The 217,285-nt window shown below is 42.5% G+C and overlaps 1 protein-coding gene across 1 annotated transcript; it reads left to right on the top strand.

The window, feature by feature from the left end:
* Window positions 1–38,654: 38,654 nt before the first annotated feature.
* On the top strand, window positions 38,655–154,348 carry aldh1a2 (aldehyde dehydrogenase 1 family, member A2). The gene is made up of 13 exons (XM_063065738.1): window positions 38,655–39,785; window positions 66,974–67,078; window positions 69,849–69,989; window positions 77,392–77,521; window positions 103,545–103,606; window positions 106,824–106,952; window positions 107,077–107,190; window positions 138,956–139,058; window positions 140,571–140,755; window positions 145,295–145,459; window positions 145,591–145,748; window positions 149,101–149,175; window positions 149,388–154,348. The coding sequence occupies exons 1-13, from the start codon at window positions 39,669–39,671 to the stop codon at window positions 149,458–149,460; spliced, it is 1,557 nt and encodes a 518-aa protein (XP_062921808.1). The 5' UTR covers window positions 38,655–39,668; the 3' UTR covers window positions 149,461–154,348.
* The last annotated feature ends 62,937 nt before the right edge of the window (window positions 154,349–217,285 follow it).

The following is a 217,285-nucleotide window of genomic DNA, read 5'->3' as shown; positions in this document are numbered from 1 at the left end:
GCGATGGAAGGATGGGAGATGGAAGGCAGCACCAACTTTATTCACAGGAAGGACAACCGCGACTCTTTGAACACGTTGGCAATTTAAAATGTTCACCTGACTAGTTGGAGTCCAAGGTTTTCAAAATGCTGTGTCCTGTACGCATTGCAGATAGTCACTAGTCGCCTCACTGTACAAGATGGGCTGTAACTCGGGAGTGTAATGATAGAATATTGAAGTGGACAGGATACCTGCGCAGTTCTCGGTAAGCCTCAGGTAGCTGACGAAGGACCTTTTTTAGATGGGGTTATGACCACCTCCAGAAAGCACGTAAATGTCTGTGAGACATGACTTATGATTGATTGTACAACAAACTTACGGACTGTGATTAGGTACGAAGCAAATTTTCTACCAAATTAACGTCAATTCCCTTAACCCCCGGACTAAAACGTCAATGTTAGGATTTTAAAATGGACGTGTTTCTCACGGACACTACCAGACAAACCACATTGCCTTCTGTTTGAGAACACTGGCTGCATTCAGAACCCGTGGCGTGGATATTCCCTTCTGGCTCCAAGGAAGTTGATGGCAGGTCCCAGCAGCCTGAGCAATTGGAGTGGCTACAGCTCAGGGGATATCTAGGTAACATCTTCTGCAGGTATAAACCGTCAAAGAATTTTAAGTTTTTCCCCAATTCAATTTCAAATAAAGTTTCAGATCTGTAACATTTAATATTCTGCATTTTGTCCTTGTCCTACCTCAGTGCTCTGATGTATGGATGGTAAACAAAACAAAGTTTTTCACCTTACCTCAGTAAAGATAACAATAATGATCCAGTTTACCAATTTATAGTCCAGGAGAGAAGTCAGGCAAGCATTTCAATCCCAGTGAATTTGAATGGCTTGGAACCTTTGGAAAGTTAACCAGTAAGGTGACCTTGGACCTCCCACACTCAGACAGTTACACATGGGGCTGGCTGTGGTGGGATCTGCATTTCTGCTGGCTTTTTACCTTTCTGAGGTCTTATTCTGTTGCCTGAAAATAAAAATCCTTCTATGAGAAGAAAGGCTATTTCCAATCATTGTATTTATTGTCCATGTGTATTAAAAGCCAAGTCTTTATGGTGACTAGCTATGGTTGGAGTCTGGTACTGGGCTGGTTGGTAGACTAACTTCTACGAGATGATCCATGGGTTGTTCTGCACTAAAACACAGGTATTTCTACTCAGGCAGACATTCTTAATGCACAATTTCTTGTCCTGGCCTCACGTACGATGATGGGCATCCCTTCCAGAGGCAGCAACTGTAGAAGTGGCATCCCAGAGATGGGATTGAGGGGAGTGACATCCAGCAAAAGCAGTGGGAATGGGATATTGGGAATGATGGAGGCTGGATGATCTACCATCAAGTATTTCCCATTGTTTGAGGGAGTGTTGAAAGGATGGGATTAAACTGGGTGGGGATGTTGCAGGACACTTGGGGACTGGAGCTGAGTGCAGTGAAATGGAGTAAGACTCTGCTGAGGCAATCAAGAAACCAATGCTCTGTACAGTCCAGAACGGGGTCTCTTTGCTGAGGTTGTTAACATGAGGTGCAGGGCAAACAAAAGGAACTAGAATAGTCAGAGCAGCTTTGTGGTTTCATTTCAGCAAAGGGACAGCTTCAGGACCAGACCAGTAGAAGAGGCTGCAGCAGGAAGTTGGCAATAGTAGCAGAGATAGTGTAACAGGGTCACGGGTCTCACCTCGGTCAGAGCTCCCTTCTCCTTTGAGCAGGTGTCCTGTCTTCGGGTCACTGTGGTGGCAGATCCTTTCCACCTGCCCCACCAACAGCATCCAGTAAGATGCCATGGTACAACACAGTTTTCATTCGCACCCAACCACATTTGTGCCGTGTTACCTGTAGAGTGGGAGAGGGAGATGTTACTTGCAAAAACAAGTTAAAACAAAACTTGTGGCCTGGAGAAGGCTTAGTCCTTCATGATAAGGACTCAAGGGAGCTCAGACCCTGCCTCCAAATCTTAATATGACTTTTGACTCACTTCATCATTTAGGTTGCCCTGGAGACGGTGTCAGAACTTGCCCAACCTGGTCAAAGTTGGGAAGAGCCAACTGACACCATGCTGGGTTGAAACCAGACAGACACGTGCTGGGAATGATGACAGGGAACAGTGGATGGCTGATACTACAGGTCTATTATGTTATCCATATCTACTGGGAACAGGGCAAGTCTTGCATGAGCAAGATGTTGTACTGCATCGACTCAGGCCTAGGGGGCTGGCGTTGGGCATGATGATGGACTCTCCACTTCTCCCTCTTCCTCATCAGTGTGTTCAGTTCATCTACATTAGCCACGCCGCTGTCTTCTAGGAGCGTGTTGGCCGTAGTCTTAGGAGGGCGCCCAGGGTTCACATGCTTGGGCTCCCATATGATGACTAGGCTGGCACGTAGCTCAGGGTGGAGTAGACAGTGCCCCGCTAGTTGCAGTCTTCTCGCAAGATGTTGTATAATCAGAATCATACAAATCTGAAGTATACAAAGCTCTGGTGAGGCCTCACTTGGAGTATTGTGAGCAGTTTTGGGCCCCTTATCTTAGAAAGAATGTGCTGAAACTAGAAAGGGTTCAAAGGAGGTTCACAAAAATGATTCCAGGATGGAATAGCTTGTCATATGAAGAGCGTTTCATGGCTCTGGGTCTGTACTCACTAGAGTTCAGAAGAATGAGGTGTGACCTAATTGAAACCTATCAAGGTGAAGGCTTTGACAGAGTGAATATGGAGAGGATGTTTCCTGTGGTGGGAGAGTCTAAGATTAGAGGACACAGCCTCAGAATAGATGGTCATCCTTTTAGAATGGAGATGAGAATGAATTTCTTTAGCCAGAGAGTGGTGAATCTGTGGAATTCTTTGCCACAGGCAGCTGTGGAGGCCAAGTCTTTATGTATATTTAAGGCAGACGTCAATTGATTCTTGATTGGAAAGGGCATGAGTGGGATGTGGGAAGAAGGGAGGCGACTAGAGCTGAGAGGAAAATGGATCAGACAAGATGAAATGGCGGAGCAGACTTGATGGGCCAAATGGCCTAACCCTGCTCCTATATCTTAATGCACAGTGTTGGTGCGTGGCCAAGTGGTTAAGGCGTTCGTCTAGTGATCTGAAGGTCGCTAGTTCGAGCCTTGGCAGAGGCAGTGTGTTGTGTTCTTGAGCAAGGCACTTAACCACACATTGCTCTGAAACGACACCTGTGCCAAGCTGTATGGATACTAATGCCCTTCCCTTGGACAACATTGGAAGCATGGAGAGGGGAGACTTGCAGCATGGGCAACTGCCGGTCTTCCATACAACCTTGCCCAGACCTGCACCCTGGAAACCTTCCAAGGTGCAAATCCATGGTCTCATGAGACTGACGGATACCTATTATATCTTATGATCTAATCTAATAGTTCAAGATGGGTGTACATGAAACTCAACAGGCCCTCACAGTCTACAACCTTATTGTCTGGCATTTACTCATTCCTTCCAACAGTGTCAAATCATTTAGAAACATAGAAAACCTACTGCACAATACAGGCCCTTCAGCCTACAAAGCTGTGCTGAACATGTCCTTACCTGAGAAATTACCTAGGGTTACCATAGCCCTCTATTTTTCTAAGCTCCATATACCTGTCCAGGAGTCTCTTAAAAGACCTGCCTTCACCACCATCGCTGGCAGCCCATTCCACACACTCACTACTCTCTGTGTAAAAAACTTCCCCCTGACATCTCCTCTGTACCTACTTCCAAGCACCTTAAAACTGCGCCCTCTCGTGTTAGCCATTTCCACCCTGGGAAAAAGCATCTGACTATCCACATGATCAATGCCTCTCATCATCTTATACACCTCTATCAGGTCACCTCTCATCCTCCGTCGCTCCAAGGAAAAAAGGCCAAGTTCACTCAATCTATTCTCATAAGGCATGCTTCCTAATCCAGGCAACATCCTTGTAAATCTCCTCTGCACCCTTTCTATGGTTTCCACGTCCTTGCTGTAGTGAGGCGACCAGAACCGAGCACAGTTGAGCAGCTCTGGCCCTAGGAAGACTCCAGAGAAGTAGGTGAGAAGTAGCAGTGGCATACTTGAGAATTTGGTGCAACCTGATGAAGCTACCACATAAGCACGATGACATGCAGAATCACGTGTTCTAGATTGAGCCACACCATTCTTCAGCAAGTCAGGTCAACGTTCTGCTATTTTGCCAAGTTGAATGGTGTTGCATTAATTCCTGTTGGTTTGATTGTGTTTCAGTTGGCAAATATCTAGATTCTCTCTACTGTCCACAGAGTTTTTGCCCCCAGCACCATTGGATTTTCCATTGGATCCCTCATGGAATCCCTCATCTGAAGCAGATGAGGGAAAAATGGATCCGGAAAGGTCAGGCTCCATGTGAATTGGCAACCCTTCAATAGATGCACACCCGCAGCTTCAGGTAGTGATGAATACACCTCATTTGGCAAATGTTGAGATTGAGATCTTGCCAAGATTGATATCTGTGCTCACAACAATTTTAATGTAACCATAACTGCAAGGAAAACTGCTGAGACAAATGTGTGTGATTCTTGCTGCCAATGTATTCTTGGTGCTAGTGCAGAAAAAGTCCAAGAACATCTAATCTTGTGATTCCTTTGGGTGCCACCACTCAGTAAGAAGTAGATGACTGCTTCCTGCTTCTTGGGTAATTTGAGGATTGAAATGGTTGTCATGTCTTGGGAAAAGCACCTTGTGTGAGGCCAGCTTTACTTTGCTTGCTCTCCGCACTGATGATGCACTTTGCTGTTGCGCTGTTAGCACTCTACATGGGCTTTGGGAGTACATAACCATGCAGTCCTGTTGATTCAATGAAATCAGTGAATCTTGTCAATTCCATTCACAATCCTGGTAGGATGTTATAATCATCTCCAGACTCTCTGGCATTAATCTGAAAACAAACACACACCTTAATTAGAACCTGGGTCACTTATCCTGAAATTCCTGGAACTATCACAGGGTCCAGTTTTGTCTGCAATTCCTCAGTCTCATTGAATATTCTTCAGTAAATGCAGACCGACTGACCTAGTCACCTGTGTGCCAGACCCTTTCCTCAAAGAAAAATCAGCCAGACGTGAATCCTGGAATCATGGAGTCGTAGAAGAGTTCAGCACAGAAATGGGCCATTTGGTTCATCTAGTTCACGAAAAACCATTTAAACTGCCTACTCCTACCAACTTGCACCAAGACCATAGCCCTCTATACCCCTACTATCCATGTATCTGTACAAATCGAGCTCACATGCACCACCTGTTCTGGCAGCTCGTTCCACACTCTCATGACCCTCTAAGTAAAGATGTTTCCCCTCAAGTTCCCCTTAAACTTTTCACCTTTTACCATTAACACATGACCTCTAGTTGTAGTCCCACCCTACCTCAGTGGAAAAAGCCTGCTTGTGTTTATTCTATCTATATTCATCATAATTTCTTTGCAGTTGAATGGGGCACAACTGCGCAAGCGCATGTAAGTCAGACCGTGAGGCAGCGGGGGTATTTAAAAGAGAGCAGATTAATGGAGCGGGCGACGTTGTAGCGAGCGACAGAGTAGAAGGAGACAGAGTAGGAAGGCTTTGGCTCCTGAGGCTTCGGCGAGAAAGACTGAGGAAGAACTTCTTTCCAAGTGAGGTAAGGCCGGGTAAGCTCCTTTAATAAACCTAAGTACCTTAGGAGTAGGCAATAGAGGCAGCAGTTAGGGCAGTTGAGTGCTCCGTTTGCAGTATGTGGGAAGTCAGGACAAGCACAATCGTCCCTGATGACTACACCCGTAAAAAGTGCATCCAGCTGCAGCTCCTGACAAACTGAGTTAGGGAACTAGAGCTGGAGCTGGATGAACTTCGGATCATTTGGGAGGCAGAGGCAGAAATAAACAGGAGTTACAGGGAGATAGTCACCCCTAAGAGTCAGGAGACAAGTAGCTGGGTGACTGTCAGGAGAGGGAAGGGGAATAGACAGAATGAGCAGAGCACCCCTGTGGCTGTTCCCACCAATAATAAGTATATCGTTTTGGATACTGTTGATGGGGATGACCTACCAGGAACAAATTGCAGTGGTTGCATCTCTGGCACCGAGACGGGACCCTCAGCTCAGAAGGGAAGAAGGGAAAAGAGGAGAACAGTAGTGATAGGGGATTCAATAGTTAGGGGGACAGATAAGAGGTTCTATGGAAGAGATTGAGAACCCCGGATGGTCTGTTGCCTCCCTGGTGCCAAGGTCCGTAATATCTCAAATCGAGTTCTCAGTATTCTCAAGAGGGAGGGTGAGCAGCCGGATGTCGTGGTCCACGAAGGGACCAATGATGTGGGTAGGAAGAGTGAAGAGGTCCTGAAAGGTGAATTTAGGGAGTTAGGTGCCAAGTTAAAGGACAGGACCTCCTGGATAGCAATCTCAGGATTGCTACCAGTGCCATGTGCAGGGGGGTTTAGAAATAGTAAGATAGCACAGATCAACACATGGCTGAAGACAATGGTGCAGGAGGGAGGGCTTCAGATTTATAGATAGTTGGGCAGCTTTCCAGGGAAGGTGGGACCTGTTCCAGTGGGACAGTTTACATCTGAACTGGAGGGGGACAAATATTCTTGCAGGTAGGTTTGCTACAGAGACTGCAGTGGATTTAAACTAGATACAAGGGGGGAGGGGAACCAGAGTGTAGGAACAGATGTAGGGGAGACGGAATAAAAAAGAAAATAGTAAAGTTGTTTGCACCGTTAGTAATAAACAGAGAGTAAGAGGTGGAAAATTTCTTAAATGCACTTATTTTAATGCTAGGAGCATTATAAGAAAGGTGGATGAGCTTAAAGCATGGATTGATACCTGGAGGTATGATGTGGTGGCTATTAGTGAATCATGGTTACAGGAGGGGTGTGATTGGCAACTGAATATTCCTGGATTTCATTGCTTCAGGTGTGATAGAATCGGAGGGACAAGAGGGGGAGGTGTAGCATTGCTTGTCAGAGAAAATATTACAGCAGTGCTCTGGCAGGATAGATTAGAGGGCTCGTCTAGGGAGGCTATTTGGATGGAATTGAGGAATGAGAAAGGTGTAGTAACACTTATAGGGGTGTATTATAGACCACCAAATGGGGAGCGAGAATTGGAGGAGCAAATTTGAAAGGAGATAGCAGATATTTGTAGTAAGCAAATTTGTAGTGATCATGGGAGATTTTGATTTTCCACACATAGACTGGAAATCCCATACTGTAAAAGGGCTGGATGGTTTGGAGTTTGTAAAATATGTGCAGGATAGTTTTTTGCAGCAATACATAGAGGTACCAACTAGAGAAGGGGCAGTGTTGGATCTCCTGTTGGGGAATGAGATAGGGCAGGTGACGGAGGTTTGTGTTGGGGATGTCACGAACCCCGTGACGGGTTGAAAAGGACCAGCAGAAATGGAACACACCTGGAGTCTGGTTTACTATAAATTAAGACTATATTTATTACTACTACAAATTAATATCATTAAACCAGATAATACAATACAGGTTATAAACTATTATATATATATCCGTAAATGTACATATATATCCGTAAATGTGTGTGTGAATACAAAAATAATAGTCCAGAAGGTAGATATCAGTCTTACGGTGTCAGGTAAGTTTAAGCAGTTCAGATCACTTCGTGTTGCGTCGAGTTGAATTGATGGAGAGAGAGAGAGTTAATTGAGTTGATATTCAAGTTGGCAGCTTTAGTTGTTCTTGCTTCCGAAGTCTTCAGAGTCACTTCGTGTGACCCCCACACTGACACAGATGGACAGAGCCCCTTCCAGAGAACGGTCTGCTAACCCACGGCACGGGTTTACCACCAGCAGACCCACACAGGCAAGCTCTTACCCGCACTGGTAATCACAGGTCGAAATTAATCGGTCCGTGGCCTCCACCCTCGTGGTGGTCTTAAACTCCACCAGTGCTTTCTCGGGTAGCTTCCCCAGTTCTCTCGTGTCATGTCTCCTCTGCCATTATCAGACCCAAGGATCAACTTTTTATAATCCATCCAAAATTCCAGCGTCCGTTACCTCAACCACTCTGAGCTGTTACCATGGTGACTTCCCAGCTCGTGTCTCAGCTTGCACCATATTCTCTCTCTCTCTTCTAATTGCCTCCTTTTTCATTAGACTGCTGAACTCTCTAGCAGTTTCTCGCCTGCGTGACAGGGAGCATTTCGGGTTCAGTGATCACAATGCCATTAGTTTCAATATAATTATGGAGAAGGATAGGTCTAGACCCAGGGTTGAGATTTTTGATTGGAGAAAGGCTAACTTTAAGGAGATGCTAAAGGATTTAGAAGGAGTGGATTGGGACAATTTGTTTTATGGGAAGGATGCAATAGAGAAATGGAGGTCATTTAAAGGTGAAATTTTGAGGGTACAGAATCCTTATGCTCCTGTTAGGTTGAAAGGAAAGGTTAAAATTTTGAGAGAGTCATGGTTTTCAAGGGATATTGGAAACTTGGTTCAGAAGAAGAGAGATATCTACAATGATTAGAGGCAGCATGGAGTAAATGAGGTGCTCGAGGAATATAAAGAATGTAAAAAGAATCTTAAGAAAGAAATTAGAAAAGCTAAAAGAGGATATGTTCCTTTGGCAAGTAAGGTGAAAATAAATCCAAAGGGTTTCTACAGTTATATTAATAGCAAAAGGATAGTGAGGGATAAAATTGGTCCCTTAGAGAATCAGAGTGGACAGTTATGTGTGGAGCCAAAAGAGATGGGGGAGATTCCGAACAATTTCTTTTCTTCGGTATTCATTAAGGAGAAGGATATTGAATTGTGTAAGGTAAGGGAACCAGGTAGGGAAGTTATGGAAACTATGTTGATTAAAGAAGACGAAGTACTGGCGCTTTTAAGGAATATAAAAGTGGATAAGTCTCTGGGTCCTGAAAGGATATTCCCTAGGACCTTGAGGGAAGTTAGTGTGGAAATAGCAGGGGCTCTGACAGAAATATTCCAAATGTCATTAGAAACGGGGATGGTGCCGGAGGATTGGCGTATTGCTCATGTTGTTCCATTGTTTAAAAAGGGTTCTAAAAGTAAACCTAGCAATTATCGGCCTGTGAGTTTGACGTCAGTGGTGGGTAAGTTGATGGAAAGTATTTTTAGAGAAAGTATATATAATTATCTGGATAGACAGGGTCTGATTAGGAACAGTCAACATGGATTTGTGCGTGGCAGGTCATGTTTGACAAATCTTATTGAATTTTTTGAAGATGTTACTAGGAAAGTTGACAAGGGTAAAGCAGTGGATGTTGTCTATATGGACTTCATTAAGGCCTTTGACAAGGTTCCACGAGGAAGGTTAGTTAGGAAGGTTCAATCATTAGGTATTAATATTGAAGTAGTAAAGTGGATTCAGCAGTGGCTGGATGGGAGACACCAGAGAGTAGTGGTGGATAACTGTTTGTCAGATTGGAGGCCGGTGACTAGTGGTGTGCCTCAGGGATCTGTACTGGGTCCAATGTTGTTTGTCATATACATTAATGATCTGGATGATGGGGAGGTAAATTGGATTAGTAAGTATGCAGATGATATTAATGTAGGTGGAGTTGTGGATAATGAAGTAGGTTTTCAAAGCTTGCAGAGAGATTTAGGCCAGTTAGAAGAGTGGGCTGAAAGATGGCAGATGGAGTTTAATGCTGATAAATGTGAGGTGCTACATTTTGGTAGGGCTAATCAAAATAGGACATACATGGTAAATGGTAGGGCATTGAAGAATGCAGTAGAACAGAGGGATCTAGGAATAATGGTGCATAGTTCCCCGAAGGTGGAATCTCATATGGATAGGGTGGTGAAGAAAGCTTTTGGTATGCTGCCCATTATAAATCAGAGCATTGAGTATAGGAGTTGGGATGTAATGTTGAAATTGTACAAGGCATGGTAAGGCCAAATTTGGAGTATTGTGTACAGTTTTGGTCACCGAATTATAGGAAAGAGGTCAACAAAATAGAGAGAGTACAGAGAAGATTTACTAGAATGTTATCTGGGTTTCATCACCTAAGTTACAGAGAAAGGATGAACAAGTTGGGTCTTTATTCTTTGGAGCATAGAAGGTTGAGGAGGGACTTGATAGAGGTATTTAAAATTATGAGGGAGGTATTTAAAATTATGAGGGGGATAGATAGAGTTGATGTGGATAGGCTTTTTCCATTGAGAGTAGGGGAGATTCAAACAAGAGGACTTGAGTTGAGAGTTAAAGGGCAAAAGTTTAGGGGTAACATGAGGGGGAACTTCTTTACTCAGAGAGTGGTAGCTGTGTGGAACGAGTTTCCAGCAGAAGTGGTAGAGGCAGGTTCAATGTTGTCATTTAAAGTTAAATTGGATAGCTATATGGACAGGAAAGGAATGGAGGGTTATAGGCTGAGTGCAGGTTGGTGAGACTAGGAGAGAGTAAGCATTTGGCACAGACTAGAAGGGCTGAGATGGCCTGTTTCCGTGCTGTAATTGTTATATGGTTATATGGTTATATGGTTATTATGTTGTATACCACTATCAAATCTCCTCTCAGTCTTCTTCATTCCAAGGAATAAAGTCCTAACCTATTCAATCTTTCCGTATAACTCAGGTCCTCCAGACCTGGCAGCATCTTTGTAAGTTTTCTCTGTACTCTTTCAACCTTGTTTACACCTTTCCTGTAAGCGGGTGACCAAAACTGCACATAACACTCCAAATCAGGCTCGCCAGTGGCTTATACAACTGCAACATAACATCCCATCTCCTGTACTTTGATTTATGAAGGCTAATGTGCCAAAAGCTTTCTTTATGACCCTGTCTACTTGTGATGCCACTTTCAATGAATGATGGACCGGTATTCACAGATCCCTTTGTTCTACTACACTCCTCAGTGCCCTACCACTCACTGTGTAAGGTCTACCCTGGTAGGTTTGATCGAAGTGGAACACCTAACACTTTTCTGCAGTAGGTTCCATCTGCCGTATTTCAGCCCATTTTTCCAATTGGCCCAGACCCTGCTACAAGCCATCTTAGTATTCCTCATTGTCCACTATACCCCCAATCTTGATGTCAAATGCAAATTTGCTGAGGCAGTTAACCACGTTATCATCCAGATCATTGATACAAAAGACAAACAATGGTGGACCCAGCACCAGTACCTGTGGCACTTCACTAGTCACAGGCTTCCGTTCAGAGGTGAAACCATCTACTACTCTCTCTTGCTTCTCCCACAGAGCCAATGCCTAAACCAATTTACTACCTCATCTTGAATGCTGAGCGACTGAACCTTCTTAACCAATATCCCATGTGAGACCTTGTCAAATGCCTTGCTAATGTCCATGAAGACAACGTTCACTTTCTTGCCTTCACCAACTTTCCTGGTAACTTCCTCGAAAAACTCTATAAGATTGGTTAGTCACAACCTACCATGCACGAAAACATGCAGACTATCCTTAATCAGTCCATGTCTATCTAAATACCCAAATATCCAGTTCCTTAGAATACCTTCTAATAACATTCCCACTACTGATGCCAGGCTCACCAGCCTATAATTTGCTGGTTTATTTTTACAACCTTTCTTAAACAGAAGGACAATATTGTCTTTCCTCCAATCCTCTGGTGCCTCACCTGTTGCTAAGGATGATTTAAATATCTCTGCTAGGGCCCTGGCTTTTTCTGCAATTGCCTCCCACAGGGTCAGAGGGAACAGCTTGTCAGGGGCTGGGGATTTATCCACCCTAACTTACTTCAAGACAGCAAATATCTCCTCCCCTGTAATCCATGTAGAGTCCATGAAATTGATGCTGTTTTGCCTTGCTTCTATAGATTCTGTGCCCATCTCCTGAGTAAATACAGAAACAAAAAAATACATTTAACAATCTCCCATCTCTTTTGGCTCCACGCATGGATTACCATTCTGATCTTCCAGAGGACCAATTTTGTCCCTTGCAATCCTTTTGCTCTTAATATATCTGTAGAATCTTTAGGATTCTTCTTCAGACTGTGCCTGGGTTATGTATATGTTCTGTTTCCTATATTATGATTTTACCATAAGTCAGAAATGCCTGTTTTCTAAAGATTATATATTATACCGTAGAACATAAAAGCATGGATGTCCAGCTGAGGCATAACAAGGCATTTATCAGATCACATGTGGAATATTGTGAGCAATTTTGCGTGCTGTATCTGAGGAAGGATGTGCCAGTCTTGGAGAGGGTCCACAGAGATTTCACTAGAATGATCCCAGGAATGAACGGCTAATGTGCCAGCAGCATTTGATGCCTCTGGACCTGCACTCATGGCAGTTCACAAGGATGAAAAGGAGATCTTATTGAAACCTACCAGACGTTGAAAGGCCAGGTTAGAGTAGATATAGAGAGGATGTCTCCATTATCAAGAGAATCTAGGGTCCAAAGGCATGGCCTCAGAATAAAAGAAAATCAGCACACGCTTGATGAGCCAAGAGGCCTAATTCTGCTCATATCCCTCATCACCTTATGATAATGCTCAACATACACTTGCTGTAATTTAATTCAATTGAAAGATCACCCTATCATTACCCGTAATTAGACTAATGGAATGTATACAGTATACAGCCATTAGTGAATACCATGAAATTTGCTTGAAAAATGCTTTAACCAAGCATGGGAAGATTTGCCTGGTGTCAAGTCTTTGTAAGTCAGTTCAGGTATAACCAGGCAATGCCTGCACATGATTGAGGTGAGGTTGACTGAGGGCAGCAATTAGGTGACTTGGATTTGCCTTGCTAGTAGTGGACAGAAGATACCTGGGAAATATTTGACCTCATAGGAAGATATCAGTGTTCAAGTTGTACTGCAAAAGTTTGGTTAAAGGCACAATTGGACTTCGGTGCTCCAACTGGAATGTTTTCCAAACCCCTACCTCTCCCAGGTTAGTACACCAGCTACGTTTGCATTATCATGTGGAGTGAATCAATTTGGCTGAAGTCTGGCTTCTGTGGCAGTGGGGTTTCAGGAGGAGGCCATGTCAGATATCCTTCTCCATACTTCAGGCAGATAATAATTACAAATGTTTCAGGGTACGTGCACTGTCATTATTTTAAAGAACTCTATTAAAAATAAACTCAGTTTGTGATATTCTGCCAAGTCTAGCTCCTGGAATCATCATTCTGACGAAGAACAAATAAAGCACTGGCCCAGGAAGTGTTTGGAAATACTGACTCTCTGTGATGAATTATTGGGACTTTCTCCCTGAAAGTGTTGGCAACATTTGAACTTGTGCATGAGCATGGCAGTTGGTTAGACACTGCTGATGATTTCTCATGCAGGCCTGATGCAGACTGGTGAGTCTGTATTTTATCAGTCTGGCTCATCCACTCCCCAACCCTCAATTACGTGTCTGACTCCCACCGTCATTGTCCAACCTGCCCCCCTCTTATTCTTGTGACCCCACTCCCCTCGGTCTGGACACACTGCACCCTTCATCACCTCACCAAGAGATCTTCTGACTGAATCCAACTCTCCCCTCTGTGATCCTCTCCCTGTTGCCATTACCTACTGGCCCCTGTCTCACCACCCTCCCTTTCTTCTTTATACTCGACACTTCCATCTCGATGCTCAGTCCTGTTGCAGGGCTTTGACCTGAAATGTTGACAATTCCTTTGCCCTCTTAGGTGCTGCTCAACATACTGAACGGAGTGATAGGGCTGAGGAAGGGGAAAACAGAAATAAATCAAATATAACGTGTAACAGAGATTATAGAAAGAACAGGCAGGAGATGAGGCTTAATCAAAGCCAGTGGTATGAGTTACAGGGCAATAGAGACATGGTGTAGTTAAAACAAAAAGCAAGAAATACTGGACTGAGAGTGTTGTATTTGAATGCATGTAGCTTAAGAAATCAAATGGATGATCTTGAAATTCAGCCATAGATTGGCAAGTCTGATGTTGTGGCCATCTCTGAAACTTGGCTAAAGGATAGCTGCGATTGGGAGCTGAACGTCCAAGGATATACAGTGTATCGGAATGATAGATTAGTTGGCAGAGGGGGTGGTGTGGCTCTGTGTACTGTATAAGAAATAATATTAAATCATTAGAAAGAGATGACATAGAATTGGAAGGTGTAGAGTCTCTATAGGTTGAGTTAAGAAATGGCAAGGGTAAAAGGACCCTAATGGCAGTTGTATACAGGGCTCCAAACAGCAGCCGGGATGTGGATTACAAATTACAGCAGGAGATAGAAAAGGCATATCAGAAAGGCAATGTCATGATAATCGTTGGGGATTTTAACATGAAAATGGATTGGGAAAACCAGGCCAGTACTGGACCTCAAGAGAGAGAATTTGTAGAATGTCTAAGGGATGGCTTTTCAGAACAGCTTTTTGTTGAGTCCACTAGGGGACTGGCTGTGCTGGATTGGATGTTGTGTAATGATCCGGAGGTGATAAGAGAGCTTAAGGTTAAGGAACCCTGAAGGAACAGTGATCACAATATGATCGAGTTCACTTTGAAATTTGAGAGGGAAAAAGTAAAATCCAATGTGTCAGTATTTCAGTGGAATAAAGGAAATTATAAAGGCATGAGAGGGGAACTAGCTGAAGTTGACTGGAAAGGCACATTAGCAGGAAGGACAGCAAAACAGCAATGGCTGGAGTTTCTGTGCAAAATGAGGGAAGTGCAAGACAGATATATTCCAAATAAGAAGAAATCTTCGAATAGAAGAAGGACACTATCGTGGCTGACAAGTGAAGTCAGAGTCAAAGTAAAAGCAAAAGAGAGGTCATACAAGGAAGCCAAAGCTAATGGGAAGATAGAGGATTGGGGAGCTTTTAAAACTTGCAGAAGGAAACTACGGAGGTCATTCGGAAGGAAAAGATGAATTATGAGAGGAAGCTGGCGACTGATATCAAAGAAGATACTAAAAGCTTTTTTAAGTACATAAAGGGTGAAAGAGAGTCAAGGGTAGATATAGGACCAATACAAGATGATGCTGAAGATATTGTAATGAGAGATGCAGAGATGGCAGAGGAACTGAAAGCATATTTTGCATCAGTCTTCACAGTGGAAGACATTTGCAGTATACCAGACATTCAAGAGTGTCAGGGAAATGAGGTTTGTGCAGTGAAAATTGTGACTGAGAAGGTGCTCAGGAAGCTTAATGGTCTGATGGTGGATAAATCTCCTGGACCTGATGGAATGCACCCTTGGGTTCTGAAGGAAGTAGCTGGAGAGATTGCGGAGGCATTAATGATGATCTTTCAAGAATCGATGGATTCTGGCACTGTACCGGATGACTGGAAAATTGCAAATGTTACTCTGCTATTTAAGAAGGGCAGAAGGCAGCAGAAAGGAAACTACAGACCTGTTAGCCTGACATCAGTGGTTGGGAAATTGTTGGGATCGATTGTTAGGGATGAGATTATGGCGTACCTGGAGGCACATTACAAGATAGGCCAAAGCCAGCATGGTTTCCTGAAAGAAAGATCCTGCCTGACAAACCTACTGCAGTTGTTTGAGGAAATTACAAGCAGGGTAGACAAAGAAGATGCAATAGACGTGGTGTACTTGGATTTTCAGAAGGCCTTTGACAAGGTGCTGCACATGAGGCTGCTTAGCAAGATAAGAGCCCATGGAATTACAAAGAAGTTACTAGCGTGGGTGGAGCATTGGCTGGTCGGCAGAAAACAGAGAGTGGGAATAAAGGGATCCTATTCTGTCTGGCTGCCAGTTACCAGTGCAGTTCCACAGGGGTTGGTGTTGGGACCGCTGCTTTTTACGATGTATGTCAATGATTTGGACTACGGTGTTAAGGGATTTGTGGCTAAATTTGCTGATGATACAAAGATAGGTGGAGGAGCGAGTAGTGTTGAGGAAACAGAGAGCATGAAGAGAGACTTAGATAGTTTAGGGGGATGGGCAAAGAAGTGGCAAATGAAATACAATGTTGGAAAGTGTATGGTCATGCAGTTTCGTGGAAGAAGTAAACAGGCAGACTATTATTTAGATGGGGAGAGAATTCAAAATGCAGAGATGCAAAGGGATTTGGGAGTCCTTGAGCAGGATACCCTAAAGTTTAACCTGCAGGTTGAGTCAGTTGTGGAGAAGGCGAATGCAATGTTGGAGTTCATTTCTCAAGGTATAGAATGTAAGAGCCGGGATGTGATGTTGAGGCTCTATAAGGCACTCATGAAACCACACTTGGAGTATTGTGTGCAGTTTTGGGCTCCTTATTTTAGAAAGGATATACTGACATTGGAGGGTGTTCAGAGAAGATTCACAAGAATGATTCCAGGAATGAGAGGGTTACCATATGAGGAATGTTTGGCAGCTCTTGGGCTGTATTCCCTGGAGTTCAGGAGAATGAGGGGGGATCTCATAGAAACATTTCAAATGTTAAAAGGCCTGAACAGATTAGATATGGCAAAGTTATTTCACATGGTAGGGGATCCAAGGACAAGAGGGCACGACTTCAGGATTGAAGGACATCCTTTTAGAACTGAGATGTGGAGAAATTACTTTAGTCAGAGGATGGTAAATCTGTGGAATTTGTTGCCACAAGCGGCTGTGGAGGCCAAATCATTGGGTGTATTTAAGGCAGAGATAGATAGGTTCTTGATTAGCCAGGGCATCAAGGGGTATGGGGTGAAAGCAGGTGAGTGGGATGACTGGATGAAGTTGATCAGCCCATGATTGAATGGCAGAGCAGACTCAATGGGCCGAATAGCCTACTTCAGCTCCTGTATCATATACGGTCAACTCCTCCAGCAGAATGTTTGTTGCCTCTCCTCATCTCACTTCCACCTCCTGCCCCTTTCACAAACGTGGGAAGTGTGGTACCCGCACAATGCTGCCGAACATACTCAGCAGAGTGTTGGAGGCCTTAATCCATAAGCACCCCCGCTCCATGGTATCATTTATATCAGGTTGATTTTTCTCCTAAGCAATAAACCACAAGATAGATTGTCAACGTCCAACAACTTTTCTTATAGGCTTTGGTGTGACATTTGTGTCCAGTTCTATTGTAATTGCAAAACTGTACCATGCATTGCACTATTGTAACATTGACTTACAAAGTTCCATGCATTGCACAAGAACCCAACAAACCCAGAATACACATTTGTAGTCAATCCTCATACAATGGTCATTTAATGCACTTCCAGTCAAGTTGGGTAACTAACACATTGTCTGGGCCAAGCAACTCAAACTACATGCCAACACAATGGATAACATAGTGCGTGGAGAGCTCCTCGTGTTCAGATGACCATTTGGTGGAGATTGCCACGGAATCCAACACCATCTCCCAAGAACCTAACTTCAGTGTTGGAAGAAGCTTAATGGCCTCACTTGCACAGTTAGATTGATGAACACAGATCCTGCCTGACACCAGCTATGCAACAGCATAGACACTATCATTGTGTATATTTTCCACTGTGATGGAACTCATAGATCTTATGTTCTCTTCTCTTGGTTTGTTTAATTAGTGAATTGTACTCTGTTACTGTAAAGGCATTATCTTAGGGATATTCATTTTATTTCTATGATTTGATTTCACAGGAAATCTCAGACTTGTTCCCATCTTAATTTTGAATGTCAATTGAATGTTATTGCCTCATTCACATTGCCTGTCTCAGATCATTTTATAGAACTATTTTCTCTTTATTCCAAAGTACAGTTAATTAGCTCATCAGTAATTGATTAAAGCCATAAAGTGATTCAATGAAGTTACTGTGCAGCTCAATTATGTCCATTGATGTTTGGGATTTTTCCATATTGTTTTCAGGAATGAAATGTCAAACATCTGATGTTTAAAGCATCGTCTATGGGTCAGCATAATGAGATAACACTATAACATTCATCATACTAAAATAGGTGGTAAAGTGGACAACGAAGAAGATTATCAAAAATTACAAGGGGTTCTTAATTGGCTGAGTAAGTGAGTTGAAGAATGGCAAAAGGATTTTAATCCGGATAATTGCATGGTGTTGTATTTTGCAAATACAGAACATTCACAGTGAATTATAGATCACTGGGGAATGTCGAAGAACAGAGGGACATGGTTCCTTGAAACTAGAGTCAGAGGTGGACAGGGTGGTGAAGAAGGTTTTTGGTGCGCTGACCTTTATAAATCAGGACAGAAGTTGGGAGATTGTGGTGCAGTTGTACAGGACACTGGTGAGGCCAAACTTGGAGTATTAGGTTCAGTTTTGGTTGCTCTGCTATTGGAAATATGGTACTAAACAGGAAAGAGTGCAGAAAAGAATGTTGCCAGGACTTGAGGGACTGAGGTATAGGGACAGGCCAGGATACTGTGAAGTGATCTCATGGAGGTACATGTATAAAATCATGGGGGGCTGAGATCAGGTGAATGTTCTCAGTATTATTCCCAGGATTGGGGAATTAAAACTAGAGAGCACAGGTTTAAGCTGAGAGAGGAGAGATTGAATAGGAATTTGAGAGATAGATATATATAGAGAGAGAGAGAGAGAAACACCATCTACCATCATTCCTTTGGAGCTTGGATCTGTGCCTACACCTCCCCTCCTGGTCTAACAGCAATTAATTTTATGTTTGCATTTAATCTAATTGTGTTTCACACCCACCCTTATTAAAACTATGTTCTTCTTTTGTGCACCCTTACAACATCCTTCTTTTCTCGTGGAAAAGCCTTCTCTCTTTGAAGCTATTCTTGGCATAACCCCTTAAAATATCTGTTGATTCCAACGAACTTCTGCCTGTGGGGATTCGGCTGTCTATCTGCTTGGTACATCAGCGCTGCTCTACTCAGTTTACTTTGCCCCCCCCCCCCAGTTCATTATGCCCATGCTTTCTTGAACAACTGGGCATTTCGCTGAGCTGACACCACAGGGAGGGGGCTACTATTGAACATCGCTGATGGGCACCTATGTGAGGATAAAACGCAACAGTGACATGGTGGGCCCAAAAAAGTCTGATTGCATTTTCACTGCTTCTTTGAAAGTTGCTGAAAACACTCAGCTGGTCAAGCAGGGTCAATGAAGAGAGAGCTTTTGATTTATTTAGAGATACAGTACGGTAACAGCTCTTCCAGCACATCGAGCCCCTTCCTGCTCGATTACACCATGTTACCAATTATTAACCTGCACATCTTTGCACTGGTTGAGGAAACTGGAGCACCCAAAAGAAGCCCACACAGTGACAGGAAGAGCATACAAACTCCTTACAGACAGCGGTGCAATTGAAAATCTTTCATCAGAACTGGCTAAGGTTAGAGATATAAAAGTTTTGAAGCAAGCAGAATGAATGAGAAAGGGTGGGGGAGAGGAAGAACAAGGGGAGTTCTGTGGTAAGATGAAAGAAGATCAGATTAAGCTAGAAAAACAAGCAAAAGAGGATGTCAGAGAAACAAAATGTTGGGGTATGGTGGTGTAATTTATAGTAACAACATCAGTACCACATCGCACTTTGAAAAGTCAGAGTGTTTCAGATCTGACATGGATGATTTCCTGTTCAGTTCAAAAGGAAGTGAAAAACCTAATTGAAAGACGAAATGATCTCCTCAAGATTCCATAGATGGTTTAGGGAACTCAGCAGTGGTGAGCTCAGAGTGAGACCAGGACAGTGTACTACAATGTCACATGAAGAATGGATTACAAGAGAGTTTGGGGCTACTATGACATAGGATGAAGACTGTCTGAAAATAACCTCAGGTCATTTACCCCTCCCCCCCCCCCCATTTACGCGGCTAGGCCAGTTGCTGCCAATGGAAACTTGGAGAGAAGTGATAAAAGTTGGGAGACCATTTGATATTAGAGATTCCATGACCTATACAGCATGATAACATGGAGAATTTGCAGCATTTACACAGCAAATACAAGCAAGATGCTCTATTGTATAGTCTACATGTCTTCTATGCCTGAACAATCATTATTTAATAAAGATATCCAAAATGCTATCTTTCACTTTAAGAATAAAAGTATTAGAGATAAGTGAAACATGAATCTACATTTTAAAGGATAAGTGAAAAGTGTACCTGAATGCAGTTCCTTAAAATAAATTACAAGTGTGTCCGTGATAGACTGTACTCTAATGGCAATTCTTCTTTCAGTATAAGAAAGTGGGCCACAAATACTGAAGAAGAAATACCAGTTTATGAGTTCATACTTGCGAACTGATATGACCACTGGAATTAAATTACATTGTCCGATTTAAAGAATTGCAATGTACAGGGGTTTAAAAACTTTGGAGGATCTGCAAATGAAATGAACATCTGAGACTTCTGGGGCTACTTCTACTACATTAGAAACTGCTTCTATCCCTAGTAATCTATGGAAAGGCTTTAAGAGGACTCAGGAGAGTTCTAAATGGCAAAATCTTCAACTGGGTTTCAGGAGGGTTGTTGATCTTGCACTAATGTATTGACCAGATTGACCAGAGACCTGATCTGCTTTGTTGAATGTATAAACAATTATATGACATTTAGTGATCTTACTGTGTCAGTGTTCATCTGCATGTTACCAGCACTAATGTTGTCAGCGGTCTAGTTTAACAAGTTCATACGCATATTCAACAAAATTGAGGTCTGTGTTCAAGATGTGAAAGGGTCAATGTTTGTTTTATCTCACACTAGTTTTAAGTTGAAATGCTGTGTGAGAGGATCTTCAGTGCTCCTTTCTGAGTGGTAACTGAATCCCCTTGCCTGCCTACAACCACTTGAAATGCCTTAACACCTGTCCAGCATTAAAATCACTTAATGCCACTTGTGTTTTTATAATGTGTGGTGTTTCAAAGCCAGAAATGCCCTCTTACTCTCTGCCTCCTTGTTATGCACCCAAAGCTTACTTAGAAAAAAAGACAGAAAAATAGAAGGATATTTTACTCAGCAAAATATTTAAAAGCAGTATCTTAAACTTGTACTACATTTATTTTTTTCCATGCTACAGAGTCAGATTAGTCCTCTGAACATTGTGTACAATATCAGGAGTAAAAGCCTGCTCTGCTGGATAAGCTTGCACACACTCTGTCAAGCTCAGGCAGCAGTACATCTCCGTTCTCTTTAAACTCCGGTTGCTAGAAGGTGCTGTGTCAGCAATGCTGAGCTTTTGTCAAAGAGATTCTCATTAACTTTTACAGGTTGTAGTATAAATGTAGTAATCCACTTGTTGATTTATGGGTTTACGCATACTAGAATTTCCAGGTGTGTCTGTGTCATCATATAAGCAAAAATAGTGTATGCGTGACCTCTGCAATTGCTTTCTCAGCTTATGTGATGCACCAAACGGGACAGCCAGCATAACTCTGTTCTGTCTTGGATTGCTCTCTCTGGTGGGCAACCTGAGAGAGCTGCAAAAAAACTCTGAGAGGCATAGGTAGGGGAGAGAAACAGAGTCCTGTTTCCCGGGGTGGAAATGTCAAATATAAGATTTAAGGTGGTTGAGGAAGGGGTGGGCCAAAGTGACTGTCCTTGTGCTACGCACACACAAAATGCTGGTGGAACGCAGCAGGCCAGGCAGCATCTCTAGGAAGAGGTACAGTCAACGTTTCGAGCCAAGACCCTTCATCAGGACTAACTGAAAGAAGAGATAGTAAGAGATTTGAAAGTGGGAGGGGGAGGGGGAGATACAAAATGATAGGAGAAGACAGGAGGGGGATGGATGGAGCCAAGGGCTGGACAGGTGCTTGGCAAAAGGGATACGAGAGAATCATGGGACAGGAAGCCTGGGGAAAGAGAGAAGCGGAGGAGGGGAGACCGGAGGTGGAGAGCAGGCAAGGAGTTATACTGAGAGGGACAGAGGGAAAAAAAAGAGAGAGAGAAAAGTGGTGGGGGGAGAGAGAGAGAGAGAGAGAGAGAGAGAGAGAGAGAGAGAGAGAGAGAGAGAGGAATTAAATAAATAAATAAATAAATAAATAAATAAGGGATGGGGTGTGAATGGGAGGAGGGGCGTTAACAGAAGTTAGAGAAGTCAATATTCATGCCATCAGGTTGAAGGCTACCCAGACGGAATATAAGGTGTTGTTCCTCCAAACTGAGTGTGGCTTCTTCTTGACAGTAGAGGAGGCCATGGATAGACATATCAGAATGGGAATGGGAACGTGGAATTAAAATGTGTGGCCACTGGGAGATCCTGCTTTCTCTGGCGGACAGAGTGTAGGTGTTCAGCGAAATGGTCTCCCAGCCTGCCAATCACCTGTCCAGCTCTTGGCTCCATCCCTCCCCCTCCTGTCTTCTCCTATCATTTCAGATCTCCCCCTTCCCCTCCTACATTCAAATCTCTTACTATCTCTTCCTTCAGTTAGTCCTGACGAAGGGTCTCGGCCCAAAACGTCGACTGTACCTCTTCCTAGAGATGCTGCTTGGCCTGCTGCGTTCATCAGCAACTTTTATGTGTATTGCTTGAACTTCCAGCATCTGCAGATTTTCTCGTGTCCTCGTTCTGCACTGTTCAGTGCTCGATGTTCCAGTGGTCACTTTACCAGGTACACACCGCCTGTACACGAGCGTACGTTCATGGTCTTCTGCTGCTGTGGTCTGACCTGCTGTGCATTCAGAGATGCTGTTCTGCACACCACTGTTGTAGTGTTTTGTTATCTGAGGTACTGTCGCCTCCTGTCAGTTTGAACCAGTCTAGCCATTCTCCTTTGATCTCTTTCATTAACAAGGTGTTTTCATTTATCACGCCCTTCTCTATAAACTCTAAAGACTGTGAAAATCCCAGGAGATCAGCAGTTTCTGTGATAATCAAACCACCCTGTAAGGCACCGACAATTATTCCACAGTCAAAGTCACTGTGATCACATTTCTTCCCAACTCTGATGTTTGGTCTGAACGACAACTGAACCTCTTGACCATGTCAGTATGCTTTTATGCATTGAGTTGCTGTCATGTGATTGTCTGATTAGATATTTGCATTAATGAGCATGTGTACAGGTGTACCAGACCTAGTCTGGTGAGGATGGTGTGAGGTCACCCAGCAGGACTGAAAAAACAAGACCCGACGAAGGGTGGATGAGCTCCTTGTGAGCCAAAGGCCATCTTTCGTGGAAGAGATTAAAGCCTCACCACGTATCTACGAATTGTATGCTATGCACTTAGTCAGAAGAGGCATGATGAACTTGGGCACTGCACCGTGTGCCTGGACCTACCCAAGGCCTCCGCCTGAGGAAGGGCCGAGCTCGAAGAAGCGTCCGTGGCTGGAGGCCGACACGGCCTCGGGCTCGAGTTCGGCTGGGGCGGCGGCAGGCTGTGCCAAGACGGCCAGCGAGAACAGACTGGAGGAGAGGCTGTACTTGGTGGTGCTGCAAGATGGAAGAAGATGGTGGTGCATAGCCACCAACCCCGGATTCGGGACGGCACCCACTGACTGACTGACTGGCAGGTGTACCTAATAAAGTGGCCACTGAGTGTAGGTTCTCTCTGTCTTTATGCACTCAGAACCACATGAAATAAAAGTATGAATTGAAATTCAAAAGTAGAAGCTGCTGTGTAGTGCCTGATCAATCACTTGATAGGATTAGAATCAGTTTACAGTTTGAAAAACTTCCTCCGGAGAATGGTTTCATGCATTGTAAATATTTCTGGTATCGATCTCAGTTTTGCTGAGTCCAAATTCATTATGATTGAAAACTTTTTCACTGCTTCCTTTCTATGGTGGCTAATGTTAATGCAGTTGCTTTATTCGTTACAGATTGGTTTATTGAATGAACTACCCTCTTTAGCTGATATAAGTGATGGAGATTGGGGATAGTAACTCATCAGAAACAAGCCACAGAACGGCACCAGCCATACCATTCACAAGGGATACAAGTTCAGGCACTAATACTTGCATTAACATTTATTTTTAAAATATATATCTAGTACCTGGTGTCCATTTTTATGTAGAAACTTGTAGAAAGTAATTCTTCCACATTATACTCTGCTGTAATTGAGTTTAATGCTAGCCATGGTCAGTGGGCCCTGCTGTAGAATTAGACTGTAGCACAATATCAATTATGTAGCGTGGTCTTGAAAAGAAGAGCAAGGTCAAAGAGGAAGTTTCATAAAACTGTCAGTTTTATGTGAGAGGTCACATTATTAACATTAAAATAAATCAAGTAACAAATTCAATTAGAATCGAACCTTTATATAGTAAAGAATTGGAGCTTATGGCATTTTTTATGCAATGCAACTGGTGCTTGGAAACTCACAATGGTTTGAAAAAGATTCCAGTGATAACTCAGTGGATACATTAACCATCAGGCATGTCCCATCACTACTGAGGGAGGCTTCAGCAACCATTTGCTAGCTCTAGACCTTGGACTGTGCACTAATTACATGTGGAAAATGTATAGGATTAGCCCTTATTAATGCAACTTCCCAAATGTTGACTGTAATTCCACTTCTTGTGCATATATAGAAATGATACTATTACAGAAAAGTGCCACACTATATTTGGAGATGCCTGCTTCTGATATCTTTACAAAATAATGTCATAAAACCACAAATCAAGTACTGTTTCCTTGTAAAGCTTTCCCTCGCTATTGAATGATTGTTTTACAACAGATTGCTCTGATTACAATATTGTAACACTCCCCTCTCTATATCAGTAACATAGTCCCACAGAGCAACACTCCCTGGCTGCGACTATTTGTGAAGATTCCTATCTGAAAAAGCAATAGGGTCGTTTGAGAAGCTACAACAACAGATAAACAGTAGGAAGGCGGGATCAGTTGCTAACTTTATGATGGTAGTGAATGAAAAGAAAGAGAAAAAAATCACAACTACTGTATACAAGCTTAAAGACAGCACCAAGTTGAAGAACAGTCACTTCCTTCAACAATTTAGCTCTTGAACCAACCTGTTTGATCCTAATCACTACCTCAGTGAAACACTGAGGGCACTTTGACCACTTTGCACTAAAAAGGATTTTGTTTTCTTTCATTTTGTTCTTTTTTTGTATAATTTTGTCATTTACTTTTTCTTATGACTGTTTTGTATCTGATGGTGTGTCTGTGATGCTGCTGCAAGTAAGCTTTTCTTTGCTCCTGCACATACGAATGTTTGTATATGTACTTGTGCATATGTCCATCAACTTGACTTTAACTTTGTATGATAACATGGCAGTGATGTTTCTGGACTCATAGTCAAAATCTATCATTAAGGACCCTCTTCATGCAGGATATGCCCTTTTCCCATTATTACCATCAGGGTGGATGTACAGGAGCCTGAAGACCCACACTCAATGTTTTCGGAACAGCTTCTCACCTCCAGCATCAGATTTCTGAATGGTTCACGAACCCACGAACACTACCTCACTCTTCCTCCTTTGCACTGTTTATTTATGGTAACTTATAGTGACTTTATGTCTTATACTGTACTGCTGACAAAAAAAAAATCAACTTTCATGACGTATGTCAATGATAGTAATCTTGATTTGGACACTGTAACTGAATTAATGGTCTTGGGACATGATCAAATGGCCACTGAGTTGCATCAAACCACTAGTAATAGGAATAAACTGGAGGGGCAACCAGTTGTCAAATCCTGTGCCAACTCCAGTATAGAGAATATCCAGCCTTACTGACATGCAAATTCCATCTTGTGAACATCCCATTTGTTCCAGCATTGGAAGAGCAGCCAAGGCAAGCACACTCACAACAATACGTTTTAGTCAATGTCCCATTACTATGGTTGGCTATATCCTGTTCTTGTGGTAGGGCAGAGGTGGCAGGTGGCAGCCCGGGTGGCTGCATCTGGGAGGCAATAGCCCTGGAAGTACTTAGTGATGGCTTCAGACTCCATGAAATCTCATAGCACCAGAACAAACATGGACAAAAGAAACTCCTGCTATATAAAATCTTTGGTTGATCAAAGCTTTGCTATTCTGTCACATTCATTGGTAGTTATTAATATAACTAAAGAGGAGCCAATGTTTCCTGAAGATTTCCAACTTGTGAGTGAACAAGGCTGAATAACAAGACTTTGAACGTATTAACTTCTGGCCTAATGTTGGAGGGAAGTTGGCTGATGAAGTAGCTGAAACTGATTGAATTATCAGTTTGAATTAGCAGTTAACTAATTTATCTTGGCTCTTCTTGATATTCCTACAGTTACAGAAGCCAGTCTTTAGCCAATTTGATTCAGTCCAACTGCATCATGAAAGGGCCAAGCACATTGGATATCCCAGTACCCTCCTGAAAATTTATGTCTGGGTTTGTTATTTCTCTAGTCACACTGTCCTAGCAGAACTGCAACACTGCCATCTACCCAACCATTCAAAACATTTCCTCTGAGTATCCTGTTGATAAAAGGAGATCAATTTTTGCCAATTATTCACAACCAGCCAAATGTCAATCTTTATCAAGGTGATATAAAGTTCTGTTGACAGTGCCACCAAATGGTCTGTCAAGTTATTGGGAGCTATTCTTCTTGATCTAATTATAGCTTTGGCACACATCCAGGCAAACAGATCTGGTGTGATATCGGCACAGAATTTGATTGAGTGTGATATCAAGGAACAGCTGTAAAAGAAATTCATTGGAAATCAATGGGAACTGTTTCACTGGTTGGAGTCATACCTGATGCAAAGGAAGATGGTTGCGGTTTTTGGAGGCTACCATCTTAGCCAGAGATCACCACTGTAGATATTCGTCTGTGTCCTGGGCCCAATCAGTTTCGGCCACTTCATCAGCCAACTTCCCTCCAACATTAGGTCAGAAGTTAATACATTCAAAGAGATTATTGACCAATCAGCTTCATTTGCAGTTCCTCAGGTAATGAAGTGTCCATGCCGGCATGGAATAAGACCTGAATGAATCTTACATTGAATAGTGGCGTGTCATGTGTATGATGTTTGTTCCAGGTAATAATGATATCACCATAAAAGGAATTGGTACACCACCCTTAACCATGAGCAATATTACAGTCACTGAGTAGCCAGCATCAACATGCTGGGGAGACACAAGACAGCAAATGATGTGGCAAAAAGAGGCTGGGTATTCTGCCTGAGTATCTCATTCACTGACACCTCAAAGTAATCCGGGAAATTATAGGCCAGTAAGGTTAACGTCAGTAGTAGGTAAGTTATTGGAGGGAGTACTAAGAGACAGAATCTACAAACATTTGGATAGACAGGGACTTATTAGGGAGAGTCAACATGGCTTTGTGCGCGGTAGGTCATGTTTGACCAATCTATTGGAGTTTTTCAAGGAGGTTACCAGGAAAGTGGATGAAGGGAAGGCAGTGGATATTGTCTACATGGACTTCAGTAAGGCCTTTGACAAGGTCCTGCATGGGAGGTTAGTTAGGAAAATTCAGTCGCTAGGTATACATGGAGAGGTGGTAAATCGGATCAGGCATTGGCTCAATGGAAGAAGCCAAAGAGTGGTAGTAGAGAATTGCTTCTCCGAGTGGAGGCCTGTGACTAGTGGTGTGCCACAGGGATCAGTGCTGGGTCCATTGTTATTTGTCATCTATATCAATGATCTGGATGATAATGTGGTAAATTGGATCAGAAAATTTGCTGATGATACAAAGATTGGATGTGTAGTAGACAGCGAGGAAGGTTTTCAGAGCCTGCAGAGGGACTTGAACCAGCTGGAAAAATGGGCTGAAAAATGGCAGATGGAGTTTAATGCAGACAAGTGTGAGGTATTGCATGTTGGAAGGACAAAGCAAGGTAGAACATGTAGGGTTAATGGTAAGGCACTGAGGAGTGCAGTGGAACAGAGGGATCTGGGAATACAGATACAAAATTCCCTAAAACTGGCGACACAGGTAGATAGGGTGGTAAAGAGAGCTTTTGGTACATTGGCCTTTATTAATCAAAGTATTGAGTATAAGAGCTGGAATGTTATGATGAGGTTGTATAAGGCATTGGTGAGGCCGAATCTGGAGTATTGTGTTCAGTTTTGGTCACCAAATTACAGGAAGGATATAAATAAGGTTGATAGAGTGCAGGCAAGGTTTACAAGGATGTTGCCAGGACTTGAGAAACTCAGTTACAGAGAAAGGTTGAATAGGTTAGGACTTTATTCCCTGGAGCGTAGAAGAATGAGGGGAGATTTGATAGAGGTATATAAAATTATGATGGATATAGATAGAGTGAATGCAAGCAGGCTTTTTCAAGTTTGCAAGTGAGAAAATCAAGAATTCAATTGCACAAGGAGGTGCTGAGGCCAAGGTCTTGAAGCTTATTGATTAGTTTTGAGGAAATGATAGCAGTGAATGCTATCAAGAATACTGTAAAGTATTCTATTGTATGCATCTTTGCTATCCAAGTGTTCAAGGGTTGAGTGAAGAGCCAATGAAATGTGTGGCAGTAGGCAAACTAGAGCAGATCCAAGTCCTTCTCAGGCTGGAGTCAATAAGTTTCATCACCAACCTCTCAAAACACTTCATAACTGTGGATGTAAGTGCTTCTGGATAGTCATTGAGATAGGTTACCATGTTTTTTGGGGCACCAGTATAACTGAAACCTGCCTGAAGCAGGTGCGTACCTCAGACTGCTAAAGCGAGAGGTTAAAAATCTCAGTGAGCACTCCAGCTTTTGATCAGCACAGGTCTTTAGTACTCACCACCTGGGCTGGATGCTTGTCATGGGTTCACCCTCCTGAAGGTTGCTCACTTATCCTGACAGATAATTCATTTGTCAGACCATGAGACCATGACATAGGAGCAAAATTAGGCCGTTCAGTCCATTCCATCATGGCCAGTCCCAGATCCCACTCAACCCCACACACCTGCCTTCTAACAGTAGTAGTGAGGTTGGGGATGGCATTAAACAGGAAATTAGAAATGTGTGCAATAAAGGAACAGCAGTTATAATGGGTGACTTCAATCTACATATAGATTGGGTGAACCAAATTGGTAAGGGTGCTGAGGAAGAGGATTTCTTGGAATGTATGTGGGATGGTTTCTTGAACCAACATGTCGAGGAACCAACTAGAGAGCAGGCCATTCTAGATTGGGTATTGAGCAATGAGGAAGGGTTAATTAGCGATCTTGTCGTGAGAGGCCCCTTGGGTAAGAGTGACCATAATATGGTGGAATTCTTCATTAAGATGAAGAGTGACATAGTTAATTCAGAAACAAAGGTTCTGAACTTAAAGAGGGGTAACTTTGAAGGTATGAGACGTGAATTAGCTAAGGTAGACTGGCAAATGACACTTAAAGGGTTGACGGTGGATATGCAATGGCAAGCATTTAAAGGTTGCATGGATGAACTACAACAATTGTTCATCCCAGTTTGGCAAAAGAATAAATCAAGGAAGGTAGTGCACCCGTGGCTGACAAGAGAAATTAGGGATAGTATCAATTCCAAAGAAGAAGCATACAAATTAGCCAGAGAAAGTGGCTCACCTGAGGACTGGGAGAAGTTCAGAGTTCAGCAGAGGAGGACAAAGGGCTTAATTAGGAAGGGGAAAAAAGATTATGAGAGAAAACTGGCAGGGAACATAAAAACAGACTGTAAAAGCTTTTATAGATATGTAAAAAGGAAAAGACTGGTAAAGACAAATGTAGGTCCCCTGCAGACAGAAACAGGTGAATTGATTATGGGGAGCAAGGACATGGCAGACCAACTGAATAATTACTTTGGTTCTGTCTTCACTAAGGAGGACATAAATAATCTTCCAGAAATAGTAAGGGACAGAGGGTCCAGTGAGATGGAGGAACTGAGCGAAATACATGTTAGTAGGGAAGTGGTGTTAGGTAAATTGAAGGGATTGAAGGCAGATAAATCGCCAGGGCCAGATGGTCTGCATCCTAGAGTGCTTAAAGAAGTAGCCCAAGAAATAATGGATGCATTAGTGATAATTTTTCAAAACTCGTTAGATTCTGGACTAGTTCCTGAGGATTGGAGGGTGGCTAATGTAACCCCACTTTTTAAAAAAGGAGGGAGAGAGAAACCGGGGAATTATAGACCGGTTAGCCTAACGTCGGTGGTGGGGAAACTGCTGGAGTCAGTTATCAAGGATGTGATAACAGCACATTTGGAAAGCAGTGAAATGATCGGACAAAGTCAGCATGGATTTGTGAAAGGAAAATCATGTCTGACGAATCTCATAGAATTTTTTGAGGATGTAACTAGTAGAGTGGATAGGGGAGAACCAGTGGATGTGGTATATTTGGATTTTCAAAAGGCTTTTGACAAGGTCCCACACAGGAGATTAGTGTGCAAACTTAAAGCACACGGTATTGGGGGTAAGGTATTGGTGTGGGTGGAGAATTAGTTAGCAGACAGGAAGCAAAGAGTGGGAATAAACGGGACCTTTTCAGAATGGCAGGCGGTGACTAGTGGGGTACTGCAAGGCTCAGTGCTGGGACCCCAGTTGTTTACAATATATATTAATGACTTGGATGAGGGAAGTAAATGCAGCATCTCCAAGTTTGCGGATGACACGAAGCTGGGTGGCAGTGTTAGCAGTGAGGAGGATGCTAAGAGGATGCAGGGTGACTTGGATAGGTTGGGTGAGTGGGCAAATTCATGGCAGATGCAATTTAATGTGGATAAATGTGAAGTTATCCACTTTGGTGGCAAAAATAGGAAAACAGATTATTATCTGAATGGTGGCCGATTAGGAAAAGGGGAGGTGCAACGAGACCTGGGTGTCATTATACACCAGTCATTGAAAGTGGGCATGCAGGTACAGCAGGCGGTGAAAAAGGCGAATGGTATGCTGGCATTTATAGCGAGAGGATTCGAGTACAGGAGCAGGGAGGTCCTACTGCAGTTGTACAAGGCCTTGGTGAGACCACACCTGGAGTATTGTGTGCAGTTTTGGTCCCCTAATCTGAGGAAAGACATCTTTGCCATAGAGGGAGTACAAAGGAGGTTCACCAGATTGATTCCTGGGATGGCAGGACTTTCATATGAAGAAAGACTGGATGAATTGGGCTTGTACTCGTTGGAATTTAGAAGATTGAGGGGGGATCTGATTGAAACGTATAAGATCCTAAAGGGATTGGACAGGCTAGATGCAGGAAGATTGTTCCCGATGTTGGGGAAGTCCAGAACGAGGGGTCACAGTTTGAGGATAGAGGGGAAGCCTTTTAGGACCGAGATTAGGAAAAACTTCTTCACACAGAGAGTGGTGAATCTGTGGAATTCTCTGCCACAGGAAACTGTTGAGGCCAGTTCATTGGCTATATTTAAGAGGGAGTTAGATATGGCCCTTGTGGCTACGGGGGTCAGGGGGTATGGAGGGAAGGCTGGGGCGGGGTTCTGAGTTGGATGATCAGCCATGATCATAATAAATGGCGGTGCAGGCTCGAAGGGCCGAATGGCCTACTCCTGCACCTATTTTTTTTCTATGAATCTGGAGTATTGTGCTCAGTTTTGGTCACCAAATTACAGGAAGGATATAAATAAGGTTGAAAGAGTGCAGAGAAGATTTACAAGGATGTTGCTGGGACTTGAGAAACTCAGTTACAGAGAAAGGTTGAATAGGTTAGGACTTTATTTCCTGGAGCGTAGAAGAATGAGGGGGGATTTGATAGAGGTATATAAAATTATGATGGGTGTAGATAGAGTGAATACAAGCAGGCTTTTTCCACTGAGGCAAGGGGAGAAAAAAAGCCAGAGGACATGGGTTAAGAGTGAGGGGGGGAAAGTTTAAAGGGAACATTGCGGGGGCTTCTTCACACAGAGAGTGGTGGGAGTATGGAATGAGCTGCTAGGTGGTAAATGCGGGTTCTTTTTTAACATTTAAGAATAAATTGGACAGATACATGGATGGGAGATGTATGGAGGGATATGGTCCGTGTGCAGGTCAGTGGGACTAGGCAGGAAATGGTTCGGCACAGCCAAGAAGGGCCAAAAGGCCTGTTTCTGTGTTGTAGTTTCTATGTTTTTTTTCTCTAAGACTCAAATAGAAATATGAGGAAATACTCTCCACTTACCAGTGTAAGCAGAAATCTGACAGCGCACATGAATCTCAATATCCTGCAGAAAATAAGCCCCAATTTCACTATTCCTTCATTACTATTGTGCATATTAAATAATTGTTGGCCCCTTATGAGCCTTGCTTCATCTCTCACATCCTTTTGATGCTAGTTTATTCCCTTTATGCCACCTTTCCCACTTCTTAAATTTGCCTTGGTTTTCATTTTTACTGCTTGTTTTTCAAGGAAAGCTAATAATTTAGATTCAAATTTGTTCAATTACTCTGGACATTAAATTTTTTTCAGAAGTATTGCTTCCTCATAATTTTCTTTTGTTTATGGTAGACCACTTAAAGGTGAATACAAGTGTAATTTCAGATGACTTGTATCACATAGGGCTTTGGAGAAACAAGAAATGGACTTCTATTGAATATAATGTGTTTAATTGTATAATGTGCTGATTCTTTGCAATAATTCAACTAAACTAAAAATGTTTTGTTGATGATTTTTATTTGTACTCAGTGTCTGGGGCTTCTTGCTGAAGTGTCCAACAATAATAAGCCAGCATTGATGGATTCCAGGTGCCCTGATACTGTTTCTCCATGACCATAATGTCGTGGTGAAATCTTTCACCATGTTCATCATTGACAGCACCAAGATCTGCAGGGAAGGTGTCTAAATAGGAATGCAGAAAATGAATTTTTAGCGACATGTTGCTTAATGGTTTTGTATGCTTGAAGCATGCTGACAACCAGCTGCACCAATTTGGTGCTCTGTAGATGCCAAGAAAATTTTGAACAACATCCTTAAATGCCTTCCATGTGATTTTCTCTGGTCCCACTCTAAGTTCTTTGGATTGCCTGTCATTGATGATTTGTTTGATTTGTGGACCGACAAAAATGCCTTCCTTAATCTTGGCATCAGTTAACTGACTTGAATTATGAATTGAAATAACAAGTATAGGCGATTTCAAAAAAAATGATGCATGATAGGGAAATTTCATGGTGATTTTCATGATCAGCAGGCCAAGATCCATAAGATACACCCAAAAGAATTTAGAAAGCATAATCTTTGCTGTCCACTTACAAAATGCCAGTCATGATAATCTTTTTTGATATACGGTACAATTGAGTAGTAACATCTTTAAAGATTCCCTATTCAAAAATGGTTATCTTTACTTAACCACACCCAACTTTATTCAATTTCATTTTTTTCAGTCAAGGAGCTCAATTTTTGTTATATTTTTGTTATATTTTTATCCTTCTACTGTTAATTCTGTTATTCTGTTAATTACTTATCTGTTTCCCACTTTACATTGTACTCTCCACCAAATTTTTTTATCCAAAAACAAGCCAAGTAATGATTTATTTCCTGTTGAAATAGCAACAGATTGATGGGAGGATGATTCTGAATACACAGCATAAATAACCATTTCCTCATCACTTATGTTTTCTTCATCCCAGTCTATTTTTAAATATCCAGAGCCACCCACAATTACAACTCTGCCGTGAATATACACCACGCTGATCTGCCTACAAATTTCATTTGGTTTCCATTCCTCTATATGCATTAAAACCTGGTTCTAATGATTTTCTGAAGACACTGATCATGCAATGATCTTTGACCATGAGAAAGGATCGTCCCTTCCACTGAATGTTGGTTCTGCTCAAGGAATAAAATCAAGCGCTATTGGTTGAATATTATTCTCACGATGAGAAAAACACAAAACTTGAAATTACATAACCTAATTAATGCTGACAGGTTCTCAAAATTATTCAATCAGCTTGGGATATATTCACTCTTCCCTATCTACTTAAATCACCAAAATAAAGTGAGACACAGCTCAGCCCATTGAGTTCCTCCGGTGGATTGTCCCTGACTCATATAGGTCTTGTTGACCAGAGTGAGGCTCTGTTTGATTCCAGTGCCTCCACCCTGGACTCCTGTATAGCACTTGGTAATCAGCTGACCCTTATAAATACCGTTCATTTCATCATCATTTGCATCTCACTCATAAGTCAACAGATTATAAGTCGCTTCAAGGAACTGCAGGAGGAAATGTACAAGTCAAGTTGAGTTTATTGTGTTACGTGTAATTAAGTGAAGTATAGGTAAAATGAGAAACTTGCTTGCAGCAACATCACAGACATGCAGTTTCAGAGAACACACAGAAACCATTCATTTAAAGGAAACTTTAAAGGAGAAAAATAAGTATTCAAAAACGCTGCTGAAATGTGTTGCTGAATTTGCAATCAAAGGGACTTTTGGGTCTTGTCACAAAAGGCAATAAAGAAGGGAATGAAAGAAGCCAGCATCAGAAACAAGGACAGTTTAGAGACACACAAAGATGGACAAATGGATAAGGTTAGTTGAGATTTTGTCATGAATCCATTTATAAATGAGGCTGAGATATTTAAATACAGTGAAGTAAGAAACTGAGGTGGAATTAGCACAGGATCCAAGGCAGGAAACAGTGTAAGCATTTATCCAAGATTGATGCCAGGAAGCTAAATAGAAGAGAATTGCAATTTGTGGCACTGGATATTTCGGTGAAGGTTTTCAGTAATGGGAGAAGGGATGGGATGAAATTTAATGGTTTAAAACAGAGATGACTTGGTGATGACAGTGTATGTAATTTAAGACTCAAGGACAAATAAGTATAAAATAAAGATAGATAACAGCAGAAAGGTCTGGGCTTTGCCTACATACGTAGCTTGGACTGTTGAAAACAGGGTTGAATAATTCATAAGGTGAAACAAAATAAGAGTTTGGCATTGGCTATGACATTTTCAAAGCCCTTTGTGAGGAACAGAAGGTTGGAATGTATTCGTAGTAACAACTTGTGAAGAGAACTTGGCTACATCTGTCTCCCAGTCTTCCATGAAACAGGGAGGCAGACTACCTAAGGCACTGAGTGACTGGGGAGTCATTTAAGAGGAAAGGGTATCTGTAGTACTTTTCCATTTCTAGAAGCACCTTACAGAATCTTTGATCTCACCAGTGCATTTTCAGTGGCTTTGCAGTAATGGTTGTGATTCTGAAGTGTATGGTTGCATGTGTCAGGTTTTGCCACTTAATTGTTTTTAAGAACAGATCAATGCAAGTTGCAGTGGACAAAACAAGATGTTCTCCCTTGCCCTGACCCATGTGCCCATAACCCATAACCCTCAGGGCTATGATTTAATGACAAATTTAATCACAATATTATATAACATTTAAAAGGATCAGTTGATAGCAAGTCATTGTATTGGAGTCCAAGATCAGTTGTTCAAGTGTGGCCATAAATGTAACCATTTTTTTTCCTCTGGTCAACCATTAATTTTGTCTGCAAAGAGAGTAAGTCCTCTTCTAAGTCATTATGCACTTATGATAACATCTGCTCAGGCTTCACAAAGACCAGGGAGCATCTGTCTCAGCCATCAACTCTTCCACCCAGTCCTCTGTGCCTTCTTAGTGTCAACGTTGCAGCTACTAAAGCTAGATAGATCTACAGATGGAGAGGCAGTGAGTTGAGATATGTTACTGATTATCTCCTTCTTTAGATTGGTGGTCTCTAGGTTCAAAATAACAAAGGAATGGTACTCACACTTATACTGTCATCCCATCAGTTCTTTCCCTCTGACCTTTGACCACCTTCTTCTCCTTCCAGCTTTAATAACTGCATCCACAGTTCGTCCAGGCCAGATATGATGTCTGTCTGTAGCATCTGAGGATGATTATACAGTGTCCAAGTGTGCCAGGAATAAACACATTTTGCAACATTTGAGCTTTTCATCTGGAAAGTCCCAGCATCAGAAATATTCCATTTTCTGTTTTCTCCTCACATGTTGTGATCAGCAAATACATTCAAAGCAAATGCATGCAACTTCTTCCCTTCAGCCCAACATCTGAAGAACACCAGCCATTTCACTGACGCTGGTAGTCAGCAGCAGACACACCCTCTCTTCACCATCCTTGTCCTTGTGCTTGTCCGTTAGTACACCCTCAACTTGAATAACTGTATCCACAGCTTCTTCTGAACATCTATTCTACCAGAAAACCTATTCTGGCCCACAAGCTCAGATTCATCAAAAGCACAGCTAGACCAATCTAACGACCAGACTGAAAACGAGAGACTTTCATATAGACACATGAACGTGAAGGAAATAGGGGATATTGATCACATGCAGATATAAGAAATTTAGTTCAGTTTGACATCATGTTTCACACAAACATCACAGACTGAAGAGCCCATTCCAGTGCTGCACTTTTCTGTGTTCTTTGGATGGAGATACACATCTTTGGCACTTTGGTTAGAGTTTTCAATGAAGCTCCGCAGTTTTTTTTCAACTTCCCTCTATAGTCACACATCCTTTGTCTCGGAGAAATGACTGCTGGTCTGTATCAACGAGGCAAGGAAATCTCCTCTGATCTGATGTTTGTTTTCCGCAGTAAGTGCATATTTATTAAAAATAATAATGTAGATCATTTACTTATCATAACCTCTTCATATTAAACATATTACAATAAGGAAAAGGAAAAGTTACTTCAGTTTACTAATGTGTTAAGGCAATTTATAACACAACCTATAAGATTATACGTTGAATGATTTTACAATTTTGAAAGTTAAATATTTATGCATATGTGTACAAATATATTTTTCTGTTAAATTATAATGTTTCCAATGATATTACAAAGATTCTTTTTACTTTAGGGTTCAGCAGATGTTTTAAATGTATTTTCGGCCATTGAAAAAGACAGTGGGAACTGACAAGGAATTGAACAGTGTATCCATGTTATACTGTAGACAGCATTCTTGTTGTGGAATTAACTTTCAGAGACACTTAGATTTTAACATATCCTCTTACTTTATTTCCTTCGAAACACGTTCATTTGCTGTTCTAAATAAATATTCGCCAATCAGCAGGTGACATCTATCCGACGTGCATTTTCTTCATGTATTTAAATTGGAACGCGCTTCTTCTAAAATTAAGTTATTTCTGCCCTCCACAGAAATATTTTCTGTTCCAATCCCCAGAAAATCGCCAAAATTACCACGTTACAAACCCCCGTTGCCCGCTGCCGGTGGTCTGTCAGTGAAGAACACATTGTTTGCCCTGTGACTCCAGGCCGCCGGCGGAACTCGACCATGCACCGTGCTGGGATTCACATCTGAGAGTCACCAAAAAACGACGCTCAGAAGTGGGAATGAGATCAAACTGATCCCGAGTTATACTCAATGTGGCGCCAAAGCCACCGGCCTGAGACCTTGTTTCCAAGTGGTCTGTGGCATTCCAAAATAGGTTCAACTATAAACTGAGTCAGTTATAGATTTACCCTCCCTCAAATAAATTAGTAGCCACATAACAATGTTACAGAAATGGCGATACAGTTTGGGTACATATGTCAGCTGATAACTGGGTACCAAAAAGAAAATCTTAATACAGTATCATAATATTAAGCTGACACTATTTGAGAATTTCACTGGTCAGTCAGAATTAATAACGTTAAGAGGCGGCCAGGTTAGCAACAATCAGATGACATTCCCTCTTTCCTTCGAGTTACATTGGACATGGATGTCGCTGGGCAAAGCAGATCATGAAAGCGGACGTCTGCACCAGTAGAGGGAGCCCGACCTTGTGGTTCTAGCATGTGAGCGAGCGGCGCGCACTACTGGCGTGGTTCCGCTGCTTTGTTAACTGTATGTGGGTTCTTGTTTGTCTGTGTTTAAAAGTAATGACTTGAGAGTTAGATGTTTTGATTACATTAATCACTGTCAGTCTCTTCGGGAATTAAGGACTTTGATGTGAACCTCGGCTGTAAGAAAACAATTTTTTTTAAAGGAAAAGGTAAACTGTATTCACACACGCAGGAGATAACGCCGGTCGGTTTAGGGCAATTTCTCGGAAATTGACAAATTTCGGACAGAGTCTGTCGGTTGTAAGGAATCTATTGATTTACTGCAAGATTAAAAGATGTGTCATTTCCTCAAGCCCGAATGTTACGTTTCCAGACTTTCGACATCAATAATGCGCATTATATTGATTTAGCAGGGACGAACTCTTATACATGGAAACAAAAACGCAAATCCGTATCTTCCTATGTTACTGTCATCGATTAGGATTAATTTCGATTATTCACTGTAAATCGGAACTATTAAAAGCGTTATTCTAATAAAGGTTCTAGTTGCTGTTGCAACCTGTGGTATGTAGGCAGACCTAACTAGCGCTGTTTATTGCCTTAAAGCGATCCTTCAGTCACCAGAGTAGCGAAGGGCGCTCTGTTCCTCGTTGCGGCTTTGCCTTAAGCAAGAGAAACTGTAACACGAACCCAAAACACTGCGTTAAACAAACTTTAACCTGAACCACATCACACCTTTTTACCGCTGAGAATGGCAGACATGTCGCCTCACTTGGGGTATAAGTTAGCTGTAGTTGGATCTATAATGTTTCAGCAGCTCCACGGGCGTATACGAATGATTTTGGGAATGTATGAATGAAATTGATAAATGGGGCATGAATTAACGGTTGGGGCAGTTACCCCCCAGCTATATCGTCATCATCGTAGTGAAGCGGGCACTACGCGCTAAACTGGAGAGTCCAATACATAGCCGGGGGTTACTGACTGTCCTTGTGAAAAGCACGTTTATTTTGGACCAGTTCAGCTAGCTTCGTTCCGCAAAAGCTGTTTTGTATACTTAGAGATTGGGTTTTTATTGGCAACGAGATATCCCAGCTGTGGAAAAGTGGCGGATGTGTCTGGGGGCTGTGGGAAAAGCCCGGTATCGGTGCGGACCTCGGACCCATGCTCGCTCGGGCTCCAGTTCTGGTTAAATGACACTTTCACTGGGAGAGGAGGGTTCCGGTCCCAACACAGTTACATCGCGTCCAGGTCCCACTAAGTATCCCCTCGGACTGCTGAACGGAATATGATGCTGAAATAATGTCTCCCCTTTAAACCTTCTCGTCTAAACAAAACGCTTTCCAACAATAATATATTAACCAGAAAAGGCAAAACACAGAGGAGGGTCTTCACTATCGATCTGTCTACAACTTTATGCACGGGATTTATCCTGAAACGAATTGTGCTAATCGTAAATATCGAAGTAGAATTCACAGCAAAACCATGCTGACCCGTTATCTATAAAAATGCGTGGATGCGAGCAGAAAGAAAAGGTGGTCGCTGTCACTCCTGCCGGAATTAAATGTGAAAAGCAGCGGGCGTTAGAAAGCATCTCCCTGACAAAAACTACAGGCAGGAAGAGATGATGAAACTGGGGCGACCTGAGTACTGATGCCTGCAATGTCTGCCATTTATCTTTACAGATGATTGTTGGCATAGGTCGGTGTGTTTGGAATGCAGGAAGATATTTGTTTCCATGTGCGCTTACTTTGCATTTAGACTGAAGTTGGCAAATTGCAACACCTTCCCCCACCCCAAACTCTTCACCCAGCCGCGCTTCCAGTGCGAATATTTGATTTCGGTTCAGGTGATCCCAGGTGTGACTGAATGAAACCGTTCTTTCTCCTCCGCCCGTTATCCCGTCCAGCGCTGCGTATAAAACGGGTCTCTGCTCGCCCAGGTTCTCAGACCCTGGCAGAAGAGAGAGAGAAAAAAAGAGAGATGTAGAGTTTCTGATGTGATACTAATTTGAGGAAGTCTCTCGTGGATCCAGTCGTGCGTTATCCCCGCATTAAAACAGTGTGACTGTTTAATCTTAATTTTTGAGCAGAGCATTCCGGGGCCCAGCCCCTTCCCAGCTGATGCCCAATAAGAGAGAGACACGGACTGACACCTGCTTATAAACAAAGCCCAACCACACGGGACAAGTCAGAATCTCCGATCAGCAAAAATCGAAAACAATCGGCATCGTTGATTGCGCCGGGCTCACTACCGACATGACTTCCAGTGAGATCGAGTTCCCCAGCGAACTGAAGTCCGATCCCCCCTCCCTGATCGCTTCTCTTCAATTGCTGCCGTCTCCGACTTCAAACCTGGAGATCAAACACACCAAGGTTCGTACTGTTTTTATTCAGTGGTGCGTGAGAACAGGTTACCGTGTTTCACTGGTTGCTCTGTGGTATGTGATGATGTATGCAGAGAGCGGCAGTCGGGTTGATTCATTGGGAATGGGGAGAGTTCAGTGTCAGCGGGGGAATAGGGGAGTGTTTCAGAACCAGACTCCCACTAGCCAACAGCCCCAGACACGTCCGGGAGAGAATAGTTCTGTCCACTGGGGTGGTTCGGAGGGTAACCGCTACTCCGTTCGCCCACCCTCCCACTACTCTGCTCCATCTCCGAGCCGCGGCCGCGCTCTCGCCTCCTGCTTATTTCCAAACGATAACAACAGCAGGTGGGTCTATCCCCGAGGTACATCTTCAGAGGGGAATAAAAGTGACAAACAGCAACGTGGAGACACTTCACCGCGGGCCGCTCAGCGTAATAATGTCACCGTGCGTAAACCGGGATGTCTAAATATAAACGAGCAAAAATAATGTAGGTACATTTTGTAGGTACTCCGTGACCAAGCCCAGTGAGGTGGCAGCGGGGACTGACTGCAGTTCGCACCTAGAAACCGGAGCGGGGCGGGCTGTTGACATGGGTGCCCGGCCCGCGAGCCGATCTGTTTGGATCCACCGGGGACATCTTCTCCCTGGGGACCGATGGGGTTGCTGGCAACTTCTCTGTGACATGTGATCATGTCACTTGGTTCCAAAGGAACGCCGCCCGAATCTGCGCTTTGCTGCTCCTGATACTTCCACCCGTTAACTTTTATCTCGGGATCCTCGTGTCGTGCGCTGTGACTGGAAATCCGAGCATAGAACAGCGGAATCTTCCGTAATGGGAAAAATTCCTTCCTTTCTGTGTCGTGTTAAGGAGCTAAAATAACACTTTCTCAGCTCCTCTTTTTGCTGGCGTTAGATTTTCAATAAATCATTTTACATTATTCAACAATAAAATCTCCAGGTACAAATAACACATCAGATATGTGGAGGTTGTGTTAAGGATTTCCAATTCAATAAACCTTTCTTGTGAATTCAGTTTCTTTTTAATAAATGTGATTCTTACCACTGCAAACATCAGTTAATGGCTTTTCTGCGCAGATCTGTCAAGAGGAATGTGTACATCGTGTATTCTGCAGGGACCTTTCATTGCGTACGATTGGATCTCTACGGGAAGTGAGGGAGATTTATGGCTATCTCGGGTTTTGGGTGTAGATTCATCCTCAGTCGGCCCTTTAATGCAGTATCCACTTTCCACTTATTATAAAGAAAAACAAACAGCTGAAATGAGGCAGGGTTTGTAATGTGAGACTTCGATTTTTTTTTAGATCTAATTGGTAACGAAACCTCACTTACTCGCCAAATGATAATTTCCCGTTAACATCCCTCAGTTTGCAATCTGTGTTCCAGGAGAGGGCTGTTGGCTTGGGAAGTGGGGAGCACGGTGAGCAGTTCCCAGTGTACACTTGTCACCGGGGCCCGTCTACAACCTTCCACCGGGGTCTTTGATAGGATGAGATGGCAAAATGGGTTGAAAATATTTATGTAAACGAAATAAATGCATGAAACTTACTGGATATGATACAGACAAAGTAGTGTGTCTCAGTGGGTATCATCTTGTTCTTAACTGGGCTGAAAACGGGGAATAAGGGAGGGGCTAACAGAGTGGGTGCCAAGTTGAAAAGAAGGGGCACCCGGGAGAAATCTCTATCGTTCAGCAGTTCCGCACATTGCAAATTGATATTTGCGGTACTGTTGAACGACAGGGATTGCTTTTCCAGATCATGCCAGTCATAGCCCTGGGAGAGGATGGTCTAAAAATGCACCTACTCCCCGCCAATAATTTTCATTGTTGAAACCTTAAAATCTACTTTTGATTGTCTCCTAAACTAACCACAAACATCAGTACACGCGCACACGCTTTATCATGGGGTTTGGATCTCGGTAATTCAGTTATTAAACCCGGAGTGAAAACAATAAGACAGTGCCCCCACTGCTAGATTACAAGCCCGAACTCTGACTGGGGCCGGGCCGGACTCTGGGGCGAAAGGGTCTGGCACTTCCAACAACATCCACCGTTTCTGCTCACAGTCAATTGGGGCATCGGCACCCAGTTCACAGCACACACGTTCAGCGTGCTGAGGGACTCCAGCTGTTGGACATGGATGGTAAGCTTGTCCCACAGCAGTATTTACACTCCTCAGTTTGACAAGGTGCGAGGTGTAAATCCAGTAGAACGTCTGCCTGCTGACCGCGTCGCCGTCTAAACAATTCCAGTTGTTGGGAGTCTCGGAACATATGTGCATGGAGCTCTGCGCGTGCACAGGGACAAAGCCGTGCGCGTGTACAGAGGCACCCGTGAACACCTGAGGGGTCAACCCTCCCTCACACAGAATTGTTGAGTTCATGCTGGGTGGGATAGCCCTTGTTTACACGCATAGATGGCGAGACGGCCCTGGCACAGGCAGAGGCACTCCTGTGTAGGTACGAGTTCTATGCTTTTGCGGCATAGAAACTCAGGCATGCTTAGGAATTGTCATTTGTATATGCGCTGAGATGGTCCTGAGTACAAACCCATTACAACTGGCAGCATAAAACATATTACTTTCCCTGTTAGTGACTTTTTTTTAAAGCCAATTGCCTAAAAGCGGTTTCCTCCTGTGTTGGAAAGGGTGTATCTTTACTGCGTTAGGCGAAATGGGACTAAAAAAAACTCACAGTGAACTTAGTTCAGTTTTTTATAATGATCCATAAACTCTGGTAGCTGCTTGTGTGCCAGGTTTGGCAGGTGGGACTGGACATTTTCAGTTTATTTTACATTTTAAAGAGATTCAGAAATGCTCCATATGAAGACTAAGTTCAATTCAATAGCCGCGTACATTGATTCTGTGGGTGGATAGCTGCTTTCTGCTATCTTGAGCAAGTAGCCTCAATGCATGTGTGAGATTTGTCACTATTCACCACAGGGGCATCACAGGTTACCCAGATCTTGTCTTCATTCTACATCATCTATGTACACTTACAGCAGGTGTCAATGAGTAGTGATTGGAGGTGGGAATCTTGACTAATGTTTGCTTCCTCGACTGGGACCAATTATATTGCATCTGCTTCTGTCCCATTTCATGTAAAACAGTCCAGGAACTGATCCGTGACATTGAGTAACCTCAATAAACTCACGGAACTACCGGAGGAATATTAGGAATGAAGTATTTTTCTGGAAATAAACTACAAAGTCAAAACATAGACAAAACACAAGCAGTAGTCAGCTATTTTCAGAATTGTGACCCCCCCCCCCACCCCTCCGCCAAGATGGCAGGCAGAGTGATAAGTGGATTAGTTCATGTGGTTGGAAGTTTAGAGGTTTTTGGAACTGTGAGAGTATGCCAGTAATTTACAGCTACTGAGATCACTATGAGTTTGTGACACCAGAGCTGAGTAACCCAGGGGATTTAGTGCATTGACTCAGTTCATTGTTTGAGTGTTGTTTGAAGCTAACAGTAAATTCCAAAAATTGTCTTCATTTCTTTACACGTTCCATTAAGCTGTAACAATGAGGAATTGTTGGCACAATCAACCAAGAGGAAAGTCTTGTATTTGTCATCTTAGCTATATCCATAACGAGCTGGAGTTAACTGCGGTGCCGCAACTGTTATATCACAACTTGATAGTTTCCTTAATGTCATTTCCACCTCAAAATCTTTTACGACCTTGAGTGTCAAAATCTTTTGTGACCTTCAGTATTTACATACTCCAGTGTAAATCATTCCCCTTCTTGTTCTAAAAAGGGGTTATACTCTACTGTTAATGGACGATCGATTCTCGGCAGGTTTCAGTGCGTAATCCTTTCACAAAACTATTAATCTATTTAAATCAGTATTAACCAATCACCAAAAATACTACATAAGGAACTCATATCACCATTTATTTGGTGATGAAGCTGCCTTGGAGGAAAGCAATGAAAGGAAAGCTTCCATATCAAAACAGATAGTCTGACAAATATCTTAATGACTTAAGCAGGGTAATCACATAGAGCACATGTAATCATTGTTTTCTAATGGCACTCAGTGCAATATATTACCTTTACTTGCTCCTTCATTCCACCAATACTTATTTATTTTGGAAATGTAGAAGGGTAGAATTTCACAGCATGAACCAAAAGACCAGGTAACAAAGTCTCAGATGTACCTAGCCATTGAATCTACCTGCAGAAGATTAAACGTGACTAGGCTGATGGTCCCAGTACAAAACCTGAATGTTTGAGAGCTCAAATGTAGCAGAGTACAGTTGTATCTAGCAATCTAGCAGAGTATAATCTACAATTGTAACCCCCACAACAAATTAGAAATTGTGGAACAGAAACATTTACCTCTGCTCTTCTTTTCCACCTGACAAAACTGCTAAAAATAATCATGAAATCACTTTCAAGATACTGCAAAAGATCTGTTAGTCAGTGCATTGTTATATTATCACATGAAATTGTTCAACATTTTAATTTTTTAATGGGTTCTTTGAAAGTGTATGCTTTTTTCAATTTAACTAATAGTTGAATCTCTTCATGTGTTCAGTAATAGCTGCAATCATTCCAGCAGTAGGCGCAATACAGTCAGCATTGGATAATACTCACAGATCAAGCATTTTAGCAGTAAATTGTTTTGATGGAAATCTGACACTACTCATGTAATGGGTTCACGCTTTGACCAAGTACAAATTGGACCTAATTTTCCTGCATGTTTTCTTTGAGTAAATGTTTCTTTTGTACTTAGGCATGAATGTCTCATTAGACAAACAAGTCCTTGATAACTTATTTCTGAGCAAAGACCTTTTCCTTTCTGCACAAAGTGGCTGTGTGTGAGTAGGGGTCTTTGTAGTTGTGTCTCCCAGCTGTTTGCCTGCGCAGCTCTCTGGGGGAGTGGATGCAGTGAACCTGGAATAACAACAACATTAAACTTCATTTACCTCTCTAGAGAGTTTAAACCCCACTAAATGGATTGGATTGATGTGATATTGTATTCCAGGCAAGGCCAAATGGTTGCGGTGAATTAACTTTCTCTAGTGCGTGTTCATTGAAGCTTCTTTAAAGGATGGCTGGTTATCAGACTACATGTGTTGGTTGTAATTAATATGGCCTTCCACACCTCCACATGTTGATAAGTATTTGCACTGTCTGGGTGATAAATTTCACAAATGAAAGCATTGCTGGTGGTTCCAGCCATTTAGTGATTTTGTGTCAGAAAGTTCAATCTATTGAGCATAAATCCTGGCTTGTAAACAGCAGGAGCAGTAATGAGCTTTCCTCCACACTTTAGTACCATTATATCAAATTTGTGAAAGGGTTCTAGCAGATGAAGTAGATGGATGCATTGAACAGGAGAAGAAAGGACCACATTGTGGAAAGCCTCAGGTTTGCTGTGGTGCTATAGAACTGGTGCTTGTTACTTCACACCTTTATCTCATAACTGCTGACATCTTGTTTGAAATTTTTACCTCGGATGTCATGCCTAGCTTCATGTAAAGGTTAATCACTTTGAGCTGTCAGGATTTTTTTTGTTCTTTTAAAACACCAACGAAGTCAACAACATTCCAGTGTCCTCTTGCATCTGGTACTTAAACCATAACTATCATCACACTTATTTCAGTTGATGGTGTAGAAGGAGTCTGCTTTAATGAATTACACAAAATTGAATTTTTTAGAAAAACATTTGTTAATGATAAACACAGTACGTTATCAACAAAAGATATTCACAAGTATTAAAACACTCCGATGATAAGAACTGTTACAAATAGCCAAATTAATCTGAATGCCATTTGAATCTTGGTTGTATAAATTCAGGGAAATGTGGAGAAATGAGAAGCAAATAGCATTAGTGGATCAGAGATTATAGGCAGAGAGAGTTCAAGAAGTACATTTATCGCTTTGGCCTAAGTTATATCTCCTACCACTGTGCAGGTCAGTGTCTCAGCTATTTGTCTCTGACCCAAGTGATCTGCAGCTCTTCAGATCAAAACTAAGTCTTGCTGAGCTGAGATCAAACGGGCGAAGGTAGGGATACTGCCGGTGATTCATCATTGCCAAGGAGGGTGATTGGGCCAAATGGAGCTGTTACAAATGAAGGTGACATTCCTGCTATCTCCTCTGTTTGATGAGGGGACCATGCTCTTGATAACATGAATTTTCATTAAGGATTGGAGCAGTGGAATTGCCTGTTATTGCATGTTACAATGCAAAGATGCATCTCTACGTACACGGCAGTTTTTACATACATACACTTAAAACAAAAGTACTTACTGCACATATACGTATGTCTATGCACACATAAGTGCAAATATAGTGTGCTGTTACCAAATTTCTGCAGAATAAAGAGAAATGGTTTAGAATCATGTATAACATGTAATTTAGCAGAACATTCTGTATGTGTAGTCCAGCCGAATACCACCATATATTTATTGTCAAATATCAATGAACTGTCTGTTATTATTTTAATGGAGAGTTTGTCCTGTTGCCAGATTTACACATAAACATTTGTCTACATTTAGATCAAAGCTGGTAAAGCAAAATCCGTAAATGTAAAACAGTCTTTTTCCCTGTTAGACTTTCAAAATACTTTTCAAACTAATCTTGCATTTTACTGAAATGATCGCAACAGCATAATTGCCACTTTTTAACAATGCAGAGCATTTTATCCAATGAAGAAAAGCAGAAAAGACATGAAATCTAGTTGTCTAATTGTATCTTCAGAAATGAGTGGCCAAGTAACAGGTACTTTGTTTTATCCAGGACTGTTTAAAAATCAGCTCACATGCATTGTCAGAATGATGCTACAATGCTCTTCTTTTAGAACAAAGTAAAAGTTAAATAGTAATTGGACATCAAGATATCAGAAACTTAAAAGAAGGCAACATAAGATATTACCATTTTTATTATTGGTTACAATTATATGTTACTGTGGCAGAGTCCCAGATTCTGGAAATCAGCAAACATTTGGGATGGAGAAGTGCCCCACGGACAAGTTGTCAGAGAAGAAAAATAAACATTTTGGTGCCCTATGCTTGCTCTGTTGCCATATGCAAATTTCGTGACCAATTGAAGAGTCGCGAGAGTGAAAACATTTGGTGCAAGTATTTTGTTCCATAACAAAATGTCAAGTTACATTCCCAGTTTCATAACAGATTGATGTGAGATGGTAAAAGATAGCCAGTGTTCTCTCCTCCCCTCCTATCAATGTGAGACAGCCCTCCCACAGAGCATTCTCACCAAGACACAAGTACTTCTACATTCCTAATGCTTATAATCCTTGTTGGGCCTGATTAGTAGCAAAGAAACCATTACCTACATTGTTTGATTCTCGTCTTTACTCACTAATTATCAGAAGATCTCCCTTGAATGACTTTGGAATGCAAAATGCAAGAATCCAAAACTAGCTTTGTTCTTTGTAAATAGAACAATAATGCATATTAATATCCTATCAAAAATCAAAAGTTGCCACAAGCATGCCAGACTCTTATGCAGTGTCCAATTTACTAGCTTCTAAAAATCAGCTAAAGAAGTGATGATTCACTAGCAAATCGTGCCCCATCTTGAGGGTATCATTGTTTCCCTGACCTTCCAAACTCCACACTCCCTACTGATTTGTAATCTAACAACATCTTGTTGGTAGATTACAGAACAACAGCGGCTGGTAATGCAGCATTTATTCCCCTCATCATGCCTGCTCATAATCCAACACAAAATGAATTGGTTCCTTGGCAAACATTCACAAAAAGGAAGAAATTTTATTAGTAAAGATTCTAGCATTGAATTTCCTGGAAAAGCATTGAGGTGGAATTAATTTAAAAATATATATAACCATTTTTGATCACAGTGTTTTAACAGTGTTTCAAGGGGAATGGGTTTCAGCATTTGATTACTGTTGTACAGCACTGTGTTAGATTCTTTTCTAAAAAAAATCCCAGTGTGGTTCACAATCTACCAAGCTCTTTTCTATTTTATTTTATTTGCTCGAGTCCCTGTAGGTCTCATACAAGACATTAGGAGAAAGAGAATGGTATATGTATTGGTCAATCCTTTCCTTCACTCCATGAGGCAAGCCGCATCCCTCATGGATGCCTCCTGGTAGATCAATCTAAGAATGGCATTCATAGTGTCTCTGGAAAAGGAATTGAGGCAGATTTTTATGTGCATTGAGTTGAAATCTTCATGAATTACTTAGTTTGCAGGATTGTATCAACCATTTCTATTGAGTTTTGCTCAGAATGGCAACTTTACAGTTTGTATCACGTGAAAATAAAATTTAATATAATGAAAGCTGTTTATATTGTAAAGGATTATAATTAGAATTAACCTTTAATCTAATTTACAATTTTAAAAAGAGGGAAATATAGGGTAAATAACTTTTACATGATTTAGGCATTTTGTGGGATGGACTTTGCAGAAGTGATTAATATTTCATATTTGTTGCTCTAAGGAAGTTGGAACGAACACATTCCACTTCTTTTGCAAAGTGTTTTACAAGGAGCAATAAGAACTGCTGTGGATTGTTTCTGAAGTTAGATTTTGGCAAACCCAAGCTGTGGAATAAATCAAAGTTCAAAGTTAAGAGTAAGTTTATTATCAAAATACTTATATGTCACCATATACAAACCTGAGATTCATTTTCTTGCAGGTATTCACAGTAATGCAAGAAATACAATAGAATCAGTGAAAGGTTATACCCAACAAGCTGGACAGACAATAAATGAGCAAAAGAGAAAAAAACTATGCAAATCCAAAAGAAAGAAAAGAAATATAAATAAATAAATAAATATTGAGAACATGAGATGAAGAGTCCTTGAAAGTGGGTCCATAGTTTGTGGGAACTGTTCTGTGATGGGGTGAATGAAGTTGACTGAAGTTATCCCCTTTGGTTCATGAGCCTGATGGTTGAGGGGGAATAACTGTTACTGATCTGTGGTGTGGGTCCTGCGTTTCCTGTATCTCCTTCCTGATGGCACCAAGAAGAGAGCATGTCCTGGATGGTGGAGGTCCTTGCTGCTGGATGCTACTTTCCTGTGACAGTGCATGTAGATGTGCTCAATGGTGGAGAGGGCCGTATCCTTGCCTTTCCATTCAAGGGCGTTGGTGTTTGCATACTAGGCCACGATGCAACCAGTCAGTATAGAAGTTTATCAAAGTTTTATATGACATGCCAAATCTTCACAAACTTCTAAGAAATTAGAGGCAATGCTGTGCTTTCTTTGCAATGGCCCTTAGGTGCTGGATCCAGGACAGATCCTCTGAAATGATAACACCAAGGAATTTAAAGTTGCTGACCCTCTCACCTCTGAACCAACGATGAGGACTGGCTCATGGATCTCTGGTTTCCTCCTGAGGTCAATAATCAGCTCCCTGGTCTTGCTGACATTGAGGACAAGGTTCTTGTTGTGGCACCACTCAGCCAAATTTCCAATCTTCCCCCCCATATGCAGATTTGTCACCACTTTTGATTTGGCCTGTGACAGTGGTGTTGTCAGCAATCTTAAATATGACATTGGAGCTGTGCTTAGCCTCACAGTCATAAGTGTAAAGTGAGTAGAGCGGGGGGCTAAGCACACAGCCTTGTGGTGCATCTATGCTGATGGAGATTGTGGAGGAGATGTTGTTGCCAATCTGAACGGACTGAGGTCTACAAGTGAAGAAATCAAGGATCCAGATCCACAAGGAGGTATTGAGGCTCAGGTGTTGGAGCTTATTGATTGTTTTTGAAGGGATGATAGTTTTGTGTGCTGAGCTGTAGTCAATGAAGAAAATCTTGATCACACACACAAAATGCTGGAGGAACTCAGCAGGTCAGGCAGCATCTATGGAAAGAGTAAACAGTTGGCATTTCAGGCCAAGGCTTTTCTTCAGGACTGAGAAGGAAGGGGGAAGATCCCAGAATAAGGAGGGGAAAGATGCTAGCTAGAGGGTGATAGGTGAAGATAGGTGGGTGAGTAAGGTTAAGAGCTGGAGCAGAAAGAATCTGATAGGAGAGGAGAGTGGACAATAAGAGAAAGGGAAGGAGAAGGGGACCCAGGGGGAAGTAATAGGTGGGTGAAAGGTCAGAGTGGGGAATAGAAGAGAGAGGGAATTCGTTGATCGGAAGGAGGTGCGGTTGTTGTGGAGGTGCATGATGAAGCAGCCCCTCAGTCTAGGACGGGTCTCACCAATGTAGAGGAGGCCACATCGGGAGCACCGGACACAACAGGCGAGGCCAGCAGATTCACAGGTGAAGTGAGCATCCTGATGTGTGCATCTTCACTGTCCAGATGTCGCAGGGTTGAGTGAAGAGCCAATGAAATGGCATCTGCTGTTGACCTGCTGCTCCAGAGGTCAAATCGGAGCAGATCCAAGTCACTTCTCAGGCAGGAGTTGATATGTTTCATTACTAGCTTCTCAAAGTACTTCATCACAGAGGATATAAGTGCTACTGGACAATAGTAATTGAGGCAGGTTACCAAGATCATCTCAGTTACCAGTATAGTTGAAGCCTGTTTGAAGCAGGTGGGTAACTCAGACTGTCAAAGCAAGAGGTTAAAGATGTCAGTGAACACTCCAGACTGTGGATTAGCACAGGTCTTTGGTACTCAGCCAGGTCCCCCGTCTGGGCCAAATACTTTCCATGGGTTCACCATCCTGAAGGCTGCTCTCACATCAGCCTCAGAGACTGAAGTCACAGGGTCATCAGGGCCTGTGCGAGTTTGTGAAGGTCAAGGCAAGAACAGAAGGCATTGAGCTCATCTGGGAACGAAACTTTTTTTCACATATTTCACTTGGTTTCACTTTGTAAGAGGTGATAACATTCAAGCCCTGCCACAGCTGTCAAGTATCCTTCAGTGATTCAAGTTTGGTCTGGAATTGCCAACTCGCATGTGAGGCCGCTTCCTGAAGATTGTAACGGGATCTCCTGTATTTTACTTGGTCACCAGACCAGAACACCATTGGTCTGGTCCCCAATAGATTGCAGATCTCATGGTTCATTCAGGGCTTCTGGTTGGGGAAGACTCTGAATGATATTGTGGGGCCACACTCATCTACAAATGTTTTTGTAAAGTCACATCAGCCTCAGAGACTGAAGTCACAGGGGTCATCAGGGCCTGTGCGAGTTTGTGAAGGTCAAAGCAAGAACAGAACAGAAGGTTACAAATGTTTTTGTAACAACAGCATATTCATTCAGATCCTTTGCTAAGTCCTTGAACACGACCCTGTCCACAGATTTGAAGAAATCCCATAGCGACCCCTTTGCTTCCTGTCTTTACGTTTGTGGCCTTTCATTTTAGCCTCTGCTTTTATGCGGGTAGAAAGAGGATAACCAAATGATCAGATTCCCAAACTGTGGTCTCGGAATCAAATGTTTGCCATTCGTTATAGTTTATAGCAGTGGTTGAATGTGTTGAGACCTCTGGGGCTGCAGTTGATAAGTTGATAGTAATTGGGCAGAGATTTTTTTCAAACACACCTGATTGAAGTCACCGACAATGATTTGAAAGGTAATGGGGTAGGCTGTGTTCAGTATGAGGAGTGCAGCAGGACCGGCCAGGGTAGGTCTTACACAGGGAACGGTCGGGCACTGAGGAGTGCGGCAGGACAAAGGGATCTGGAATACAGGTCCATAGTTCAGTGAAAGCGGAGTCACAGGTTGATAGGGTCATCAAGAAAGCTTTTGGCACATTGACCTTCATAAATCAAAGTATTGTGAGATGGAGATGGGATGTTATGTTGAAGTTTTATAAGACGTTGTTGAGGCCTAATTTGGAGTATTGTGTGCAGTTTTGGTCACCTACCTGATGTAAAGATGTAAATAAGGTTGAAAGAGTACAGAGAAAATTTACAAGGATTTACAAGGATATTGCTGATATTGGAGGACTTGAGTTATAAGAAAAGATTGAACAGGTTATGATTGTATTCCTTAGAAGGCAGAAGATTGAGGAGAGATTTGATAGAGGTACACAAAATTGAGGGGTATAGATAGGGTAAATTCAAGCAGGCTTTTTTGCTGAGTTTGAGTGGGACTACAACCAGAGGTCATGGGTTAAGGGTGAAAGGTGAAAAGTTCAAAAGGAACAGGAGAGGAAACTTCTACACTCAGAGGGTTTTGAGAGTGTGGAACGAGCTACCAGCACAAGTGGTGCATGTGAGCTCAATTTCAATGTTTAAAACAAGTTTAGACAGGTACATGGATACATTATATACATTTCTCTGACATTAAATGTACCTATTGGATGGTAGGGATGTGGAGGGCTATGGTTCTGGTGCAGGTCGAGTATGCAATTTAAATGGTTCAGCATGGACTAGTTGGGCTAAAAGACCTGTTTCTGTGCTGTACTTTTCTATGACTTAAAGTAAAACTTTCAGCTGATTTCCTCAGACCATTGAGTCTCCTATTTCCTGGTGTGTGGACTCCCTCAGCGCTCCTAATGTAGAATATTAAAAGCAGTAGAAGTAGATACAAGAATGCAATCTCTTGTTGCATACACTGCACTAATACTTTAAGCTGATTGCTAAAATAAACATAATTAAATAACTAAACTTCCTTTGAATCCACATAAGGACAACTATTGGATTTCATTGTTATTTGATGAATAAACATGCAAGGGATTCATTTAAAATTCAAAGCTCAGTATCTTTACTGGGAAGTATTGTATATTAAAATGTCTAATACTTAGAAATGCTAAACAAAACATTAAGTTTTCAAAGGCAGCAGAGTATATGGAAATAATTCTTCGTTTAATGGTTATAAGGGGTACTGTACCTCCTGTTATTAGTGATGATTGGAAACACTTTTTTTTAAACTTCCTGCTGACGTTTGAGATGCAAATAGGGCAGTTTAGTGTGACAACAAAGAGAAAAAAAACACATCTGTGACTCATTGAAACTCTAAAAACTCATCAGGAATACCTCATCATTCACAATAGTATTAAAAGATAATATTTTCCAGCAGCCACTATTACCTATGACTCATGGGCAAATTTCAACTCTGTTTTTAAGAATCTTTTAAAGGAAGCAATCACACCATTTTAACTAGCGTTGTACTCTCACACGGCCACTGCTTGCATTACTTTTACTTTCCTTAAATATGACTTTCCATTACATTTGCAAATAGTGGGGTTGGCGATTATTAGGTGTTATAACCTTTCCAAATTGTGCAAATGGGTTTGTGCAGAAACAGAACCTGGAATCATTCAAACCCAAGAAAAAGATTTACCCTGGATGCTGTGTGACAATATGGTAAATGCTTGCGAAAGTATTTACTAATTTGTTAAACACATTGCCTAAAGCAGTGTTTCCCTCAAGGGAGCAAATAAACATGATACATGTTAAAAAATATAAAGTTTCCAGTGAATATTGTGACATGTACATTTAAGATTCAAATATGTATTGTAAATCTTTTGGTGAAGGTAAGGGTTGAAATTAACGGGAAGGGTTGCTTAGATTAGTAATTGGCTAAGACTGGATCCCTCATTATTCCTTTGCAGGTCTACTCAGGTCACATCAAATTCATTCATACAAGTGTAATACAACTGCCTGTTCAGGCTCAAGAGCACTAAGTATACAGTATGCACAGAATCACTCTTGCAAAACCCCTGCAGCACCCCACCCCACACATACATACATACACACACACACACACACACACACACACACACACACACATACACACACACACACACAAACACACACATACATATGTAAATCATGGTCTCACCTCTAATTCCTAAACCAAAACAAATGGCTGATATAGGAAATCAAAATCCAAAATCACAAACAGAGCACGTCTTAGTGTGGTGGAACTATAATAGAAAAGTAAAATAATCGTTGAAAAATATTGATATTAAATTGCTCCCTCAAAGTCTCAAAAGTAATATTAAATGTTTTTTGACATAATTGTGTTTACATAATTAGTGTGCGGTGAATGAGATGGGTCACTTTTGGATTCCAGCTCTGGGTCCATCCAGAATCCAAACTGTCTTCACTTCTGCTCTCAATATCTGAAGCATGGTTATAGCTGAGGTCAAAGGACTTTGATAGAAAGATAAATTTTATGCAAGGATATCAGATTAAGGATGTGTTGATGACAGGCACATTGTGTGAACTGTACAATGGACAATGCCCATCCCCAAATCAGAAATCAATGATCTAAACTACCGGCTCAAATAGAATATCTTTTAATGCTTCTTACTGCTTTCTTCAACAGAGAACTTAGAGAGTTTTCTTGCACTGGAAGTATGGAGGGGTATGACTAAGATTTTGGGATTTGCATTCAGTTTATGTTGGGGAATGGCACTTGCAGTGACTTTGAAAGGCAGAGATAGCTGTTCCTAATCAGGTGTGGTGAGGCTGAGGCTTCAAACTCTGTGCCACATATGGCTCACATCAAAACATCTAACAAAGATATCAATCTAGTTGAAAAGTAAGGCCTTTATTTATGCAAAATGCCTTTCAATCATACTTTTATTTAACTTTTATCTGATTACAAGAATGCTCATTCCAAGAATACTTCCTGAGCTTCTTGCTGAACTGACAGTTGGCAAAAAATTCTATGGAGGAGGGAGGCTGAACTGATTTTAATTTTCTCTATTTAGGTATTAGTCTTTTCATTCATTCAATTTTTCATTCATCCATTCATTTGCTTATGGATTTGCTTATTTGTTGTTTATTTGTTTATATTTCAATGTCTATATTCTCCCTTTGGTGCTCCTTAGATGTTTGCTAAACCACCAACATTTTTTTACTGACTCCACAATCTACCTGTAAAAGAGAAATGGATGGAAACCAAACATTTGAATCATATTGTTTAGTATTCTCAGATAAAATCATGAATTTACATAAGACCGGAAGACCATAAGGTACAGGAGCAGAGTTAGGTAATCATGAACCGTCAGTCATGATGAACTGATCCATTTTTCCTCTCAGCCCCGATCTTCTGCCTTCATTGCACTGTCCTGTTTCCTCCCAGAATTATAGACTTCAGTCAGTTATGTTCATTTCTCCAAGCATACACAGCTATTCAGATATGGCAGAGACAAATGTTGAGCTGCTTCTATGGTTGCCCAGACTTGGCATCAATATCCCACGTGAATATCGCTGTTTTTTCCATGAACACGTAAGTGAAACTCATTCCCTAGGAACAAATTAAAATTGATCAGGAGTATTAATGCAGTGATTTTGAAATTTAATCCTCGCATGAACTTTCAGGTGATGAAATAATGTGAGAATCAAAACTGCATTTATTTATCCTTGTGACTGTGGCTTTATTGGAGGCACTATAATGCTGAACTGGAGATTCTCCTACTTCTAGTTTAGTATCTCTTCAGGATCCTCACAATATGATCATGTATACAGTTTCATGGCAAATATGTAATAAACTAATGATTATACTGGAGTCAAGCATAGCAGGATGTTAATAACAATTGATAAATGGCCATAGTATAACTGTTCAGAATTTATACTATTAAATCTGCGCAACAATTATATTGTAAAATTGAATACTTCTCAGTACTCGTATTTCCCAGGCTCATATCTCTTCCATTACAATGATAATTGTCAGCACTGAATGTTCCAAAGAGCCGGAAATGAAGTTCTTAAGTTGGAACAGGATATGAAATTTCCTGCATTGTCTTCGGCACAGGTGCCCAGTGCGCATGAGACTCCAGAATATTTACAACACTGTGTCATTCCATGAGTTGGAAGACACTAGGAGCCAAACAGCTGCTAATGCTTCAACAATAGTTGAGCATTTGATGTCTGCCTTTCTGAGCATGGGAGTCGAGAACTCTCAAAGCAGGAAGCCACATATGAGAAAGGAATTATTTTTATGGAATGAAGTTGCAACCAGCTACTAAATCAATTAAAATATAAGAAATTCCCATTCATTCAATCCTCCATTCACCTAAAGTTATTCCTCACGTGGGAAACCATTATTTGGGATGTGGAAAATCTTCCGGTAACAAAACATGTGTGAGGCTGGAAATGCAAAAACATTCCACAACATCCGTGAGAAATGTTTGTGGTTAATTCTCCAGCTATTATGGCAGATTGTAAATCAATTTAAAGATTATTGAACATTAAAAGGAAAAAGAGTAGAACAACCCCTTTTAAAATAAATATTGATCCATCCTCTGCTACCTACTGATGGATCTCATAGACAGGACATCCTTTTAGGTTCTTAAATAGAGTAAGTGTTCTCACATAGATACAAACTGTCCTTTTATTCCCTGACCCAGGATTAAACTTCCAGAATCATTCCCTGCGGCCTGGATGCATTATTCTAAGGACACAAGTGCAGGGACCAACATTTTGTACAGTTTTCCACAGTTGAATTCACTTAATTCTGTGTTTCTTGAGGAATGAACTGTGTCTCATAAGCACTGATATTACATGTAATGTCCAGGAAGAACGTCATAATTAAAAAGTACTTCTGAATCTTGTCATGATGATTTATCACTTGAATTTGTGACATAGTTTTCCTCTTGTGCAAAATATCATTTAGTTTATTGTCATTATTTTGCTATTTGAAACACACCCAAATCTACTTCTCAGGGGCAGACACCAAACTAGAATTCAAAGTTGGGGCATTTCCATTTTATAGTGTAGCATAGAAATAGTGGGTATTAATCACAATCACAAATACAAGACATATTACAGAATGTGTACTAAACAATAAATAATATTGGCAAAGGCCAAAACAAAATTTGCTCATGGATATTTGTAATTCAGAGGCATTTCTATTTAAGGTTTTCCCAAAGCCACCATGCCCTTTTCTAGATGTAGGCTTTTGCTGTGAAATACTTTCTCAATTTTATCTAAGTAGTCCAAGAGATAAAATGTCAGTACTTTACACAACAATTCCTGTCCTTGTATTCAAATCTCTCCACCGCCTCATCCCTGTCTCACTGTCCAATTCCTAAAGAATTATTCTTTATTTCTGGTCCCCTGGGCAGGTTTAGCAAGTTTAAAAAGTTTTATCTTAAAAAGTGAATTTTGGAGGTAACCTGAAATGACTTTTAGAATTATGGGGAGGTTCAATAGGATTGCTATAAACATGGTTCCACTTGTGTAGGAATCTGAAAAAACTAAATGTATCAAATAATAAGGACTTTAGAAGCAATGGCCCTATTCAAAAAACAATAGAATAAGTTATTCTCTACTAGAAATAGGTGGAACAAGTAGCAAAAATGCATATAAGGGTAGAGAGAATGGATGAAAGAATAGAAGAATATGTTGTATTTGTTGGCACAGCCCATCTGGGCCAATAACTTGTTTCTATGCTGTTAAATTCTATATAATTCTATGTATATAATTAAAGGAAAGGCATTGACTACTGGATGTCTGGACTAAAAACAGGAATAAGCAACATCTAAAAGAACAGACATTATTGGTAGAACCCTTCATTACTGGAGCTATGAAATAAGAAACTGGAATTGCTGTGGGTGATGTACCAACACACCTCTACCAAATTCCACTAGCTACTAGTTGATTGGAGACATTGGATTGTTCACTTTAAATAGTTCAAAGGCTGTATTAACATTGCAGCAAGAAGAATTTGCTTCAAGTGTACAAAGTATTTGTTTAGGGCGATGCTCATTATGATTTCCCAAGCAATGTCCAGGATGCCTGCTTCATAAAATGATGTAGAAATTAAAACCTGATATGAAATAGCTTAATATCACATTCACACAAATTAGCATTCATTGAAAAGGCACATAACTGCAAAGGTTCTAAATTTGATTCTATATCATTGTACAGATATGCTAACATTCTGGTTCGTATGAGAAACAATTCAAGATAGCAGACAATAATATGTCTGAATTAATTGTTCATACATTTTTTTTTTCAAGATCTATTATAGTTCCATCCCTGAATTAAGAATGGTATAGGCAGGCTGTTGAGAAGAAATCCATCACCTGTTCCACCCCCCCCCCACCATATGAAGGAATACAGGGCATTTTGAGACCTAAACAGGGCAAGGGTCAGTGCATTAGGAACTGGAGGCAGAGAGAGACATGCACCAATAATGTTCAAACATTTTTAGTGTTAGGGGCCAAAGAGAAACTTTGGCAATCAGATATTTGATTGCATAATAGTTTCTGCATTGTTCAGTCACACTTGGTCTCATTCTGATTAAACCATCCTCTCTACCCTCTCACCCTTCCCCAATCCCACTCCAAGATTCGAGGTCACATAGATCCCCCATAATGCTCCAAAAAGGGACATTAAAATAAAATAATTGCCTTTTTATCTTACTTGAGCACATTTTCCATTTGTCATGATATTAAGGTAAAGTTTGTCAGCATCACCTGACATAAGTAGTTTGGCCAAAGGTCAGCCTGATGACCCTTTGCTTTGCAACAATTTTAGATACAGTGACTTGGGAGAACTGGCCTAACATCTCTAACACCTCTGTGTCGATTTCCTGGGAAAAATGCAACCCTAGTTTTAAACTTGGTGGCTGGTTCAAATTTTATAGGTTAATGTCAGGTTGTACATTGTATACATTCTCTGATATTAAATGGAACCATTGAGCCATTGAACGTACTAGGAGTGAACTGCCAACTAAATTTTCACATGTAATATAGTTGGTACATACAGGAAGTTTGTACTCATTTATCTGACCTAAGTCTAAACATTAGATCCTATAGATGTAAGGACACTGCTCTATACATGTCAGCATCCCAATAACTAAGAATTTCAATGTTATTTTAATACATGTAATGATTACGGTATGTAACTGTTTTGCCATAATAACATTTTTTTTTGTATTTGAAACATTACCAAGCCAAATCTCATGCTCCTTTTGTGAATCCTCAGCATTGTGCCTCAAGATAGCGCCAACTTTTGCAACTAATCATGACTGGAAAACCAGTTTTAACACTTCTATGCAGTAACAGTAGCAAAATAGGATATGAAATTATCAAGGGTGGGAAGGTGGGACTGAGTAATAAAGCTATAATTTAATTGGTTAAATGATGTTGTTAAATTTGAGAGCAAAACTTATAGTGACATTTCTGAATCCAGAGTACAATTATGGTTGCTAATTGCTCTATGCAATCTATAATTTTAAAGCATGTAATGCCTGCAATGTAGTTAAAAGAATTCTGATGATATTTAAAAGTAGAGCTGAAATTACATTGATTGAAAACTGAGCTATTTTGATATTGTAGCATATCATGCCATATGATTCACTGAGGCATTATAAAGTCTTAAAATATGCTGTATATAACCTGTGCATTAAATATCCAAAGCCACACATTATGAAAGCACAATGCTTTCCCCAGTCATGTGATATTTGCCAGATTTCACGGTGGACTAATGGAAAATATATTCTCATGTTTATTGAAGTGTACGTATTTGGTAAAACAAATGAAAATCAGAAAAAAAAGGTGGCTTCCAGAAACCTTAAATAAAAACAGAAAACACTGGAAACACTCAGCAGGTCAGGCAGTATCTGTGGAAAGAGAACCAGTATATGTTTCGGGTTAGTTTTCCCTTCTGCAAATGCTCTGCCTTCTCTGCTGGGTGTTTCCAGCATTTTCTATATTTGAACATTTTTGTTCAAACAGCTTACAAAATAATTTTAAATTATTATGCTGCAATTTAATTCCTACTGGTATTTCCCCACTTAGTCAATGAGTCATCCAATATAGGGAAAGGTCCTTCAACCCAACTGGTTCACGTCAACCAAACTTCCATCTAATACAGTCCCATTTGATTACATTTAGCCTATGTCCTTATGCTATCCATGTACTTGTGCAAGTGTCTTTTAAATGTTCAGATATCTGCCTCAAACAGTTCTGACAGCTCATTCCATACACCGACCATTTCCTATGAAATTAGTTGAAGCCAGGAATGTGATGTCATGCCACAAGTGACAGAGTAGAGCTTGTTAACCAGCTGTGAGAACTGAGCTTGCATGATTAAGCAGAGGGTGTGTAGCTGTGTTAATTTTACTTCTGTGTAGATTTACTACCATAGTAAGTGTATCTCACTATAGGAGCTGTGTCACATCAGATGTCTGCATCTAGTGCCTGTACCCGACATGAGCAAAAGTAAATAGTACTATTCGCCTCACCGTCCAGCAGAGAAAGAATACAACGGTACATGTGTGATGATGTAGGTTAATGAATAAACTCTTCTCAGGCTTCCAGCCGGGTAGAGGTATCAATTATAACCAATGTTTCAATGACAAACTCTGCTGTCTTCATCAGGAATGATGCCTGGGTATGTCTAGTCTGGTGTTATTGATACCCCCATTGTCCGTCCATCCCTTCTGATTGGTTAGTCCTCATCCAATCAAATTTCAGCTCTCCCACCAGGTCTCACCCCTGATGAAAGTGGCAGAGTTTGACACTGAAACATCCGATGTAATCGATACCTGTACCCGGCTGGAAGCCTGAGAATAGTTTATCCATCGCATATGCTGGGAAAGCACTAGATCCTTTTTCATAAAGGCTAAAGCTTCTGAAAAATGGATATGAAATACATTTGCCCAATAATCTTCTGCTGCCCCATTCCTCATGTCCTTTACTCATCCACGTTTCTGATGGATTACATTTGTCTTAGTCCCTTAGTATTATAATTTGTTTATTATAGTTAGAGATATCAAGACACAGAGATGCAAAGTGTTCCCCTACACAAACCTTTGTCACCTGTCTCATTCCTTAATAGCAAATCAAGTATTGCACACTCTCTAGTTGGGACTTCTATGTATTGATTAAGAAAACTTCCCTGGAACTTTCCTAGGTGTGATGCCTATCCTTACTGTTTGTGGCCTGTTGGTCAGAAAGTCAAGGATCCAGTTGCGGAGGGAAGCATTAACTCCCAGGGTCCAGAGTTTGATAATGTGTTTGCATGGAATAACAGTACAGTATTGAAAGCAGAGCCATAGTCAAGAAACAATAGTCTGATGTAGATATCTTTACTGTGCAGATGCTTCAGAGAAGAGTGTAGGGAGATGGTACTCACTGTAGACCTATTTTGGTGGTGGTCAAATTGTGGTGGAAGTCTGGAGCTGATGATGAATGCCATGACTAGCTTCTAGAAGCACTTCATGATAGTAGACATTAGAGCCACTGTGCAGTCCTCATTAAGGCATATTTTCCTGTTTTTGGTTGGGGGGTACTAGGATTAAAGTGGTCTTCTTAAAGCCATAGGTTACCACCTGATGTTAATATGACAAATTAATCAAGGCTTGGGAGTTAAATGTGGAGCAGCTATACAGAGGATTTGTATAGAGGATTGAAAGACCACAATATTTTTCTTCCTATTGTTCCTAACTGTTTCTTTGGACTGATGTGTACTTAAGTGTGCCATGAAATGAATACCTTGGAATCACTTTCCTACACCAGCAAGCACCATAAACCCATAAGTGAGTGTTTAGCCCTACATAAACACACTGGATAAAAGCAAATTGCTGACTGTCAAAATATTCCAAAATTCACCCAAAAGCCCAGCCATTACTGAGAAATGAATTTGAATACAAGAAATAAGACAGCTGAAATATTTCTTGGCTTTATTTACTTCAGATCTTTTTTCTTCCTCTATTCTGGAAGGCCTGAACTCATGTTCCTTGGATAACCCATTCTGTCCATTCTGACCCTGTCACCCAGTTTTGACGACTGAATGTCAGCAGGTTATTGTGAAGGCATCAGGGAGAGGAACAATGTAGTCAGAAGTGTTCTGCGTTCACGTTTATTCACCTTCACTTTCCAGCACAAGACACTGAACTGGTTTTGGAACAACGTTTTGACCTGGGTTTACTTTCTGGGCCTTAGATCCATTCAGACCATGTGTGGGAGAAATCTAAATTTCTTCTCTGGTCATTTAAGTTCAATTAAGCTCTTTGTTTATAAAATCTTGTGACTGATGTACTTGAGACACAAAAGATACAGCCTGCATAACTAGTAATGGAAAACTCTGATGGTCTCATCATCGTCGCTTGAATGAGAATTGGTTTAATTTAAGCTGTTTAAAACATTCAAGTTCTAGCAACAAACAATTCTCCTTAATGAAGTGCAAATACCTGGTCGCCAGTTTTCACACGGGTGAGTGACAATACGAGAGGTTGGTTGCATACAATTTCCAGTCAAATAACACCCGCCAGCACACTTAATAAAAGGCGGAGACGAACAAGTAAAATGCAGAGCTGAGCGCGCAATAACGCTGATGCATTCTTTGTGTAAATGTCATGGATACTAGGACGTGTTTATTCCAAATTGCAAATAAGCATGTTTAAGAAGAGAGACAAAAATCTCCCTCACCTTCTCATGCGAAGCGACATTTAGGTTTGTCTCAATAAAGACGCATAACGATCGGAATTTCCATTGTTAATTCAATAAATATTTTCAGTGTGGAAACAATTGCTAATAGGCGTGATCCAGAACGATTTAATTGCAATAATTTCGATTCTTTAAGACTAAATACGTCTTTTCCAACACTGAGATCACCAAGGTCGCTAATGCGGACTGAGACCGAATGTTGAATGTGAAAAGCAAAAATATTAGCAAGAAACTTGTAAACCATTTTAACATTGATCAACTCTAATTCTTTGAACAATATTAAAGGGATCTCATTTTGCATCGGATTGAGACTACTCCCGGTAGGTGTTCCTCGGGAGGTCAGGTTAAATAGTGCCAGGAAAGTGATCCTCACAGTTAAAATCCTTTTCCAAAAGATGACTTTAAAATGAAACGTGGCCCCATAAGTGGTGTCAGAGAGGAGTGGGCGATGACTGGGGCGCTGTGTTTGGTTCTTGTGCATTTTGCGCACCTGATAGTACATCGAATTCAGCATCAGCCCAAGTATCATCCCGCCGTTACTTCACCCCCGCGCCCTCCCAGTGACGCCCAGCCTGTGGAAGCCGAGGAGACGAGGGTTTGGAAAGTGTCGGGGGTCGATGACAGATGAAGTGCAGAGGACCTATCTGACTGCTTGCGCTACTTCCTAGTGTCGATGCGCTGCGGCACGGTACCAGCTGATACCGAATACCTTAACCCAACAGCATGAGTTATGGGGATTTGTGACTCGCCTTGTAAAACTGCCAGAGCGCCTGTGTGCCAGCTGTAAAGATTCATTCATGAGACTGTTCCAGGGAGCTACTCTCCTTTCTTTTATATCTCCTTGGAAGCGGTTAATCCCTATTTCGCCGACAGATTAAATTTACGGACCCGACGTCAATAAATCAGTATTCTATTATATAAATATTTATAGACTGTTATACATCCATCTGTGGTGCACAGAGGAGTATTATAAATACTGTTCTTTTGCAGACTTAAACAGAGTATAAATAGGAGATCTTAATGACTCCGATAAACTGTAAAAAGTAAAACAAAGGTGTACACAACTTCACTTTACCGCATTCCTCGCTTTTAGAAAGGCTCTCTCTTCGGGTTTTATTTAAAAGTTGTTAAATACCAACCGTGCACCTTGGTTGCTTGTTACCGAAGGAACTCAAAGCGAAGAGCGTTAGATTTCAGTGGGATGTAGCTGTTCAGGAAAGGGTCGGTTTTGTGTATCACTAAAGGATCTAGTTATGTATTAAACCGATCGAGAAATGAGATTTAAGAAGTGCCGAAAGTGACTTCGACGGAGATTAAATGTTCACTCCAGCTCTCGGCAAAGGTCGAAGCAAATGGTGCAGAGACGGGAATGGGACAATTAAAAGAAGCCCCATTCAATGGGCCCTGGTTCTAAATTGATTGTACTTTGGGGTCCGATTTCAAGCATATATAGGTCACTTGATGGTGCACGGGTTAAAGTTGTAAAGACTCAGAAACACAAAGGATTCTGTAGATGCTGGAAATCCAGAGCAACACACTCAAAATGTTCAGCGACTCAGGCAGCATCTATGGACATGAATAAACTGTCGACGTTTCGGGTCAAGACCGTTCATCGTCACGATGAGTTATAGAGACTCTCCTGTCGTGGGTCCTGTACTAAGATCAGCGGTTTAGGACAGGTTCTCAAATTACACTCTGGTTGTTGTAGGGGAAACGGTTGTGAATGGTGCAAGATACGGTAAGACTTCGGTCCGGGGGCAGCTCGGTCTTCATGTCCCGCCGGCTCCTCGTCGGGTTAGAAAGGTGCATGTTCTGAGAAATGGCAGTTTCGGTCGTGGTAAAACAACTCTGCAAACCTTTCTGCCCCGGTATTGGGAGCAAATCACCGTCTGCACCTTCGTCCGGCCCCCGCTGGTGTACGCGGCAGAGGTGATTGTTGTGATATTAACCAGAGTCTTCTACCGTTGATGACAATGGTTGTAAATATTGCAGAAAATGGGAACCGTTGTCACATTGTGACATGGTTATAGTGAAAAGGGTGAGTGAGGCGTTATAGAGATGTTGAGGTGGAAGTGCCGGTCTTTATTTGAGGGAACGCATGGAGGGAGGGCGTTAGAGGCACCTGTCGCCCAGGATGTTGCAAGTTATGAGAGGTAAAGACCTGGGCGGGGTAAATTTAGCCCACATCCGCCACACGCACCGCAATTAATCCATTCACGTTTCTGTGGAGAAGAGACATCGGGCGGTACTACTGCCGGTGAGATTTTTATTTTAAAAAGCGAGCTTGCAATGGTAATTGGTTTGTATGCGTTGCAACTGCCCAGATGCAATGAAAAGCTTTTGAGTGCCTCCCAGACAGATCATTCCTCATGAATACGTCCAGGTAGCGAAAAGAAGAAAAATAATCAGATTGCAGCTACTGTCGCCGTTACAGAGAAAGGGCGGGGCAGGGAGAGAAATAAGGTGCAAAGTGGGGCGGGGGGTGGGGGGTGCGGGGCGCAGGTAGATTGAGAGTTAAACCGTACTGTCTTTATGGTACAAACTATTCTGAAATCAGTGAGATAAAAGCTGTCCCTGAGCCTGTGTCAATCTCCATTCTCGTTGGCTTGGATGCTTCCAGCTGCCCTCATGTACTGATCAAGGGTTTGGGTTCCAGACCCCCACTGTTTAATTCCCTCCTTTGATCTCCATCGATGCTGCCTGAGTTGCTGAGTTCCACCTGGATTTTGTGTGTCGGTCCTGATGGACGGTCTTGCCTGAAGGTCGATTTGATTTCCCTCCATAGCTGCTGCCGATTTCCAAAGTGCCCCCAACATTGTGTGTGAACCATAGAAAACCTACAGCATCTGTCCAGGAGTCTCGTAAAAGACCCTATCTCATCCGCCTCCACCACCGTCACCGGCAGCCCATTCCACACACTCACCACTCTCTGTGTAAAAAAACTTACCCTTGACATCTCCTCTGTACCTGCTTCCAAGCACCTTAAAACTATGCCCTCTCGTGCTAGCCATTTCAGCCCTGGGGAAAAGCCTCTGACTATCCACACGATCAATGCGTTGCTTAAAATTTCCAGCATCTGCAAAATCTCTTGTGTCATCTGATCAGGAGGATCGGTCTCCCAAATGCTCACAAGAGATATAAGAGATGGCAGAAGCTGGAAAATAAAGCAACACACAATCCAATTCCACATGTTCCTTAGTTCCTGGATCTTTCAAAACTATATCTATTTCCTCTCCCACCACCCCATGATCCAGTTTTTACTATCTCTGGGGCAGAGAATTCCAGAGATTCACCAGCCTCTCTGAGAAGAGGTTCCTGCACAGGTCAGTTTTAAGCAACAACACCCCCTCCCCACCCACCCACCATGTAACCATATTGTTTTGATGCCCTCCCAGAAGTGGGAGCATCTTGACATCTCTTCTGTCACACCTCTGAGATTCTTATGTGTCTCAGTAAGATATTGATCCTCATCTTTCCAAACTCCAGAGATTAAACATCTAATTTCCTCAGTTGCTTGTAACAGGACAACCCTCCCCTCGCAGGCAATAGCCAGGTGAATTTTGTCTGCACTGCCTCCCAACCCAGTAAATAGGGGAACTAAATGTGTGCTCAGTACTCGAGGTGTGGCCTCACCAGTACTCAGTACTCCTGTAGCAATATTTGTCTATTTCTGACTCCTAAACCTCTTACTATACAGGCCCTCACCAGATTACAACAGGGTTCTGTTCCTGTGAACCATTCATAACCTCAACAGGTCACAAGTGGGAAATGAAGACATGAACCAAGTTCCCGGGTGACAGAACATGCCTGAAGTCCTACAGCAATCAGAAAATCTATGCCACTGCTCTTTCAAACCCTTGCTTGACGTACAGTCTGTGCGTGAGTCGTACTTCCCTAAACTGGGCGGACCTATTAAGACCAACGTGCCATTTCCTTTCCATACTCACTTGCTGCACCTACCGGCTAATTACTTTTATGATTTGTGTATAAGAACACCTAGATCCTTCTGTACTTGGCACACCCGCGGTCTTTCTCCAGTTAGATAATAGTCTGCCTTCAGATTCCTTTCGCCAAAGTACATAGCTTTACACTTCCGAACATCAAAGTCTATTTTCCAAATTGTTTCTACTCACTCAACCTATTCGTAACCAGTTGAAGAAGTAAAATATCCTCAACATAACAAATTCTCCTACTTGTTTTTGTGACATTAGCCAACTTACCCTCTGACCACCCCACTCTAAACTATAAATCTCTGGGTTAACAGTTAAATAAATCTTCATTTTGATCATACCCTTTGATAAAATGATACAGAAGGTACCTGTGGTAGAATTTTCAAGATGTCATACAGTGATCAGAACAGGAAGGGGCTCGATGGGTCAATGGATAGCAGAAACGTGAAATTGATGTGTAGGAGTAAAAGTTCTTAATGTGTCCAAGTGAAAAAACCATATAAATAATGGTCTAGTCTTGGCTATGAAGTTAATTTCTCAATGTCTGAAAATGATACAGGAACTCAGCAATATAATTATCCAAGAGGACAATTTTGACCAATCATACTGGGACCCAAGGGTAGTCTAGTGAAAGGAGGATTGTTTCAAATAGAAGTGCAGAGGAGGGAAAAAATTATCCTTATGAAATACAAATTAGGCTCCAACTGAAATATTGTGAGCAATTCTGGGAAGGAAGTGATTATAGATATCAGGATGGAAATGGCTTACTGTTTTACTGTATCATACTATGGTTCAATAATTGCTGGAGATTAATGATGAATTTTATTAATGGCAGTCAGATATTTTGAAGATCAGGAGAACGGCATCTATTTCTCACATGTGCGACAACAGTAAAAATACTATGCTCTGGTCGCCTGAGAGAGTAGTCTCTTTACTGACTTTTCTTGCTACTTGTCTCACCAGCTTTTTATTAACAATGAGTGGCATCATTCAGCAAGTGGAAAGACGTTGCAAACCTATAACCCATCTACTGGAGAGAAAATCTGTGATGTTCAAGAAGCCGATAAGGTAATCTCTCCTTTCACAATGTCAGAATCAGGTGTATTACCACTGATGTATGTTGTTCAATTCATGGTTTTGTGGCAGCTAGTACAGTGCAAGGCATAAAACACTGTAAGTTATAATAAATAAACAAATAATGTAGAAAGAGAGTAAATAATGAGGTAATGTTCTTGGGTCTATGGACCATTCAGAAATTTGATGGTGGAGGGGAGACGCGCTTCCTAAAATAATGAGTGTGCATCTTCAGACTCCTACACCTCCTCTGTAATGGCAGTAAGGAGAAGAAGACATGCTCTGGATGGTGAGGATCCTTTATGATGGATGCCACCTTCTTGTGGCATCACCTTTTGAAGGTGTCCTCGATGGTGGGGAGGCTAGTGCCCATGAAGGAGCTGACTGAGTGTAGAACTCTCTGCAGCTTTTCTTTGATCCTTTTAATTGGAGCCTCCATACCAGGCAGTGGGGCAACCAGTCAGCATGCTCCTCCATGGTACTATGTAGAAATTTGCTAGAGACCGTTGTCACATGCCACATTTCCTCAAATTCCTGATGGAGTATAGTCACTGGCCATGTCTTCTTCATGATCGCATCATTATGTATCAATTGCATCAACGATTGTTCCAAATTCGTTTGGTCAAATCATCCTCATTTAAGATCCATTAATTTCGTAACACGGCCAGAATTAGAGAATAATTTGCTTTGTAAAAAATTAAGCCAATGAAATTTATAATTTATATCAGCAAGTATTACTTTGTAATTTTGTTCAGAAGCAAATTATTTCTGTGCATGTTGTATTATAGTGTATGGAAACATTATGTTTAGTCATTTTAGTATGCAAAGGTTAGAATGTGCCCGAAAACTATTGGTAAATTAAAGTACTAATACAGTTATTTTTAGGACGTCATTGTTTTGTAGTTGATGTGTAGATGAGATGTGCATTGAGGTCTGATTCTCTGTAAGTACTGAGTGATTAACCTCTGTTAATCTTGCTGGAAACATGGAAGTCCTGTCACAATCCTCTCCACAAAACTACATTGTGCTGTTCATGTTAATTAAACTTACTTCCACCAATTAGGGCTGCTAATAACAATTATAGGAATCTTATTAACTTACAACATGTGTAACCCAGGAATGGAAACTTGAATCTATAGAGTCACAGGGAAGGTGTTAAATACAAAATAATCTGCAGATGCTGGGGTCAAAGCAACACTCACAACAATTACTCTAGAAGGTAATTGTTTTCTCTGCTTTGGCATTCTTTGACACATGTTGCTAGTTACATTCATATTAGTGTTGGTAAACAATCCTTTTCCTAATGATGCAAGTAAGAAAATCAACTTCTTGAAAATAAATTCTGGCGTTATTGTGAAATATGAGCCTGTAAATGTAGTTAGTTTGGGAGACTGAAGCATTTGGATCCAAATGCCTTCCAAATCTAAGCTTTTTTATTTTGCCATCTCTGGGTCTATTGTAGGTTGATACTAATTGCCCCTATTAGTCAATTGTCTTGTTCCATTGATGATAGAAGGCCAAGAACTCAGATCCTGAGCATGATGAACTTAGGTAAAAGTCATACATACGGTTGTCATACAAGTGTACTTGTCATAAACTATGATCCACAAACATGCTGAGTTACAATGTCCTCCCTGCATGCCTGCTCATATCAACAGTTTGTTTACTTTCTTCTTGTTGGCTCTTTTTCTCCATTCATTCATGTCCTATTTCTCATTATTTCTCTTTTTTTAATCAAATATGACTGCAATTCAGCTCGTTGGCTTCTACATCTCTCTGATTTCTTATAATTTTATTGGGTAAGGAGATAGATTGCTGTGCATGATAGTCATAAGGTTACAACATTGACATGATGGCTGTATTTTTGCTTCAAGGTACAGTTAGGTATCCCATAGTATTGCTGGCCTGTCCTCTGACAGGTGGTCTCCCCACTCACGTAACCTGCTCTCACCTGGTGTCCACTCCTTGGAGCCAGACTTTCACTCAGAACATGGTTATCAGCTGATCAGTGGAGGTATGAAGTACAGGGTGTTTCAAATTGAAAGTGGCAACCCCATCCCAGAATCGTCTTGTGAGCTGGTTCAGCCTTTTCCTTACTCTTACCAGCTGTCAAAATTTGTGAATATCTCTGACCTTCACAAATATTCAACAACTGTTGTAAACTAAGAATACTATTAAAAACAAAATACTCTGCAGATGCTGGGGTCAAAGCAACACTCACAACACGCTGGAGGAACTCAGCAAGTCGGGCAGCATCCGTGGAAACGATCAGTCAACGTTTCGGGCTGGAACCCTTCATCAGGAAGGTTCTGGCCCGAATACTATTAAAAAAAGCTCTTTTAAAAATCCTTTTATTCGAGGAAACAATGGAAAAGAAGAACATTTAAATACATTCAATTAAAAAGGAAACTAACACATAGTTACACTTTGATCTGTGAGCATTCTTTCTTCAGGTTAAATTAACTAGACTGGTCCGTCAGCGGAAGTTTTGGGAAGCCTGTGAACGCTGTTGTCTCCCTGCAACTGTACAGAATTACATTGGTTAAAAACTGACAGGAAAAGGGAAACTCTTGTCCATTATATCTGAATAGTGAGGCAACAGTCAGTGATGTTTAGAAGGTTATTTTCATACATATTGCAAAATGTTTGCACTCAGTGTGTATTGAGTTTAAAAGTACACCGTATATAGAGACACATGCACTTCCATACTGAATTTGTTGTTAAGCATAAAGAATTTGAAATTCTTTGTATGTTCTTTGCATAGGCTGATGTGGACAAGGCAGTTAAGGCTGCACGCCTTGCTTTCTCCCCGGGATCTGTGTGGAGGAGGATGGATGCATCAGAGAGGGGACGGCTGATCGACAAATTGGCAGATCTGGTGGAGCACGATCGACCTCAGCTTGCAGTGAGTAGCCAAGCACATCTCTTTCCTGGTTTATTACCCAATTGCCATGGTGTGGAGGAGCAGAGAGGGCATTTAATTCCCACTGAGGAAATAAGCAGAACAATGCAGCTTAAAATTGAAGCCAACAATAAGATCACTTATCTGAGAACAGTGTACTTTCAGGACATGTTCCTAAAGAAGGCAAACCCCATGCCAATCAATGCAATGTAATGCAGGTACACGAAACTCAAATTTAGAAAAAATACCTAAATAAGAAGAGTTAACCCTATGAATTCAAATACATTGTCGAGAATCTTTGTATAAAAGCACTGAGAAGTACAACTGGGTTTAGCCTGAGAACTCACCGGTGATATGAGTCTCTCACCTCAATATAAACCGATGGCAAGTAAAGTTGAAAGTTCAGGGGTTATCTTGCATTTTCAACAGGAATTAATAGGTACATTTAATGTCAGAGAAATGTATACAGTACAATACACATCCTGAAATGCTTTTTTTCGCAACCATTCACGAAAACAGAGGAGTGCCTCAAAGAATGAATGACAGTTAAACCTTAGAACCCGAAAGCCCCCCAGCTTCCCCCCTCCCACGCAAAAGCAGCAGCAAGGCAATGAACCCCTCCCCAGCAAAAAAGCATTGGTGCCCCCCACCAAGCACTCAAGCGTGCAGCAAAGCATTAATAAAGACACAGACTTGCAGTACTTGTTCACCCAGTATTCGACATACCACAGGCTCTCTCTCTCCCTAATGAGGGAAAAAGGGGTGTCCCCATTTCACAGCGACAGGGGAGACATAATAAACAACTCGCTGATTTACAATGTTAAAAGTCTGTTGCTTTGCTCTTTCTGAGCTTTGTGCCCGGAGAGTCGGCCCCAGAAAGGCTCAGGTCTCTGGACATACAGCCCACGGTAGCTAACCCACTGCTCCCGATGTTCTGTGCTCTCCTGCAACGCCTCAGTCAGGGGCACCGGCCTTGAATCAGCCCGTTTTCAGCACCACGAAAATCTGGCACCCTGAAGGCGCGCTAGTCTTCCAGGCCGTGTCCTTGGGATATGAAAAAGTGGTCGGTCATGAGGCCCTGCAAGCAGGTCCCATTCTCGCAAAGAACCGAAGTCTGAGTGCAACTCCAGGCCAGGATCTTCAAAAGAACCTTGAAAAGGGAAAAGAAGAGATAGCAAGGATAGAAATAGAGTGGTTTCCAAAGTTACAAGCAAAGCAGTCGCTGTTTAACACCATTATATCTTTGCTCACCCCTCATTTGAGACTGCAGTGAGAAAGTCTATAACACAGAAAATGTGGGGACAATTAAGAATGGGATTAATGCAGAATTAGTATAAGATTAGTGTTTCCAAGATGGTGCTGATGATATGTGGTGACATTTTGCAGGCAGCTCACAAAACGTCTAGATATACTTCTTGTGAACTACTAACACTGCAACCTGCTGTCTGTAAGTTTCTTTAAGAAATATACTTTCGAACCATCTAAATGAGCTAGTGAGTTCATGATCTTCTGAAGGACTTGGCGAACTTAACTTTTAGGAATGCAGGTACAGCACCTTTAAGTGGTCAACACCTTTTATGGCTGGAAGAGAGATCGGTGGGGAGGACTTCAAGCCAGATTAAAGCAGTGGAGTGTAAAACCTTTTCTTGTCAGCAAATGTACATTCACTGGAGTACAAGTTTGAGGACCTAAGGGCAATTTCTCTATTGGAGAGAAACGAGGGATTGCTGTGTTCTCTATATCATGGAGACATGTCTCACTCAGACACACTGGACATGGTGGTCCAGCCTGAGGGATTCTTGATCTTCCAGATAGATTGAACTATAGAACGTTTGGGGAAAACAAGAAGTAGGTGTTTGTGTTTCATGATGAACTCTTCATGGTGCTCGGATGTAGCAGTCTTGTCACACTCCCATTCTCCCAACCTGGAATATCTAACGATTGAGTGCTGTTCATTCTACTTAATGAGAGAGTTCTCCATAGAAACCATAGAAACCATAGAAACTACAGCACATAAACAGGCCTTTTGGCCCTTCTTGGCTGTGCCGAACCATTTTCTGCCTAGTCCCACTGATCTGCACACGGACCATATCCCTCCATACACCCCCCATCCATGTATCTGTCCAATTTATTCTCTTCCTTGATCCTGGCCACAGTTTACCTGTACACACCACCAAAGGCCAAAATTAAGCAAGCAATCAACGCATTGAATACCATAATTGGAAAACAAGGAGCTGCTTTCAACAACGCCTTTCAAATCATTGCTGGGGGCTTCAATCTGGCTTGAAGAAACCTCTGTCCAATTATCATCAACATATCACCTGCAGCACCAGGGGTCCCAACACACTCGACCACTGTTACACCACAATTAGCAATGCCTACCATTCCATAGCTAGAATGCATTTCAGGAAATCTGATCATCTGTTTGTCCTCCTACCTACATACAGACAGCGGCTAAAGAGCAAGCTACTAGAGGTAAGGACAATGAAATGGTGGTCACAGGAGGAAGACAACAGGTTTGTTTCATTGGTGGACTGGGCCACATCAGAGGATCTGAATAAATATGTCACGATTGTCACAGACTTTATGAAGTTAGCCGTGGACAAGTGTGTCCCCATAAAATCATTCAGGGTCTTCCTCAACCAGAAACCCGGAATGAACAAAGAGACAAAATCTACTGAGGGCCAGATCAGTGGTATTCAGGTCTGGCAATCAAGTAAAATATAAGAGGTCCAGCTATGTCCTCCAGAAAACCATCTCACATGGAAAGTGGTAATTCCAGACCAAATTTAAATCACTGAAGAATGCTCAACAGCTGAATGCTATCGCCTTCAATAAAGTAAAACCAAGCGACATACATAAGTGACAACAAAGTTTCACTCCCGGATGAGCTCAATGTCTTTTATGCTTGCTTTGACTGTCCAAACATGGAGGCACCTTCACAATCTCCCACTGTCCCAAGAACCCTATGATCTCAGTCTGAGGCCAAAGTGAGATCATCCTTCAGGAAGGTGAATCTACGGTAAGTATCTGGCCAAGGCAGGGTACCTGGCCAAGTACTAGAGACCTGTGCTAATCAATTGGAGTGTTGACTGGTATCTTTAGCCTCTCGCTTCAGCGGTCTGTGGTACCCAACTGCTGTAAACAGGCTTCAATTATAGCAGTGCACAGGAAGAACGTGGTAACCTGCCTTAATGACTATCATCCAGTCGCACCTATATCCATGGTAATGAAGCTCTTTGAGAGTTTGGTGATGAAGCATATCAACTCCTGTCTGAGGAGCAACTTGAATCCACTCTAATTTGCCTACCAACATAACAAGTCAACAGTAGGTGCCATTTCAGTGACTTTTCACTCAACCCTGGCACATCTGGAAAGTGAAGGTACATACATCAAGATACTCTTCACTGACCACAACTCTGTATTGAACACTATCATCCCTCAAAACTAATCAATAAGCTCCTATACTTAGCTGTCAACACCTCCGCAAATGGATCGTCACTTGAAGACCCCAGTCAGTTCGGATTGGCAGCAACATCTTCTCCACAATCACCCTCAACAATTTCTCCTTGGGTTCCTCCCACTTCCTTCAAACTAAAGAAGAGCCATGGACACTCACATGAGTCCCAGCCATGCCTATCTTTTCAAAGGCTACATGGTACAGTCCATGTTCCAAGCTTACACCAGCATCGCTTTACATATCTTCCTACACTACATCGACTGCTTCATCACCCATTATGAGCTTGTTGATTTCATCAATTTTGTCTTCAACTTCCACCCTGCCCTTAAATTTACTTAGTCCACTTCCTCACCTACCACCCCACTAGCCTCAGCGTCAAGCATATAATTCTTCACAACTTCTGCCATCTCCAATAGAATCCCATCATCAAGAACATCTTTCCCTCCCCACCACTTTCTGCTTTCCATACGGAATGTTCCTTATGTGACTCCCTTGTCCAATCATCCCTCCCCACAGATCTCCCTCCTGGCACTTGTCCTGGCAAGCGAAACAAGCCCTTACACCTCCTCTCTCTCTGCCATTCAGGGCTCCAAACAGTCCTTCTAGTCGAGGCAACACTTCAGCTGCAAGTGTGTTGGGATCATCTGTTGTATCTGCTGCTCCCTGTGTGACCTCCTGAACATCGGTGAGGCCCAGCATAGATTGGGAGACCGTTTTGTTGAGCACCTTGGCTCTGTCCGCCACAAAAAATGGGATTTCCCAGTGACCATCCATTTGAATTCTGCTTCCCATTCCCATTCTGACATGTCAGTCCATGGCCTTCTGTACTGCCACTTTGAGGGCACACTCAGGTTGGAGGAACAACACCTTAGATGGAATGGCATGAACATTGATTCTCGAACTTCCAGTAATTGTCCTCTCCCTCTCTCTCACCATTCTCCATTCCTGTTTCCCTCTCTCAATTTATCTCCTCACCTGCTCATCACCTCCCTCTTTCTTCCATGGTCTTCTGTCCTCTCTTATTAGATTCCCCCTTCTCCAGCCCTTTATCTCTTTCATCAATCAACTTCCCAGCTCTTTACTTCACCCTTCTTCCTCTCCCGGTTTCACCTATCACCTGCCACCTAGTACTTCTTCCTCCCCTCCTCCCACCTTCTTAGTCTGACTCCTTCCCTCTTCCTTTCCAGTCATGATGAAGGATCTCAGCCCAAATTATCGACCGTACTTTTCTCCATAGATGCTGACTGGCCTGTTGAGTTTCTCCAGCATTTTGTGTGTGTTGCTTTGAATTTCCAGCATCTGCAGATTTTCTGGTCTTTGTGATCCTCCACAATCACCATTGGCATAGGTGCATCATAAGGCTGTGTGCTTAGCTCCCTGCTTTATTCATTTTATACATATAATTGGGAGGCTAAGTAGATCTCTAATGCTATATTTAAGTTAACTGATGACACCACTGTTGGCTGAATCAAAAGAGGTGACAAATCACCATATAGGAGGGAGACTGAGTGGTGTCACAACAACCCCTCGCTCATTGTCGGCAAAACCAAAGAGCTGATCGCTGACTACAGGAGGATGAAACTGGTGGCTCATGAGCCAGTCCTCATCAGCGGATCAGAGGTGGAGAAAGTCAGCAACTTTAAATTCCTTGGCATTATCATTTCAGAGGATCTGTCCAGGGTCTGGCATCTAAGTGCTATTATCAAGAAGGCACTGCAGTATCTCAACTTTCTTAGAAGTTTGTGAAGGTTAAATATGTCATTTAAAACTTTGACAAACTTCTATATTTGGGCAATGGGGAGTAGACTGACCAGTTGCATCATGGTCTGGTGTGGCAACACCAATGTCTTTGAATGGAAAAGCCTATAAAATGTAGTGGATTTTGCCTAGTCCCACCATTGAGCACATCTACAATGAACGTTGCCAGAAGAAGCAGCATCCATCATCGAGGTCATGCTCTCTTCTCGTTGTTGCCATCAGGAAGGAGGTACAGGAGCTTCAAGTGCCACACCACCAGGTTCAGGAACAGTTTTGCCCCTCAACCATCAGGATCTTGAAGCAGAGGGGATAACTTCACTCAATTTTACTCACCCCAACACAACCTAAAGACTCACTTTCAAGGACTCATGTGCTCATTATATTTATTGCTTGTTTATTTATTTATCTATCTATCTATCTATTTATTTATTTATTCATTTATTATTACTTTTTACTTAATTTATCTCTTTTTGTATTTGCAGTTTGTTGTCTTTTGCACATTGATTTTATCCGTCTTTGTTGTGTGCGGTTTTTTATTGATTCTGTTGTGTTTCTTTGTATTTATTGTTAATTCCCACAAGTAAATGAATCTCAGGGTAGTATCTGGTGACATATATGTACTTTGATCATAAATTTACTTTGAACTTGGAAATGAGTGATTGGTGGGTGTGGACTTCATGGACTGAATGTTTCCATGAAGTATCACTACATGACGATACAATGGAAAATAGTGGAAATGCTTAACAGGACAGGCAGATTCTGGAGAGAGAAAAACCTGTTTTAACTTCTCAAGTCAATTACATTTCATCAGAACTTTCTTATAACCTTTTCCTCTCAACATGTACTTGAGGAATATATTCCAATGACCATGACCTTACCTTTTAACATCATGGCTTTCAATACTTGTTCTCAAGCAAATGATTGACATTGCTTTTGAAAATAATGTCAAATTATTTCTAAAATATTAACACAATTTATTATCATGGAATATCTGTGTTTAACTTAATATAAATCTTATAAAACTGGTACTGTTTTCCGAGGTTCCCCCCCCCCCCCCACCTCCCTTGTGTAAGGTTTGAATTGGAATAATATCCATACAATGACATCAATAGCTGACTAAAGTGCTTGGCACTTGACTGGAGGAATTTCTTTATATCTTTAAATATAAACTACTGAAAGATATATGGGGAGTAAAGTGGCATACTCATTTATTAGCAAATTTGTGATACTCCTTTGTCTGTTTGCCCATTTCACAGAGATTTATGTAACAATTATTAATGAGGATATTCAAATGCAGTTTGTGTGAAACATCTAAATTATTAATATGTTTAGTGAATAATATTGCACCAAACTGGATTGTATCTGTAAACCTTCCTTGAAACAGCGATGTATAAATCCTTAAAAATACAAGGTAGATACTGATGAGGAAAACGAGAAAGCATGTGCAGGAGGGAGGGCTAAGTAATGCGGAGTGGGCAGTGCAGTGTACACACCCACAGTTGTAATCACTTGACATGTTAAGAACACATGTTTCTGCATTTTATGCACCCTTCTCAAAACAGTTTCATCTAAATTCCTGCAGATGCCTCTGGGAAGGCCAGATGATCTATACCAGCTTATCTATTCCCCAGGACCCTTGCATGATAGTATCCAGCTGCTTTTTGCCTGATGTAAGAGAGTTTGTTTCGTCCACTCCACCCAAAGGTCCACTCCTTTAATGAAGAACTGATATCAGCCTACATTGTATTATTTTTCTGCTTGTTCCTGCAGTTTAATAAATTGTTCTCCTAATTCTCCAAATAGTAATGCACCTGCTACAAGCCCAGTGAGAGCTCCATTTCCTCTGGTAGCAACCTGGTAATGCATTCAGGCAGGCTTTGCTAGTGCGTTGGTTTAATGTGCTGGAAAATGTCCTGTGAACACATTAACCAGAGTCCCACCAGAGGAAATGAAACCCCTAAATGTCAGTCTTCCCTGAGTACGATCCTAATCACAATAACACACTCATCACTTTGTCAATCATGAATGATGTGGCTGAAGTCCAGTTCAGTAAAGTTGTGTACACAGACCATGAGAGACCATTATAGACCTCCAAGTGATTAATATTGTGAAAGGCATGGCTGTAGTCTCACATTCTGTCTGTGGCTTGATTTATTCTCTCACTGATTTGCCTTATGTTCTTTGCAGACACTTGAATCTCTAGATAGTGGAAAACCATTTCTCCAGGCTTATTATGTGGACCTACAGGGAGTCATAAAAACACTCAGATACTTTGCTGGTTGGACTGACAAGATTCACGGGAAGACAATTCCAGTCGGTATGTTGAAGCTTTTTTTTAAAACTACTTTGCTTGAGATTAGAGCAATGTATACATAAAAAAACCTAGAGCTGCAATTAGAGTCAATGAATAATTAATGACCTGGATTTTGGAGTCTGTGGTGAAGATTTTAATGCTTGTAACTGACCTCAGAGAAAGAAAAATGCCCATAAAGTGTAGCCCAGTCTGTGCCAAAGACTTCCCCACTCTGATGTGACTTTCAATCCGTTTCATTTAGTTCTGGGATCGTGGGAGTACTGAAGTCATCAGAGGGCTGAGCAGCTAATCAGATCAGTCAAAAGTCTAGGAAATTAAAATAACGATGGATTGTTGTTAACTCCTGAGTTATTTAACAAAGCAACATAAAGATTGGGCCTTACACAAGGACTAAACTACAGCTAACATGTCATTAGCCAAATTTAGGAGAACAATTTAAATTCAGAAGTTATCATTTTAAAATACTATGATTTTTATTGTGGAGTAAATGACTAGCAGTCTGATTTTTAAATACTGTTTCATGGTTAAGGAAGATGATTAGTACTGGTTATGACAACACATCAAAAGTGAATTGCCTCACATTCTACAGTGTTTAATATTGTCAACAATTTTGCATTGTGAATTGCACATAAAAAGATTGGTGTTGATAATAAGCCACTAATTCAAAGTTCAGCTGGCCAATGGAGCAGTGGCATCAGTACCAGGCTTCAAGGCAAGTGGACCCTAGTTCGAATCCAGCCGTCTCCTTGTACGCTTTCCATCCGTGCTGGGTTGAGCTCTGAGCTAGCAACTGGGTCTCGTAAAAAGCAGACAGATGTGCTAAAGAAGTGGCAGGATTGCCATCCGATGCTCCACAAGGAGTGGCAGGAACAACAGCATTTCAACCTTAGCTACACTTGTGATGAGTGATCAACAGCCCATCCTGTGAAAGGTCTGAGTTTCACTGACAATGACTTTTGCATTTATGCATCCAACTGTGCAAGTACGTATACCAGCAGTTACTGATGATTTGGCATAGAAGGATTGATGACCCTTGAAAATTTCTTTATAGCTGCAAGCCTTGAAATGTGGATAATCTAGTTAATATCCTCATGTATAGACATTATTCACCCTGATGTGTGAAACTTGCAGACAAATTATTGGACAATTTACAAGTTGGAGCCTAAACTAGTACCATTATTAAAATTGATATAGACCATGGAATTTGGTGTGCATTTAGCAGATGAAGTCACATGGTCAGTGAAAGGTTCAAGAATGACTCAAATGCTTAGATCTGAGATTCAGGCTAATACTCTAGAAGGCACTCCAGAGTGGCATGGTAACATAGTATTAAACACTACACCTTACAATACCAACAACCTGGGTTCAATTCCTACCATTGCCTCTAAGGAGTTTCTACGTTCTCCCTGTGACCACGCGGGTTTCCTCCAGATGCTCCAGTTTCCTCCCACAGTCCAAAGATGTACCAGTAGGTGGGTAGTTGGTCACTGTAAATTGTCCCATCATAGACTAGGATTACATTGTGGGATTGCTTGAAGGACCAAATGAGCATTCCCCGCACTGTATGCCAGTAAATAAATAAAAATTGCCAAGTAGTTGCAACAGGTCATATATATGCCACCGTGTCACCAGGCTTGTATACAAACTTGGCTTGTTAGCTAACTCTGACTCAGCCACATGACTCAGCAGTGAGAAGACCCCCTTTCATAAGCAATGTATATCTAGGGTTGGTATGATCTGGGGTTTCACCAAACAGGGAAGTTAGGATGTTCTGACTTGGAGACATTGGTTGTAGCAAATGCTTTGTAAATACTGTCCCATGCACTGTTATCACTCACCAGGAAATGACAGATCCTAAACTGACATAACATGACTAAGGAAGTGTATTTACCACTTTCAACTTTAACAAATAGTTAGAGAAAAAGAAAAGAAAACTAAACGGGCCCTTTACGGTTAAACCAATCCAAGGTACACATAAACGCTGGAGCTCTCTTTGGAATTGGTCAGGTACTTCGCTTTACTCAGGCGCTGAACTTAAAAGACACCAGCCACAGTTTGAACTTCCCTCGATTACTATTTTGAACAAACTGGCTCTCTCAGGAGTATTAGCACTTCCTCCTTGGAGCCATTCGTCTGCACAAAGCACTTCTTACAATGGGGTCTCTCCTTCGAATAGCATTCTGTGGCATCTTCCCTTGTGACCTGCTCTGCAACTCCCAACAAAAGACCCCAAACCTGACTACAGTCCTTCAGAAATCTGATCCTACCCAGTTCTCTAGAATCTTCCCTTGCGTCCCACTGGGCAAAAAATTACACCATGTACATACCAAGACAACCCCAATTTGCTGACATAGCATTCCTAAGTTGGACATCATGACTCCTTATCTTTAGCTGAAGTCAAAACACTCTTACTGGAGACATGACTATTGCAGAAAACTGCTAAAAGAAATTACCTCACAGCATAGCAATGGAAATCTTAACCAGGGCATTACCAAACCAAAAATAGTCATGTCCTCATGACTTAGGAACTTATTAAACTATTATTAATAACACAGTATTCAAATGAATTTTGTGATTTCAGGAGCCCCAATCCACTTGTAAAGTAAAGTAATGTATTTCACTATTGGGATGGATGCAACACACTGTTTTCCTGGTGCACCATATGCCACTCTGTTGGGGGTTTCCTTACTCTCTGAGCCTCCTTATCTCATCTTCAACTTCTTCAGCTTCAGCCACTTCTTAAGACCATTCCTGTCCACTAGGGGATGCCTCCCCGTCTATCACTCGTACCTTCCAGCAACGCAGGTTCCCCTGCCATCTGACTGAACTCAGCTCCATCCCCAATTATATTGGAGCTTAGTTTAAGCAGGTGCTGCTGAACACCTCAGCCTCAGCTGATGCTAACTGGTGAGGCCTCTCCTAGAATGGGTGTTTTCTATCACATCAGCTACTCCTCCAGGACATAATGTGACGGTTTTAGACTAGGTGTATCACACAGTTCCTTAGGAGAAACTTGCATCTTCTTGAAAGCAGCTCTGAACACCAGGTGAATGGACAAGATTTTCGAAAGATTCTCTCCATTTCTCTTCTTGCATGCTCCCATGAGCCTTCTCACACTGGGAGTATTTGTTCCCACAAGAATGCAAGCTTCACTTTTTTTTCAACTGGATCTGGGCAGATGAATACTAGTGTATCAATGGTCTAAGCTACTCCAACATCTGCTTCTGAAAACTCCAGTTTCACCGACAAGTAACCATCATACAGGTAATCATTAGTACTGAGCACCCAAATTTCTAGAGCTTTAAGTGGCATCATTGGTAAATGCATCAACTACCGGTTGCAAAAGGATCTGCATCTTCAACCCTCCTCCTCTTCATGGACACCCTGCTCTGGTCTCCTACCTGCTCTGGATCTCTTTATCGCTAACTGCCGACGGGACATCAACCGTCTCGATTTCACCGCACCTTGTTCCCATTCCAACCTCACTCCTTCCGATCGCTCTGCTCTCCACTCCCTCCGCTTTAATCCTATCCTTACTATAAAACCCGCCAATAACGGGGGTGCTGTTGTAGTCTGGCGTACTGACCTCTACCTTGCTGAGGCACAACGTCAACTCGCAGATACCTCCTCTTATTTACCCCTTGATCGTGACCCCACTAAGGAGCATCAGGCCATTCTCTCCCACACCATCACCGGCTTTATCCGCTCAGGGGATCTCCCATCCACTGCTACCAACCTTATAGTTCCTACACCCCGCACTTCCCATTTCTACCTCCTACCCAAGATCCAGAAACCTGCCTGACCTGGCAGACCTATTGTCTCAGCTTGCTCCTGCCCCACCGAACTCATTTCTGCATACCTTGACACTATTTTATCCCCCCTTGTTCAATCCCTTCCTACCTATGTTCGTGACACTTCTCACGCTCTGAAACTTTTCTATGATTTTAAGTTCCCTGGCCCCCACCGCTTTATTTTCACCATGGATGTCCAGTCCTTATATACTTCTATCCCCCATCAGGAAGGTCTCAAAGCTCTCCGCTTCTTTTTGGATTCCAGACCTAACCAGTTCCCCTCTACCACCACTCTGCTCCATCTAGCGGAATTAGTCCTTACTCTTAATAATTTCTCCTTTTGCTCCTCCCACTTCCTCCAAACTAAAGGTGTAGCTATGGGCACCCGTATGGGTCCTAGCTATGCCTGCCTTTTTGTTGGCTTTGTGGAACAATCTAAGTTCCAAACCTAGTCTGTTATCTTTCCCCACTTTTCCTTCGCTACATCGACGACTGCATTGGCGCTGCTTCCTGCACGCATGCTGAGCTCGTTGACTTCATCAACTTTGCCTCCAACTTCACCCTGCCCTCAAGTTTGCCTGGTCCATTCTGACACCTCCCTCCCCTTTCTAGATCTTTCTGTCTTTGTCTCTGGAGACAGCTTATCTACTGATGTCTACTATAAGCCTACTGACTCTCACAGCTATCTGGACTATTCCTCTTCTCACCCTGTCTCTTGCAAAAACGAGATCCCCTTCTCACAATTCATCTGTCTCCACCACATCTGCTCTCAGGATGAGGCTTTTCATTCCAGGACGAGGGAGATGTCCTCTTTTTTTAAAGAAAGGGGCTTCCCTTCCTCCACCATCGACTCTGCTCTCAAACACATCTCCCCCATTTCACGCACATCTGTTCTCAACTCATCCTCCCGCCACCCCACTAGGAATAGGGCTCCCCTTGTCATCACCTACCACCCCACCAGCCTCTGGGTCCAACATATAATTCTCCGTAACTTCCGCCACCCTCCAACGAGATCCCATCACTAAGCACATCTTTTCCTCCCCCGCCTCCGCTTTCCGCAGGGATCGCTCCCTACGCAACTCCGTTGTCCATTCGTCCCCCCCATCCCTCCCCACTGATCTCCCTCTTGGCACTTATCCTTGTAAGCAGAACAAGTGCTACACATGCCCTTACACTTCCTTCCTCACCAGCATTCAGGGCCCCAGACAATCCTTCCAGGTGAGGCGACACTTCACCTGTGAGTCGGCTGGGGTGATATACTGCGTCCGATGCTCCCGATGTGGCCTTCTATATATTGGCGAGACCCGACGCAGACTGGGAGACCGCTTTGCTGAACACCTACGCTCTGTCCGCCAGAGAAAGCAGGATCTCCCAGTGGCCACACATTTTAATTCCACGTCCCATTCCCATTCTGATATGTCTATCCACAGCCTCCTCTACTGTCAAGATGAAGCCACACTCAGGATGGAGGAACAGCACCTTATATTCTGTCTGGGTAGCCTCCAAACTGATGGCACGAACATTGACTTCTCTAACTTCCGCTAATGCTCCACCTCCTCCCTCGTACCCCATCCGTTATTTATTTGTATACATACATTATCTTTCTCTCTCTCCTTTTTCTCCCTCTGTCTCTTTCACTATACCCCTTGCCCATCCTGTGGGCTTCCCCCCCCTTTCCTTCTCCCTGGGCCTCCTGTCTCATGATCCTCTCATATACCTTCTGCCAATGACCTGTCCAGCTCTTGGCTCCATCCCTCCCGCTCCTGTCTTCTCCTATCATTTTGGATCCCCCCCTCCCCCTCCCACTTTCAAATCTCTTACTAGCTCTTCTTTCAGTTAGTCCTGACGAAAAGTCTCGGCTCGAAACGTCGACTGCACCTCTTCCTAGAGATGCTGCCTGGCTTGCTGCGTTCACCAGCAACTTTTATGTGTTGTAAAGTAACTTGAGAAGCTGTATCAAGTATGGTTCTAGCATAAATATCTTCAATCTGTGTGGATACATCCGAGCTTGTCCCCACTAAACCTTCAGAAATAGAGTTTTGCACTTTAGTATTTCCCTTGATACACTGACTGGAATGTGTTCTTTCCAAGATGCCAGCCCATTCCTTTACTGGGCCCCTCCAAAGTTTTTCATCTTTTCTTCTCGGTTTGATTAACTGCTGACTTACCTTCGAAGATTTGCCTGTCCTTCACAGTCTTGTTTGAAATGTCTATCTTCTCCACAGTTGTAACAGAAAATGCTGGTCACTTGCCTCGTCAAAAGACCCTTTTCAGCAGCATTCCTCTGCTTAGCAGGTCCACAGGTGGGTCAGATTTCCATCAGACGTGTCACGTATTGCTGAAACGTTAGCCGCGTTCACTGAGTCAGCTCAGCTCCAAGGCTTTTCACTTTTTTCTTCAAAAGCTCTGTCGCTGGGGTCGCTTCGGCAGCAGGGACTACCACCGAAGACATTTCTCGGCTTTTGGAAATGTTCCACTTCTCAATCATGTTTTCCTCTTCTCTAATTTCTCTGAGTAACTCGGTAGAAGATAGAGGAGGGTGCACCTTGTGGGGCATTCGAATACACAGTGCAATAACGTCATGTGACAGCATGCCCTTCACCATTTGCTCCACCCTCAAACGATTTCTCCCAGATAGTTGAATGCCCCTTTTGTGGCACAAACAGTGCAGCAGCTTCTCCAACAGCTTCTTTCCTTCCTCTTCGAGTATGTGCCTAAACTTCATCGTGAGATCAGCTGAACCTTCAGTGGTGCCAAAAGCATCTTCCAGAGCTTGCAGATAATTGGTTGATGTGGCTAATTGGATTTCTGCCTTTAGCGACCTCACTATATCAGCCAAAGGACTCTTTAAGCTCTCTACCAGCCTCTGTATCTTGATAATACGTATCTGAGCACTGCCATTCATCCAGTAACTGAGATATCTGCTCAGCCCAAACCTCAGGTGGTTCTTCCACTTCAGGAGTGGGCTTGACTCCAGCGAACACCTTCAGCCTATGATATCTTCGGCTCTCTGCAGGTACATTTTGGCATTTATCAACCAGTGATGTAATAGTTGAAACCAGCTCAGAATTTAAATCAACTGCTGAAGGATTTATTAGACTTTTCACATCAGACAACTCCTTTCCTTTACTTCACAGAAACAAGAACAACTTGTCTTTAAATTCTTTGCCCTCAGCTACATTTGCCCCTTCTCTAAAAATATGGACAGTCCTCTTCAAACGCCCTTATCTTATCAGGCAGCACAACTCCAGTCATGTCACTGGTAGTCTGGACTAACGTGACATCCTTACCAGCTGATTGGTCAAAACACCATTCAATTAGTGCAATTTTCCCCAATATTTTACAGAATTCAGCACTCTAAGTAGCAGTTCTTTGGGAATTTGAATATCTTCCTCGCTCAGAACGCAAGCATTACCTATGGATATCCTCTTCTTATCACACCAAACTTTAATTCCCACAGCATCCATAATAAAGTACCTTAATTATGATGCACCTTACTTTTTACAGACACTGGCTTAAACACACAAATCAACTGCTTACTCAATCCTTAAACAACATTCTCACAACATCCAATCTCCGGGCGAGAACTTCACAAATGCAGCTCTCTCACCAGACTACAGTTCTTCAGAAATCTGATCCCACCCAGCTCTCTAGAATCTTCCCTCACATCCATTGGGCAGAAAGTTACACCATGTACCAAGACAACCCTGATTTGCTGACATAGCATTCCTAAGTTGGACATCATGGCTCCTTATCTTTAGCTGAAGCCAAAACACTCTTACTGGAGACATAGCTATTGCAGAAAACTTCTAAAAGAAAATGCCTTACAGCATAGCAAAAGAAATCTTAACCAGGACATTGCATATACAACGGGTGTACTTGAAGAGAGGAATTGATGGTGATGTGGCTCTAGACAGTGTGTTTTAACATTAAAAATAGGTTTAAAGATTGCATCAACTAATGTGCACTATGTAAAAAGAACATTGGGATATGTAATAACTTTAGATTACCTTGTCCAGGAGTGTACACACTGGCTTCAGCAACCATGGGCAGTCAGTTAAGTTTGGAGCCAATGGTGACTGTTTCTCTGTCTTCGCAGAGAAAGAACTTGAGGTTGTCCCTTGTGGCAAACACAATGTACAAGATTGCTTCACTCTGTCTCATCGCCATCTATGTCTCCACTCTGAGAAATGAAAGGTTGGCTGTTGGCTAGTAGATCCCTCTGCTGCACACAATGACTCATTCTGACCAGTGGCCTCCACTGAATAATCACAATCGGCAGAGACAACAACAAACTTAATGCTATGTCCAAACTCTTAACTGGAAGTGTAAAAGATGCAAAGCTGTGGGATACGGAAGCTGAACATGAACATGAAACCCCAGACAACATCAGCACATGCAAGGGATTGTTAGAGAACTATGAGAACTCTCCTTGGTGGAAGGAATCAATGAGAATATCAAAAGATTCTTCACTCTCAGGAATGTTCTGAAAGCAAGAGAGTGTCAGAGGGAGGCACAGCAACTCCTGCAAAGTGTGCGGCATCTGTTTCTACTGTGGTCTGTAGGGACGTGGAGAGCAGCTCCACTCTTTGTCTGAGAGTTTTCAAAATCATCTTTCGATCCATGGAACAGGATGAGGCCTGTTCACACTTCTTTTTCTGAGATCAACACCCTTAAACAAGATAGCTCAGTATATTAGAGTTATAGAGTCGTACTGCATAGAAACTTGCCTTATGGTCTACCATGTCTATGGTGACCATCAAGTCAAGCTATATTAGTTCCGTTTTCCTTCTTCAATTCCCTCTAGTACCAGTCAGATGCCTGCTACATGTCTTACTGTTCCTGCCTCCACCACAACCACCTCTGGCAGCTCATTCCAGATACCAGCTAACCTTTGTGTGAGAAGTTCACTGCTCAGATCGCGTTTATACTTCCGCCTTGCTACCTTAAACCCATGCCTTCTAGTTCCCATTTCCCTCGCATGAGAAACTGTCCATATACTTCTATCAGATTACTTCTCATCCTTCCTCACGCCAGGGAAAACAGAAATCACCAATCCAGGCTCTCCTGATAACCCAAGCCTTCCCAAATTAGAGAACATTCTCATGAAACTTTTTGGCACCTTACCCAGCTTATCACATCCATTGTATAGTGTGGTAACCGGAACTGCCTACAGTGTTCCAAGAGTGGCCCTACCAATGTTTGTACAACTGCAATGTGATATTTCAACTCTTGTACTCACTGCCTCAGCTGATACATTCCTCATCACCCTGTATACCACTGTTTCCACTTTCAGGGTACTATGTACTTGTACCCCTAGATCTCTCTGGTTCGAAAACGTTCCCCAAGGCACTGCTACTCACTGTGTTTAACATCTCAAAATGCATCACTTTGCACTTGTCTCAGTGAAATTCTAGATGCAGTTCCTTGCTTCCTTCCTTGGATGATCAATGTCCTGTTGTAATCTTGGACTACCTTCTTCACTGTCCACTGCACCACTAATTTTGGTGTCACCTGCAAACTTACTAACTGTGCCATTTACATTCTCATCAAAAATCATTAATATATGACAAACAACAGTGGACCAGTAATGATCCCTGCAGCACTTTGCTGGTCACAGGCCTCCAATCTGGAAAACAACCCTCCACTACCTCTCTCTGCTTCCTACCACCAAGCCAATTTTGTATTCAGTTTGCTGGCTCACCCTGGATCTAACCTCTGGACTATTCCACCATATATGATGTTATCAAAGGTCTTCCTAAAGTCCACATTGACAAACTCTACCACCCAGCCCACGTCAATCCTCTTGGTCATCTCTTCCAGAAGTTCATTCAGATTCCTGAGATATAATTTCCTAAGCACAAAGCCACACTATTTCTAATCAGTCTGTGCCTTTCCAAATGCAAGTAAGTTCTATGCTTCAGAATTCCTTCCGATACCTTTCTCATATAAAGCTCACTGCTCTGTGTTCCCTGGCTTATCTCTGCTGCTCTTCTTAAATAAAGGCACATTGGCAATGCTCCTGCCTTTCAGTACCTTAATTGTGGCTGATGTATATACAAATTCCTCTGTTGAGGCTCCAACAATGTCCTAGGACTTACTTGTTCAGGTCCCAGGGATTTATCCAACTTTACGTGTTTCAAGATCTCCAACACCTTCTTTGCAATGTAGAAATGGTTCATGATATCACTGTTCCTTCTCTTGAACCCACTAGCTTCCATGTGCTTTTCCACAGAAAATATTGAGGAGAAATGTAAGTCCTTGCCCAGTTCCTGTAGTTCCATGAACACATTACACATTGATCCTTAAGAGCACCTACTCTCTCCTCAGTTACCTTTTTAATAGACTTAATAGAATCTCTTGGGATTCTCCTTTATGTCATCTGTCAGAGATATCAATTTTGCCCTCCCAATTTCATTCTTATGTGTACTGTTTTGACCCCTATATTCCTCATGAGAATCACTTGATCCCAGCTGCCATCCTAACTCTTGGCTAGCTCTTCATTCCATGCTGATCCTGAACTCTCCTTATCTTACTTTTAAAAACCTCCTACTTGCCTCCAAATGACTTCTCCCAATCAGGATTTGATAGTTTCTTTCTGATGCCATTGAAATTAACCTTGCCTCAATTTAGGACTTTGACTTAAAGACCAAACCTTTCCTTTTCCATGACTGTCTTGAAGTTAATCGAATTATCATCACTGCCAAAATGCTCCCCCACTGACACATTAATCAGTTGCCCATCCTTATTTCCTAAGGGAACGTTGAGTGTTGCCCCAACCAACCCTGTCCTGCATGGCTGTCTATATATTACTTCAGAAAACATTCCGTGACATATTTAACAAATTCTTCCCCATTCAGTCCATGTTCAGCAGTCTGCGATCTCCTTGCATATTTGCTACTCAAATTCCCACTGACTATTGCGGGTCTGTAGAACAATCCCATCAAAATACTCCTCCATTTCTTATTTCCAAATTCTACCCAAATCACTCGCTGGGCATTCCCTCCAGGCTATCTTCTCTAAGTACCTCCATGGTGTTCTTCCTAAGCTATTCAGTAACCCCCTCTCCTCTCTTACCTCCTCCTCTGTCAAGGCAGAAGCATCAAAACCCCAGAGCATTGAGCTGCCTCACCCATATTTCCATAACAACCAGTCCAGGCTTTGAGTTCACCTGCCCTACCTGTCAGGCTTCTTGCATTAAAGTAACTGCAGTTTGGCCTATCAGACCACCATCACTCCCAGTCCTGTCCCTGCCCTACTGGACTTGTTTGCTTTAACTTCTATATTTGCTTCAACTTTCTGCACCTGATGAACTACTGCTTTGGACCCTCTTCCTTGCCAGAATAATTTAAACCCTCCTAAGCAGCACCAGCAAACCTCCTCACAAGGACATTGGTTTCCATCCAGCTCAGTTGCAACCCTTCCCTTTTGTGCAGGTCACCTCTTCCCAATTGTTCTAGTAGCTGAACCCCTCCCACCTTCACACATTTATTTGCCTCATCCTCCTACGTACCCTCACTAACACATGGCACAGAGAGTAACCCTAAGGTGACAACCCTAAAAGTCCTGCTTTTCAGCCTTCTGCCTAAACTCCCTATATTCACATTAAAGAACCTCATCCCTCTTCCTGCCTGCTGTTAGTACCAATATGAACCACAATCTCTGGTTCTTCTTCTTCCCATTTCAGAATGTCCTGTGCCTGCTCAGAGACATCCTTGACCCCGGCACCATGAAGGCAACACACCATTCTAGAGTCTTGCTTATGACTACAGAAATGCCCATCTGTGCCCCTGACTACTGTATAAAGTTTCCTGTCACTCATTGTATTCCTCACAGCTGGACCTAACAAGGATCTATAAATCGATCTAGGCTGTTTTGTATGTCTTGAAGACCAAGACAGGAAATTCCTGTCCTTGATCACAAGGCTTTTAGATGACAGTGAATGGAGAGTCTGGAGCAATGGTTAACTCTGGACACATTGACAAGCTCGGTCCATTCTTTCAGGTCAGGACCTCTGAAAGTGGTGCGTGTTGGGCATGCTTGTCTGGTTCACTGTGACTGAATGGGCCTGGAAGTGTGCAGTCCCACATTTCCTGCTGGCACTATGTCAGAGTCCATGAGGAAGGGTATCATCATCCTCATCTGCAGAGTTGGGGGTTGGAGAGAGAGGAGACCAGAAAATGGCAACACATCGCACTGCTTGATGTGGTCTACAAGGTTCTGTTTAACTGGAGACAGGTCTGCTCTGGGACAAGTGATCCAACCAGACCAGACCTGCATGGTACTTGGTGGAAAGATCTCTAACAGACTTGGACAAGGACAGGGACTTTCCTCATGAGTTTGGATGAGGAGATGGCCTTTGATAGAATATTGCAGGGAGACACATCACAGACCAGCTTTCCAGAGTTGGGGAGGGAATTTGCAATTGTACACAGACATCCCTAGTGCAGTGCTAGTCAATAGATGGGAGAGCTTCCCAGTCAAGTCAGGAGCTAGGCAAGGCTGATCCCCCACTTGCTCCGTTGATTCCTGGCAATGGAGGCGCAGAGATCAAAGCCTCCCTGTGACACAACTGATGCTCTCCTTCTCTGGACCTACTGCCAGTTTGCAGACTGTTGTGATCTGTAACTTGGTGCTGGGGCCAGACTGAATCACAGCTAAAGCAAGTACAATGTCTGGAAGCTAGTTTGTTCGGTCCTTTCATCCCTCTGCCACCTCTTCTCATTACTTGTAGCCACCAGGAATATGGCTCAGAGGCATTAAAAACTGTACCGTGGGTGAGTTAAAGATAAAAAAACAGGGATCTCCTTGATCAGGAGAAAGGTCTCAGTCATCAGGTGTGACGTGCTCTTGGCACTCTGCTGTGGCAATCACATATTGATTGGAATGTTTCGTATTATATCACGTGGACATGCTCTTGGCACTCTGTGGGTGGCAATCACATATTGATTGGAATGTTTCGTATTATATACATAATGAGATCTTTTCGAATAAAGTATATTTCTGAAAGAAAAAAAATGCCCAGGAATTTAATTGCACAACGCTATTACATTTCAGTATGATTTTAATACTCATTTCCAGCCAGTCCTGATCTGCTCTTTTAGATGGATGGGAAACTTCCAGGACTCCAGATTGAAGAAGAACAGGACAGTCTCCAAATAACCCAGAAAATATTGGTTACTCTATCAAAATAGTCTTTGCGGTCATAATCACTTTGCCGTTTGCTGCACTTTCCTGTGTACATGTTTCCTACGTCAATGCCTTTGCTTCATTGGGTGCAAAGCCTTTCAGGATGTTCCAAAAGCAAGAATAAAGGGAAGTCTTTCATTCCTCATCTGATGAGCAGAAGCATTGGAGTGCTGGGCTTCACTACATTGCAGTTGTTTGTCCTTGAGTTGATTCCTGGTGTATGGTTGCCACATTTGTGCTAAACATCTGAAATCACTTCATATTGACGGAAAGCTGGCAGAATAACATGACGCTTGGAACACATCATCCTCTTTCCAAAAATCTGTCAGATCCACTTTTATACCTACCCTGTCCACTGAGTTTGGAGTTATACAACCAGTTTCACTTTGATAATAAAAATCTGTAACAGTTTTATTTTAATGTGGTAATAAGATCTGCAGCATCACATGTAAACTTCCTAAGTATAAAGAGTTGTTTAATATGTAAGAGCAAGCTTTGTAGGCATGACAACCACTCAGAATTAAATCTCACTCCTATTGGTTAGAGTGCAAGTCAAAACTTGTTACATGACTGGATTCACCACTGACCATTCACAAGTAGAACCAGCTGGGGGCTTGTGGATAACTGGGAAGCCTGCCTAAATCATTGGTTGCCTCAGCACTGAATGAGTAATCCCATGCCCACCATTCTGGCCGTAGTCCTGACCTCCTGCCACCCGACCTCCTGATCTATGCCACTCCATCTTGTTCTGATCCTGGCTTTGCCTCCTTCCTCATGCTAGGGCTCCTGATCCCTGATTTCCACCCCACCTGTTGCTCCCGACCCACCCCGCTCCACCAACTGCTGAAGGCTGACTCTCCCTTCCCTCGCTAGTATCCATGACCAACCCTGTGCTCCAGCGGTACTTGTCCTCACATGCTACTCCACTGCCCAAACTGCCTCCCTTCACATACTTCCTCTGCTGCCTCAGGTCTGGGGCCAGTCTCCCACACTTGACTCATGGGGTAGGAGTGATGGCTGAAACATGTTTCAACACCAGTGCCTCAGGTCTTAGTCACTGGGACAGTGGACAGTGTAGCCACTGATAACACCTCTTCTATGTCCATCAGGGGCACCACAAGTTCAAGGCTTATATGCACTGTGGTAATTAAATATCCTTGAATCTCAAGGCCACCATTATCTCAGCCTTGAGTCATAAAAGGATATTGGTCACTTAATGCTGCTCCAAAATGCATCAAGTCCTCTAAAATTAAAAAAAAAGTCTCATTGTAGACAGGACTGCTTAAATTCCCATTGTCCAAGTTATGATTGCCCATATCCCCTCTATTCCCCCACTCATCTGTTCTAAAGCAAAGATAATCCTCTTGTTCCGGCACCTAATATTATTGGAACTCCGCCATGGACGGCCCCAAGTCCGGCTGCGAAAATAAGAAGGTTGGACATGAGGCTAGCCACGCCATCCCGTAAAAATCCTATGCTACAGAAATGCCAACAGAAGGCTCCAAAACCTCCACCTGGGGGGAGGAAGGATACCCCAAGAGGATGGGTTACACCTGGAGACCTCTTGAAAGACTGGCCCAGGACATCAGACTCTGGTGAGCTACTGTCAGCAGTCTATGTCCCCGTAGGGGTAATAGGCATAAAAATATTACTGGGTTGGATTATGTTCCTTGTGCCAGCCCCCTCATCTTTCCTCCAGATCTACTGATATCCTCTGGTCCACGTAAACTCCAAGAATTGGCTGCCCAAGAAATGAAGCCACTAGGTGTAACAACTGTGCCCCAGGTATCAGGTCCTGGATCTCTGCCCAGACCACCCTCTGGACTTGTGATACTTTGTTGTTACCCAAAGCCATCTAAGTACCTTGAAATATCTATGATCAGGGATGTTTGAGAACACATCAAAAAAGATATTATAAATATCAATATGAGACATTATTTAAGACAGAAAAAAAATGATAAATTTACTTTTAAGTGATTAATTGAAAACATTAAGACTAAGTGAAACAAAGGAAAGAAAGAAAGCAACAGCAGCCTGCCGGTGGAACTCAGCAGGTCAAGCAGCATTGGGCCAGATGAGGGAATTGTCGATGCTTTGGGTGAAACTCTGAGAGTGGATGGGAGATGGTTAGTATAAAGAGGAGAAGGGGCAGGGTGAGGGAGGACAGGAATGGTGGACTGATAAGGGTTTTAAGATGGCAGGCAGGGGAGGGGATGGGGATGGAGTGGGGAGACAGTGACAGGGGGATGGTAAGTTCAGGTTGACAAGCAGAAAAAACCACGTGAGGTTGGGAGAAGGGGAGGGAAAGCACTTACACAACTGAAGAGACTGGGATTGCACTTGGCAAACTGCTCTGCTGCTGGGGTAATACTGTGGGACTGATGAGAGATCCAGATGGCAGTTCAGCTCTGTGATGAGTCGAGTGTGAGGTGTTCACTCAGGTGTGGGGCCAGATCTTCTCTTCTTTTGCACGACAGTATGTGGGAATGGCATTGACCTCCCCAGCAAATCCATACTGTAAAGTCAGGCAGAGGTACTGTAAGTGTGTACCCACTGTATTAATCCTCATAAGCTACTTATATAGAACAGCTTGAACATATTTGAAGCAAAAGGGCTACTCGGGACTTTTTAACTTAATCATTTAGCGAGCAGTTTAACAGAATTGGTTTTTGAAAAGAAAACTTCTTTCGTTGAGACAACTTAAAAAAGCAGTATTTGATTAAATGTTTAATCACAGTGAATTGCAGAGTTCTAATCAATGAGTTGTGCCTTTCAGAAGTGAGTGTCTATAGTGGAAACACATTTAAAGATTGGCATAAATGATGACAGAGCTGGTGCACAGATGTCTTCCCAGTTCATGATGTTTTGATGCGTGGTGGAGGAGACAGCAATAGTTCATCAAACGCGCATGTAGTCAATCTGTCAGTCAGCGGTAGTAGTATTCTGAAACCAGGTCAGATGTCTGTGCAAAGCCATCAAGTTATGATCAATGATGGATCTTTGAATAATCTGTGTCCAGCTGAAATAATTAGTGTTCAAGAAATATTTGTTAGTGTGTGGGTATTTAAAAAGGGTTTTGAAATCATCATTTTCAAACACAAGCTAATCGTAAGTTCTTGCCTCTTTGATAATAAAACCCAGCATCACTGCTTAGAAATGAGTCATTTTCTTAAAACTATACTCTGTTATTTTCGAGAAAGTCTGCTGTAATTTTATGGGTATGGGAGGCTTTCGTGTACCAGTACTTCATTACGCCCACGACCACCCCAGTTCTAAAACTGCTCATATTTTGTCATTCCCAAGCCATCAGCAGATAACTCAAAACTAAACGTCTCCTGGATTTCACTTTGAATCTGAAATACATGTGATGTGTGTATTCCCCCTAGTGTTTAGACAGTCATTTCTGAGGCCATGATTTATACCTTTTCACCGAGCCACTTTCCTGCTAGCCCTGACATTCTGGGCGTGAGAATGAGAATTGTTTATCGAAACATTTAAAGGGAAGAACACACAACTAGTGGTACATTATGAAATCACAAGGAATTAGGCTGAACTTTAACATCTTTTCAGTTCTTTTCTGTCTATTTCTGTTGCTTCAGAAAACAGAATTTATTTAAGTGGTTTGAGCTGTTGACAGCATGAAGGAAAGTGGGCCAGGAAGGAGATGCTTATCACAATACCACAAGGAAGCTAAGACTGGTGCTCCAAGAAGGATCACAGAACTCATGTAATTTTAACTCTGTGCAATAAATCAGTGTCCATACAAAGTAATTTCTTTAGGATAAATTTTTTCCAATGCTGTTGCAAAATTTTTTTAAAAAGCCCGATAATATCTCTCCCAATTTTTTGTGCTATTTCACTGTAATTATGATAATCACACACCAAAGATGATTCCGTGTCTGAAGAGTGCCTGTTTGTCTTTGTTTTCAGATGTCAATTATTTTCCCAATTACTTGTGAGTCTGTATTAACTGCCAATGAGACATTAAAAATTCAAACATATTTCAGAAATGTTCTAATGGGACAATATTCCTTTATGCAACGTTGTTGGAATATTTTTAGAATTAGTTCAGCTGGTAACAGTTTATGTAACTAACTTACACACTTGTTTTTCCAATTAATTTACAAGTTTAAAGGTGTCACAGCAAGAATCCTTGGTAGGTAGCATGCAAAGCATTGAGTTGTGTCCAACTGGCCACTGTCCATCTCTCAACAATTTCCAGACTTTTAACTGACAGGAGCTCATGTATTTCGAATATTCGCAAAGAGGTTTGCGTGCCTGTGGGCTTAGACTGTGGAATATCACAGAGCAGCTCTGATGTAAATTTCTTTCCCTCCATTAAATGTGCAAGTCACAATTAAAATCATAATCTGTTGACAGATTGGTTATTCTGCTGATTAGAAAAAACATTTTGCTCTGTACTTCCAAAGTAAGTTGTTTCTCCATGACAGTTTATAAACAACTGGAAAGATAAACAAATCTTTGTTGAATTAATAAATGAACCCAGCTCTGTCAATTTAATTTTCCGGACAGGAAAAAATACTAAAACTTAAACCATCAAAATGCAACAATAGATTTAAATTATATTGAATATTTCATAACATATCTTAAACATATATTCATCAAAGATTTAATTTAAGCTTCCTACTCTCCAGTAACTTATCCACGGAGGAACTATACAGACCAGAAAGGATCCATATTGTATCAGGAGTTTAAACAGTGGATTTGTGAAGCTCACTAGCAAGCTCGGACCTGGGCACAGAATTACACTGCAATGAAGAATATGTTGCTTCACAGCAATATGGCATAGGGGTGCTATAGTTGCTGTCAGGTGCCCAGACGTCCTGTGGTAGAGGAACTGTAGTTATCGAATTTTACCCTAATCTTATATTCCTGAAGAAAGTGCAGACCAGTAAGCAGAAGAAATAAAGTTCCTGCATTATAGCATCCTTCTTGAGCACAAGATGTTCTAAAGCACTTCCAGCCAATGGAGAGTTGCTGAAGTTTGAGTTACTGTATAATACTGGAGATATAGAATCAGAATGAAACTCAGGTTTAATAGCATTGCATACTGTATGCCTTGAAATATGTTGTTTTGTGGCAGCAGTACCATATAATACAGAAAGGAGCTTAAGAAGGGGCTGAGAAGAGCAAGAAGGGAACATGAGAAGGCCTTGGTGAGTAGGGTAAAGGAAAACTCCAAGGCAATCTTCAATTATGTGAAGAACAAAAGGATGACAGAAGTGAAGGTAGAACCAATTAGAGATAAAGGTGGGAAGATGTGCCTGGAGGCTTTGGAAATGACCGAGGTCCTCAATGAATACTTCTCTTCGGTATTGACCAATGAGAGGGAACTTGATGATGGTGAGAACAATATGAGTGAGGTTGATGTTCTGGAGCATGCTGATATTAAGGGAGAGGAGGATTTGGATTTGATAAAATACATTAGGATGGATAAGTCCCCAGGGCCTGATGGAATATTCCCCAGGCTGCTCCACGAGGTGAGGGAAGAGATTGCTGAGCCTCTGGCTAGGATCTTTATGTCCTCGTTGTCTACGGGAATGGTACTGGAGGATTGGAGGGAGGCAAATGTTGTCCCCTTGTTCAAAAAAGATAGTAGGGATAGTCCGGGTAATTATAGACCAGTGAGCCTTACATTCGTGGTGGGAAAGCTGTTGGAAAAGATTCTTAGAGATAGGATCTATGGGCATTTAGAGAATTATGGTCTGATCAGATACAGTCAGCATGACTTTATGAAGGGTAGATCGTGTCTAACAAGCCTGATGGAGTTCTTAAAGGAAGTAACCAGGCATATAGATGAGGGTAGTGCATTGGATGTGATCGATATGGATTTTAGTAAGGCATTTGACAGGGTTCCACATGGTAGGCTTATTCAAAAAGTCAGAAGGCATGGGATCCAGGGAAGTTTGGCCAGGTGGATTCAGAATTGGCTTGCCTGCAGAAGGCAGAGGGTCATGGTGGTGGGAGTACATTTGGACTGAAGAGTTGTGACTAGTGGTTCCCACAAAGATCTGTTCTGGGACCTCTACTTTTCATGATTTTTATTAACGACCTGGATGTGGGGGTAGAAGGGTGGGTTGACAAGTTTGCAGATGACACAAAGGTTGGTGGTGTTGTAGATAGTGTAGAGGATTGTTGAAGATTGCAGAGAGACATTGATAGGATGAAGAAGTGGGCTGAGAAGTGGCAGACAGAGTTCAACCTGGAGAAGTGTGAAGTGGTACACTTTGGAAGACAAACTCCAAGGCAGAGTACAAAGTAAATGGCAGGATACTTGGTAGTGTGAAGGAGCAGAGGGATCTGGCGGTACATGTCCACAGATCCCTGAAAGTTGCCTCACAGGTGGATAGGGTAGTTAAGAAAGCTTATGGGGTGTTAGCTTTCATAAGTCGAGGGATAGAGTTTAAGAGTCGCGAGGTAATGATGCAGCTCTATAAAACTCTGGTTAGGCCACACTTGGAGTACTGTGTCCAGTTCTAGTTGCCTCACTATAGGAAGGATGTGGAAGCATTGGAAAGGGTACAGAGGAGATTTACCAAGATGCTGCATGGTTTAGAGAGTATGCATTATGACCAGAGATTAAGGGAGCTAGGGCTTTACTTTTTGGAGAGAAGGAGGATGAGAGGAGACATGATAGAAGTGTACAAGATAATAAGAGGAATAGATAGAGTGGATAGCCAGCACCTTTTCCCCAGGGCACCACTGCTCAATACAAGAGGACATGGCTTTAAGGTAAGGGGTGGGAGTTCAAGGGGGATATTAGAGGAAAGTTTTTTACTCAGAGAGTGGTTGGTGTGTGGAATGCACTGCCTGAGTCAGTGGTGGAGGCAGATACACTAGTGAAGTTTAAGAGACTACTAGACAAGTATATGGAGGAATTTAAGGTGGGGGGTTATATGGGAGGCAGGGTTTGAGGGTCAGCACAACATTGTGGGCCAAAGGGCCTGTACTGTGCTGTACTATTCTATGTTTATGTTCTATAATTAAAAACCTCTAAATTACAATAAAATATATAAAATTAAATAAGCAGTACAAAGAGAGAGCAAAAAAAAAGAAAGAATATAATGGCTTCATTGTCTATTCAGAAATCTGATGGCAGTGGAGAAGAAGCTTTTCTTAAAATACTGAGTGTGTGTCTTCAGGCTCCCACACCTCCTCCTTGATGACAGCACTGACCAGAGGGCACGTCCTGGGTGATGGGGATCCATAACGACTGGGTGATGGGGATCCATAGTGACTGGGTGATAGGGATCCATAGTGACTGGGTGATGGGGATCCATAAAGATCGGGATATAGGGATCCATAACTACTGGGTGGTGGTGATCCATAACAACTGGGTGATGGGGATCCATAGTGACTGGGTGATGGGAATCCATAAAAACTGGGATATAAGGATCCATAACAATTGAGTGATGGGGATCCATAGTGACTGGGTGATGGGGATCCGTAATGATTAGGTGATGGGAATCTACAATGACCAGGTGATGGGGATCCACAATGACCGGGTGATGGGGATCCATAACAATGGGTGCTGGGGATCCATAATGATCGGGTGATGGGGATCTATAATGACCGGGTGATGGAGATCCATAGTGACTGGGTGATGGGGATCCTTAGTGACTGGGTAATGGAGATCCATAGTGACTGGGTGATGGAGATCCATAATGACCAGGTGATGAGGATCCATAGTGACTGGGTGATGGGGATCTAAAATGACTGGGTGATGGCGATCCATAGTGACTGGGTGATGGGGATCCATAGTGACTGGGTGATGGAGATCCATAGTGACTGGGTGATGGGGATCCATAGTGACTGGGTGATGGAGATCCATAGTGACTGGGTGATGAGGATTCATAGTGACTGGGTGATGGGGATCTGTAATGACCGGGTGATGGGGATCCATAACAATGGGTGCTGGGGATCCATAATGATCGGGTGATGGGGATCCATAATGACTGGGTGATGGGAGATCCGTAACGATTGGGCGGTGAGGATCCATGGTGACTGGGTGATGGGGATCCACAGTGACTGGGTGATGGAGATCCATAGTGACTGGGTGATGGGGATCTATAAGTACTGGGTGATGGGGATCCACAGTGACTAGGTGATGGGGACCCACAAGGACTGGGTGATGGGGATCCATAACAACAGGTGCTGGGGATCCATAATGATCAGGTGATGGTGATCTATAATGACTGGGTGATGGGGATCCATAGTGACTGGGTGATGGGGATCCATAATGACCGGGTGATGGAGATCCATAGTGACTGGGTGATGAGGATCCATAGTGCCTGGGTGATGGGGATACATAGTGACTGGATGATGGGGATCCATAGTGACTGGGTGATGGGAATCTATAGTGACTGGATGATGGGGATCCATAATGACCGGGTGCTGGGGATCCATAATGACCGGGTGCTGGGGATCCATAATGTTTGGGTGCTGGGGATCCATAACAACTGGGTGATGGGGATCCATAGCGATCGGGTGATATGGATCCATAGTGACTGGGTGATGAGGATCCATAGTGACTGGGTGATAGAGATCCATAGTGACTGGATGATGGGGATCCATAGTGACTGGGTGACGGAGATCCATAGTGACTGGGTGATGGGGATCCATAGTGACTGGGTGATGGGGATCTATAGTGACTGGGTGATGGGGATCCATAATGACGGGGTGATGGGGATCCACCATGACCGATTGATGGGGATCCATAATGATCAGGTGATGGTGATCCATAATAACCAGGTGATGGGGATCCATAGTGACTGGGTGATGGGGATCCATAGTGACTGGGTGATGGGGATCTATAATAACTGGGCGATGGAGATCCATAGTGACTGGATGATGGGAATCCATAATGATCAGGTGATGGTGATCCATAATGACTGGGTGATAGCATTCTGTAATGACTGGGTGATGGGGATCCATAATGACTGGGTGATGGGGATCTATAATGAAATGGTGATGGGGATCCATAATGACTGGGTGATGGGGATCCGTAATGACTGGGCGATGGGGATCCATAATGATCGGGCGATGGTGACCTATAACGACCGGGTGATGGGAATGTATAATCATGGGTGATGGTGATCCGTAATGACCGGGTAATGGGGATCCATAATGACTGGGTGATGGGAATCCGTAAAGACTGGGTGATGGGTATCCATAGTGACTGGGTGATGGGGATCCATAGTGACTGGGTAATGGGGATCCATAACGACTGGGTGATGGGAATCCACAGTGACCGGGTGATGGGGATCTGTAGTGATTGGATGATGGGGATCCATAACGACTGGGTGATGGGGATTCATAATGACTGGGTGATGGGGATTCATAATGACTGGGTGATGGGGTCCATTACGACAGGGTAGTGGGGATCCATAACGATTGGGTGATGGGAATCCGTAATGACCGTGTGATGGGGATCCGTAACGACTGGGTGATGGGGATCTGTACCGTCTGGTGTCATCTTCTAGAGGCTCAGTGGGTGCAGCAGGACCATACTGTCAGTAAAGAGTCAACACCTTCAGCAGGAGCTGAGGATTTAGGAAAACAGTATTTTGTGAAAAGCAATTTAGCTATTCTCAGCATCTTCATCTCAAGGCTATTTAGACCATAAGACATAGGAGCAGAATTGGCCATTCAACCCATCGAATCTGCTCCGCCATTCCATCATGGCTGATTCTGGATCCCACTCAACCCCATACAACTGACTTGTCACCATATCCTTTGATGTCCTGACCAATCAGAAAACTATCAACTTCCACCTTAAATATACCCATGGACTTGGGCTTCACTGTAGCCTGTGGCAGAGTATTCCACAGATTCACTACTCACTAGCTAAAAAAATTCTTCCTTATTTCTGTTCTAAAAGGTTGCCCCTCAATTTTGAGGCTGTGCCCTTTAGTTTTGGATGCCCCCACCAGAGGAAACATCCTCTCCACATCCACCCTATCTAGTCCTTTCAACATTCGGTAGGTTTCAATGAGATCCCCACACATTCTTCTAAATTTCAGTGAACACGGGCCCAAAGCTGTCAAACGCTCCTCATATGTTAACCCTTTCATTCCCAGAATCATCCTTGTGAACCTCCTCTGGAATCTCTCCAATGACAATACATCCTTTCTGAGATATGGGGTCCAGAACTGTAGTCAATACTCCAAGTCTGGCCTGACTAGTGTCTTATAAAACCTCAGCATTATCTCCTTGTTTTTATATTCTATTGAAATAAATGCCAACATTGCATTTGCCTTCTTTTCCACAGACTCAACCTGTAAATTAAACTTCTGGGAGTCTTGCATGAAGACTCCTAAGTCCCTCTGCACCTCTGGTTTTTGAATCTTCTCACCTTTTAGATAATAGTCTGCACTATTGTTCCTTTTACCAAAATGTATTATCATACACTTCCAACACTGTATTACATCTGCCACTTTTTTACCCGTTCTTCCAACTTGTCTAAGTCCTGTTGCAATCACACTGCTTCCTCAGCACTGCCTACACCTCCACCTATCTTTGTATCATCAGCAAACTTTGCCACAAAGCCATCAATTCCATAATCCAAATCATTGACAAACAATGTGAAAAGTAGTGGTCCCAATACTGACCCCTGAGGAACAGCACTAGTCACTGGCAGCCAACCGGAAAAGTCTCACAAAATGCCGGAGGAACTCAGCAGGCCAGGCAGCATCAATGGAAGAGAGTATAACTGATGTTTTGGGCTGAGTCCTGCCAAAGGGCCTCGGCCTGAAACATCAACTCTACTCTTTTCCATAGATGCTGCCTGGCCTGCTGAGTTCCTCCAGCATTTTGTGTGTATTGCCTGGATTTCCGGCATCTGCAGATTTTCTCTTGTTTGTAACCAGAAAAGGCTCCCTTTATTCCCTCTCCCTGAATTCCTGGCTGTCAGCCATCCCTCTATCCATTCCAGTATCTTTCCTGTAATGCCATAGGAATTTATCTTGTTCAGCAGCCTCATATGTGGCACCTTATCAAATGCCTTCTGAAAATCCATGTAACTGACATGCACGGCCTCTCCTTTTTCCACCCTGCTTGTTATTTCCTCAAAGAACTCTATCAGATTTTGTCAGGCACATTGAAATAGCAATTTTGTTTACCCTCTAGTTATAGAATCAAAACGTTCCAGAAATGAAGTGTTTTATTTCAAAGTCATAGTGCCATTCAGCACAGAAACAACCCAAACTGACTAGAATTGTTGTCTGCAGTAAAACCCATTTACCAGCCCTTAGTCTGAACATAGTATTTTGAACATGCCCAATTGACGCGCCAGTACTGATACATTTTGAATTTGCTGAGAGTACCTTGCTCCATCACCCGGTCAGGCAGTATGCTCCAGATTTCAACAACTTTCCAGAAGATGAAGTTCTTCCACAGATTCCCTCAGAACCCCTGCCCACAAACCTCTGAAAACCTCTGTTTTGTTCTCTTGCTGAGTTTAACTGACAGGCAGTCCCGTATCTTGTAGGTCTTGTGTTGTTTAGAGCAGATCGTATTTTGGGATTACCCAGTGCTCAGTGACATGGTGCCTGCATCGTTAGATATTTAGAGAGAAGCAAGAATCCTCAAGGAAATGTCATTCAGTTGATAGCATAATATTAAACTGATCTTGACCTTGATAAAGGAACACACATCTGGGTTCAAAACATTACTCGCTGTTTGAGTTCAAGGCAAAGAATAAATGATCTGTTGCTTATTTCACATTTCTTTATCGGTATGCTCAAGTTAGAAATACCCTTTTCTGGACACAGTGCATTCCAATAACGCTGTTAGAAAAATATGAACCTGAGCAAACATTTTGTTAAAACTTGTTACAGTGATAATAGGTAGACTGTTCATTGAACAATTAGTGACTCCTGGGGACGAGTTACAGCCCCATACTAAGATTAGAACTAGGATCTTAATGCTTAGCTCATTTCTGTCCCAAGTGAAAGGGATAAGGTACCAATTATGAACAGCTGCAAAGACGGGAGGCAGAACAGGGAAATCAGGAATTGAAAAGAAATTATACAAGCTGTCCCTAGGTTAGAAACAAGGTTCCATTTCTGAGACCTGTTCGCAAGTCAGAAACAAACAAAAGGAGCTGTAATGGGACAGTAAGCAGGCATGGGAAGATCAGCTGCCAGCCGGCCTCACTGATACAGTGAGTGAACGGTCAGGCTTGCTCCTGGACCTTGTCAAGCAGTGGGCAGCTGAGAGCTCTGCCTGAACTTACTGCGTGCCTCTCTTCTGCAGCTATATCCGTGCCCAGGTGTCCTTGGAGAAGGTGTATAAGATCTCTATGGACACAGCGCCCCCACCCCCCCAAGGGAATTGAGTGCTTTGTAGATAATAGTTTAATTTGAAATTGTTAACCGTTTTGTGAACTCCTGTGTATTATATGTACTTTTGAGAGTGAATAAACTTTTGTATGTTTTGTAAAAAAGAAATCTGCTCAGTGGTTCCATCTCAGTCTGTTCCACCCAGACCCTGACTGTTGTGACCTGGGCAGCAAGGTGCTAATTAGAGAAGGTAAATGGAAATGTCCTGTTCCCACCCAGACCCTGACTGTTGTGGCCTGGGGAGAGAGGTGGTGATGAGAGGAGGTAAATGGAAATGCCCTGTTCCCACCCAGCAGAAGATGCCTGAACCCTGAAGCAGCCAGCAAATTCATCCCTATCCATACCTTCAGTCTCCCAAACATTAGATCCTATGTATGAGCTGTCCATAACTTGCATGTTCGTAAACTGGGGAGGACCTGTATAAATAGTACCTGGCTGTATAAACCAATTACCCTTTAATAATGAAAATGTTGAAGCATGTTTAAAGTTCATTTAAAATGTCCATTTCTAGCCAACTGTTTAAGAATTTTCAGAGCATTTACTTAACTAAATTTCCATTTATTTGTCAATGATAGAAAGAGCAAGAGTGGCCTTCATAATCCTCATTTTCATGGAAGTGATAACTGTGGTTTAGTGTGGCTAACTCAAATGAGAATGTTGAGTAATTACAGTCTTCTGTTACAGATGGAGATTATTTCACATTTACAAGACATGAGCCAATAGGCGTGTGTGGACAGATCATCCCTGTGAGTATTATTCATCTGCAGGAGGTGTTTATCTTCTCAACAATATCACAGCCTACAACAGAAGTGTGGGTTTAAAAGTTTTCTATTGTTTGATCATCGTAGACATGAAAATACAAGTTCCTGCTCCTGATCTTTAAATAAAGGCCTTTGTGTAGGACACACAACACCAATTGCAAATGTATATGTTTGGCTGTATGTCTCTATCAGCAAGAGTAAAACATGCACCTTCTGTTCTTGTAACTCTGATAACAACCCCTTCCCCCCAACCTCCCAACTCTGGAGTTACGTTTCATAAGGACTTTACATTCAATCTAAAGCAGGATGGTGGTATGTCTCTACCAAAGATGAGGTTAGACGATCCTTCCCTCCACTAGCCTGCAGGTCACCCTTGGGCAAAGTGTAGCACCTGCTTTGCACCCCCTCCCCACCCACCCTGATCATGGTCGTGTGAAGCCATGCGAGCAGGTGTTGGATGCTGTATTAGTAGCTGGTACATATCAACAAGTCCTGGTTATGCAACCATAGGTGTCGGGAAGCCAGTCGCTGAAGAGTATTGATAATGGCTGGAGTCACCCATCTTGTAAGAAACTGCCCAGAAGAAGGCAATGGCAAACCTCTTCTGCATAAAAATTTGCCAAGAACAATCATGGTCAAGACCATGATTGCCTATGTCATATAGCACAGCATATAATGAATGAATGTTAAAACATTCCATTATCCTTTGTTGCCTTGGAAGTACAATAGATGTTGTTGAGATACCATGGTAGATATGTTTGAGAAATAGGTATATCAAAACAAATGGTTATTAATTAGACTAACAGATATTCTATTGTATGAAGTCAGGACTTCAGTTTTAACTTGCAGTAAAGCTGATACCTCCTATCTGATTCTTTCAATTAAAGTGATCAGTCATTAGCAATTTCTAATATCTAAAACCAAGAACTAAAATACTTGAATTGGCAGATTTTCAGCTTGCTTATTTGATAGTGAGTGAGATGCCTAGATCTTGTTTTGCTGTCATCACTTAAGCATTGCTATTTTAAATGTCAATGACCTTTTGAGTAGGAAATATAATTGAAGTCTAAAATTGTCTATTTTTGAAACTTCTAAAGGCGTCTATTTATAGAGTTACATTTAAAGTCAAAATGATCGTTTAAACAGGAGTGAATGAATGCATGCAGCCAAATGGACTGTATGGATTGCTACCTATCTACTCAGGAAAATCCTTTCCCTTATTGAAGGAGTCAGGCCATTCTTCATATCAGAGTCTGCTCTTGAAACCACATCACTGGGAAAAGATCACCACAAATTCCAGCAGCAAGTCAAGGGAACTGGGAAAAAAAAGGTTGCTCAAAAGAGAATCCTGCTGAAGGGTCTCAGCCTGAAACGTTGACTGTTCACTCTTTTCCAAAGATGCTACCTGGCCTGCTGAGTTCCGCCAGCATTCTGCGTGTGTTGCTCTGGATTTCCAGCATCTGCAGATTTTCTCTTGTTTGGACATTATTACTGGATTGTTTCATTCCTGTCGCTTTTTTGAGAAACAGATAATTGAACAACAGGAGCCCATTGCCTCCTTAGTGTCAAAGCCAGAGGGGGATTGCTAAATGAAATAAATATCTGCTGATGCTAGAACTCTGAAATAAAAACAAAAACAAAAGATGCTGGAAACACTCAGTAGGCCAGAAGAAGTCTGTAGAAAACAAAGCAGTCCATGTTTCACGTAAACAACAGGAATTCTGCAGATGCTGGAAATTCAAGCAACACACATCAAAGTTGCTGGTGAACGCAGCAGGCCAGGCAGCATCTCTAGGAAGAGGCGCAGTCGACGTTTCAGGCCTGACGAAGGGTCTCGGCCTGAAACTCCGACTGTACCTCTTCCTAGAGATGCTGCCAGGCCTGCTGCGTTCACCAGCAACTTTGATGTGTGTTGCCCATGTTTTACGTAAGTTGACTGCTTGACCTTGAATTAAGAAAACTGTCAACATAATTCTGAGAGAACCTCTGCGTATAATTACATGGCTAATAGCAGCCCGATTACATTGTGCCCAGAATTCACAATGAGAACAGCCTTTAAAAAATCTAAATAAAATAAATAAAGTGGTGTGGAAGGCAAATGCAATGCTAGCATTCATTTCAAGAGGACTAGGATACAAGAGCAGGGATGTGATGCTGAGGCTGTATAAGGCACTGGTGGGGCCTCACCTTGAGTAATGTGAATAGCTTTGGGCTCCCTATCTAAGAAAAGATGTGCTGGCATTGGAGAGGGTCCAGAGGAGATACACAAAGGACGATTCTGGGAATGAAAGTGTTATATGAGGAATGTTTGATGGCTTTGGGTTTGTACTCACTGGAATTTAGAAGGATGAGGGGGGATCTCATTGAAACCTTTCAAACATTGAAAGGCCTGGACAGAGTAGATGTGGAAAGGATTCCCATGGTGGGGGAGTCTAGGACAAGAGGGCACAGCCTCAGGATAGAGGGGTGTCTATTTAAAACAGAGATGCAGAGAAATTTCTTTACCCAGCGGGTGGTGAATTTGCGGAATTTGTTGCCACATACAGCTGTGAAGGCTGGGTCGTTGGTTGTATTTAAGGCGGAGATTGATAGGTTCTTGATTGGCCACAGCATCAAAGGTTACGGGGAGAAGGCCAGGGAATGGGGCTGAGGTGGGGAGGTGGGGAGGTAGGTCAAATGGCCTAATTCTGCTCCAATATCTTATGATCTTATAACAAGGTTCACCATCTCTTTTCCATCTTCCTCTCATAGAAATTTTGAGAAATAAAGCAAAATATAATGAACATTTAAATGAAATAAATAATTAAATAAGTATAATGAAATTCAGAGTAGTTTAACAGAAGGATCGTTTCAGAGGCCAGTGTGAACATTGCACATAGAATTCTTGACATGGTGCTAGGCACCGAGTGACACTATCACCTCATTGTTTCTTTTTCTCTAACTAAAGGTAGAGATTATGGATGGATCAAAAATAAACAACCCTTTCTCCTCCAGTGGAGGGATTAAACTGTTTAAAGTAAAAGGGTGAGGAGGCAGAGAGATGTCATGGCAATCTGAAACAGCAGGGATCTTGTGTAAATTGTTCCATCAATAATGCTATTAAAGTCGTGTCTGGAATTTCAATTCCACAGTTAGGCTTCTGCAGCAGAATGGGAATATTTCACAGCTTTTAATTGTCACCCTGTTCTCTGTCCACCTACAGTGGAACTTCCCCCTCCTGATGTTTGCGTGGAAGATAGTTCCAGCCCTGTGCTGCGGAAACACGGTGGTCATCAAGCCAGCAGAACAAACGCCGCTGACTGCCCTCTACATGGGAGCCCTCATCAAAGAGGTATGTCACTTTCACCTTTTTATCTTACTCTCTGTGACAATGTCAGTGGTGAGAGCCAGCATTCACTTTTCATTTCCCGGTTTGTATTTAACTGAGCTTGTTTCATCTAATCCTCTTTCCTCAGGCCGGGTTTCCACCAGGGGTGGTTAATATTTTACCTGGATATGGCGAGACAGCTGGCGCGGCAATAGCCTCCCACATGGACATCGACAAAATCTCCTTCACTGGATCTACTGAGGTAGACTATCTCACTGATACACCATTCAGATCAGTCAGTAGGTTGTATTGCTCCTTAGTAAGTTATCAATAAACATTTAAGCTGATATAAGAATGATAATCATCATGTTTTTCAGCTCAGGTTTTCCTTCAGAGTCAAGGTATTCTTGAAGAATTATCACTCTTGTTTTGAAGGAAAATGTAGCAGCTAATTTGTGTACAGTAAGACCCAACAGACATAGAATAGGACAAGTGATCAGATGATCTGCTTTAGTTTTGATGGTTTTATTGGATAAATAATAACCAGGACACCAAAGAGTTCCGTGTCCTTCGAATCCTGTCAACAAGTCGATAGGATTTTGGTTTCACACCTCATTGAAGAGTCAATATGTCATCAGTGTGACACTCCCTCAGAAATGCCCTGACTCAACCATTCTGGATTACTTGAACAGAGGATAAACTTGCACAAGAACGCATGGCTGTTAAACAGTAATTGTAAAAACAGAGTAAAATCAGAATCAGAATCAGTTTTAATATCACCAGCATATGTCAGCAAATTTCTTATCTTAGCAGCAGCAATATAGGGTAAATATAGAAAAAATGAATTACAATAAGTAATTAAATATATATTAAACAGTTAAATTTAAAAAATAGTGCAAAAACAGAAATAATAAAAAAGTGAGGTAGTGTTCAGAGGGGAAGAGAAGAAGAGGGGGAAGAAAAGAGAAGAAGAAATGCATTTCTACTACAAAATAGATTTATCAATCAATGATACATTCCCAAAGTTGACTTCTTTGTCATATATGCAAGAACATATATAGACAGGTGCAATGAAAAACTTACCTGTAGTAGCATCACAGGCACACAGTACTAGAGACACAACAGTCACAAGAAAAACATAAAGTAAATAGAACTATACAAGAAAGAGTATAATTTGAACAAAAATCATTGAACCCCCAACAACCTGGTGGTGTTACAGGAAAATTTACATATGGAATTTTCATTCCCTGGGGGATCTCTAAGAACAGACAAAAGTTTGGGCATTTTATAGAAAATAAAATGAAATGAATTGAAATTGATGGGATTCTGGCAGATGACTCACTTCCATCCCAAAGGTACTAATCAGGATTGTGAAGAAATTGTTCACTTGATGATGGTAACTGCAAAAACAGTCAGGAAGCTCGGTGCAGTCCTGGACAAAACCACCTTCCTGACTGGTGCTCTGCACGTCTCACTCTCTTCACTTCCAGTGTCCAATGGCTGTATCTTCTCGTCAATTCAAAGCAGCCCTCAACCAAGATTTGCAGCTGTGTTGTCTAAACCCATCACTCTACTATCTCGGACAGCAAGGCCAGTAGGAACAACCTGTGTCATCAGGAAGGACATCGCGTTCCCTTTCTCTTCACACAATATCTTCTTCCGTAAATGTATCAGTAGTACTCTGTTGCTGGTGGACTCCCTGCTCAAGAGCATTGGGTCATCTTTCACTCCATGAACTGCAATGGTCAAATAGGCAGCTCATCACCACCTTCTCAGCACTTATCAACAGGCCTCTGACTGTACGGTTCACAAACTGTGAAGGAATGAACTGAGATAAATAACAATCAGATTCAACAGCAGCTGATTAACGTCCACATGAGCCCACTATCAAATAGCCCAGAATGTGATTCAAATTGGATAATTCAAAAAAATAACCCATAGTTTTCTGAAATGGCTCTCCATCTGTCTGAGGTAACCCTGCAGGGTTGTATCCCTTGTGTTAAAGCACCAGCGAAGTGAATGAGCCAGCTCTATCCAAAAAGAATATCTTTGAATTCTTGCGAGATTTTAGTGGATTCACACGACAAGTAGCAGGATGATTCTCATTCACTAATCCCATTCATACTCCCACAGATGCAGAGAATATTCCCAACTGCACAGTATGGCATTTTGAAGTTTTGTCTGTCATATCAGGAGCTAAGGGTCAGCACAGCTGCTCCTGGGGCCTTCAGAGTTAGATCAGCAGGCAAAGGGTGAGAACAAAGCTTGCATTTAATTATTCTGCGGAGGAAGTCCTGTTGTGATTATTTTTGGCTATCAATTGGTACAAGTCTTTCTTAGCAGATTTAGAAGAAGTTATAACTCATCGCTATTAATAAATTCATGCCAGCATTTGCATTAGTCATACAGTTTCCAGAAGTGGTATTGCTCTGGAATAATGAAAATAGGCAGACATTATTCACAGACATGTCATGGTCTTTGATTCTTTGATATTAGACTATTTATCAAGTATTATAAGGTTACGTATTCTTGGAAATTTTGAAGAATGAGGAGCGATCACATTAAGTGAAGTTTGAACTTGACAAGTTTGATGTTGAAAGTCTGTTTCCACAGCATGGGGAATCCAGAACAAAGGGCCACAATTATAGAGTAATAAAGGGACCAAAAACCGGAACAATTAATCAATTTCCGGCAACATCCTTGTCAATTTTCTCTGTATTCCTTCAAGCTTATCATTAGCTTTCCTGTAGGTAGGTGACAAGAACTTCAAGCAATACTCTAAATTCAGCCTCACCAACATCTTGTATAGATTCAACCAATTATAATCTCACAAATGATGGAAGAATAGTTCTTGTACACAATACCAACAACCTGCCAATGATGATCACTGAGAGAAATCCCAGAGCGTATCTGTATAATCCAGCAGTGGTGCATACTCAAATATTGACTACTTTCCCCAAGCCATTGGATGCTCTGTTGTTGACTGAAGCCAAGAGCCCCTGAATGCCCAGACGTGGGTTGCAAATAGAAAAGCAGTGGATGGCAAGTCATTATAAAACTAGAGGTTCCAGATAATCAGTCACTGTGGGTAATTCTGAGATGGAGGGCACTCAGCCCTTGAGTGTAATCCCAAAGTCTGTGATGATCAGACATTGAATGTATTCCTAAAGTCTGCATGCACAGCGTTATAACATCAGTGGTTCCAGATACTCTTTCCTGGAGGATAATTCTCCAGACTCCCCAACAGAGAAGCACAGTAGCCTAGTATGGTAGCGTAGTGGTTAGCACAACGCTTTATTGTGCCAGTGACCCAGGTTCAATTCCTGCCACAACCTGTAAAGAGTTTGTACATTCTCCCCGTGACTGCTTGGGTTTCCCCTGGGTGATCCGGTTTTCTCCCACAGTCCATAGACATACCGGTTGGTAGATTAATTGGTCATTATAACTTGTCCCGTGATTAGGCTAGGGTTAAATTGGGGAAATGCTGGGTGGTGTGGCTCAAAGAGCCGGAAGGGTTGATTCCATGCTGTATCTCAATAAAAAAAAATAAATAAATCTGAATATTCAGCCACTGAATATAGCCAAAGAGGTCATAGATACCCGGTATGTAGTAAATTCCCAGACATTATTGAAGCTTAGCCAAGGACTGAATTTTCCAGTGAATGTCAATGCTTAGTCATGGAATATAATCCGAGAAATAGTTGCAGCACATTTATTGACTGAATGCTCAGAGAATGAATGCTTGGACACTTATCATCCAGGGATGTTCCTTCACTACTGTGGATTCACCAGGATCGGACGGCACCGTGGTGTGATTGTTAGAGTTCCAGTGACCCAGGTTTAACCTCCCCTCAGGTGCTACTTGGAATTTGCCGGTTCTCCCTCTGACCATGTAGGTTGTCTTCCACCAGTGCTCCTACCACATCCAAAAGAAAAGTTGGCTGATAGATTAATTGCTGCTCTAAATTGCCCCTAGTATGTGGGCAAAGGGTTAAATCTGGGAGGAATTGATGTGAATGTGGAGAGAATAGTTTCCAAGAAAGTCATAGGGGAATGTGAGCCAGCATTGAGTTAAATGTTTGAATGGTCTCCTATAGCATTTGGAAATCTGGGAGGATGTGGATGTCTCATCATTGGCTTATCCCCTGGTGTGTGAAGGGTCATTCTCTCAATATAGCATATATCAGAAGCAGTGAATTGTATATCATTATAAACTTGGGCATTATAAGCTTGTATTGAGTATAATCCTGGAGGATTTTTGTCAGTGATGATAATTTTTCATTCTGTGGACGATTAGTCATTATAATTCCAGGTGATTTGAATGCTCACAACATACACCAAAGTTGCTGGTGAACGCAGCAGGCCAGGCAGCATCTCTAGGAAGAGGTATAGTCGACGTTTCGGGTCGTGTTTGTGTGATTTGAATGCTCAGTCATTTATCTCACATTTCAATATTATTGTTCGATATTATTATAATCCCAGAGGCTGTGTTTGGTTGTTCATCAAGGATAATCCTAACATGTAAAGTCAGCTCTGGCAGACGGGGCGGCTGCCACCTACAGTGAGATCTAACAGGCAGGAAAGAGGTTCTACAATGCTCGTGGAGAGCAGAGGGCATGACAAGGCACAGAATATGTCATGGTCAGCCACAGCAACCAAGGAAGGCCCCAGTTTGTGATTCTTGTTTGTACCAGTGGAGCGGGACCTGAGGACGAGAGAGCGGAACTGCCCCAGTGTAACGTATGTTAAAAACTCTCCCGCACAGGACCCCTATCATCGTGGGATGCAACGGACAATCACCACACAATAATACTGGGGGCTGTGGCTGCTCTTTTACTGAGACGCTGCTTTCCCAGTCATTGAGACCGATGCACTTCTAGGTAGTTGGTAGATCAAGAGGTATGGAAATACAAGGGACGTGAAGGCTGGGTGTGAAGGTAGACAAGGTCAGCGATCTCACTGAAGAAGTGAACAACCTGTTGCTGAATTTTACTTCCTTTTCTTACCCTTAATGATCATTAACAAAGGTTCAAAAAAGTTCAAAGTTTCATTCCTTATCAAAGTACACAACTCTGAGATTCTTCTTCTCCAGACAGCCATGAAAGCAAGGGGAAAAAATGAATGCAGCACACTCATCAACCCCCAAACTCTCCCCCATGCATGGAACACATCAAGAATATCAGCCCCCAAGCACCTCTCTCACTGCACAAAAATGAACACAAACACAGCAAGGACATCGACCTGGTAACCCCTCCTTCCCCGCCCCCGCATGAAATGCAAAAGGAACATCGGCCTCCAAATCCCCCTCTCCCTGCACAAAGAAACTAACAAAAAATGCAACAAGAACATCGACCCCCCGATTCCTTTGCCCGCACAAAATGCCACTAGAACATTGACCCCCAAATCCCCTCCCATGCACAAAAAAACAAGAAAGAATGGGCAAAAACAGGGAATATAAAAACTACAAGACTGAAAAAAGTCCATAGTCCAAATCCATATCCATACCCATAAAGCAAAGTACCTCAGTGACATTGTCTAGGCACAGCAGGTCACACAGGCCACATAGGCTCCCCTCTCCAGCAGCAGAGCGATCCCACCAGTGTTCAGAGGTAAGCAGCCAGCGCTCACCCTCTGCATTCGCCTCAATGTTTTGATCTCCCTTGACACTTTAATCGGCAAACGATGGAAGCCCTATTGGTGAAATGGAGTGGAACATCAGCTCTCACCCCGTCCCGCAGCCTCCTCACTTTGAAGGTCTCACCCCGTCCCACAGCCTCCTCACTGCCTCCTGGAATCCTCTTGGAGACAACAAAACACTGGATCACCCAAACAATCTCCAAACTGCAAAACGCAGGCTCAACCCTTCTAGAATCACATTCAAAATGAAAACCAGATGTACAAGGCATAAAAGCAGTGAAATAAATAGTTTCATGGTCTATCCAGAAGATGTTGACCGTGGGATTGTTGCACACTGGTGCCATCTGTTAATTTCATAACAAGGAATTAACAAACAAGATGGAGGCATTTTGTTCCCTGTTTTGATAATGTTGACTGATTTAGTGCAGATGGACTGAGCACTGAGGAATTATCCAATGCCGTTTCTATACTACACCTGTTTACTTAAGTAAACTTTGTCACAAAACAGGATTGTTGTTCTGTTTGTCAGATGTCACAGCAACATAGTGCCGTGATATTTGTGTCTGGGTATGTCAAGGGATTTTGTGGTCCTCAGTTTCACAGTTCAGACCAACACAGATGAAAGTGACACCAAGTTATGCTATAAAGCTCAGATTGAAAGAGAAAGACATTGGATTGTGCGCAGTGGGAGAGAGATTTCAAAAGAAGCGAGTGGGGGCATGTCAGGAATTCTGTGTGCCACAGATTATTAGAGACATTTGATTGTGCATAATTAGGCATTTGGCAAGGGCCAATAAAAATAAGTTAGATTTAAGCTGAGTGGGCCAGAGTTAGAGTGGAGAGTTAAGGCTTTGACTTAGAGAGGCTTAGGAGATGCAGTGGCTTAGGCATTTTCATTTAATCTTCTTTCCTTCCTTCCTTTTTTTCTTTCTTTCTTTCTTATGGAATAGGTAGAGCAGTGGAAATGCCAGGCAGGGTAGTGGAATTCTCCTCTTGTAGGATGTGGGAAGGCAGGGAGACCTCCAGTGTCCCTGACAACTATTCCTGCAAGGGTGCATCCAGCTTCAGCTTCTTACAGACCATGTTAAGGGATTGGAGCTCTGGATCATTCAGAAAGCCGAGGGTTTGACTGAAAGGTGATACAGGGAGGTAGTTGCATCCAAGAAGCAGGACCCAGGTAACTGGGTGACCATCAGGAGGGGAGAGGAGTTAGGCAAACAGTGAAGCTTACCCCTGTGACTGTTCCCCTCGTTGGATATTGTTAGAGGAGTGTTGACCTAGTAGAGAAAAGCCACACCAGTTAATTCCCTGGCAGAGAGTCTGGCTCTGTGGCTCTGAAGGGAATGGAGGAGAAGAGCTGAGCTCCAGTGATAGGGTATTTAATGATTAGGGGAACAGATAGGAGGCTCTGTAGATGAGAATGAGATTCCCAGACGGTATGTTGCCTCCTAGGTGCCAGGGACAGGGACGTCTTGGATCGAGACCAAAGAATTCTTAAATGGGAGGGTGAGCAGGCAAAGGTCATGGTCCACATCAGTATCAATGACATGGGTAGGAAGGGTGACGAAATCATGAGACTTGGTTGCAGGACGGGCAGTACTATCAATGTTCCAGGCATGTGTTGTTTTAGATGTGACAGAGCAGAAGAGACTAAGAGGAAAGGGCTGGCATTATTGGCCAGGGAAAACACCATTGTAGTGCTCAAACTGGAGAGCTCATCTATAAGGGTGGAATTGAGAATAAGAAAGAGATGACCATGTTAATGGGATTATATTATAGACTACCCAATCGTCTATGAGATTTAGAGGAGCAGAGGAGCAAATATGTAGAGAGATCGCAGACTGTTGCAAGAAACACAAGTTTGTTATAATAGGTGATTTTAACCTTCCACGTATTGACTGGGACTCCCATACTGTTCAAGGGCTGGATGGGATAGAGTTTGACAAATGTGTTCAGGGAGGTTTCCTTGATCATAGAGGTCCAGTTTAAGATGACGCTGGTGAGATTCGGCGATAACTTGCCGGCAACAAACAAAACAATAAATTACTGTATAAATCACACTTTTGCTCAGAAATGATTACTGCAATTGATCGCCCTAACTTTCCTTTCACAGTTGAGCTTTTGAACTGCCTGTACAACCCGGCAATTTTGCGGTTTAAACTGAAGTCTTGGAGGTGCAGAATGGTTGAGGTCTGGTGGGTATAGGGCAAATTGAGCTGGCAGGGGCCAGGCCCGAGAGTGGGGAATGAGCCAATGTTTCAGCATCACTAGAGTGGACTTGGAGGTGATTCAGTGTGGCAGAACTGAGGCGAGGCAGAGCTGAGGTAGTGGACCCCGGGCCTGAGAGTAAAAAATGTCCCACTATTTGGTCAATTTAAGAGCTGGGCCAGATTGGAAAGGTCAGTTACAGGCCAAATCGAGGTGGAGGGGTCCAGCCCAAAAGTGTATTGAAGCAGCAAGGCCCAGGCCAGGTCTGAGATCGAGGAATGACCCAAGGTTTAACCAATCTAAGTGCTGAGCCAGATTGAAAAGGGCAGGGTGTCGGGGCGTCGGGGCTGGAGACGAGGGATGGACTGGTGTTCACCTCACTGCTTGGCAAGGTTTACTCATCTCTGTGCTGAACTGAGGCTGTGGCCTGCAACTAACGGGCTCCTGGACCAGCTGCAGTGGTGACTGGCTTCAGGGCTGTGGACTTACTTTCATGAACTTCAGTTCTAAATGTTAGTTGCTTCCTTTTATTGTTTGCACAAATCTTTTCTGCACATTGGGTGTTTGACAGTCTTCTTTTTATTGGATCTATTGGTTTCTTTGTTTTGTAGTGCATCTAAGGAGACAAAGCTAAAGGCTGTATACAGTATACATACCTTGATAATAAAATATGCTTTAAGCTTTGAATTTTGAACTTTGAGGTCTCAACTAGAGAGAGTGTAATAACAGATCTCCTATTAAGGAACGTGACAGGTTTATGTAGGAAAACACTGCATCTAGTGACCATAATTCCATTACTTTCAAAATAACTATGTTTAATGATAGGTCTGGCCCTTGGCTTAAGTTTCTACATTAGAGAAAGGCCATTCTGAAGTCATCAGAAAAGATTCGGCAGGTGCAAACTGGGACAGGTTGTTTTCTAGTGTAACACACTGTAAGGTTTCACTGCTGATGTAATGATTTCTCTGTAGCAGCCATGTTTGGGTTATGACTAGAGATAACAGGGCTTTGGAATGTGGGGCTATCCAATGAGAGGGATGTTGTGGGTCTGGGAGCAGGGATTTCGCGGTCTTTTGCCAGGGGGAGATGAGGAGAGAAGACGCGAATGGAGAGAGTTGGTAGATCGTCAGACAGAGTGGACTTGGAGTGAGGGTCCGAGGGTTGGCCATGGATGGAGGAAGTCAACGGGAAACCAGTGGACTGAACCGTGAGCTCCAATGTTGTGCATTAGACGATTTCATGAGAATGGGCCCTTTTCATTTTTTCGTTTCTTTACTAACCATATAGTCAAATTAAGAATTATAAAGCTCAATCGTTTAATCGCATATTGTGTACTGTTTGTTATTTCGGGGTACTGATTTGTAACAGAGGACACATCGCGCAGCATCCAATCAAACGAGATTTCTTAAGTTTGCTCGGGCTGAGGGCTGTCTTCCCCTAGATTAAGCCGCTAGCCAGACTGAAAGTTACACTAGCAAAGGTGTACTTGGTAAATGGGAGGCCTTCAGCAGGGAGCATGCAGAATTTGTATGTTTCTATCAGAATAAAAGGCGAGGATAGCAGGTTTAGGGAAACTGGCTTTCGAGAGATATTGAGGCCCTGGTTAAGAATAAGAAAGAGGTACAGAGCTGGTATAGTTAGGCAGGAAAAAATGAGGTGCTTAAGGAGTATAAGAAGTGCAAGAGAACATGTAAAAAAAGTTATCAGGAGGGATAAAAGGGGCATGAGATTGCCCTAGCAGACAAAGTGAAGGAGAATCTTAAGGGTTTCTAGAGATATGTAGAAGCAAAATGATAGGAAGCAACAAAATTGGTCCTCTTGAAGATCAGTGGTCATCTCTGCATGGGGCTGAAAGAGGTGGGGTAGATGTTAAATGATGTTTTGCATCTGTATTTACTTGGGAGATGGGCACAGAGTCCATACGTGAAGCAAAGTGCAGTGAGGTAATGGACCGTTTACAGATTACAGAGGTGGAGGTGTTTGCCACCTTGAGATGAATTATGTTGGATATATCTCTAGAGCCTGACTAGATGTTCCCTTGGACTTTGTGGGAAGGTAGTTCAGAAACTGCAGGAGCCCTGGCAAAGATATTTAAAATGTCCTTAGCAATGTGTGAGGTGCAGGAGGATTGAAGGGTAGCTTGTTGTTCCATTGTTTTAGAAAGGCTTTAAGAGTAAACAGGAAATTATAGGTCGGTGAACCTGACAACAGTAGCTAGTTAGTTATTGGAAGATATTCTAAGGGACTGGATATATACAGCAAGTATTTGGATAGGCAGGGACTGATTAGGGATAGTCAACAAGGCTTTGTGTGTGATAAGTCATGTCTAACCAATCTTATAGATTTTTTTCAAGGAAGTTGGTACAGGGGAGATATCAGGAGTAAGTATTGTGCTGGAGGCTTTCTATGTTTCTAAGTTACCAGGAATGTGGATGTAGGCAAGGCACTGAATGCTATCACCTACATGGATTTTAGCAAGGCACTTGACACGGTCCTGCATGGAAGGCTGGTCTACTTGTATCAATGATCTGGATAATAACGTGGTCAATTGGATCGCAAATTTGCAGATGACACCAAGTGATTAAGGCGTTCATCTAATGATCTGAAGGTTGCTACTTCGAGCCTCAGCTGTGACAGCATGTTTGTGTCCTTGAGCAAGGCACTTAATCACACATTGCTCTAGTCTGTGCGAGGAGTGGCGCCCCATACAGATGTCCAATCTGTGCCTTGTAAGGCATGAAAATGCCCGACACAGGCCTCTCATGGTCTGAGTCGATGTTCCCTCTCCCCCTCCCAAGATTGGGGCTGTAGTCGACAGCAAGGAAGACTATCAGAGCTTGCAGTGGGATCTGGATCAGCTGGAAAAATGGGCTGAGAAATGGCAGGTGTAATTTAATACATAGATAGGGTCATCAAGAAATCTTTTGGCATATTGGCCTTCATAAATCAATGTATTGAGTATAGCAGCTGGGATGTTATGTTGAAATTTTATAACATATTGGTGAGGTATAATTTAGAGTATTGTGTGCAGTTTTGGTCACCTACCTACAGGGAAGATGTAAAGAAGATTGAAAGAGTGGTAAGAAAATATACAAGCATGTTACCGGGACTTGAGGACCTGAGTTATAGGGAGAGGTTGAATAGGTTAAGGCTTCATTCCCTGGAGGGTAGAAGATTGGTTAGATATTTGATAGAGCTGTACAAATTTATTAAGGGTATAGATAGGGTAGATGCAAGTAGGCTTTTTCCACTGAGTTTGGGTGGGACTACAACTGGAGGTCATGGGTTAAGGGTGAAAGGTGAAATGTTTAAGGGGAACATGAGGGGAAACCTCTTCACTCAGAGGGTCATGAGAGTGTGGAATGAGCTGCCGTCACAAGTGGTGGATGTGGCACATTTAAGAGAAATCTGGATTGGTACATGAATGGGGTATCGAGGGCTATGGTCCAGGCAGAGGTCAATGTGACTAGGCAGATTAAAGGTACAGGACACACTAGATGGGCTGAAGGGCCCATTTCTGTGCTGAGGTGTTCTATGACTTTATGTGTGGGTTGATAGGAGTTGGCAGATTAATAGTTCAGCATGGACTAGATGGGCCAAAGGGTTTGTTTCTGTGCTATAGTGTTCTATGACTGAGGGCTTTAAAATCTACAAAATGTTGCTGAGGACTCAGGACTCAAGAGTGTCACATGACTCAATGCAGTAAGAATTCTAAAGGTAACACTGAAACTAGGAGACAGATTTTTTGCAAAAGTTGAATGCTTGGAAATACTTCTTGGGGCAGGAATCCAAAACTTCTGAAGTGCAAATGGATTGTGTTGATTTTTAAAAAATATTAACTGCAGTGCTAAAGAAGTTGTGACATTTTATGCAGATGAAGAAAAATGTTTCCAGTTTCCGTTGTAAGTAACAGCTTTAGAAAGGAGAATATTGGTGCACACAGTTGCAGACATACCAGGATATGGTAAAATGTGGCAGATGATCAGGACCTTTCTAGATGTGGAGATAGAAAGGAAGCTCATATAGAGAGTTCTAGAAAAGAACTCCAATGGGCAATGATTGTCTGGCAGATGGTAGAATGGAAAGCACTGAAGAGAGTACAGATGCGTAATAGAATGGGCGCACCTACTGGAGAACGAATAAATAAAATGGGAATTTTGAATTCAATTCAAACGGGCAGCAATGAAAGTCGAGTTTAAAGTGAGGATAATACAGTGGAAAATTGGGTAACTTTGGAATTATTTGGGGTAGAGCATCCTGCATAAAGAATGTAACAGTCAGAGAGACCTAATAGAGATGAATCTGTAGACGAGTGACCAGACTAAACCAAGTTTCCCATCCACCACAACTGTTTCTTGCAATGTAAAAGCAAAATAAAATAACTTAATCATTCTGGGATGAAAACATTTGAAAGATTTCTTTTTCTCTTTCTTATTGTCGGAGATTTAATTTGAAGTTCAAAATGTTTCATCCCAGGTACTGTAGAGCTTTAAATGCCTTGAACATGGCTTTTGAGTCAATAAGCCTTCTGCTGCAATTCAAAAAAGTTCTCTTTTCAGAATATTGTGAACATGTTCAAATTTATATTGTGCAATTTACATCAGTTGTAGTTTTTCTATTACCTGTACGTTTAAATGCTTGTTAATTGGTGAAAAAAAAGATGATTGAAAATCTAAAGCCCTTTCTTGTGGAGATGGACGAAAAGCAGATGGTCACTGAGACATTTAGCCATTGTAAACATTGTCCGTTTTAGATTTTGATTTCCTGCTATGATCCAAGTATCCCAAAGCAGCTGCTTTGCACAGAGCTGACATTTGGTTTGATATGAATACCACAAACAGCACATCTGTTTTCCAATAAGAATGTGTACCCAATGCTCTGAGAGAGCTGCTGCTGACCAGCTCTCCGATCCACTGTAAAATGCTGCACTTTCTCCAAAACTCTGTTCTAGAATTTAATCTTTTAATATTTAGTTCCTAATGACAAAACAGCTTCCTTTTGTTTTCTTCAACCATTCATCATTGAATAATTAACCTTGCAATTAACCTAGAACTTGAAACATGGAACATTGCATTTTTATTTTGAAGGTACACTGTGAGAGAGCTCCTACTGCCCTCTGATGCAGAATCCCAAAGGACTGCCACTCTCTCATCTCTGTCCCAAATAGTCTACTCTTTATTGTCCCCACTGTGGAGTCCTCAGTGTGGGAGTACATTCTCCCTATATTTACTTCTGCCAAATCTTTGAGAATTTTGTATGTTTTTGATGAGATATTTTCTCATTATTATAAACTCTTCAGAACCCAGCTCCAGTTTATTCAATCTCTAACGTGGCAACCAGTCTGGTGAATCTTCATTGTGTTCCCATTATAAGAAGTAAGCCCTTTCAAAACTATATGCAGCCTTCCAGGTGCAGCCTCACTGACTCCTGTAACTGCAACAAAGTCCTCTAATGATATTTGCTTATTGTTTGCTAACTTCGTAGTGGTTCTGAGTTATAACCAAGTGCTTTGATAGAGGCCGTAGTTATGGCTTTGTGAAGGGCAGATCGTGTCTAACAAGCCTGATAGAGTTCTTTGATGAGGTGACCAGGCATATAGATGAGGGTAGTGCAGTGGATGTGGTCTATATAGATTTTAGTAAGGCATTTGACAAGGTTCCACACGGTAGGCTTATTCAGAAAGTTAGAAGGCATGGGATCCAGGCAAGTTTGGCCAGGTGGATTCAGAGTTGGCTTGCCTGCAGAAGGCAGAGGGTGGTGGTGGAGGGAGTACATTCATATTGGAGGATTGTGACTAGTGGTGTCCCACAAGGATCTGTTCTGGAACCTCTACTTTTCATGATTTTTATTAACGACCTGGATGTGGGGGTAGAAGGGTGGGTTGGCAAGTTTGCAGATGACACAAAGGTAGGTGGTGTTGTAGATAGTCTAGAGGATTGTCAAAGATTGCAGAGAGACATTGATAGGATGCAGAAGTGGGCTGAGAAGTGGCAGATGGAGTTCAACCCGGAGAAGTGTGAGGTGGTACACTTTGGAAGGACAAACTCCAAGGCAGAGTACAAAGTAAATGGCAGGATACTTGGTAGTGTGGAGGAGCAGAGGGATCTCGGGGTACATGTCCACAGATCCCTGAAAGTTGCCTCACAGGTGGATAGGGTAGTTAAGAAAGCTTATGGGGTGTTAGCTTTCAGAAGTCGAGGGATAGAGTTTAAGAGTCGTGATGTAATGATGCAGCTCTATAAAACTTTGGTTAGGCCACACTTGGAGTACTGTGTCCATTTCTGGTCACCTCACAATAGGAAGGATGTGAAAGCATTGGAAAGGGCACAGAGGAGATTTACCAGGATGCTGCCTGGTTTAGAAAGTATGCATTATGATCAGAGATTAAGGGAGCTAGGGCTTTACTCTTTGGAGAGAAGGAGGATGAGAGGAGAAATGATAGAGGTGTACAAGATAATAAGAGGAATAGATAGAGTGGATAGCCGGCACCTCTTCCCCAGGGCACCACTGCTCAATACAAGAGGACGTGGCTTTAAGGTAAGGGGTGGGAAGTTCAAGGGGGATATTAGAGGAAGGTTTTTTACTCAGAGAATGGTTCGTGTGTGGAATGCACTGCCTGAGTCAGTGGTGCAGGCAGATACACTATTGAAGTTTAAGAGACTACTAGACAGGTATATGGAGGAATTTAAGGTGAGGGGTTATATGGGAGGCAGGGTCTGAGAGTCGGCACAACATTGTGGGCCGAAGGGCCTGTACTGTGCTGTACTATTCTATGTTCTATGTTCTATGTAGTTAAATAGAGGATGTGATATGTATCTGTGTGATATGTATAATCTTTGTCAGGTAATCTGTCAGATACCAATATAAGTACACCAGTTTTGTATGGAAATAGATGAAGTGTATTGTAAAAAAAGCTTTTGATAAATTCAGTCTGTGTTGTAAATGACAAATATCACAATTTCTTCATGGATTATTGTCTGGTGGTTTAACTCCTAATCCTTTTAAACTTTTGGTATTAGTTTTGGTGCACTATTGTCATATGTACCAAGATACAGTGAAAAGCTCCTCTTGCATACTGTTTAAACAGATCAAATCATTACACAGTGCATTGAGCTAGAATAAGGTAAAAACAATAGCAATGCAGAATAAAGTGTAAAATCTATTGAAAGAGTGCAGTGCAGGTAAATGATAAAGTGCAAGAACAAGGTAGATTCTGAGGCCAAGAGTCTATCTTAATGTACAAGAGGTCCATTCAAAAGTCTGGTAATATTGGGATAGAAGTTGCCCTTGAGCTTGGTGGTATGTGCCTTCAAGCTTTTGTATTGTCTGCCCGATGGGAGAGGGGACAAGAGGGAATAACCAGTGTGGGCGGGTTCTTTGGTTATGCTGGATGCTTTACTGAAGCAGCGGGAGTTATATATGGAGATCATGGAGGGGAGGCTGCCTCCTGTAATTGCAGAGCTGCATACACAACTCTGTACTTTCTGAGGTCACATGCAGAAAGTTGTCATGCCAAGTTGTTATGTATCCAGACAGACTGGATACATCGATAATAATATGGTGCATCAATAATGATAGGTTAGAGTTGATAAGAGCCTGGGCATCATCTCCCTTTCTGAACTCAGTGATCAGATCTTATGTTTTGTTGAAACTGAGGGAAAGATTGCTGTCATGACACCATGTTCATAAACCTCTATCTCCTTCCTGTACCCTGACTCATCAGTATTTGAGATGTGGCTTACTACAATGGGTATCATCTGAAATGGTGTGGATGGAGTTAGAGCAGTGTCTGGTCATGCAGTCATGAGTACTGTATATAGGGAACAGAGTAGCACAACCGTGTGGAGCACCAGTGTTTAGAATAATTTTATTCTTGGTTTCAGGGATGTTAACTAGAATTGGTTGGTCTCCTACATTGTTAAAACTGCTTGGGGGCAACTCATTTATTAATCAAAAACTCTTGCTTTTCCATCAACAACACTTAATTGTCTATAAAGTTGAAGTCCATGAAAAACTTGAACTAAGCTGATGTAAATGAGGAAGCTTGTCTAGCAACTCCCTGAACTTTCGAACACAACAAACCCAGCCACCTGAGGTACAATCTTTACATCGCACAGCTTCCCATTTCATTCTGTTTGCTGTTGAAATAACCAGTCAATGTTCTCCAGAACTCTTCTCCTCTTCCCTCTGTTCTCCACTCCCCCCCTCGCTCTAATTGGAAACAAAATAACAGAATCCAATACGCATTTCTTGCTGCCAGTTCAATTCTGGAGTTTTTTTGCTGGCCGTTCTTCCATCATTTTTCAAATTTCTGGATCTGATTAAAGCCAACGTCGGTTACTGAGAGCTTCCCAATCATCTGTCGGATTCAGAAAGTCAGCGTGAAGGTGACAGCAGGAAGAGTGATTTGGACTCTCCAACAAGCTGACATTGACTGCCTGTGCTGTGGTGATCAAGCAAGGCTTGATCTCTGTGCTCTCATCCACACAAAGCAGTATACACTATACACTTGTTTATTCAAGGCCCATCACAACATCAGACCGTTTAGATAGGATAGGAACATGTAAAAGAAATCAGGCAAATGGGATTGGGTATCACTCTTGCCATGGATGAGTGGACCACAACACCCCTTCCTTTACAAATGTAAGATTGAAAGCTTTAATTATAAGAAAATAATTAATATATCTGGGTCTAGTATTCTTCAACAGGTGAAAACATGGCTGGGACCTCCTGCATAGTGAAAAGACCCTCAGTGACATTCCAGCACTGAAAAGTCATTCCGTACAGAAACAGACCTTTCAACCCCATTGACTCCAGGCCAAACATTAACCACTCCTTTACACTGACCATCATTCACACTATTCCCAACACTAATTCACACCTTTCACAGCATTCACACCACTCGCTTACACTGATCATCAACCACTCCTTTGCACACATCATCAACCACTCGTTTACACTGATCATCAACCACTCCTTTACACAGATCATCAACCACTCGTTTACACTGATCATCAACCCTTTGTTTACACTGATCATCAACCACTCATTTACACTGATCATCAACCCTTTGTTTACACTGATCATCAACCACTCGTTTACACTGATCATCAATCCTTTGTTTACACTGATCATCAACCACTCGTTTACACCGATCATCAACCACTCATTTACACTGATCATCAACCCTTTGTTTACACTGATCATCAACCCTTTGTTTACACTGATCATCAACCACTCGTTTACACTGATCATCAATCCTTTGTTTACACTGATCATCAACCACTCGTTTACACCGATCATCAACCACTCATTTACACTGATCATCAACCCTTTGTTTACACTGATCATCAACCACTCGTTTACACTGATCATCAATCCTTTGTTTACACTGATCATCAACCACTCGTTTACACTGATCATCAACCACTCCTTTACACTGATCATCAACCCTTTGTTTACACTGATCATCAACCACTTGTTTACTCTAATCCTACTTCATTCTCTCCCATGAAATTCCCCAGCTTCCACCCCTCAGCTACGCTTGGGAAAATATACAGCAGCCGATGAACCTCCCAAGCCATTTGTCTTTGGGATGTGGAAGGAAACCTATACAGCCACAGGAAGAGCACTCAAACTCCACACAGACAGCACCAAAAGTTGGGATTGAACCGGACTCTTCTAGCTGCTCATTGTGCCAACCCATGTCTGCTGGTGGGCAACAGATTGTGGATGAGGGTGGGGGAGAGAGAAGTTTGGTGGAAGTATCAGGAGGTTGGTAGTGGCAAGGCCTGGGTGGGGTGTAATAGGGGAGACTGAAGGCAGGGTGCATTCTAAGAGCTGATGGTTCAAGATTAGGGGACGTAATGATAAATGGCCAGAGTGAGGGAATGGGAAAATAATTTCAGTGCTGAGAGATAACTAGAAAGGGGGGGGGCATGGAAAAGTCAGAAGTGGGAGTATTGGGACATTGTAGTCAGGGAAGATTATCCAGGATAGGGTCTGAAGGAAAGCTTAAAAAGAGGATGAGGAGATGGTCAGGTTAACTAAGGACTGGCTGGCAGGAGAGGGGAGAATGTTGGGGGCAGCCAAGAACAATGAAACATTACAGAAGGAATATGTGTGTGTGCCTTTAACTCCTGGCGGAGTCGTCGGGGCACCGTCATGACAAGCTTTTTGGTATGTTCATCGTACGGTGTGTCTTGGGCATCTTAAATCTGGCAGAGCCCATCCCTCTCCAGGTTTTTTTTTATGAGGTCGAGTTGTTAGCTTGACACCCAACCCAGGCACGGATGGAGAGCGTGCAAGGGAGCCGGCCGGATTCGAACTCAGGACCTCTCGCCCAGAAGCCCAGCGCTGATGCCACTGCACCACCAGCCGGCTTAAAGAAGGAATATCTTGGGGTAAAACTCTTCAGTGGCCACCAGTTTGTATCTTTAATGCTAAGCCAGCCTTTGGTCATTTGCTGAGAACTGATCGTGTTCACAGGCCTCATATGCACAGGAGACGTGTATTGGTGGTGTTGATCAAGAAAGGCGTGCTGTTTGATGCCACTAAGCACACTCAGTAAACTCTGTGCTTCTGTATATTGCATATGCAGACAAAGACACCCGATTGCATTTCTCCATCAGGTTTCTTTGTAAAGTTCTACACACTGGACAAAACATTGTCATACAGAACTGTAGCACAAAAACAGGCCCTTTAGCAGGCCCATCTAATCCATGCTGGACTGGTCTTCTGCCTAGTCCCACCTACTTGCAGCTGGATCATAGCCCTCTATATCTCTTGTATCCACGTACCTATCCAAAAATTTCTTCTAAACATTACAATTAAACCTGCATCTACCACTTCTGCTGGCAGCTTGTCCCACACTTGCACCGCCTTCTGCGTGAAGAAGTTCCCCCGAAGGGTTCCCCTTAAATATTTCATCTTGCTCTCTTAACCCATGACCCCTAGCTCTGGTCACACCCAAACTGAGAGGAAAAATACAGAGGATTTTCTTGGTCCAGATTATTGCCACTGGAGCAAAAGAGAAGATGAAATTTTAGAACTATGAAAGATATTTGTACACTAAACAGACAAAAGAACTCAGCCTTTGTTGCCCCCCTGAGCCAAGGAACAGCCATGTTACTCTGCCAAAATGTGAGGAAAAAAGTATTTTCTACAGAAGGCAGTTGTGTTTTTGTGTTTATTTAACCTAGGGAGCGGCTGAGACAGAGATTATTGAATCTATACAGGTTGTCAGTGTGAGGAGAGAATAGGTTCAATTTGTACTGTTGTAGCAAAGAGTGAGTACAGATACATCAGGCTGAATTGCCTCATTTCATTTTGCCTGGCTCTATACTCGCTGCTTCCATGTTCTTCCCATGTTGACTGCAGTAACCAGCTGCACGGTTTCAAGCTGAGATTCAAGAATTACTCCCAATGACTTTACTAGGTTTCAGATCATTAAATGTTTAAATAGAAAACGGCTGGATTGATGTCATGTTGCAATCTACCATGCCAGCTGCAATGCTTATATTTCATTGCAATAAAGTACATTCTGCTTTTCATTTAAGAAATAACATTATCCATACCAACGAAGAAGAAGTGGGCTGAGAGGACAGAATTGTGCATGAGTACAAGGGTAAACATTTGGATGCATTACATGTAGTGAAGGACTTTGCCAGCGTCAGAGGAGTTCAGAATATCAGTCTGTCAATGGGCTTGTTTTAACAACCTGTTATGTCCATAACCACTGACGTATGTTTAATAATTACTTGTTGTTTGGTTAGTACAAAGTAGTTAATGCAGTTAATGTGGGCAAACACAGTCATCCACTTTGGAAACTGGAGTGAAAGCTGAGTGCTTCTATAGATGTGTAGTAGATGACATGACATCTAAAACTTTGACAAGCTTCTATAGATGTGTAGTAACGAGTATATTGACTGGCTGCTTTAAGGAATGCTAATGCCTTTGAATGGATGTCTACAAAAAGTAGTGGATACAGCCCAGTACATCAAGGGAAAAGCCCTAGCCAACGATTGAACACATCTACATGAAACGCAGTCGTAGGAAAGCAGCATCCATCATCAAAGATCCTCACCACCCAGGCCATTCATTTTTTCTCGCTGCTGCCATTAGTTAGAAGGTACAAGAGCCTCAGGACTCACACCACCAGCTTCAAAAACAGTTACTACCCCTCAACCACCATGCTGTTGAATGGAAGAGGATAACTTCACTCATCTATTGAGATGTTCCCACAACCAATGATCTCACTTTAAGGACTCTTTACCTTGTTATTTCATGCTCTTGTTATTTATTTATATTTGCATTTGCACAATTTGTTGTCTGGTACACTCTGCTTGATCTTTCATTGATCCTGTTATAGTTTTCTAGAGATTTGGCTGAGTACGCCCACAGGGAAAAGAATCTTAGGTTGTATATATGTACATTACTTAGAACTTTGTGGTGAGAAATTTGGATCTTCATAGCAGCAAAGTGAGCTGGCAATCCAAGTGCATAGCTCAATAAATCCAGTAGATAGATTCAGAGAGCATGTGGAAAACCTAGTCCAGTGTTGGCATTTATCTCAGAGGGGAGACTGGTAAAGCAAGGGAAGGAACCTACACTTGTTGTGTTGAGTGTTGTTTAGATCCTGATCACCAATTGACACAACACCTCGAGAGGGAAGACCACCTAAAGAAAGTACAGTAAGGGAGGCTGAGAATTATACTGACCCATGGTCTTTTTGATTATGAGGACAGCTTGTATTGTCATGTCCAGGCTACTGGGGAACGATTAAACCAAAGTAAAAATGACTTAAAGCAAAATATGAGGGTAGGTGCTTAACCTCAGGTGAGGGAATGAAGAGGGTAGGTGTTTAACCTCAGGTGAGGGAATGAAGAGGGTAGGTGTTTAACCTCAGGCGAGGGAATGAAGAGGGTAGGTGTTTAACCTCAGGTGAGGGAATGAAGAGAAAAGAAAATTAGAACCTGGGCATTCTACAGCAAAATCCAAAGGAATCTTTTCATACAAAGTTATTAGAGGAATGGAGTTTGATCCTCACTAAATGCCATGTGTAATGAGTTAAGTGAAGCTTTCAGCTCGAAGTGACTTAGCTTTTATTAAGTGAGGGTGCTGAGGAAAATTGGAGGAATAGAGATGATTAACCAAAGCTAAATTCAAAGGCAGAATGTGCCGAAGATCCAATTGGCCGAATATTGTTTCCAATGTTGCCACATCTCTGGTCTGAATCCCTGGCTGTAGTGACGCTGATCACAAAACCCAACACCCCAGCATCCAGGTATAGAAACATAGAAACATAGAAAATAGGTGCAGGAGTAGGCCATTCGGCCCTTCGAGCCTGCACCGCCATTTATTATGATCATGGCTGATCATCCAACTCAGAACCCAGCCTTCCCTCCATACCCCCTGACCCCTGTAGCCACAAGGGCCATATCTAACTCCCTCTTAAACATAGCCAGTGAACTGGCCTCAACAGTTTGCTGTGGCAGAGAATTCCACAGATTCACCACTCTCTGTGTGAAGAAGTTTTTCCTAATCTCAGTCCTAAAAGGCTTCCCCTCTATCCTCAAACTGTGACCCCTCGTTCTGGACCTCCCCAACATCGGGAACAATCTTCCTGCATCTAGCCTGTCCAATCCCTTTAGGATCTTATATGTTTCAATCAGATCCCCCTCAATCTTCTAAATTCCAACGAGTACAAGCCCAGTTCATCCAGTCTTTCTTCATATGAAAGACCTGCCATCCCAGGAATCAATCTGGTGAACCTTCTTTGTACTCCCTCTATGGCAAAGATGTCTTTCCTCAGATTAGGGGACCAAAACTGCACACAATACTCCAGGTGTAGTCTCACCAAGGCCTTGTACAACTGCAGTAGTACCTCCCTGCTCCTGTACTCGAATCCTCTCGCTATAAATGCCAGCATACCGTTCGCCTTTTTCACCGCCTGCTGTACCTGCATGCCCACTTTCAATGACTGGTGTATAATGACACCCAGGTCTCGTTGCACCTCCCCTTTTCCTAATCAGCCACCATTCAGATAATAATCTGTTTTCCTATTTTTGCCACCAAAGTGGATAACTTCACATTTATCCACATTAAATTGCATCTGCCATGAGTTTGCCCACTCACCCAACCTATCCAAGTCACCCTGCATCCTCTTAGCATCCTCCTCACTGCTAACACTGCCACCCAGCTTCGTGTCATCCGCAAACTTGGAGATGCTGCATTTAATTCCCTCATCCAAGTCATTAATATATATTGTAAACAACTGGGGTCCCAGCACTGAGCCTTGCGGTACCCCACTAGTCACCGCCTGCCATTCTGAAAAGGTCCCGTTTATTCCCACTCTTTGCTTCCTGTCTGCTAACCAATTCTCCACCCACACCAATACCTTACCCCCAATACCGTGTGCTTTAAGTTTGCATACTAATCTCCTGTGTGGGACCTTGTCAAAAGCCTTTTGAAAATCCAAATATACCACATCCACTGGTTCTCCCCTATCCACTCTACCAGTTACATCCTCAAAAAATTCTATGAGATTCGTCAGACATGATTTTCCTTTCACAAATCCATGCTGACTTTGTCCGATCATTTCCATTTCAATGCTTTCCAAATTTGCTGTTATCACATCCTTGATAACTGACTCCAGCAGTTTCCCCACCACTGACATTAGGCTAACCGGCCTATAATTCCCCGGTTTCTCTCTCTCTCCTTTTTTAAAAAGTGGGGTTACATTAGCCACCCTCCAATCCTCAGGAACTAGTCCAGAATCTAACGAGTTTTGAAAAATTATCACTAATGCATCCACTATTTCTTGGGCTACTTCCTTAAGCACTCTAGGATGCAGACCATCTGGCCCTGGGGATTTATCTGCCTTCAATCCCTTCAATTTACCTAACACCACTTCCCTACTAACATGTATTTCACTCAGTTCCTCCATCTCACTGGACCCTCTGTCCCTTACTATTTCTGGAAGATTATTTATGTCCTCCTTAGTGAAGACAGAACCAAAGTAATTATTCAATTGGTCTGCCATGTCCTTGCTCCCCATAATCAATTCACCTGTTTCTGTCTGCAGGGGACCTACATTTGTCTTTATCAGTCTTTTCCTTTTTACATATCTATAAAAGCTTTTACAGTCCGTTTTTATGTTCTCTGCCAGTTTTCTCTCATAATCTTTTTCCCCCTTCCTGATTAAGTCCTTTGTCCTCCTCTGCTGAACTCTGAATTTCTCCCAGTCCTCAGGTGAGCCACTTTCTCTGGCTAATTTGTATGCTACTTCTTTGGAATTGATACTATCCCTAATTTCTCTTGTCAGCCACGGGTGCACTACCTTCCTTGATTTATTCTTTTGCCAAACTGGGATGAACAATTGTTGTAGTTCATCCATGCAACCTTTAAATGCTTGCCATTGCATATCCACCGTCAATCCTTTAAGTGTCATTTGCCAGTCTATCTTAGCTAATTCACGTCTCATACCTTCAAAGTTACCCCTCTTTAAGTTCAGAACCTTTGTTTCTGAATTAACTATGTCACTCTCCATCTTAATGAAGAATTCCACCATATTATGGTCACTCTTACCCAAGGGGCCTCTCACGACAAGATTGCTAATTAACCCTTCCTCATTGCTCAAAACCCAGTGCAGAATAGCCTGCTCTCTAGTTGGTTCCTCGACATGTTGGTTCAAAAAACCATCCCGCATACATTCCAAGAAATCCTCTTCCTCAGCACCTTTACCAATTTGGTTCACCCAGTCTACATGTAGATTGAAGTCACCCATTATAACTGCTGTTCCTTTATTGCACACATTTCTAATTTCCTGTTTAATACCATCTCCGACTTCACTACTACTGTTAGGTGGCCTGTACACAACTCCCACCAGCGTCTTCTGCCCCTTAGTGTTACGCAGCTCTACCCATATCGATTCCACATCTTCCCGGCTTATGTCCTTCCTTTCTATTGCGTTAATCTCTTTTTTAACCAGCAACGCCACCCCACCTCCCCTTCCTTCATGTCTATCCCTCCTGAATATTGAATATCCCTGAACATCGAGGTCCCATCCCTGGTCACCCTGGAGCCATGTCTCTGTGATCCCAACTGTATCATAATCATTAATAACAATCTGCACTTTCAATTCATCCACCTTATTACGAATGCTCCTTGCATTGACACATAAAGCCTTCAGGCGCTCTTTTACAACTCTCTTAGCCCTTGTACAATTATGTTGAAAAGTGGCCCTTTTTAATGCTTGCCCTGGATTTGTCGGCCTGCCACTTTTACTTTTCTCCTTTGTACTTTTTGCTTCTACCCTCACTTTACACCCCTCTGTCTCTCTGCACTGGTTCCCATCCCTCTGTTGTGAACTAACCTCCTCACGCCTAGCCTCTTTAATTTGATTCCCACCCCCCAACCATTCTAGTTTAAAGTCACCTCAGTAGCCCCCGCTAATCTCCCTGCCAGGATATTGGTCCCCCTAGGATTCAAGTGTAACCCGTCCTTTTTGTACAGGTCACGCCTGCGCCAAAAGAGGTCCTAATGATCCAAAAACTTGAATCCCTGCCCCCTGCTCCAATCCCTCAGCCACGCATTTATCCTCCACCTCATCGCATTCCTACTCTCACTGTCGCGTGGCACAGGCAGTAATCCCGAGATTACTACCTTTGCGGTCCTTTTTCTCAACTCCCTTCCTAGCTCCCTATATTCTCCTTTCAGGACCTCATCCCTTTTCCTACCTATGTCATTGGTACCTATATGTACCACGATCTCTGGCTCCTCACCCTCCCACTTCAGGATATCTTGGACACGATCAGAAATATCCCGGACCCTGGCACCAGGGAGGCAAACTACCATCCGGGTCTCTGGACTGCGTCCACAGAATCGCCTATCTGACCCCCTTACTATCGCGTCCCCTATCACAACTGCCCTCCTCTTCCTTGCCCTACCCTTCTGAGCTACAGGGCCAGTCTCTGTGCCGGAGGCAGGGCCACTGTCGCTTCCCCCGGGTAAGCTGTCCCCCCCAACAGTACTCAAACAGGAGTACCTGTTGTTAAGGGGCACAGCCACCGGGGTACTCCCCATCACCTGACTTTTCCCCTTCCCCCTCCTAACCGTGACCCACTTGTCTGCCTCCCGTGGCCCCGGCGTGACCACCTGCCTTCCACTCCTCTCTATCACCTCCTCGCTCTCCCTGACCAGACGAAGGTCATCGAGCTGCAGCTCCAGTTCCGTAACGCGGTCCCTTAGGAGCTGCATCTCGATGCACTTGGCGCAGATGTAGACGTCCGGGAGGCTTGGAGACTCCAGGGCCTCCCACATCCGACACCGAGAACAGCAAACTGCCCTCACAGTCATAATGTCCCTCTCCTCAAATAGCAACAGAAAATGAATGTCAAACCTTCCTCGCCTCGCCCGCTTCCGCCTAAGCCCGGTGAGCCGAAGCCCTTAAGTCTTCACTCTGCTCCCGGCTCACTCTGCCACCCGCAAACCACGCTGCCCGCTCTATGAGGCTTTGTTCCTTTTAAATCTGCCGCGCTGCACTGCCCGACGTCACACGCCTACGCAGTCCCGCCTCTCAGAAAGCCGTTGGAGAAAAAATATAACGAAAATTTCAAAAATCTCTTTCTCGGCACTCCCACTCAGACTCTCAGACTCCTTCTTCGAATATGTATTTCAATTTACAAAACATTTTCGTTTCCATTCCTCTGAGACATTTTTTTAATCAAATAATGCATTTTTATTTTTTTTTACTGAGGAAAAGGTTTTCAGGTTGACTGTTTTCAAAAGTAGGTTGTTCAGCAAAGTGGAGGGGGAGATACTCTGGAAAACTGAGCTGTTTCAAACATATTCACAGGCTGTTAAAGTAGGCCAAACATTGACCCTGCCACCTTGATTGTTCTTCAATGTTGACGCATGGACAAACCATCAGTGAGTAGACAAATGGGTTTCATGAAGAGCAACCACACATGTGATATAGAGCACAGTGTGAAATGTCATGGACTGGTGCTAGGGGGTGAATGTTTAACTCACAGTATTTTACTAATTTTTAAAACCAGCACAAACCTACTGAATTTGGAACCTCCTGCAACTGGACAGAATTAGTTCATCTGGAAACAGAGAAGTGGTCGAGTTCCTCAGGCAAGGAATTGTTAGGTGAAGTATAGACAAGACATAGAGACATAGAGAACAGGGAGGGGATATTGTTAATTTGTCACAAAGAAAGAAGAAAAAATGAGAGTCATGAAGATCTAGGAGGAAAGGAGCTTCTCACACAGAGAGTCAATGGAAGGAGAATGGGAAAGTCACAAAGTGGGTGAAGACTTGTCGGTTGAGCAGGACATTAGTAGCAGAGAACAAAAAACAGTGCTCAGGACACTATTTGGAGGAGGATTGACTAAGTGGAAAAATAGGAGAGGAGTTATAGTCAGTTTAAAATAGGTAGAATTGTGTTTGGGGTTTGAGGATTGTTGGACATGGGAGGAGATCGGTGAATGGCACAGTAGGGTATTTTAAGAAAAAAATAAAACACAATTTTGCTGAGAAAAGCAAATGACTTCTATTACAGGTAATTCTACCAAAGGAAAGACTAGAACTGAGATCCTATCCAATTGCATCTAGGGAAGAAAATTTTCCATCAACTCTTTTCAGAAGTGCAAGGGAGTTGTCCCAGACTCCTGGCCAAAATCAAACTATTAAGTACTGTCATACTGACTGACTAGCAATCATCATTTTTGCAGCTTCTGCAACATTTCTGCTCCCTGAATATTTACTTACAAAATATGATGACATTTAGAAAGTAACTAATTAGTCTTAAACCTCCTTTGATTGATATTCAAATCTCAGATCATTGCAACTCTCAGATGATTGTTTATGAGATTATTATTAAATGCAGAAAACATTTGAAATCAGTGGAAGTAAATTATTCAATATTAAAAGATCCGCAGGCAGACTGAGATTTCACATCACTATTTTCCATTGAATATTGGAGAGAGACTGAAGAGGAACAAATTCATCCGATATATTTTATGACACTTCCTCTTTCTTAAAGCACTCCCCACTCCCCTGTCTTCCAAGTCTGGCAACTTTCGTCTATTGGTGTGTGGTCAGCTTCTAATGCCAATTTAGATGGGAATTCAAAAGCTGCACCTATAAAAGACAATTATTTATTGTTGTGTAAGAATTCTCTGATTCTTTGACTTTCCATGATGAGTGATCCACTTCTGCTTCTGAAAGTTTTCAAGAATGTCCTCTTAAAAAGCTGGTCGAGACAGAGGGGGAAGCTGTTTCCTGTCTTAGGCCATTAAAAGCCAGAATTCATTTTTCTCTTAGTTACTGTATTTCATTCTGAGCTGTCAATTAAAAGGAGGATCATCCCACAATAACTTCTCCAAACATATTTGTGAAGTTGGTCAGTAAAGATTTCCCTTGATGATTATGAAGTGCAGGGAATGATGAACATTTTCAAAAATCTGTCTGACCAGATCTTACATTGGATTGACTAAACCATGCTGCAAAAACAACATTGAGGAGGTTTGCTTCAAGCCAAAAAGAAACAGGAAGCAAACAATAACTTGCGGCTTTGACAAATCTTTTGAGAAGTGAAATATTCCCATTTGTGACATTCTTATTAAGCAGGAAATTGCACCCGTTCAGATTCCTATAAACTCCTCCGTGCTTGGCAATAGATCCTCTCATCCTACAGACTCCCCTGAAGTTTCAGTCATGAAAGAAATTTAGCCCAACACATCGCATGCACTTTAACATCTTTGAGTTGCTTACTGCCTAATCATTGTGAAACTGATTTCCTTTTGCTAGAATATTGTAAAGCTGACTTACTGAATTTTGATAATCTGGCTGGTGAGAACAAGGTAGAAATATCTTTTGTGCTTAGATTTCTTGGACGATCTGACTGTAGAGGAGCGATTCAAATGCTCTTGTGCTTGTTAAATTTTCCCAATTTATTTCATTTCACAAAAGGAAAGCTTACAGGCCTGATCAGGCTGCTCGCCAACCAACGTTCCATGGAACAGCTGGCCAGCTGCTATTAGAGGGTCAGCTTGTTCCTGACATCCGCAACAAGTATTTAGGAACAATGTGGAGGTCAAATGTTGGCAGACCTTGTGTTCTGCTTCTGGGCTTAGCCTTGTGTCTGGTGAAGAGCATAGGGAGGACCAGACCTTCTCTCTACACCAACCAATGTTGCTGCACCCAACCTTTCTGCAGTGTTGACAACTTACGTGTGAAAGATAAGAGAAAGCCCGGATAAATGGCTGGTTTTCTCTTTATTTTTCTATTCTAAATGCACTCCATAGCTACTTCATTAGGTACACCTGTGCCTAATTAAGTGGCCACTGAATGTATGTTCATGGTCTTCTGCTGCTGTAGCCCATCCACTTCAAGGGACAATATGTTGTGCATCCAGAGATGCTTTTGTGGACACCATTGTTGTTAAGGGTGGTTATTTGAGTTACCGTCTCCTTCCCATCAGTGTGAACCAGTCTGGACATTCTTCTTTGTCCTCTCCTGTTAACAAGGACTGACACTCATTGAATGTTTTTTTTTGTTTTTTGCACCATTCTCTATAAATTATAGAGACTGATGTACAGTAAAATTTCAGGAGGTCAGCAGCTTCTGAGATACTCAAACCACCCCGTCTGGCACCAACAATCATTCCACGGTCAGAATCAGTTAGGTCACATTTTCCCCCATTTTGAACAACAACTGAACCTCTTGACCATGTCTGCATGCTTTTATGCCACATGATTGGCTGATTAGATATTTGTATTAACAAGCGGGTGTACCTAAAGATGTGGCCACTGATTGTATTTTGATTAATTTCTATCATTTATTAAGTGCCTTAATTTATTCTTGTTGAATTATCTCTATTTTATTAAATTCTGTAGTTTTACTTCACCAATTTTTAAATGTCTCTGATTATTACGGCCATTTTAAAGTAATTTAATAGATCTTTGTTGTCAAAAGGCTATCAGAACAGTTTGAGTGCAGGGGCTTAGATTCCGGCACCAGAGGCTTCATCGCTGTTTTTGGTCCACGTCTCTACGTGGAGTGACCACAGCAGCATGACCAGCCGCTTCACTGGATTCACACGGTTGAAAGCATAAACTGTGGTCAGGGTGTTAGTTCAGGAGATGAGTGCCAGTTGGTTTAAACACAGACTAGCCTAAAGTTAATAGGATTTGCTTTCAAAGCAACGTTTAACTCTGTGATTGGAAGGAGCAGATTCTTTGCTACCATGTGCAGTCTTCTAAGGTCCGTCACAGCTAATGGACCAGAGTCGCTGCTATCAGGCTGGAAACTGCTGCAGCTAGTTGATGCTTACCAAGATTCCACAGACGCTAAATCAGAACCCGTGCACCCTTACAGTAAGGCCATGTCAGGACCAAGAATGAAATAAGTTTCTGGGCCTCATTTGGTTGTCAACGATTTGGCCAAGCCCAGGCAGAAGACAGGTTGTTGCTTGCCTGTGTGTGGGCACAGAGCAGGAGTGAGTAATGTTGAGACAGAATGGAGAGGGCCAGCGATGGGTGAGCAACACCAGCTTGCAGGTTCATTCTGCCAAGGTGAAAGATGGCCTTTCATTAATAGTTGGCACATCAAGCCAGTGTCTTCACAATCTATCTGGGTGGTTCTGTACGGTGCAGGAGAAGGATGGTGGTCTGAAATGGCCTTTCAACCCCAAAGAATCTTTGGCCTTGTAGAGGTACAGGCACAAAGCTACAAGACTCCAATAATCTGGTATTCAATTGTTCACAAATGCTCAGGGTTTGGCATCTGGCTCACTATTAATCTGTGCTGCAAGTGGGATGTGTGACCAGAGCTAATGTCTAGACAGTGACCCGGTGCCCAAAGTCAGCGTTGGGGCCAAAGGTCAGGAACTTGGGTAGGTTTCTGGTTGGAACCAGGATCCAGAGCACACGTATGTTTCAGCTTGTCTTGGCAGACAGAAACATATAAACTGAAGCTTGCATGTTCTGCTTCCTGCTCCCTTTGAACTTGCTGGTTTCTCTGAGGCACGTATTCTGCTACCGTGAGACACAGAAAAATTGTGAAATAAAAATATGGTGGTGGTATCCGTTAGTCTTGTGAGATCATGGATCTGCACCTGGAAGGTCTTGCAAGTGCCCTCTCCAGGGCACAGGCCTGGGCAAGTTTGTATGGAAGACCGGCAGTTGCCCATGCAACAAGTCTCCCCTCACCAGGACACCGATGTTGTCCAAGGGAAAAAAGGCAAGGGCCAATACAGTTTGGCACCAGTGTCGTCGCAGGAGTTGCCAGAACAAGGCTTAAGGCAATATCAGACTGCCTTAGGGACTCCAGCTCCGGATTTGTCCTCAGGGTTTACTCCCAAAGCCTTTCCCATAAGTCGATATGGCCGCAAGGCAGCTGAGAGTTTTCCCTCTCTTAGATGGACTGCCTTCCCAGGCTGACGAGCTCCATCTACCTGAAGCACTGGTTTTAAGGCGCCAGGTCCTGCCTTCGCCCCTTCTCCTGTCAGTAGAAACAGTTCCGCTGGGCTTAGAGGCTAAGCCACACAAGAAGGCCAGAAGTTGGGCTTGGTTGTCAGAGGCTATCTGAGGCACATGCCATGAGGAGCACTTTTAGGTAGTGGGAGCTTGTCCCCACCACCACTCTTCGGCTTGACAACCTTGGAACCAAGTATATTGGAGTATTAACAGGAGGAATATCCAGTTGTCTAGGGAATCTGCAAGTCCGGCACCGCCAGGGACTCGAGGGTGATGGATTATTGGAGCTCACATAGAGAAGTCTTCCAGTCTGGTGGGGGCTTATCCAGAGTGGTGCACAGAAAGCTCAGATGTACATTTTCTGTTTGTAAGATGAGTAAGACACTCACGCACTTCAAGACCAACATCTCTGCATTTGAAGGATCGCTCAGGACTGCACATTGACATTTCATTCAAACAACAGCACCCTCTCAGTACCCAACTGAGTTTCCAGGCCATGGGCTCAGGTCTCAGGTAACTGGGGAGGGCTCAAGCCTATGGCATCCTTTTAAAATTAAAAATACAGCACGAAACAGGCCCTCCAGCCTAATATCACCCATTTATCCGAGCCGAATTACAGGACAACTTATAGTGACTAATTAAGCTACTAACTGGTACATCTTTGGACTGTGGGAGGAACCTGGAGCACCCGGAGGATACCCACGCACTCACAGGAAGAATGTACAATCTTCTTACAGAGGATGTTGCATTTGAACTCAGAACTCCAACAGTAATAGCATTTTTTTTTTGGGAAAGCAGTAATGGGCTTCTCGGGGTGGAACTGGGTTTGGAGTGCAGCACTTGTGAACTGAGGCACAGTTGGATCTGTACAGAACACAGTGAATGTTCTAGCTGATAGTGTCTTCGAGTATTTCCAAGTATTGCCATCTGTTCTTTGTATGACACCCACAAACAAACAAGCCAAGAATTTCAATGTTTTTGCAATTTTTTTTTTACCTTTGCCAGTGTAACTGCTTTTTATAGGGGACTCGTCGGGTATTACAACAGGAGAAGATTTTCAGACTAGGCCATCTGATGGGTTCATGTCAGCTTGTCACCTCCTCTGGCAAAACCCAGTGCCATGATGTTGTTCAGTTGGTAAAGAAGTCTGCTGTGAATATTAAACATCTGAAGTGTGTGCTAACTCCCACATTGGTAGTGAGCTGGATGTGGACGACCGTCAAAGTAAATACAACTAACACAGGGACTAAAATCCCAGCCGCCCAATCTCTGAGTTAACAGCTGTATTAACTACAAAACCCATCAGTCACACGGCAGGGTTTCCAGTCTTCCCTGAGTGTGATTTATTTTAAAAAGGAAAAGCATTAAAGACTTTGAGTGCCAAAGGAGTAAGACATGTGAATGGGCTGCTGGTCCAGTGTGCTGGATAGCTCCTCTCTCACACTTCCATCAGACTGATGGTAAGTTACAGCTTGTGCTGACATACGAACAGCTGCTCTCAAAACATGCCACTCACCTGAGCTAACATTTACTTAGCCAAATCTTTATTTAAGGCAAATTAATAGGATGTTTCTGAAGATTATTTGAGATGTTTGTATATTTTCAAGAGTTATCACTTTCCCTTAATTGGACTATGAGAACAGCTTGTTTTGATATTTAGATGTACTAATATTTGCATCCTGTCTTTGCTATTAGGTTGGGAAACTGATCCAGGAAGCAGCTGGGAAGAGCAATCTGAAGAGAGTAACACTGGAGCTGGGAGGAAAGAGCCCAAACATTATTTTTGCAGATGCTGACTGTAGGTTAATTTTAAAATACTGAATATTGTGTTTAATAAAAACAGACCAGGACAGTACACGCAAATGTGAGGTGTTGCACTACAGTAGGACCAACCAGCATAGGTCTTATACAGTGAACAGTAAGGTACTGAGGAGTGTGGTAGAACAAAGGGATCCGGGTATACAGATTCATAATTCATTGAAAGTGGTGTCACAAGTTGATAGGGTCGTAAAGAAAGCCTTCATGAGTGCAGGAGATAAGAGGTTATGTTGAAGTTATATAAGATGTTGGTGAGGCCTACTTTGGAATATTTTGGGCAGTTTTGGTCACTTACCTACAGAAAGATGTAAATAAGGTTGAAAAAGTACAGAGAGAATACACAAGGATTTTGCCAGGACTGGAGTACCTGAGTTATAAAGAAAGATGAAATATGTTAGGACTTTATTCCTTGGAATGTAGAAGACTGAGTGGAGATTTGATAGAGGTATACAAAATTATGAGAGGTATAGATAGGTTAAATGCAAGCAGGTTTTTCCACTGAGGTAGGGTGGAACTACAACTAGAGGTCATGGGTTAAGGGAGAAAGGTGAAACATTTAAGGGAATATGAGGGGAAACTTCTCCACTCAGAGAATCATGAGAATGTGGAATGAGCTGCCAGCAAATGGTGCATACGAGCTCAATTTCAACGTTTAAGAGAAGTTTGGATAGGTACATAGATGGTAGGGATATAGAAGGCTATAGTCCAGGTGTAGATTGATGGGAGTAAGCAGTTTGAATAGTTTGGCATGAACTAGATTTTCTGTTTCTGTGCTGTACTTTTCTATGACTCTATATGCACATATAGACAGCTGTACATGCACAGGCCAACACACACACACACACACACACACACACACAACTTTGGTTGTAGTTGAGTGAATAGTAGCAATTCCTCTGCCATCCACTTTGGGCGGTTGTACATTAGCCCTGATCAGAGGTGAGTTTGTGGAGAGAGTGATACTGATGCTTGTGTAACATCTTACTGTTTCTCAAATGTCTGATGTTTAAGAACCTTTCCTCTTGGAACTTCATGTGACAGGGAAAGCAGGCAATGTGTAAGAAGTCAGTCCAGATCTTGTCCTGTGTACATGTGGCAAGAGAGAAGTAATTGCAAAAAAAAATCTAATGAGACAGATTAATTTATTGACAAGGGAGAATATATGAAGGAAGAATTTGTTTGGTTCTTACAGGTAGGCATTTAAATCACGGGCAGATGTTGCAGATCCCTTCATACTTAGAGGAAAATGTCGAATTTTTGATATCAAACCAGATATCTAGTTCCACAGATGTTGATGCTGTAAATATAAAGCTGTACTGCAATCTCCTAATTTTTATGATATTTACTTTAGATGTACATGGTTTACCATTTCTGTAAACATTTGCTGGGAAAATTTAGTTATTGTGAAATTTATTGCCCAGACTGTTGCTGGTATTTCCTGACCCAGGAGAGGTACTAACCCTTGTACTGTGCTGTTGGCTTGTTCTCACAGTGGACTATGCTGTGGAACAGGCTCATCAGGGAGTGTTCTTCAACCAAGGCCAGTGCTGCACAGCAGGATCCCGCATCTACGTGGAAGAGCCGATCTACGAGGAGTTTGTCCAAAAGAGTACAGAGCGTGCACAGAGGAGAACAGTAGGAAATCCTTTTGATCCGGCTACTGAGCAAGGGCCTCAAGTAAGATTTTCTCAAGCAAAGCAAACAAAAATATGGCTATGTCAGTACTCATCCACTTTTATAATAGAGGAGGTGTTTTATCAGGCTCTATCTTTGTTTCTTAGGAGTTCTAGATGTGGGTCTCTGTTTAAAGTGAATCAAAACACAACGGTCATCCTGTGTTCTTCAATACATCGAAAACATCTGAATGAAACAGTTAACTTTAATCTTAATAAACCATGTAAATATTAGCATCACATTCCAGAGGCAGAAAGCTTCAGATCATAAACAAGAGAAAATCTGCAGATGCTAGAAATCCAAGCAACACACACAAAGTGCTGGAGGATCTCAGCAGGCCAGGCAGCATCCTTGGAAAAAGAGTACAGTTTACGTTTTGGGCCAAGACCCTTCGGCAGGACTGGAGAACAAAAGATGAGGGGTAGATTTAAAAGGTGGGGGGAAGGGAGGGAGAAACACAAGGTGATAGGAGAAACCGGGAGGGGGAGGGGTGAAGTAAAGGGCTGGGATGTTGATTGGTGAAAGAGTTACAGGGCTGGAAAAGGGGGATTCTAATAGGAGAGGTCAGAAGGCCATGGAAGAAAGAAAAGGTGGGAGGAGCACCAGAGGGAGGCGATGGACAGGTAAGGAGATAAGGTGAGAGAGGGAAAAGGGGATGGGGAATGGTGAAGGGGGGAGATCTTTACCAGACGTTCGAGAAATCGATGTTCACACCATCAGGTTGGAGGCTACCCAGATGGAATATAATATGTTGTTCCTCCAACCTGAATGTGGCCTCATCACGACAGTAGAGGAGGCTTATGGATTGACATATTGGAATGGAATGGAAGGTGGAATTAAAATGGGTGGCCACTGGGAGATCCTGCTTCCTCTGGCGGATGGAGTCTAGGTGCTCGGCAAAGCTTCAGATGGTTGTTCTTGGCTTAAGGTTTCTTCTGCTGTGTTATAAGGTGGAACATTTTGCAACTGCAATATAATTTCTCTGTCAAAGCAGCTGGTCTTGTTGTGGTACATTATATGATAAATTCTTGATAGCTTCATAGAATATTGTGACTTTTGTATGGAGTAATGTAAGTTTGGGTTTATTGCAGATGATCTTGGAGCACAGTTAGAAATTGGCAGATAGGATGTTCTGGGCATCTCCGATTTGTGGCTGGAAGAAGATCAGAGTTGGGGGCTTAACATTTAAGGATACACATTGTATCGAAAGGACAAGCGGATAGGCAGAAAGGGTGGGATGGCTCTGTTGGTAAAAAATGTAATCAAATCCTTAGAAAGAAGTGACATAGGATCAGAGGTAGAATTGTTGTGGGTTGAGTTAAGAAACTGCAAGGGTAAAAAGACCCTGATGGGAGTTATATACAGGCTTTTGAACAGTAGTCAGGATGTGGGATATAAATTACAATGGGAGATAGAAAAGGCGTGTAATAAGGGAAACGTTGCCATAATCATGGGGATTTCAGTAAGTAGGTAGATTGGGAAAATCCGGTTGGTGCTAAATGCCTACAGATGGAATTTGTAGAATGCCTATGAGATTTTTTTTTACAGCAGCTTGTGGTGAGCTCACCAGGCAAATGGAAATCCTGGATTGGATTTTATATAATGACCCAGGTTTGATTCGGAAGCTTCAGGTAAAGGAACCCTTAGGAGGCAATGATCACAATATGATAGAATTCTCCCTGCAATTTGAGAAGGAGCATCTAAAACAAGATGTATCAGTGTTACACTGGAATAAAGGGAATTACAGAAGGATGAAAGAGGAGCTGGCCAAAGTTGATTGGAAGGGGACCCTAGCAGGGATGATGACAGAACAGCAATGGCCAGTGTTCCAGGGTGCAATTCGGAAGGTGCAGGAAAGATACATCCCGAAGATGAAGAAGTATTCTAAAGGGAGGATGGGGCGACTGTGGCTGACAAGGAAAGTCAACGACAGCACAAAAGCAAAAGAGAGGGCATATATTATAGCAAAAATTAATGAGAAGGGAGAGGATTGGGAAACTTTTAAAAACCAACCGAAGGCAACTAAAAAGCCATAAGGAGATTACAGATGAAATATGAAGGTAAGCTAGCCAATAATATGAAAGAGGATACAGAGACTTTTGTCAGATATATAAAGTGTAAAAGAGAGACAAAAAGGGATATTGGACCGTGCTAGAAAATGATGCTGGAGAGGTAGCAATGGGGGACGAAGAAATCGCAGAGGAACTTGATAAATATTTTGCATCAATCTTCACTGTAGAAGACACTAGCAATATGCCAGAAATCTATGAGTGTCAGGGGGCAGAAGTGAGCGTAGTTGCTATTACGAAGGAGAAGGTGCTTGGGAAGCTGAAAATTCTGAAGATCGATAAGTCACCTGGACCAGTTGGACTATACCCCAGGGCTCTTAAAGAGGTGACTGAACAGATTGTGGAGACATTAGTAATGATCTTTCTGGAATCACTAGATTCTTGAATAGTTCCTGAGGATGTCACTCCACTCTTTAAGAAGAGCAGGAGGCAGAAGAAAAGAAATTATGGGTCAATTAGCCTGACTTCAATGGTTGGAAAGATTTTAGAGTCTATTATTAAGGATAAGCTTTTGCATTACTTGGAGACACATGATTTCTTCAGCGGTTTGATCGGGGCACGACTGCACAAGTGTGTGGACGTCAGCCAGGTAGGACAGCGAGAAGAGTTTAAAAGGAGATAGCTTTCTAGAGGGGGCGACAGAGTAGAGGGAGACAGAGTAGGAAGACTTTGGTTCAACGGGGCTTCGGCGTTAACAGGTCGAGGCGAGGTAGGTTGCCTATGTAGAATACAGACAGGAAGAGTATGTGTAAGGCCGGTTTTCTGTGCTTGGTGTCAGATGTGGTAAGTCCTGGAGACTCTCAGCCGTCAACCTCCCGGACAGTCGCATTTGCACCAGGTGCGTCAAGCTGCAGCTCCTTAGGTACCGGGTTAGGGAACTGGAGATGCAGCTCGATGACCTTTGTCTGGTCAGGGAGAGTGAAAAGGTGATAGAGAGGAGCTATAGGCAGGTAGTCACACTGGGGCCTTGGGAGACAGATAATTGGGTAACAGTCAGGAGAGGGAAGGGCAGGAGTCAGATGCCCCTGTGGCTGTCTCCCTTAACAATAAGCACTCCTGTTTGAGTACTACTGGGGGGGGGGAGCAGCCTACCTGGGGTACGCAACAGTGGCGGCACCTCTGGCACAAGGTCTGGCCCTGTGGCTCAGAAGGGTAGGGAAAGGAAGAGGATGGCAGCAGTGATAGCGGACTCTATAGTTAGGGGGTCAGACAAGTAATTCTGTGGACGCAGGAAAGAAACATGGATGGTAGTTTGCCTCCCAGGTGCCAGGATGTTTCTGATCACGTCCACAATATCCTGAAGTGGGAAGGAGAACAGAAAGCGGTCATGGTACATATTGGTACCAACGACGTAGGTAGGAAAAGGGAGGAGGTCCTGAAAATAAACTACAGGGAGTTAGGAAGGAACTTGAGAAGCAGGATCTCAAAGGTAGTAATCTCGGGATTACTGCCTTTGCTATGTGACAGTGAGTATAGGAATAGAATGGGGTGGAGGATAAATGCGTGGCTGAGGGATTGGAGCAGAGGGCAGGGATTCAGATTTCTGGATCATTGGGACCTCTTTTGGGACAGGTGTGACCTGTATAAAAAGGACGGGTTGCACTTGAATCCCAGGGGGACCAATATCCTGGTGGGGAGGTTTTCAAAGGCTATTGGGGAGAGTTTAAACTAGCATTGCTGGGGGGTGGGAGTTGAACTGAAGAGACGGAGGAAGAGGCAGTTGGTTCACAAATAGAGAAATCTTGCAGACAGTGCGAGAAGGAGGATAGGCAAATGATAGAGAAGGAACGTGTTCAGACCGATGGTTTGAGATGTATCTATTTTAACACAAGGAGTATTGTGAACAAAGCGGGTGAGCTTAGAGCGCGGATCAGTACTTGGAGCTATGATGTTGTGGCCATTACAAAGACTTGGATGGCTCAGGGTCAGGAATGGTTACTTTGAGTGTCAGACTTTAGATGTTTCAGAAAGGACAGGGAGGGAGGCAAAGGAGGTGGGGGCATGGCACTGCTGATCAGAGATAGTGTCACGGCTGCAGAAAAGGAGGAAGCTATGGAGCAATTGTCTACTGAGCCTCTGTGGGTGGAAGTTAGGAACAGGATGGGTCAATAGTCTCACAATTGAAGGATGCCCATTTTGAACAGAGATGAGGGGAAATTTCTTTAGCCAGAGGGTGGTGAATCTGTGGAATTCTTTGCTACAGATGGCTGTGCAGTCCAAATCATTGGGTTGAGGCAGAGGTTAATAGGTTCATGATTAATCAGGGTGTCAAAGGTTATGGGGTGAAGGTAGGAGAATAGGATTGAGAGGGATATTAAATCAGCCATGATAGAATAGCAGAGCAGACTCAATGGGCCAAATGGCCTAATTCTGCTGTTAGTTCTTCTGGTCTTCTGGTCTACTATATGCCAAGTACTATATCCTTCGGCTCATAGTGATGGTTTTTCCTCTGATGCATTTCATTTGTTTTCAGATTGACAAACTACAAAGTGACAAAGTCCTTGATCTTGTCCTCAGTGGTATAGCTGAAGGAGCAAAGCTCGAATGTGGTGGAAAATCACTGGGAAAGAAAGGATTCTTCATTGAGCCAACTGTGTTTTCAAATGTGACAGATGACATGCGGATAGCAAAGGAAGAGGTATGAGAGTCCAAACTGCCAAGTACTTCCTGTATAAAGTAGTTAGACTCCACCGTTCATTGAAACTCTTGGAATGCTATATCACTGCCAATTTCTGTTTAATTCTGAGCATTTCTGTTCATTTATTTTAGATTTTTGGCCCAGTTCAACTAATTATTAAGTTCAAAACCATGGAAGAGGTAGTGGAAAGGGCCAATAATTCTCAGTTTGGACTGGTAGCTGCTGTCTTCACCAAGGACATCGATAAAGCACTAACAGTTTCTGCAGCAATGCAGGCTGGAACAGTCTGGTAAGAAAGAACGTAATGTTACCAGTGTATTGCATTAACACAGTGGAGATATGACTCTCGGAGTTAGATCAGCTGCCTAATTAGATCACTTGTCTAACTGATCATCAACCTCCCTACATAATCAATGCATCAGGTCAACAAAACTCTGCTTGTAAAGGATTTCTAGGTCGTTTTGTTTTGACATCCTCAAATGTGATGCATTCACTCAACTCTCCAATGAGAATTAAAAATGAATAAATCTTGCAACATTTTTTTCATGTCTTGCATAAAAGGAGCACAGACCGGGAAATCTTTCTAAGAGCTTTCTTCCATGATACTGTGTTGGGATTGTGCATTTTTAACACATCAGCACTTCTACAAATGTTTGGATTTTTATATACACCAAGTAGTCAATCACATAATTCTCAACCAACATATTTAGCAGCACTCTGGGCCACATTTACAATAAAAATACTGTATTTATCTTTGAGAACAAGAAAAGCAAAACTTTATCCCCCCAAAATTACCATTTTCCACTCATCAATACCATATGAGGTCAGAAATAGGCCATTCAACTCATTGTACCTGTGATATCTCCATTTATGTCACCTGCAAATGTTTCACAGTCAAATACTTATCCAATTCACTATTGAATGTTACTGCAACCAGCACTCTTCAGGCAATGTTTCCCAAACCTACCGACTCCCTGTAAAATCAGTCACATTTCCCCATTCACTGTTTTGCCAGATATCTTAAATCTGTGCTCTCTGATTGTCGACCTTCTTTCCAATGGAAACAGTTTCTCCCTCTCTAATCCTTGTGTTTAATACTTCTTTAGATTTCTCTTGATCTACTTCTGCTCATTCATCCTTAATATTCCAATAAATGCTCAACCAATCTCCTTCGAGACATAGAGTCCCACAGTATGGACTCAAGCCCTTTTACCTAACTTAGTCACACTGCCTGACAAGCCCATCTAAGCTAGTCCCATCTGCTTATGTTTGGCCCATAACTCGCTACCTTTCCTATCTAATGTTAACTTATTCAAGTTTACCATTTCCTTTTTCCTGTGGTACTCTATATCTAAAGCCAGGGAGTCCGTCTACTTTAGAAGCAACCTGCATCTTGTCCTATCACTTTCAGAGACTAGTACATGTCTGTTTGCATGTTTCCAAATCTCTCTGTTTCTATATCCCTCTTCAGCATTGCACCATTTAATATATATTGTCTCCTTTGTTGTTCCTTAAAAAATTCATCACTTCACACTTCTTCGCATTTAATTTTATCTCCCTTGTGTTTTGGCGGTCTGTCTCTATCCTCCTGAAATGTATTGCTGCTTTTCTAACACTTTATTCTGAGCAGTGTATGGATTTCAGATACTGTGTGTGGGGAGGACAGTCTTTGAACAATGGATTCAAGCTGTCCAAATCAGTTGATGTGCTCTTGCATCACTCATTACTTTAGGAACTTGGCAACTCTGTTACAATGCTGGCTGCTGCCAAGGCTGTTTCTGGCACAAGGCATTGCCCAGCCTCCTGCTTCATATGGCTTCCAACCTCATGTAGTGTGGTGGACTGTTTCAGACAGCTCTTGCTGATGAATAAACCTTTAAACTGGTATAGATATCAAATTTAACCAAAGTTTCCATGACAAACTCTGCCATCTTCTTCAACTCTTTCTGATGTTAATTTCTACCTTGTGTTTTATTCAAGATTAGCAGATTCCAAGGTATGTAATAATAAATGAGATTGTTTATTTATAAGTTAGAGAAAACAACTGTTTTTGTACTATAAGGCACTCTTTTCATCTTCGAGTATTTCTACTTCAAAGTTGATGAAATGTGTATCCATTTCATCTGAGTTTGAATACCTTGGGCTTTTGTAGTGAAATGGAAGAGGTAAATGGATCTGCTGTTGTCGGTGACTAAATGGGCAATGTCACGTGAGTAAGGATGATAAAGACCAGCTTCATTCTTTGATCTAATGTTAAAGGAACACTGGTTGGGTTGGAGGTTGGGGTGTGGAGCACGCACAAATTTATGAAAAATTTTATGGTCTCTTTTCCTGTCATGTTTTCTGCTCTGAAGGCTGCTTAGAAACCAGCTGTAGCCAATTCCATCCAACACCTCCCTTCTCAGGATCCTCTGGAATGGGTTTCTGAAAGGAGGAACTAGAAGTTTGCTGATCAGAAATGATTGGATCTAAGCAAAGAGTAAAAACATTGATATAAATTATCACGGTGCTTTCAGATACAATTGCAAGTTATCTCTTGTCCAAATTTGAAAAGTTGGAATTAATTATATGCTCAATAGCTAATCCAAAATAAAATGCTAAATTTGGGAGTCAGTTTGTTATTGTCTAAAATTTAATACTCAATTGCTAATGAATGTACCAGTAAAAGCATTGACACGTACACAAAAAACACGTTGCTCCACTCACACACACATCCAGAGTTGCACAGATCCCACCACTTAAACAGCAGATTGGCAAATTTAATAATTAGTGAAAAGCAACTGGATTTGAACCTAAAAGTGTTTCTTCTGCTATCTAATTTATTGTGTACATCTGGATCACATCAATATTTATTCACAGCAGCTAAGCTTGTACTTACAGGTCTACATTTTTTACCTGATATTATACATTGCTGCAGTCTTTGTACTAGGATGTATTTTTAATAAAGTGTCCATCACCCACCCATAAATGAATGGCAATGAACTTTAATCCTATTCATTACCTACTATCATGTATAGAGACTTGTTGATGGAAACAATTTAATGAAAATAGTTCTCTTAAAAAATCAGAAAATGCTAAAATACGCACACAGGCATGATTATCTGTTAATGTGTGTGTTTTACATACATAAGGTCATTTTAGAAACATATTTAGTGAGGCTGATAACAGCAAATCACAAACTCATTAAAAGCATGCTCCAAATTGACTCATATTTTAGAAATCCTGGCTTAGCACCAAGGAATTTTAAGGAGTGGAAGTTACTCCAAGAACTGAATCCACTCCACGATACTATGATTACTGACACAGGGCAATTTTTCATTAAGGTTTTGGAAGAGAGCTAAATTGTGACATAATTTAAGTTTAGACCTGCTATCTGTTCTGATTAGTTTGAGTTTATTCTGCTTGCATCTCGTTGGTAGTGCTTCCCACCCCCACTTTTTCATTTCACAAATTTCCAGATTTTGCTTGTCCACAGCAATTAAATTCACTGTCATGTGCCATGCGCCAAACTCTCCCGTGAATTCTGTTACAAATCATCCTTGACTATTTCTCCAGCAGTCATGCTTGTGGACTTTGTAGTTAAAAACGTTTCTCTGAACAGTAATTGAATTCAAATTAAATTCATTCTTTCTTTATTGCAGGATTAATTGTTACAATGCCTTAAATGTCCAGAGTCCCTTTGGAGGATTTAAAATGTCTGGCAATGGCAGAGAAATGTAAGTAGGTTTATAGACTCAGATTTCAAAACACTGAGTTTCTCACCAAAGTGTGCTGTTGAATTTCTGCAGACACATCCACTGATGAACATGAACATTAAGCAACAGTAAAATCTTAAGCTATGAAACATTTAAATTGTATTTTTTTCAAAAAGTGACAACATTGCATTAAGTTAGTCAATCATGTAATGAAATATTTTTTGCATCTTCAGGGGAGAGTACGGACTAAGGGAATACACTGAAATCAAAACCGTGACTGTCAAAATTCAGCAGAAGAATTCTTAAGTGTGCTGTGAGGTGGACACAGAGAATCCTCTCACTTACCAGCAAGACAAACACACACAACAGTGGTTGTGCAGCATATGGTTGAAGCTTTATCTTATAAAATGTAAAAAAAATATACTAGTGAATGTATATGTACCACAAATACTGTGTATTTGAAGAAAATACAATAATCTCAGCAAATCCCCCAGAGTGCTTTCATTAAATGGTTCCCCTTCAGTCACCCTTAATCTTGCATAACTCATAAACTGTGGAGTCTCGATACACCATGGACTCAACGGTGCCACTGGAACTGCTGGATAACTTCTCATTTCTTTCCATTAATTTGAGACTTGGCATTCAGGATAAATAATGCTTGATAAAAAAAAGTGCCAGAGGATTTGCCTGTGATCAGCTCAGAGCAGTGGCAAGTGTAAGAGGAGGTTAAAAGGGTGGCCCCCACGACCCTTGCTCTTCTTTGAAAGTGGCTGTGGAGAAGCATAAGCAGAAGAGAAGAAATCAAAAACTTTGTAAGTGAGCTACATGATTTGGGATGTTGTTTGAGTGGTTCCTCTGGCTGCCCAGATACAAGTACAGAGGATTCCGGTTAATTGGAACTTTTCAGAATGTGTACCTTTTGGCCCAATTAAACGGCTGCCCCAATTAGCCAAAGTTTCAAGGAAATAGTTAAAAAGATATAAAAAAGACAAGTCACTGTTTAACTGAGTAACGGTTAATTAATGAGTTACAGAACAAATTAGAACACTACCAATACCACTACAGTAGTATAAAACCGTGTATTAGTTCCTAATAGTTATTGACGGAGGAATTAATCCAGTGTATGCTGCTGTGATCTTTTGATTTACTGTAAATTAACAAAATCAGTGCAGACACCTAGTGTAGTTAATGGACTGCCTTTATAAATTTTTTGACGATTGCATCCTCCAAATCTTCATTTTCATTATAAGATTCAAGATGATTGTTGATACCTTCAACTTTTTCATAGTTCCTAACTTACTGAAGTAGTGAGATCATTTCATTTTCACTCCCAGCTGTTTCTGGCATCTCCAAGCCTGAATGCTTGCAATCACAGTGAGCAAAACAGTTCTGAATTATCTTACTGCTTATTCAGTGACAAAAATCACTGCTTTTTGAGCATAAGTCTACACAACTGATACCATTTAAAAACTGTCCCCTCTAAGCACAGTGTAGTGTCTAACGAGCACGCAAGGGCATGTGACTGATGCTAGTTAGCAACTGTTTCTTAACAGTCTCCTGCCCCAATTAAGTGGCATAGTCCCAAATAAATGAATGGAATCCTAGCAAGTTTCTTGATTAGTCTTTGTTCTTTAAGAATTGTCCCAAATATGTGGCTGCCCTAATTAACTGATGGCCCAATTAACCAGAATCCACTCTACTTCAGTACTTGTGTGGTGTTTTTGTTGTCAATACACTGGCCATTTCTCACAGACTCTGCCTGCTATGTACAGATTACTGAGAATTAGAAATTTGCTCAAAGCTATCCTTCCCCTTGTTTCCCCTTAAAGACATCCCCTTAAAGGATCCCCTGGAGATCCAATTCTTTAGGCATGCACCAGCAGTTGTCTTTTGCTGGGAATGCCAAGGAGGCAGAGAGATTCTGGAACCAGGGAGGGTTTGGGACAGAACTGAACTCCCCAGTCTTCGGCTCCTATCTCGTCACCTGTAGATTCTGGAAGTGATCCAGACATGACTGGGGTAGTGCTGGAGGTTATGTCTGCCCCCATGGGTCCATTTTGAGTTTTTAAACAGTGGCAGTTGTTGATCCCAGTTTGATCAGCCGCCTTGTGGCACTATACACCTTTCCAGAATCTTACTTCTTGCAACTCAAAAGTCGATGATTTAACAAATGAGGGTAGTTCTACCCAAGACTCCGCTACCCCTGCATCACAACTCATGACCGTATACTTAGATTCCTTCGGCTGATTCAGCTTCTCCTTCTCTCTTACCGGGCTCGCCAACTCTCTGCATCACAATTTCTATTTTGACCAGCATTCCCATCCAAATGAAGTTGTTTGAGTCATCTTGTAGTGTGTTCAAATGTTCCTAATAGCTGTAGTATCACCCTCAAGCCATCTGTTATGCTTTCCCATCGATAGTATGGGGAACTTGTGGCATGACTCTACCCCTCCCCCAAGCCCGCCCCCACCTCGGCCTTACCAAGTCAGGCGGGTACTTCAGCCGCAGCACAGGGCTGTTGAGGCCTATTTACCACCGGGCAAACAAGCCTGTGATCCCACTGCTGGCCTGGGCACAGGATCCATGTGAGGGAGAGGATACACCTCGCCCACAATTTACCTCGGTTCAAGGGCCAGGATCCTCTGTCTGGTTACAGGCTGACAGTGGTCAGCTTTCTGACATCTTTTGTGACACATTTCTAGCCTGTAATCTGGTGTTGGTGGGAGAGGGAAACTAACTATCACCAGGTCAAAACAATATTTTACAGTTCCACAATGCCCAGTACAATACCCTGCTCATTACCTACAAAGCCATAAGATGCAAACGCCGAGGGGCTTCCGCACACTGTTAGTTCCAACAAAATGCTCTCAGCTTTTGCTCTTCAAGCATTTGTCCCAGAAAACCAGCCCGAACTCCATTTATTTACAGAGTCTCAGTGAGCTGCCCACGTGTTGTGCTCCCAAACTCCAGCCCGTACCTCACCAGGGCATTGTCTTCTTGTAGATTTGTTCAGCAGTTGTATGTTCCTTCTCACCTCTGAAATGACAGGCCTTTGAATTGCAATAAATCACCTCCCCACATCATTTGGCTCTTAACCGCATTCTGGTGAAAACAGTGCATGACTCTTCCAGGCGTTCTCCAAGGCCAAAACAAACACGGTTTCCAAAATCTTAATTTAGATGGCAGTTCTGTCTGAAACATGCCATTTCCCCTTCCGGCATAGGCTGGGTTGCCATTATGTTGGTGATTAACCTTCACTTTTCCATGTGGGATAACATTTTGATTTTGGATGCATTGGAAAGCTTAAAGCCACTGAATGATGCATCTTGCTGCAAGCCAGTCGGCCAAGTCCGACCAGGCACCAGACAGTCATTAAATAACTTTGACTACTTTGGACATCTGATTGATTTAATATGTATTGAAATGTTTCCTATTAATTACTATTGAGAAAGGATATTGCTTGTGCCAGATGGGTGATTTAACCCCAATTTTATACTGTACTGCAACGTTTCTAAAATGAAATTCTGCTGTTGGGTTGCTAAACGTCATTGATTAAGAAATGAGGCAGCATGTAGCACAGATCATTGAGACAAAATTTCCTTATCAACCATGGAATCTGAAATGAGAGCCAAAAAAAAATCAAAGAACGTATGAAATGAAATGGAGGATGCCAAAGTACTTACAAAGCTGTTTCTGCTTTAAATAGATCATTTTTGTATTGATGACTTTAATGACAGTTTGTGTGGTCAAAGGACTTTGTTTAATCCAATATATTATCAAAAGACACGGAAAATAAGAACAGGAATAGGCCATCTGTTCTGTTCTAATGCACCTGCTCTGCTTTTGAATAAAGTCTTGCTTGAACTTACACATCAATTCCAATTTTCTGTCCTAATTCCACACCCTCTGATTCTGTTAATACCCTAAATTCCATTGATCTGAGTATTAAGCATTGACAGCCCTCCAGAGTAGAGACTTGCTCGTCGCAGTACTAAATGGGTGAACCCTTGTCCTGATAATATGGTCCTGGTTCAAGACTCTCCAACTCTTGCCATTTACCCAGCCAAGCCTCTGAAATATTCAGTGAGGTCACCTTTCATGTTCCTTACTCCAGGGAGCAGAAATGTTAATCAACAGGCTCACATATTTATCAAGAGCATAAGCAGGGGAATTTCATGTAAATTCACAAGCATTTATCTGTTCATAAAACTGTCATCTAAAGGCTTTTGTGCTTTTGACATATTTTTTGTTGTGTTATAATCACAAGGAATGTTAATCTATTATTGTTTTAATTCATACTTTTTACTCCACCTAAGAAATCTGAGCATTAATTTTACAAAGTTTCACCATTTGTGCTGTCTTTTAGTTTTTCTGTTTTAAATCACCTATGGCTGATGTCACAAAAAAGCAATAATGTGTAAATCCGTAAACTTTTATACACTGATTGAATGACTGCAACTTCCTTCTTGATAACTGTATTGCAGTTTTGAAATCATGTATATACAATTATGTACTATGAATATATAAAGTTATTTTCTATGCTGTTTTTCATTAAAAAACAAGACACATTTAGTATCAGAGTGTTAAAATTATGTAAAAGTTGTTTGACTGAAACTCCGCTGATGGTTTAGAATGGAAAATTGATTGCATTGTGTTGTTTGCAATAACACCAATATAAATAGTCCAGCAATGGGAGACTAGACCCTAGTGTGTCCTCGAAACATCGTTCCCATTACCTACGTTTTGTGCATTCCAGGAAGACAGAAGTCTTGAATGTAGAGAATGACACCTTACCCTTCACTATTTTGCTTAATAAATACAGAATTTCACGGTTGGAGCCTCGTCCGTCTCTCCTTCCCCAGAGCTACACTCCAATGAAAGAGTAATGGGTGAACTTAGTCCTGGCAAATGTACACTTACACGCCCAGATCTGACACCTGCCATGAATTAAAGCCCCACCAGAAATTTATGATTAAATTATCAGATTGGATCCTTCCCTACAGCTAAATATTATTAATATTTTTTATTGCAATGTATGAAAGTGCATTAACTGCTCAATATCTTGACTTTTATCATGCTAGAGTTGAAGTGTAAATAATGTACGCATGGAAAAGCCTGCATAAATATTTGGTTATTTGAGTATACCCAGAAATAGAAGTGCACATTTTAGCAATTCATCCTACAGCTAATAAAGGTTTTGTTTTGTTAAGATGTCTGTGATCAGTCATTGTTATTTTTGATGAATTGTGAAATAGAAAATGTTTAAATTCATTCAGTCTGTTTGGAGATCAGATGTAGAGAAGGCACAGCAATTAAACTCACCTGTGCAGCTGGTTAAGCAAAGTTCCTTATCATTGTGAATAGGAAAGTCATTTCATTCCACCTTAATTCACCATCTAGAGAAATTATTAATCTCCTTTGCTGCTGCTTCTGAACTCCCACTTGGACGAAATCTCTATCACAGAATTTAATCTGTATAAAGAATTCACGCTGAAAATATCTCTTACTTGTGCACCTTGTTGTCACAATTTAAAATAGTTTTCTGAGTTCATCTCAGCAGCCTGATGCTCTCTATAAACCGTGTTCAAAATCGGAGTTGTAGAAGCCTTCCTCTTTAGTGAAGTACACCAATTCTTGTCACTGATGTACAGAGTATGAAATAACGAATGAATTTCCATCCCAGGTCACCCCTGCTTTTTCATAACACACTCTGAAGCATCTGAACATCCACAGTAGAGATCTTTCTGTTTTCTTTGCTCTGCCTCCCGAACCTGAACATTGTCCTTGATCATCAGTGGTTTGACCAGAGCATCATAAAACTGATAATAAAGCCAAGAATAGTGATAACTTTATCATACTTGAGGTGTAGTAAGGTTTTCTGGTAGATAAATTGACGGGTATCCACACCAGCCTCTCTCTATCGGATAAACTATGAAATATCAGTTACTGACTATTTCCAAAAAAGAGAGTCCAAAAAGAGAGAGCATTTGATTTTCAACAGCTTTATAATGGCTCAGCCCCATAGTCACAGTTCAGAAAATTATCACCAACTGGGCACTTAAGTGCACAATCAATATAAGTACATGGCTGGAAATAGGGTCTACAATTTGGGTGAATTGCAGCAAAAGCTTTCTTACCATTATCCTGCTCAGTTCCCCATCCACACTCTGAAACATTCTCCCCCTATACTACAGATGCACTGCTCTGAGCACCAACTACAAAAGCACTGCAGTTTCCTCCAGAGCTCCTTGGATAGCTCACCGGGTCTGTACTGAGCTGGGTTTACATTCTTCCAGTACCTGCCTGTACATGTGTCAGTCCAAATGCCTCTTAAATGTTTCTATCAGATCTGCTTCTATCACTCCACTGACTTAACAAAAAAAAACTACGGTCCTCCTGATACACTGAAGCGGTAGCTACCTACGTGAAAGATGTAAATAAGGTTGAAAGTGTACAGGTCAAATTTACAAGGGTGTTCCAGGGACTGGAGGACCTGAGTGATAAGGAAAGATTGAATAGGTTAAGACTTTATTCCTTAGAATGTGGAAGACTGAGAGGAGATTTGATAGAGGTATACAAAATTAAGAGGGGTTATAGGTAGGGTAAATGCAAGCAGGCTTTTTCCACTGAGATTGGGTGGGACTACTAGTGGTCATGTGGTAAGGGTGAAAGATGAAAAGTTTAAGGGGAATATGAGGGATAACTTCTTCAATCAAAGGGTCATGAGAGTGTGGAGGGAGTTGCCAGTGCAATTTCAAAGTTTAAGAGAAACTTGGATAGGTACGTGGATGGAAGGCTATGATCCCGGTGTAGGTCGATGGGAGTAGGAGGTTTAAATAGTTTGGCATGGACTAGATTGGCTGAAGGGCCTGTTTCTGTGCAGTATTTTTCTTTGACTAACCTTAACTTGATAAACCCTATCTATGCCTCTAATTATACTTCCATTAGGTCATCCCCTGAGCCTCCAACATTCCAGGCAAACAAATCTAAGTTTGTTTAACCTTCTATTTTGACCTCTGCACTCCAATCCTGGTGATCCTCTTCTGCATCCTTTCCAAAGGCTTCATATTTTCCCTCTGATGGGGTGATCAGAAATGTATGCAATACTCCAAATATGACCTAAGCAAAATTCCATACAGCTGCAACATGAATTGCCAACTTTTATGAACATTGCTTATGAAGGCAATGGTGCCATATGCCTTCTTCAATACCCGATCTACTAGTGTTATCACTTACTAGTGCTATGAACTTGCACCCCAAGGTCAATGCTTTGATGGGTCCTACCATTTATCATATACTTTGCTCTGGCATTTAACCTCCCAAAGTACAACACCTCACAGTTTTTCAATTAAACTGCACCTGACATTTATCTGCTCAATTTTCCATCTGATCTATATTCCTTCCTCGCTATTCACAGACTGAAAGGTTGGCCTTCATATGACGCTGTCTAGGAATTCCAGACTAATTCAATGTGCATAGTTTTTGGGTTGAGAGAATGAAGAATGTGAGGAGCTATATCCCCCAAAGTCTAGTCTCACCTATCAGTGGAAATAACTTTACTGCCCCTATCCCTTTCATAATTTCATATATTTTATAAGGTCACCTGCAATTCTTCTGAATTCTAGTGAGTATGGCCCCAGGCAACTTAATCTCTCCTCATTAGCTAACCATTCATATCCAGAGTCAACCTGTGGAACTTCCTCTGTACCATCTCCAAAGCCAGTATATCTTTCCTCAGGTAAGGAGATCAGAACTGTTCATTGTACTCCAGGTGCAACTTCACCAGTACCCTATACAAATACATTTAATCCCCGTAGAAATGGTGATATTCAATTTGGCTTCTTGATAGCATGCTAAATCTGCAAACCAACTGTAGTACAATGTCAAGGACAAAACAACAAGGTTAGTGGTGAATAAAGAAATGACTGAGAGGTAAAATGAAGATTGTGAGAACGTTGCAACACTGCTGGGGAAGGAGATGTAAAGAGGTGACTGCTTCAGGAGCCTGATAGCCATGGGGAAGAAGCTGCTCTTTGGTCTGGTCATCTGGACTTTTATTCTCCTGTGTCTTCTCTCAGACAGGTGGTATTGTTATTTCTTACTTATTCCTACTTTGGCATGAAGATGATGCCAGGAAAGCCAATGTTCATGGCCCTTCCTTCAGTCCCAGTCAGGAGTTTGTACTGAGCTGCTTTCCTGGTTTGCTGTCGACCCCCTGGTGATGGCAGCCACACAGTATCTGGGGTTGAATGATCCACTGCAGAACTATTGGCACCTGACAGTATTTATGTGTCTTGGCCAGCTGGGTTTGTGGTCAATGGTGACCCCCCAGAATTTTGATAGTGGGGAACTCAGTAATGGTAATATCATTGGTTATAATGTGTAGGTAATCTGATGCAATCTTCTCTGAAATAATTGCCTAGAACTTCTGTGTGATGAGTGGTTATTACTAACAGGGGCTGCTTCATTTGTTGACGTGCTGAGAACAGAACTGAACATTACACGGTCTACAGTGTCCATGCCCACTGCTCCTATCATGGAAGGAGAAGCACTACAACAAGCAGCTGAAGGTGGTCGGCCATGAGATAATGCCCAGAGAAAGTCACCCGAACGCTTTTCCTGGCAGATTATTGACCAGTGTTAAATGGTTTCTTGGTATGATGAGATGGACTCTTGCCCCGACAATCTACTTTGTTGTAATCTTATGATCTTGCTTACCTGCACAGCACCTTCTCTACAGCTGTTACACTTTATTTTGTCATCTGTTATTGTTTTAGTACGGGGAGAAGCCACTGCACAGGATCGATACGAGCTGTAGAAAGTTGTAAACTCAGTCAGCTCCATCATGGGCAATGGACTCTCCAGCACTCGGGACGCCTGCACGGAGAGATGCCTCAATAAGGCAGTGTCCTTCATTAAGGACCCCCATCACCCAGGATATGCCCTCCCCTCTTCTCATTGCTACCATCAGAGAGGAGGTACGGGAGCTTGAAGGCGCACACTCAACAATTCAGGAACAGCTTCTTCCTCTCTGCCATCAGATTTCTGAATGGACATTGAACCTATGAACACAATCTCACTACTATTTTTGCACTTCTTATTTAAATTTATATATATATATACACACACACATATATTTGCTGCAATTCACAGTTTTATTATGTATTGCAATGTACAGCTGCCGCATAACAACAAATTTCACAACATATGTCAGTGATATTAAACCTGATTCTCATTCTGGTCCTGATTTTACCTTGTGCTACCACAATGCGTTATGTAAGGATTTGATCTGTCCTGACAGTGTGCACACCATGCTTTTCACTGTATCTCAGTACATGGGACAATAACAATAATCCAATCCAATGTCATGGGACCAGCACCACCATCATGGTGTTGTTCTATACACGGTGAGGGGAACTATGGAGAGAGGGAGACGGCGTCCGCACCTTCCCAATGCAGTCATCAGATGGAGCTTGGTGCAATGCTTTTCTGACACGAGAGATCCGACGAGGCAGTGATCTGTGTGCACAGCTCAAAATACTGTAAACCAAAATAGAAATTAGAACAATAATTAAACTGAATTTAAAAAAGCACACCAACAAGAAGTGTTCCCTGTGCTGAACCGGAGCAGGTTAGCTGTGCAAAATCAATTGGGAGAAATTTGCAAGGCTTTACAAGTGACTGTGACATTGGTATAATCAAGGATTTAGAGGAGTAATTCAGTTGGGCCAAGTTGTTAATAATTGCAGTGCATTTACTGTTTAGAAGGGCATTGCACCAGTGCTGAGCATTCAGATATCAAGAGCGTTGTAAACTGATGGGACTCTGAGCTCATCAATGTCAGAATGGAGTTGTTAATTGCCATCTCAGTGATGTCAGCATAATGAGTTCCCTGATTTGTTTTTGTGACAGTGCATCAGAGTTTGCAGTGCACCATTTATGCCAGAGTCAAGGTCGTGTTCAATGCATCAGCTGGTAGAACATCAGTGGTACTGAGGTGAATGCACTTGGATGTGACCAGGACAATTTTCTGATTGATATACTTTCACCTGGAAGTGACCACGTGTGATCTAATCTACTGAAAATTACTTTAATACATGATTTACATTTAATGGATCCAATTTCTAGTCAACTCCTTTTCACTACTGGTTCAGCAGGCATACCCTTTCACTCTACTGGGTGCTGATTGTGTCTATCCTGCATTTGTTTGCTTACAACCTTCTGCAGTTCCTGACATTCACCTCACTCTCTGACCCTCACAAATTTACTTCACAAATCAATGCTATTTCTTTCCGATCTGGGCCCAAATCATTTACATATTTAGGAAACAAGAGATCTCTGTATGGCTCTCTAGCGCCTTGTCATTCATATCCTGTCAAGCAAACATGTATTTATTTCTGTGCCTCCCTTTGTACCCACTCACCGTCTAAACAGTGGCATTCCTTTCAAAAACATGTCTTCATTTGTGTTTCAACACTCTTGGGAAGAAATTTTTAAATTCCTGCCAAAAATGCATGTAAACAATATTCACTGCGTCTCCACATTTCTATACACTGTGATTTCCTTTACAAGTCCATGCAGACTGGTCCTGATTAGCCCATTTCTTTCCAAGAATTCATCAAAAGTAATGTGCTGGCAGGCACCCAGAGAGCTGCTATGCATCAAGCTCCATCTCACTATGTTATTGGGCACCTGGATCTGGGACTTAATTTGTGACCAAAGCACAGAGCACAGTACAACATTGAAGGACTAGGATTCTAAACTGAGGTTGTGGTCGAAATGATAAGTCCTTTCAAAGATGCAAACAGGAGGTATGAACAGTACTGATGTAAAACAGCCTGTTTATCATCAGTTGGACTCTTGTTAAAGTTATATTGTTGTATTTCTAAGCAACTGTTTATATTTGAGTTTGCTAGACAAAATTATGGAAAGTTGTTGGATGTTTTGATTACTGCTTGCAGCTGTCTTGTGCATTTTCTAGTCACCACAAACTCTTTACCATTGAGCTGTGGATATTTCTCTTTACTTCTGTGGATAAATGCTCGTGAAGTCACTAAGGGTCTCTTGCCTTGTGCTTGGAGACATTCATGCACACGCCCTTACAGTGACACTCGTCTGCTATAGCCCATTCTATCTGCCTGAACCCTGTGGAAATAATCTGCAATTGGGAGCATTTCTAGCAGAAAAGTTGCCTGCTAAGTGCTTGCCAAAAATACAATTGTTTTTACATAGTGGGTTCCCTCCAGACAAGCAGACCTCAGTCTTGCAAGGAAGTATCTTGGTCACATCTTCCATTCATGGTAAAGAGTGAAATGGTCCAGGTACCCATGAACACTATCTCATTATTCCTTATTTTTGCTCTATTTCCTTATTTTGTAAGTTATAATAATTTTATGTCTTTGCAATGTTCTGCTGACGCAAAACAGCAAATATCACGTCATATAAGAAAATGATAGTTGCTGTTCACTCTAATGTGCATGGATGCACGGCCGCGCGGTAACTGAAATGCTTCCGCGCACATAGCCTTTGTTGCCATGCAGCTGGAATAAAGACAGATGAGAAGAGGTTTATGAAACACGAAAGGTTTCTTTGTCGTACTGTATTTCATTATACCCTTCAATTAATAAATAAAATCAAAAATATGTGATTTTTTTCACTTCCATTCTAAATATTCATAGTACAGTATACATATTACAAAAAAAGAACAGCTAAAGTTCCACGTAGTTTTCAGGCTGTGATCAGAGCAATGGTTGGTCCACACAGCTGCAAAAAACAGTCGAGGGAATGTTGAAATAATAAACCTGATTCCGATTCTGATTCAGATTCAGATTCAGATTCAGTAGCTCTTTGATTGAGCGACAGATTCCAACAAGTGTGAGATACACGTGAGTGTATGCAGGTAGAACTATGAACAGGAGGTTATCCAGCCCCTCAGGGCTGTGATAGTGCTGGAGTGCCACCTTCCATTATCTGCTCAGTAACATATCCAAGATGAACCATGGCGACGATCTGTGGGTTATGTACAATACTTCCTCAGAACATCTTGCAAAATACCACTGCTTCTGAATTTCAGAAACTAGAACCCTTATTTGTCAAATGTCTCCTTTAACTTTCTGGGAAGGATTCTCACATTGCCCTTTTCCCAAAGTGAATATATGCTTGTTAAGGTGTGGTGCTCAGACGTATTTAGAGTATGCAACATGTGGTCTAGTCAGATCCATGTACCTCTAAGCTCTTATAATTCAGTCCTTTAGCTATGAAGGCCAGCATACTTTTGGGCTTTTCAGATTATTTTCTGTGCCTGTTTGGAACATTTCAACCATCTATGCACAGATACAGTCTCCTGACCCCTCTCCTTCTCCCCCACCATATCCTTCACTCTTTGGATCACTTCTAGATTTCTACTATATAGGACCTGCCCATATCAGTACCTGCCCACTCACAAACCTAAAGGGAAAATATTCATTAATGTGCAGGATGGTTTTGGAGAAAGGTTGAAAATATAAATATAATCACTCTCACTGGAAATGTTTTTAGTTCATTCATCATTTGACAACCAACAATGTGAGGGTTCATCAATTCTGCAGAAATAATATTTGAATAACTGAGACTCTTTGGACAGAGTCATAGAATTGGCCCGCTTAGTCCTTACTGACCTGATCTTCTGAATAGTCCTACTCTTGGACTATATCTCCCTGAATCCATGTATCTATCCAAAGTTCCCAGAAGTGTTACAACTAACCCTACTTGCACACTCGCACCATCCTCTGATCGAAGAACTTCCCCTCAGATTCCCCTTGAATATTTCACCTTTCACCATAAACCTAAGACTTCTAGTTCTAGTCCCACCTAACCTAAGGGCAAAATGCCTGCATACATTCACCCTATCTATGTTCTTCATAATTTTGTACACCTGTATAAGATCTCCTCTCATTCTCCTGCACTCCAGTGAAAAAAGTCTTAACAACCTTTCCCTATAGCTCAGGTCCTCGAGTCCCGGCAACATCTTTGTAAATTTTCTCTGTTAGAATAAAATTGAACCTTTCTTAGTCTTGTTCTCAGTTGGACCCAATCCCTGCTGGATTTTCATAGCAAGATCAGTTGCTACTTCAAAACAATGACTAACACCTGACCAGACTTGCAGATTTCAAATGTCTCCCACCCTGCAAGATGTTGCTTTCTCATTTGCTACTTCTAAACAGTCTTGGCAGTGAAATTCTCTTGCTATCTCTTCTTTCAGTTAGTCCTGATGAAGGGTCTCGGCCCGAAACGTCGACTGTACCTCTTCCTATAGATGCTGCCTGGCCTGCTGTGTTCACCAGCAATTTTTATGTGTGTTGCTTGGCAGTTTACAGACTGGGAAGGCAGCAATGGAGCTGCTCTATGGGTACTCCAAGGTTGTTAACAAAGAGACTGTTAACCTTCCAGAAAATGTGTATTTGCAGTATCTATCCAGTGTAGGTGATTGAAGAAAGTTAATATCTCTCATAACTACATCTACACTTTCACTGCTCAGACATGCTCAGCTCCTCACCAAGGGGTCTGTCCAGTAATCTGCTAACAAACATCCTGCAAGATGAATCTAACCACAACAGTGCCTGTCCCTTTTCAATATAACCTGGTGCAATAGTGGTTCTGAATTGTTACTCTTCAACTGTCCAACCGGTTCCCCTTCTCAGGGACCGGAATGCTTGGCCTGAAACAGACGCATTGAGTAATAGAAACATAGAAACATAGAAAATAGGTGCAGGAGTAGGCCATTCGGCCCTTCGAGCCTGCACCGCCATTTATTATGATCATGGCTGATCATCCAACTCAGAACCCAGCCTTCCCTCCATACCCCGTGACCCCTGTAGCCACAAGGGCCATATCTAACTTCCTTTTAAACATAGCTAATGAACTGGCCTCAACAGTTTGCTGTGGCAGAGAATTCCACATATTCACCACTCTCTGTGTGAAGAAGTTTTTCCTAACCTCGGTCCTAAAAGGCTTCCCCTCTATCCTCAAACTGTGACCCCTCGTTCTAGACCTCCCCAACATCGGGAACAATCTTCCCGCATCTAGCCTGTCCAATCCCTTTAGGATCTTATACGTTTCAATCAGATCCCCCCTCAATCTTCTAAATTCCAACGAGTACAAGCCCAGTTCATCCAGTCTTTCTTCATATGAAAGACCTGCCATCCCAGGAATCAATCTGGTGAACCTTCTTTGTACTCCCTCTATGGCAAGGATGTCTTTCCTCAGATTAGGGGACCAAAACTGCACACAATACTCCAGGTGTGGTCTCACCAAGGCCTTGTACAACTGCAGTAGTACCTCCCTGCTCCTGTACTCGAATCCTCTCGCTATAAATGCCAGCATACCGTTCGCCTTTTTCACCGCCTGCTGTACCTGCATGCCCACTTTCAATGACTGGTGTATAATGACACCCAGGTCTCGTTGCACCTCCCCTTTTCCTAATCGGCCACCATTCAGATAATAATCTGTTTTCCTATTTTTGCCACCAAAGTGGATAACTTCACATTTATCCACATTAAATTGCATCTGCCATGAGTTTGCCCACTCACCCAACCTATCCAAGTCACCCTGCATCCTCTTAGCATCCTCCTCACTGCTAACACTGCCACCCAGCTTCGTGTCATCCGCAAACTTGGAGATGCTGCATTTAATTCCCTCATCCAAGTCATTAATATATATTGTAAACAACTGGGGTCCCAGCACTGAGCCTTGCGGTACCCCACTAGTCACCGCCTGCCATTCTGAAAAGGTCCCGTTTATTCCCACTCTTTGCTTCCTGTCTGCTAACCAATTCTCCACCCACACCAATACCTTACCCCCAATACCATGTGCTTTAAGTTTGCACACTAATCTCCTGTGTGGGACCTTGTCAAAAGCCTTTTGAAAATCCAAATATACCACATCCACTGGTTCTCCCCTATCCACTGTACTAGTTACATCCTCAAAAAACTCTATGAGATTCGTCAGACATGATTTTCCTTTCACAAATCCATGCTGACTTTGTCCGATCATTTCACCGCTTTCCAAATGTGCTGTTATCACATCCTTGATAACTGACTCCAGCAGTTTCCCCACCACCGACGTTAGGCTAACCGGCCTATAATTCCCCGGTTTCTCTCTCCCTCCTTTTTTAAAAAGTGGGGTTACATTAGCCACCCTCCAATCCTCAGGAACTAGTCCAGAATCTAACGAGTTTTGAAAAATTATCACTAATGCATCCACTATTTCTTGGGCCACTTCCTTAAGCACTCTGGGATGCAGACCATCTGGCCCTGGGGATTTATCTGCCTTCAATCCCTTCAATTTACCTAACACCACTTCCCTACTAACATGTATTTCGCTCAGTTCCTCCATCTCACTGGACCCTCTGTCCCTTACTATTTCTGGAAGATTATTTATGTCCTCCTTAGTGAAGACAGAACCAAAGTAATTATTCAATTGGTCTGCCATGTCCTTGCTCCCCATAATCAATTCACCTGTTTCTGTTTGCAGGGGACCTACATTTGTCTTTATCAGTCTTTTCCTTTTTACATATCTATAAAAGCTTTTACAGTCCGTTTTTATGTTCTCTGCCAGTTTTCTCTCATAATCTTTTTTCCCCTTCCTAATTAAGCCCTTTGTCCTCCTCTGCTGAACTCTGAATTTCTCCCAGTCCTGAGGTGAGCCACTTTCTCTGGCTAATTTGTATGCTACTTCTTTGGAATTGATACTATCCCTAATTTCTCTTGTCAGCCACGGGTGCACTACCTTCCTTGATTTATTCTTTTGCCAAACTGGGATGAACAATTGTTGTAGTTCATCCATGCAACCTTTAAATGCCTGCCATTGCATATCCACCGTCAATCCTTGAAGTGTCATTTGCCAGTCTATCTTAGCTAATTCATGTCTCATACCTTCAAAGTTACCCCTCTTTAAGTTCAGAACCTTTGTTTCTGAATTAACTACGTCACTCTCCATGTTAATGAAGAATTCCACCATATTATGGTCACTCTTACCCAAGGGGCCTCTCACGACAAGATCGCTAATTAACCCTTCCTCATTGCTCAAAACCCAGTCCAGAATAGCCTGCTCTCTAGTCGGTTCCTCGACATGTTGGTTCAAAAAACCATCCCGCATACATTCCAAGAAATCCTCTTCCTCAGCACCTTTACCAATTTGGTTCACCCAGTCTACATGCACAGAAACAGAATCTTCGGCCCAACTCTCCCATTCCAACCAAGATGCCACCTAACTTAGAAGCATTTGTCCATGTTTGGCCCACATCTAAACCTCTCCTCTTGTATAAAAACTGAAATACAAACAGAAGCTAAAGTTATCTTCCAAGGATTTAGCGAAGCCTCCAACTTCATGGGACCCCAATTCCTTCAATGGTCTTCCATCAAACAGTATAGAACAAGAACAGGCCCTTTGGCTCACAACTCTGACAAGGTGTTTGGCCCTGGCGGTTTACCTGCTAGGGCTCTGAAAACCTGTGCCAACCAACTGGCGGGAGTGTTCAAGGACAACTTCAATCTCCCACTGCTTCAGTTAGTGTTCCCATCTGCTTCAAAAGGTCAACAATCATACTATTGCCCAAGAAAAGCAGAGTGAGCTGCTTCAATGGCTATCACCCAGTGGACTCACACCTACAGTGATGAAGTGATTTGAGAAGTTGGTCATGGGTAGTATCAACTCCTGCCTAAGCAAGGGCCTGAACCCATTGAAATTCGCCTGTCGCCACAATAGATGCAATCTCACTGGCTCTCCACTTTGGCCTTGGATCACCTGGGCAATAGTAATACCTATGTCAGGCGGCTGTTTATTGATTACAGCTCAGCTTTCAACACAATCATACCTTCAGTTCCAATCAACAAAATCTGGACCTCTGTACTTCCCTCTGCAATTAGACCCTTGACTTCCTCACTGGGAGACCAGAGTCTCCTCCTTGCTGAAGATCAACTCTGACACACCTCAAGGATGCATGCGTAGCCCACTGTCCTACTTTCTCTACACCCACAATTGGCTAGGCACAGCTCAAACGCCATCTATAAATTTCTCGATGACACAGCTATTGTTGGTAGAATTTCAGATGGTGACAAAGAGTCATACAGGAGTGAGGTGGAACAGAATTTCAGATGGTGACAATGAGTTATGCAGGAGTGAGATGGGACAGGTGGCTGAGCGGCGTTGTAACAACAACCTTGCACTCATCGTCAGTAAGACCAAGGAAATGACTGTGGATTTCAGGAATGGGAATTCGAAGGAACACACAGCAGTCTTCATTGAGGATCAGAATGGAGAAGGGTGAGTAGTTTCAAGTTTATGGGTGTCAACATCTTTGAGATTCTATCCTGGGTCCAAAAAAGAAGCGGCTATATTTCATTAGGAGTTTGAGTTCATCAAAGGTACTTGTAAATTTTTACAAATGTACAGTGGAGAGCACTCTAACTGGTTGCATCACCTTCTGGCATGGAGGGGCCACTACACGAGTAGATAAAAGTTACAAGAAGTTGTAAACTCAGCCAGCTCCATCATAGTCATAAGCCTTCCCAACATCCAGGAAACCTTCAAGAGGTGACGCCTCAAAATAGTGGGATCCATAATGGCGATAAGGACCGCTATTATCCAGGACACATTCTCATATCTACCATCAAGGAGGAGGTACAGGAGTCTGAAGACACACACTCAACATTCCAGGAACAGCTTCTTACTTACCCTCCACAATCAGATTTCTGAATGGACAATGAACCCATGAACACGACCTCAGTATTTTTCCCTCTCTTTTTGCAGTAATCATTTAATTTAACTTTTTATATGTGGTATATACTTCTTATTGCAACTTATTGCTTTTATTATTATGTATTGCAATGTGTTCGTCCATCGTCAACGTCAATGAGGACCTCAACACCATTATGATGGTGTCGAGACTAGTGTTTGATTTGGATTTAAGTGAAGGAGAGTTGCGCAGTGACAGCCTCACTCTCTCTTCCCAATTCCCATCTGGACCCAGTGGCAAGACAGAGTCGAGACGGCTGGAGATGGGACTAGGCGCAGTGGATGACCAGGACGTCTTCTGTGTCTTGTCATGCTCTACACGTTCCACGACGCTTGCAGAGACTGCCTTCTTGACTGTTGGACCTTCCATTGGTCTCGTCCGCTCAATCCGCCAGAGTCTTCACGTGCTGGGATAGACATCTCCCTATCTCACCGAGGGTTTGAGACCTGTCGGCTACCCTCACCTGGTTTAGCCGGCTTGTCGAAGCCGTTGCCCGGGGTGTGGCCGCTGTCGCATGCAAACAGCTACGGGGAGCCACAGGTGAGAGCTGAGTGCCAGGTGGGGGCCAAAGGTGGACTAACCACCCTGAAAAGGATGCGTCATGTTCCCCCACCAGAGGTGCTACCCCTCCCTGACACCCCATACACCCCAAATTATTGCAATGTACTCCTGACGCAAAGTACCATATTTAACGACATATACCACTGATATTAAACCTAATTCTAATTCTGATTCTTTTGCTCACAGCTTTGCCATATAATTAGCTTCGATGGCAGCACCAGGATTTGACCCAGTAAAAACAGAAGGCAGGCTTCAACTAATTCAATTCATTCCACGTGTTATTAAGAAATGACTAAAACATCGGTATACAGCAAAGGATATGGTCCAGACACCATCTCAGCCGTAATACTACAGAACCAGATGCTCGTCCAGCCAAGATGTTCCAATTCAGTTACAACACTGGCATCTTCCCAACCATGTTGAAAATTGGCCAGTTATGTCCCTTTCACAAACAAGGACCAATCTAATCCGCTGTTCTTAATTATCAGCACATAATGGAATTTGTTAATGCTAACAACCAACACAGACTCATCTACAGGCTGCTCACCATGTCTATCTTGGTTTTGCCAGAAACATTTGGCATCAGACTTTGTCACAGCCTTGGTCCAGCAGGGGCAAAGAGCCGGTTTTCCAGAGGTGAGGTATGTGACTGTCCTTGACATCAAGGCACCTTCTGATCAAGTGTGGCATCATGGAGCCCAGGCAAAACTGACATCAATGTGGATCAAAGAGGAAAAAACACCATCGATTGGAGTCTTACCTTGCAAACTGGAGAGTGATCATGTCAGACCCACATCATCACCACAGGAGGAGCTTAATGTCCTGGGCCCAACTATCTTCAGCTACTGTATCAGTAACTCTTCTTCCATTCCATGCACTGCCCTCAGAAAATGAGGCCGCCTTGGGCAGTAAGTCCTGGACAGCCATCAGCAAGGGACTATGTGACAAAGTTTTACGGTACCAGCGACCTGGGTCATTTCCCACCACTGCCAGTAAGGAGTTTGTACGTCTCCCCATGGCCTTGTGGATTTCCTCTGGGTGCTCTGATTTCCTCTCACATTCCAAAGAAGTTATGTCATTATAAATTACAAATATAAAACACAAAATAATTGATTGCATAAGTATTCACCCCCTTCAATATGACACACCAAATCATCACTGGTGCAGATGACTCAGTATCTCACAAAAACTACACCATGAAGACAAAAGAACACTCCAAGCAACTTCACAAAAAAAGGTTATTGAAAAGCCACTGAAGCTTGTAATTCCTCCAGAGTTGTCATAGGTCTTCTGGCAACCTCCCTCACTACTCCCCTTCTTGCACGGTCACTCAGTTTTTGAGGACGGACTGCTCTGGGCAGATTTACAGCTGTGCCATATTCTTTCCATTTCTTGATGATTGACTTACCTGTGCGCCAAGGGATAATCAGTGACTTGGAAATGTTCTTGTATCCATCTCCTGACTTGTGCTTTATATTTTTACTACAATCACCTTGATTGCTCACAGGTCTCCAAAAACAGATCTCCATTGAACTAATTATGTGACTTCTAAAACCAATTGGCTGCACCAGCGACGATTTGGTGTGTCACATTAAAGGGGGTGAATGCTTATGCAATCAATTATTTTGTGTTTTAAATTTGCTATTAGTTTAGATCACTTTGTAGAGACCTGTTCTCATTTCGACATTGAAGAGTCTTTTTTTGTTGATCAGTATCAAAACAGCCAAATTAAATCCAATGTGATTCAATGTTGTTAAACAATAAAACATGAAAACTTCCAGGGGAGGGGGTGAGTACTTTTTACAGGCACTATATATATATATACACACACATACACATATAAATATACACACTCACGCATGTACCAAGGCAGATATCTTTCTGTTCACTTACTGTGTTTATGATTATATTGGTAACTTGTTCTGCTAACTCCAGCTATCTTATTTGTTGGCCTTGTATAACTGAGCATACCAAAAACAGCAGGAAGTATTCCCCATTTAAAGGGATCAATAATTTGTAGATATGTCACTGATTTATTGCTACTGGTTTTTGCTTCCACTCAGCCAAACTTGCAGTATCCTGGGATTAGTATTGACTCTGTCAGGGTACAGTGTAACAGGGAGAATGAGCAGAAGGCACTCAGAGTTGGATAAGCTGCTGGAAGAAACAGGAGTTTCAGACCCTTAGTTTGAGACCATCTCCACCTAGGAATTTCATGCAATCAATCCCCTTTGTGAACCCGTGTGAGCCAAGAGTAATGTATCATGTGTCAACACTGTTGAAATTAGTTTTTCCAGAAAATAATGCTCACTTAAATATGTCACAGCACCAATCCTGCAGCAGAGCGCCACAATACCATTGGGTTTCACTGTCATTTTGCCTACAACTTATATACATTTACAAGCTAACGGTCATATAGCTTCCAATGAAAGGGACATTTCCCACTTTTCTCCCATGAATCACAGACAAAGACAGAGACTCAAGTGGCAATTAATTTCTGATTTCTTTGGAAAATGTGCCAAGCAGTCTTTGCTACACTCTGAACCTCATTACTGAGGTTTGCTTCCACTGAAGTCAGTCTCAGTATTTCAGAAGTGCAATGCAAATGGCCACCACTTCTATAATGAGGAAATTCAAAATTTGGCAGCTAGTGCTTACTCCCATACAGAGTTTGCTCCCCTCTGTTAAAGTACTGACTTTCAACTGAATTCATCAATTGTCGATTGGATATAAGTGTCTCTGTGTGTTTCTTGTTTCACATGAAAATGTATCAAAACAAATCATGCTTAGTCATTGCACAAATAAATATACAGTTTTACAATAATTCCAGAAATCAAGCAATTGTTCAGACATCACAGGAAAAGCATGTTTCTCTGTAGACTTCATGATTCCATATATTCTGCAAGGTATTCCTGGAACCAGTTAGCATCCTGACCTTCAGAAGATTGGTGATTCCTCGTTAGTTACAATAAAAGGCACAAAAGATACTCTGTTTATTTTATGAAATATTTTGCAGAGAGTGCGCAGTGTTGATACAGTCAAATAAAAAAAAAGTATTAAGACTGATGTCTCCGATGTTATGAGATGGGATATTAACAACACAGCACAGATCTACACATCAAATAAATGATAGACGCAGAGAGCATGGGAAAGGCTGCCTTAAACTGCATGTGTTCCACTTACTAGTCATGTTCAGTGCTTTCACACATTGAGCTGGGGACCGGCCAGATTTTCAGTACAGGAAGCTCTGTCATGACTGAATTGCACCTTTGAAGTGTAAATCGCCAAGATAATTTTTCTTGAGGAAGCATTTCTGTTAAATCCATGCATGAGAAGTGGTTTGACTGGCTGCAGATGCACCAAGGAGCATGAGATTCATTATTTAGTCTGTAACTATAATTTTGATTCAGCTGCTGTTTATATTTGAACTGATCCAATCCAGTTCTGCCAAAATACACAGGCAATAATCGGGAGCTTTTTTTTTTATCCAGTATAGTTTCCTTAATTTTGCTCAGAGCTCATCTTTTAAAGTTTGCTTCCATTTTTGTGTCTCATTTATTGGAAGGTTCAGTTTAACTGCTTTATTAATTGTTATCCAGGAATAAGAAATGATTTGAAGGAGAGTTAAAACCTTTTAATTCGCAGAAATAAATATCAAATTAAAATAGATAGCTTCTAGGGAGAGAGTGTAAAGAGGAATATTGTTCATGATCAATGGATTAATAAATATATCTGCCACGGAGATTCAAAGAATTTACAGAGCTAGTCCTATCTCAGGGTGGAAGCCCCAAAGATGGAGGGCAAGTTGGTCTGCAAAGCGCCCGAACCGTGACAGTGTAGGAACAATATGCGTTCTAGTGATTGGTAGCAGAGTGGTGGGAGGGTGCAGGAGGTCAAGCAACAGAACCACGAAGGAGCCGGAGCATGCAGTTGGCTCAGTGGCTGAGAAACGGGTGAGGGCAGTACCACTAGCTGCCCTGGTGGCCTTATGCGAGCTTGATCTAAAGAAAAGCATCACTACATTTCAGCTGAAGTCCTCCTTGATGCCTAGAAGAGCCGGTTAGAACTCAATGCCCCTGGAAGACTGCAGCAAAATCCTGGGGGAATGTGAGATGTATAATAAATGGGAGGCCCTGTTTTCCTTGGCAGAGGGGTCATAAACCAGGGCAGAGTCTTGGAATTAAAATAATTTGTATATAGATTGGAGGGGAAAGGATGAGAATGTTTGTCTCCCAGAGGGTGGTGGGGATCTGGAGCTCACTGGGTGAAAGGGTGGTGGGAGCAGAGACCTGGTCACATTTAAACAGATCTTGGACAGCCATGTCCCGTGGGTGAACAGACCAGAGCTGGAAAGTAATATGAGTGTCTGTCTCCCAACCAGCGCACACTGGGTCAAATGACTGCCTTGAGTAAATGTTCTGTGATTCTGCGATTAACCATTTGCTTGCTGTCAGGCAGGTCGATAACACCACCATGGAGAAGTCGGTCAAGGAGATAAAGGGTGCAGCAGAGTCACTGCCTTGCAATGCTCGTGACTGGGCTCATTGCTGGTTTCTGCAGCTGTCTGTCTGCAGAGTTTGCACGCTCCCCTGTGAGCACATGATTCCTCCCATATCCTAAATACGTGTGGGTTGTTCGGAGAAACGGTCACTGTAAATTCCTCCTGGTGTGTAGGTGAGTGGAAACGGAGCAGAGTGTTGGGAGGATGGAATAAGGTGGGGGAGGATTAGTGTGAAGATGGATGCTGGCCAGAAGGGCCCATTTCTGTGCTGTAACTGTACATAACTATGAAATAATTTACATCTTTGGCAATTTTCCTCACAGTAGTGGCATCTCACATAATGGCGGTGCGTGCTGTCAACATCCTGAAGCCCACAGCCTTTATTTTATTGATTTCAGGTAGGAATTTCCAGCAGACCTTCTCTAAGGGTTTTCACTTTCCAGAATAACCAATGGGCTACATTCTTCCAGTAACTCCGCTGCAAGAGCAGTAACGTAAAACAGCCCACGGCGCATCATTTTAGACAAAAAAAGCAGCAGGAAAACCGGATCACTTAGCTGACAGATGCCTGATTGGGAAACTGTGATGAATGGGTGTCTGTGCTACTGATGGAGCATAACACACCCATGTCTTCTCACTTCTCAAAAGCCTTTGTGAGGCTTTTGTTGTGTGACTCAGAATCATGAATGGAGCCGCAGACGAAATGATCTGAGGCTTGCACTGGCTTTATTTGTGATCTAGAAGGACCTGTTGTGGCAGCTTGATCTTCTTTATCACAGCACTACCTGAACCAAATGGTACCACAGTGAGACTGGGTGCCAGCCGTCACAGCACCACATCCACCCAACAGGAACTAAGGGATAGATTATTCTAAACTTGTTCCAAAATTCTATTTAGGAACAGAAAATGCAAATTTTCCCTTTGGCTTTTTAAAGGCGTGAGGAACTATTTGAGTTAAAGTAAATTAATAAAATTAGCTACACAGAACACGACAACACACCAGGTGTGAAAGATGCCATCCTGCCTCTCCTTTGTGACCTCAGTCAGCTGGTTTGAGCTCCTCCCCAAACTCTTCCCATGGCTGAAGGAAGTGATGGGAATTGGACAAAGCTGTTCCTGAGGGCCAGAGCTGAGCAGCCCTATGTTCCCTGCTGTTTACACATTTCATAAACATCTTTAAGTGAAATACTTTCAGTGATATAAATTATCTTTGCGATACCAAGTTACAGATGTAATGGACAGAAACTTCATTCAGTGTTCAGACCACTTCAACAAATGGGGGGGGGGCGGGGGATGTATGGCAAATGGATTAAATGTAGATAATTGCTAAGTTGTGCATATCTAAACAGGAATGACAAACATGTCTATATGATGAAAGTATATCCTTTTGATGAGATGGCTGTAGCCATTAACTAAAAGTTTCAATGCAAAGTTAAACAAATATTAAGATCTTTCCATGCACATATAAAGGGAAGAGAAAGACCACCTGTTCTATCAAAGTCATCGGGTTCTGACTTCTACACCAACCATCCACTTTGCTGGCTGTACCAGTTCTACACACAGCAACGTAACCAGCATACACAAGGAAAGAGAAGCAATTGACAGACGTCACTCAGCTCATGTCAGAATCAGAATCAGATTTCATATCTCTTGCATATGTTGTGAAATATATATATATATAGTTAAATAAGTGCAAAAACAGATATTAAAAAAGTAGTGAGGTAGTGTTCATGGATTCAATGTCCATTCAGAAATCAGAAGGCAGAGGGGAAGAAGCTGTTCCTAATCATTGATTGCGAGTCTTCAGACATCTGTACCTCCTTCCCAATGGTAATAATGAGATGAAGGCATGTCCTAGCTGATGGGCATCCTTAATGATGGATGCCACCTTCTTGAGGCATTGCTCCTTGAAGATGTCCTGGATACTAAGGAGGCTAGTGCCCATGATGGAGCTAGTTAAATTTAGAACTCTCTGCAGTTTATTTTGACCCTTCCCCATACCAGATGGTGATGCATTCCATAACTTGAAAATATGTCCAAGGCTGAAAATCCCTATGATCTGTATTCAGGTAGCAAATAAAATGTTTGTTTATTCATTCTGTCAAGAAAATTAACAAAGTATTTTATGTAATTTGTGAGAGATTACAGAGGTTTCAATGCAAATAAAGCAAATGGTTACGAGTATTGTGTGCAGTTTTGGTCACCTAGAGGAAAGATGTAAGCACGATTGCAGGAGTGCAGAGAAAATTTACTAGGATGTTGCTGGAACTTGAGAGCCTGGGTTATAGGGAGAGGTTGAATAGTTTAGGACTTTATTCTCTAGAACATAGAATACTGAGGGGAGATTTGATAGAGGTGTTCAAAATTATGAAGGGTATAGATAGAATAAATGCAAACAGTCTTTTTCCTCTGGGGTTGTTGGGTGAGGTTACAACTAGAGGTCATGGGTTAAGGATGAAAGGTGAAATATTTAAGGGGACCATGAGGGGAGCATCTTCATCCAGAGGGTAGTGAGTGTGGAACAAACTGCCAGTGGAAGTGGTGTATGGGGAGTTGATTTCAACATTTAAGAGAATGTGGATTGGTACATGGATGACACGGCTATGGAGGGCCATGCTCTGGGTGCAGGTCAATAGGACTAGGCAGATTAATGGTTCAGCACAGACCAGACTGGCCAAAGGGCCTATTTCTGTGCTGCAGTGTTCTATGACTCTAATGTTTCCCAATTACTATCTAAATAAACTCTGCTGAATGCTCTCATTGAGCTCTCTGTGCTAATTATGGATATGTATGTTGTATTCTCCTTCTAAAAATCAGTTACTGAAGGTGTTGGTACAGGATTTCAGCAACAGTGTGTAATGACTATGTATTGCTGAGTATCTACATTTATCACAAGAAGTCAAGGATAGACTTCTACAGAAAATCTGATGAACTTCTATCAACTTGCAGACTTTGAGGACAAACCTCCATTGAAGTTACTCAGCATACTCACATAACTTCCAGCCCCCCCCCCCCGGCAATCATCATTTCCCACTTCTCTTACAATACTTTTCACTATCTTTTCCATAGCTTTTGACAAATAAAAACATAAAACCTCAGGACCTGATTTCTCTTTCCTCTCAAATATTATGTCAAATACTGTCTCTGTTCAAAATCAGGAAGAGTCCCAGAAGACAGAGTTGTATGAGAACAAGGCTCATTCAGAAACCCACCAACCCCTTCAAGAAACCAAGGAGGCCTGGAGAAGCAAATGTTTCAGATTTCTGAATGTCATACATTCCTGAAATTACTCTCAATGGATCAATGTGAGCATTTGACTAATTATTTTCAAATGTACCCTGGTGATGATGCATCATACTGTCGTGTTTTGCTGAGGTGAGCACATTTCTTGTCTCAAGTCCCTTCTCCAGCTCCCCCTCTCACCTTCTTACAGAAGAAGTAATTTGTGTTCTTCAGTGGTATTGGAATTGGGTTATTGTTGTCACATGTACCAAGCTACAGTGAAAAACTTGAATTGCATATTGTTCATGCAAGGCTTTAGACCACCTAGACAACACAAATACCTACGTCAGGATGCTGTTTATTGACTGCAGCTCAGCATTTAATACCATCATTCCCACAATCCTGACTGAGAAGTTGCAGAACCTGGGCCTCTGTACCTCCCTCTGCAATTGGATCCTTGACTTCCTAACCGAAAGACCGCAGTCTGTACGGATTGGTGATAGTATATCCTCCTCACTGACGATCAACACTGGTACACCTCAGGGGTGTGTGCTTAGCCCACTGCTCTACTCTCTGTATACAATGTCTGTGTGGCTAGGCATAGCTCGAATACCATCTATAAATTTGCTGACGATACAACCATTGTTGATAGAATCTCAGGTGGTGACAAGGGGGCGTACAGGAGTGAGATATGCCAACTAGTGGAATGGTGCCACAGCAACAACCTGGCACTCAACATCAGTAAGACGAAAGAGCTGATTGTGGACTTCAGGAAGGGTAAGATGAAGGAACAGATACCAATCCTCATAGAGGGATCAGAAATGGAGAGAGTGAGCAGCTTCAAGTTTCTGGGTGTCAAGATCTCTGAGGATCTAACCTGGTCCCAACATATCGATGTAGTTATAAAGAAGGCAAGACAGCGGCTATACTTTATTAGGAGTTTAAAGAGATTTGGTATGTCAAAAAATACACTCAAAAACTTCTATAGTTGTATCGTGGAGAGCATTCTGACAGGCTGCATCACTGTCTGGTATGGAGGGGCTACTGCACAGGACCGAAAGAAGCTGCAGAAGGTTGTTAATCTAGTCAGCTCCATCTTGGGCACTAGCCTGCAAAGCACCCAGAACATCTTTAGGGAGCGGTGTCTCAGAAAGGCAGTGTCCATTATTAAGGACCTCCAGTACCCAGGGCATGCCCTTTTCTCACTGTAATCAACAGGTAGGAGGTACAGAAACCTGAAGGCACACACTTAGCGATTCAGGAACAGCTTCTTCTCCTCTGCCATCTGATTCCTAAATGGACATTGAAGCTTTGAACACTACCTCACTTTTTTTTAATATACAGTATTCCTATTTTTGCCCATTTAAAAAAATCTATTCAATATACATAATTGACTTAGTTGTTTATTTATTATTATGTTTTATTTTAATTATTATTTTATTTTATTTCATTTCTCTCTCTCTCTCTGCTAGATTATGTATTGCATTGAACTGCTGCTGCTAAGTTAACAAATTTCACGTCACATGCTGGTGATAATAAACCTGATTCTGATTCTGATCAGATCATTACACAGTGCATTGAGCTAGAAAAGACAAAGCAAAAACAATGCAGAATAAAGTGCAACATTTGTAGAGAAGGTGCAGTGTAAGGTCATAACGAGTAGTCTGTGAGGTTGAGGACCTTGCTATTATACTAGAGAGCTATTTAATAGTCCGATAACAGCAGAGTAGAAGCCGTCCTTGAGCCTGATTGTACACACTGCCCATTGGAAAAGGGGAGAACAAAGGACGTCCAGGGTGGGTGTGGTCTTTCATTATGCTGCCTGCTTTACTGAAGCAGCGAAAAGTATAGATGGAGTCCATGGCGGGGAAGCAGGTTTCCATGATATCTAAGTTGTGTTCACCATTGCCTGTAATTTCTTGTGGTCATGTGTAAAATAGTTGCCATACAAAGCCACGATGCAACCAGATAGGATGCTTTCTATTGTATCGATACAAATTGATAAATGCCAAATTTCTTCAGCCTCCTAGGAAGTAGAGGTGTTAGTGAGCTTTCTTGGCCATGAAGCCTGCATGGTTAGACCAGGACAAACTATTCACTCCAAGGAACCTGAAGCTCTCAATAGCATTGATGTAGACAGGAGCATGTGCACCACCCTCTTTCTGAGTCACTCTCTTTTGTTTTCCTGTCCATGAGGGAAACGTCGTGTCACGGCACCATGTTACTAAACTCTCTATCTCCGTCCTGTACTCTGACTCATCATTATTTGAAATTTGCAAACTTGTAGGTGGAGTGAGAGCAGGATCCAGCCACACAGTCAATAATGTATAGGGAGAAGAGTAGGGGTCTGATTTTGCAACCTTGTGGAGTACCAGTGTTCAGAATAATTGTGGCAGAGGTACTGCTGACTGTTTTTGGTGATTGTGCTCTGCTAGTCAGGAAGTCAAAGATCCAGTTGTAGAGAGAGCTGTTGACTCCCAGGGTCTGGAGTTGGATGATGAGTTTGCTTGGAATTACAGTTTTGAAGACAGAGCTGTCGTCAATAAACAAGTGTCCAGATGCTCCAGAGATATGGATAGGGTGAGGGTGATGGCATCTGCCATAGTTTCACCAGCAGTTATTTGGAAGGCTGGAGTTGATGTGTGCCTCTCAAAGCACTTCATGGGGATGGGTGTCAGATCTACTCGGCGGTAGTCATTAAAGCACGTTATCTTGTTTCTCTAAATTACTGGGATGATTGTTGTCTTCTTAAAGGAGGAGCAAATCACAGAGTGAAGCAATGAGAGTTTAAAAATAATCCTACCAGTTGTTCTACACGGCTAGGGACACTATCTGGGCCAGGGTCTTTCCATGGGTTCACTCTCAGAGGACTGATTTTATGTCCACACAGTGATTGTGGGTTCAGTAGACTGGAGCCTATCGGGGTGGGTGGTGTCATGCCTATTTCCTTCTGTTAAAGCATGCATAGAATGCATGAGGCTCATTGGGAAGGGATGTGCTGGTGTTGGCAATGTTGTCTGACTTTGTTTTGTAACCCGTTACATAACGTAAGCACTGGCACAACTGATAAATGGTCTGGGACTCAATTTTGGACTGGTGCTAGCTCTTAGCATCTCTGATACCTTTACAAAATTTGTATCTTCCTTGTGGGTTGGGTTAATAAGTAGTGGCTGCTGTTAGATTCTGGTATTTTTAATCCAAGGTTCTTTCAGAAGTCAGGAAACAAGCACAAAACTTGTTGCTTCACGATCAGTTAAGTAAGAGTTGATAGAACAAAGGAAAGTTGGACAGATAGCGATAGAGGTCTACTCAGCAAAGAGAGAGACAAAGGAACTGAGAAAAGAAGATGGTGCCGCCTTATGGTAAGATATTTTTATATCAATAGATCTCTATTTCTCGAGGAGATGGAGGTCCTTTAACATCTGCCGGACGATGCTGAGGATGTTCTACAAGTCTGTGGTGGCCAGTGCTATCATGTTTGCTGTTGTGCGCTGGGGCAGCAGGCTGAGGGTAGTAGACACCAACAGAATCAACAAACTCATTCGTAAGGCCAGTGATGTTGTGGGGATGGAACTGGACTCTCTCACGGTGGTGTCTGAAAAGAGGATGCTGTCTAAGTTGCACGCCACCTTGGACAATTTTTCCCATCCACTACATAATGTACTGGGTGGGCACAGGAGTACATTTAGCCAGAGACTCATTCCACCGAGATGCAATACAGAGCGTCATAGGAAGTCATTCCTGCCTGTGGCCATCAAACTTTACAACTCTTCCCTTGGAGGGTCAGACACCCTGAGCCAATAGGCTGGTCCTGGACTTATTTCCTGGTGTAATACACATATTACTATTTAACTATTTATGGTTTTATTACTATTTATTATTTATGGTGCAACTGTAACGAAAACCAATTTCCCCCGGGATCAATAAAGTATGACTATGACTATATTACAACCACCAGGAAACATAGTAAGCAGTTACTTATATAAAATACAAGCAGATGATCAATTGTTAAACTGCAAAGAAAATATTAATTAAACAGTCTAATCTAAGAATTAAACAGTTGGATCCAACACTGCTCATGTACTAAGTTACTTTCATTATTCCATCATATTGACTTCATTGGAACCTGATATGAAGTGGAGAAGACAACTAGTTGGTCAGTGCCAAAATTATTTCTTATCCTCCACCCTAATGTTTAAAAGATGGAGGAAAATATTAGATGTGGTTAGACAACTAGATAGCCAGGGTGCACAATTTGTGGAGAATTAAGAAACATAATTATCAGGTATTGTCAAAACTTGAGAACAAGCTTTCCTGTGTCAGACAGTGCAGTGGCAGTTCATTTTGCACCACTTACTGTATTTCACAAACTTTCTGAATTAATATCAAAATAAGAGTGAAACAGGAGGTCAAGGCAATCAAACTGAACTCATAGTGTTGGAGCTGAAAATGCTGAGTTGTCTGATCGGAAGAGAAGCATAAAAATTGACCAATCCCCTGGGTTGAAATGGATCTATCCCAAGTTGCTATGGGAAGCTAGGGTGGAGATAGCTGGATACTGTTGCATCTATATTAGTCACAGGTCAATTGCTGGAAGATTGGAGGATAACTAACATTTTCCTTTGTTTAAGAAGGGTAGCTCTGATAGGCGATGTCAGTTAGTCTTATGTTAGTGGTAGAGAAATTACAAGAGAAAATTCTAAGGCATAGGAAATTTGAAAAAGGGAGGGATTGATCAAAAATAGTCAGCATGGATTTGTGTGGATAGATCCTATCCCACTAAATTGACAGAGCTTTCGTGGAGGTGACAACTAAGAAGACTGATGAAGATAGGGTGCTAGACATTGTCTATAGAGCCATTAAGGCATTTGACAAGGTCCTGCATGGTAGGCTGGTCCAGAAGATAAAGGCACATGGGATCCAAGGTGAGCAAGTTGATTAGAACCAAAATTGAGTTGGTGATGGGAGCCGGTGGTTGAAGGGATTGAAAGCCTGTGACCAGTGGTGTACCACAGTGATCAGTGCTGTTGTTTGTGGATTCTGATTAATTGGATCATTGGTGAATTGGGGGAGCCACTTTATTGGGACAAATCTTAAAGAACAAAAACTAATCCAGGAAATAGCTGGGATTCCTTTCATTTATTTGGGACACTCTGCCACTTAATTGTTCTCAAACAATTTCTAACTAGAGTCAGTCATGTGCACTACACTGTGCTTAAGGCGAATAGTTTTTAAATAGCATCAGTTGGATGTGCTTGCGTTCAAACAGCAGTAATTTTTGTCACTGGTAGTTGGAGAGAGTAAGCAGTAAGACAATTCAGAACTGTTTTGCGCAATGCAGTTTCAAACATTCAGGCTTGGAGATGCCAGAAATGGCTGGAGTGACTACATATAATTGTAGGTAACAACAATCATCTTAAATGTTACAAGGAAAATGAAGATTTGGAGGATGCAATCATTGAAAGCATTGTTTGAAGGTAGTCCATTATCTGCACTAGGTGCTTGCACTAATTTTGTTCATTTACAGTCAATGAGAAGAACACTGAATGAATTGCTTCTTCGATAAATATTATGAACTAATCACAGTTTTGTAGTACTGTAGTGGTATAAGTAGCGTTCCAATTTGTTCTGTATTTTATTTAAATATGTAATTTATTACCTTTTTAACTACTTCCAAGAAACTTCAGCTAATTGGATCAGCCACATAATTGGACCAAAATGTACTAGCCCCAATGAGTCTCAATTAACCGGAATCGCGCGTGCGCGCGCATGTGTGTGTGTGTGTGTGTGTGTGTGTGTGTGTGTGTGTGTGTGTGTGTTGTACATGGTGAGAAATATCTTCTAACCTACAACAGGATATAGATCAGATGCAAAGTTAAGTGGACTATTGGCACATGATGCAAAATGAAGCATTTTGGGATGTCCAACTGGGTTTAGATACATACACCAAATGGTAGGACACTGAGAACTGTTGATGAACTGAGACCTGGGGTGCAAGTCCATAGTTCTCTGAAAGTGGAAACATATGTCAATATGGTGGTGAAAAATTCATATGAAATGCCGTTTGCAGATTTAATGATCCTACATCCTACATACGCATCCTTGCTGTTTATATAGATCACAAGCACTGGTTGCCATGGTATATCTCTGGTTCCAGACTTCCAGTCAAAATGCAGAAGTTGGCATGCAATTGGTAGTTGGTTTATTATTGTCACCTGTACCCAGGTACAGTGAAAAGCTTTGTTTGTCTGTGATGCAGACAAATTATTCCATGCATTGGGAGTACAATAGCAGTGTGCAGAGCATTGCAGTTACAGAGAAAGTGCGGTGCAGCTAAACTGATAAGGAGTAGGGCCACGACAAGGTAAGGTGAGGCATCCAGAGTTCATCAACAGCAGAATAGAAACTGTCTTTGATCCTGCAGGGACACGTCCTCAAGCTGTTGTATCTTTTGCACAATACGATGAGGAGAGAAGAGAGGATGGCTGGGGTAGCTGGGTTGGCTCTTGATTTCCCAAGAGAGCAGGACAAAGTCAATGGAGGGATTATTGTACATAGAAACATAGAAAACCTACTTCACAATACAGGCCCTTCGGCTCACAAAGCCGTGCCAAACATGTCCCTACTTTAAAAATGGCCCTCTATTTTTCTGAGCTCCATGTACCTATCCAGGAGTCTCTTGAAAGACCCTATCATATCCGCCTCCACCACTGTCGCCGGCAGCCCATTCCACACACTCACCACTGTCTGCGTAAAAAACTTCCCCCGACATCCCTGTACCTACTTCCAAGCACCTTAAAACTGTGCCCTCTCACATTAGCCATTTCAGCCCTGGGAAAAAGCCTCTGACTATCCACACAATCAATGCCTCTCATCATCTTATACAGCTCTATCAGGTCACCTCTCATCCTCGTCTCTCCAAGAAGAAAAAGGCCAAGTTCACTCAACCTATTCTCATTAGGCATGCTCCCCAATCCCGGCAACATCCTTGTAAATCTCCTCTGCACCTTTTCTATGGTTTCCACGTCCTTCCTATAGTGAGGCAATCAGAATTGAGCACAGTACTCCAAGTGGGGTCTGACCAGGGTCCTATATAGCTGTAACATTACCTCTCTGCTCCTAAACTCAATCCCACAGGTGATGAAGGCCAATGCACCATATGCCTTCTTAACCACAGAGTCAACCTGCGCAGCAGCTTTGAGGGTCCTATGGACTCGGACCCCAAGATCTCTCTGGTCCTCCACACTGCCAGGAGTCTTACCATTAATACTGTATTCTGCCGTCATATTGTGTGCAGATCTGATTGCCACACCAAAGGAAAAATGTTGTTGTGCTGGAGAGAATGCAAAGGAGTTTCACCAGAATTTTGCCTGGACTGGAGAACTTCAATTATGGAGAGAAATTGGATAAGCTGAGTTAGTTTCCCTGGAGCAAAGGAGGTTGAGGGCTGAGCTGACAGAAGCATAGAAAAGGTAGATAAGGCAAATAGTCAACATTTATATGTCAAAGAAGAGGGCATAAGTTTAGGATGAGGGAGATTTAAAGAGCATAGTCTTTTATGCTCAGAGTATTTGATACCTAGAGCACGTTGCCAAGTGGAAGTGGTAGAATCAGATACAAACGCTACACTTCAGAAACATTTAGACGGGCACTTGGATAGACAGGGCACAGAAAGATACAGACAGAATGGGGGCAAACAGGATTGGTGTAGCCAGGCAGAAGTGTCTACATGGACATGGTGTTCTGAAGGGTACATTTTTACACTGTGAAACTCCATGATTCTATTAGGGTTGAACTGCCAATGTAGCAATGGGACAAAGTGGGAATTGGGAATACATTCTAGGGAAGCAGAAGGATGGGGACGGATGAGTGGAGCATTCAATCAACTCATGCATGGTTCGAATGATGCAATAGAATTAATAATAAATTACAAGAGCATAAAATCTGAGAATAGAAATTGACAGCAATTTAAGATGCTGTATCCAAACTGCTCCATGCTTGGTGACAAGCACGTGAATATTGCAGAGAGGATAGCTTCGGTGCAAGATAATTTATAGAGACTGAATAAATCAAATCCCATTTTCATTAGATGGAATTCTTGGACTTCTATCAGTGTTTTGCAAATCACCTTCTCCAATTACATTCACTGTTCCATGAAGTAATAAAGCAAAGGCCCTCGCTACCTCCAGATGTCCGCTGGCTGGTCTTTTACAGCTGCTCCCAGTCTATGTCATGAGATCCACAGAGGAGGGCAAACACTATGCTTCCTTCCCTCCTCTGCTCATGTAGGACTATTCTGATCCCGACAGAAACTCGCCCAGTATTCCAATCTACTGAAGCCAATGGCTCTCACCCAATACATTTGCACTCTAACAGCTGTGGGAAAGGCAGAGAGATTGATATAAAAATACTGCAGCACCTGAATAAAAGTAATTCTACTCAATAATCAATGTGATATTCCATTGAATAGTCATACAACAGCAAGTCTTGCAATTTCTGCAGAAATAATTGCACCTAATCATCTGAGAATTTCCGCTGAAATTAAAAATACACTTTCTTGAGAGTGGAATATGTCTCTGTGCCAATCCAGGGAACATTTCATCCTGTCTCATCAACTGATAAAGACACAGTGAGCATTAAATATCTTTGGTTGCCAGTTCTGGTTTTGTACAGATAAAGCATTGCTCTTTGAAGCTGTTCAGCAATGAAAGTTGACCAGACTGGCACAATGCACTAAAATAAATCAAAATGATTTACAAGGTATGAAGGTATTTATTTACTTGGCCTTTCTCCAGTTCTTCAGTATTTGCAAATCTATAAACTTCTGTTTTAAATGAAAACTTCCAGTAATGTGCCTCAAGGAACAGTTTGCTTGTCATTTACATTTGAAAGGTGTCGATCAAATTGTAACATTACAGTAACAGCATGCTCTTACTGAGAGCGCTGGAACCTGATGCAAGCCTTTGAATGTTGCTGAATACCCATCCTTAACCAGGGACTCGTAGACCTCCAAGGCCATGGTCAGGAGGTCAGAGGCACAGGCACAGGAGGCAGCCTGTCCTGGGGCTGGAAGGCATCTGTGAGCGTGTGTTGGGGGGGGGGGTGCGGAAGGGGCTTGTTTGTTGTTGTTGCTTCTTGTATGTTGTTCTGCTAAATATTATGGGCATACTATGTTGACGCCGGAATGCATGCTGACTCTTGCAGGCTTCACCCTACCCATCCCCAGATTGGGTTGGTTGTTAACACAAATGACACATTTCACTCTATGTCTCAATATAGATGTGATTAATAAATCTAATTTAATCTACAGATTCACAGGCACCCCATAAGCAGCTGGTCCTGGCAGAAGGGCAAGACTTCATCTTCTGATCCTCATCCTTTCATGTTCTGTCTTTATTCCACTCACACCCATTCTGTTGTCTTCGTATGACATTCTTTGCACTTGACTCATATCATAAAGGATAATATTACCTTCTTTTCATTCAAGTATTAAGAAAACTATTCCGAAGTTGTACACGGCTGTCTTCATTCTACATCTGTGCTTGATTTTGGCTGTTGTTATTTTAATTTCTGGCCTTACAAATGTCCACTTTTGTGGGTTTGCTCAATATGTTTATTTTCTCTTGATCTTTCTGTTTGAGGAATGTCTCCTGATTGAATCATTTAATGTTCTGAATAATACTCTGCCAAAGTGTAAGCCATACGATTAAACAAACAAGTGGTCAAAGCTTCAAACACTATAACCAATGACACATGAACTAAACCTAAGATTGGATAAAGATCCTGCTCTTCCTTCCCATTAGGTGCTGCGCTTTGACAACAGAAAACGAGGACAAACTGAACGGAAATTTTCTTGCCCTTGTTTGGGTAACAGTTGGACTGATCACCATTTGTAGAATACAATGGTTTTTCCTGCCTTGTTTCTTCTTATAAATCTGCAACCGTGATGGACAGAATGTGAGACTAGAAATAAATGTGAGATTCTCAGCACTCATTGTGTTATCAAGGGTATTTAAAGCAACAACTGGGGAAGGCACAGGTGTAGTAATAACATCAGCGAATCTTTCCCTTTAACAGGGCAAGGAACACTACTGTGCCCTCTCTTCAAGAACTCCAATCGGCCACCCTTCCTTCATCAAGCAGGAGCCGAGCTGGAAGATCCCACTTCTTCTGGCTAACGAAGCAAAGCAGTCTCCCAAACCACTTCATGTCTCACCAATACATAGGAGGCTATACCAGGAGCACTGGACACAGTATATGACCCCAACAGACTCACAGGTGAAGTGTTGCCTCACCTGGAAGGACTAAAGTTATCACATTAACTTTTAATAAACTTTTAGAACATTTTACAGAGCGTGGAATAAAGACTGGAATGTTTATGAGTTTAAGATGGAAACTGAAACATCACAAACCTTAAATCATAAGAAAAAAGTATTTTTTATTATTTTAAACATTACATTTTGAAAGCTTTGTCTAAGGGAATGACAAGCCAGGTAGTAAAGTTGGTTTCTTCAAGTCAGTTTGCTTTCAAAATGTCATGTTTAAAATACTAAAAAACACTTCACCTGTGAGTCTGTTGGGGTCATATACAGTGTCCAGTGCTCCTGGTGTAGCCTCCAGTGTATTGGTGAGACGTGAAGCAGATTAGGAGACTGCTTTGCTTCATCAGCTAGAAGAAGTGGGATCTTCCAGTGGCCACCCATTTTACTTCCACTTCCCATTCCCATTTCAATCTGTCTATCCATGGTCTCCTACTGTTGTGATGAGGCCACACTCAGGTTGGAGGAACAACGCCTTATATTCCACCTAAGCAGCCTCCAACCTGATGGCATGAACATCAATTTCTTGAACTTCCAGTAAGGCCCCCACCCTCACCTTCACCATTCCCCATCCTCTTTTCCCTCTCTCACCTTATCTCCTTGCCTGTCCATCACCTCCCTTTGGTGCCCCTCCCCCATTTTCTTTCTTCCATGGCCTTCTGACCTCTCCTATTAGACTTCCCCTTCTCCAGCCCTGTAACTCTTTCACCAATTAACTTCCCAGCCCTTTACTCCACCCCTCCCCCTCCCGGTTTCTCCTATCACCTTGTGTTTCTCCCTCCCTTCCCCCCACCTTTTAAATCTACCCCTCATCTTCTGTTCTTCAGTCCTGCTGAAGGGTCTCGGCCCGAAATATCAACTCTACTCTTTTCCATAGATGCTGCCTGGCCTGCTGAATTCCTCCAGCATTTCGTGTATGTTGTTAATGTGATAAACTTGCTTTACTGGTCACATAACTAAAGCCAAGCTATTGCTTTTCATTAAGGAGCTGTAGATTGTCACCAGATAAACCATTGTTTGGTTCCTGGTTGCCAAATGGAGGACTACCTCATCCATTCTGTTATCTCTATCAGGCCAGCCCTGAAAGAGCAGCACCCATATTACCACGGCAAAATCAGTGTGGAAATTCTCAGAGGTCTTCAGAATCCTTTTCACAGACAATCCCTCACCAACAGGAGCTGCAGAATGTCCCTAAGGTCTGGATTGCCCAGAAGACCATCATAATTAATAGCCATGAAGATTTTTTTTGTTTTTTTTTGCTAGAACACACCAACCAGAACACAAGAAAATGCCAAGGCAACACACACAAAATGCTGGAGGAACTCAGCAGGCCAGGCAGCATCAGTGGAAAAGAGTAAATAGTCGACATTTTGGGCTGAACCCTTCACATTTTGTGTGTGGGTTGATTTGTTTCAAGCACCTGTAGATTTTCTCATGTTTGTGAAGAATATGCCAGGCAACTTCAGAGGCCACATATTCATAGCCAAGGAAGGAGACAGATCCAGTTGCTGTAACCGCAAGTATCTCATCATCTCGCCAAAAGGAAAGTCAGCACTGGAGACTTTTTAGAACAGAGAACATGGAATAATATCGTATAAGGTGGGGTCCTTCGCCAACAATGTTAGCGTGAATTAATTAAGCAAATGATTCCTAAATCCTTCCTCCTTGCGCATGGACAATATATCCCTCTATTCTCCCTCTACATCATCCATATCCCTCCAATCACCTGGCACATGGTCTATGCCCCTCCATTCTCCTGGACATGGTCCATATCCCTCCATTCTCCTTGCACATCATCCATATCCATCCATTCTCCATGCACATGGTCCATATCTATCCATTGCCCCTGCATGTGGTCCATATCCCTCCATTTTCCTGGCACATGGTCCATATTCCTCCATTCTCCCTGTACATGGTATATAGCCCTCTATTCTTCCTGTACATGCTATATATCCCTCTATTCACCCTGCCCATCATCCACATCCCTCCATTCTCCTTTCACATGGTCCATATCTCTCCATTCTCCTGTCACCTGGTCCATAGCCCTTTATTCTCCCTATATGTGGTCAATATCCCTCCATTCTCCCTGCGCATCATCCATATCCATCCATTCTCTGTTCACATGGTTCATATCCATCCATTCTCCCAACACATGGTCCATATACCTCCATTCTCCCTGCACGTCATCCACATCCTTCCATTCTCCCGGCACATTATCTATAACCCTCTGTAGTCTTGGTACATGGTCCATATCCCTGTATTCTCCCTGCAAACCATCCATATCCCTCCATTCGCCTGGCACATGGTCCATAATGTTCCATTTTCCCTGAATATTGTTCATATCCCTGCATTCTCCCTGTAAATCATCCATGTCCCTCAATTCTCCTGGCACATAGTCCATAACCCTCCATCCTCCTGGCACATGGTCCATATCCCTCCATTCTCCCTGGATATCATGCATATCCCTCCATTCTCCCTAAAACATGGTCCATATCCCTCCTTTATCCCTGCACAGGTCTGCATCACTCCATTCTCCTGGCATAAGGTCCATATCCCTCCATTCCTCCTGCACATGGTCGATAGCCCTCCATTCTCCCTGTGCATTGTCCATATCTCTCCATTCTCCATGCACATGGTCCATATCCCTCCATTCTCCTAGACCTGGTCCACATCCCTCCATTCTCCCAGGATATCATGTATATTCCTCCATTCTCCCTACACATGGACAATATCCCTCCATTCTCCCTGTGCATTGTCCATATCCCTCCTTTGTCATGGTCCCAACCGTTAATTCTTCTTATTATCCTAATTCCCTTTACCCCATGTTCTCCTGGGCTCCTTGATTGTGGCCCCAATTCTCTTCTAAACCTGCTGCATAAAAACCCCGATTTTGCACCCACCCGTTGCCAGACCATTGCTTCAGCTAGTGCGGTAATTCACATTCCCAGCCGCTTAGAATAGTTATTCTAAGTTTTACTTCAGTACCGAGATTTACCTGTATAACTCTGTCTCTCCATGTCAAGATAAGTATTCTAAGTTTATTTCAGTACCGAGGTTTACCTGTGTAACTCCGTCTCTCTGTGTTAAGAAAAGTGTTATCTGCCGCTTGCCTTTCTACGCTCTGTGTCAAGATAAGTTTTTCCCGCCATCTGTCTCCTGTTTGCCATTCAGATCCAGCAACGTCCTCTGTCAAGAAAAGTTTTGCTTGCCTCCTGCTCCTCCGTTCACCTGCGCTATTTGTTTGTGTTAATTCTGTCTCTCGACTGCTTAGAACTGTGTATTCTATGTTATGTTTCTACGCTGTTTGCCTGTGTTAACCCTGTCTCTACCCTGTCTCTCGGCCACTTAGAATTGTGTATTCTAAGGTCTGTTCCCGTGCTGTTTGCCTGTGGTAACTCTGTCTCTCGACTGCTTAGCATTGTGTATTCTAAGTTCTGTTCCCGTGCTGTTTTCCGGTGTTAACCCTGTTTATCGACCGCTAAGAATTATGTATTCCAAGTTCTGTTTCAGCGCTGTTTGCCTGTGTTAACTCTGTCTCTCCGTGTTAATGCCGCCTGTCTTCCTGTTTATCCTTCCGCCCGCTGTTCTCCTCAAGCCACACTTGCACCCTGGTCTGCATTCCTACTCTGCCTTGTTCCGCTGCCTGCCTACACTCTCCGTTGGCTCAGTGGTTAAGTGCCGTGTTCCCACCGTAGCAACCCAGGTTCAATCCCCAGCCAAGCCTTCCTAGCTCCTTGGCTTTCCTCTGCCTAATCCTCGCTCCCTGGCCTTCCCTGTAACCATTAATAAACAATTTAGATTATGCTACCTCCGTGTCTGTGTCCTGCATTTGGGTTCGCCCCGTTCCATTGCAACGTCCTTTTGACTGGTACATAGTCCATATCCCTCCATTCCCCCACACATCTTCCATATCGCTCATGTTCTCTCAACATATTGTCCATATCCCTCCATTCTCCTGGCATGTGATCCATATCCCTCCATTCTCCTGGCATGTGATCCATATCCCTCCATTCTCCTGGCATGTGGTCCATATCCCTCCATTCTCCTGGCATGTGATCCATATCCCTCCATTCTCCTGGCATGTGATCCATATCCCTCCATTCTCCTGGCATGTGGTCCATATCCCTCCATTCTCCTGGCATGTGGTCCATATCCCTCCATTCTCCTGGCATGTGATCCATATCCCTCCATTTTCCTGGCATGTGGTCCATATCTCTCCATTCTCCTGGCATGTGGTCCACATCCCTCCATTCTCCTGGCATGTGGTCCATATCCCTCCATTCTGTGCACATTGTGTGCCTCTCCAATGCCTCCACCACCACCCTTGGCAGCATATTCCAGGCACATAGTAATCTTTGTGTGAAAAACTTAGCTCTCACATCTCCTCTGAACGTACACTCTCTCATCTTAAATGGATGCAATTAACTATTAGATATTTTAGCTCTGGTATTAAGACACTCTATTTATGCATCACATAATCTTATAAACTTCTCAGAGCTCCCGTCAGCAACCACTGCTTCAGACAAAACATCTGAAGTTTGTCCAACTTCTCCATATAGCATATACTCTCTAATCCAGGCAGCATCCTGGTAAACCTCTTCTGCATCATCTCCTAAGTCTCAACTTTTTTCCTATAATGGGTTGGCCAGAAATGAATGTTCCAATGCTCCATGTGTGGTCTAATGAGAGTTTTATAAAACTGTAACATATCTTCTTGACTCTTGAATTCAGTGCCTTGACCAATAAAGGCAAACATGCCAAACACCTTCCTTTCCATCTCATCAACCTGTGTGGCCACTTCACTTTCTTCATTTGACTTCCCCCAGTGAGCAATGATCAGTTCCCCAAATGGCAGTGTGGCTTCTCTTTGCTGGTTGCTATGACCTTCATCAGTCTATTGTGATGGCATTGGGTTCACTGACTGCAAAGCTCTAAACTCAAGTGAAGAGTTTAAGGCCTATCAGATGTAGATAACCATGAGAATCTCACTAAGAGGAAATTATACTATAACTACCCAATCTTCAAAAAACTAGTTCTCGGCCTGAAACGTCGACTGCGCCTCTTCCTATAGATGCTGCTTGGCCTGCTGCGTTCACCAGCAACTTTGATGTGTGTTGCTTGAATTTCCAGCATCTGCAGAATTCCTGTTGTTTACTTCTCTGTTTGTTCTCCATGGCAAGTTTAACTGCCAATAACCACAATTTGAGTGGTGCATCCGTTCTCCCTACCAGGAAGAAGATAATTCCAGCTAAAAAAAGTAGTTTAAAACACAATTCTTTTATTTTCAGTGATACTTGTTTAAATCCACACAACGCTCTTATAATACATTTAAAACTCACAGAGGATTTCTATCTTAAACATTTCTCAATTACAAACCATTTCTAAAACATGGGTATAATTGCTATAAAATAAAAAGTCATACCAAAGGTGCAAACAAACATGTTATCCTTTTCAGCCACTTGAGTGATTTCACAAGCATGTGATATTTCCTTAGATATCCTTTTACTGCAGATTGTTTAAAAACATTTCCAGTTACATAGATTTTAGCCTGCTACCATGAATGCTGTAAAGCTAACATCTTTGAGTACATAAACCTTTCAAACTATAAACATATCAGTTATTGATATGCTAAATGATATTATCCATATGGTTCTGCAAGCTTCCTTGAAATAAGTGATTTAACAGTCAGCTTGTCTATTTAAAACAACCTAAATTAAACAACCCATTGTCTTATACTATTTAGCAATAACAAATCAGATGAAGTGATCTTTACAGACTGAGTGTCTTTAAAAGACAGAGCCTATTTGCAAAGCTGTTCTGGAAAGAGTGTTTTTTATTCACATTTTAAGAACTGAAGATTGACCAGAAGCTAAACAAATTGTTCTTTGGAAGTTTGCTTACAACTGTTTCATCTTACAAGATGCTATATTTAGGGACTAAGGTTAACAAACATGAGATAGAAGAGACTACCTATCACACAACATCAAGGGAAGTTTGGGGAGCAGCAGTCACTTTTGGATGTGCTGTGACTTGGCTTTGTAAATGCCACCCACTCTGTCAATTGAGGACATCAGTGGAACACACTACTTACGTCTGGATGGCAGCAGAAACTCATTTGTATCTTAACTCTGCCACATGACAACACAAAGCCACAGAATCAACCAACAGATTCACAGCTAACTTCATCGTGGTGCAAGCCAGCACCAAACAAGGTGACAACAGTGCCCCGAAAGTTTCCTCACTCAGTCTTTCATGCTGCCGTGTGGTAGCTTGAAAGAAACAAGAGTCCCACTGGGTAGACACACCTGCAGGAAAACTGTCCTCCCCACCAGAAGCATCACCATCTCAGTCAGACAACTGTAGTATGTAGACAACAGTGGTAAGGGTACTGACTAGAAAACCAAGTTCTGAATTATTGGCACAATGGGAGCAGTTAGGGAATGGACCTCAAATTAATATCTGTAAAATCATTTCCTATATCTAAAGAGCCACCTCTCTACACAGCCAGTCACTGACGATGATATCAATACTGTACAGCAATTGGTCATCTGAGGAAAGCGTGTCAAAGAACAAGACCTCAATCCCTGCACAAGTCTCATGGTTACTGGACACCATCCCAGTTTTCCTGAGCATCTTAGAACCATGGGCTGCCTACCACAGATGCCTTAGGACATTGGAGAAGTGTCACCAAGGCTGCATCTGCAAAACCTTTGAACCATCAGGCTAAGCAAACCGGTGTCAGCATCCTCTCCCAGGCGAAACGGAGTGAGTCGCACTCAGGCAGCTGCACTGGGCATGCCATGTAGTTTGCATGTCAGTAACAAGATCACATATCAGGCCCTCCAGCCTGAGATCAGCCAAGGTGGAGGATTACCAAGTTAACACTGGAGAAGTACTGAAAGTTTCTTTGAGAATGTCCAACATCCCTACTGATCCTCATAAATAGCTGGCACTCGGTTTCTCAAAATGAAGTTGGACCATTTAACAACTGACTTGAGGAATTCAAGGCCCTTTCTTGGGAGCACATAAATTCCCAGTGTAACAGGAGAGGGGCGTTCACTTCATCAGTCATTGCCTGCACCACCTGACACAGGATGAGGCCCCACATTGGGCTCAGCACCCTCCGAGCTGCTGTTGCTCACAAGTTAGTTGTAGTATCACTTGCGAAGGAGGTCAAGAGAAGATTACAGTGTCTGATTAATGCGCTGGATTGAATGACTGCAACATGTTGCAGGGGTGTACATTTTCGATAGCTTTGCTCATCAAATCATCTTGGATCCTGCCAAGTCACAGTATGAAGTTAGAGAACTGGCTGCTGGTTATTTATTAAATGATTAATGATTTTTCTGGCTTTCCTCCAGTACTATTTCATGCGTGCCTGAAGTATTGTGGAGCTATAGAGGCACAGAAAGATAAGGCATGGAATAGGACGTTCAGCCCTCTTAGTGTACACTAACCATCAATCACCCGTTATTCTCCACACGTTCCAGTCAGCTCCCCCCCAGATTCCACCACTCACCTACACACCAGGGGAAATTTAAAGTGACCAATTAACCTTCCAACCTGCATATCTTTGAGATGTGGGAGGGACCAGAGATCCCGGAGGAAGCCCACACCGTCCCAGGGAGGAGCTCCATTCACGTTACACAGGAAGTGGAGATTGAAGCCCATGTCTCCGGCATGCTGAGGCAGTGGCCCTACCTCCTCCACACCGTGCTGCTCACTTCCTAGGTCTTACTCTTTGCAGGAGGCGGACCTGGTTCATTTCCATATAATTAAGCCACCATCCTGAACTATTCCTTTCCATTTGGTCAAGGTGAATAAAGAGGTGCTTTTGGGTATTGAAGTCCAGGACTTACAGCCTGTGATCGCGAAGGGATGGAAATCTGTTTCGGGTCCGTTTGCTGCATGACACGAAGGGAAGCCTGTGGGCACGTTGTTCCCATAGGCTGCTCTTGCCCTTCCTGTGCTAGAGATCATGGGCAGGGAGGTGATATCAGAGGAGAAAGTGGAGCGCGGTTTGTGAATGACACCCACTGCAATAACGGTGAAGGGGTGAAATAATTAGAGTGCTGTAGGGAGTGCCAATTGATCATGGGTTTCTTGAGCATCTTTGGAAATGCACTAGCACACAGGCTTCTGATTTATTCCATACATATATTGTTTAGCCTCTGATGATTCAGGAGGTGGCTCACTTGTCCTGCTACTGATGCTGTAGCAGATCAGAGGATTGATCTGGTTGATGTTGTTGAGTTTTAAGTCAGCCATGACTCTCGGGATGTTGATGGCAGGGCTTCGTTTATTGTGGATGGTGGCGTGACACAGCTCGCAGCGGCCACTCTGTTGGTGATGTCTGTTATTTGTCAAGTAGGTGCCGTGCACAATCCTGATTTGATGGAGACAGACGTGAGAGCACAAAGGAACATCTGGTGAAACTTCTGAAATGCCTGCTTCACTGCTGCTGCTACTGTGTGGTCCAGAATCTCCGGAGGGGAAGGCCCCGAGTCCTCGGCTTTGCTTGTTGCTTGGCAGCCGGGGCGGGGTTGAAGCGCTTAGCAGAGGATGGTGCTCGGAGAGTCTGTATTGGAGGGGCTGGTCGGAGGCTCGAACAGACTCTGAATCCGCTGTGGTCGGGTGCTTCCAATGGTGCTGTATCGGCAAGTTTGCGGCGCTTGGTGGTTCATGGCGGGAGAGTTCCTCCCTTCTGCCATCTGCATGAGATGATGAGGCTATTGGGACTTCGAGACTTTTTTTTACCGTGCCCATGGTCTGCTCTTTATCAAATTACGGTATTGTTTTGCACTGTTGTAACTATATGTTATAATTATGTGGTTTTGTCAGTTTTAGTCTTGGTTTGTCCCATGCTTCTTGTGATATCATTCTGGAGGAACATTGTATCATTTTATAATGCATGCATTTCTAAATGACAGTAAACGAGGACTGAGTATTTTCATAATCTAAAGTCATTAAAGAGGCAACTGAAGATGGTTGGGTCATAGGCACTGCCTCAGGGAGCTCCTACAGTAATGCCCCAGGGTGACAATGTTTGGTGTCTGTCAATCACTACTGTCTTCCATTATATAAGTTGTAATTCCACTCATGGTGGGCTCTCTCACTGAGATTCATTTTCAGAAATTTCTTAACAAAATGATTCAGAAGGTTACTGCCTTTCATCTGGGTATCACTTCAAGTCTCACCTACATGTAAACAAACAAATTCTTTATTAATTTAAATATTTTTAATTTTGTTATAAATTTTTGCAGTAGCTTGGATTTCTACTGAGTCTGAAGGGGTTGGTGGACAACTCAACTTTTCCACAGAGCTCCAGAGGGGTCAGATGCAATTTGAAGTCTCCTGGTGTGGTAGAAAGGAGTAGGGACTTTCATCCGCCTTGGATTTGCCACACCAGGAGAGTCCAACTCTACGTGTGTGTGTGTGTCAATGTGTGTGTATGTGTGTGTGAGCGTGGATGTGTGTATTTGTGTGTGTGTGTGTGTGTGTGTGTGTGTGTGTGTATACATGGGTATATAGGTGTTTGCATGCATGTGTGGCCATGTTTGTGTAGGTATATGTTTGTGTGTGAGTGTGGGTGTGTATGTCTTTGTGTGTGCATGTGTGGTTATGTGTGTGTGAGTGTGGGCGTGTGTGTTTATGTGTGTTTGTGTGTGTGTGCATGTGTGTGTGTGTGTACATGGGTATATAGGTGTTTGCATGCATGTGTGGCCATGTTTGTGTAGGTATATGTTTGTGTGTGAGTGTGGGTATGTATGTGTTTGTGTGTGCATGTGTGTTTACGTGTGTGTGAGTGTGGGCGTGTGTGTTTATGTGGGTTTGTGTGTGTGTGTGTGTGTTTGTGTGTGTGTGTGTGTGTGTGTGAGTGTGTGTTTGTGTGTCTATGTGTGTGTGTGTGTGTGTGTGTGTGGGTGTGTGTATTTGCGTGTGCATGCATGTGTACGTGTATTTGAGTGTGTGTGTGTGTGTGCGTGTGTGTGTGTGTATGTTTATCTGTGTGTGAGTGAGGGTGTGTGTTTGTGTGTGGGTGTGTGTGTATGTGTCTGTGTGTGCATGTGTGTCTACATGAGTGTGTGTGAGTGTATGTGTGTGTGCATGTGTGTCTTTGTGTGCGTGCGTGGGTGTGTGTGTATGTGTATGTGAGTATGGGTGTGTGTGTTTGTGCATGTGTGTTTATGAGTGCGTGTGTATGTATGTGAATGTGAGTGTGGGTGTGTTTATGGGTGTGTGTTTATGGGGGTGTGTATGTTTGTGTGTGCATGTGTATCTGTCTGTCTGTCATGTACCTGACCCCCTAAATGCATCTGCTTTGCAAATAAAATTCTACAGATGAAAAATTAAAATAAATATATTTTGAAGTCAGTATTTATGTGATGAGTTATAATGAACTCTAAACCTAGATTTTCCTTTTGGACTTATTTCAGTACTGGTCATAATTCATTAAAAATAAATGTTACATCTGCCATTAAAATGACGTTGTTACAAAATGTCTGGTTTATTTCAATAGACAGTAAATGCGACAAAAAGACTATCAACTGTTTAAAGAGGCACTCCAGGATCCAGGATCGGTTTTCCAGTTATCTGTCCATCACTTTCCAACTTGAAATTCATTACAGTCCAGACAATGTTCCTTGTATAAGCAGAGAGAACGCTGTCCTCTAACTGATATGCTAGCAATTTTGAAAATCTTTCAAATTGTTAAATGATGGCTATGAATTGTCTTGTTTGAAATAATTGAATGTAATTAAAACTGGGGCTTAGTGGATAAGGCAGCAGAGATCCTCACTTTGAATTATCTTTTTGGATTCTGTTAAGCTGAAAATGAAAAAGGGAAATATTGGCAAAGTTGTCCCGGACCATTGCAAATACGGCTGACCTTCTGTACGTATACAATTGGTGTGAGAGCTGAATTTTCCACTGGTGTCAGGAATTGTCAGGATGGTGTAAATCTCCCTTTCTAAGAGCGCTCTCTCTGGTTGTGTGCATCTTTGGCAGCGGCTGTGTTGACTATGATAATAAGACCACAAGACCATAAGATATAGCAGCAGAATTAGGCCTTTCAGCCCATCGAGTCTCGTTCAACATTCCATCATGGCTGACTTAGTATCTTCCTCAACCCCATTCTCCTGCCTTCACCCCTTATTGTTGCCCTGACTAAACAAGAACTTATCAACCTCCACTTCAAACATGCACAATGACTTGGCCTCCACAGATACACCACCCTCTGGCTAAAGAAATTCCTCCTCATCTCTGTTCTAAATGAACATTCTTCTATTCTGAGGCTGTGCCCTCTGGTCCTAAACTTCCCCACTATCAGAATTACAGACAGTTAGCAGAGTTTTGTGCCTGGGAGATCACGTCTCACGAATTTGATTATTTTCTGAAGAGGTAACCAAGAACATTGCTGAGGACAGGGTGGTCAATATGGACTTCAGTAAGGCCTTTTATAAGGTTCCACATGGTGAGCTCTAGATCAAGCAGCTAACTGGATACAGAATAGCTTGATAGTGGGAAGATAAGGGTGATGGTGCAAGGTTGTTTTGTAGACTGGAGTTCCAAGATTTGGATGAGGATCCACAAGCAATGGGTAGTAAGTTTGCAGATGACACTAAAACAGGTGGTGCCATTGACAGTGACGATGGTTATCAGGAACTTTTTCAGATGGGTAATTGGACCATGTAATTTAAAATGGAGTTTAATTTTGGGTAAGTGCAAGGTGGTGCATTTTGGGAAGACAAATAAGGGTAGACTTTCACAGTGAATAGTGGGGCACTGGGAAGTGTGCTAGAAGAGACAACCCTCGGACAATAAAGCAGCTCAGGGTAGTGTGCATTGCGAGGGGAATTGACTGCAAGAGGGGTCATGTGGTGAGTATTTGTGAGGAGACGGGGTGAATAAGAGGAGGAGATGGATTGAGGTGCCCCATTCCATTTGTAAGAGCAGCGTAAGAATAAGGGAAGGACAGATTGACAGTCCAGGAGTACGGGGAGAATTGGAGCAGCAGGTCTGTATAGACAATAGGAATAAGGGAAGAAGTGATTGACGGTCCAGGGATACAGGGAGAACTGAGGCAGCAGGGCTGTATAGACAGTAGAAAAAAATGAAGGGAATATTATCTCCCCAATTTTGACTGGGTGGGTCACCGGATTGTTTTCTGAACTATATAATAAGTCTTTGCTACCCTACACCAATGGCAAAGATTAATTTAATTAACCAGCCAGCTCCCATCGGCAATGACAGAGTAGCCTATCCCTTCACTGTTGCAATGGGAAATGTTATTAAAAAGCTCAGCACATGACCGAAATCTGCTTCCTGTCAGTGATCTCTGTCTATATTTCTCACTGCTGAGTAAAGCAGCCAGCAGAAATGAAAGACCCCACCCACCCAGACATTCTCTTCTCTCCTGTTGTATGACTAGTAAATAATGCTTTTGTACAATAGTTGTACTCTTGACCTCACAATCTACCTCATTAAGACCTCACACCATTTTGTTTGCCTGCACTGTACTTTCTCTGTAGCTGTTACACTTATTCTGCATTGATATTAATTTACATTGTTCTACTTCAATACACTGTGTGATGAATCGATCTGTATGAATATTATCACAAGACAGGCTTTTCACTGCGTATCGGTACGTGAGACACTGATACCAGTACGTTTCACCTGGTCATGTTATAATTGCTCAGAACTGTGGAAAAATGTTCCACTTCCATAATGAGTATCATTTCAGTGAGTGAATAGGTTAATGGTGTAAGAATCACAAGTTGAATCTGAGCTGGTGTCCTGCTTGAACAATTTCCACTGTTTCTTTTTATTGCAGCTTTGGTGATCTTATCGGAAAAACTAAATTACTTTCTTCTTATTTCTCTCTTTAAACATCAGTGGTAACCTGCTGCAGCTGTTATTCATATTGTCTTGATTTAATCATTGTTTTTCTCTTAAAAGTGAAACAAAAATAGCTTTTATTATCTTCCCCTCACGTCTCATTGTCCAAGCTGGCATATTGGGAAACTAATTGTACCACATCATTTTGTTTTCCTGAACTCCTGGGAGGGATGTTGGAGGCCACGGAGAGCACGATTGGTCCCCAACTTGAGACCACAGGCACAATAAGCCTTGGCCAAAACCCAACTCAACTGGTGTTGCTTTTGTCCGGACCTCATTATCTGTCCCTGCTTACATCTGCAGAAAAATCTGGCACTGTTTCCCTACTGCAGAGAGGAAAAGCAAACTTTTAATACTTTAGTAGATCAGTCCAGACTGGGTCACTTTTCCCACACATGCACTGGTTGAGGGCAAGTCGAGATCCATAAATGAAGGTTTATTTGTTGGTTAGGTCCAGTTAGACTCTTAAGGACCACATCTTTCCCATCAACAATTTTGCTAAAAAATTAAAACAGGCCCAAACAAAAACACAACTCCTGTTTTGCATTAACAAAAGTGCTTTCACCAAAGTGTCTCAGCTCAAAAATTTTCACTCCCTTCATCCTAACACTGAAGAACGTAACTGTTGGACAAAGGTCTGGTGGAAGCTGCCAACATTTGGCTGATTAAACAGGGTATCAACTACTGTGACACATGGCCCTGAACCACAAAACAATGAAGTCAATTTGGCGAGAGATTTCTATTGGGCAATTTTAGAGCAGTGGATTAAAATGTTGCCCAGATGTCCCTAACAAAGGAAGGAAAAATTAATTCAGTGTGTCACTCCTGCTGTAGTTAGAAAGCTGTTGATTGAAGGTCTGCTCCAAAGACAAGGCTGTATAATATAAATTGGTTATTTATGGTGGTTTTATGAGTGTACAGAGCCATAGGAATGTCATCCTTTGAATGAGATGTTAAATTGATAATTTCTTTGTCCTCTGAAGTGGAATAAAAATTCCTGTAGAACAATTTTGAATAATATAGGAAATAGACACAGAAATAATGTAAGCCAGTTTGACCATCCATTGAGACCCTCAGCTTGGTTTTCCTGCCTGATCCCCACATCCTTTGCTATCCAGAAGACCTAATATTATTAGGTGTCCTGACGAAGGGTCTCGGCCTGAAACGTCGACTGCGCCTCTTCCTATAGATGCTGCTTGGCCTGCTGCGTTCACCAGCAACTTTGATGTGTGACCTAATATTATTTATGTATTTATTGCGATACTGCGTGGAGTAGGTGGGCTGCACTGGCCAGCAACCATAATGTTCTAAATGAAACAAACAACTGGCCAATCACAGTCTTTTGAGTCAAGGTTTCTGAAAACTTACACCTTTCCTGGTCAAGCATTATTTTCCTTATTTCAGTCTCTTTGTCCAGAGACTATCTGACCAGAAGGGCAGGAGTTCTGTGAAATACTGAGTTACTTGTCTTCCTGTAAGTGGTGTTATTGGAGCCATGAAGCTGCCTAGTTTTAGGCAACACAGGCAAAGCTAAACCTTAGTGAACAACACCCAAGTTGTGAAGTTATGAGTTATGGCCTCAAAATCATAGCCTGCAGCATAATTTTCATGCAAACCACACATGAGGCACAATCTGGGATGTGTAACACTCCTTCCAATTGCTCCCTGCATTCTCCTTGAGCGGAAAGGAGTGACTCACACAATGACACCCAAAAGCAACACACATTTGTCCGCCATTCCTGTGATTGCCATTCACCACTACCATCAGACCATTCTCACACAACAGCCTCACACCAAGTGTGATGTTTCAAGAAATGCATATCACAGAGCACAATGAAGAAAGTTTCTAATGAAACAAAGACTAACCACGTCATTGAAATTGAGGGAGGGGCAGTTTTAAACTGCATCAGATGTCAATAAGGTGGTTCAAAATGGTTCTGGGATACTTTCTATTACAAGCTGAGGCATAGAGTACAAAAACAGGGAGGTGACACTTAAAACTGTGTATAACACCACAGCGTGAGCACTGTGTACCCTTTAGGTAACACTGAAACAGGAAAGGAGCGATTGCACTGGAGAGGCTGAAGAAAAGATCTGTAAGGACAGGAAAACTTTTAAGTGTAAGGTAGGATAGTCTAAGTTTGTTTTCCTTGAAGTTGAGGAGGCTGGGGAGAGTTCTAATTGATGAGGCAGATTAAATAGGCAACATGGTCGAAAAGCAGGAGCACAGATTTGAAGTACTTGATCAAAAGATTAGACAGAATTTGAGGAAAAGTTTTTTACCCTGAGATTGTGTGGATCTAGAATTCAGAGCCTGAAGGGGAGGTGAAATCAGCCACTGTGGACATACTGTATATAAAAGAGGATCCAGTGAGGGAAAGAGGGATCAGGCTGTGCAGCTCAATTTCAACCATATTATCCCCATGCCAGTCCCCCAACATATTACCCCTCATGCCAGTTCTCTAACATATTACCCCCATGCCAGTCCCCCAACATATTACCCCCATGCCAGTTCACCAAAATATTACCCCACATGCCAGTTCTCCAACATATTACCCCACATTCCAGTCTCCCAACATATTACCCCACATGCCAGTCCCCCAACATATTACCCCCATGCCAGTTCACCAATATATTACCCTCATGCCAGTTCACCAACATATTACCCCATGCCAGTCCCCCAACATATTACCCCCATGCCAGTTCCCCAACATATTACCCCCATGCCAGTTCACCAAAATATTACCCCACATGCCAGTTCCCCAACATATTATCCCATGCCAGTCCCCCAACATATTACCCCCATGCCAGTTCACCAAAATATTACCCCACATGCCAGTTCCCCAACATATTATCCCCCCATGCCAGTCCCCCAACATATTACCCCCATGCCAGTTCACCAAAATATTACCCCACATGCCAGTTCCCCAACATATTATCCCCCCATGCCAGTCCCCCAACATATTACCCACATGCCAGTTCTCCAACATATTACCCCACATGCCAGTTCCCCAACATATTACCCCCATGCCAGTTCACCAACATATTACCCCCATGCCAGTTCACCAAAATATTACCCCACCTGCCAGTTCACCAAAATATTACCCCCATGCCAGTTCTCCAACATATTACCCCCATGCCAGTTCTCCAACATAATAATCCCCATGCCAGTTCCCCAACATATTACCCCCATGCCAGTTCACCAAAATATTACCCCACATGCCAGTCCCCCAACATATTACCCCACATGCCAGTTCTCCAACATATTACCCCCATGCCAGTTCCCCAACATATTACCCCCATGCCAGTTCACCAAAATATTACCCCACTTGCCAGTTCACCAAAATATTACCCCCCATGCCAGTTCTCCAACATATTACCCCCATGCCAGTTCACCAACATAATAATCCCCATGCCAGTTCACCAACATATTACCCCATGCCAGTTCCCCAACATATCATCCCCCCATGCCAGTCCCCCAACATATTACCCCCATGCCAGTTCCCCAACATATTACCCCCATGCCAGTTCTCCAACATATTACCCCCATGCCAGTTCACCAAAATATTACCCCACTTGCCAGTTCATCAAAATATTACCCCCCATGCCAGTTCTCCAACATATTACCCCCATGCCAGTTCTCCAACATAATAATCCCCATGCCAGTTCCCCAACATATTACCCCCATGCCAGTTCACCAAAATATTACCCCACATGCCAGTCCCCCAACATATTACCCCACATGCCAGTTCTCCAACATATTACCCCCATGCCAGTTCCCCAACATATTACCCCCATGCCAGTTCACCAAAATATTACCCCACATGCCAGTTCCCCAACATATTACCCCCATGACAGTTCTTCAACATATTACCCCATGCCAGTTCCCCAACATATCATCCCCCCATGCCAGTCCCCCAACATATTACCCCCATGCCAGTTCCCCAACATATTACCCCCATGCCAGTTCTCCAACATATTACCCCCATGCCAGTTCACCAACATAATAATCCCCATGCCAGTTCACCAACATATTATCTTCCCATGCCAGTCCCCCAACATATTACCCCCATGCCAGTTCACCAAAATATTACCCCACATGCCAGTTCTCCAACATATTACCCCCATGCCAGTTCACCAAAATATTACCCCACATGCCAGTTCCCCAACATATTACCCCCATGCCAGTTCCCCAACATATTACCCCCATGCCAGTTCTCCAACATATTACCCCGGGCTAGTTCTCCAACATATTACCCCACATGCCAGTTCCCCAAATTATTACCCCCATGCCAGTCCCCCAAGATATTACCCCCATGCCAGTTCTCCAACATATTACCCCCATACCAGTTCTCGAACATATTACCCCTAGGCCAGTTCTCCAACATATTACCCCACATGCCAGCCCCCCAACATATTATCCCCCCATGCCAGTTCCCCAGCATATTACCCCCCATGCCAGTACCCCAACATATTACCCCCATACCAGTTCTCCAACATATTATCCCCTGATGTCAGTTCTCCAACATATTACCCCTAGGCTATTTCCCCAACATATTACCCCCATGCCAGTTCACCAACATATTACCCCTATGCCATTCACCAACATATTACCCCCATGCCTGCTCTCCAACATATTAACCCCCATGCCAGTTCTCCAACATATTAACCCCCATGCCAGTTCTCCAACATATTACCCCCATGCCTGCTCTCCAACATATTAACCCCCATGCCAGTTCACCAACATATTACCCCTATGCCAGTTCTCCAACATATAACCCCCATGCCAGTTCTCCAACATATTACCCGACATGCCAGTTCTCCAACATATAACCCCCATGCCAGTTCACCAACATAATAACCCCCATGTCAGTTCACCAACATATAATCCCCATGCCAGTTCTCCAACATATTACCCGACATGCCAGTTCTCCAACATATAACCCCCATGCCAGTTCTCCAACATATTAACCCCCATGCCAGTTCTCCAACATATTAACCCCCATGCCAGTTCTCCAACATATAACCCCCCATGCCAGTTCTCCAACATATCCACCACCTGATTGTGGGTTGACTCACATTCCTCAACTTGATTGTAACTGAAACAGGCTTCTCACCACCAGCAGCTAACTAACATCCTCCCCCAAGCTCTGCCACCAAAACTACTCACAGAGTACTCAAAGGATCACAGAGTTCTGTGCCAACCTGCGAGCACCCATTACACCAACCCTACACTAATCCTAGTGCATTCTCCCTCAACTGCCTGCAGGCTTCAGCACTGAGGGCAATTTACAGTAGTCATTTAACCAACTGATTAGTGTGTCATTGAGATGTGTGAGTAAACCAGAGCATCTGTTGGGAAATTACAGGGTCACGGGCAGAACGTGCAAACTCCACATGGACAGCACCAAGAGTCAGGATTAAATGAGGCAGTTGTTTTTCTGCCTGTTCTGACTGAACCCCGTTCTTAGAGTTACACTGACTGAAGTCACTTCATCTGGAAAAGGGCTTGGCCAAGTTATCATTTAATTGTGGGGATGTAATGAACCTTGAGTATTTACTGAGATTGGATTCATAGTCAGAATCACAGCATCCATCACACTGGGCTTGTTGGATTCCTTATCCCACAATCCTTGCCATGCCAGGTAATGTCATTGAATTATTGGCCCTGGTATACCTCACCCCTTTCGAAAAACTTACAACACAATACAACCTCTCTTCTGAAATTGTGTCATTTTAGCTCAGGTATTATTACTGCAACCTCTAGCATTTCAGAATTGCTGACATTTGTTGCTTAGTGGCAGCAGTACATTGTAAAATGTAAGAATTACTATAAGGTACAAAAAGAAATAAATAGACAGTGCCAAAGAGAAATAAGAAGGAAGTGTTCATGGGTTGATGGACAGTTCAGAAATTTCATGATCGAGGGGAAGTAGCTGTTTCCAAAACATTGCGTTTGGGTCTTCAGGCTCTTGTTCCTTCTTCCTGATGGTAGTAACATGAAGAGGGTGATGAGAGTCCTTAATGATGGCTTCTGCTTTCCTCAAACACTGCCTCTTGAAGATGTCTTTGAGGGTGAGGAGAGCTGTGCCTGTGATGGAGATAGCTCAGTCCACACCCCTCTGCGATCTCTCTTGCTCCGTGCGCAGGAGCTTCTGTACCAAGTGATGTTACAACCAGTCAGAATGCTCTCCGTCGTACATCTGTAGAAAGCTGGTGACATGGCAAATCTTCTCAGGCTGCGAATGAAGTATAGCCATTGTCGTGCCTTCGTGATTACACCAATGTGTTGGGCCCTGTGTGTTATCGCCATCTGAGAATTCACCAGCAGCTCTGGTGTTATAGGCATCTGGTGTCTAGCCATACAGTCATAGGTGTAGAAGAAGTAGAGTAGTGGGCTAAGCATGCATCCTTGAAGTGTGCCAGTGTTGACTGTCAGTGAGGAAGAGAGGTTACTTTCGATCCGCACTGACTGCTCTCCTGATGAGCAAGTCATGGGTTCTGTTGCAGATGGGAGATGCAGAGGGCTAAATTAGAAGATTGTTGACTAATACTGTTCTCCAGGTGTTCAAATCCGAATGGAGTTTCAGTGAGATTGTGTCCACTGCAGACCTGTTGATTTCTCTTTAAGATGTTACTAGGGAACTATAAGGGGGCAAATTACTTCCATGACAGAATGGAATTTCTAAAGTAGTCACTGTTTTCTGTTTCAGAAAGACACAGATATAAAACTTCCAAAGGTGCAGCCTCAGAATCCGTGGGCACAGCCTCAGAATAAAGAGATGTCCCTTTAAAACTGAGCTGAGAAGGAATGTCTTCAGTTAGAGGTGGTGAATCTGTGGAATATCATTGGCTGTATTTAAGGCAGAGATTGAGTGGCTCTTAATTACTAAAGCAATTAAAGGTTATGGAGAAAGGAAGGAAATTAGGCATGATTAAATGGCAGAGCCAACCTGATGGGCCAAGCAGCCTAATGCTCCTCTATCTGATTACCTTCCTGAGCAGAGACAGGACAGGTCAAATCCACAACAGATGGATGAGATGAATCCAGCTTTGTGCTGGCTCCAGTTGCCCAGAGAGAAGCTCTGAGAGTATTGATTCAAACAGTGCGCCATGTCTCCATGGCTTGTTTCCTGCATCGGTGCAGCTCGGGCAGTCAGCCTGAAGCATGGCATACGAGATGCTGTGGTCTTCAGCACTCTCCTGCCTGTGGTATGGTTCCATTCTTAATGTGATGTAACAATGTAACTGCAGGCCCTGCAGTGATGTGTGTGAGTCAGGGTGTCTCTGTGGGCTACTTATGCCTGGGGAGTGCCTTCCCCTTCCAGGGTGAGTGCACCAGTTGAGGCCATCTGCCCCGTTTTCAGAAATTGCATTAGGCCTGCGATTAGAGAAGGGGTTTGTTACACCTCAGCAAATAGGCCAAGAGCTGAAGATCAATCACACACCAGGGAAAAGGACAAAAAAAAAAATCTGCAAGTTTTATGGCATTACCAACAACAATGCACATTTAATCTAAACACAGTAAATCTTGCCTGTCTAGGATGCCTAGCAACCCTGGGCCTTCTTCATGAAGATGATTAAAAACAGGACAGATTCTGCCTCATTTAATTACATCAGTCCTTCCACTGGCTAAAGGCAAGTATATTGAAAATGGGCTGTTCTAAAATGGCCAGAGTTCATTCATGGCAAATATCCATCCAATTCCCAAGTACAGCAGAGATCCATAGCATTCCCATCAAGAACAGTGGTCCACAGCATTCCCAACTGAAGCAGAAATCTATAGAATTCCCGATTAGAGCAGAGATCCATCCCATTCCCAACTACAGCAGATATCTATCAGATTCCCAACTATAGAAGAAATCCATTCCATTCTCAAAATCAGTGGACATCAGCATAATTCTAGCAACAGAGATTATTCATCTTATTTCCAGCAACACTAGGTATCCAGCACATTTCCAACTACAGCAGAAATCCAACAAGAATAGGTTACAATAGGTACATTTAATGTCAGAGAAATGTATGTAATATACATCCTGAAATTCTTTTTCTTCACATTCACGAAAACAGAGGAGTGCCCTAAAGAATGAATGACAGTTAACTGTTTAAACCCCAAACCCCCCACCAGCAAAAACGCATCTGCACCCTCCACTGAGCACTCAAGTGTGCAGCAAAGCATCAATGAAGACACAGACTTGCAGTACCCCAAAGGCTACTGGTTCACCCGGTAATTTGACATACCACAGGCTCTCTCTCTCTCTCTCTCTCTCTCTCTCTAAAAGTAAGGGAAAAAAAGGTGTCCCCGTTTCACAGAAAGGCATTACATTCCCAACCACAGTGAATATTGATCTTATTCCCAGCAGCATCGAAAATCTATCCCATTCCCAGCAAAGTACATATTCATTGTATTCCCAACAGCATTAGATATCCATCCCATTCCTAGTACAGCAGACATCCATCATATTCCTGACACAGCACACAATCAGACTTATGTGGAATACTGCAAACATAGCTTTTCCATGCAGTGTGTAGAAAAGGACGGAGATCATGATGAGTAAAGAACACAGACCGCACTGGACCAAACTGCTTCCAGTCGTCTGCTGAGGAAGGCTCCCTACTCAGTTTGCATGTGGTGCCATCTTCTGGCCTTCATATACTCTCAAATAGTTTAACTAATATAATGGAAGCAAACTGAAGGTCTATAAATGAATAACTATTTCTGCTTTGTCTAGCAGGAAATGAATGCTCTGTGGGTTCTTTGTGCTCATATAAATATAGTATAGGATCTTCCAGAGTCAAATCCAATCAAGAATGAATGGATCACCCTAACATTTAACTCATATAAATTATAGGAGACATGAAATGGATCGTTCAATGTTCTCTCCTATCAGATTCCTTATTCTTTAGCCCTTTACTGCTTCCATCTAACACCTCCTAGCTTCTCTCATCATTCCCTTTCAACCCTTCCCCCACCTACCTACCTTCTCCCTCATCTGGACTCACCTATCATCTGCCAGCTTGTACTCGTCCCCATCCCCCCTCTTCACTTTCTTACCCTGGCTTCTGCCCCCTTCCTTTCCCATCCAGATGGAGGGTCTCAGCCCGAAATGTTTACTGTTTATTTCCCTCCATAGATGCTGGCAGGCCTGCGGTGTTCCTCTGGCACTGTGTGTGTGTGTGTGCATTGTTCTGGCTCTTTCATGTGATCACTTTGCTTACAGACTTTCTTAGTGAATTGCGTTGATGAATTTGCTGCACCATATTCAGTTCCATTGGTTTTACTGGATTTTGGATGCTGAGGCGCCTCATGGCAACAAGACACCAGCTGTGGGAATTTCCTCAAGTCCCCCTTTCAACAGGACATCCATGAGCACTGAGCAGAGAAAAGAGTGGGACGCCCTTTGCAAATTAGGTCTACCAACTTTGCGTAAAAACCTTGAAGTCACTTGGTGTATGCTGGTGTAAAGTGGCATAGGCACAGAGGAAGAGACCTGTCACCTGGCCCAGCAGTATTATTCTGTAAGGTCATGGCTCATCTCTGTTTCAGCTGAGACATTTGATCCCTACCCTTTGATTCCCCTACCCAACAAAAAAACCTGTTGATTCAATACATTGAGCTAGTGCCTCTGATTTGAAGGAGGAAAATGTCCACTTTCCAGTTCCTTTCGGTCTTAATTTTCCTGGTTTAGGTATTCAGATCATGAACCCTATCCTGTTCTGGGTAACCTTTTGAGCGGAACTGGCCTCTCAAAATTTACCGTATTAACCTTATCACTTTAAATAAATTGCCCATCAGCCTCTGTTTCGGTGATCAGCTGAACCCCATGCTCCGGCTCCACTTCAATGGACATCTTCCAAGTGCTGTGTTTTCTGTCCATTCCAGTCTCTTCTCAATACCATCCCTCGCAAAATGTCCTTTCAACCTTCTGAGTAATCACCGAGCAGCAAGAAATAGCTGCACGTGTCACTCGTACTGTGAGTTCCTGAGTGGAAAACATCCTATTTCTAGATATAGGATAGGAATGGTTAGTTAAATGATTCAAAGACGTAGTACAATCATAATGGAGTGAATGGATTCTGTTGGTGAAGACTCTGATGACCCTTTCATGCACAGCTTCCCATCTTGAAAGATGTTTTAAGGTCTGTACAGTAATTAAAGGAGTGTTGGGTAAATTAGAATATTGTTTATTTGGTGGATTAATACTAATAATTGATTAAGAGCCCTTTTGCAATGTTTTAATTTCAGTATCTTTTCCTTCTTCCTGGTGTCTTACTACTTTGTTTGTCAAAGGATTTGACTTGTGTTGAGAAAAAGCCTCGTGTTTACTGCTTTCAGTTCCTGACATATTCTGGCACAAAGTCCAAAAGCTGCTCATTAATATATTCATGTCAAAGCTGACGTGTCTGTGCCAGTTAAATTTAAAAGTCAGTTGATTTTACTGCGTTTTTATTGATGCCATGTTTGGAAAGGTCTATTGCAGCCCATGTATCAAACAATGGAACTGTTACACCCTTCAGCACACATCTCATCAAGCTGTAATCAAAACAGCAGAGTATATCAACATAGTTCAGCATGTGTTCTTCTCATTGCCTCATCACACAATAAACTATTATAGCCTCAGAATAATATTGAATAAATCAAGAGGCATATTGCAGTGAGTGGGTGAGAGGTGTCGAAACCTTTCTCAGACTACATTTTCAGCATTTGAGGAATAAATGGTTTGAAAAATGGGAATGGTTTGGCAAGTGAGTTATGTCCCCAGGCAATTGATTGAAAGCTGTTTTCAGCCCACAATCAGGAATCCATTCCTTCAGAGCTAAACTCAAGTTGGCAATGCAGGATGCCAGAATATAGCCAATCCCCTGAGTCTGCCAGTGCAATTTGTGTAGAACGGGTCAGATTGCTGAGAATCTCTTGTATCCAAACTGCCATCCATGTCGATGTCATGTGTAAATGGGAAGGGGTTCACCATGTGTACCTCTGGACTGTTTCAAAGGACACCAGAGGCTGAGCTGCAGACACCTGTGGGTCATGAGTTATCACTCTTTGTGGATAAGAGGGTGGGCCAAAGTAAGAGAGGACAGAGCAGTAAGAGGAATCAAACAGGTGCTGGCTCACTTATTCCCTGGTGAAGTAAATTTAATAACATTATCATTGAAATAATCATATCTAATGTCACTTCAGACTTCAGATAAACAGCCAGTCCCATTTGACAGTGCTCATCAACTGGAATTTGTTAGCTCTGTTTTTCAGTTCCTAGTAACAACCTCCTCCTCTTCTGAAGTGTTAAGAAGACTTGGACGTGCTCCATTGCCATGCAGGTAGTGAGTGGGAGAGATCTCTATCAAAAGCTATCACTTTTAATTACTGAATTAAAGAACTGCTTCAATTGCACTGGTAACACTGACTCAGAGATCACCCACCGCCTGAGTAGTACTAATGGAGCCTAAGCAAGATTAATATTGAGGACTGCGACCTACAGGTCCAAACAAAACTCTTAGTCTACAGAGTAGTCCTCCTTCTGGACGGCATGGAGTAGAATCATGGATCACCTAGTGTAGACTCCTGAAAGGCCTGGAACAATACTACCAAAGATCCTTACAAAAGACTTGGAGGATTATCTGGAAGGACAGACATACTGACACCAGCGTACTGGAAGGGGCTAACATGAACAGCATCTCCATCATGATAAAGCAACACCAACTCCAATGGATAGGTCATGTCATCATGATACCTAACCCCTGTCTCCCCAAACAGATCCTCAGGCCCAGTTGAAGGCCCTGGTGGGCAAAGGGAAAGCCTCAGAGATAACATCTAAATCAACCTGACAAAGTTCATATTGCATCTAAAAACTGGGAAGACGTTGCACTCGACAGCTACACCTGGAGGAAATCTGTTCGAGAACGAGCTGCGATACGTGAGAACAGCCTCTGCTGTGCCGCAGAGAACAATTGGCAGCCGCGAGCAGAGAGGCTGAAAGACCCAGCACTAACCACAGCCACTCCTCATTCTTGCCCGCACACCGAAATACGTGGACTCCAGATCGGCCTCCGCAGTCACCTGTTGACCCTTTAGGAGAACATCATACTCGACTCAAGTGATCACACTACACCAAGTGGAAATGTACCATTCACATTGGTTAGTAACACAACCAGGAGTAACTCAGGATATTTTGGAAATACAAATGCTGAACTGGCCTAATGCTTCAGTAACCTTCCCTTTAAATAGATTGCTGGAAGTTTCCCACTGCTGCTTTCTTTGGAAACTAAGTAATGAAGAGATCTGCAGATATGGAGAGAGGGAGAGGTAATAGATTAACTATGAGGGGTGATTGATAAGTTCGTAGCCTAAAGTAGAAGGAGTCAATTTTAGTAAACCTAGCACATTTATTTTTCAACATAGTCCCCTCCTACATGTACACACTTAGTCCAGCGATCGTGGAGCATATGGATCCCTTCTTTGTAGAAGTGGTTCACTGCGGGGTGATTGATAAGTTTGTGGCCTACGGTAGAAGCAGATGAGTTATTAACTTCAAACTTTCTGCATTATCACTCAAAGAGTTGAACGGCACATGCATGTAATGGGAGCGTCTTAGTCCTCCAAGTGGTCCATAGCAGGAGTGATTGATAAGTTTGTGGCCTAAGGCAGAAAGAGATGCTCTCGTTCCATGCACGTGCAGTACAACTCTTTGAGTGATTATGCAGAAAGTTTTAGGTTAATAACTCATCTCCTTCTACCTTAGGCCACGAATTTATCAATCACTCCATGTTGTGGACCATTTCTGGAGGTCCAAGACACCGACTTCTACGAAGAAGGGATCCGTATGCTCCACGATTGCTGGACTAAGTGTGTAAATGTAGGAAAAATAAATGTGCTAGGTTTTCTAAAATTGACTCCTTCTACCTTTGGCCACGAACTTATAAATCACCCCTCATATTTTATATTGTATGTCAAACTGAGTTCAAGTCACTAAATGGCCTATTCCTACTTCTAATTGGGATGTTCTTAATAATACAAAGTCTTCAAAGTTTTGAGACACATAATACACTGCAGGTTGCACCCCATTCTATATATAAAAGCTGGAATCTATTAAAAGCCCATGAGTTATTGTCTCAAGTCACTTCACGTAAAATTTGGAAGTCCAATATCTCAAGATTGAGTTTCACCCTCTGTTGGAGTTAAATATTTACTGTGTTTCACTCAGGCCCTTTCTAGAAAGAATTCACAAAATTGAGAAAAGTTACATTAAAATGAATAACTTGGTTCACTGATAGACCCTCGTGCAGTAAGGGATCATGGTAAATAAAGGCATATGGTGTGCTTGACTTTATTGGTTGAGGCATTGGGTTCCACAGTCAGGAAGTTATGTTGTAGTTTTATTAAACACTAGTTAGGCTGCATTCAGTTCTGGTTGGCCTATCTTAGGAAGGATGTGGACGCTTTGGAGAGAATACAAATGAGGTTTTCCAGGACGTTGCCTGGATTAGAGGTCAAGTGCTATAATGAAAGGATAAACAAACTTTGGTTGTTTTCTTCGGAGTGGCGGACTCTGCGGGAGCTTATAAATTATTGAGAGGCATAGACAGCTGGTATGATTTTCCTATGGGTGAAATGTCTAAGACTAGAAGAAGTGCATGAAAAGTGAGTGGAAATATGTGGGGCAGGCAAGTTTTTGCACAAAGGGTGATAGGTGCCTGGAATGTACCGACAGGGGTGGTGGTGAAGGCAGATATGACAGACACATTCACGAGGCTCTTAGTTAGGCAATGGGAATGCAAGGATAGGGACTATGTGCAGGAAGAAGGGATTTGGTGTAGCTCAGTGCAATTATACATCATTGTCTAGTTAGTTCAGCCCAACATCATGGAGCGAAGGGCCTATTCCCTCGTTGTACTGTTCTCGGTTCTATACGAGTCAAACAGTTTGGCAGATCTCACACTGAGGTACATAAGGTAGTTGTGATCATTGAGAGAGTAGACAGGGACTCTTATCTGTGGGATTAAACATTGAGAAGGGAGTCTGGCAGAAGCTGTAGGTGAAGCAATGGGAACAGATTGATGCCACTTTAATTCACATCTCCGGACCACTCTGCTCTGAGGTTTGCTCTTTGTTTGTTTGAGCTAAATAAATGAGGGTAGATGAACAGACCAATAGCTGCTGTGAAGCTGACATTGACTCAATGTCAGACTAAGGGGAGTCATGCATGGAAGTGCCCAGTCCAATTTCTCAATATCCACATTGCACCCAAAGCACTGTTTAAAGTCGGAAAATTGTTTTTATATATGAATGACATATTAAATAAAACAACATCTGTGTCTAATTACATGGCACAAATTTCACTGACAAAGTTTGCTCTAGAAACAGCACTTCGAAACAGGACGACGGTTTGTCCACACACTAACAGCAGAAATACAAATTGCATTTCATTGTGGATTACATACTGATGTCGAGGAGCTGGAGTTAGCCATTCTCTGCTGGGCTAAACAGCTGCCAGTTTGACACAGATAGCCTGTTGGATCTCTTGCAAGAGATAGGGGAGTTGGCAAAAAAAGAGATTCAATAAGGGTGATTTTCACCCATTCCATTAACATCTTTACCTGGTGACTTCCCAGAGTCGGAATTCAGGACAGCTATGTTATTGTGACTATGAATCATGGGAAAGTCATCAGGGCCCAAAGAGCCACTTGCCAGGCAACCATGCTGCAGCTGCAGGAAAGGCTGCTGTGCATGCAAAGATCCGGAGGAGAGGGTTATGTGGCTTCACTGCCCAACCACACACTCCCACCCGTCACCCTTCCCCATCATTGTCAATGCCAGGACTGGAGCAAGTTATTGCATGCACTTATCACCCTAACAGAGATGGCACCATTCATGTGAGCAGGGAATTCTGTGAAAGAGGCACTACAAATATTACAAGTATATTAATTTTACAAATTATAAACCATTAATATTACAAATACTGTATGTTCTCAATAAAAGAAACTGTCAGAAGCAATGAGCAACACATCGATGGAACACTGGGCTTCACATAAATCTTCTGGATTTGGCTCAGACTGCCGACTTAACCTCCACAGATGCTGCTTAATAAACTGAGTTCCTCCAACTGCAGATTCCAGCATCTGCAGCCACTTGCATCTCATTTTACATTATGCCTCTGTGATGATCGACTGTGGTATTAGCTCCTCATTTTTAGGAGATTTATAAATGTAGTTCACATATATAAATCCAGTTTCTGTCAATCTACATGGAAGTGAGTGCAGCATTCCAATAGTGTCATTAGTTGGCTATTGGACGGGATGGAGTTGCATTGGATGGTCTTGGATTGAATGTATTCAAAGTACATCTACATTTGCATGACTTCCGGTTTAAGATTTTGCTACTGAAGACGTGCAACAGCTTACTGGTAGTTGGAAAGGCAAGAAATTTGAAGGAAAACATTAATTTACTGAAGAAAATTGTGGTAAGCTATCACTGCAAACAATGAAGAAGCAAGTGGAGGTGAAGATTATTGGAAGGATGGGCCATTAGAGTGCACCGCAAAGCTGAAGACAGAGTTGGTATTGCTCTAGGAGTGAGCGATTTGGCGAGGAGTCGACGCAAAAGAGTTTCAATGCCTGTACATCTATCCCAGGTGAGAGGTTGGATCACTCCAAGCACTGAGATCGAGAACGGCTTTGGGCTGGGCGGCCCAAGCATATCGCCGTGCCAGGATCCAGGTCCTAGAGCGAGGCACTACCCGGTGGTTGGACGATTTAAACGCTGGTCCAGATAGACTGGAAAGCCTGAGTGTCAGGACCAGAGACGAAGGTTGGGCTGATTTCACTTGCTGTCCTGCAATGTTCATTCATCTTTTGGCAGTGGACTGTTCCAGGCTCTGTGCTACTGAGAGCGAGGCTGAGACCTGCTCTCACTGCTCTGGGGAGTGGACCAAAGGACGCGATCTAGTTCGGAACGCTGTTGCTTACTTCTATTGTCCGCATGTTTACATTTTTTCCTTTCTCTTTCTCTGTACAGTGGTTTTGGTCTTTCTTTTTTTTATTGGGTTCTTTGGGTTTCTTGTTTTGTGGCTGCTTGTAAGCAGACAAATGGGAAGATGTATAATTCTTTGATAATAAATGTATGTTGAATATATTGAATGGGTATTGGATTAAATAACATTGGAGTCAGTGATGTTGTGTCGGATTCAATGGTTGGATGGTATTGAATTGGTTGGCATTGGATTCTATGGCTTTGGACTGGCTGATATTGGATTGGATGACTTAAGTGACATTGTATTGAGTAGCATTGGAATGGATAGTGTTGCCATTGGATGTACACCAACTGTCTGGGAGAGAATTAGCTTGTTATTGAGTATGGCATCTAGAAGTATCCAGGGCAATTTATCAAAGGTTTCCTACAATCCATCCTGTGGAAAGCAGCTTTGATGTGTAAAGTTCGCATTAGAACAGTGCTCAAGGTGCTCAGTGTTTGTGGGACAAGAGCTACAAATTCTCTTGGTAGTATGTGCATCTCCTCTGTCCACGATGTTCACTCTACATAAGATGTAATCAGGCATTCTCAGGGGGAAATTACAGAGCAGTGAGTCTTACGTCAGGGGTGGGCAAATTATCAAAGAAGACACAAACATTTGGAGAAGCATGGTCTGATTAGAGATAACCAGCATGGCTTTGTGAGGGATAGGTCATGCCTCATGAGCCTGATTGGTTTTTTGAGGATGTGACAAACATATTCAAAGTAAAGCAGTGGATGTGGTGTATATGAATTTTAGTAAGGCATTTGATAAGGTTCCCAATGGTAGGTTCATTCAGAAAGTCAGGAGACATATAATGCAAGGAAACTTGGCTGTGTGGATTCAGAATTTGCTTGCCCATCAAAGCCAGAGGACAGCTATAGATCAAGTGTATTCTACCTGGAGGTCAGTGACCAGTGGTGTTCTGCAGAGATATGTTTTTTTGTGATTTTTCTAAATGACTTGCTAGAGGAAGTGGAAGGGTGGGTTAGTAAGTTTGCAGATGACACAGAGGTTGGTGGAGCTGTGGGTAGTGTAGAAGGTTGGTGTAGGTTAGAATGGGAAATTGACAAGATTCAGAGCTGGGATGAAAAGTGGCAAATGGAGATGAAACCAGAAAGGTGTGAAGTAATTCATTTTGGAAGGCTGAATTTAAAGGCAGAATGCACGGTTAGTGACAGGATTCATAGCAGTGTGGAAAATTCTTGGGATCCATCTTGGGATCTCAGAATTGCTGCACAAGTTGAGAGGGTGTATTGGTGTGTGGCTTTTCATTAATCAGGGGAATGAGTTCAACAGCTGCAGGGTAATGAGACAGCTCTATAAAACCCTGATTAGACAACACTTGTAATATTCTGTTCACCTCTGGTCGCCTCATTTCAGGAAGGATGTCGAAGCTTTAGAAAGGGTGCAGAGGAGATTTACCAGGATCCTGCCTGGATTAGTAAGCATGTCTTATGAGAAATGGTTGAGTAAGCTAGGGCTTTTCTCTTTGGAGTGAAGGAGGATGAGCGGTGACTTGATAGAGGTGTACCAGATGAGAAGAGGCATACATAGAGTGGATAACCAGAGACATGGTCCCAGAACGAAAATGGTTAATATGAGGGGTCATAATTTTAAGTTGATTGGAGGAAAGTATAGGGGAATGTCAGAGGAATGTGTTGTACAGTGTGATGGGTGCATGAAACAATCTGGCACGGATGGTGGTAGAGGCAAATACATTAGGAACATCTTTGGAGGATTGGAGGGTGGCTAATGTAACTCCACTTTTTAAAAAAGGAGGGAGAGAGAAACTGGGGAATTATAGACCGGTTAGCCTAACGTCGGTGGTGGGGAAACTGCTGGAGTCAGTTATCAAGGATGTGATAACAGCACATTTGGAAAGCAGTGAAATGATCGGACAAAGTCAGCATGGATTTGTGAAAGGAAAATCATGTCTGACGAATCTCATAGAATTTTTTGAGGATGTAACTAGTAGAGTGGATAGGGGAGAACCAGTGGATGTGGTACATTTGGATTTTCAAAAGGCTTTTGACAAGGTCCCACACAGGAGATTAGTGTGCAAACTTAAAGCACACGGTATTGGGGGTAAGGTATTGGTGTGGGTGGAGAATTGGTTAGCGGACAGGAAGCAAAGAGTGGGAATAAACGGGACCTTTTCAGAATGGCAGGCGGTGACTAGTGGGGTACTGCAAGGCTCAGTGCTGGGACCGCAGTTGTTTACAATATATATTAATGACTTGGATGAGGGAATTAAATGCAGCATCTCCAAGTTTGCGGATGACACGAAGCTGGGTGGCAGTGTTAGCTGTGAGGAGGATGCTAAGAGGATGCAGGGTGACTTGGATAGGTTGGGTGAGTGGGCAAATTCATGGCAGATGCAATTTAATGTGGATAAATGTGAAGTTATCCACTTTGGTGGCAAAAATAGGAAAACAGATTATTATCTGAATGGTGGCCGATTAGGAAAAGGGGAGGTGCTACGAGACCTGGGTGTCATTATACACCAGTCATTGAAAGTGGGCATGCAGGTACAGCAGGCGGTGAAAAAGGCGAATGGTATGCTGGCATTTATAGCGAGAGGATTCGAGTACAGGAGCAGGGAGGTACTACTGCAGTTGTACAAGGCCTTGGTGAGACCACACCTGGAGTATTGTGTGCAGTTTTGGTCCCCTAATCTGAGGAAAGACATCCTTGCCATAGAGGGAGTACAAAGAAGGTTCACCAGATTGATTCCTGGGATGGCAGGACTTTCATATGAAGAAAGACTGGATGAACTGGGCTTGTACTCGTTGGAGTTTAGAAGATTGAGGGGGGATCTGATTGAAACGTATAAGATCCTAAAGGG

Source organism: Mobula hypostoma, chromosome 13 (genome assembly GCF_963921235.1).
Source record: "Mobula hypostoma chromosome 13, sMobHyp1.1, whole genome shotgun sequence".
Taxonomy (NCBI): domain Eukaryota; kingdom Metazoa; phylum Chordata; class Chondrichthyes; order Myliobatiformes; family Myliobatidae; genus Mobula; species Mobula hypostoma.
Note: the sequence above shows the minus strand (reverse complement) of the source record. Positions and strands in the feature narration are given on the sequence as shown.

Excerpts from the sequence above, each read along its gene's own strand:
- aldh1a2 (XM_063065738.1), top strand. The coding sequence starts at position 39,669 with ATGACTTCCAGTGAGATCGAGTTCCCCAGCGAACTGAAGTCCGATCCC. Across the intron at positions 39,786-66,973 it reads TGGAGATCAAACACACCAAG|CTTTTTATTAACAATGAGTG; the intron begins GTTCGTACTGTT and ends TTGTCTCACCAG. Across the intron at positions 67,079-69,848 it reads ATGTTCAAGAAGCCGATAAG|GCTGATGTGGACAAGGCAGT; the intron begins GTAATCTCTCCT and ends TTCTTTGCATAG.